The 261797-nt window shown below is 50.4% G+C and overlaps 4 protein-coding genes across 11 annotated transcripts; 3 read left to right on the forward strand and 1 right to left on the reverse strand.

The window, feature by feature from the left end:
• Positions 1-13505: 13505 nt before the first annotated feature.
• Positions 13506-101457, reverse strand: OTOG (otogelin). Its single transcript, NM_001304328.2, has 56 exons — positions 101294-101457; positions 100791-100851; positions 100566-100626; positions 97201-97279; positions 96224-96316; positions 95902-96056; positions 93086-93204; positions 91428-91633; positions 90476-90606; positions 90106-90212; positions 89597-89706; positions 89064-89192; positions 88092-88200; positions 87776-87822; positions 87150-87295; positions 84824-84956; positions 83511-83688; positions 81435-81559; positions 80340-80552; positions 79532-79724; positions 78114-78188; positions 77834-77877; positions 76179-76332; positions 68145-68252; positions 66577-66715; positions 64495-64629; positions 64056-64202; positions 63632-63751; positions 61708-61824; positions 60856-61012; positions 53472-53498; positions 50727-50894; positions 46238-46516; positions 44024-44141; positions 43387-43466; positions 41117-42900; positions 40128-40296; positions 39694-39839; positions 39014-39103; positions 36998-37181; positions 34313-34533; positions 33993-34131; positions 32128-32322; positions 31691-31903; positions 31028-31132; positions 30773-30880; positions 29782-29883; positions 26825-26923; positions 25678-25718; positions 24165-24240; positions 23860-24038; positions 23034-23138; positions 22721-22840; positions 17538-17583; positions 14881-14960; positions 13506-14757 (listed from the first exon to the last, which is right to left on the reverse strand). Exons 1-56 carry the CDS (start codon positions 101388-101390, stop codon positions 14557-14559), a joined length of 8763 nt encoding a protein of 2920 aa, NP_001291257.2. The 5' UTR covers positions 101391-101457; the 3' UTR covers positions 13506-14556.
• A 3592-nt stretch (positions 101458-105049) lies between these two features.
• Positions 105050-153786, forward strand: USH1C (USH1 protein network component harmonin). Of its 4 annotated transcripts, XM_010812478.4 has the most exons (26): positions 105050-105230; positions 116739-116806; positions 117589-117732; positions 117875-118013; positions 122269-122377; positions 122505-122529; positions 122723-122780; positions 123076-123170; positions 124601-124685; positions 125627-125686; positions 125848-125904; positions 126203-126345; positions 127391-127456; positions 128055-128179; positions 131201-131274; positions 136233-136385; positions 137408-137524; positions 138083-138565; positions 141787-141906; positions 143043-143093; positions 145813-145854; positions 146305-146358; positions 146685-146784; positions 149719-149825; positions 151191-151246; positions 153335-153786. In XM_010812478.4, the coding sequence occupies exons 1-26, from the start codon at positions 105195-105197 to the stop codon at positions 153345-153347; spliced, it is 2580 nt and encodes an 859-aa protein (XP_010810780.2). In that variant the 5' UTR covers positions 105050-105194; the 3' UTR covers positions 153348-153786.
• An 18639-nt stretch (positions 153787-172425) lies between these two features.
• Positions 172426-251515, forward strand: ABCC8 (ATP binding cassette subfamily C member 8). 5 transcript variants are annotated; one of them, XM_005216038.5, is made up of 39 exons: positions 172426-172646; positions 173905-174046; positions 177960-178081; positions 183689-183855; positions 185464-185706; positions 186606-186794; positions 194685-194849; positions 198089-198244; positions 204265-204399; positions 204721-204883; positions 213811-213851; positions 215029-215174; positions 217448-217553; positions 217692-217808; positions 218206-218281; positions 219021-219126; positions 228048-228083; positions 229835-229870; positions 230589-230687; positions 231747-231831; positions 232783-232863; positions 234650-234787; positions 236280-236405; positions 237342-237441; positions 237664-237905; positions 237998-238170; positions 239262-239331; positions 240148-240305; positions 242016-242108; positions 246121-246223; positions 246784-246897; positions 247225-247345; positions 247499-247629; positions 248448-248526; positions 248723-248831; positions 249219-249322; positions 250100-250233; positions 250709-250771; positions 251284-251515. In XM_005216038.5, the coding sequence occupies exons 1-39, from the start codon at positions 172499-172501 to the stop codon at positions 251419-251421; spliced, it is 4755 nt and encodes a 1584-aa protein (XP_005216095.1). In that variant the 5' UTR covers positions 172426-172498; the 3' UTR covers positions 251422-251515. The 5 variants fall into 5 exon arrangements, with proteins under 5 accessions (XP_005216095.1, XP_010810804.1, XP_005216098.1 ...); XM_010812502.4 differs by having other exon boundaries at positions 228051-228083; NM_001205610.3 differs by having other exon boundaries at positions 172499-172646; positions 228051-228083; positions 238004-238170.
• A 4231-nt stretch (positions 251516-255746) lies between these two features.
• Positions 255747-258397, forward strand: KCNJ11 (potassium inwardly rectifying channel subfamily J member 11). The gene is given in 1 exon segment (NM_001081598.1): positions 255747-258397. A coding segment is annotated over 1 exon segment (1167 nt). The 5' UTR covers positions 255747-256189; the 3' UTR covers positions 257357-258397.
• The last annotated feature ends 3400 nt before the right edge of the window (positions 258398-261797 follow it).

Below are 261797 nucleotides of genomic sequence, written 5' to 3' on the forward strand. Positions count from 1 at the left end.
TTCCTGGGATTTTTTTGAGAATTTCTCTTTTTAAAAATTAATTATTTTAATTGGATGCTAATTACTTTACAATATTGTGGTGGTTTTTGCCATACATCAACATGAATCAGCCATGGGTGTACATGTGCCCCACCATCTTGGACCCCCCTCCCATCTCCCCGTCCAACCCATTGCTCTGAGTTGTCCCAAAGCACCAGCTTTGGGTGCCTGCTTCATGCATCAAATTTGCACTGGTCATCTATTTTACATGCGGTAGTATACATGTTTCAGTGCTATTCTCTCATATCGTCCCACCCTTGCCTTCTCCCACATTGTCCAAAAGTCTGTTCTTTACATTTGTGTCTCTTTTGCTATCTTGCATATAGAGTCATCGTTACTGTCTTTCTCAATTCCATATATATGTGTTAATATATTCTATTGGTGTTTCTCATTCTGGCTTACTTCACTCTGTATAATAGGCTCCAGTTTCATCCATTTCATTAGAACTGACTCAAATGCATTCTTTTTTTAATAGCTGAGTAATATTCCCTTGTGTATATGTACCTAACTTCCTTATCTATTCATCTGCCGATGGACATCTAGGTTGCTTCTATGTCCTAGCTATGTAAACAGTGCTGCAATGAACATTGGAATACATGTATCTTTTTAGTTCTGGTTTCCTCGGTGTGTATGCCCAGCAGTGGGATTCCTGGGTCATATGGCAGTTCTATTTCCAGTTTTTTAAGGAATCTCTACACTGTTCTCCATAGTGGCTGTACTAGTTTGTATTCCCACCAACAGTGTAAGAGGGTTCCCTTTTCTCCATACCCTCTCCAGCATTTATTGTTTGTAGATTTTTTGATGGCAGCCATTCTGACCTGCGTGAGACGGTACCTCATTGTGGTTTTGATTTGCATTTCTCTGATATCGAGTGATGTTGAGCATCTTTTCATGTGTTTGTTAGCCATCTGTGTGTCTTTTCTGGAGAAATGTCTGTTTAGCTCTTTGGCCCATTTTTTGATTGGATCATTTATTTTTCTGGTATTGAGCTGCAAGAGTTACTTGTATATTTTGGAGATTAATTCTTTGTCTGTTGCTTCGTTTGCTATTATTTTCTCCCGTTCTGAAGCCTGCCTTTTCACCTTGCTTATAGTTTTCTTCGTTGTGCAAAAGCTTTTAAGTTTAATTAGGTCCCATTTGTTTATTTTTGTTTTTATTTCCATTACTTTGGGAAGTTGATCAATAATAGTAAAGATGATCCAAAATCTTGAAAACAAAATGGAGCTACAGATAAATAGACTAGAGACAAGAATTGATGAGAATTTCAATTGGGGTAAAATTGCCACTTTAACAATATTGAGTCTTCCAATACATGAAGAAGATATAGCTCTCCATTCATTCACATCTTTAAATTCTCTCAGCAATGTTTTTTACTTTTCAGTATATAGGTCTTGCAGGTTTCTTTCTTTTTTTTTTTTTAACTTTACAATATTGTATTGGTTTTGCCATATATCAAAATGAATCTGCCACAGGTATATATGTGTTCCCCATCCTGATTCCTCCTCCCTCCTCCCTCCCCATACCATCCCTCTGGTATGGTCGTCCCCACTGGTCGTCCCAGTGCACCAGCCCCAAGCATCCAGTATCGTGCATCGAACCTGGACTGGTGACTCATTTCATATATGATATTATACATGTTTCAATGCCATTCTCCCAAATCATCCCACCCTCTCCCTCTCCCACAGAGTCCAATAGACTGTTCTATACATCAGTGTTGCAGGTTTCTTAAATGTACTCTAAACTCTTTTATTCTTTTTTATATTATTGTGATTAGCATTGTTTTCATAATTTCATTTTCAGATTGTTGCTATTATATAGAAATATAATTGAGTTTTGCATATTGAGTTTTAATTGTGTTAATAGTTCTAGTAGCTTTTTTTTTGTAGTTCCTTAAGATTCTATACATAGATGATTATATAATTTATGAATAAAGACAATATTATTTTTGCCTTTCCACTTTGTATGCTTTTAATTTCTTGTTTTACTTTATTGCACTGGTAGAATCTCTTAGTGGAAAATATTCTGCCTCTGGTCATTAAGTGTGACATTAGTTGAAACATTTTGAGATGCCTTTATCTGGTTTAAGAAGCTTCCTTCTGTTCCTACTTTTCTGAGAGTATTTTCTTGTAATGGATGGGTGTTGGATTTTGTCAAATTCTTTTTCTGTGCCTATTGAGATAATGTTGGAACTAGTTCTTCACTTTATTAATATTATTACTTGATTTTGGGAGGTTAAACCAACTTGCATCCCTGAAATACTCCACTTGGCCATAGTATCAGATCAGATCAGATCAAATCAGTCACTCAGTCGTGTCCGACTCTTTGAGACCCCATGAATCGCAGCACACCAGGCCTCCCTGTCCATCACCAACTCCTGGAGTTCACTGAGACTCACGTCCATTGAGTCAGTGATGCCACCCAGCCATCTCATCCTCTGTCATCCCCTTCTCCTCCTGCCCCCAATCCCTCCCAGCATCAGAGTCTTTTCCAATGAGTCAACTCTTCTCATGAGGTGGCCAAAGTACTGGAGTTTCAGCTTTAGCATCATTCCTTCCAAAGAAATCCCAGGGCTGATCTCCTTCAGAAGGGACTCATTGGATCTCCTTGCAGTCCAAGGGACTCTCAAGAGTCTTCTCTAACACCACAGTTCAAAAGCATCTATTCTTTGGTGCTCAGCCTTCTTCACAGTCCAACTCTCACATCCATACATGCCCACAGGAAAAACCACAGCCTTGACTAGACGAAACTTTGTTGGCAAAATAATGTCTCTGCTTTTGAATATGCTATCTTGGTTGGTCATAACTTTCCTTCCAAGGAGTAAGCATCATAGTACACAATCCCTTTTACAAGTTGCTGGATTTTGTCTGCCAATATTCTTTTTAAGGAGTTCTGTACCCACGTTTGGGCTTCCCAGGTGGCTTAGTGTTAAAGAATCTGTCTGCCAATGCAGGAGACACAGGAGATGTGGGTTTGATTCCTGGATTGAGAGGATCCTCTGAAGGAGAAAATGGCAACCCACTCCAATATTCTTGCCTGGGAAATCCCATGGACAGAGGAGCTCGGCGGGTTGTAGGCCACAGGGCTGCAAAATGTCAGACACGACTGAGCATGCATGAATACACGCACACACCCGTGTTCATGTGAGACATTACAATGTTTCCATTTTTATCATGTCTCTGCTGGCTTTGGTATCAAGGTAATACCAGCCTTATGAAATAATTTGGGAAGTTTTCCCTCCTCTTTTTTCTGAAAGAGTTTGTGTAGGAATTTGTCTTGTTTATTTCTTAAAATGTTTGATAGAATTCAACAGTGAAGGCATCTGGGCCTAGGGTTTTCTTTGTGGGATAAATTTTGCTTATCAAGTCAGCTTCTTTACTTGATATAGGTCCTACATATTTTTTTGTTCCTTTTTGAGTGAGTTTTGGTAATTAATCTTTCTCAGAATTTTTTCTGTGTGACATATAACTTCAATTCATTTGGGTTTATACCTAGGAGTGGAATTGCAGGGTCACATGAAAACCACTGAAAACTGACCCATTGGAAAAGGCCCTGATGCTGGGAAAGATTGAAGGCAAAAGGAGAAGAGGGCAGCAGAGGATGAGATGGTGGACAGCATCAATGACTCAATGGACATGAATCTGAGTAAACTCCAGGAGATGGTGAAGGACAGGGAAGCCTGGCGTGCTTCAGTCCATGAGGTCACAAATAGTCAGATATGACTTAATGACTGGACAACAACGACAACAATGAAAAACATTTGATTAACATTTTGAGTAACTACTAGGCCATTTGCAAAGTAACTGCATCATTTTATACTCCTGATAGCAATGTATAAGGATTTCAATTTGTTCATATTCTCTCCAATACCTATTATTATCTGACTTTTTGACTATAGCCATTTTAGTGGATGCAAGGTAGTACCTCATTGTCCATTTTATTTGCATTTCCTCAGTGACTAATGATCATGTTTTTGTGTGCTTATTGAACATTTATACATATTCTTTGGAGAAAGCCTATTCAGATTTTTTGCCCATTTTAAAAACTGATTTATCTGGGTTTTGTTGCTGTTGTTATTTGCTATTGATGTGTAGAAATTCTTTGTTATGGATAGTTCATTATGGATACAAGTCCCTTATCAGACATAAAGTTTGCAAATATTTTCTCCCATCTGGGGAGCGGGTTTTTTGTTTCTTTATTTTTTGTTTTACTTTTATGATGTCTTTTGAAGAACAAAATTTTTCATTTTGGTGAAGTTCAAGGTATCTATTTTTCTTTTGTCTCTTGAGCTTTTTATGTCACATCTAAGACGACTTTGCTTAACCCAATGCCATGGAAATTTATTCGTTTTTTTTCCTAAGAGTTTTATTGTTTTACCTCTTACATTTAGGTTTATAATCCATTTGGAGTCAATCTTTGTATATAGTGTAAGGAATGGATTCAACTTCACTTTTCTCACATGGCCATCCAGCTGTTCCAGCACTATTTGCTGAAAAGACTCTTCTCCATTGAATTGTTATGGCATGTGTGTCAAAAATTAATTGACCATAAATGTTTGGGTTTATTCCTTGGCTTTCAATTCTATTCCATTGATCTATATGTTATTCTTATGTCAATTTGTTATTTTTGTTTTTGTTGTTCAGTTGCTAAGTTGAGTCTGACTCTTTGTGACCCCATAGACTGAAGCACACCAGGCTCGTCTGTCCTCCACTATCTCCCAGAAGTTGCTCAAATTCATGTCCATTGAGTCGGTGACGATATCTAACCATCTCATCTTCTGCTGCCCCCTTCTCCTTTTGCCTTCAATCTTTCCCAGCATCGAGGTCTTTTCCAATGAGTCAGCTCTTCGATTCAGGTGGCCAAAGTATTGGAGCTTCAGCTTCAGCATCAGTCCTTCCAATGAATATTCAGGGTTGATTTCCTTTGGGATTGACTGGTTTGTTCTCCTTGCAGTCCAAGGGACTCTCAAGTGTCTTCTTTAGCACCACAGTTCAAAAGCATCAATTTTCAGTGCTCATCCTTCTTTATGGCCCAACTCTCACATCTGTACTTGACTAGTAGAAAAACCATAGCTATGTCTTTATTGGCCTTTGTCGGCAAAGTGATGTCTTTGCTTTTTAAAACTCTGTCTAGGTTTGTCATAGTTTTTCTTCCAAGGAGCAAGTGTCTTTTAATTTCATGGCCGCAGTCACCATCCACAGTAATTTTGGAGCCCAAGAAAATAAACTCCGTCACTATGTCAATTCCATGACTGCAAGTTTGAGTGCACTTGTCAACCTACAAATAGGCCAATAGGCAGAGTATGGACCTTGTGGATTTTGAAGTGTTTAAGCATAACTTAATTCCAATTCATTGGCTAACCACAAAGCTAAGCTATTCTAAGTACCGGGTAAGTATTTTTATCATACAGTATTTTTCCTTTTGTAACTGGCTTAGTTCATTTAGCATGATGCCTTCAAGGTTCATCCTTAGCAAGTGTTAGACTTTTCTTCCTTTTTGAAGTTGAATAATATTCCATTGTATGCATAAGCATTGAGTGTTGGGCTGCTTCTGTGTTTTGATTATTGTGAATAAAGCTGCTATAAACATAAGTGTACAAATATCTGTTGTGTCCTTACTATGAAATCTTTAAAGTATATGCCCAGAAGTAGATTTCTGGATCATATGCTAATTTTATTTTTAATTTTAAGGGAAAGCCTTGCTTTCCATAGTGGCTGTACCACTATGGAATCCCCAAGGCAAGGGCAACAAACGAAGTGAATCTTACTAGAAATCTCCATCTTTCTTCCTGGAGGGATTTTCATTTTATATGCTGGAGCATTTTATATGCTCACCAACCATGTGCAAATAAATGTTCAGGTTTCTCTGCATCCTCACCAATACTTGTCACTTCTTTTTTGAATAACAGCTATACTGATGAGTATGGTATCTCATTGTGTTTTGAGTTTCATTTCCCTAATGAGTATTGATGGTGAGCATCTTTTCTTGTGCTTATTGGCCATTTGGATATATACATTTCTTTGGAGAAATGCCTGTTCAAGTTCTTTGCCTTTAAAAAAAATTGTGGTTTGTTTTTTTGTTGTTGTTGTTGAGTTACAGAAGTTCTATATATATTCTGGATTCAGCCATTATTTCTTTTCTTTCCCTTCTTCTCTCCTTCAGGGCCTTAAATTACACGGATTTTAAAGCCTCTTCATCAGGCCACTGAGGCACTATTCATTTTTTCAGCCTATGACTTGTTTTAGATATTTTCTCTTATTATGTCTTCGAGTTCACTGATCTTTTCTTCTGAAACCTCTACTCTATGCTTAATCTCATTTAACATTTTGTGTTTTCACCTCTGAAAGTTCCATTTTCTTTATTATATCTTTCTTTTTTTTCTTAGTAGTTTCATATTTTTCTCTGCTTTTCGAGCGTCTTTGTAATAGCTATTTTAAGACGCTTGTCAGCTTTTATCATCACCTTTGTTGATTCAGGTCTGTTTCCATTGAACTGATCACCGCCATTGTTATGAGTCACATTTTCCAGCCTCTTTGCATGCCTAGTAATTTTTAATTGAATTCTAGACATTATCATGTTGTCACATGTCTGGATTTTTTTTTCTAAAGAATATTTAGACTTTGTTGGTTCTTATAGTTAAGTTACTTGTGTAACAACATGGTCACTTTGAGGTGTGTTTCTGTGCTTGGTTAGGTTAGGCTTAGGGTAGGATTTACTCTAGGGTTAGTGTTTACTCATTCCTATTTCTATTTATCCAGTCCTATTTCTAAGGGATGACCCTTTCTGGAGAGTCAGTTAAGCACACTGATGTTCAATGAGGTCTCTTCACTCTGGTCAGCATTTGAATTTCTCCCAGCCCTGTATAAGCTCCAGGAACTGCTCAGTTGACAATTAATTTATAGTTCTCCGCTCAGCCTTACGAATGTGCACCCTCCATGCGTACACTTAGCATTCAGCAGCAGACTTAATCTACGCAGGTTTCTGGAGCTCTTTCTCTACAGAGCAACCTCGGTTCTGGTAGTCTGCCACACAAATTCCAGCTGCCTCAGACTTTCTGAATTTGATCTCTGTCTCCTCAGCTCCGTGGGACTGCCATACTCTAACGGGGCTTCCCCGTCTCTGTACCTTGTTCCAGAAAATACCTCCAGGAAGAAAGATGGAACTTTCTAGTAAGATTCACTTGATCACTAGTAAGATCCCCTTGCTTTGGGGATCCCAGCCCTGCACTGCTTGTTGTCTGATGTCTGAAGACACAAATTTCATGTATTTTGTCCGATTTTTCTAGTTGCTTATAATTGCCAGGCAAGTCAGCAATTGCAGAGTATTCTGTTGTGAGGTCATGAATGTTTTCAATTGCTAAAAAATACATGTTTTTTGACTGTGTTTTTACATATAAGCCTCCTATTCTATGGATACATAAATATCCTGGGAATGTTAATAAGAATACTATTCATGTCCTTCTTGTTTCTTGAATTAGTGGTATTTCACTGAGGGAAATTTCCCCTGCTATCTCAATTTGGACCCTATTTTTGTCCAAATAGCCAGTGAGTTTTAACTGACTGATAATATTTATAATAAAAGTCAAGATTAATTAGAATTGGCACGCTGTGGGGTTCCCCAGCAACTATGTAGGTGGAAAGTGGGGAGAAATATACCATAACCATTCATTCATTGGGTGATGCTGGTTCCTCTTATGAAAGGATCACAAGGATGTTTCCCACATAGGAACTTTTAAAATCTTTGCATAATTCTCATAACTATTATAATTATTATTCCAATTTTACAGTTGAAGAAACTGAAGTTCAGAGAAGTTCAGTAACTTGCCAAGGTCACAAAACTAGTAAGTGAAGCAACCATAACTGGAAAACAGGCAGTCTGTCCAACCTGTACACTGTGCTTCACAGCTGTCAGAAATGTCATGTATCTGGCCTATTGATGGAATTATTTCATATTTTTCATTACAAGTACATAATTTTCTAGTTTAAAATTTTTCTTTGTCATTTCCTATGGCTTTTTTGAGTAATCTGAGCATAGTCAGGCCATTAATTTTTTTAATCTTGAAACTATACCCCAGAATATTTTTCCATATTATAAACTGCTTAAGTTACATTTTTCTTTAAGCAAAAGTCCATGGTGGAACTATTGAGACAAAGGAATAGATATTTTTTGAAGGACTCCATAGTTCAATAAATAGTTCCTGAATTTTATCAAGACAGTTCCATCAAGCAGTGCATAAGCATGCCAGCTACTCCATGGTGTGTAGCTTTAATTGGAATCTTTGAAGACCCAAAGTTTCTACAATGTCTAATGGTGGAATCTGAGGCACAGTGACATATGGGCAGAGGAGATATTTTTGGGAGCAGTCCCTTCCCTGTACCTCCCAAATCCCTTGCAGACCCCCTTTCTCCTCAGGCAGCCCCTCCTGCACATGTTGGGGGCAGGGCCTGGGCTAGGGGCACCTCTGCCAGGATCCCGCTGATCTATGTTCTTGTCTGACACTCAGCAGCTGTCGCAGAGGCGTGGGCTGCAGGCGCTGTTCCCCATGGGCCGTGTGCAGGCTGCAGGCCGGGGATCCTTTCCCGCCTAATCCGAGGGGCACTGGCGGTGGGGAGGGAGACAGCTGGGTGTAACTGATCTGCAAAGGAATGGAATGGTGCAGGCCTCCCAGTGCTGGGCTGGGCGTCTGCAGGCTGCCCTCCCCAGCTGCCAAGCCTTTAACCCTTCCCTCTCTTGCTCCTCGCTCCCCTCCATCCTGGGAGTGGATGTTGCCCAGTTCGACCAAATCCCAGGAACATCCCCGGGTTGGGTCTGAACACCTTGCAGAGGAGCCAGCCTTGTGATAATTACTGTTGGGGAGGCTAGAGCAGGAGCAAGAGGCTCAGGCCCTGTCTCAGAAGAAGACAAAGCCCCAGCAGGTGTCTCACACAGCAGCGGAGACCGTGAGGTAGAAGTGGGGAGGTGGCTTGGGTTGGAGCTCAGGGAAGACTCCCTGGAGGAGGAAGAGAAAGGAGCTCTGGGTTTGGACTCATTTGATTCTTCTTCCACCTTTGTTCACTTTGCAGTGAGAGCTTGTATAAGTCACTGTCTCTCTAGGATCTATTTGCTGCTCCTGAAAATGTGGTATTTGAAGCTGATCTTTACGGTTCTGTCCACAGTGGTAATAGTAGCTCTATTCAACATCTCCCGTAGGCCAGGGGCTTTATGCAGAAACATTCTCACCATCACTTTGCCAGATTCTCCCATTTTAGTGACAAGGAAACTGAGAATTTGGAGAGAAGGAATCACACATCTGCTCAGAGACAGAGCCTGGCCCCATAGTCCAGGCTCTTCCAAGGCCTCCTGTTCTGTCTTCATCTCCAATAGTCTGTAAATGGTGACCAAGTTCAGGTAGAGTGGAGGCCAGGTGCACTGCAGGCTGGGGCCCAGAAGAGGCAAAGGCCAGAGATGAGCCCTAGAGCTCCTGGATGAAGGGTGGGCCGTGGCTGGTTGGGACTCCTGGCCCCTTTTATTCTCCTGTCCTGGGTGCAGCTGGGCTGAGATCTCCTGGCTCAGCCAGGCAGCCTCACACAGAGTCACGGCCTTTGCAGTTGTCCAGCCCGTTCCCATCCATGAGCTCACTTGACCCTCATGCCAAGCTTAGGATGCAGAACCTGTCAGCCCTCTTCACAATGAGGGATGGAGGCTTGAAATTTTCCAGCATTCCTATAACTGGTAACTAACCAAAGAGAGACTAGAGCCCTCTTTCCATTGTCCCCTCTGGCCTCCTAGAGGAGAAGGGGCTGGAATACTAGCTACCAGGCACCCCATGATCCTCTTCATGCTCCTGTTCCTCTAGAGTTAAGAAGGAAAGCATGAGTAGGGGCTCTGGAGTTAAGCAAGCATGGGCTCAAGTCCTGCCTTCCTCACTCTTGAGCTGTGCAGTTGCTTAACCTTTCTGAGCCTTAGCTTCCTCCTGTGTTGTAAATGAGATATGGGTGAATAATAAATAAACGCTGGAGGCTGGCCTGCCTCCCTCTTCCCTGAGCAGAGCACTGGGACACCCCAGAAGCTGGCATGGGACACCCCAGAGAATCAGAATGTAGGGCTGGGGGTAGGGGGTGGTGCTAATGGCCACAGAGAAGGATCCTGTGGGCTGGAGTTTTGCAGTGAGGTAGGAGTCTAGGCTGGTCTGAAGGGTGGGAGGAGCTGCCTAGAGGGAAGGAGAACAAGGACATTCCGGGTAAGGCACAGGCCACAGGCAGAGGCGGGAACAGACATGGTGTGGGAGGAACAGAGACGGAGTTTGGCTTTAGCTGCCTGGGGAGGACACTTGGCCCAGAGGGAGGCGGGTCTTCATGGAGAATGGGGGCTGAGCAACAAGCCCAGAGGATGCTCAGCTCTGGAGAACAAGTTCTCCAAGGGTGCAGGGGCTGTACCAGCACCCACCGTGTTGCCCACCTATCGCCCCCGCCCTCGTCCCCATCCATGGGTTGCCCAGACCTCTGGGCAAACGGCTGGGTAGGGTATGGTTCCAGCTTGGGAAAGACAGCTGTGCAGGCCTCCTGCCTGCTGCAGGGGATTAACTGGCACTGCCACGGTATGTGGGGGGCACCTGGCTCCCAGCTCAGCCCACCCCATACCCTTTAACTTCTTGCTGCCCGGGTCATTTGCTTTCATGTTTAAAGGCATATTATTTCTCTTTTTTCAGTGCCCTGTGTTAGACACTGGGGGCACAGAGATAAATAGAAATCCAGGGCAGGGTCTATCCAGCCAGAGGCAGCTTTGTCCATCACTGTCTCTCCTTGTGCCACCCACGGGACCTCTAAGAGCCTAGATCTCTTTCCCAGCAAAACATTTCTCTCTCCACTGGCTCCTTCCAGGATATATGGTCAAATCACTGCCCTCCTCAAACCAGCAAACAAGCAAACTTTCCTTTGACCTTATGCCCTTTCTCTTTTCTGTTTCCTCAGCCAAACTCCCTAGCATCGTCCACACTATCTCTACCTCCTCCCTGAGAAGATACCGTCCACCAGACCCACCTCTACTTCTTCCTGAGCATACAGCTGGACTACGTCTCCCAGCCTCCCTTGCAGTTAGGTGTGGCCATGTACTTGAGTTCTGGCCAGTGGGATGCGAGTGGAAGAGAGCCAGACACTTTCAGTCCTGCTCCCTCAAACCTGCAGTGCATGCTCCCTGCACTCCTCTTGGGGTGCAGACAAGCACAGCACTTTTTGAAGGCTCGTGCTGAAGACAGTAGACCCTCAAGACAGAGGAGCCAGGGTCTCTGAATCATTTTGGATGCGAGGTTCCAGCTACACAGGAACATCTAGTTTTCCTTTTCAATAGTAAGAGGGAGATAAACTTCTATCATGTTTCAGCCCAAGAAAAGATCTGAGTTGCTATTCATTTAAAAAAAAAAAAGGAGTTGGGTCCTCCTGCTTCTCCATCTTCCCTTGTTGGAGAACCCAAGAAAGCAAGAGGGGACCTGAATTCTAAAAAGAAGGTTGGAAGAAGGAAACACTCTGCTCTGAGATTTCCTGAGGCAAGACATGGCCAGTGAACTTACTCAGGCAGCATTTAACCTTCACCTTGAAGTTGTTCCTTTTTGGTTTGGGGCTATGTTTGCAATCTGCCTCCCCCAAACCACCACTACAAGTGTGTGAGGCTTCAAGGCTTGGGTGGTCAGAGGCTTAGGGAGATGTAAAAGTCAGGGCCACAGGTGGGCGAACAGACCTAGGCCTGGGGGAGAAGCCTGAAGCTGGGGCAGGTGCTGACACAGCAGATGGGAGAGGCAAGGAAAGGGTTAAGGAATCTGAGAGCAGGATTGGCTCCCCTCTAAGTGAGGGCAGTAAAATCAGCATGTCGCCTCCAATTTGCTCCGGCCTGACCTTGAACGTGAATCATTCCATCACAATGTCCTTATTGATTTCCACAGGAAGAGGATTAAGCCCAGAAAATCAGGGCGGGAACTTGAGCCTGAAGCAAGGAAAATGGGATCGTTCTGGAGCTCAAAGCCCCTCGTGTTGGCAAATACGTCACAGGGGGCTGCAGGCTGGACGGCCGCCCAGCTCCGCTACCAACTTTCTGATGGCCGGGTCCTGGGCTTCCGTTTCCTTACCTGTCTGGTGTGTGGCCTCCAGGGTTCCCTCAAGCTTTAAGTCACGTGCAGAGAGTGGGGAGGAAACCGAGGATGGGGAAGATGCTATAGACATGCCTTGAGGCTCTTCGGGGGTGGTCACTTCAACCTTCTGTATGCAGTGGCAGCCTTTGGGACCCTCAGAACCCAACAGGCTATTCCAGGACCAATGCTGACGTGGAACCAGCCGGCCCAAACAGCCAGGAAGGGCCTCCTTAGTCCTAAAAACCCTTCAAGGGAATGAGAGGGATATGGTGGGTAGGTGGGGTGTGTGTGTGTGTGTCCCTGCATAGGTGCATGAAGGAAGCAGGTCATTCTCTGGGAACTGACCCACAATTTCCTTCTTTCATTTAACATATTCTGAAGAGCCCACCATATCAGTTTATTAAAAGGCTATACAGTATTCTTTGGTGTGACTGTACTAGGTTATTTTAATCCTTCCCTAATGATAGGCATTTAAAGTTATCTATTTTTTTTAACTTAAGATAAAGTGCCATAAACATCCTGGCACACGCCTCTTTTTAGGAATTACTTCTTTAGATGCTGTGTTCGTTTCCTGATGCTGTAACAAATTACCATAACCTCCAGCCTCAGCTTCTATCATCGCATCTCTTCTGACACTTATCCTGCTGTGATTCCCTTGGGCCCACCTGAATAATCTAGGATCATCTCCCCACCACAAGATCCTGAACTTAATCACATCTGCAAAGCCCCTTTACCATGTAAGGGACACATTCAGAGGCTCCTGGCACTGAATGTGGATGTTTTTGGAGGACCGCTGCTCAGCCCACCACAGCTTCCTAGAAATAAGATGGCTGAGTCAAAGGGTATGTGCATTTTTAATGTAAATCAACATCTCATAATTGTATCAATGAACACTCATATCAGCACTATGGGTACTGGCTTCTTGAATGCCACTGAGCAGTGTTGATTTAGGTTTGACATCCTCACCTTTCGCTATCTTCCCCCATTGCAGAGCAGGAAGCATGCTGGTTGGTGATTTGCTTCTTGTTAACCTTTCATTCGTGTCTTAGCCTAAAAGACTTGGTTCCCCAGGAGGAAGCTAGGGCAACAGGACTGGGAGTTTAAGCCATAGGGTTGGGGTGTGAGGTGGGTTTCCAGGAGAAGCAGGCAGGAGGGGGTACCTGGGTGGGGATGGATACCCAGAAACACTGTGATTCCAGAGATGAGTGTGATCATCAGAATGTGTGGCCACCTGTAAGTGTATAGTGAGGGTGGAGCAGGAGAAGTCAGGGTGACCTCCAGGGTCCTAAAATAGGGTCTTGTCTTCAGAGTTGAAATTCCTTCAGATTCAAAGCAAACCTGACACCTTCAGAGATGCTCAGAGGCCTGATGGGTTCCTGTGGTTTATTGGATATACAAACAGAATACAGATACAGGAACGAAGAGGCTGCAGGAACAGCTGAGGACCATCCTGGCACAGGGCCCCCATCCCAAGGGCGCCAGGGCAGCCACACGTCTTCAGACATACAGGGCAGTGCTGGGGTCAGAACACCCTCACGTTCATATCCTTTGGACCCAGAAGCACAAAGTGGCACGTGGTGGGGTGTGGAGGGAGCCCCAGGCTGGCTTTAGGAAGGACGCTGTGGCTCAGAGACCAGGCTCTGACAGACGCTCAGAGACGGCTACACACGCATCAGGCCTCACTTCCCACTGACCATTGCTCTCCTACTGGACCGTCTCATGAAGCAGAGAGCTGGGCATTGGCAGGTGAGAGTGCAGGTGAGTATGGCCCTGTTCTTCTAAAGCCTTTCCTGAATTACAAGATCAATGACAGACTACCAGGGCTCCCCTCTCTGGGTTATGGCAAACTTGAAGGTCACTGAACACACACTGAACAGTCTCTGGACCTGACCTCATAGATACTGGTGAGAGCACATGGGCTTGGGAACCCACCCTCTTTGCTTCTGGGAAGCCCTCCTGGACAGCACTGAGCACATCCGGGTGTTGCAATTAAAGCCCTCTTTCCTTTGACTGAGTTTGTGGTTCTTCTGTGGTCCAGAGGGCCAAGGAGGAGGATGGGTCATCAGATCCAGGCTCTCTGCTGGGTCTTGGGTACAGCCTTGGTCCCAGCTTCTCAGGAAAGCTGTCTCCTCCTCCACCAACACTGCAGCCAGAGTCTCCAGTGACAGAGGGCCCTTCCCAGACCTCCAGCCAGGGATAGAGTTGAGCTCCCTGAGCCCCAAGCTGTGGCACTCTCCCACATGTGGAGGAGGGAGAGGCAGGATGGGCCAGTGCGGCCGGTTCTGGTCACTCTCTGTGCTCTGCCCATTCCACCCTCAGCACATACCAGCTCTCCATACTTTTAGTGCCCCCGCCCCCGCCCACCCTACACTAGGCCAGCCAGAGCAGACAGTGGTCCGGCCAGCCCCCGCCCCCAGGCCTCAGGACCACTGGCAGGCACAGTCGGTGGGCTCCTGCAACGTGTAGGGCACCCAGGTGGCATTGGTGGCACAGAAGAGCTGCACGGAGCGCCGCTGCAGGCCCACCTCACGGCAGCACTTGCAGAAGCGGGCGTAGGTGTTGATGTTATAGTTGTAGATGCTGGCAGACGGGCACCTCCCATCACAGGACACTAGGTTCACCTGGAGATAGGCAGGCCAGTGAGGCGGCCTGTGAGGCTTCCTTCCCCCCAAAGCTCCCTCCATTCCCATATTCGGTTCGCCCCCACCCCACCCCACCCCCACCGTCTTGCCAGGGCCACGCACAGGGGTGTTGCTCCTGCATTCATTCTTGCGGATGGTCATGCGGATTGTCACCTTCTTGCAGGAGCGCCCATCCTCTTTACCTGCGGGGACAGGGTGAGTGAGGCAGCTACGGCTAAGGAGTGCTCCCGGGGCTGCAGGCTGGGCCAGACTGGGGGGGTTAGTGTCATGCTGGAGGGCCCCTCCACCAGCGTTAGTGCCCCACATTAGAGTCCCTCCCAATCAGAGGAAAAGCTCGTGACCCAGTGCCCCGGAAGGAGTTGGAGGCGGCAAGGCAGGGGAGATGGTGAGACAGAGAAGGATGCCTGAGATGGCCTGGGGGCTCTGGGCTAGGGGAGAGGAGGATCTGGGGACAAAGCAAGCTGCCCCTCTACCCAAGCCCCAATACCTGTCTCTAAGCCATTGGTGACCCTGGGTGTGTATTGTCCCCTCTCTGAGCTTTTGTTCAAGCATTCAGATTTTGCAGTTTCTGGAGTGAATGGAAGCCCCAGTCCCTAGCATAGTCAATGCTCGCACACAGCAGGATCACTCGGCTTCCATAGCTATCAAACACGACAGGCCCACCTCACGTGGCCATCGCAGAGATAGAAACTGATAAGCATGGACCATGCTTATCACGGTCCATGATAAACCCTCTTCCTGGACCATGCTTCCCACAACCAGTCACATGGCTCATGCACACCCTCACCTGCTCAAATATTCCCTCACCAAGGCCTTTCCTGATCCTCTTCTTAAACAACAGCATCCTCCCTCCACCCAACCTCCTTCCCTGATCCCTCCCTTCCCTATTTCTACCCAGGGCACTGTCACCATCCTGAGAGACAGATGTGAAATGATGCTCTTGACACATAAGCATTAGGGTCTTCTTTTGCACAGGCTCCTTCCACAATTTGTTATGAGTTCTCATTCTAAGTAAATCTTCACTCTTGTAAGTTTGGGATCCTTTTCTTAATGAAGCCCACCCCCAAGTGCATAAATTTCAACCCCCATAACCCAGTTACATCCATCTTACTGTAATTTACTTGCCATTCTGTCTCTCCCACTAAGCAATATAGCTTTACCCTTGGGGCTCAGCAGGTAAAAAGAATCTGCCTAACCAGGAGACCTGGGTTCAATCCCTGGGTTGGGAAGATCCCCTGGAGAAGGGAGAGGTTACCCACTCCAGTATTCTGGCCTAGAGAATTCCATGGACTGTATAGTCGGACACGACTAAGCGACTTTCACACTTTCACTCCCCCACTAAAACGGCAACTCCACGAGACTGTGTCATTTTTGCTTTATCTACAGGGCCTAGAACAAGGCCTGGCATATTGGTGCTAAACAAATATTTGCCAGATGCATAGACTCCCTCTGTGACCCCAGTGTGCCCACAGGAAATGGGGTGGAATCCTCTCTTCTGGCCTCTGGGCTTCACCACAGTGGGTTTCTGACCACACCTGCTGGAGGTCTCCTTGCCAGAGCTAAGTGCACTTTTTCCTCCTTCTCTAGTCCCAGGAAGCAGAAGAACCAAGGACTGTCCTGGCCATGGCATCAGGGTCCTGGGCTGAGACCAGCTGAGTGACCAGTGGGAGCAAACCACTGGGCATTGGTGGGCATGCGGTGCCAGGAGAGTGGGCACTGCTGAAGCATCCCCATGCAAGCCCAGGGTGCAGCCTGCTACCCAGCATGCACTGCGGGCCTATGGCCTTTGCCAGCAGCAGGGAGCTGGGGCACCATGCCCCCTCCCCCACCCGCAGGGCTTGGGGCCACCTAGCATTAGGGACATTGCTGGAAATAGCAATGCAGCTACACGCCTCCGTCCCACGGGCTTCCAAGAGGAGTACCTGGGTGGCAGTGGACAATAACGCGTGGAGGAGAGGCGGGGCTAATGGGGACCACGGGAAGCAGGGTCCCCGGGAAACCTGGGGAGAGGGACACGGGTCACAGGTCACATGGAGCACCTGGGACATTCAGAGAGCATGAGTTGTGCCAGGAAACAGAGGCACAACTCTTTTGTGATCCTCAGGGGACAGAGATCAGCCAATGAGGCACTGAGCTCAGTGTCCTTGGAATATGTGAGCTGGACATAAAAGGGTCCCATATCCTACATCCCTCCATGGGATGGTCAAGGGCCCTGGGGAATGAGAGGCATGGGGTCAAAGGTCCTCAGGCTGATGGGAGCACACACACACATGCAGCTGGGGCTGTGGGTTCCCGGGGTAGGGGTGAGGACAGATGCTCAGAGCTCTCACTCAGACCTGGTCAGGGAGCCCGTGCGCCTAAGGCCCACCCAGGAGGCACCTCCAAGACAGGGCTCCTGAGCACAGGAGAATTCACGCAGGGGCATCTGGGCTGGAAGTCATGGCATGCCCGGAGGAGGCAGAGTAGCTGGGGAGTTACTGACCTCCTGGATCCAACATCCCAATGTCCCCCATGTCCAATAAGGAGCAGAGGCCTTTTATTGGGAAAGGGATGTGAGCATGGCCCCTGCCCACCTGCAGCCCTACATCAGCTCTGTGAACACCACGGTGGAAGTGTTATCTCTTCATCTACTCCCTCAGAAAGAACCACCACCAGAGGTGCCAGGCCAGGAACCTGGCCCTCTGAGCCCCAACATGATACCCTGTACCCCCGACCAGAGCCCCCTCCCCACCCCCAATGGCCTACATTTGCTCACTCACATGTCCTGCAGCATCCTTCCAAGGAAGGTACCACTGAGCCCCCAACCTAGAGGGAGAGGAGAAGAGGTGGGTGGCAGACTCTGTCTAGGCCAGGAGCCAAGATGTCAGCAAGAGGCACAAAGATTGCAAGAGTCTTGACTTGTTTCCTCCCATGATGCTCCAGGGCAGGAGTTCCAGGCTCAGTGGTCCAGTAGGCCCAGGCCAGAGCGGGAAGGGCCCCTGGGCTGGCCATCATTAAGAGTCACAAAGCCTAACCTGACTGGTTGGGACACTGGATCTAAGACTACCTCAGCCCCCAGTGAGGCTGGAGGCTGGGTAGAGATGGGGCAGGGTGCCAGGGCCTCCTGTCTGTGTGGCGGTAGCTCTCCTTATGTACCCTGCCCCCGGCACTGTCAGCCCGCTTAGTGTTTCCTGCACAGAGGGTCAGGGGAGGGAGAGGGAAGGGACTGACCTATGTGGAGCAGTGGTCTGGGCTCTCTCTCAGTCCTGGATAAGATACCTCTTTCCTCTGGACTCAGTTTTGCCATCTCTCCTGCTTGTGCTTCTGCTCAGTCGCTAAGTCGAATCCATGGACTGTAGCCCATATCTGTCCATGGGATTTTCCAGGCAAGAATATTGGAGTGGGGTTGCCATTTCCTTCTCCAGGGGATCTTCCCAACCCAGGGATCGAACTCACATCTACTTGGCAGCAAGATTCTTTACCACTGAGCTACCAGGGAAGCCCATTCTCCCACGTCTAAAATGGGACAATGATCCCTGATAGCCCTTCTCCTCTACAGTGAAATGGATAAAAGAATGGATGTGACAGTTCTTTGTAAATAAGTATGTGTGTGTGTGTGTGTGTGTGTGGGTCTCAGTATATGTGTGTGATTTTTGTGATTTATGTGTGATTTTGCATATGTGTGTCGGTATGAATGAGAGAGAATGACTGGATGTGTGTAATTGTATTCTAGGTGAGACCAGAAATCGTTAAAAGCTCAGTATTAATGTCAATGTCCAGGAGTCTCTGGCAGAGGCGTGGGTCAGCGGTGGCCTGCATCAGGCTACATCAGGGGCACTGAGTGCAGCAGTGCGTGCATGGGACCTCTTGAAGGAGGTCGCCATTATTTTCATTACCTCCACTATAATTTGGCCTCAGGTCAAACAACAGGGAGGGAACACAGCCCTCCAATTTAAAATTGGATTAAAGATTTACTGAGCATGGCCCGGCCCATCAGAACAAGACCCAGTTTCCCTCTCAATCAGTCTCTCCCATCAGGAAGCTTCCATAAGACTCTTATCCTTCTCCATCAGAGGGCAGATAGAATGAAAACCACAATCACAGAAAACTAACCAATCTGATCACATGGACCACAGCCTTGTCTAACTCAATGAAACTATGAGCCATGCCATGTAGGGCCACCCAAGATGGATGGGTCATGGTGGAGACTTCTGACAAAATGTGGTTCACTGGAGAAGGGAATGGCAAACCACTTCAGTATTCTTGTCTTGAGAACCCCATGAACAGTATGAAAAAGCAAAAAGATAGGACACTGAAAGATGAACTCCCCAGGTCAGTAGGTGCCCAATATGCTACTGGAGGTCAGTGGAGAAATAACTCCAGAAAGTTATTTTGGAGCCAAAAGGAGCCAAAGCAAAAACAACACCCAGTTGTGGATGTGACTGGTGATGGAAGTAAAGTCCAATGCTGTAAAGAACAATATTGCATCTGAACCTGGAATGTTAGGTCCATGAAAAGTGAAAGAAAGTGAAGTCACTCAGTCATGTCCAACTCTTTGCGACCCCATGGACTGTAACCTATCAGGCTTCTCAGTCCATGGGATTTTCCAGGCAAGAGTACTGGAGTGGGGTGCCATTTTAGTTCCATGAATCAAGGCAAATTGGAAGTGGTCAAACAGGAGATGGCAAGAGTGAACATTGACATTTTAGGAATCAGCGAACTAAAATGGACTGGAATGGGTGAATTTAACTCAGATGACCATTATATCTTCTATTGCGGGCAAGAATCCCTTAGAAGAAATGAAGCAGCCATCATAGTCAACAAAAGAGTCTGAAATGCAGTACTTGGATGCAGTCTCAAAATGACTGAATGACATTTATTCATTTCCAAGGAAAACCATTCAATATCACAGTAATCCAAGTCTATGCCCTGACCAGTAATGGTGAAGAAACTGAAGTTGAATGGTTTCTATGAAGGCCTGGAAGACCTTCTGGAACTAACACCCAAAAAAGATGTCCTTTTCATTATAGGGGACTGGAATGCAAAAGTAGGAAGTCAAGAGATACGTGGAGTAACAGGCAAATTTGGCCTTGGAGTACCTAATGAAGCTGGGCAAAGGCTAATAGAGTTTTGCCAAGAGAACACACTGCTCATGGCAAACACCCTCTTCCAACAACACAAGAGAAGACTCTATACATGGATATCACCAGATAGTCAACACCGAAATCAGACTGATTATATTCTTTGCAGCCAAAGATGGAGAAGCTCTATACAGTCAACAAAAACAAGACCGGGAGCTGACTGTGGCTCAGACCATGAACTCCTTATTGCCAAATTCAGACTTAAATTGAAGAAAGTAGGGAAAACCACTAGACCATTCAGGTATGACCTAAATCAAATCCCTAACGATTATACAGTGAAAGTGAGAAATAGATTTAAGGGACTAGATGTGATAGACAGGGTGCCTGAAGAACTATGGACAGAGGTTTGTGACATTGTACAGGATCATAGGCAGTGATCATGACCATCCCCAAGAAAAAGAAATGCAAAAAGGCAAAACGGCTGTCTGAGCAGTCCTTCCAAACAGCTGAGAAGAGTAGCTAAAGGCAAAGGAGAAAAGGAAAGATATACCCATCTGAATGCAGAGTTCCAAAAAATAGCAAAGAGAGATACGAAAGCCTTTCTTAGTGATTAGTGCAAAGAAATAGAGAGTCTTTCCCATTAGAATGGGAAAGACTAGAGATCTCTTCAAGAAAATTAGAGATACCAAGGGAACATTTCATGTAAAGATGGGCTCGATAAAGGACAGAAATGGTATGGACCTAACAGAAGCAGAAAATATTAAGAGGTGGCAAGAATACACAGAAGAACTGTACAAAAAAGATCTGCACAACCCAGATAATCACGATGGTGTGATCACTCACCTAGAGCCAGACAACCTGGAATGCAAAGTCAACTGGGCCTTAGGAAGCATCACTACGAACAAAGCTAGTGGAGGTGATGGAATTCCAGTAGAGCTATTTCAAATCCTAAAAGATGCTGCTGCTAAAGTTCTTCACTCAATACATCAGCAAATCTGGAAAACTGAGCAGTGGCCACAGGACTGGAAAAGGTCAGTTTTTGTTCCAATCCCAAAGAAAGACAATGCCAAAGAATGCTCAAACTACCGCACAATTGCACTTGTCTCACACACGAGCAAAGTAATGCTCAAAATTCTCCAAGCCAGGCTTCAACAGTACATGAACCAAGAACTTCCAAGTGTTCAAACTGGATTTAGAAAAGGCAGAGGAACCAGAGATCAAATTGCCAACATCTGCTGGATCACCAAAAAAGCAAGAGAGTTCCAGAAAAACATCTATTTCTGCTTTATTGACTATGCCAAAGCCTTTGACTGTGTGGATCACAATAAACTGTGGAAAATTATGAAAGAGATGGGAATACCAGACCACCTGACCTGCCTCCTGAGAAATCTGTATTCAGGTCAAGAAGCAAAAGTTAGAACTGGACATGGAACAACAGACTGGTTCCAAATTGAGAAAGGAGTATGTCAAGGCTGTGTATTGTCACCCTGTTTATTTAACTTACATGCAGAGTACATCATGAGAAATTCTGGGCTGGATGAATCACAAGGTGGAATCAAGATTGCTGGGAGAAATATCAATAACCTCAGAAATGCAGATGACACCACCCTCATGGCAGAAAGTGAAGAACTAAAGAGCCTCTTGATGAAAGTGAAAGAGGAGAGTGAAAAAGTTGGCTTAAAACTCAACATTCAGAAAACTAAGATCATGGCATCTGGTCCCATCACTTCATGGCAAATAAATGTGGAAACAGTGGAAGCAGTGACAGACTTTATTTTCTGGGGCTCCTAAATCATTGCAGATGGTGATTGCAGTCATGAAGTTAAAAGATGCTTGGTCCTTGGAAGAAAAGCTATGACCAACCTAGACAGCATATTAAAAAGCAGAGACATTACTTTCCCAGCAAAGATCCATCTAGTCAAAACTATGGTTTTTTCAGTAGTCATGTATAGATGTGAGAGTTGGACCATAAAGAAAGCTGAGCGCCGAAGACTTGATGCTTTTGAACTGTGGTGTTGGAGGAGACTCTTGAGAGTCCCTTGGACTGCAAGGAGATCCAACCAGTCCATCCTATAGGAAATCAGTCCTGAATATTCATTGGAAGGACTGATGTTGAAGCTGAAACTCCAATACTTTGGCCTCCTGATGCGAACAACTGACTCACTGGAAAAGACCCTGATGCTGGGAAAGACTGAAGGCAGGAGGAAAGGGGGATGACAGAGAATGAGATGGTTGGATGGCATCACTGACTCGATGGACATGAGTTTGAGTAAGCTCCGGGAGTTGGTGATGGACAGGGAAGCCTGGCGTGCTGCAGTCCATGGGGTTGCAGAGTCAGACACAACTGAGCAACTGAACTGAACTGAATGTCAGGAACTCTAATAATTCAACTATAGGCCTAAACCCTCCAGGAAATCTTTTCCTTTAGGTGTGTGCAGAATGACAGCTCTCCATGCTAGCACTGCAGGACTGAACAATACATCTGTGTGATGCATGTGTGCAAGTGTGCCTTGGTGTGTGGCATGCGCACTGGCCTGATGAGGTGTTAACGGCCCTGTGGAGTGTGTGGTGCCTGAGGGTGGCTGACTGCCCACGGTGGTGTGTATATGAGTGTGCTGAGAATGTGTGTATGTCTGTGTGCATCTGGATGCGCTCATGTGATGTGTGTAGATGCAGTATGATGGGGTCAGAGCAAAGATACATGGAGAGGTGTGGAGTTAGGGTGGAGTCAAGGTGGCTGGATACGTCCAGGTTCCAGGGAAGACCTCCTTCCACACATCTCCACACCAAAAGACACCCCTGCCCCTACCCACCACCACCACTAAGACAGCCAGTACCCCTGGCCTCCAGCCATGCTGTAGGGAGAGGTGGCTGGCACTGACCTTGGCACACTCGGTCTCGTTGAGCGGCGGGCAGCTGATGGGCGAGCGGACGAGCACGGCACCCAAGGGAGTGCTGCTGCAGTGGTGGCGGGTGCAGTCTGCGATCCAGGACGCCCCGGGCTGGGGGGACAGAGGGGGGTGATGGGGGCTTGGGGACAATGGCCCAAGTGAACCAACAGGGCACAGCTCTGAGGACAGGTGCCACCCAGAACTTGGCACTGCCCAGGACCCCATGTGGACCCAGTCCTGGGAGCTGGTCCTAGGTGTCCCTGCCTGGGACCCCTTCCTAGCTGTGTAGTTAAGGGCGGCATACCAAGAACAGGGAGGTGGTGCCGTTGGGGAAGGTGAAGAGGCAGGACACGTTCCTGCAGGAGCCGCAGCAGGCTGCCAGGTCCCTCGGGTGCTCGTACTCCTGGTTCTGTAGGACGGGGCGGGACGCGATGGGCTCAGCCCTGGGGCCCACCTCCACCCTCCTGCGCTCCCACTCTCTGCTTGTCCCTGAGCCCAGAAACCAGAGGAGGGGCGCTGGAGATGGCTGGGAAGGAAACCCCTAGCCTCTTTCAATGTTGAGTAGGAAGGCCGTCGTTATGTACCCTGAACCTCCCTTACAGCCCTTCCTTGACTCAGCCCCAGTGGACCAAGAGACGGCATGGCTGCTAATTAAGGGTGCCAGTATTCATTCCAGATAAACTTTCGTTTGGGTCCCAGTTCCTGGGGAAATGTTGACAAACAGCTGGACCTCCCTAAACTTCAGTTTTCTCATCTGAAAAATGGGAATAATTTCATCATCTTTTGCTCGACTAATTCTGATCCAGGCCTTACTAGAAGCCAGTTGCTGTCCTAGGTACTGGGCATATAGAAGCACTCAACAAATGGTAGCAATACAAAGACACAAACCAAGATGACAGGGAATGTGCCAGGCACAAGTAGGTGCTTAATAAATGTGTATTTTCTCTGTCAAATGTCCACCCTCGCCAGGCCTGCACTCTTGCTATTCCCCTCTGGCTTCGGCACTTTGCACAGGGGGTCTTGGAGGTCCCCCGCCATGCCCACCCTCTAGACTCGTCCAAAGAGCTTGGGCGAGCTTGAAGGGCCCCACAGACACCCAGCCCCCCGGGCCCCCAGCCCCCTCCCCCTACCGCCTCACAGTGGACGTCACACAGCACGGAGGTGGTGTTGATCTGGTAGAAGCTGGTCAGAGGGTCGAGCACGTCAGTGCAGCGGGAGGTGTGGCACACACCATCTGCCGAGAGCTCCACCACCGTCTGGCCCGGCTGCATCACCCCCAGCTCGCGACTCAGACACACGGGGGCCTTCACTGGATGGGCGAGCAGGGTGGTGACAGTCAGCAAGAGCCCAGCACCCCTACCAGCCCCACGCTGACTGGCCCAGCCCTGGACCGCCCAACCTGCTCTACCTCCCTAGCTCTCCCCTCCCCACTTACCGCACTCATATTTGGCGCAGCCACACACGTTCTCCGCACTGCGCATGAACGCCTCGTCCAGCTGGGACTTCTCCCACTGGGTGGGCAGAGGAGGTCAGCACCCCAGGGTTGGGGAGGCCTAGCCCCACTGTCGGGAGCAGCCTGCCACCTGGGGCCCTCTCTCTGTCCATAGTTTCCTTGCAGTGGGTAGGGAGGGGGCTGGCAGGCCTGTTGGCCAGGGGGGCCCTTGGCACCCTGTGAGTTCAGTCATCCTCTTATAAGGATGCCTGGGTGCTCCTCCCTGCTGAGGAGTTGCTCCCCAGTGTCCTCTTCTGGGCCTCGGGCCTCTCCTGTTATCCTGAGCACCCACTGGCCATATCAGCGGGGCCCCTGCATGGCTGGTGGCCCAGAGCCCTGCTCTGCTCATACACTTTCCTTCCTCCTAACCCAGTTAAAAGGAGAAGAGGCTGGGATGGGGGAAAACATGAGAAGACATGAGGGCTGGGTGGGAGGGAGGGAATACTTATGATCCAGAAAATCATGTAAACAACATAACTTTAAACACAACTTTCCATTTCTTAAAGTATTTTCAACTTTTCTCAGTGGCCATGCAGCCTGATAGTTAAGGGCATGTTTTCTGAAGTCAGATTTCCTGGGTTTCAATCCTGGCTCTGAGATTTACTAGCTACATTGCATTAACCTTAGTTTCCTTTTTTGTACCGAGATAATCACAGAGTCCACCTCGTTTGGGTTATCATGAGAATTAATACGATAATGTATATAAAGTCTAGTCAAAGCTATGGTTTTCCCAGTAGTCATGTATGGATGTGAGAGTTGGACTATAAAGAAAGCTGAGTGCCGAAGAATGGATACTCTTGAACTATGGTGTTGGAGAAGGCTCTTGAGAGTCCCTTGGACTGCAAGGAGATCCAACCAGTCTATCCTAAAGGAAGTCAGTCCTGAATATTCACTGGAAGGACTGATGCTGGAGCTGAAGCTATAATACTTTGGCCACCGTGATGCAAAGAACTGACTCACTAGAAAAGACTCTGATGCTGGGAAAGATTGAAGGTGGGAGGAGAAGGGGATGACAGAGGATGAGAGGGTTGGATGGTGTCAGTGACTCGATGGACATGAATTTGAGTAAGCTGCAGGAGTTGGTGATGGAAAGGGAAGCCTGGCGTCCTGCAGTCCATGGGGTCGCAAAGAGTCAGACATGACTGAGCGACTGAACTGAAACATCAGCTACTGTCATGAGTATCACCATCATCTCCGCCATCCCCACCATCATCCCCACCACCACCACCACCATCAATGTCTTCCTTGTAGTACTGAATCCTCACCACAACTCTGAACTATGATCAGACCCACTTTACAAGCAAGGGTACTATGCCCAGAGAGCAGAACTTGATACAAGAATGCTGACTTGCCGTTCAAGGCTCATCGACCAGATGAAAGGAGTGGAGAAGGAAAGGGAGGAAAGAAAAGGTGGGAGGAAGACCAGGGGGAGTGGGGAGGGGCAGGGTCTTCATACCAGATGGCACCGGGGCACTGGGATGGTGTCACAGTCACATTCTGAAAAACAGGAGGGGCCAGGACCCACCTCACCAGAGATGTCCAGGCGGGAGCCCCCTGGGCCTCCCAGATTCCTCATCATAAGTGCAGTCTCCCTTCTAGCTTCCCTCCATCCCCACATGGGGGCTGCAGCTCCCCAGGTTGGGCAGGTGGGGTGTGATGGGTCCATAATTGAATGTGCAGGGAGGATAAGCGGGTGGATGGGTCAACCCCAGGTTCCCTTCCATCATCTGGGCTTCATCTCTCCCAGTGCTCTAGAACCCACTGAGCAGAGCAGAGTGGGGCCTCTCCAAGAAGGAATATGGCAGGGTGGAATTTCTGATCACTTGCATTTCCCAAAGTATATACTCAGCAAGCTGAGCTCTACCCTGAACCTTTGCCTGTGAGAAGGTCCAGTTCTAAGCTGCGAAGGAGCTGATTTTGGAGGCACCGCTGCCTGTGACATAAGGGCTCCACCAGCTCTGGCTTCAGAGGGAAGTCAGGGTCACAGTGGCTGTGAAACATGCTTTGGAGTCACCCCCTCATGCAGCAAATAGTTTTAAGCACCTATATGCTGAGATTTTTCTGTGCTTTGGGGACAAATCTGTGGATAAGACAAACTGAAATCCCTATCTTCATGAAGTTTACATTTTAGTGAGGCCTGGAAAAAGCAAGCAAAATACCCGGATGCAAAACAGAGTTTTTGAACTCTTTTGAAAACCAGCAGTGTATCTCAGAGTGCAGGAAAACCATTTTTATGTAAAGTTCGCTGGTATTCATTACTGATCACTGCCGCTCCCCACCTGCTTCCCAAAAGGACTTCAGGTGAATTTGAAATCATGATTACTATCTGATGGTTGCAATAAAGACTTTTTTTTAGGTGGAAAATTTCCTTTTTGCAACAGGGAAGTTGCTTATTTTCTTCTTTTATTCTGGGGAGACAAAAAAATGTCCAGCACTCAGGGAGCGGATGAAGCCAGGAGGAAGGCCATTTGAAGGCTTCCCTCTGGTGGCTCTGGAGGAGGAGAACCTGAGCCAGGTGGACAGTGGCGGCCCCGCTCCTGCCTCCCTCCCGGGGCCCTGGGTCTCCTCCTTTGGGGAGGGGGTGTCTCTGTGCAGGGACTTACCACAGGACTTGTAGGGGCAGCAGCGCTCTGGGCTCCACACCTCCACCAGGGCCGTGCCCATGCCACACTGCACGTGGGCGCAGCGGAAGCTCTCACACACTGCACAGGAGGGGAGGAGGGGACGCATCAGACACAGAGGGCTTGGAGCTGCAGTCCTCAGAAACACATTGGCTAAGGAGGGGGTGCCTCCTGGCACACCCCCTCAGTGTCCTCAGGCACCTTCTGGAGTTCAGGGGAGAAGCATGGGCTCCTGAAGTCTCCCCATAGATCTATGTCAGGACACTAGCTCTGCTCCAGGAGGTATTAGCAACATGACAATGTCAGAACCTTCAACTCTTTCAGCTGGGCCTCCCTCTTGCGATTCTGTGTCACCTTGAGACTAGTGCTCTGAGGGTAGTCAAGGACCAAGGGACGCTCTCCTGATGGACAGTTCCTCTCTAAGAACACAGCTCCTCCCATGCTGTGGAGACTTCCTCCTCTGGTAGCATCTCGGCCCCAGTCTGCTCTGCTTCAGCAGATGCTACACACACTCCAGGGCTCACACTTCCCCTCATCCTGCTCTTCAGCAGGTCCCCTCTTAGTTTAGGATTCCCCAGCCACTCATTGAGAGACCAAGACAAGGAGGAGGGAATCGCTGGACACAACTTTCTGGTGGGGAGGGAAGGTGCCAGGGACAATGCTGAAGGTGAAAGACTGTAAAACTTATTTTATCTAATAAAAAAAATATTGGCACAGGTAAGAATTATTAATCAATTTTCAAAAACCTAACAGGCGAAAGGTGAGAAGGACATTTGTATAATGTCTAAGTGATAGGTTACTTTCTGTTTGAAAGAGGAAATTTGTAAATGTAAGATGGACAGGTCACCCTAATCCAGGGCCAGCAACCACAGAGTATGTACCTCCTGGTGTGACGAAGCTCAAGAATAGTGTAGATTTTTAGCCTGAATCCACGAAGTCTTGGTTCTAATTTCCAGTTTATGGAAGCACAGAAGACAGAGGAGCATGTAAACAGTCCCAAGAAGCAGCGGCGGCCAGGTAAATCCAGAAGGTGGGACTTATGCTGGACCATAACCCAAACTCTACAGTTTAGCATCGCGTGGAAGAAAGGACGCTTACTAGATTCAAAGACACTTAAGAGACATAATGCTAATGTGTGGGTCTGGCTGGGATCCTGGATTGGACAGACCAGGCAAATCATAGATGGGGTGTGATAGGACTTGAAAATGTATTAGCAAGAAAAGTAAAGGTCATTCACTGAAAATCTGGCTTAAAAAGAGCATGTGTGGTATAAACTCAATTTGGTAAAACACATTTATATTGTATAAAGGCATGGAAAATATCTGGAAGAATATGTACTAAATTGGAGGATATTGACAATGGGATACCTGGGAGGTAGGAAAATTGCGTTTTCGTTTTCTTGTCTTTACTTGGATTCAGTGCTTTCTACAAGACTAAGCACTTTTGCAAGAAAAGTGTAGTGAAGACTGGGACAAGGTAATATCAGTGGCCTCTGTTTATTGAGGGCGCTAGTGGTACAGAACGCGCCAGCCAGTGCAGGAGACAGAAGAGACACGGGTTCCATCCCTGGGTCGGGAAGGTCCCCTGGAGGAGGGCATGGCAAGCTACTCCAGTATTCTTGCCTGGAGAATGGACAGAGGAGGCTGGTGGGCCATATAGTCCACAGGGTTGCAAAGAGTCAGAAATGGCTAAAGCGACAGCACGCACTGTATGCCGGGCACCATTATACCAAGGTAGTATGTACATAGCACACACTTCATGTATATTATCTCTAAACTTCACAATAGCCCCTTGAGGCACATGCTATTATCCGCATTTTACAAATGAGAAACCTTGGCTCAGAGAAGTCGTACATTGCCCCAGGCCACACGGCTACTAAGTGATTGGCACCCAACACAGTGACTGACTCCATACCATTGTACTCACTCCACATTACTTGAGTCCTTCCTGAGAAACACGAGAGGGAACTGAGAAGGAGAGATGAGGATAGAGGCTGAAGAGGACAGAGGAGAGGAAAGATGCTGACCCTCTGCTCAGATGCGCTCTATAAACACTTTGTGACAAGCAGCCTCTGAGCCCCCGGGTGCAGCTGCTTGGTCAGGTACAGCTGGGCCTTTTGGGGAACTCTCCTCCATGGGAACCTGCATTGCTTCAAAGGTGGATCTAGAAATTGATCCCACTGGGGCTGCCCTTGGGGTATCCTGGAAGAGACCCCTCCCCTACAATGCTCTGTGCCAGTGAGGTCCACCTCACATTTCTCCTACAGTTGGTGTGGAAAGTAATTTTTGTAAATTAAGCCATATTTAAATTTAACCCTTTTGTTAATGTTCATCCAATAGATTTGCTTAAAGTCGATGATGCTGGCTGTATTATGACTATGCTTATTAGGTATCGTATACAGTAATATGTTACTGTAATTGTATACAGTAATATGTTATACAGTAATACGTTACGGTACATCCTATATACATACAGGTGCTATGTCTTGTAAAAATATCAGAAAGGGCCCACTTTGATTTATCATTGCAGAATAACAGGGCTTCAGAGGCTTCAGAATGCAACCTTGTGTAGGGACTATGGTAACAGTGGTAGAGACCCTGAGGCAGGGGCCTGGGTCAGTCACAGAATGAGGACTGTGGATCCAGGCTGGGTGGGTGGGAGTGGCCTAAGCATTTGTGCCTCAACGCAGGCTCTTGGGGGCCTCCATGGAGGACAGGGACCTCCTTTAGGAAGCCTCAGAGCCATCTATGTGACAGCCCAGACCCTCGCCATTCAGCCCAGCTTCTTCAGGTGGGGCCTCCTTCCATGGCTTCTCCAGAGCCCACATGTGGGGGCTCCTTGCTGCCCCCTGTTGAATGCCCATGGATCCCAGAGTGAGGAGTTTGTGACGGTCCCCAGAGCCCCTTCTGGCCCTGGCCCCCACGTCTTGCAGGACTCACCGCACTGGTACAGAGGACAGCAGAGCTCCGTGGTGTTCCTGTCCACAGTGAGCGCCTCCCCTTCCTGACACTCGGGGATGGGGTCCGGACAGTCTCCACAGGCTGAGGGGAGAGACGGGCCACCCCTGTCACAGGCAGTCCCCATACTGGGAAGGGTGGTCTAGAGCAGGTGGTTGTGGGAAGCACCTAAACCACAGGTGTGACAGGAGCCAGACTCATAGTGTTACCAAACCAAACGGTCTGCTCGCCTGCCGCGGTAAAGCCAATGTACTGACACCCAGTTGTGGTGAAGGAAAGTGCTGTGGTTATTGCAGGCCCCAAGCAAGGAATTCGAGTTTGAGCATTAACTGCCTGTTCTCCTTACAGGCTTCCCTGATGGCTCAGATGGTAAAGAATCTGCCTGCAATGTGGAAGACCTGGAGTTCGATCCCTGGGTCGGGAAGATCCCCTGGAGAAGGAAAGGGCAACCCACTCCAGTATTCTTGACTGGGAAATCCCGTGGACAGAGAAGCCTGGTGGGCTACACTTCATGGGATCGCCAAGAGTCAGACACAACTGAGCAGCTAACTGTTTCTCCTTGCCTGGTGCCTGCAATAAAGGCTGCACTTTCCTTCACCACAACGTGGAGTCAGTAAGTGGGCTTTGCTGCGGGCAGGTGAGCAGACCCAAGATTGGCTTGGTAACGCTTGCAGCGTGCCACAGTCCCACACAACCCGTCCTGCAGTCAGAGCCGAGGGGTTCTCCCTCACCTCCACCTAAGTTATTTTACTGAAAAAGCACCCATCTTCCTGTGCTCAGTAATGTACGGCTTGAAGCAGTGGTGGTTTCCTCCTACACTTCTTCCTGGACAGGGGTCTCACCCTTCTCCCTGTGCCCCTTCCACCCGAAGATCCCCACCCTTGCCTCCCAGCCACCCAGGGAAGCAGGGGTGAGAGAGGCGGTGGCGGTGATCCGGGCGGGCCTGCTGCCATCGGAGGGCACGTCCACCCACCACAGAGGTAGGAGATGCAACATGAGTCCCCCAGGCGGCCTGTGATCAGGATCTGGTCCTGGCGGCAGCTGGGGACCTGCACTGCCTCGCACAGGTCCGGGTCACACTCTGGGGGAAACAGAATTTCGGGGTTGGCAGCAGACCCTGCGTGGCCATGCCTGGGCCCCCACCCTAGCCCTGCTTTCATTTCCAGCCAGAACCCAGTCATTCCCAGAGCTAGCCATGCTCCCCACCCCTGGGTGATAGGCCTCTCACCACAGCTGTAGCTGGGGCAGCAGGAGTCCTCCTGGAAGTGGGTGAGGAGCCGGTGGCCGGGGCTGCAGGTGGGGGCAAGGCCCTCACACAGAGTCTGGTTACACACTGCCCGGGGGCCACAGGGCCTGTCACCTGGAGGCCGGGACTCCCCCCAGCCTCCAGCACTGCCCAGCCCCTGGACACCTGGCCCCAGCACTTCCCCCAGGACCCAGGTTCTTGGAGAAGGCTTCTGAGGATCACATAGGGTTCAGGACTGAGACAGAAGAGCCATCAGAGTTAACATTCATCCAGCGGGCCATGTGCCCGTTGTAGTTCTACTAGATCAGTATCAACTTCTATAATTCTCATAACAACCCAGAAAGTGGGTACTATTATCAGCCTCATGTTACAGGAGAATGGACCTCATGTTAAATGATCTGCTGGGGCCACAAGGCTGCAAGGCAGTAGAGGAAGCATCCACCAAGGTGCCTGGCTCCAAGCGCACATCATTAAGTCCTGTCCCACACTGACTCAGAGGGCACAGCTCCCCCCACCCCCATGGTCCTCCACTCTCCCCAACACACCCCCACAATTTCTCGAGGCCTTATCCTATCCATCAAGGTCAAGGAGCAGAGCTGCAGTCTTTTAACCATCTAACAATGGAGGTCTAAGGGTGGGACTCACCGCAAACCGTCCCCAGGCAGCAGGGGTCCTCGGTGGGCTGCAGCAGGGCCACCTCCCCGAAGCGTGGGCAACTTTCAGGGCGGGGACCTGGGCAGCCCAGGTCCACCGGGACGATTGTATCTGGAGCTTGGCACTGGTGCTGGCAGCAGCCACTGAGGGAGCTGTTCCAAGTCTCCCCCAGGGCCCGCGGCATGCCCGTGCTGTCTGTGCAGGCTGCAGTGGGCATGGCGAGGTGCCAGGGACTGAGGAGGGTGGGGAGACCCAGACTGTCCCAGGCCAGACCCTCCCTGGGAAACTGACCACCCCAGAGCAGACCTGGAGGGATGCAGGGGGGCTCAGCCATGGGCATAGGAGGGCAAAGGAGACTCTGGGGTCTACCAGACTCCAGGGCAGACTCTAGGGCAGACTCCCTCTGCCGGGGGAGGGGAGGGACTTACCGCACTTCTCCTCGGGGATGCAGAGCCCCGAGTGGCGCCGGTGCAAGATGGTGCCCTCGGAGCAGACGCAGCCCTCGCCCAGCACCTGGCACTGCTCTGGGTCCAGCGGGCCCAGCATCCCATCCTGGCATGTCTTAGCAGGCTCACAGGCTGACACACATGCCTGGTATGTAGAATCGCTGGAGCACAGGAAGGCTGCAGGGGCACAGCAGCAGGCACCAGGCCCAGGAGGGTGAGCAGGGGGCTCATCTGTGCCTCAGCAGAGAGTATTAATTCAAAATGGTTTAGTGCATTGCCGCCTTCCTCTACATCAGGAGCCAGCAAAGCACAGCCCACAGCCCAAATCCAGCCTCTGCCTGGTTTTGCAAATAAAGTTTTATTGAAACACAGGCATGCCCACGCACTTACTGTTGTATCTGGCTGCTTCTGTACTATAAGAGAGTTGAGTAATTGTGACAGAGACAATTAAAAGCCTCAACTATTTACTAGCTAGCCCTTTACAGAAAACACTTGCCAACATCTTGCTGTAGATCAGTGCTTCCAAACTTCCTTGACTATAAAAACTAGATCTTACGCTGTGTTCCAATATACACTTGCACATGAACAGTGGTCCTTAAGCCTGACTGCAAAAGGGAGCTTTGGCAACATCATGGCTGGGCCCCCACCCCAGACCAATTGAATTAGCATTTCTCACTGTGGGGCCCAGGCATAAATACTTTTTGAAGTTCCCTGAGTAATTTCAAAGGGTAGCTGGGATTAAGAATCACTGATGCATTATAACAGAAACCTTTTTTCACAAAACAATACTTCAATACTTAACCTTTCTAGGTGTAGTACAGACTAGGGTTTTGGGTTTTTTTTTTTTTTAATTCTATTCCATTTTTAAATGCTGATGCCAACCCCCAAATCAGTAGGTGTGCTGATCTCATGCCCACTGACTTGGAGTTCACAGTCTGAAAAACACTGTGTGTGTATGCTCAGCCTCTCAGTTGCGTCTGACTCTTTGTGACCTCGTGTGCTGTGCAGCCCACTAAGGCCATGGGATTTCCCAGGCAAGAATACTGGAGTGGACTGCCCTTTCCTCCACCAGGGGATCTCCCCAACCCAGGGATCAAACCCACATATTCTGCAGCTCCAGCATTAGCAAGCAAATTCTTTACTACTGAGCCACCTGGGAAGCCCCCGAAAAACACTACCCTAGATAAGCTTGTCTTTGTATCTTTTGCCTGTCATATTATAGATGTGGTCTTCCTTTGAGCTGTCTCCAACCTTTCTGGATGTGTTCACATTTACAAACCAAACTACTCTAGGCTGGTCCACCCCACCTACCCGACCAGTGCAAACCTGATGGGGGATGGGGAGGAATGGCTCTCACATCCAACCTCAACGAAGGAGAGGAAAGATAGAAAGAGAAAGACGACCAAAAACTAAGAGAGAAGGGCTAATGTTTACTAGATGGAAACACGTGATGGGCCTGTGTGAAGCACTTTGTACACATTATCTCATGTCACCTTCAAAACAATACTCAAGGGACTGCCCCCATTTAACAGATGAGGCAAGGAAACAAAGAAACTAAATAATAAACTAATAATATTTATTTGATGTGTTCATATAAATTATAATAAAGGTAAAATTTTAAATTTGTTAGTAGTTTATAGATTTATTTAGAAAATATTTGTAAATGTATTAATTGATATTCATGAGTGAATGAATGAATAATTGAACCTGGGAAAGCCCAGACCCGGACTCAGGCCTGTGAGCCTTCCTCCCACTCTAACAAGGGTGAGGGGTGAGAGCAACAGAAGGCACGGAGGAGACCCTGGGGTTCCGCCGCCTCCCTCCCCTCTCCCTCCCCGACAACTCACGGCAGTGGTCGGAGCGCCGCCACTCGATGCACACGTGGAACTTGTGGCACATGGCCACGTACACGGTCAGTGCCACACAGGGCTGCTGCACGTATTTGGTGTCCCGGATCCACAGGTCACAGAACGACTCCGGGGGGACCTGGGCCATGCATCAGATGGTGCTGCTACTCTGGCCCCCCACATGCCAGGGCTCAGCTCCTCCCAGCCCGACCCATCCCAAGAACAACACCTCTGGGGAGTTTGCCTTCTGCACACAGGAGCAGAGGAGCTGCCGTTCTCAGCCCAGGAGGTCCCCCCTGCTGGAGCCCAGTGACACCTACAAAGCGGTGGCAGGCACTGAACGTGCGGTTGGACACCATGCGAAGGCAGGGCGAGCAGTCGGCCGTGGCACAGCTGTCTGGACGGAAGCGGGTCTGGCCAACTGAGGTCAGAGAGCTGGGCACCTGCCAGCTGTCCAGAAAGGGAGCCGGGTCTTCGGCCTCACTCACCACAGAACCATCCTTCAGGGTGAGGTCATTGGCCACATCTCCATCACAGATACCTGAAAGGGGCAGAATTACCCCTGTGGCCACAGTAATCTCTACCACTCCCAGCTCCCCAGCTGTCATACTGAACATTCCTCGCAATAACTCTTTGAGGCTGGTATTACTGCTATCCCCGTTTTATAGATGAGAGAAATACGACACAGAGAAGCCAAGCAACTCCCTGTGGAAGAAACTGTCTTTGTTTAGGAACTACACATCAAAGTACATAGGGATAAAGGGATCCCTGTCTCAAACATTTTCAAATGGTTCAGAAAAAATGCATTTATATAAACAGCATATGCATAGAGAACTGAATAGATAAAATGCATATATACATATATAAATGAATAGTTACATATACACATGTATACACACACACACACACACATACACACACACACAGATACAAGGAGAGAGAACGAAAGAGAAGCAAATGGACAGAATGTGAACACTTGGTAAATCTGGGTAAAAAGTACATGAGAGTTTCTTATACTAGTTTTGCAACTTCTAAGTTTAACGTTATATCAAATTTAAAAGTTACTCCAAAAAATCTGCTTTAGTAGAGATTGCTAGCTAATTATAGCACCTGTCTCCTCTTCCTCCTGGAAGGTCCGCTAGCCTACTTCTCCCAGGCTCTCTTGTGGCTATCGAGACCACGTGATGAGTCCCCCACCAATGGAATGTGAGTGAAGGTGATGAGTGCCACTTCCAGGCTGGATGCGTAAAATTTGCCCAATTCTTTGCCCTACTGTGCAGTTGGAAGCTTGCGTTGAAAATGGCAGGGCCACGGGATGGAAGGAATCTCCATTTAGGAATTTACGTGTGCAAGAAATAAACCTCTATTGTGTTAAGGCACTGAGATGGGACTCAAGTTCATCTGACACAGCTTCTAAAGTGAAGTGAAGTGAAAAGTGAAGTCGCTCAGTTGTGTCCGACTCTTAGCCACCCCATGGACTGCAGCCTATCAGGCTCCTCCGTCCATGGGATTTTCCAGGCAAGAGTACTGGAGTGGGGTGCCATTGCCTTCATCTCTCACAATCTAGGCTCCGAACACACGCTTCCACGCCCTTGTCTTCTGTCTGAAACATGTTCTCTTAAGTCCTTCCTTCACACGCCCTTCAGATGCATGGTCCCTGACCTTCCCAATTTTGTGTGACAGGTTCAGTTTGCAGGTCTGTCTTGCTTTCTGAGTACAAAGATTCATTTTCCTTTATAGTCTCACTCTCTCAATATTTCCCCAAGTTGTCTAGCAGGTGCCCAAGACACCAAGTGTTAGTTTGGATAAAATAGAGATAAATTAGCTGACTTCTGCTCTGATACCTCTAGCCACTAATTTCATGAATATAAAGCATAATTTAACACAAAATCCTCAGATTTTTATCAACAGTCCTAATGGTCAGATTTTTGGTGTCTTGGCATTGAGTGATGGAGGGGTGTCAAAAAGGCATCATAGGGAGTAGCTGACCCACCAGAGGTTGACCACAGCACCCTTCACCAGTCATAAACAGTGGAAGGAAGAAATGGTGAGAAAGGATGGCAGAGGAGGTGCTGATGGCGGTGGAAAGGTGTGTGGTGTGTGCCTGTGTGTGCCTGTGTGTGTGTGTGTGTGTGTATGTGTGTAAGAAGAGATGGTTATATCAGTAGGAATGGAAGCTTCATAGGACACATTTTGCCTGTTTTGCCTACTCCCTAGTGGCTGATACTCGGTACATATGTGGTGCACAAATGAGAGAATGAGCAGGGTGCAGACTGACACGTGTTAGTGCATATGTAGAAGGCATTTTGACAGAGTGTGAATGAATAAAATGGGTGCAGATTTACGGGTGGAGGGCATGCAAGTATGTGTGTTTAAGTATTCCTGTGTCATCCATCATAACCATGGCAGTCTGTCATGGAGTGTCTCATGGGGGTCCTTCTGTATCTGCAAGAAGCAGCAGCTCACGCTCAGACTCCTGTACCCTTTTTTCTTATCAAAATCCATCCAGACTCTTAGGGAAAGCTCTCTGTAATCATGCTATGGTCTGAAGAGCACTAGTTCTGTGTTGTGGCAGCTCTGCTGTGTGATCTTAGGCAAGCCACTGAGCTTCTCTGAGTCCCTTTTCTTCCTTAGTTCAATGGAGATCCTTCAGGGCTATTGTGTGGATAACCTGGAATAAGTGAGATCAGTGTGGAAGTGCTTTGTGAAGTGCCCAGGCATACGCAGACAGGGGGGATTATCTGGTATTAGGAGGCTATCAAGGGAAGCTGACAGACCATCTCGGCTGAAGTGACAACTGGCCGAGGCCAGAGCCCTGCACCATCTCCCAGCTGGCAACTTCAGCCCCAGGACACAAGACATTAGGTCTCTGCTCCAGTGGCTCCACTGGTCCCACCTCTAGCACGGCACTCTGTCCCAGCTTTCCCTGTTCCAGGGGAACTGGTGTCTGGGGACAGAGGTGGACCAAGGAGTCATCTCCCTCCCCTAGCTGGGTCCCCTCTCACCACACAGGCCACGGCCCTGGGCCTCGCTGGCTCTGCTGGCCTCCAGGATCATGAGTCCCGAGCTGTGGAGCCACTGGATCTGGATGTGTGACGGCGTCCGGATCACGTACATGTGGCCTGTATCCTCAATTCTGAACCCGTGCCAGCTCACAGGGGGCCACGCAGGCTGAGAGTCCACAGACACCTTGCAAGGAGGCGGGTGTTCAACGTGAGTGCAGCTTGTCTGCCTGTTCAATCATCCCTCCACCCATCTATCCAACTAGCAGTTATTAAAAATCTGCTCTGTGACAGGCTCTGTTTCAGGTACATGCAGGCAAGACACAGTCTAAGGCGGCACAGAAAAATTCTGAAATCATTTTTATGAGCGCAAAACAATGAAACAAATGCAAATAGCCAGAGGCAGGCAATTTCTATATACATCCAAATACGCACAAATCCTGAGCCCGTCCGATCACTCTCTTCTTTCCTGATTCTGCTCAGGTCATTTCTTCTGGGACAAGCTCATATGTTTAGCTGCTCAGTCGTGTCTGACTCTTTGTGGTCCCATGGACTGTAGCCCGCCAGGCTCCTCTGTTCATGGGATTTTTTTTCCCAGGCAAGAATACTGGAGTGGGTTGCCATTTCCTCCTCCAGGGAATCTTCTTGACCCAGGGATCAAACCCGCATCTCCTATGTCTCCTTCGTGGCAGGCAGATTCTTTACAAACACTGAGCCATGGGGGAAGTCCTTTTATTCTGGGAGATTTTCCCTAAATCTCCAGCCCCTAGGTTGGGTATTCCTTCTCTGAGGTCTTCCCAGATCTGTGCTGGCCTTTAAGACAGATTTGTTTCTTCATCATGACTTTCAGTGGACTGTGAGCTTCTTAAAGGCAGAAACTGTGTCTAGTCACTCACCTTTGAATCCCCAGCACCTGCCTTGAGGCCTGACATAAATTGGGGGCTCAATGCATGTTTGTTAAATATGCAACACTTTAAACTCAAAGCTACAACCCCTGCTACATACAGACAAGGTTAAATTTGTATGTATTATGGATTCTCAGTTTTACTCTGTAGAAATGGGAGATGAAAAGATTAGGATTTTAAAATATTTATAATGACTTTATACCCTCTCACCCAAGTATCACTGTTTTATTAATCACTTGGCAAATTATCCAGTGCATAAACTACTGTGCTGAACAGAGGGAGTCCCAGCCCAGCAGTCAGAAAACATTAACCTTGGGCAATTCCCTGGCTCTCTCTTATCCCGAGCCTTCTGAGCTGTACAGACAGTGCCGTGGGCTCCACGACCCTGAAGCATGTGGGACAAAACCCAGCAAGTATTATGCTGAAGTCTAAGCAGTGTGTTCATGAGCAGATTCTAGTAAGAGGGCTGCAGGTCTTACCTCAGGAAGAGGTGGGGAGAGCGGGGACTCTGGGACCTGAGAAGGAGTAAGCCCAGCTCACTCTCCCACTGGGAGGAGCAAAGGCAAGGTCCTTGGGGCAGGTGCCCCACACAGAGGGGGGCTGTGGTCAGGCACCGGCCTCCTTGACAAAGGTGGGCTTAATGGGAAGCCGATGCAAGCTTAAATTCACGGCTCCTTGCTTAGACAGTCCCCTTCTTGGAAGAGTCCCCAGTAGTGAGTTCACATGGCCTTCTATTTTTGTAAAAATTGCAAAAGTGAAATATTGGGTTGGCCAAAAAGTTCGTTTGAGTCTTTCCGTCACATCATCTTACAGAAAAACCTGAATGAACTTTTTGGCCAATCCAATATTTTAACCACAATCATTTAAGGCTACTGTCTCTTGCCATTTAGCTTCTTTTCAGTCACAATATTCCTCCTGGCACACTTCCTCCCCTGACATTAGAGTGGTCACAAACATCCTAATGAAAATCACCTCCAAGTATATCTAATTTGCACTACTTTTTTACAGGGTCCCTCCCCACCTTTACCCCAAGTTATGAATAAGCTTCAAAGCCCCTCCTGCCCCTCGCCTGATTGCTGCCCTGACCTGTGGGCCGGCTCCCTGACGCACTCACCTTGCGGTTGAAGCGGTCAATAGTGACCTCGTGGGTCTTGTGAGTCACAGTCAGCATCACCAGACAGAACGGGGGCCAGTTCAGGTGCCCCTACAGAGAGAACCCAGCCCTCATCAACCCGGAGGCCAGTGTTCCTGGTTCCTTCCTCCTGGGAACCAGAGGAAGGAACCAGAGGAACCAGGCCTCTCCCCATTCCTCCAAGCCAGCGCTCCTACAATGTGCTAAGAGCACCCACTGCAGCTGTACAGATGGTGCACAGAATCCCACAGAGTGCTCTGGTTCCACCTGACCTCCTGCAAGCCCCCCAAAAAGCTGTCTCCTTCCACCTGGCTCGTGGGAGCATCCCAGGAGGTGGTTCACTGCAGCCAGCATCCTCGACCACAGACCACATCCTAGGGATGGCATGCCAGCTCCTGGCATTTCAGTACCTTTCGCAGGGGCCTGGGCTGCTAGGATGAGCAGTGAATGGTGCAGGCTCTAGGAAGGGCCAGGAGGTGGCGCTCCACTCACTCCTTCCGCAAGTGCTGGCTCCCTAAGACACCTACCCGGCCCTTGCCTGAGAGGAGCTGTGGGCAGGGGCCTCTGATAACCCTCAACAAAGCCAACTCACTGCTCAATCTCCCCTCCAAACCTAGTCAAGTCCCGAGGTCCCAGCAGGAAGGGAAGCAGGGGATAGTCACCAGGTTGGCACTTTTGCAGTCGAGGACATGGACAGTGACCATTTCTTCCGGTCTCTGGCTGAGGATGTAGATGGCCTCTTTAAACAGGGCCACGTGGCTCCCATCAAAGGTGACAAAGCTCAGATCAGGGAAAATTGAGCACCGGCCTGGGGAGGGGAGAGACAAGAAGAATAAACAGATGCTCCCCCAGGGCCAAGACCACTCAGGACCATTAGGCCTTTTCCAGGGTGATCCAGAGGCCCAGGGGGCTGGCTGGAGGGTCCCACAGAGATCAAAGGTCACAGGGGTAGGAAATCTGCCAGGTCAGAGATCCTTCTGTGGGTTCATGTCAAAGTTACCCCGAGAGCCAAGAGTACACAGGTGAGGGGCAGAGGTCGGGCTAGGGTAAGGGTATGAGGGAGACACGGGAGGTGCCAGCAGACCCCACGACTCACAGGCACACTCCCAGATGGGGCAGCAGCGGTCGCCGCCCACCCTCACGGCGAGGCCCAGGACCCCACAGCGAGGGGGTGCGGCGCCCTGGGGACAGTGCTGGGACTGGTTCACACGGATCAGCTCGCCCTGCAGGCAAATGTGGCGGACGCAGTCCTGCTCGGCGATCGGCTGGGGCAGAGGGTGGAGGAACAGCTTGAGTGACCCCCTTGGGGCTGCTGCCGCTCACGTCCCCTGTCCTGGCCCACCCCCAGCCGTGAGGGCACAGATCCTTACCCTTGCAGGTTCTGGCGGGTGGGGGACCCTGAGGCACAACGATGAGGAAATGGTGCCTTCACCCTCCCTCCACCCACCCAACACCGGCCCCCACCGAGGGCCTGGGGCTGGGCTGAGCGTGAGACTGGAGTCAGGGACTGAGTGCCGGAGAGTCTACATAACTGCCTGGCCCTGCAGAGAGCTCTAGGCACAGAGGTGTGCGGACCACTAGTTCAGACTCAGAGAAACCCAAAACATGCACGCATACACACTTTATCTTTTTTCCTACAAACACACAGACATATACCATCTTGCAACAACATACATTACATGCACAAGAGCACACACGCAGATAGATGAGTGTTCACATGGAGTCCCGTACATGTAAACACAAACGAGTTCACACAGAGTCCCGTGTGGGTACACAGACATAAACATGCTACGCACACGCCAGCACACCATGCTGTCACACTGGCTGTCCCATCAAGCCATCCAACAGGCCCCTGGACTCCAGGTGGGATATGTGGGATCTGCTATGGCATCAGGGGCCCAAGGAGCCTGGGGCAGGGGCCAGGACGGTGGCTAAATGTCATTTGAGAGTCTGACAGCTGGCTAAGGAGAAGCTGCAGCCAGGCGTGAGGATGTGAGAGCAGGATTGTGTCCAATCCCCGGGGCACAGGAGGAGGGAAGGCACAGAGAGTCCACAAACCGGGGCAGACCCTGACAAGCCACTCACGACACAGGCGGCAGGCGTTTTGGCCTCAGCAGTGATTGCCAAGGCCTCGGCTGAACCTGCTGAGACGCTCTGGACTGCGGGGGCCGAGCGCCCGGACTGCTGGGTGGTGGCCTCTCCCTCCGGCTCCGCTGGGGGCTGAGGTCCTGCCGAGGTACCGTGGGCCTCAGCCAGCTGTGGGGGCAGAATGAGTGGGCTCTCTCGGGAGGCCGTCCTGGCCGAGACTTGGCTCAGCGGGTAGGATGTGGGCACCAGGGGCACCGTGCCGGCCCAGGGGCCCTCGGCCCCCATCACCAAGGTAGCAGCAGTGTGGGCCACTGCAGGCATGAGCTCCGTGGGGCGCCCCTGGGCAGAGCCGGATATCCAGGTGGGCAGAGACACCTGCTTGGACAGAATGACCGTCTTCTCCGTGGTGCTCTTTCGTGGGGCAGCAGATACTGTGGAGGCCACCCCTTCAGCCACGGCCACGACCCCAGGAGTTGGCAGTGTGGCTCCCAGAAGCAGGCCTGGAGCCGTGCCTGTTGCCTGAGGGACCGCATGACCGGGCTGATGACCCTGGGCCACGACAGCCAGGGTTAGAGGCGGTGCAGGACTGAGGGTCCCAGCAGGCAGAGTCGTGGCCACGGCGAGAGACGTGGCCTGTTGCTGGAGTGGAGGGGTTAGGGTAGAGCCTTTGGGGCCAGGCGTGGCCACTGGGGCAGACGTCCCCACCTTGGCCAGGGGCAGGCTGGTATCAGGAGGCAGGCCGGAGAGGAGCTGGGCTGGCCGGGTGGACTCCAGAGTGGTGAAGGGTGTGGCCCCCAACGAGTGAGCAACTGTAGACAGACTGGCGGCAGCTGCAGTCCCCGAGGGCTGAGCTGGGGGCCTGGCGGCTGTGGTGGCGTGCTGGGCGGGGCGGGCTGAGGCCATGGGGAGCGGGCTTGGAAGTGGGGCTGCTGGCAGGCCTGTGGGCTGGTCGGGCCCGGGTTGGACCTTCTCTGGGGAAGGCACAGTCTCCACGCTCTCAGTCACCAGGGTATGGGCAGGAATCTTTTCTGCAGCTGTTCTGGCCTCAGCTGGGGGGCTGCTGGGACTGGAAGGGCCCTGGGCCTGTATGGACTGTGGGACCCCTGTCTCAGTCATGACCTTCGTCATTGCAGGTGTCAGAGAAGCCTCGCGGGCTCCTGAGGAAGTGGGGGGCCTGGAGGTCACTGCCGGCGAAGGACTTGCAGGCAACTCCAGGCTGGGGAAGGGCTGGAGGGGCGTCGTCTTAACGGGCAAGGAGCCAAGGCCTAGGACAGTGACAGCTTTGGTCATGAGGGGGAAGCGAGGAGCGGGGGGTGACAGAGAGGAGACTGTGATGTTGGGGCTCTCAGCCAGGATCACGGTCACCCTGGTCGTCTCCATGGCACCTGACCCCATGCCAGATGTGGGCACGTGCTGTGAAACGGGGAGGGATGAGGGCTCTGGGGCCCCGGAGCTAGCAGGGTGGCCAGCAGTCACTCCTTTGCTGGCCGGGGCCTCTGTGGGGTGCTCGGGGAGGTTAGAGGCTGTGACTCCCAGGAGCTGTTGCTGAGTGGCCTGGGCGGGGCCTGGAGACAGCGCTGGCCCCACCGTGGCTGCCGTGGGCGGGTTCAGGGCTGTGGTGAGTGGGGCAGTCGGTGTGAGCGCTGGCCTGTGGGATGAGGCCCCGGGAGCTTCCTGTGGAAACTGCGGCTCCCTGTCACTGGCAGTGGGCAGCGCTTGACCGGGAGGCAGGGTCTCGTTGCCAAGGGCCTCCCTGGGAACCAAATCCACAGGCTCCACACCTGGGGCGGACGAGAGAAGAGGCTCAGCCAATGGGGCGACTCCTGCGTCCAGGGGTCATCACTGGACAGGGCTGTGACGCGGGGCTCCTGGGCTAGCATCCTCGGTGAGGGGGATAGGCAGCTGCTGACCCACCCAGGGCCTCTGTTACGTGGTGTCAGATGACTCAAGACATCAGCAGGTCCCTGCCCCACACCTCAAACACTGAGTCCAGAGCCCAGTGACCTCAGGTCTGAATCTGGCCACATTCTCAGCACAGGACCCCAAGCCAGCCTCTTCCCCACATGGGCCTCATATTTTCTCTCTATAAAAAGCCAGGTAATGGACTGGATGAGTCCCTGCCCGCTCTAGAGGATATCACCTTCCAGAGGCCCCTCTGCTGACTCTGCTTCTCCAGGGACCAGGGGGCTCTGCTGAGCATGACTGGTCAGTGAGACCGGGGGATTTAGAGGACACTGGAGGAGGGGTGAGAAGTCCAGGCCACTCACAGTCCTCCAAGTGGACGCATCTCTGTGTGACTTCATCCAGGACCTTGGGGGTGGCACACGCGGGCACACAGCCCTCCACCCTGAGGACAGAGCAGGGCGCTAGTTAATAGTCTGGAGCACAAGGGCTGGTTATGCACACCTGGTGCCCACACTCACATATGTGTACATTTAGGCACATTTTCATGTTTCTTCTCCACACCTGCAGGACTCAAAAACATTCACACAGACACTTATATGTCCACCGTCTACCAAAACATCAGTGTACACACTCTTATGAACACACACCCAGCTACACCAACACCCATATACTTGCAGCTCATATACAAGCACATACACACAGCTCTGTACATCTGTGCGCCCACAGCCACCCTTTACACCCACATGAACACACACAGGGCTCAGCTATATGCCCACATGCACAAATCCATATTCACATATGCCCATATCAGTCAGGTTCACCCTGGTTCACATGCATCCCCATACCCAGTAAACAAAACATATATATATGTATAAGTACATGTGAACACACACACGTCAGTACAAGCTCATGCCTAAACTCGCAGATGGCATACAAACCCATTCACACAGATGAATGTCAGACACTGGTGTAAGCACCTTGGCTCCCATGACCCCTCACCTGGGCACATCCCGGCAGCCGGCTGCCCATGGGTCCCGGCAGGTTTGGAAGCAGGGGCTGGCACAGGCATCATAGTGCCACTCACAAGTGGGGTAGGCAGCCCCTGAGGGCTTGGCATCTGGAAAGGCAACCAAACCCAGGGCCCCGAGACTGAGTGACACCAGGCACCAGCTCCTGACCAGGTGCCCGAGCACAGAGGTCATCCCAGCTCAGCCCATGCCCATCCTGCTCCATGGAAGAGATGAATGGACTCATGAAAAAAAAGTGAAGACTGAAATGAAATTTTAAAATAAAATGAAAAGCCAACCTAAGGAGAAACTGTATTCTTGAGAGTTGAGATCAGTGTCTGGGGGATCCTTGGGTTGGGACCCTGGGACCTTGGTTTTGTGGGGGCTGAAGTCTCAGCAGTGGGGCTATGGAGCAGGCAGTTGGGGCTGGACTTTGAGAGGCGGCCAAAGAGGCTGGGACCCCTGACCTTTCCATGAGGCTGCCCTGTCACCTGCCCCTCTGAGGCCCTGGTGGCCAGAATTGCCCCCTCTGACCTTGGTGGCTAATGATAACAACAGCCAACTCTTAACAGCAAGCACAACACTCAACATTTCACAGGTATTTACTCACTCATCCTCATGGGTAGCACTATTTTAAAGATGAAGAAACTAATCACAGAAGATGCTGGGAATATTAGACTTTCCCAGAAGTAATTTCCTTTAAAAAGGCCTTGAGCTAGTGCCTTGACAAATGAAGGATCTTCATGGAAAGTCTGGAGACCATGGAGGGTTTTGAGGTGGTGTGTTAGTCACTCAGTCGTGTCCAACTCTTTGAGACTCCATGGACTGTAGCCCAACAGACTTCTCTGTCCATGGGATTCTTCAGGCAAGAATACTGGAGTGGGTTGCCATTCCCTTCTCCAGGGGATCTTCCTGACCCAGGGATTGAACCCAGGTCTCTTGCACTGCAGGCAGATTCTCCACTGTCTGAGCCACCAAGACCCCAGACCACATTGGCACAAGTGACCAGTCTCTGAAACTGTGGCCTGAGCTGGGAGGTGTGGGCAAGCTCCCCAGCAGGCTGGAGGGAGCAGCCCCATTCTGACTCCTCAGTCTCCAACACTGCTGCTGACTGTAAAGAAGCCTGCTTTTCTAAGATCCTTGAGACCAGAACTGGGAATTTACATCTGAGGAACACCTGCTGTGAGCCAGGCCCAGAGCAAAGCCCAGGAGACAGTCAATCCTCACAACAACCTTCTGAGGCAAATGTCCCAGGGAGAAGAAACAGGGAGAGGGGTTCTGGGGCTCTTCCAAGTGCCAAGGACAGGGGTCAGGATTCAAACCCAAGGCTGTCTGGTTTCATAGCCTGGGCTTTTTTCACTCTGCCCTGGTGACTTCCAGCAAGGGACACAGTCCTGGCATCACAGCTGGTGATGAATCCATGCTGGGTGGGGTCCCTGGTGGACTTGACAGGTGACCACTGAGTGTAAGAGTGAGCTGGCCCCACCCTGGGCTGGGAGGGGCAGGGGACGGTAAAGGAAAGGCTGACTGGGGGCGCTTTTACACACATGTGCGTGTAAATGGATCCATTCATACAGCACTGGTGCCCACACGAGCGCAAACATACACGTCCACATACAAGACAGACAGGCCAGCCCGGGGCAGTGAGGACATTATAATCACTGTCTCCAGGGTGTAGGCAGAGAGCAACTACTTTTGGGGCAGACCCACCTGGCAGGGGTATGGCAAAGCCTTGGAAGCCATTGGTCTCGGCTAGAAAGGGCACGAAGCTGCCCCATCACCACCCAGGGTCCGGGCCTCTCAGCGGGGACGGGGGGTCTGCGGGCTCCTCGTCTGTGCCCCAGTGGGCAGTCTTTGAGCTCACAGGGCAGGCATGTGCCCCCATCAGCAGGAAACCTGAGCCAGCAGGCTACACAAGCTGTGGCCAGGATGATCACTTTCCTCCTTGCTTCCACAAAGGCCGCCCTATTTTTAGACCATGTAAATGGCCTGCGGGAGTAGGCAGACCCGGGAGGCTGGCTGGGCACCAAGCCGCACTGCCCAAGGCTCCCTGGGCCACCAACACGGAGGCCAGGTCCCCTCCCGTCTCAGGGGTGGCACCGTGTGGCCTCCCTGCAGCAGGAGAGTGAAGGTATCGTCTCTCAGGGGCAATGGGAAGGGTGAGGTGGGGAGATGGCAGGGAGGGTGAGGCAGGGTAGACACCTACCCAGAAGGCGGAATAGCGTGCCCCAGCGGAAGGCCTCCGTGTGCTCGTACGGCCGCAGGGCCAGCACTGGGCCCGACACGTAAAGGAAGGCCCCGGGCTCCGCCAGGGACTCCAGGGCCACCAGGCCCGCCCGCCACGTCCCCCGGTGCAGAGAGAAGGAGGCATGGTGGCGGAAGGCATCGTCGGCCTGCCACTTAGCCAGCTCCAGAGACCCGTTGGCTGTGACGTGTAGGAAGAAGTTGGGTCTGTCCGCTGCCTCCAGGGACACCACATCTGGGTCTGCAAAGAGCCATGGGGGTAAAGTCGGCAGAGAGGGATCCAGATGGGCGGGGGCGGGGCAGACACCCAGGCTCCATCTGCAGTCTCAGCGACCCAGGACTGGGCCCTGCTCCTCCAAGCCTGAGCCACCTCCCCTCGGCCCACCCATCTCGGCCTGCTGGCCGCCCCTCTGCACACACCACCTCTGCCTGAGCGGGTGGCGACGGGGGCAGTTACAGTCCCAACTACAGAGCCTAATGCAGGTGACTGAACCACCCCCTCCCTCCCTTTCTTCCCTTCCCGCCTTCCCTTCTTCCTCCCTCTTTCCCTCCCTCCTCCCCACTCCTGCAAACATGTCTGAGGCCCCTCTATGTGCCAGGTGCTATTCTAGATGCTGAGAAAATGGCGGAGAGCAGGACAGACAGAAACGGCCGTCCCAGAGTTCTGTTCCGTGGGACGTACTGGACGAGCTGGGCTTTGCTGATTTGCCAGGCTTCAGTTTCCATGGTCCTGCCCCTTACAGAATCCCAGAGGGCCAGAGCTGGGGGAGCTGGGGACTTGAGTCCAGCTCATGGAGGGGAAACTGCTCCAGAGCTGGGCCCCTCTGTCCTCTCTCCTGTCTCCACCAGGGCCTATTTCTAGAGAGAGTGCATTGTTGCTGGGTGGATAGCCCCCCCACAAACATGCACGCACACACACACACACACACACACACACACAGGGCCCTGCAGGGTCAGGACCCAAATCCACAAGCAGGTGTCTGGAGTCCCTGCCTGCCACGGCTGGCATGTGGTGGGCAAGTGAATTAACGCCTCCAGGTTGTGAAGGATGAAAAACGTGTGAAAGCCCAGCACCCGACCTGGTGCGTCTCCCCCATCACCACCCCTCCCCTCGTGGCCCCAGGAGTTCCTGTTAGACCTCCCTGGGCAGCTGTGAGAAGACATGAGATAACTGGAGGAAGAACTCATTATTAATGTCAACAACAACTGCAACTGAGCAAGGACTTAACTCCGTGCCAGGCGCAATGCTAAGCAAGCAAGCCCTCTGCTCGCTGCTTGTACTAAATTCCAAGAGAGCCCTGTGAGGCAGTGAATTCACTCATTCAGCAGCTAATATTACTGAGGGCCCATCATGTGCCAGCCACTGTTCTAGGCATCAGGAACACAAAAGAGAACAAAAGGACAAAACCCCTGTCCTCATGGAGCTGACATTCAAGTGGCAGATGTGGAGGGGCAGGGGTGTAAACTTAGAGAAGAAGCCAATTCTGTATAATAGCTTAGAAGGTGATGACACTGTTATTCCCATTTTACAGATGAGGGAAGTGAGGCCTAGAGTCACACTGATGGTGGATAAGGGAGGCAGGACTGGAGTCCAGACTCTTAACCACCGTGCAGTCAGCCCTAGGGATGGGATCCAGGAGTGGGCATGGGGCACCCCAGAGGGGTGGAGCGTGAAGTCCCTTGCTGTGTGACCTCAGGTTAGTCACCCCCCATCTCTGAGTCTTGGCTTTCTCCTTTATGAAGACTGGGGTTGGCCTAAACCAAGTTTCTCAATCATTTGTCCTTAAGTCCTCCTAACAGGGGAGAGGCTGAAACCCAAAGCTTGAGGTACAGTCATCCCTCAGTACCCCCAATAGCACCAAAATCTGCAGATGCCCAAGTCTGCGATGTTTAATGTCCTAGCAGTCATCCAGCCTGATCTGTAGGTTTCACATCTGAAATTTTGCCTGCAGTTGGTTTTAATTCCTAGATGTAGGACCATGGATACAGAGGACTGACTGTACAGAGTCTTGAGTTTTACTTTAATTAATCAAGTGACTTTCACATTCTAAATTTTATTTCTCTTTTAATTTCTCTGTTTGGGAGGCAACCTATCAAAAAGTGGGCTGCTGTCACTTCCAAGTGCCCTTGGGTAAGTTACCTAACCTCTCTGGGCCTCAGTTCTCACATCTGTAAACTGGGAAAGTAATTTAAATGATAGCAACTACTTCCTAAGACTGTTGTGAGGATTAAATGAGTTATTACAGGTGAAACACTTAGAACAGTGCCCAGCACATGGTAGGTACTACAGAAGAGTGAGATAGTATTAATAATAAATCTATTATTAATAATAAATAATAGAATCAATAATAGATAACCTCCTCTAAAAATCTTGAATGAAAATTGATACTCCAGGGAGACGTGCTGCCGGGATGTAGCAATGTGTCCCTTCAGTACATTCCATGCAGGGTCAAGACTGCCAGGGAGAGGCTTAGGCTAAAGGACCGCTGAGTCCTCCTCTTTGTGACCTTTTCACATCGGTGACATTTCTTTCCATCACAGTCTTTCCCGTTCTTCAAGGCTAAGTTCAAAGGACACCTCCTCCACGTAGCCACCCCAGAGCTTACCTGGAAGGGACATTCTCTTCTGCTATCCAGTACTCTGGGCTCAGCACAGGGAAGGAGCACAGGATGGGGTGGGAGGGGAAGCGGGGTCCTCACTAGGTCCTGCCCCCAGCTGCTCAGAAAACCCAGGTCTGACCGAAATGGAGGCTGGCTTTCACAGCCTCGGGGCATCCCATCCACAGTGACATTCTCCAGGGTCAGGCTACTCTAGGTTCTGCTTAACACGCCATAAAACCACTGGAAAATCAACACCCCCTCTCCACTAGACCTTACTTACTGGACTAAAATACTGAATGGGGAATAGAAAATTCCCACTAAGCAGATGGCCCGTTACATCTGGAAGGTTGTGAGACACCCTTAATTCTTCAAGCAGGACCACACAGATCTGAAGGTCAGGCATGTCTAGGGAGGAAGCGTTCTCTTTGGGGGACACTGGAGGTGCTTCTGGCCCTCCCATAGCCTAGTCCCTGGCTCCTCACGCCCACGTTTCCTCATGCAGTGATGGGATTCCTCCCGGCACTTCCTCCTGTACCCCTGACTCACCCCACCATGGACATCACCCCGAGCTGTGCTGGGGTGTCCCTCCTCTCCTTAAAGCCCTTCCATGGCTCCCCACTGCTCTCAGGATAAAGACCCACTTGGATTACAGGTTCCTCCCTGGCTCCTTCCAACCCCTTGAGGAACATATTCTAAGAAGCCTCTCTTGACTCCCCAAGACTGAGCTAGGGACTCCACCTTCCCCCAGGCACTGTAACTGCCTTTGTGTCCGCTGGGTGGGACGGTGGACTTCTGGTGGGCAGGGATGATGTCTCTGACACTGCTGGTTCCCTGGTGCCCAACTCTGTGCCTGGCATGGGAACAGGGTTCAGTGAAAGGGAGGGAGGCAAGGGAAGCTGCAGAGGAGGAAGAGGAAGGAGGGAGGAGGGGAGAGAAATTAAGAGAGGGGAGGACGATCCTCATAACTAGACAAACCACAGATCCTAAGAACATGAGAACTTAAATTCTCAGGCTAGAATGAACTCTCTGAGCCGTGTCTTGGTTCAAGACGCCAGTCCACACTGGGATTGGCTGTGTGAACCATCCTTGTGATTAGGAGATACTGACTAGATGGGACCAACAGGATTTGGGGAAGAAACTCTGATCACAGTGAATGCATGCTGGGACATGCAGAAATGGTCACAGAAGAGAAGGCTTCCCAGCACTGGTGAACTGAGGCTTTGGCTGGCCCAGGACCCAATGCAAATACCACCAGGGGGTCACTCCCCACCAGGCAAGGTCCTGCCAACCCTCAGGCACTACTGCACTCTGAAGAGAAGATGGTGCCCACTACAGCTAAGCCTTCGGGTCTGCTGACAGTCTGAGACTCAGGACATGGGCTATGTGCTTCAGTCTGTGTTAACCCACCAGTCCAGAATTCCGAACCACAACTGAGCAAATCAAGAACCCGGTCCTCCATTCACAGGAGAAGTTCTGCTGCAGTCAATACATTAGCCAGCTCCCCTCTGGCATTTGAAGTCCGTCTAATCTTAAAAATAGAGGGGGCTGAGGAGGAGGAAGAGAGAGACAGAGGGGAGGGGAGGGGAAGTAGTAATTATTGCCACTGGCTTTTCTGGAACATAGCTGTTGTGTGAAGCAGGGTGCACAGGTTCATCTGGACCTTGGCCTCCCTGATCTCTCAGGAAGAAGATGGACAGTGTCTCTTGAAAGAGGCTGAGAGGCTGACCCAGAACCCTGTCTCAACTAAGAAATGGGCGCCTGTTGGAATCCCACACTTCTCCAGCTACCAGAGCTGCTTAGGGTCACAGCATCTGCCCCTCCTTCCACCAAGGGCCAGAGGGTGGGCCTTACCGTGGGCCTTGGCCTTGTACAGGGCAGCTGTCAGCAGGAAGTTCACAATGTCCCCCGGCGCCACGTCCTCTGCTCTCACTAGGACCAGGGCACCGCCTGCCACCTTCATGGCCACCAAGGCACCGCCGGCTGCCAAGCTAGCCAGCTGGTAGGGGCCTTTCCCTAGTGCTGGAGAAAGGGGGCCCAGTCATAAGTCCTGCTTCCCTGGGCCTCTGCTCACCTCCTATCTATCCCTACCTGCCCAGCCTTGCTTGAGATGGGGGAGAAGAGAGGCCCAAGAGCTCCACTGGGTCACGTCCTCCGCCCCAGGCCCTGGGGACCTTGATTTCCAGAAGCAAGGGACGGGAGGCCCAGGTTGCCAGCCACTGAGGAACTGACCCCCTTCATAGCCCCTGAACCACTTTGTGGGAAGCCTGGAAACAGGCCACCCCTAGAGGGGTGGGGGTGTGGGGGTGGGCATCTGGGTCCGCAACGTCTCTCCACCAGCCAGTCCCCCTGCCTGAGACTCTACCATCCCAGCTGCTGTGCTATTCAGAGTTGCCCCTGGGAGAAGACATCTGTGTAGTCTCTGCCCACCCGAGGTCTGGAGAGTAAAGGCCAGAAAGGCTTGGGTTCAGCGTTAGCATCTATCCACTTCTTTCAAACATGTGTCACTTCTGGGTCTCTTGGGTTCCTGGGGTTGTCGGCACAGGCGGGACAGGGGCACAGGTTTCCCAGACAACCACAACAGCCCTGTAACCAACCTCACAGGCTCTGGTGTGCCCTGCCTTCCAGAGTCATCTTTCCAGTCCCTGCTGCAACTCCTCAATAGCTCCCCTCTGCTCTCAGGATAGAGTCCAAGAGCCCGGCCTGAATTCAGGGACCCCTCAAGTCCCAACCCCTGCCCCTGCCACACCAAACTTCTCTCGCTCTTCCCTGTAAGAACCCTATGGCGCTCCACCTTGTCTCCACCCGTGCCGCCCCACCCACTCAGCACAGTCCTCCCTGTCTGTGCCCGCGGCCAACGCCTCCTCCATCTCTGGGGCCCAGCTCAAATGCCGCCTCTGTGGTGCAGCTCTCCCCGCACCCTCTCCTCTCACATGTGAGCATCTTTCCTCCCCTGTGCTCCAGCAGCATCGGTGCATGGTACATGCTGATCACAGCTCTTACGAGGAGGGTCTCAACTGGGGAGACCACATCTGTCTCCCCTACCAGACGGGACACAGGCAGTGCTGTGCTGGGAAATGGTGAACAGTCAGCACTCAAAAAATGAATACACAAAACCCCATTTGGTAATGTTTGCTGATTTCCATGGTGTGAATACTCCCACCAGTGGTCAGCTTCAAACACCAACTGAATGTGGAGTGAAGAAGACACAGTGGGCTCTAGAGAGTTGGGGTGGGCTGGCTCCAGAGCTCCTGGGACAGGTCTCGTTAACCATTGCGTCCCCAGCACCGGGCAAGGGCCTGGACCAGAGAAAATGTTGGCAGCAAAGCCGAGCAAGGAATGGATGGGTGGGTGGGTGGGTGGGTGGGTGGAGGATGCTAGAAGCAGCCTGTCCTTTGTCAGTTACTGCCACCCAAAATGCCACAGAAGGGAGAAAACTCTGCTCGGAGCTGTCTTGCTGAAATGTCTTGCCTGGTGTCAGACAGACCCTGCCTGTGAAGGGACCGCAGTCCTCCCAGCACAGATTCAGGCCTCCAGGAGTTAAAGGTCAGGGGCTATCAGGAGCCCGCTGAGGCTAATATTTTCAGTCACAGCAGGGACTGTGACTGGAAAGATGACCCTGGAAGGCAGGGCACACCAAAGCCTGTGAGGTCGGTTACAGGGCTGTTGTGATTGTCTAGGAAACCCGTGCCCCTTGAGCTGCTGCTGCAGCTATTGTAAATAATCATGCTGTACCTGGTTCAGCTCTCATCTCATGGACCCCCTACCTGGTATCCTTGTCCCTCTAGTCAGGCCCCCACTATTTTACCCTCCAGGGGGACGTTTCACAAACCAAAATCTGATCATGTGGGTAATAGGGGAAAAGTCTTGGGCTTGTATCCATATAGACTTGCTCCTGGCAGGATGGTGCCTGGAAGCAGGGGCAGAGGGGACCTCAGAAGTCAAAGGTGAATGGCATCAAGGACTTGATGAGCTTTTAATTCAGCCAACCTGGCCCCACCGCACAAAGATCAGTGCTTAAAACTATTCCTGGGCAGCCCTCCAATCCCATCCAACCCCAGTGATTAAACTGACTAATTGATTCTAACACTGGACATTAACCTCCCTGGAGTCTTTAGTCATGACCTAGTTAGCGAGAAGTTGGAGCATATCCTGTTACCCTGAGACCTTGGTTAAAACTGAAGATAAATCTGACAGACTGCGCTGGACCACAGGTTTTGCCCCAACAAAGGAAGAGCAGTTTGCATCTGCCTTTGCCAACTCAAAACTTCAGGAAACCCAAGACAAGAATCCATGGGCCTGATGAGCCAGATGATAAAGGCTATGGGGCAGCACTGATGCAAAAGGGGTTTCCATTTCCTGGTGAAGCTGCCACATGAGCACACCCGGGAAGCTAGCCTGCCCTGGGCTCTGACAGAGGCAGCAGAAGCTGCTGGGCAGAGTCCCAGGGCATCTCTGGGCCCTGCACTGTCAGGGCCCTCTCTGCATGATGGAATCTTCCTGCCCCACATCACTCAGGACCAGCAGGGCCTCAGGATGGCTGATGCTGTGGCACCAGGGCACAGATGGCAATGCCTCGGCTTTCAAGGCTGAGCTTACCTTTGTTAAAGAAGTCACAGTCATAGGCTGAAAGACAGAGAACAGAGACCTCTTGAGAAGCCTGGAACAGATGGACAGGGCCAAGGGCCCTAGCATCCCAACTCTCCCTCCTTCCCCAAGGGCTGGACCTGGCCTGCCTCCCAAACTCCAAGATTCAGACATGATCGTTGATCCAGATGTCTTAAAGTGTAGGAAATACAATGGCTCCTCTCTTTGCCCCCAGCATAAAGCTCAAAGGCTGGCCGAGAGTAGGCATTCAGCATGAACTGAATGAATGAATGCTGGGACAGAAGGGTGTATTCTGTGTGATCCCAAAGGGCAAGAATAGAATCAAGAAATGGAAGCTCAGTTCAAGAGAGAGGTGACATATGTATACCTATGGCTGATTCAAGCTGATGTTTGGCAGAAACCAACACAATTCTGTAAAGCAATTATCCTTCAATTTAAAAAATAAATAAATAATTTTTTTTAAAAAAAAGAAAGAAATGGAAGCTCCAGTCGAAAATGTTGTGGAAGGTACTAGAGAAATGCAAGTACAAGACAGAAGTTGGTCTTTCAACAGCATGGATAAGAAGGACCCAAAGGCCTCCAGGATCCAAGGCCCTGAGCGCAGTTTCCATCAGGCTTTGATGAGCTCCTCCAAGTATGTGCTCCATATGCCCTCTAGTGGCTCAGCACAGCACCACAGCCTGTTCCCTTGGCAAGTCAGCCATGGATTAGTCCACTGAGATAACCTGGGGACTTTGCAGGGGGCTTCCCTGGTGGCTCAGAAGGTAAAGAATCTGCCTGCAATGCAGGAGACCTGGGTTCGATCCCTGGAGAAGGGAATAGCCACTCATTCCAGTATTCTTGCTTGGAGAATTCCATGGACAGAGGAGCCTGGTGGGCTACACAGTACATGGGATCTTGCCCTTTGGGATCTTGCCCCATGGGTCACAAAGAGTTGGTCACAACGGTCACAATTGAGCACCTATCACTAACACTTTGCAGGGGGCACCTAAGCCCAGGAGCAAGACCATGAGAAGTCAGTTGACCCAGTAGATTTGGGACAAAGGCTGAGGAAGGGCCTCCCTCACTCATAGGCCACCAACTCCACCCCGCACCCTCCACACCCCATGATGAACACTATCCCTCTGCATTTGGCACTGCCCTCTGGAAAGAGCACTCGGAATCAGTAGACTGACACACCATGTGGTTATGGGCAAGTATGTGCTTTTCCTCACTTGTGGATTCAGAAGATTGAACTTGAAAATCAGGTCTCCAAGTCTCTGTTTTCAAGTGTGTACCAGGCTGCCCAAAGATGTGGTCAAGAGCCAGCTATCTAGAGACCCACAGACCTGGGTTCAAATCCCATTTCTCACTCATCAGCTGTGCATACTGGGGACAAGTTTCTCAACCCATCTGAAATTTAGTGTCTTCCTCTGTAGGATGGGAACCACCACAAGTATTGCCCCACAGACTGTTAAGGTCTGAACTGGAGTAAAGCAAGTGATCATTTCAGGAAAATTTAAGGGAACCTCAAAAAAAATCTCGGTAATCAGGATATGTCATACTTTAATACAACTTTTAAAATTTCAGAATTAATGAAAAATATCCATGATGAACAACATATCAAAATTTTAAAACAAAGACAAAAATCAGTGACCACACCTTGCTGAGCCATATTGGAGCCTGAGGTGAAAGGAAAAATCAATAATATCGAGCCTGTTATTACTAAAATTGTGGTATTTTATTCATCGAAGATGTTCTTGCATTAGTTTTGATTTTTAAAAAGTATTGCCTGAAAATGTGATTTATCTTGATTATTGAGTCTTTCGGTACTCCTTTAAATCTTTGGCTCCAGGCACTGGCCTCACTTGCATTTCCCTAGTCCTGAATATTAAATGATTTAATGCACAGAAGGCACAGGGCCTGACACATAGTGGATCCTCAATAAACATGTTCCCTTCTCCTTCCAGAAGTGCACGCTCAGTCGCTTCCGTCCTGTCTGATACTTTGTGACCCCATGGACTGTAGCCCACCAGGCTCCTCTGTCCATGAGATTCTCCAGGCAAGAGTACTGGAGTGGGTTGCCATGCCCTCCTCCAGGGGATCTTCCTGACCCAGGTATCGAACTTGCATCTGCCTGTGTCTCCTGCATTGCCGGTGGATCCTTTACCTACTAAGTCACCTGGGAAGCCTTCTTCCTGAAGAACTTTTACCAAAGGAGAGGAGAAGCAGACTGCATGAGGACCTAAGGCATCTGTGGTGGAAGGGTCTCAGGGTAAAACAAGCAGAGAAAAGGGAAACCAAAGGTGTTTCTGCTCCATCTTCTTCCTGAGGTCATCCTGCCTGGAGCTCCCAGGGCTCAGGACATGCCAGGCACCACGTCCCCATGAAAAATTACAGGAACATCAGCTCTAGCACTAGTCCTGTGTCCCAAAGCGAGGCGTCTTGTGCCAGGAAGATCTTTGATGTGCAGGAACAAATAATAAATCTTTTGAATTTCTGTGTATTTTACTTCATCTTTTAAATATTTATTTTTGTATCTGTTTTGTGGCATACTTTACACTACTAATATTATATATATGTACATGTACCTATGTATATGTACATATACACATATATGTATATGTATATATATATGTGCTGCTGCTGCTAAGTCGCATCAGTTGTGTCCGACTCTGTGCGACCCCATAGACAGCAGCCCACCAGGCTCTTCCATCGCTGGGATTCTCCAGGCAAGAACACTGGAGTGGGTTGCCATTTCCTTCTCCATATATGTATATATATATGTACATATATACATACATATATATGTATATGTACATATACAAAGAGACATTACTTTGTCAACAAAGGTCCATCTATCTAGTCAAAGCTATGGTTTTTCCAGTAGTCATGTATGGATGTGAGAGTTGGACTATAAAGAAAGCTGAGAGCAGAAGAATTGATGCTTTTAACTAGAAAAGGAAGAAATGAAGAACCCCAGGGTTAGTAGAAGGAAAGAAATCTTAAAAATTAGAGCAGAAATAAATGCAAAAGAAACAAAAGAGACCACAGCAAAAATCAACAAAACCAAAAGCTGGTTCTTTGAAAAGATAAATAAAATTGACAAACCATTAGCCAGACTCATCAAGAAACAAAGGGAGAAAAATCAAATTTATAAAATTAGAAACAAAAATGGAGAGATCACAACAGACAACACAGAAATACAAAGGATCATAAGAGACTACTATCAACAATTATATGACAATAAAATGGACAACGAGGAAGAAATGGACAAATTCTTAGAAAAGTACAACTTTCCAAAACTCGACCAGGAAGAAATAGAAAATCTTAACAGACCCATCACAAGCACGGAAATTGAAACTGTAATCAAAAATCTTCCAGCAAACAAAAGCCCAGGTCCAGACGGCTTCACAGCTGAATTCTACCAAAAATTTAGAGAAGAACTAACACCTATCCTGCTCAAACTCTTCCAGAAAATTGCAGACGAAGGTAAACTTCCAAACTCATTCTATGAGGCCACCATCACCCTAATACCAGAACCTGACAAAGATCCCACAAAAAAAGAAAACTACAGGCCAATATCACTGATGAACATAGATGCAAAAATCCTTAACAAAATTCTAGCAATCAGAATCCAACAACACGTTAAAAAGATCATACACCATGACCAAGTGGGCTTTATCCCAGGGATGCAAGGATTCTTCAATATGCGCAAATCAATCAATGTAATACACCACATTAACAAATTGAAAAATAAAAACCATATGATTATCTCAATAGATGCAGAGAAAGCCTTTGACAAAATTCAACACCATTTATGATAAAAACTCTCCAGAAAGCAGGAATAGAAGGAACATACCTCAACATAATAAAAGCCATATATGACAAACCCACAGCAAACATTATCCTCAATGGTGAAAAATTGAAAGCATTTCCTCTAAAGTCAGGAACAAGACAAGGGTGCCCACTTTCACCATTACTATTCAACATAGTTTTGGAAGTTTTGGCCACAGCAATCAGAGCAGAAAAAGAAATAAAAGGAATCCAAATTGGAAAAGAAGAAGTAAAATTCTCACTATTTGCAGATGACATGATCCTCTACAAAGAAAACCCTAAAGACTCCACCAGAAAATTACTAGAGCTAATCAATGACTATAGTAAAGTTGCAGGATATAAAATCAACACACAGAAATCCCTTGCATTCCTATACACTAATAATGAGAAAACAGAAAGAGAAATTAAGGAAACAATTCCATTCACCATTGCAACGGACAGAATAAAATACTTAGGAATATATCTACCTAAAGAAACTAAAGACCTATATATAGAAAACTATAAAACACTGGTGAAAGAAATCAAAGAGGACACTAATAGATGGAGAAATATACCATGTTCATGGATTGGAAGAATCAATATAGTGAAAATGAGTATACTACCCAAAGCAATTTATAGATTCAATGCAATCCCTATCAAGCTACCAACAGTATTCTTCACAGAGCTAGAACAAATAATTTCACAATTTGTATGGAAATACAAAAAACCTCGAATAACCAAAGCGATCTTGAGAAAGAAGAATGGAACTGGAGGAATCAACCTACCTGACTTCAGGCTCTACTACAAAGCCACAGTTATCAAGACGGTATGGTACTGGCACAAAGACAGAAATATAGATCAATGGAACAAAATAGAAAGCCCAGAGATAAATCCACGCACATATGGACACCTTATCTTTGACAAAGGAGGCAAGAATATACAATAGATTAAAGACAATCTCTTTAACAAGTGGTGCTGGGAAATCTGGTCAACCACTTGTAAAAGAATGAAACTAGAACACTTTCTAACACCATACACAAAAATAAACTCAAAATGGATTAAAGATCTCAACGTAAGACCAGAAACTATAAAACTCCTAGAGGAGAACATAGGCAAAACACTCTCTGACATACATCACAGCAGGATCCTCTATGACCCACCTCCCAGAATATTGGAAATAAAATCAAAAATAAACAAATGGGACCTAATTAATCTTAAAAGCTTCTGAACATCAAAGGAAACTATTAGCAAGGTGAAAAGACAGCCTTCAGAATGGGAGAAAATAATAGCAAATGAAGCAACTGACAAACAACTAATCTCAAAAATATACAAGCAACTCCTATAGCTCAACTCCAGAAAAATAAATGACCCAATCAAAAAATGGGCCAAAGAACTAAATAGACATTTCTCCAAAGAAGACATACAGATGGCTAACAAACACATGAAAAGATGCTCAACATCACTCGTTATCAGAGAAATGCAAATCAAAACCACTATGAGGTACCATTTCACACCAGTCAGAATGGCTGCGATCCAAAAGTCTACAAATAATAAATGCTGGAGAGGGTGTGGAGAAAAGGAAACCCTCTTACACTGTTGGTGGGAATGCAAACTAGTACAGCCACTATGGAGAACAGTGTGGAGATTCCTTAAAAAACTGGAAATAGAACTGCCTTATGATGCAGCAATCCCACTGCTGGGCATACACACTGAGGAAACCAGAAGGGAAAGAGACACGTGTACCCCAGTGTTCATCGCAGCACTGTTTATAATAGCCAGGACATGGAAGCAATCTAGAAGTCCATCAGCAGATGAATGGATAAGAAAGCTATGGTACATATACACAATGGAGTATTACTCAGCCATTAAAAAGAATACATTTGAATCAGTTCTAAAGAGGTGGATGAAACTGGAGCCTATTATACAGAGTGAAGTAAGCCAGAAAGAAAAACACCAATACAGTATACTAACGCATATATATGGAATTTAGAAAGACGGTAACAATAACCCTGTGTACGAGACAGCAAAAGAGACACTGATGTATAGAACAGTCTTATGGACTCTGTGGGAGAGGGAGAGGGTGGGAAGATTTGGGATTATGGCATTGAAACATGTAAAATATCATGTATGAAACGAGATGCCAGTCCAGGTTCGATGCACGATACTGGATGCTTGGGGCTAGAGCACCGGGATGATCCAGAGGGATGGTATGGGGAGGGAGGAGGGAGGAGGGTTCAGGGTGGGGAACACATGTATACCTGTGGCGGATTCATTTTGATATTTGGCAAAACTAATACAATTATGTAAAGTTTAAAAATAAAATAAAATAAAAAAAAAAAAAGAATTGATGCTTTTGAACTGTGGTGTTGGAGAAGACTCTCGAGAGTCCCTTGGACTGCAAGAAGATCCAACCAGTCCATCCTAAAGGAGATCAGTCCTGGGTGTTCATTGGAAGGACTGATTTGAAGCCAAAACTCCAATATTTTGGCCACCTGATGTGAAGAGCTGACTCATTTGAAAAGACCCTGATGTAGGGAAAGATTGAAGGCAGGAGGAGAAGGGGACGACAGATGATGAGATGGTTGGATGGCATCACTGACTCAATGGACATGAGTTTGGGTGGACTCCAGGAGTTGGTGATGGACAGGGGGGCCTGGCGTGCTGTGGTTCATGGGGTCACAAAGAGTCGGACACAACTGAGCAACTGAACTGAACTGAACTGAACCCATGTATATATATGTATGTGTGTGTGTGAGCATGTGCATGTTTTTACTTGATAGGAGTGTGCAACCAAAAGCATTCTGTAGACCACCAATGGTGAAAACACACTGCTCTCTTGTGTCTCTGATGGGCCTTATGTGTCTCAGCTGACAGGGGCTTTCACACTCACTATCTCCTTTGACCCCCACAATAAACCTTGTGGGACAGGTCTATTCCTATTTTTCAGATAAAAAATTGAGCCCCAGAGATGTTGGAGAACTAGTTTGAGGTCACACAGCTTGCAGCTCTGAGTCTGGAACCCAGGGCTCCTGACTTATCTGGTGAACTGGTCAGGAGCACAGTCCTGGGTTTGCACCCAGACCATGTGGAGATGAGCCCTGGCTCCTCCACCAACCTCTGTGACCTTGAGCATGTTCCTGAATCTCTCTCTCTCGCTAACCCATTTCTCCAACTGTAAAACAGGAATAAACAGTCCTGCTTCACAGGGTACATGTGTGCTAAGTTGTTTCAGTCGTGTCTGACCCTTTGCCACCCTTTGGAGTATAACCCACCAGGCTCCTCTGTCCATGGGATTCTCCAGGCAGGGATACTGGAGTGAGTAGCCATTCCCTTCTCCAGGGGATCTTCTGGACCCAGAACTGAACTTGCATCTCTTATGTCTCCTGCATTGGCAGGCGGGTTCTTTACCACTAGAGCCACCTGGGTACTTGATAATTCGATTAATTATACACACAAGCCATGCTGATGCCTGGCACATGGTAAGTACTCCATAGATGCTCACTAGAGTGATGGGACCCCACAGGCCTGCCCACAGAAGGGGCACCACCGTCCCCCTCAGATGATGGGTCTGGACACTCACGGCAGAGGCGCGGGGTCCTCCAGTCGACGGCCACCCCGTGCTGGCAGCACTGGTGGGCATAGGCGGACACGCTGGCACAGAAGCATTCACAGTCACCGCCCCGGCTGCACCCACACGTGTCTGTCAGGCAGTTGGAGTAAAACCAACTGACGTCAACCTGGAGGAGATCAGAAGTCAGAGGTCAGAGGACAGGCCCTAAACGTTAGCCCTTCAGCTTCTGGGCTGATGCCACTCAGCCCCAGGGAGCAGCACAAGCGTGAAGGATGGTGTGTGCTGCCAGTGTTGGGTGAGGGCAGAAGGCAGGCAGCTCAGAGGGAAATGTTAACTCCGTGGACTGGGCAGACCCAGCTTTTGAGAACTAAGCTCTCTCCTTTCTGGGCCTAGGCTATAGGATCCAGGGCTTCAGGGTGTGGCTGAGAAACAGACATGGGGTGTGAACCCCCAGCCAGGGCCAGAGACAGTCAAGACAGGTCTGACAGCAGCCTTCGAGGCCCCCGAGGGGCCTGTGCAGAGCTGAGCACCAGCTCTCTTCTGTCTCCACTGAGGGCTGCTGCCGCAGCGTGAGGGGTCTGTGTTCACCATTCAGAAGAACAGCCTGATAGGGAGGAAGAGACATAAGGAGAAAGGCTTGTAAAGGGCACAGAAGCTGTTTGACTGTCGGTCTGTCCTGGGTCATCTGGGGAAACAGGACAGAGTCATCTGAAAAGGCCAGAGGCAGGGGAATGGCAGAGGTGAGTCTCCCCTCTAGATCAAGGCACAGCAGACGGTTTCAGGGCAGAAGGGACTCCAGGGAGGTGGCGGTGGGGTGGGGGGTGGGGATCTCAGGAGCAGCAAAGCCCGGCTTCCACTCACCACAGGGTGGCAGGTCTCAAACACCTTGCTGAGCAGGACACTGCATTCCTTCTTGGCAAAGGGTTCTCGGAGAGGATTCAGGACACAAGTGTCTCGGGGGTCAAGGGTGTCTGGGCACTGAGGGGGCAAAGGCAGCATGGTTGATCTCCTGACCCCTCACACACCCGCTGCCTGATGTGGTGGAGGGACTCCTGGAGCGGCTCCCTTGAGGCTGGCCTCCTGTGTTCATGTCCTTGGATAATCCCCTGCCCTTGAATGTGGGAAGGACCAAACTGACAAGCCAACAGGAGATGGGAAAGGTGACGCGTGGATGTGGTTATGTGTCAGTGACTGCATATGATCATGTTACGTAAGCCTGCAGGGCCCATCTGGCTGGAGTCCCTCTCTTGCCAACTGTGAATGGCACATGGCAGGAATTGTGGGTGTTCTCTAGGAGCTGAGGGTCATCCTGGGCCAACAGTGTGCAAAAAAATGAAAGTTCTCAGTTCTCTCAGATGCTGTCAACAGCCACAAGAGTGGCTGGAAAAGGAGATCCCTCTCCAGGGGCACCTTCAGATGAGAGCCCAGCCCTGGCTGGCACCTTGACTTGCAGCCTGTGATACTGTATGCAGAGAACCAAGTCTGAACCATGATTCCTGACCCACAGAAACTGTGAGATAATCCGTGTGTGTGACAGGATGCTGCTAAGTCTATAGTTATGTTGTTATCCTGCTAGAGGGGACGAATACAGATCACCCTGATGTCTGCTGAGCCTCCATCCTTGGGCCTACATTGTCACTTGAGCCCCCCAGAGTATGCCCATAGGAATTACTGAGAGAGAAATAACATTAGGGGGTGGGTAAAAGGAAGGAAGTAATGAAAGTTAATCACCCATTCAGCTTCTCTGTTAAAAACACACTTTTTTGAGGCTTTGAGAAAAGATTTGTCCCACCTCAGGATTTCACTGAGCTCCATGCCATGACTAACTGCTCCCCTAACTCCAGTCTATACAGGCTTCTCTCTATCTACTTTCCAACAGAGAATCAGGAACGGAAGATCACTCAGTCCAGGAAAGGCAAATGTGTAACACTCGCGTCACCACTCTCTAATGCAGCATCCATGGCAGACATAACTAATCAGTCGCAGTTCTTCCAGATGAACCTGACACAGTGTTGGCACTTCCCAACATGGCTTCCCAGGCAGCCTCATCTGACTGATCAGGTTTGTCACACGAGGTAAAACCTATCCACCATTCCTCTTCCAGCTCCTTCACTTCACAGAAGATCACAGAGAAGCTGGGGCTTATTCAAGGTCGCCAAGCAAGTCCCTGGATGGTCTAAGACAAGAACCCAGGTCTATTGCTCTCAGTTCAGTGCTGTGTCCCCTCACCGCTCACAGCTTGGCAGCCTCAGTCAGACATCTTCCAAACCTCAGAGACATATATAATTTCTACCTCTGATAATATTGTCCACCCTCTCAGAGGTCTTCTCGGATACATTCAGCCATCCAAATATGATCTATCCTTTAAGTACCACACTAGTCCTGACACCTTCAGGAAGTCTTCTCTGATTGCCTCAACCCATGTAGATCTCTCTTGGTCTCTCCTCTGTGCTAGACCTATTGGCACAGAGATGGAAAAAATGGTCCTGCTTCCATAAGCCTCATCTTCCCTACTGGGTGGTCACCTCTCCTAGGGCAAGGACTCTGTCTCCTTCCCAGCCTCAGCTCTCCCACCAGGTCTTGGTCCAGGGACTGACTTGTGAGATGGGATGACGGTGCATGTCCTCAGGCCACAGGGCTGAGGATGCCAGGTCAGAGGCTGACAGTGGGTTGTGGGAGCAGCCTTGCACCAATGTCCTTCTGCCCTGACCTGTGGCCAGGTTCTCTCAGTGCTGACTAGGGTCCATCTGGGTGAGGGGAGTGAGCCAGCTTGGAGAGGCTTTACCTCAACTGCAGCCCAACTGCCACCAAACTCCTGGGGGTTAGTTAATTCTAAGTTCTCTGGGGTCCTCATCTCGTTGACAGTCTTTAAGTCAAAATTCCCACAGAGTCCTGCCAGCTGGCCCTGAAAGAAGAGAGAATGATCAGTCTCAGGCATTCCCAGGGTGAACCATAGGCGGGGTTGGGGGGGTGCGAAGGTGGCCATAAGCCTACGAGTCTGTCATGGGCCTAGAAACAGCTGCTGGGGTCACAGAGTGCAGAGAGATAGGAGAGTCAGAGAAGGGGCCCAGGGAAGGGTGGGGCAGAGAGGACAGAGGTATGATGCTCCTGGCTTTTTGGAGAGGGTACAGCTCATGCAAGGACACCCAGGGGCTCCTTGGCTCTAAGAGGAGCACAACACTGATGAGGGTCACTGCTCACGTGACTACCTGCCACTGTGGCCCAGCCTGGACGTGCACTGTGGTTCTCTGGTCCCATAAGAGCGTGATGTGCTCCCGTGGGAAATGCACCAGCGTGAAAAACCCTGCCCGCCATGTGTGGACCTGCTGCTTCTCGTCCAGGAAGCTCTCCGGGCTCTAGGGGGACAGAGATGGGCATTCTTGAAGCCAGAGCAGCCCCCAGCAGCTGGGTCAGCTGGGCCTGGCAACAAGTCACTGCCCAGCCCCAGGAGTTCACCAATTCCTCTGTTTCCCTCATGTCCTGACAGTGACCTCTGGGTCCCTGGCCATGACCAAGGAACTCAATCTGGGCTGATCACTCAATGGCTCCAAGAGAAAGAGCTGTGATAAGGAAGCCAGTCCTTAACCCTCTTCTGCCCGCTTTCAACCAGCAAACTGTCCATACAACCTTCCCTGCACCAGGCCTTACGGGATTTCCTGAGTCGTCATCGAAGATAATGAGTGAGTTCCCCACGTTGATGGAAATAAATTTCCTGCAGATGATGCCAGAGCTGTAGCAGTTTACATTTTCTACAATCACAGAGAAGCTGAAATCCGATGTGCTCTGGGGAGAAATAAGTTAGCGCAATAAACCAGGGCAAGAAGAGATTTTGTTGAGAGGCACGGGGTAGAAGGATGCAGACTCTGAAGAGGTTTTCAACCCACTCCTGCTTCATATGAGTGGTGTGACTTTGGGCGACTTACTTCAGTTCTCCGAAGCTTAGTTTTGTTTTGGGTGTCTGGTGTATGTAGGGACTCTCCAAAAAGTATTTGATGAATGAATAGATAATAGGCACGACTGGTGCTGACGGGAGTGTGAGGGAAGGAGCACTGTCTTACAGACACTGATGATGGTAGTGTAAGCCTTTTTGGAGGGCAATCTGCACCATACACAGAGAAGGCGATGGCACCCCACTCCAGTACTCTTGCCTGGAAAATCCCATGGATGGAGGGGCCTGGTGGGCTGAAGTCCATGGGGTCGTGAAGAGTCAGACATGACTGAACGACTTCACTTTACTTTTTCACTTTCATGCATTGGAGAAGGAAATGGCAACCCACTCCAGTGTTCTTGCCTGGAGAATCCCAGGGACGGGGGAGCCTGGTGGGCTGCCGTCTATGGGGTCGCACGGAGTCAGACACGACTGAAGCAACTTAGCAGCAGCAGCCACACCAGACAACATTCTAAAGGGATAACTTTTATAGAAATTCTACTTCTAAGAGTCTAGGGACACAAGTATTCATTGAGTAATTAAATACTGGTGGATAATAAAACAAACTAGAGCACATCCTTTCTGTGGAATTCTACAGAAAGAAGAGAAATTTACCAACCATATGAGAAAATGTCCAAAGTATACTATCAAGTGATGAAAGCAGATTGCGGAATCCTGCTCATGTTCCTGCAGGATTCACTCCTGTCTGTTATGAGCGCTTATTCAGCAGGCAACAGGAACAGAAGAGATGCGAAGAGGGATATTCGTTTTTAATATATGCCTCTCCATTGTTTTAAATGTGAGCGAAGAGCATGCAAAGCCTTTGAGATTTAACAAATAAAATAAAACAAGGCCTATCACCTTTGCCTTGTGGAATCATTTAAATTATATGAAAAACCCCAGCACAGTGCCTGCGCCATAGATAGGGCTTATTTCATAAGAAGTATTGAAAGTGAAAGTGAAAGTTGCTCAGTCGTGTCTGACTCTTTCTGACCCATGGACTATACAGTCCATAGAATTCTCTAGGTCAGAATACTGGAATGGGTAGCCTTTCCCTTTTCCAGGGGATCTTCCCAACCCAGGGATCAAACCCAGGTCTCCCACATTGCAGGCGGATTCTTTACCAGCTGAGCCACAAGGGGAGCCCATAAAAGGTATTACTATTACTATTATTTGATGAGATGGACAGGCCCTTAGCCAAAGGGCCTGAGGCCTCTCCCACCTGCCCTGTTGGTACCCTCTTCTCCTCCTGGAGGGGATCCTGCCTTTAAGATGCTCTCCTACATCACCATTCCTTTTCCTCTGCGTGAGCTGGTGGCTTTAACACATGACTCCTTTACACACCAACTCTCCAGTCAGATTTCTTGGTTCCAGCTTGACCGCAATTCTGTCACTGACTGTGTGCGACCTGGGTGAGATGCCAACTTTCCTCAGCCCAATTTGCTCCATCCCTAACACGGGCTCAATAAACTCTGTCATTTAGGGTTGCTGTAAGAATTAAGTGAAATAATGCTTTAAAATGGCTTGGTAGACCACCCAGCATCTAATGAGGGCCCAGAAAGTATTCGTTTTTACTATAAACCCATTGGCACCCAAGAAGGTTATAATGGTGAGTGGACAGGCATTGGGGTATTTATAACTGGTGGGCTCTGTCCAGCCCTGATCTTGCTCCTCAGCACCTCTTTGAGGCTCTGAATTGCCAAACACCAGGGCTTAGATCCTCCCGCCCCAACCATCCAATTATGCATCAGCTGCTCTGGGGACCCATGGAGCCAACTGTGCAGACATACGCAGGTGCTCACCTTGACCAGGTGCACTTTGCACGCCCCCACGAAGTCAAATGGGAGCCCATCAAACGTGCGGTAATGCCGGTCACCATAGGCTGTGCAGGTGGAGGCACAGGGGTGGAGGGTGCACTGGAACGAGCCGCGCTGGCACACGCTGAAACACACGCGCCCAGACCCCTCACAGGGTGTGCCCCGCCCCCACCCTGAGCACCCACAGTGGGGCCACTGCCCATCGAGTACCCACTGTGTACCCCTGGGCTGAGTGTCAACAATCATCGACCTCCAACAAAGGCCCAAAGGATACGAGGGTGGGTCCCCATTTTATGCAAGAGACACTGGGGTTCAGAAGGTTAAATCAATCAATAACAGAGCCAAGACTGACCCAAGATCGATTCAACTCCAATATCCACACTCTCTTTGCCACTTCAATCATTCATTCATTCAACAAGTAATAAGCATCTCCCATATCCCAGGCATTATTCTAGGAGTCTGAGCTACATCAGTGAACAAAACAGCAAAAAATCTTCTGCCTTTGTGAAGCTTGTATTCTAAAGGAGGAAGATACACACTAAATAATAAAACATAATAAGTAAGCATGAGTAGGTAACGTGTGTGTGTGTGCACAGTCGTTCAGTTGTGTCCGACTCTTTGTGGCCCCATGCACTGTAGCCCACCAGGCTTCTCTGTCCATGAAATTTTCCAGGCAAGAACGCTGGAGTGGGGTATCATATCCTCCTCCAGAGGATCTTCCCAACCCAGGGATCAAGCCTGCATCTCCTGCATTGCAAATGGATTATTTTACTGCTGAGCTACCTGGGAAGCCCCAAGTAAATAGATAGAAGATAATGAGTACTATGTGGGGAAAGGAAGAAGATAAGGACTGGGAATGTGTGTGGGGGTGGGTTGCAATTTTAAATAAGATGGACAGAAGGACAGGTGAGCAGAGATTTAATGGGTGTGAGAAAATTATGTATATGGATATTTGGAAAAACAGTGTTCTGGGCAGAGGGTACAGCTTTTGCAAAGGTCCTGAAGAACATTCTGGAAGACAACATGGCTAGAATAGAGAGAGTAGGAGGAGAGGAGGAACTTGGGGAGGTAACAGAGATTCCGATTCCGTAGGTCCTAGAAGACCACTGTAAGAATAGTAGCTTTGCTAGCAGTGAGAGAGGGAGTGTTCAGAAGATTTCATCATGGGAATAACATGATCTGAATGTCCATTTTTTTCATGCACATGAATGTGCATATACACTCACATGTGCAGTCTATGCATTTTGAACATGTACTGACACACATCCATATAAATACACAAACACATCATCACGGTTACAAATACACACGCACATACATTCATATACACGTATGAACAAACTCACATTGATATTTATAGTCACAGAAACATTTCCTCAAATTCTTTCTATGCATATTTGTATATATACACAAACCCCTACAGAGCACACAATCACACAAGATAAATATGAACATGGTTGAAGGGGGAATGCTAGACTGTACTCACAATCACACATCCCATATCCACTCTCAGCCCCAACAAAAAGTAGAGGCTGGATGGGGCCCTCACTTACCAGGAATGGCAGGGAGACATGACCTGGTCCCCAGGGTAGTACTCCTTCCCTTTCCAAGTGCATGGGCACTCCTCTGGCAGAAAGCAGGCATCCCCATGTCTGAGCAGGCTGTAAGGACACAGTGGGCAGATGGTCAGGAGAGCACCCTTTCATCTCTGCCACCTGTGGACGACCTTGTAGCCACATGGATGCCCTGGGATGGCTTCTCAGCATTTACCCTGGAAGACAGTGAACATGTACCTACCACCATCCTGCTCCTGCCCAGTGAGGTTCAGAGCTACCTCAGCAACTGGAACATGAGAGGCAGGCTTGGCCCAGGTCAGAAGTCTCTGCCATCCATCGGGAAGCAAGGCTCAGCTCTACCAGCCACACCCCCCGGCCAGGCTAGATGCCAGCTGTCCCGTGGACACTAGCTGTACACTAATGAACACACCATGGGCATGGGCATAGACCCTTCTATGCAGGTGGCTCATGGAGTAACTAGGAGACTTGCACTGGAAAGAAATGTGAAAGGGAATTTTTCAGGAAGATGGAAACTCAGATCCACCTGAAGGAATGAACAACTCCAAAAGTGGAAAATATGGTGGTAAACATTTTTAAAAATTATTTCTTAATTTCTTTAAGAGATAACTGAGCATTTAGAGCAAGATTAATGTCAACTGGACATGAGTTGGTCTGCCCTTGTGACTCAGCTGGTAAAGAATCCGCCTGCAATGTGGGAGACCTGGGTTTGATCCCTGGGTTGGGAAGATCTCCTGGAGAAGGGAAAGCTACACCACAGTATTCTGGCCTGGAGAATTCCAGGGACTGTATAGTCCATGGGGTCACAAAGAGTCAGACACGACTGAGTGACTTTCACTTTCACTTAATGTCAATTAATTGTGGGGTTTCTAACACAGGTAGAAGTAAAATGTATGATAATAACAATAAAAAGGACAAGAAGGAAGTAAATGAAAGCAGGCTGTTGCAAGTAGTCTACATAAAGTGGGAAAACATCAATTCATAGTAGATGGTGATAAATGAAAGATACATATTGTAATCTTTAGAGAACTACAAAAATAAAACAAAAAATATCAGGATATAGGAACGTCCCTGGCAGTCCAATAGTTAAGACTCTGCACTTTCAATGCAGAAGGCATAGGTTGGATCCCTGGTTGGGGAACTAAGATTCCACATATCATGCAGTGCAGCCAAAAAAATAATAAATTAAAAAATATATAGATTAAAAATACTAATCTATATATTTTAAATGAAATAAAGGAGAAAAAATAGGAGACTAAAGTTACTTAACCCAAATAAGAAAGAAAAGAAGAAAAAACAAAGACAAATAACAAATAAGATTGTAATGTTAAATTCAACCCAATTATTAAAGGCAAATGCATAAACTGTCTAATTACAAGGGAAAAACTGTAACACTGGCTAAAAAAGCAAGACTCAACTGTACTCTGTTTCCTAAAGATATAGTTGAAATATTAATATAATAGCACAAATAAATGAAAAGCAAAATGATAGGAAAAGATACCATGTAAACACTAGTTACAAGAGAGACAGAGTGGCTATATTAAACTTACACAAAGTATACTTCAAGACAAACAACATTAACTCTAATAAAAAGGGATATTTCATAATAATAACAGTCAGAGATTTCCCTGGTGGTCCTGTGGCTAAGACTGCACTTCCAATGCAGGGGGCCTGGGTTTGATCCCTGGGCAGGGAACTAAATCCCATATGCTGCAACATAAAAAAAAAAAAAAAGAAAAAGAAAAAAAGACTCCCACATGCAGCAACGAAGATCAAAGATCCCATGTCCACAACATGTCCTGGCATAGCCAAATAAATAAAAAAAAAAAAAAAATAAGCATGTCGCTGTATGGCAAAAATCACCACAATATTGTAAAGTAATTAGCCTCCAATTAAAATAAATAAATTAATTTTTAAAAGATCGGTTTATCAGCAGAAGAATCTTAAATGGGTATGTACCAAATATCAGAGCTTCAAAAACAAAAGCAAAAACTCACAGAACTGAAGGAGAAAAAAGACAAAAGCACAATTATAGTTGGAGATTTTAACATTCTTCTCCATTAATGATAGAACAAACAGGCAAAAAAAAATTATCATTGACGTGCCTATAAATTTGACAACTTCTATGGGATGACAGCAAAAACACTAAATATCTATAAATAATTCAATGACAAATGTGTAAACCTCTGGGTGAAAACTAGGAAACACTGCTGAGAGAAATTAAAGAAGGCCCAGGAAGTGGAACAATGGTGACCTACTTGCAGATTAGAGGACCCACTAGTATGAAGACGTCAGTTCTCCCAAACTGATCTATAGGTGCAGCACAATCCCAATCAAAATTCCAATGGCCATTTTGTATAAACTGACAAGTTTATCATAAATTTACATGGAAATTCAAAAACCTAGAAGTGTCCAAAAAACTTTGAAAAGGAACAAAGTCAGGGCACTATCAACTTCTGATTTCAGGACTTACTATAAACCTTCAGAAATCAAGACAGAGTGATATTGGCCTAAGGATAGACAAATAGATCAATGAAACAGAAGAAAGAGTCCTGAAATAGACCCACATTTATACAGTCAATTGATTTTTTTTTTTTAAGTGCCAAAACAATTCAACAGGGAAAATCCTTCTTAAATGGGACTAGAACCACTGGATATCCATCAGAAAAAAATACAATGAGTGACTCCATTTTATAGCAGATACCAAAATACAATAATTTTAGATCAACTATAGACCCAAATGTAAAAGCAAAATTTATAAAGCTCCTAGAGGGTATATAGAAGAATATCTTTGGTATTGTGGCAAAGATGTCTTAGAACACAGACAGCATCATAAGGAAAAAATTGCCAAGGTAGATATCACCAACATTTTAAACTTCTGCTCATCAGAACTGTTTGGACATATTAAGACTTTTTAAATAAATGAACAGGCAAACCACAGACTAGGAGAAAATATTTGTTATACATATATCCGAGAAAGGACTTGCATCCAGAATATATAAAGAACTTCTACAACTCAATTTTTTAAAAAATCAGCTAAATAAAAAGTGAGCAAAAGACTTAACTGGACACTTTACAAATGAAGATATGCAAATGACCAAACAACACATGAAAAAGTACTCCTCACTAGTCACTAGGGAAATACAAATTAAAACCATAATGTTATTTGACTATGTTCTCACTAAAATAACAAAAATGAGAGAGCCTGAAAATATCGAGTGTTAGTGAGGATATAGAGCAGCCAGAACTCTCACACGATGAGAGCGTGAAATAGTACAAATTCTTTGGAAAATAGTTTGGCAATTTTTCACATAGTGAAATGTACATCTACCCTTCCACTCATTCCACACTGAAGTGCTCTTCCAAGAGAAAGCAACCTTATTTAAAATAGCCCAAACTGCAAATAACCTAAATATGTATCAACATTTGAGTGGATGATTTAATTATAATATATTCATACAATGGAATACTACTGAGCAATAAAAAGAAGCAAACGACTGGGAAATGCAACAATGGATCAGTCAAAGACATATGCTAAGGAGAAGTCAGACATCAAAGGGTAGATACTGTATGACTCTATTTTCATGACGTTCTAGAACAGGTAGAGCCTATTTATGCCAAAAATAAAGAACTATGGTGAAGGGGTACGGGGAGATACCAACTGGGAAAAGACATAGGGCACAATAAATTTTTTGAGGGGGAAGAAGCGTTCTATATCTTGATGGAGGTGTGGGTTACAAGAGGGTATAAATTTGTCAAAGCTCAGCAAACTGTATGGGGCTTCCCAGGGGGCACTGGTGGTAAAGAACCTGGACTCTGTGGGAGAGGGAGGGGGGGGTATGATTTGGGAGAATGGTATTGAAACATGTATAATATCATATAAGAAACGAATCGCCAGTCCAGGTTGGATGCATGATACAGGATGCTTGGGGCTGGTGCACTGGGATGACCCAGAGGGATGGTACGGGGAGGGAGGTGGGAAGGGGGTTCAGGATGGGGAACATGTGTATACCTGTGGCGGATTCATGTTGATGTATGGCAAAACCAATACGATATTGTAAAGTAATTAGCCTCCAATTAAAATAAATAAATTTATATTAAATAGAAAAAAAGAACCTGCCTGCCAATGCAAAGAGACACAAGAGATGCAGCGGCATTAGATCCCTGGGTTGGGAAGATCCCCTGGAGAAGGAAATGGCAACCCACTCCGGTATTCTTGCCTGGAGAATCCTATGGGTGGAGGAGCCTGGAGGGCTGCAGTCCACAGGGTCGCAAAGTCGGACACGACTGAAGCGACCAAGCACACGTGCACAGCAAACTATATGCTTACGATCTGTGTGTTTTACGTATATATTGATTGGAAGCTCCATATTTAAGCCAGGGGGTCATCATTTTGTTGAGGATGCCCCAAAATGTCAGTTTCTGGAGGAATTTGTTTTTTTTTTTTTGCCCAGCCAATTTTCAGGATTAGAATCCTCTTCCCTTTCTGACCTGGGAGGCAAAAACTTTGATGTCACCATCCCAGGAACCAAGCCGGGGAAGTGGGCTGGGCCCCAGTTGGCTTTCACTCATCTCCCTGTCGTCCCTCTGCATCTCATCCCTGCCTCTGTCCCCAGGATCAAAGTCTCTGATTTGACTTTTCTAGAAATTCTTACTGTCTTTCTCCTGCTGGATGGGGTAAGGGAATCTGGGCATTTAACTGCTCCTTACACAGACTTGCCACTTATCCCACTGTCTTGCTCCCACCACCGGCTCTTCTGAGATGCCTGGAGCGTCCTGTTCCTGAAGCTGCCAACACCGGGTAGCCTGCTTCTCCTTGGCCTTCCCCTCTACAAGCATCAGCGTCAACCTCTGCTCTGCAGGGTCAGTTTCTACGTAGCCACCCTGGTTCCTTCTTCAAAAACTATTGGCCTATCTCATGCCACTGTCACCCCATTCTCGTTCCCTTTGTCCCTGGTGATGTATACATTTTTTTTAACTCCATTACCAACATTTCATTGTGATTGCTAGAGGAAAAAATAAAAAAGCATGTGGTTATGTTCTACCTGAGGCCATTTAACCTTTCTAAGTCTCCGTTTTTCTCACAGGTAAAAAGGGGATAATGACACCTTCCTCCGAAGGTCATCAAGAGAATTTAATTATAGACCTGGGCACACTGCCTAGCACTTGGTAGATACACGATAAATATTGGTTTCTTGTCCTTCCTTTCCCCATAATTGAATCAGACACCAGTGATGGACGGCTCATCACCTTCCATCTCCACCCTCAGGCCCTTCCTTGCCACCCACCATCCACGGCTCCCTCTTGGGCTTTTGCAGACCTGCGTGTATCCTTAGCACCTTCTGTGTGCCCACCACAGACAGGAATATGCAGGGAGGAGCTCTGGGCCTCAGTTTGTGGAGCTCTTTCTCCTTAACTGCTAAGGGAGTCTCTCCTCAGGGGCATTTGCAAATGCATAGAATCCAAGTAAAGGAAGACAGTGCTATCACTCACATAGAGTGCTTGCTGCTGCTAAATCGCTTCAGTCGTGTCCGACTCTGTGCGACCCCATAGACGGCAGCCCACCAGGCTCCCCTGTCCCTGGGATTCTCCAGGCAAGAATACTGGAGTGGGTTGCCATTTCCTTCTCCAATGCATGAAGGCAAAAAGTGAAAGTGAAGTAGCTCAGTCCTGTCCGACTCTGAGCAACCCCATGGACTGCAGCCTACTGGGCTCCTCCATCCACGGGATTTTCCAGGCAAGAGTACAGGAGTGGGGTGCCATAGAGTGCTTACTCTGTGCCATTTTCCAGATGAGGAAACTGAACCTCAGGGAAGTTAATTGGCCCACCCAGTAAGAGGTGGAATCAGGACACAAGCCTGACTCCAGAGTCCATGCTCCTAACCACTGTGCTACATTGCCTTGTGACCCCAGAGCCCTTGGCTCAGCATCAAGATGCAGAAGAATTGGGAGCAGCACAGAGAGCGCCAGATGCCTGCAGGAGCCCAGGAGCAATACACACACCCAGAGATTCTACAAAACACTAGGAGGGTGGCAGGGGGACCAGGAACCCAGAGGGGCCCAGGCAGGGGTTGTTACTTATCACTGGGAGCCCTATCCCAGCTCCCAGGAGAATGTTCCACGATGCCAGGAAGTGCCTGTCCTTCCTTTACAGTTGAGACTGTAGCAATTTCCCTTTGACAAGCCCCTGTGGAGTGTGGAAACTCCTCAGAGGGCATTTAGCGCAGAGCATGAGTCACTACAGCAAAGATGCCAGGAGCTGATAGGGGTTCAACACTAACAAGGGGAAGAGGACAAGGTTCTCTGGAGAACTTAGTGCGAGCAGCTCCTCACAGCTGTTGTCTTCATCAGATCTCACTAGAGTCCTGCACGGTGGGTGTTAACTGCCCTCAAGTCACAGAATGACCAAACTCAGGCTCATAAACATTAAGTGACTTTTCCAGGATCACATAGCTAGTGACAAACACTAAGCCCTCTGGACTGTGGATGCTCTTGGCACAGCACCAGGGCATGGATTGAACTTTGAGAGGCTTGGAGCAGAGGAAGAGGATTCAGGTACTGTCCGTTCAGACTAATCCTGCAAACAGCAGTGGGGCCTCACAGGCAAGAAGACTGTTGCCCAAGTGGTCATGTCACTTGTCAAAGGTCACCCAGCCCTTGGAAACCTTCACATCCTAGCCTACCCTTCACAGCCTGGGGATTGAAAAGGGAACCCCACTCTGGTTTCAGGATCTTTTGAGTTAAACTAATCCCTAATGTCAGGCATTGCTTTAGAGGCTTGCTCTTCAACGTATGGTCCCCAGACCTGCAACATTGGCACCTCATGGGAGCTTGTTATTAATAGAAATGCAGAGTCTCAGGTCTAGGATCCTGTGCGAGTTCTCCAGACCTCACAGGGGTCCCTGGTGGATGCCTTTGTCTGGGAAAGGGCAGGCTCATGACCTATATCATGACCTCTGTGAAGGGGACTAGACCCCAGGCCTCCCAGAGCCAGCATGCTCTAACCGAAGGGTAGGGTTTGGACTAAGCAGAGTTGGATTCGGGTCATGGATCTTTGGGCAGACCACTTCCCTCCATCCAACCCTTGGCCTCAAATTCCTCATCTGCAAAATTGGAAAAATGACCCTCCCCCTCCTTTCTCCCAAGGATGCTCTGAGATTGAAAGACATCATTATACCAAAGTGTTTTATAAATAGCAAAACTCCAGCTGAATGTTCCCTCCCCTCTGCACACTAGAAGCCCTGATCCTCTTCTCACTTTCTCTGGCTGCCAGGCCTGGCCTGGGACTCCCAGCTGAGCACTGAGCTCTGCACAGGTGGAAGGACACAGCCCCATGCTGCCAAGTCATGAGACGAGGCAACCAGACATCTTCTCAGCCTAGACCAGCATCAGGAGTGGGCAGAGTGAGGCGCTGGGCCCTTGCAGTCACCTTGGCAAGCAGAACACCCATGAGGCAACCCATAAAAGTCAGGTAACCCATCACAGCTGTGATGGCAGCATCTCAGACACCTAGGAGGGAGACCGCTTCCACTGGGTGAGGCCTGAGCCCTAAACATGGTCAGAAATTTGCAGGGATGAAGGCTAAGAGCTAAACATGGGTTTCCTCTCATGGTCTTCAGCCCATGAGACCTCTAGGGCAGGCTCGGCACCCACCCATTGTGTCCTCTTCAGCACCTCATTTAATTCTCACAACCATTTCTTGAGGTAGCAGGTATTATTATTATTCCCATTTTTCAGATGAAAAGCTGAGCCTCAGAGGAGTGAGGCCCCTTCCTTGTCTAAGGCCACACATTGGTGAAAAGCAGAGGGAGGTAGATACCACTCAGGCTTGGCTTCCCACCCTCCTGTTCTTTCTCAGATTCCTCACTAGTTATAATGCTGTACCTGGGCAGCCCTGGGCTAATGCCTCCCTGCAAGACTGTGTGCGGTTTTCTCTGCCCCTCACTCCACCCTGTGGTCCCTGGTTCTGCCAGCCTTTCAGGGATAGAAACCCAGGGCAACACGGAGACATACCCCTGAGGACAGGCGCATCCTGAGAGGCAGGGCCCGCGGGCTGGCACGCTCAGGTTCAGCAGCTGCTGCTCACACGTCCGCTCTCTGCTCAGCTCAGGGTCGGCATGCAGGTCGCTGCAGTTCACAAAGACCTGGCCCGCTGGGCAGGCAGCAGCTGGAAGAGGAGAGGGTGGTGCTGGCCAGAGCCTGGACCCTCAGAAGGATGCTTGCAACACCTGGGCCTGGGGTGGGTTCCTGGGAGGCAGAGGGTGGGGCGGGCAGGGAGACCTGGGGACCTGCATCTGGGGGATACAGGCAGAGATGGGGCTCTGAGGCTTTCTGCTGCCCTGGCTGCCCCTGAGGCATCCCTTGGGTTCCCAGGAGCACACGACTGTGGGCTGGAGTCGGGTGTTGTGCCACAACAGAACAACCACCACTGGTGCCACCACCAGGTGTGTCCTTTCACGGGTACTGCTCCCGGCCTGTCACCTGCATCTCCTTACTTAACCTGCCACAACTCTGCGAGGTATTACTACCCCCCATTTTCCCATATGATGGAGAGAAGCCACTTCTGCTTTCAAAAGACATGATAAAGAAAGAAGAAGCGTCCCAGAGGGACCAGAAGCAGAGCCAGGAAGCGGACAGCCACGCAGTGTGACAAAGTGGCTGGGAACGTTTAACAGCAGGAAAGTCAACTTCCCGTTCACCTGTATTTCTGTGACATATACCCACTCTCTCTCCAAAGCCTTCAGTCAAGTCGGCCTTGTACACTTATACCATGCGAGTGATCTTTCTTAGGGAGATCAATAAAATGGGGCAAGCCTGGGATGGAACAGAGAGAAAGGGATAGACACAGGAGATGAGATAAAAGTCCCAAAGAGAAGAAACCTGAGGACAGGAACTACAAAAAGAAGCACTTTCAGGGATACACAGGAAATGTGGGAAGAACGAAGGCATCCAGGTTATACAGCAAGAGAGGAAGTGAAGGCTCAGAGCGGTGAAGTGAGCTCCTCAGGGCTGCACAGGTGGTGAGGGCTGGGCAGGATGTGGAGCCGGGGTATCTGAGTCTAGGGGCCCTGCTCTTAGCCACCTGCCATGTGATTGCTCTCTGATATTCTCTGTGCTGGTCTTCACACTTAGCAGCATCCTCTGCCCTCCAAGGCCCTCTCTGAGGGTTCCAGCTCCCTGCCCATCCAAGACACTCACCGGCCAATCCACCACTGTGTCATCCAGCATCCCCACCCCAACTTCCACTGCCTGTGAGGGTCTCAAAGACCCAGCCTATCCTCCCCACTGCTGTGACCCCCACATCCCACATGGGCTGGATACAGAGTCAGCCTCAGCAGACACGTGATGGTTCAGATGGAGGAAATCCAGGAGCCAGGGGAGGTCAGGACTGCCCAGATATCCCAGCTGGTCACCCCTGAGGGAGACAGAGTCTCGGCATCTCCTTGACAAGCAGGAGGGACAGCCTCTAGAGTGGAGCTGAGGTTGGGACAGGATCTCACAACGCCACGCTCTAAGCTGCAGCCTTTCCCGAGAGGACAAGGACTACAGTGGTTTGGCATGAGACCTGGGGCGGGCTCTTCTTGTCCTGGCCTGTCCTCAAGCTCCCAACCTTCGTCTCCCCCATCCCACCACCATGAAGGAGCCCCTTCCCTCCCAATCCCCCTTACCCGGGGCTCCGCTATCACAGCTCATGACTCCATCTTTGCAGTGGCTGCAGAGAGAGAGAGAAGCACTGGAGTCAGCCCATCTAGTCACTGCAGGGCCCAGAGACCCTGAGTCACTGCACTCAGGTCACTGCGGAGCTCAGACAGACATCCCGCTGCTGTCTCTCGCTCCCTGAGCAGAGAGGGAGGCTGTCACTTCATGGAAAGTCCCACCCAGCTGCATTTTCTTTAGTCAGCAACTTCCATTTAAAGACAGGAATAATAATGCCGCTAGAAAGCTCACCAGTGGCCCAGAGTTGGGACATCGCTGTCTCCAGGGGGATAATCCATTCCTTGGAAGTGGCAGGAGCAGTGGTTCCTATAAAAGCCGGGAACGGAGAAAGGTGAGGTGACTCCGGAGTCAGGGCAGGGACCACCGAGGACAGGGACCCCGCCCTGCAGCCAGCCAGGGGCTTTCACACCCAGCATCTGCTCTGAAGCTCAGTGCCTATACCACACGGGTGGTTAAAATATTTTGAACATCAGGCTAGGCCCCCCTTTCTCTTCCTTACAGGGGATCTGTAAAGTGGGGATCCTTACGTGACCCTTCTCATAGGTTCCTCTTTGTAGGTCATTTGAGGGCAAAGACTGTGTTTCCTCCTCCCATACCTCAAACAGCTGGTTACAGCCAAGTGCAGGCTTTGGAGCAGAGCAGTTGAAGGCTGGACAGGTTGTCTGTACTCATCCAACCCCAGTGTTCCTCACCATCTTCTCCCTCCCTAACTCCTCCTCCATCCCACATAACCCTCACAGGCTCCCCTCGCTCACAACACTCAACCTCAAGGGGTGGGGGCACGGCACACATCTGGATCTCAAGCGAGGACTCCAGCTCAGAAACGGCTCTGAGTGAATCAAATATGTCCCCCATCATTCATGTTGATGTCCCCACATTCAGTTGAATGTGATACCATTTTACAAATTAAAAAAAAAAAAAAAACAGGCCTGGAGGGGACCAGGGGTCTTGCCAGTCAACCCTGAGATCTTGTGAGGTCACCACCTCCCAACTGCCCCTTCCACTCTGCCCTCCAGCCACATGGAGAACGCCCACAGCCAGGTCTCAGGGTGCTCCCCGAGTCCCCTTCGCCTGGAGTACTCCTTCCTCAAATCTCCGCTCACATGCCACTCCTCAGAAAGGCCTTCCTCCTAGGTTCACCTCATGTGACAAAAGAGCAACCCCCCCCTCCCCAGGATTCCCTGGGCTCGCTCAGCTGTATTTGGCGATGTAGCTCTTGTTACCACCAGATCCGTTAAGTTTCTGTTTATTTGCTTATTTTATCTGTCTCACCACCTAGAATATGAGCTCTTGTGAAGTCAGGATTCTGTTTTGCTTGTTGCTGAATTGTCTAGAAATGCCTGGAACATACCAGATCAATCAAGATGTGTGGAAGGAGAGGGGAGATGAGGGCAGAGACCCTCTCGGCTCTGTGGGGTTGTCCTGTCTTGTGGCAAAGTCAGACTGGACCCAAGAGCCAGAGTTGGGGAGAGAGGCCTGGGTGGGAAGTGGGGAGGGTGTCCGATAAGCCCAGCTTATCCTCCAAGGCCTGCCCTGTGACTGAGGTGAAGTAGGCACAGGAGAGGCCCAGGTAGGTACCCAGTTTCATATGCTCTGGAGACCCCCAGCTTCACTACCCCCTGACACAGAGCTCAAGCCAGCCTCCTCACCTGGGGACACAGAGGTCAGCCTGGGTGTCCAGATAGGTGTCTGGTGGGCAGGCACAGCCCTCCACACACTCGTCCCCTCTGAGGTCACTGCCACCATCGACCCCACAGGCCTCAGGGCCAGCCAGGTCCTGGCAGGTCTGTCCACACGGAGCCACACACGGGCTGTATTCCTTGGTGGCCTCACAGGACAGCGCTGTAGTGAGAAATGTGACCGTGCTTTGCCTCCCTCGCACACCCACAAGTTTGTGGAGTGGGGTCACCATCATAAAGAAGAGAACCAAGAGCCAGAGAAGTTAAGACAGTCGCCCAAGGTCACACAGCAGGTCAAGGTTACAGCTGGGATTTGAACCCAGTCTGCCTCCCACTGTCCCAGAAAGGCAAAGCCACAGAGGTAGATCCCATCTCCCAAGTTCAGCCTGGACCCTATCATTGGCATTTCCTTCTCTCTGCAGGGCATTCCTCTTAGGTAGTGATTTTGTGGGGGGAGTGGAGGTCGTCCCCTGATAGTCTTGCACTCACCCCATCACTCACACATAGACACACGTACACAGGTGTGTAAATACACACACACACTCTGCCTCTCTCACTTCCACGGGCTGTGAAGATCAACTGTGCTCCCTCCAGCATCCTCTCAGGGCCCTTGACTTGGGGCTGCCCTCTCTTTACCTGGCCACCAGCCCACTCCCTGCGGTCTCCCACAGCCAGTCAGGGGGTGGGGGCAGGTGGAAACTCAGATCTGGAGCTCCGGCTCCTCCAGTGCCCTCACAGGGGCACACAAGCATGGGACACACAAGCATGGGGTGCTCACCACAGCCTGGCAGGCGGGCACGGAAGTCAACGGGGAGCCCATGGCGCTGACACAGGTGGGCGTAGTGAGCCAATGTGGCACACAGGCAGGGCTGCCCACAACGGCAGGCATCTCGGCGGCACTGCTCAAAGTAGGGCACGGGGCTCAGGTACGCGGAGCAGGGCGCAAACAGCTCCCCCGTGAGCACGCTGCAGGCCTGCAGGGCAAAGGAGGCTGGAGACAGACGAATGGGCGAGGGTCAGGGGTCTGATTTGCCTGGTGCTCTGGGCCCCAGCTTCTCCCTCCCTCCCCACAGCTGCGGGGACTGTACACAGGAGTGTGTGTGCATGTGTGTATGTGTATATATGTGCAGTATGTATGTGCGTGAACATGTGCAGGCATTCATGCAATGCATTCCTCATGTCAGGAGTCACAGGAGTGGACAAAACAGGAAACAGGCAAAAGTCCCTGCTCTCGTGTAGCAGACATTCTGGGTTGGGGAGACCGTCCCTAAACAAACAGTAAATTCAAGGTGAAGAATCTAAGGAGAGAAAGTTGAGAAGGAAAATGGGGATTGCAAGGTGGTGGCAGAGGGGAATTGTGATTTTAAACCCAGTGGTTTGGAAGGCCTCAGTGGAAAGATGTTGTTAGACTAAAACCTTGAAAGAGGTAGAGAGTCAGGCATGTGTTTATGAAGAAAGAACATTCCAGAAGAATGGAACAGCAAGTGCAAAGAGCTGGAGAGGAGACAGACCAGGCTGGGTCAGAAGAAAGCAAGGAGGCCAGTGCTGCTGAGCTAGGTGGAGGGTGGGTGTGGGGAGGAGGTGAGATAAGGGAGATGGGAGGAGAGTGCAGGGCCTGGCGGGGCCGCTGTGAGGACCTGGACTTTTGCCCTGAGATGGGGAAGCCAGTACAGATGTGTGTGCAGGTGACAGGGTAGAACGTGAAGTTTGCTTCTGCCTGATCCTCACCAGAAGGGAAGGCCCATCCCCTCCCCACAGCTCCTCCTTTCTGATCACTCCTACCCAACGTGGGCAACATCCTCATGCCCAGGCTCCCATCTCATCTCTCTCAAACCAATCCTACCCACCTGCACCCCGACCCCAACCACCTCACCGGCTTGCAGATGCACATCGCAGGGGTCCAGCCGGGAGCCAGAGACCAGCGGGGAGCAGGCAGACAGCGTTTTCCAAGAATTGCCAAAAAGCTGTGGAGTGCTCTCAGGCACACCCACTGGGGACCTGCAGCCATGGTAGAGCCACATTCACACACTGGCCCATGCACACCCAAGTGAACACACAGCATACACCCAGGTAAGCATCCACCTGCTCATGTACACATGCGTGTGCACACACACACAGAGGCAAGCATAAAGCATGAGCACCCATATTCCGATGCATGCGTACCCTCCCAAATATATAACATTCACAGGTTCACATATACCACCTGCACACACACACACACACACAGCACAAATATATACAGACACGCAAACAAAAAGGAGATCTATGCAGACACATTCAAACACATACAATTACAAATGTGCAGGCATACATATACGCATCACATTTAACAGGCTCCATATGGGTTTGAGGCCATACACTAGCTCACACTCCCTACCCACCCTTGGGTCTTCATGTCAGAAAGAGAGAAACAGGGACACCAAGAACCAAACTTCACGGAGTAAGGACTTCCTTCACCCTCCTCCATGGACAGTTCCCCCAGACTCCTTTTCCCTCCCTCTCTCTCCAGGTGGGAAATAGTCACACAAGGGGCAACAAGGGGCAGGAGATACTCAAGTTTCCTAGATATCATCAGTCTCCAAGGGTTACTAAACTGGGTGTAGATGGTACAATGGCCAAAGGTCATAGGTCCGTGAGGGGCAAATTCCGCCTGGCGCCCACCACATACACATTCCTGCTCCAGAACATTGAGAACACAGGTTACACAGAACACCATTTCCACCCAGGATTCACGGCTAGGAGTATGGCAAGCAGCACACACACTAAATAAACATAGTCTGCTCCCCTCATTCTGACCAGGTGTCCTGACACCAGGCAAGGAGCTGTCCACCAGGCAAGGCAGAGTAGGATCCTACATTTTAAAATGTACCTGCATGGAAAAGCTCTCAAGTTTTTTGTATTCTTGATTTTCCAAACAAATTCTCATTTCTGGCTGAAGAAAGACTCTCACGTTTCTTTTTACATCACCCAATGCGTGTAACTTGAAGGACTGACCAGAACCTCCAGCCACCAAGATCAATCATTTGTTTTCCTTTCTGGAAAGTCTGACTTTTTCTGTCCCCTCCCAAGTTCCCAAACTATGTTCATGCCGAGGAGTCATCATTTTAACAAGCTCTTGGGATGACTCTTTGGCACAAGAAAGACTGTGAACTCCTGCCTTAAAGAAACACGTGCTGTGCTTAATCGCTCAGTCCTGTATGGCTCTTTGCGACACCATGGACTGCAGCCCCGCAGTCCATGTCCCCTGTCCATGGGGATTCTCCAGGCAAGAATACTGGAGTGGGTTGCCCTGTCCTTCTCCAGGGGATCTTCCCAACCCAGGGATCAAACCCAGGTGTCCCGCGTTGCAGGCGGCTTAATTGACTGTGCCTCCAGGGAAGCCCAAGAATACTGGAGGGGTAGCCTATCCCTTCTCCAGAGGATCTTCCAGACCCAGGAATCGAATCAGTCTCCTGCATTGCAGGTGGATTCTTTACCAGCTGAGCTACCAGGGAAGCCCTAAAGAAACAAATTTAAATGTAGAGGAATAAACAACCAGTGATGCATATTTTGCACAGTGAGAACCCATGGGGGTTCTGGAGAAATATTAGACAGTGTCCAGGTGCATATCTTCGGAGAAGGCAATGGCACCCCACTCTAGTACTCTTGCCTGGAAAATCCCATGGGTGGAGGAGCCTGGTAGGCTGCAGTCCATGGGGTCGCTAAGAGTCGGACACGACTGAGCGACTTCACTTTCACTTTTCACTTTTCACTTTCAAGCATTGGAGAAGGAAATGGCAACCCACTCCAGTGTTCTTGCCTGGAGAATCCCAGGGACAGGGAGCCTGGTGGGCTGCTGTCTATGGGGTCGCACAGAGTCGGACACGACTGAAGTGATTTAGCAGCAGGTGCATATCTTAAGGGCCCCGCCTCCCCCTCTCCTTCCGGTTCCGGGGCCCAGGGCACATACAGGAAATCGTCCTGCGTGTTGCCGTTGAAGGTGCCGCAGAGGCCCACGGTGTCCTCCACCCATCGCTGGTCCACCTGCAGGTAGAGCCGCAGTCCTTCGCGGTCGTAGAGCACCCGCACACCCACATTGGTCCTCACACGCAGGAACACCGAGGACAGCCTCCGGATCTCAAAGGCGTCTAGGCACAGAAGGAGAAGGGATGTAGGAAGTTCGGACAAGATCACCCCATCCACCGCCATCACCTGCATAGCCCACACTCACCCCATACCCAGCCCAGTCTTCACACACAGTCAAGCTCTGCCACAAAGAAGTGAAGCTCTGGGTTGGTTTGGGGAGCTCTGAAGAAATCCTGGTCAATGATGAAATCAGGACCCAGGGATAAGCTACCGGAGCAGCCCCAGATGAGAAATTTCTTGCCTCCCTAAGCAATTGGTATGTTTCCTTCTCTAGCAAAAAAGAATTCTGTAACTACCCGTTTTTGGTTTGTTTTTTTCACAGTGGCCACCAGGAAGTTGAAAATATGATTTCAGATTCAATTGTAGTAATTTTAAAATTTAGATTTAGTTGTAGTGAATTTCACATCTTTTGTGACTTGCTTTGTTTTTAAACCTCTTTACACCCCTTGTATCTTCACTCTTCTCAGCCTTGAGCCCTTACTCTTTATTTTTTCTTTTTAGTTTTTTTGATGCTATTTTATTTCCTAATCATTCTGCCATTTTTGTTAGATTTTGTGGTTCCTACAAGCTATCACAAAGTCCTTGTGAAATCAGAAAGGATAATAATAGAGTGGAAATGGAAGCTGCTGCTGCTAAGTCACTTCAGTCATGTCCGACTCTGTGCGACCCCATAGACAGCAGCCCACCAGGCTCCCCGTCCCTGGGATTCTCCAGGCAAGAACACTGGAGTGGGTTGCCATTTCCTTCTCCAATGCATGAAAGTGAAAAGTGAAATTGAAGTTGCTCAGTTGTGTCCAACTCTTAGGGACCCCATGGACTGCAGCTTACCAGGCTCCTCCACCCATGGGATTTTCCAGGCAAGAGTACTAGACTGGGGTGTCATTGCCTTCTCCGGGAGATGGAAGAGAGCTCCATTAATATCCTTAAGTTAGGAGAAGCCATCATACTGCCATGAAACACACTTCAGTGGGGACAGAGACAATTCTACAAGTCCAGAGTCCATGTTCCTGGGACCAAGGTGTCCCCTGGCCTGATTCACCCAGTACTAGAATGTGAGCTCCTGCCCATATATCAGTGCTTTGCCAGAAGAGCCTGCGCTGCTAACTTTCAGCCAGCTCTTGTCCACCAGGGCCATACCGTCTGTGTAGGGTGGGGTGACCTTGTACTGGTCAAACAGAAGAACATCCCCTGCTTGGGTCAAGGTCACCTGCCTCCGAGGGTCCTGATGCAGAATCACTGACACTGACTGGACACAGACTCCGTCCTGGTTCTAGTGAGAGAGGAAGGCCAAATGGGAAGGATTAGTCTGTCTCCCTGCTGATCCCAACAGAGCCCTCCAAGGCAGGGATGTCAGCACAGTTTGAGGCCAGGGGCAGGCTCCTCACAGTGTCAGAGACCCAAGGGACATTAGGGGTCCTCTAACCAAATGCTCTGATCTGGGGAATGAGAAGGCAGAGGCCCAGGCTGGAGAAGGTTAGTGGCAGAACTAGGATACTACAAATAAAAATGGTAGTCAACCCTCAGGCCATGACACAGAGCAGAGCTGGGCCCCAGATGGCTCAGAGTCCAGTCTCTGAAACACTGGCCTCCCCCACTTGACTGCAACCCAGGATTTAATTTCGTCCTTTTATTGGTGTTTGTGTAGCTCTTTCCATGTGTCACACCCTGCGGAATATCAAGCTCCACTCATAAGCAGTCAGGAAATGAGCTAATATTCTCTGGGCCTCAGGGTCTCATCCCCGAAATGGGCAGTACACATTGGGTCCATTTATACTCCCCTTCCACACAATCATACATGATGAAAGTGATAGAGATAGTCCCTGACCTCATGAAGAATACACACTCGTGAGGGATACAGATTTTAAATAAGGGATTACAAAGTTGGTTAATTATTGTGATCAGTGCTGAAAACAGGTATAGGGTGCTAACGAGACTTAGCCTGCAGAGATAGGAAGGGACATCTTGGCGAATGATAATAATAGTGTAAAAATAATCACAACAATAATATAACACATAGTAATACTATTGATACAATATTATTATAGGGCTTCCCCGGTGGCTCAGTGGTAAAGAATCCGCCTGCCAATGCAGGAGACAAGTGTTTGATTCCTGGTCCGGGAAGACCCCACGTGCATAGAGCAACTGAGTCCATGCCCCACAACTATTGTGCCTGTGCTCTAGAGCCTGGAAACTGCAACTACTGAAGCCCATGTATTCTAGGGCCTGTGCACAGCAACAAGAGAAGCCACTGCAATGAGAAGCCTGTGCACCACAACTACAGAGTAGCCCCTGCTCACAGCAACTAGAGAAAAAGCCCGTGCATGCAGCAATGAAGACCCAGCACAGCCAAACATTAAAAAAAAAAAAAAAAATGCTCTAAGTCTACAAACAGTAAACGCTGGAGAGGGTGTAAGAAAAGGGAGCCCTCCTACACTGTTAGTGGGAATGTAAACTGATAAACCACTATGGAGAACAGTATGAAGTTTCCTTACAAAAACTAAAAATAGAACTACCATACGATCCAGCCATCCCACTCATGGGCACAACCTGGGAGAAAACCATAATTTGAAAAGATACAAGCCTGTCAATGTTCATTGCAGCACTATTTACAATAGCCAGGACAAGGAAGCAATATAAGTGTCCACTGACAGAGGAATGGATAAAGAAGATGTAATACATATATACAAGGAATATTACTCAGTCATAAAAAGAATGAAATAATGCAAGTTTCAGCAACACTGGATGGACCTAGAGATTATCATTCTAAGTGAAGTCAGACAGTGAAAGACAAATATGATATCACTCATACGTGGAATCTAATTTTTAAAATATTATATAAATGAACTTAATTACAAAACAGAAACAGACTTTGAAAACAAGCTTATGGTTAGCCAAGAGGAAATGTGGCATAGAAGGAGGGATATATTAGGATCTTGGGATTAATATACACACACTACTGCATATAAAATAGTTAACCAACAAGGACGTACTGTGTAGCACAGGGAACTCTACTCAGTAATCTGTAATAACCTATATGGGAAAGGTATCTGAAAAAGAATGAATATATGTATATGTATAACTGGATCAGTATGCTGTACACCTGAACCTATCATAACATTGTATATCAACTATATTCCAGTAAAATTTAGAAAACAAAACCAGAAAGAATGACTCACTTTGCTGTACAGCAGAAATTAACACAACATTGTAAATCAAATGTATTTCAATAAATTAAAAAAAAAACAACAACAACAACAGCCAGGACAGGGAAGTGACTCAGCCAACAGATGTTCTGGAGCCAGAACCCAGTTTGCTGTCCCCTGGCTCTGCCCAGAAACAACAGACAGCAGGGTGGGGCTGTGGGAGGCCCTGAGGCCGTGCCCTAAAGCCCCAGCCTCTCTAGGGGGCGGCAGTCAGGGGCGGCTGGCTGGCTGGAGCCTGGGGTCCCAGCCCTTAAACTTACCAGGCCACATGGGGCATTCTGCAGCATCACTGTGAATGTGCCCGAGGAGCGGCTCTTGGCCAGGATGTACTGACACGTGGCGGGGAATGTGTAGCGGCGGCCGTCGAAGGTCGTGAAGTGGATGTCACCAGTCACTGAACACTCAGCTGAGGGGCAGAGAGAGGCAGCTGACCAGGGGGCCTGCCCCACAGGGAGTGCCTCTGCCCTGCGGCTCTGAGCACCCAGAGGAGACGGCACCCTGTCCTTAGGAATCGGGGGTGCCTGGAGCCCTGGCCCTCCCTTTGAGAGCCCCAGTCACTGGGGAGAAGCCCCCCAGGTCTGTCTGAAGGGAGACGCAGCTCTCCTCTCCTCTCCCTCTAACTGGAGACCAGGCCCTGAGCATGGAGGCCAGTCTTGGTCCAAGCCCCCTACACTCAGGAGGGACCCCATGAAAAACCCTCCCTGCCAGGGCAGAACAAAACCCTTCATCAGTCTGAGCAGTTCTGAGAACACAAAGAGGGGCAGGCGCAGCCAATGGAACTGAGTGAGTGCCCCACCCCAGCTGCAGGCCTGGCCCTCTGAGCTCCCCGGCCCGAAAAGCTGAGGGGCTGAGAGAAGGGGTGGAGTCCAAGTGGGGCCAGACGTACCTGGGCAGACAGACGTGCTGCACACCCACCTGCCCGCAGTGCATGTGCTGAAACACAGAGACCAAGGGAGTAGGGACTCACCCCTGCAGGGCTAGGATAGATGCTCGAGGGCTGCAGAGCTCCTTCCCAGCCCTCAGTCTTCCCAGCTCTAAAATGGGTGGTGGAGAGTCCACCCACAGAGTGGATCTGATGAGATCTGTGACTCAGAGGTGCTGAGTGAGTGCCCCAGGTGATCAGGCTCCTAGAGGGGTGGAGGGGTAGTCCTGATGGAAAGCCCCAGAAGTCACCGTTCCCCTCCCCAGCAGTAGACACAGACCAAGAATTGCAGTCTTCTTTCACCACAGAGCCAGTCGGGTACAGGGTCCCATGGAACTCACAGGGACACTCAGCCGGTGCCACACAGCCCCCATCCTCGAAGATCAGCCCTAGGGTGACAGCAAAGGCCCACTTAACTCACCTCCACTCCTGTTTACAAACCTTTCATAGCGCTCCAGGGCCTGTGATAAAAATCAACTCATCCACACTCTTTCACCACCCAGCTCATTTTCAAACTTTCTCCTATATAAATGCATGGCTCAGGCCAGATCTGAGTCCCCTTTGAGCAAATAATCCCACCTCCAGACCTTTGCTCTGAGAACCGACTCACCCCACACAAAGTGCATGCTGACTAGCTTCTTCTCTCCATCTCTCAGAAGCCTGTCACTGTATCTAGAATCAACTAAGGGGCCACCTCCTCCAGGAAGCCTTCCCTGATAATCTCTCCCCACAAATGAATTCCTGTATCTTTTCTTGTTTGAACTCCTGAGCTGGTCCTCACCATATTATGCCTCAGACTGGAGTTATATGTGTAAGTGTCATCACTGCAACCAGACTCAGATTCCTAAAGTCAACAACTGTATCTTTATATTTTTTTATCTCATCCTCACCAAGCAAGCTCTGCACCATTAGATGTGCTGCAGATTTATACACCATGAAAAACAGTACACAGATGGAAGTTTAAACAAATACATGTGTGATAAATGAATAAATGAATGACTGAATACCTTGTCCCCATCTACACACCTTAAAAAGCTCAGTCTCAATGAAACTAAATATCCTGATGAATCTTCAAGAGCTACGGCTCTGCCCCTACCCTTACCTCCCTTAAGCCATTCATTCACTCATTCATGTATTGTTTGTTCCTTCCTTCCTTCGTTCTACAAACAGACGTGCTCTGACCCCTGGCTTCACGCTCATCTATGCCAGGCCAGAGAAATGCTGCCAGGCACCCAATGAACCACTAGCATACCGTCAGGGCAGTAGCAGCCGTCCACACAGGCTATCTCGCTGTCCACACAGGATGCCCGCGGCTGGCAGGAGGCCGGGCAGCAGGCGACGCACTCGTTGTAGACAAAGGCCTTCTCCTTGCAGAGCACCGCTTGGAAGGAAGGCAGCATAGTACAGCCTGTCTGCTCCCTTCTGGCCCCAGTTCTGCCAGGACCCAACCAGGGCCTACCCAAGCCCTGGGGGCGGGGGGTGGGGGGCGGGTAGGAGGGCTTTCTTGGTCCCAGTGTGAGCACCGGGTGACCAGGAAATTAGTGAGAGCCTGGGAGACCCTAAGAGCCACTTTCATTGCGCTTGGTGGCCCCAGGTCAGTCCCTCCCTCTCTGGGCCTCAGTTTTCCCATCTGTCTCATGGGGATGGAACCTCAGGGCTTAACACTCCTGATCACTGTGGTTCTCAGCAGGACAGGACATTGACTTGAGGCCTGGGAATGCCACCCACAGCCCCAGGACAGAGCTTGTCTGTATCCCTCCCTGCCCACAATCAGGCTGCACCTACTGCATGACTGGAGCTGGTTCCTCCACCCCTGCAGCGGCCGACCTGCCTGGGCACATGCCCGGGCATACTCTGCCAGTGCCCGGCACCATGTGGCTTCATCGCCTGCTGATCTGTGCAGGGAAGCCGAGGATATAAGATTCAACCTGCAGCCAGCCCCCCAGCACCCAATGGAGTCTGCCAGGGCTCAGACTCTACAGCTGGGAAAGGTAGCCAGGGGAGGCAGCTAGGCAGACCCCTAGACTGGAGGTCGGAAGATCTGGGCTCTCGTCTCAGCACTGCCCCTGACTGATGAGACCCGGGGGTGGTCAGGCCCCATTTATGGGCTTTGATTGAATGAGGACAGTCTGTCCCACCCATGCAAATACATAAGCATTTCAGAACTTTGTGAAGCATATCTGTTACTGCCTGGGATCATCAAGCTCAGTGGCCCACGTGCTGAGCCCCCGCCCACTACTGGGAGAGGTCTCCCCACAGCCCAGTACCACCCTCGCTCCTGGGTCCCCACTCACTGGCAGAGATCGCTGGTACAGCTGGCCATGAAGGGCAGAGGGCTGACGTAGGCATGGCAGGTGTCAAAGGGGGGTCGCAGCAGTGCCTCACAGCGGTCATACACACCCTGGGGTGTGGGCCAGGAGCCAGAGCTGGAGGCTGGCAGGGCCACACGCGGCCCTCTGACTTCACCCGTCCCATGCAGCACCCCAACTTGGGCCCAGGAGAGAGAAAGAGGAGGATGGAGAGGAGACGGAAGGGGTGTGGACACCAACAACCTTGGTCCCCTGCAGCCAGTGACTTTCCAAGAAGTATACAGGAAACCAGCCTAAGCCAGACACTAGGTGGGGTTAGGGGGCCAGAGTTGGGGGGTCAGCCCAGGAGCCACACCTGCATGGTTCCCGGGGTCTGCTGCAGGCATGGAGGGCGGGGCAGGGAGGAGGTCGTGGGACCTGGAGGCTGGTTGGGGGCCTGCTCCTGCCAGCTGTGCACGAACTCCGCCACATCATCCGTCAGCTTCCCTGTAGGGCAGAACAAACATGACCGCAGGTGGGGGCCACAGGGGAGGCAGGTGGAGCCGAAGAGATGCCAAGAGAAAGGCAGGGCGTTGAAAAACCAGCCTCATGAGCTACCATTCCAGTCTGCATTTCCCTACAGAGCCATTCTCCTGAAAGAGTTGTTTGGTAAGCATAGTCAAGAATGCTCAAGACCCTGAAGGTTCCAGGAAGTGGCTCCCTGCTGCTCTAAACTCAGAAAAGCAACACCATGCCATCGAGAGGGAAGGAACGTATGAGTCTGAACAAGCTCCCATGCGTCTCTGAGCATGAGGTTCCCATGTGTGAACAGGGCAAACCATCCCCTTGTGAATTTATCGCTAGGACTACAAGAGACGCTATGGGTCAAGTGTTCAGTGTGTTGTGGCTGCTCATAGGTGGCACTTTCTCTCTGGCCAGAGTTGCTATGATTTGGTCTAAACTCTTCACTTTAACTTCCTGCCTCTCCAGCTGGAGCCTTTTTCTCCCTGGCTCCCTCTGGCCCCTGCACCCTGCAGTCCCCTCAGCCCCTCCATCCCCTAGACACCTTGCAGGGCCAGCGCCACCTGGCAGTGTCCATTAGATCCTCACGCAACCTAAGTAGAAATTCTCATTACATCTATTTCACAAATGAGGAAACTGAGGTCCAGAGTGGTTAAAACACAGTTGGAAGAGGCCTCTGACCTCCCCCCAGGTCTTTATACCATGACCCCAGGGTTCTGTGCCAAGTTCCTTCCCACTCCTCCCAGCCCAGCCTATCCCCCACCCCGACCAAAACCCCTTTGGCGGCCACCTGGCCTGCGCCTCACCATAGCTGGTCACCAGGTCATCCTGGGGGTCGGCATTGTTGTTCCCACACAGCCCATGGGTCCAGCCTAGGAACTCTGGACTCATTTTAATGTAAACAGCTGAGGTGCCATCCCAGGCAAGCGTGAAGGCCGACTGAAGCCGCACGAGGACATAGCCAGCAAGCAGCTGTAGACGCAGGTTCCCCATCACGTGAGGCAGCTGGAGCCTGCAGGATACAGCCCAGAGCTTCAGGGCGTCCACATCACCTCCACCAGCCCAGGCCCTTCACCAGGGGACCACCATCCTCTACCCGCAGGACCCACCATGTGCACAGGATCAGCCTCACCCCCTGGCCACTGACACCACAGGCTTTAAGGTCCCTATTTTCCTTCCCCCTGACTTCTTGGGTGCTTGGAAGTCCACAGTCAGAAAGGGGTTTCCTTGGTTTTCAGAGTTTTAAAGTTGCTTTTCACAAGTACAATTTCCCTTGCTCTCTGGAATCACAGTGAAGACAATCACGGGATTTTGAGCACTAATAGTGGTAACTTTTTATACAAAAATTATTAACATATATTTTATTGATGGTGTTTCAATAAATAAAGGGCAGTTAGTCAAGCAGAAAGTAATACTTAAAAAATAAAACTGCAATTTCCCTGGCAGGAATAAATCTTAGAGTGACTGAAATTGCCAGTTTATTTTTTTAGACAGGAGTGACGATATAAACAGACATCCACTTTGCTTATATTTTTGGTGGGAAGCAAGAAAGGAGTTGGAAGAGAAAAAGAAAAAGCCAAGAGAGAAGACAAACAGGACATGAAGGAAAGAGTTCAGGGCTCCAGCAATCTTAATATCCTCCCCTGTTTTACTGGCACAGACTCTCTTAGCCGATCTGGAATTTAGCAACATTAACACAGATGAAAATCCGGAGGAAAGCAAAAGGAGTGTCTAACCAGTCAGAGCCAGAACCAAAAGAGCCAGCTACCAAGGCTTCATTCACAGGGAAACACTGTGGATCTTCAGTTCTATACTCAGCACCAGAAAGCTTGGCTACCCCGTTTCCAGGTCTGAAGCAGGAAATGAGAAAGGGGAGAAGGGTCAGTGCAGGAGGGTCCCCCTAACAGCAAGATGAAGTGGCAGGGGACAGCCAAGGAAGGAGAGTCCAGTGAAGAAGAGGTGCAAGAAAGATTTCCGAAAGGACCATAGTCTGGAGCCTTTTGATGTAGGAAGCTGGGACTTCACCCCTTAAATAGTCCCTCAGTCATCCCTGAGGTCCCAACAAGGTAAGTGACAGTCAAATGACCCCATGCCATCATAAAAGGGTGAAAGTGTGCTCAAAGTCTGCTCTGATGAGGTTTGAACTATATAGGATACATTCAGGAAGATTTCCTTTAACTTGTGGAAGCAAAAACCTGTTAATCATGCCTATACAGCTATCTGGGAAACTTCGCTCATTGCCTGAAAATGTATTGTCTGCAAATCCACAGGGCCTGAGAGTTCCAGAAAATCATGAGGGACTCGTCTCTCTGTAAGCCCAGCTGATCTGCCAGTATGTTTCTGCCATAGAGGTGGAGATTCTGTTTGCCCCCAGAAAACAACTCGAGAAGGGCAGATGCTCAGCCATCTCCCACCACCCACACCAGGGAGTAGGGGAGCTCAGGGCAGAAGGTGCTGGAGTTACCTCACGCCTCCACGGGTGACCTCCTTGGCCAGATGGATCTCCTGCTCGCCCGCAAAGAAGAGGCTGACAGACCTGGAGCAGGTGTAGGGGAAGGAGCCGCACTGCGGGTCGTTGTGCACCTGGGGGCGGATTTCAGAGGCCACTGTGCAAGCTCCTGCCACTCACCTGGCCCCAGCTTCGGCTATGGGCCCAGAGGCACCCTGTTGAGCTCCCACTAATGCTGGACTGCTGCCCGCGGCATGCCGAGCACCTGTCCTCTGTCATCTCTCCCGGTCCCCACAGCACCACAGGGAGGTCAGAGCTATCTTTACCTGCACCTCAGAGAGGAGGTGGCTCGTGCTCAGAGAGGTGAACTGACACAGGTGACACGCACACAGCCAGGATTCCAATCCAACTGTGCTGTCTCCCTATTTCTGGACGTTTTTTTGTTTATCCACCCCAGCTTATCCCATCAGATTGAAAGCCCAGTTATACACTCACACCATCTCACACTCATAATGAACACAACACACATCTCAAATAGGTACATCAGAGGGCACTCTCAATGCTCACACTATAAATACACACTCCTACCACCACCCTGGTAGAGGCGGCTTAGCTGTCCCCTACACACACATATCACTCCTGAGTTGCCTGACACATGCGTGTCTCCTCTGCCCCCGCTCAGACAGAACCTACACCTCCAAAGCCACAGCACCCAAGGAAAGCAGGCAGGGGCTCTCAGAGTTTAGGGAAAAGTCTGAAATGTACCTCTGCCAAATGTGAAAATCCATCCCATGAGTGAACAAACCTTCCACTAGATTATTGTTAAACATGGTTAGGCGGGCTGGAGCCATTTCAACTAAAAGTAGGACCTGTCAAAGCCATTCCATAGCCTAAATATTTTTCAAACTTTTGTGACCATGACCCATAGTGAGAAATATATACACATATAAATTAAATAAAACAAAAAGCTTTACAAAATAATATTCACCACTATTAATGTGCAAAGCATTTCTACAACATTTTCTATTTATATTCTCTTTTGTCTTTTTTTTTCACGCTGGTTATGACTTATTAAGGCTTCCCTGGTGGCTCAGAGGTTAAAGTGTCTGCCTGCAATGCGGGAGACCTGGGTTCGATCCCTGGGTCGGGAAGATCCCCTGGAGAAGGAAATGGCAACCCTCTCCAGTATTCTTGCCTGGAGAATCCCATGGACGGAGGAGCCTGGTGGGCTACAGTCCACGGGGTCACAAAGAGTCAGACACGATTGAGTGAGTGACTTGACTTGACTTAACTATGACTTATTACTTTTTCATTTCATAACTCATGAATGTGTGGCACCCCACTGGTCTAGGTAATCATAACAGATTAGTCACTCAGTCATGTCCAACTCTTTTTGACCCCATGAACCGTAGCCCACCAGGTTCCTCTGTCCATGGAATTCTCCAGGCAAGAATACTGAAGTGGGTTGCCATTCCCTTCTCCCGGGGATCTTTCCAACCTAGGAATCAAACCTGGGTCTCGTGCATTGCAGGCGGATTTTTTTTTTTTTTTTTTTTTTACCATCTGAGCCACCATAAAATGATACAGTCATGATGTATGATACCCATGATACTCTGAGGCGAAGAAGGTCAGGGTCCCTGGTCCATCCAGGACCTGGCCCCCAGACAGTCCCTTGGCAGGGCTATGCCTGAGACAGAAGGGGCACACCCAGCTGGCAGAGGGGCGACACTGAGCACCATGCTCTCCCCCATCTCCCAACCCTTCAGCCTAACTCCATGCTGGCCAAGGTGCCCTCCAGCACAGCAGCCTCCCCAGCTAGACCCTTCTCCAGGTAGAGACTATACCTGCAGGTGACTGCCCACTTGACACACAGGGTAAATGTGAAAATCAGATCTGTCTGACCATGAGACTGTGACTCTCACATGTGTTCATACACAAGACAAGCTTTTACTGAGCATTAATCCAGGTACTGGGAACAGCAATGGCAAAGACATGGTCCCTGCCTAGAAAACTTACATCTGAAGAGGAGACCAACCCAGAAACAGATTTTTGTAAGAGAAACACAATGATAAGGTAAGGGTGTGGAACTCTGGTTCCACAGAAAGGAGCCCCTGAGCCCACTCAGGAGGTCAGAGCATGCAAAAAATCTTAGAAGAGGTCACCCTAAGCTGAGTCACTCAGGACCTCTACCATTTCCTCTGTGGCACCACGCTCTTTCTTATCTAAGGTTCATACCATAGCATCCGGTGTTCCTTTGACCTAGAGTGTTCTCCTGTCTGTACCCAACCCTTCACTTGTCCAGCTCTAATTCATTCTTCAAATACCAACGTAAATATCACTTCCTGCAGCAGGAAGCCCTCCCCGATCACCCTCTTTCCCAATAGGCAAGGTTAGGTTTCCATCACATGCTCTTCTAACTGTTTGACATTCTCCTCTATTGCACTCAGTGGCACTTGAAATGATTCATTTGACTTGATGTCTGTTTTCCCATTAGACTGTAAGTTACATGAGGACAGAGACCACATCTGTGGTGTTGTCCACAGGGCCAGCACCAGGCCTTGTGCCAGGAAAAGAGTACAACTATGCACTTAATAAATACTTGGTGAATGAGAGACTAAGTGAGTGAATGGCCAGGGGCACCCAGAAGTGAGTGGATGAGTGAGAACCACGGAGCCTTCAGCTGCCTCGAGGTGCAGAAGCCCTGGGCAGGAGCTGGGAGGGTGAAGGAAAGCGCCAGCCTCTTTAACTCTGCCGAGCAGAGCCCAGGCCAACCAAGCCTTCAGGGCCTAGAGGAACCTTCCCGGACAGGCAGGGGGCAGTGAACACCTCACCTGGACTGAGAAGATCTGCCCCTCAGGTTCATGGTGCCCCACCAGAGTGTAGCTGCCCTTCCCAGACAGGTAGTAGTAGAGGCCATCAAACGTCTCCACGTGATGCTGTCCCCACGCCCGGCAGATGCTGTCTCTCTCAGGGCCGGCATTGTATACTGAGCCAGGGACAAAAAGGGCACCTCTGTGTAGCAGCAGTGGACACTGAGCCCAAGGCTAGTGGGTTCGATGCCCACTCCCTCTAACCCAGACCCCTGAGTCTCAGGTCCACAGATTTTCTTAAACCTGTGGCCCCTCCCAGAGGCAGAATGGAGCCCAGACTCACCCATCTGGCAGCGCAGCCCGGTAGCATTGAAGCGCCTGCAGTCACAGAAGGCCGGGTGCACACATTCGCCCCCGTTGAAGCAGGAGAACAAGTCTGCAAGGGAGACGCAAGGCATCGCCCCATCAAGCTGAGAATGGCAGAAGCCATTGATGCAGCACCTCCGTCACGATGGGACTCCAGGCCCCCACTTCCCAGAGCGACATGGAACTCAGATCCCCATCACAGCGAGCCCCAACTTTCCTCAGGAGCTGGCTTTGATGGGGGCAGGAGCAGGGTGCCTCAGACAGCTGCCCCACCCTCTCCCTAATAGGCTGTGAAGTCTGAGTACTGACCTTCGGTATGTATCAATGGCCCCAGGCCAGCCCCACCTAGGCCTTCAGTTTCCTAAGCTAAAAGTTCTTGGCCACCAGGCAAGGCATCAAAGCTGTGAATACGGCGCATGAGGGGTGAGCAGGAGCCTGCCCAGAGCTTTTCATGGACTGCTCTTCCTCATCGCTCCATAATCTTAGGGGAAGAGTCCGTAGTGTAAACCAAGGAATGCACTTGGAATGTAGTAGAAAGGAAGGCCTCAGAGGATGAGAGGACAAAGCAGAGTGGCATGTGGCAAGGAAGGGAGCCATAATGTGAGAAGAGGGACCACAGACAGAGACCAGGTGAGGGGAGAGGCCACAAAATAGTAGAGAGAGGCTACAGACACAGAGTGATATCCAGGGGGAAAACCACCACTAAATAAGAAGCTCAACCTCACTGGAGTCAGACAGTGTGAAGGGGGACAGCCACAGGGGCATGGTCGTGAGACCAGGACACTCCTCAGGCAGGAAGGAGAAAGCAGAGTAGAGCTGGACGCTGGGGCTGGGGACGGTGGAAAGAGACCCCCTGCAGGGAAAAGAGGTCCCAGGAGGCCCCAAGACAAGCCCCGGGCTTCCCTCACAGGCCTTTCTGCCTCCCACGAGCCCCAGGGAAGGAGGGGCACTTACAAGACGGTGCACATTTGGCCCGATGGAGCCGCCTTTCCCAGGAAGACATGGCCAAGGAGTCCAGGACTTCAGCTTCCTCCTTTTACAGACAGGAGACGGAAAATAATTCAATCAAGGGCTGACCTCAGGGATGGCGGGCTTCCTGGAGGTCACAGCCCTTCCTGTTCACTACCTGGAGGGAGGCAGGCCCTCTGCTGCTGGGTGCCCCAGTTACCCAGCCCACCTCTGAGAAGCCTGGAGGCAGGATTTTCAGGTGGCGTGAGGCCTGGTTTACACCCTCCAGAGTGGCATCTCATTGGCAGGCTGGGGAGGCTTGTAGCCTGAACACAACCCCCTCCCCTCCATGCTCCAGTGTCCCCTGGCCTCTCCTGACTCCCTCCCTAGTAAACCTTTGTATGCTCCACAGCCCAGCACAAAACCCTCTTGTCTGGAGAACAAACACAACACCTCCTCACTACAGAAACCATACGGGCCAGAGCTCAGAAACAAAGGCAGCCCCTCAATCCTGGGCAGGGGAACATCCCCCACCCCAACTCAGCCTTTTGGGCTCTTCTATCAGCAAAAACAATGCCTCACGGATCACAACCCGCCGTTGGAACTCGTCCGAGTCAGAGCTCTCCCCGATACCACACACCTGAGGACCCGCTGAGATCCTGTTTTCCAGACCAGAAGCCCCATCCCATGGTCTCTTGAGATACGAACATCTGAAATCAGGACTTCCCCGAACATCATTTCGCTGTGTTCAGTCCCTCTCAGAACTCCAGCCTGAGGGTCTGAAGCCACCTAGGACCGGGACCCTTGGCACAGTAGGATCCTCATTCTCAGGGCCTAAGTCCTCTCATTGGAACACCTTCTGGGAGTGGGGGCCCAGCCTGGCCCAGGTACAGGGAACACGTGCTCACAGGGCTGACAAGGCATGAACCACACTGAGGGTGTTTGTCTCATGTATTTTCTCCTCACTGTCACCTCTTCATCCCTGGGCTAAATCCCCAGCGTCTCGCAAAGACTAGGAACACAGAAGTATTCAGAACCCTTGGTCCCTGGAGCCCAACCCCAGCTCTTTGTCCCTCCTGTGGGTTGTACTTCTCCATCTCCTGCCTGGCCTGTGCTGCAACGAATCGAGGCCATTTCTGGAGAAGAATTTTAAATCCTTTCCAAATGATTCATCTTCAGTATAGATGGGGAGTTCTTAATCATTTTTATGCCATGAATCCCTCTGACAATCTAGTGACGATTATGGGCCCCTTCTTCAACAGATGTTTCTAAATATGTAAAATAAAACATAATATTATAAAGGATATCAAACATATCGCAATGCAGCGATCAAATATTTTATAAAAATGAGTAATGGTAATATTTGTGCTTTTTTATTAATACATTAAATCACAGGACCAAGCGACAGGCCATACCACTGCCAGCATGCAGGAGCAGTGAGCATAGATGCGATCTGGAGACAGAGACAATTGCAAGCTGAGAGCAAAATACCTGTGATTTCTACTAATGAGAGTCACAGACACTGCTAATATTCTGTGGTCTGTAACATCTAGCAGTAATTAAAGGGGAGACTAAATTTCAGTTCCATTGAGGTTTCCATAAATAACAATGCATTTTTCCCCCCATCCAAGTTCATGGACTTCTGGTCTACACCAGCAATTCTCTGGAGAATGGCTGAGCTCTATAGAGTGAGGCAGCACAGAAATGAAGGGTGGTGAGCTACTGGTCTGAGACCTCCCCTTCCCTTACTTAAGAGGGCATTCCAGGCAGAAGCCTTTGAGGGATCCCCAGGTTCACTTTTTAAGTAGCCTGATTCCTGCCCAGCCTCCTCCAACTCCAGTTGCCTTTAAGGAGGGCCATTCTAACCCCTTGTTTGTTCTAAGGAGTAATGTGAGAAACCTACTGGGGTTGCCTGGTCTGGATGATTCTCCAAGGAAAAGAAGGGGAGGCCTACCCTGGAATCCAACAAGGAAAGAAGCCCTCTAGGGGAATGAAGTGTTTGGGTAGGAGGATCATTACGCCACTAAATTACAGGGATCCCAGGAGTCCAGTGGGGGCATTTACAATGCGGTAGAACATGCTGGAGAAGGAAATGGCAACCCACTCCAGTGTTCTTGCTTGGAGAATCTCAGGGACGGGGGAGCCTGGTGGGCTGCCGTCTATGGGGTCGCACAGAGTCGGACACGACTGAAGCGACTTAGCAGCAGCAGCAGCAGCAGAACATGCTAGCTAGAAGATCTTGCTCTGCCTGTGCCCTGAGGGCCCGGCAAACCATCCACCTGCCTCAGTATCCCCATCCATAAAAAGAATGATGAAAACATTTTAAAAATAAAATAAAAACTAAATAAAAAGAATGACGACATTATCTTTCAGTTCAATCTGGGGCCTGGAGAAATGGGAAAAAAAGATACAAAACCCCCACATAATCCAGACATTCAAAAGTAAGCATGCCTCCTCCTTCCTTGGGATCTTCATATCTATTTCAAAAGGGCAGGTATTTGGGACACATTGTTTTCTATTTTAAAAGATGCTTCCATCCTGCTGGCACAATGAGCTCCCCAGAGCGGATCCCAAGGGCCAGGGTGTGTAAACTGAGGCTCAAGATTCTCTGGGAACCTGATATCGGGTGGGCTGTATTTGTATCATGTTTGTGGTTGTAGAGAGGAGACAGACGCAAGCCAAGACTAGAAAAGGAACCTGAATCACTTGATCCAGAGACCGACCGAAGTTTGGCAAAGAAAGAAAAGAACCACCTCTTCCTAAAGTACAGAGGATCTGATGTATGACAGAAACCCACAAAATTCTGTAAAGCAATCATCCTTCAATCAAAAAAATTTTTTTAAAAAGTAATAAAGCACAGAGGACCTGGGGAGGGTGGGCAACAGGGAATGGTCAGGACTTAGAGGATGGCTCTGCTTTTCAACCAACCCTTCCTTGCAGGCCTCACCAGAGGGCCTCAAAGCAGCATTGCTGGGGATGCTCAGGGGATGAAGAGGGACCTCTGACAGGGTTTAGGCCAGGCAGGGAATAGAGAACTCCACTCTCCCAAACCCTCATCTTCCCGCTTTCACCCAGGAAAGGAAAGAGCTCAGCTGTCTCCTGACGGCGACTCTGTGCCCTCTTCCTCTATAAACACAATTTATAAATAAACAAAAGTTGGCTATAGGGCCCCAAGAGATTAGGAAAGTGGAAGCAGAAATATCCTATAAATTTGCATTCTTCAGACACACACTAAGAATCTTGTTGGTCCCCTTTTGAATAACTGTAGAAACATACTTCCTGCCACCTACAGAGCTCCCAGACAGCCTCAAACCCAGACAGAAATAAGCCCCTGCCCAGTGAAGTGACCCCTTCCCCAAGCCTCCCCTTACCTGGCCTCCCATCACCGTGGTAGCATCCCCTATGGCAAGGACTGCCTCCTGATGGCTGTGGCTAGGTGAGAAACAAGCCTGGTGTGGGTGAAGGGAGAGGAGTGGGCCATGCCCCCCCACCATCCCAGGCCCATCCCGTCCCCTGTGCTAACCCCTGAGGTCACCCATGCCAGGAATGAAGATGGAACCAGTGAGCGGGGTAGCTAGCAGTTCTTGCCTACTCACCTGGGATCCCGGGCTGGCTCAGGCTGCAGCTCTGCATTGCCTCGGGGTGTGGCTGCTGCGGCTAGGGGGTGGGGGGATTACTCTCCACTCTCCACTCGTTATGCCTCCCACCCCTTCTCACCCCGTTCCCCACCTGCTGGGAAGCCTCTCATACCTGCATCACCCCCATTCTCTCTCCCTGCAGCCTTCTCAAATCCTTTCTCCCCCTCCGTGGGGTCTCTTTTCCAACAAGGGTCTCCCTCCTCCTTCCCACTCTCTGTGCCCCAGTTCTCTCTGGTTCCCCCTCCTTGGATCTCTTCCACGCTGCCCAGCTTGAGAGCCATTCCCCTGACTGCGGCTGGCCTTTCTTTCCTTCTGCGGTCCCTCTCCCTGGACCCACTCCCTGGCTGTCCCCCTGCCCTCTCTCAAACCTTCTTTCTTTACCCTCTCTCCAGCTGGCCCAGGTCTGTCGCTCTAAACGTTCTCCCAGGTTCCTGGCCTCCCCTAGTCCACACCCCTCTCACCGAGAGACTGCAGTGGCGGAAACTCCCCTGCCGGCTCACCCCGGGGCAGCCAGACGCAAGCTAGGAGCAGGCAGAACACTGGCGCCGGGGCCCCCATAGGGGCGCGCGGGGACTGGGAAGCTCAGCGCAGGATCAAGTCCGAGTGCCTCTCCCGCGAAGGCAGAGCCACACCTCCACTGGTTGGAGGCCGCCGGGCCTCTTGCTCTCTTGCCCCAGGATACCCTTGGCTCCGCCTCCCAGGCACTTGGCTCCGCCCCGAACTAGAGACAGGACCGCCTAACTTATTACCATAATTTAGGAGCCTGACCGGTGTGCGGGGCGTCGGGGGTGGCCGCCTTTGTTCTTCTTGGTCTGTGGCTGCCCCTCCCCGAGGGAGGTTGGATTCAGATCACACTCAGCGCTAAGTCCCTTGGAGGAGCAAGGAGGCAGGCAGTCTGTGCAGCTTCCAACATCCCTTGCTCCTCAGAGATCCCTGGTTCAGGAACCTGGGTTCTGGAAGCCCCTTACTGGGTTCTTGGAGACCCAGGATGCTGGTATAAGTCTGGTCCTATGCATTCCTTTTACAGAGGTCCCAGGAGGCGCAACTCAGTGATCAGTGGCAGAGCCATGGCTCAGGCCTGCAGAGTCCTAGCCTGTGCTTACACCATTTTCCACTACAGCTTCCTGGGTCCCCAAGACCCCACTCTACCCCTAGTTTTGAGCTAGGGATCCAACCTCTAGAAGCTAGATCATGCCTTAGTCCTCTGTGTGTCCAGCACTAGCTCAGGCCCCAGTTCAGGATATGTTGACTAACAGAAATGCCTTACACTCAGATATTATTGGTTCCATTGAGGCCTGACTTTGACAAAAGCAACTTTAGTTTTGTGAATAAGATACACTCGGCCCAGGAAAAATTTTGGAATGGTAGAAATGTGGGCCTGAGAGCCTTGGGAAACTTTGCATCTTTCACTTGGCCAACTAAGTGTTAGAACACCAACCAGATGCCAGGCCTTGTAGACGGTGATGAAGATAGCGTCAGCCCTCACAGGCCCCTGGGCAGAGGTGTATATTTGGGATGCTTTACTCATTCATCCTGTCAACAAATTTATTGAGCATCTACTCCTCGCCACACACTATTCTGGAAATATAGCGGTAAATAAAGCATGGATAGCTATCTCCACACAGCGTATTTGAAGCCATGGGATTAGGTGGGAAGATGAAGAGGAAAAAGCCAAGGATGGAACCTTAAAGAACACCAGTTAAGAAATGGGTGAAGGCAAGACTGTCTTAGAGAAAGCTTGAAAAGGAACATTCATGGTGTAATAGGGAAGGACGAATCTGACTCCATATTGAATCTGTTTCCTTTACTTTAACCTTTGTATTCTGTTGCTTTTGCTCTAAGTCAAAAATGTAACCAATAGCATGAAATATACAGGATAACCAATTTTCAGGGCTCTGACTATTAAAGGTCTAATACTTTCCCACTCATATAGAGATAAAAGTTTCAGAACAGAGAATAACATTTGTCTTGTTTGATGCTTACAGGAACATTGAGACCCAAGCTATGTGGACAGCTATAAGAACAAAGGTTTCCAGCATTAAGAAGTTTGCAACATCCAACCACACTCCCTCCCCCTTTAGTATAAAAGATGCCTGCTTTCTCTTTCAGTATAAAGAAGCCTGAATTCTAACTCAGGGAAGATGGTTCTTTGGAACTCTAGTCCACCATCTTCTTGGTCTACTGGCTTTACAAATAAAGTCACCGTTCCTTGCCACAACAAGTCATCTCTCAGTTTATTGGTCTGTTGTACAGCAAGCAGTATGAGCTTGGGCCTGGTATCCATGGGAAAGGAGAACCAGGACTCAGTTTTGTCCCTAAAACCAAGAGGGAGGCATTTAGAGAAGAGTGTCTGTGTGGGCAATGTTCCGGTAAAAGAAGGATTAGGGTATCACTGGATGTCATTCACCCTCATAAGGGCATTTGCTGCTCTGCTTGGAATCTATACATGAAATAAACAGCCATATGACATAGTTATGAAATGCAGAAAGTCAAAAAAGTCAGTGGGAGGGGAATTTATTTTGTGCACGTTTCCTAGACCTTTGAAAATCCCACAAGTCTTTTATCGCTGATATAACTAATTAATACCAAGGGGAGACTATGGATGCTATTTTAAGGTTCTTTTCCAGAAAGGATTTACATCTCAAATTCGGTCATAATTTAGATAAATAAAAATAGTAGGCTGGCAAAACTTCAGCTATTCCAGGTGGGCTGCAAAGAATGGGGTCTCTAGGTGCCTCTGCAATTACAGCAATTTGCTGATTTGGGCTGCAGTCCATCTCCTGTCCCCTCCCCTTTGACACGGTGCAAACAGGGCAGGCCCTTGCCCTGGGTTGAATGCAGAAACAAGTAAACAAATTCATAATTAAAGGTGCCCGCTCTTTCCATTCACAACTGTCTTTATCACCCCTCACCCCCTCTGTGCTCTCAGGCTGTCTCAGGCTTGGCTTATCATTATCTTTGCACCCCAGCACTAGACCTGATCTGGGTGGGGCAGCAGAGACTGGTGGCCTGAAACGAGATCTTCATTCCCTGCCCAGGAATTGAATCTGGGTAGCCTGGGTGAAAACCAGGAATGCTAGCCACCAAAACAGCAAGGGCTAGAGGCTAGAAGCTAGTTTTCCCTGGATCTTTGCCCCCAGTGAAAAGTGCATTTATCACGGAGGCAGAAACTGTCAATGCAGGTACAAAGTTTATTTTAGAGACATAGCACAACAACAAGTGGGAGAGCACAAAGAGAAGCAGTTTGTTTAGTTGAGATAGAAGCAGGGCTGAGATGCACACCCAGAGAGAAAGGGTGTAGGCGTCCCCCCTAAGGAGGAGGAGCACAGTAAAGAGGAAGTTAAATCATTTATATAGGTCAGTATTTCCAGGCCTTTGTCTTCTTTCAGGCCAATTGTCTGATTTCTTTTTCCATACCTGGCCTACGCTGGGACCCTCCCCTGGGGTGTGCACACACCCTATCAGCCAAGATGGATCTCGAAGTGAAGGCTTCTGGGAGGAGCCTTCTTCTCAGACTGGACTTTTGCCTTATTCCCTTGAGATGTTTACAGGAGACAAAGACTTTCTATTTACCCGGTTTCTGTTGTTGCTTCCATTTGTGAGAGCAAAGAGGGGGCTGGTGGTCCATTCCTCAACTGCAGCCCACCTACCTCTTGCAAAGAGGAGGCAGGCTGGCTGATTGTAAATGTCCAACCTGGAGCCCGTCTATCTCCTACCTCAGATCTTAGTTGAATTGAATCAAATGAACCAGACGGGCGTCATCCCCCGGGTAAAGGTCGGCTGTAAATCAGGATGTCATTTCCAGGCCCTTCCATGCTTGTGTGTGTGTGTGTGTGTGTGAGTGGCAGGGAGCTAGGGAACTGTGGGAGAGGAAGTCAGTGGAGAAGGGGCCCTCCTACCCACTGTTCAGGTTCCTGTGGGCTACAGTAACACCCAACCCCAAGGAGTTCACAAACAGGTTTCTTCCAAGTTGGAAAAGTCCAGGGAAGCCACTACTATAAAATGTACAGTGAAGGTGAGATGCTTGGCAAGGGGTGACAGACAGCTTCCTGAGATCCCTTCAGTTAACCGCGTGTGTTTGAGAACCACTCCAAGGGCAGGGCCAGTCACATGTCCAACCATCGTTGCCGCCACCATAGACACGCCCTCCTGGCCAGCGGCTCTCAGGCTTCAGAGAGAGGCGGCGAGATTCAGGACAGGTGCCTCCCGCCGCCCCGCCCCGTCCTCCCCAGGCCCCACCCTCTCCTCCCCAGGCTCCGCCTGTCACGGTCGCCGCCTCTGCGGGCTGGAGCAGCCCGTCACCCAGCAGCCGGCACCCGAAGGAGCGGAACTGTGTAGCAAGCGACTCGATCCAACCCAGCCATGGATCGGAAGGTGGCCCGAGAATTCCGGCACAAGGTCAGAGCCACTAGCGGCCCTCCAGCGCCCCCGCGGAGTCCGGGGGCGGAGTGGGTGGGCGGTGGATACCCACGGCACCACCTCTCCCTTTGCCGGCCGGTCCTGGTGCTCTGGGTGGGCTGGGATCCTGAGGGTCCTTTAGTTACCAGCAGGAATCCCCAGTAAAATGAGGGAGGAGCACTGGGACTCTAGGTGTGGAAGCCACTAAACCGAGTTCCTTCCTGAAAGTGTCCGTTTTCTTAATACGCAGCGGGGGTGGGGGTAGGGGATTAGAATTCCTTCCGATCTTGGCTTGAGATGGGATATTTCTCTGAGATGCCCCATAGTGGGCAACGCCCACCCCACCCCTCTGCCCCGCTCCCTCCTAGCGCCCCCAGCTCTGGGGTGTTGGAGGGTGTAGAGAGGCTCTGGGATAGGGTCTGAGAGGTGAGGACTGGGAGGGAGGGCAAGTGGATGCCTCAATCTGTCTTCTGACCTGAAAATTCGAATTGGAGGCATGTCAGGCAGCCCACTCCCCACCTAAGGGCATTTCTTAGGACCTGAGAAATAGTGGAGGGAGCTGTGGGAGTCAGCCAGGCCCTTTAGGCTCTCCACCAGTGAGGGGCCTCATTGGTGGCCCAGGACTGTCAGAGACCATCGCTGGAGACCACTGGGTTTGACCCAGGCTTCCCAGAACTGTTTCCAGAGCTGTGCAGGAGTTGCTGAGCCTGAGGTCAGAGAGGACCCTTTGAAGAGATCCAGTGTACATCCCCACTAGGCCTGAGGATGCCTCAGAGCCCAAGGGTGCAGCCAGGGGTGTCTGGAGCTACCCACAGGCCCTGCCTGAGGGAAAGGTGACTGAGCCTTGAGACCCACCCAGAGAGACAGTGTCTTTAGACCCAGCCAACCCCCTTCCCAAGCCTGAGTGGGCAGAGCTCAGGTAGACAAGGTCCAGGGGCTGGCCCCTCTCTCACCACAGAGAGGCCCAGGGAGCTCAAGGAGCCAGCCAGTATGGAGGCCACAGGGGCTGAAGGTTGTGGCCTGGGACTAGGGACCAACGGTCAGTTGTTCACTTAAGAAACATGTTTTGAGCATCCAGTCTGTGCCTTCAAGTTGCTGGCCATGTGGGTGGAATACAGACCCCATACTAATAACTACCCACACCTGGGTGCTGAGTGTTGGAATCAAAGTTTGGTGGGGGCACAAAGGGGACAGCTCCTGCTGGCCGGAGTCTTCTAAAAATGAGGCCTTGGGATCCCAGGGATGAGAGATAACCGGAAGTTCATGCAGGAGTATGGGGGCTGGGAAATAACAAGGGGAGTGTGAGACATGTTCACCAGCGCATCCTGTTGCAAAGGGACCCAAGGGGAGAAATTTCAGCCGCCGGGGACATTTGGTGAGTGTAGATTTCAGGCAACCCACTTGCCCGTCCCCTACCCCAAGATGACTCAGGCTTGAATTTCACTTTCTTGCCCTGGGGTTGAAAGTAATGTCGGGTCCTCTTTTGTCTTCTCCTCATGAGGTACTTTTCTTTGCCTCTTTGAGAGAGTTGTTTCTGGGGTCCCCGGTGTCTGACTCAACCCCTGGGTTAGCCCCTGTTTCTCTTCCCCAGGCCCCATGCGCCCCAAAGGGCCCCAGGCCTCTGTGTTTCCACCGCCCTGCTCTTCCTCATCACAAGAGTCATTACCTATTAATGCCCTGAGTGTGCAGGCGGGGCGTGCTGGGCAAGGCCGGGGCTGGACTTTGTGCCCCATTGCTTCAGAAGCGCAGCAGCCTTCCCCTCCCAGGTTGGAGATCATCTGGGAACTGAGGAGAGAGGATGAAGCAGCCGAGGAGAGACCTTGCTGTTGATTGCTTTCTAGATGCCCCTTCCTTAGTGTTTCAGAGCAAATTTACCCCCTTGAGAATGATTTGTAATCTAAATAAATCCTTAGTCATTGGAGGTAATATTAAAGGTACTGTGTTGTTACAGAAAGTGCTGTGTGACCTGGAGATAGTTATTAACTTCTCTGTGCCTCAGTTCTCCAATTTGGTTAATGAGGATCACAGTAATACTTAACTAGTAAGTTTATTGTGAGAGATAGATGAGACCTACACATGTGTAGAGAGCTTAAATAGAGCCTGTTACTTAGTGAAGCCTCAGTAAATGTCTACTGTTGTCTGTTGTCTGGAGTTAGGTAGTTATTGTTTGGTTGCTAAGTCGTGTCCAGCTCTTTTTGACCCCATGGACTGTAGCCCGCCAGGGTCCTCTATCCTTCACTCTCTCCCAGAGTTTGCTCAAATTTATGTCCATTGAGTCACTTATGCTATCTAAACATCTCAGCCTTGGCTGTCCCCTTCTCCTTTGCCCTTCAGTCTTTCCCAGCATGAGGGTCTTTTCCAATGAGGTAGTCAGTGTGTGTGTGAGTTGCTCAGTCGTGTCTGACTCTTTGCAACCCCATGGACTGTAGCCCACCAGGCTCCTCTGTCTGTGGGATTCTCCAGGCAAGAATGCTGGAGTGGTTTGCCATTCCCTTCTCCAGGGGATCTTCCCCACCCAGGGATCGAACCCAGGTCTCCTGCACTGCAGGCAGATTCTTCACCACCTGAGCCACCTGGTGTTCTACCCAGCGAGGTAGAAATCGGCTCAAATCTCAGCCCTGTCCCCCTTTGCAGTGAGACCTTGGGCAAGCCGCTTAACCTCACTGAGCTTTAGTTTCCTTCACTGTGAGATGGAATTCGTTGTGCTCACCTCACAGGATGGTGAGGATGAAATAGGTGTTCAAATACTGGCTGCTCTGGTTGTGCAGCAGCTATTTGGTAAAAGCCTCACTTTTCCCCACTGATGCCTACAGAGCATCCTAATGGATGACCCAACAGTCTCCGGACCATTGAGCGGGGACTGTTGGGCTTGTGCAGTTTCCCCAAGGCCATGAGCAGCACTTGCATGCCCTTCCTGGACACAGCCTTCAGCCAGGACACCAAGGCAAGGGGAGGGGGGCATCAGAGACTAAGGCTTCCCCCCAGGAGAACCAGCTTTTCAAAAGAAACCTGCTCTTGCACACTGCACCCGCAGGTTGCAGGAACTTGGTTACTCATTTGCTCAAAAAGTATTTATTGACTGTTTAGCAATCATATATTCATGGGCATCTGTAGTGTACCCTGCCCAAAGCTAGACATCTGGCTTGGGGGATTTGGGGGATAAATAAGGTCAGGAAGAGCCTCTGCCTTCTAGGGATTTGCTAATCTTTCATTCATTCATGCACACATTCAATAAATATTGACTCAGTTTCTGATACATGCCAGGCAGTACTCTAGCCACTGAATAACAAAACAAAGTCTCTGCCCTCTTAGAGAGTACATTCTAGTAGGGAAAACAGACAGTTAACAAGCAAACCAATGAAAGTGTCATAAAATGTCAAGTAGCAATGAACGCTATGAAAAAAATAAACTGAGTGAGGTGAAGGGATAAAGAGTGAAGAGATAGTACTTTTTATAGGGTAGTCAGGAAAACCTCTCTGAAAAAAGTGATATTTCAGCAAAGACATAAAGACATAAAAGAAATGAGGGGAGTCATGCAGATATATCAGCATGCAGTCATTTCTGCCTCATGAGCCGATTTCTACCTCACTGGGTAGAGCACCTGGTGTAAGAAGAACATTCCAGGAAGAGGGAACAGCATGTCCAAAGGCCCTGAGGCAAGCATCTGGTTGCCTTCTTTAGGAACAGCAAGTTGGATGGTGTTTCTGAGAGGACTTACGGAATGAAGAGTGGTGGGAGATGGATCAGAGTGGTGGTAGAGTCCTAATGGGCCATACTCAGGATTTGGGGTTTTGTTCTAAGTGGAAGAAGCCAGCAGGGGAGTGATATGATTGACTTACATTTTAAGAGGATTGCTCTGACTACTGGTAGAGAACAGACTGAGAGGGTAAAGGGGAGGAGGCGGACCCTCCCTTAGGAGGCTCCTGCAGTGGACTAGATGGAGTGCCAGACCCAGGATATATGCTCAAGGTAGATCTGACAGGCTTTGCTGATGGGATGGTTGCGGGTGTGGAGAGAAAGGTATCAAGGGTGAGACTGTGTTGGGAGGAGGAGGAGGTTGGTGGAGACAGAACTCTTGGTGGAAACCAAGAGTTCCATTTTGAATGTTTTATGTTTGAAATACCTTTTAGATCTCCAAGTACAAAGGTGACTGAGAAGATCAGTAGATGTAGGAGTGTGAAAATCAGGGAAAAGTTCTGTGCTGGGGATAAGCCTCAGTGAATTCTTATGGTATAAATGGTATTTAAACCCCAGAAACTGGTGAAGTCACTTAGGGAGACGGTGCTGATGGAGAGAAGACTCAGGACAGAGCCTGGGGCACCCCAACCTGTAGAGGAGACAAAGAGGAGAAGGAACCTCAAGCAAGGCAAGAGAACCAGCAGGAGGGTGTGATCTGCTGTGCCTGGCACTGGGTCAAATGCTACCAACTAGTAAGCATGACACAAGTCTCTTGAAAAGACGAAGGATAATAAAACATGAGTCAGATAAACCCAGTGCTCTCTGGGATGCCCACAGTGGTCACGTATGGGTGTGACAGTTGGACTATAAAGAAAGCTGGGCACCAAAGAATTGATGCTTTTGAACTATGGTGTTGGAGAAGACTCTTGAGAGTCCCTTGGACTGCAAGGAGATCCAACCAGTCAATCCTAAAGGAAGTCAGTCCTGAATATTCATTGGAAGGACTGATGCTGAAGCTGAAACTCCAATACTTTGGCCACCAGATGGGAAGAACTGACTTATTGGAAAAGGCCCTGATGCTGGGAAAGACTGAAGGCAGGAGGAGAAGGGGACGACAGAGGACAAGATGGCTGGTTGACATCACCGACTTGATGGACATGAGTTTGAGCAATCTCCGGGAGTTGGTGATGGACAGGGAAGCCTGGCGTGCTGCAGTCCATGGGGTCACAAAGAGTCTGACACGACTGAGCGACTGAGCTGAACTCCAGGATGCACACTGTGCAGGCCTGGGTGGAAGTGGAACTAGATCCCAACATCCCAACAACACTTACGGAAGTCCAGTCTCTGCCAGCTGCTGAGAACAGGGGACTTGTATTCATTTATGCTTACTTAGTTTAACTAACAAACACTTAGAACCTGCTACTTTCCAGGCACTGTTCAAAGTAACAACTGTTCACTCAATGAAGAATTTTTTAAAAAGCCATTTTTAATCTCTCACAAAAGATTGGAATCCTACGAGATACTTTTATTCCCATTTTACAGAGGAGGATACTGAAAGCAGGGAGACATGCAGACTCACGTGGGGAAGGGGGCGTGGCCTCACTGCCCGCCTTCCTCCTGCTAGAAATGTGTTGTGACCACATAGGGATTAGTGAGGAGACAGGCAGGTGAAGAAAGGAAGTCCAACACAGCTTGGTGAGTCCCACAGCAGAGGTGGGGACAAAGTGTCATCCTGTGCAGAGAGAATGACAGGGCAGGCTTTGTGGGGGAGCCTGAGGAAAGGCTTGACCAAGGGGAGCTGGCATTTGAGGAGACTTGGGCTTCCTTGGTGGTTCAGATGGTAAAGAATCTGCCTGCCATGCAGGAGACCCAGGTTTGATCCCTGAGTTGGGAAGATCCCCTGAAGGAGGGAAATGGCTCCCCAATCCAGTGTTCTTGCCTGGAGAATTCTACGGACAGAGGAGCCTGGTGGGCTACAGTCCTTGGGGTCGCAGAGAGTCAGACACGACTGAGCAACTTTTATAGGTAGAGGAAGAGCTCACAGAGAAGAAATACTGCTGGTATCACCAGTGCTTATAGCTAAGGTTTCACACCAGCCTGGGCTTCAGCAGGAAGCAGGTGGCTCACTCAAATGGGAGACTGAAGAGTTTTATGAAGGGACTGCTTACAGGAAAGGGCAGGATGGCTGAGCTGCCAAGGCGTGGTGACACAGCCTGGGAGCAGCAGCACTGGAGGCCAGGGGCTCCCCAAGGGGCAAGGGAAGGGGTCCCAGAACAAAGGAGAGAGTGGCTGCAGAGAGATGTCCAGTCAGACGCTGCAGCCTCAGGTGGGGGCACCTGCCTCGTGGTGGTCTGGCATGGAGAGAGCCGGGGAATCAGAACCCCACTCCCTTTCTCCCCAGACTGTCTTACCGCCCTCCTTGGCTGAACCCAGAAGGAAGTAGAGGGCAGGGAGCCCAGGCAAAGCTTCCTGGGACACTCCTCTAGGTGGAGGAGGCTGGGTTGTGGGTCTGGAGGCAAAAGGGAAGCGATGCAGCACACATTTTAGAGCCCTTGAAGTTTCGGAGCCCTGGGCACTGTCTTACAGTAAATGTCTTTACAGTGAATGTCTTTACAGATATTCATTCATTTAATCCCGACACAGCCCTAGGAGGGCAAATGTCACCCAGTGGAACAACATGCATTATTTAATCTGCTTCTTGCTCTCTTTCTCCGTCTTTGGCTGAGTGCATACATGAATTTTCATGAGCGGAAGGTTGTGTGCTTCCCCTGTGAGGCCAATCTGAAAGGGCAGTCCATATGGAGGAAGGCAGGGAGGTGAGGTTGGAGAGACCCAAGGCCAAACCCAGAGTCTACTTCCAGTGCCCTAGACAAGGGCTTGTACCTTGTGAGGAGGGAGATATCCCTTACCATGCAGGCCGATAGCACTGAGCCAGCTGAACATTGGCCAGAGAAGTCTCATGCTGGACAGAGGGGGCCAGACACAGGATGAGTGGGCACAAGATGAGTGGGCATAGGGTATTGATGTGGTAAAGGGACCCCCACACAGTTACTTGTACATGGTGGTCTACTTAGGGCTTCTATGTCCATCAAGAGGGATCCAAGAAAGGGAAAGGCTTTTTATATCTAGTTAGAGAAAGAAGACATGGTGTCTTGCACACAGTAGGTGCTCAATTAATGTGTATTAGACAAATGCAAATAAGGAGGTTCTAACTGGTAAGTGGATACAATGTGGTAGTTTGGAAAAAAGCAAGGGTTTTGGAGCCAGCAGTCATCTCATCTCTACTGCTTCTGAGCCTTGATTTCCTCATCTGTCAAATGGGGGTAATATCCATCCACCTCAGAGGGTTTTTAAAGACAATACAAGTAAAGTACTTCAGATGTGGTGGCCTGTCTGTAAGCAGAGTCTGGCCCAAATAAGGGAGCCAGTCAAGGGCCTCAGGCTGGGAGGCTGGTAAGGAGGCTCTGGGCTGGGCATGGTCAGGAAAGACTCTAGAAGAGGGGGCTTGGACTCCCCTTAAATGAAAACAGAGGTCAGTGGGAAGAGGGAGGGCAGGCCATCTTGTGTGGGTCTGAGACTGGAACTGAGCTAAGAGGAGACAGATCCAGGAGGCTGTGTACTGAGGAGTGATGGGAAGGTGACTCCGGACTGGCGGAGAGGATAGAAGGAAGGCTCTAGACTAAGGCTGTTGGAGTTCATTCAGCAGTCACCACTGAACACTGCACCTGTTTGCATGGCATGGTGCTTTAAGACCTACTATGTACCAGGTGTGTTACAGGTAGCTGAGCACAAGTTTTTGGGAGAATGACACACAGCCATTCCAACACACATCCCATTCAGGGACGGGATCCCTGAAGCTGCCCCTTGGACTGGTACAGGGGAGACCCTCCTGAGGAATTTGCTTGAACCTAGATTCCAGGAGGAAGAGACATCGTACAAGTTTGTTAAATATTTACAAGCAAAATTTGAATTACAGTGCTGATGTTTCTGCACGTTCAGGCTTCCAGAGAAAGTTCCATCCTTATCAGCTGTCTTTCTTGGCGCATGTGTTTTCACTCAGGTGTGGTCAGAGAACAAAGTGGTGCTGTCATCTCAGAGCCTTTTTGGAGAGATTCCTGGGTGGGAAATGGTCAGGGTCACGAGACTCCCACCATTTTGATTTATCCCTTACATTGGTGTTTAAAGAACATTCTACATAAGCCAGATATGATTTCCCAGATATTATGGTAAATGGATAATTTTTTTAAATGGACAAGTTGAATTGCTGGGGATAGATGGGACAATTCTGAATGAGGTCGAGGAGGTTCCAGTGTGTTAGGGGAAGGCCTGTTTGGCCGCAGCCTGAGTCACACTTGGGAGGTGATAGAGATGACCCTGGAGGGATAGGGAAGGGCAGAATTGAAAGTCAGGGTTGGAGTGACCTAGGCTCTGAGAATGAATGGAGCTAAAGAGCTGAACTTTGCAGGCTGCCTCAGCAGGAGACTGATAGGATGTAGTTTCTGGGTGGGGACCTCTGGATGCAGGGGTCAGCATTGGAGGGCTGCCCACAAGGACCAGAAGCCTGGGACCCCCAGGAATAGGATCTCTCCTCGAAGAGCATCTCCAGGTGATCTGTGCTTGGGATGCAGAAAAGCAGAACCTTAGACTCTAATATTGGAAATTGCCTTTGTCTTCTGTTTCTACTTTCCACCCAGTGCATAAACGCTGTCTGCGGAGGACAGTGCCTTGCTTCTTACACCTAATGATGCAGCAGGAGGCGTTTCTGCAAGGAGGGGTTGCAGAGAGCTTCAGTCATAAGACCTCAGTCAGGAAGGGATTTCCCTCTCCTCTACTTTGTCTTACGTCACCACCCATGGCTGGAATTGAGCTAGAAGCCCTTTGGTTGTGCTCTCCTCACTGCAGTCAGAGCAGATGGGCTTTTTATGCTTTCATAGAAAGCAGAACATCTGCAGTTCCAGGAGTCATCCAAAAGAGTTATTTTCTTGCTTGTTCTAGACCAAACCCAAAGGGATTTCTTAAGAGTATGAAGGAGAGAGATGGGGATTTGAGATAAGGGGAGCCTGCTTGAGAGCAAAAGTTTTGAAATTTTGGCCTGAAGAGCCCTTGAAGTTTTTTCCCTGGAAGTCCTGACTCACACAGGCAGTGGTATAGCAGGGAGAGCATAGGCTTTGGAATCAGATAGCATGCATGCATGCTCAGTCACTTCAGTGACTCAGACTCTTTGGGACCCCATGGACTGAAGCCCTCCAGGTTTCTCTGTCCATGGGATAGGACAAGAGAATGTCTTTCTCCAGACAAGAATACTGAAGTGAGTTGCCATGCCCTACTCCAGGGGATCTTTCTGACTCAAGGATTGAACCCATGTCTCCTGTGTCTCCTGCTTTGCAGACAGATTCATGACCGCTGAGCCACTGGGGAAGCCCCAGAATCAGATAGACTGAGGTTCAAATGTTAGCTCTGTCTCTGATTAGCTGTGGTACCTTGTGTGACATGTTGTAACCTCTCTGGTCTTCAGTTTCCTCATCTGCAAAATTGGCCTTGTAGGGCTGGTGAGATAAACAAGTGGAGTAGGGCCCAGAGAAGCTCTTGGTGCCATCCCATGATGCAAATGTTATTTCCCTTCCCCTTCTGCTCCCATGATTCCCTTCCTCCCATCTGACTGTGCATGGACCAGGAGGCAGGGGGATGGAGAAATCCCTCTGATACTTCTTTACTGACCACATTCTATGCATTAGGCTCAAGAGACTTAGAAAAAATAGACTTCATCTTTCCTTTGTGGGGTTTTTCTGTCTGATGAAGGAAACAAACCAGTTCACAAAAAAGCAAGCCTTAATTAACTGCAAATTGTGACTGTTGTAATGAAGGAATTGAAGCATCTTTGGGGTGATGGAGTGGGTTCTGTTTAGGTTGGTGAGCAGGAAGACCTCCCTGGGGCAGAGGCCAGCCATGCAGGGAAGGAGGAAAACCATCCAGGCAGAGGGAACAATATATATGATGGCCCTGAGGCTAGAGCAAGTGTAGCCTGTGGGAAACACTGAAAGGAGGCTTGTGTAGCTAGGAAGAGTGGCAGGAGCTAAAGTTGGGCCTTGATCAGGTAAGGGATTTGGCTGCGCCGGGTCTTGGTTGCGGCATGCAGGGTCTAGTTCCCTGATCAGGGATTGAACCAGGGCCCCCTGCACTGGGAACCTGGAATCTTAATCACCAGACCACCAGGGAAGTTCTTGAATTTTGTTTTAAGTACAATGAGAAGCTATTAAGCACGAAAGTGATATGATCCAATTTATTTAAATATTTCTGAATCTGATCCTAGAGAATTTTTCTCTGCTCAGACTCCTGCACCGCAGCCACACGTGGGCAGTCCAAGTCTGTCTCGGTGTGGCTCCCCACCCCTCTCACACAAGCCCAGGCAGAGTGCGGAGAGAGTCCAGACTGGGTCCTCACAGATGTGGGCTTTTCGAGGTGCCCACTTCTGTGGTGTGTGGAAAAGCCAAGGCTACCACCTGACATTCAGTGCTGCCCACTCTAGCACGTGCTTCTGTCCCCCATCTTCTACTGGCCTGAAGGAAAGAGGCGCTGAAGCAGAGGAAGTTGGAATGCCCTCCTTGGAGTGGGTAGGATAAATTTCTGAAGCTGCTTTGAGTCAGTGCAGGGCAAGCCTCCTAGCTTATTCTCATCTCTAACCAAATGTTCAGCTTGATTTTAAGAGGGAAGAAGGTACTGCTAGGTGAAGACCAGAAGTCTGCATTCTGTACCCATCTGCTCAGGCCAGAAATCCCAAGGGGCTTGTATCTGGGACAAACAGATTTCCCCCCAACTTCCCAGAATCCTAAAGATACCCACAGAAAAGGCAAAGGTGCTCCGACTTTCCTCTGAGGACCAATCAGGTGGGAGCTTGCAGCTTCCAGCAGCATCTTCTCCCTTATGTGGGCTGAGGCCCTGGACTCTGCTGCTGGGCCTGGAGAAGGGAGGGATCCAAGGACCCCTCAAGCCCCCACCCTGTCCTCTCACTCAGTCCTGGGCTGAAGAGAGAGCTCAGGACACAGTGCAGAGATACATAGTGAGCTGTCTGAGGGAGTGGAATCCGGGGCTCCTGGCCCACCAGCTCCCCTGGGATTGAGGTGCTAACGAAACAGCTCTTGACCCTGACCCTGGACTCCCAGCCATTGACGTCAGGGAAGCTGAAAAAATGTAATCTGATTCTCCCCCTCCGGTGGCAGGGGAGGCACACAGGGATGTGGGAAGGGGAAAGAGTGATCAGAAGTCAGGGCTGACCCAGCTTAGGCCAGGACTGGACAAGGGAGAATTCAGTGCTAGGGGCTCTGGCGGGGGCGGGGGATGTGCTATCTGAGTGAGTGGCCTAAATCCTTTCTGAAAGCAGTCATCCGGCACTACAGCCACCATCAGGTAAGACAGTGGGCTTCCAGACCGGGGAGCTGACAGTCGCGTTGCTGGCCTGGACACAGGTGACATAGCCATGGAGGTGATCGGCAGTACGACTGCCATGGGGGTGCATCACCGTCACGGGGGCTTCACAAGTATGATGCGCGTATGCATCGCTGTGCGCATCACCGCCCTGGGGACGAGGCTCAGCCTGACCACATCCAGACGCAAGGCAAAGGGACTCCTGTGGCCACGTCAGGGTGGTCTGCACTTCTGATGTGTTGCAGTCAGGTGCCAGCCTGGCCTCTGGTTTCCGCCCTCTTCTTACAACCCTGGAGAGATGCGGAGGAGGGCCACCCCGCTGCCACCACCGTCAGTGCCCTCCCTGTCCTGGGATCTGCTGTGGGGGTGCTGGGGCTGGACATATAATTCTGCCTTGGGGTTTTCCAGGTGGATTTTCTGATTGAAAATGATGCAGAAAAGGACTATCTCTATGATGTGCTGCGGATGTACCACCAGTAAGTGTGCAGGGTCCAGGTTCCGTGGACAGCCCGGGTACCTCTATCTTCAGGAAGCCCTGGGATGGGTTGTCCTGAGACAGGACGACTTCCCTCTTAAATCCTGGGGTGGCTCAGGGAGGCCAGTGCTCAGTGTTCCTGGGAATCAGGCAGACACGCCGTTCACTTGTGTCAGCAAATATTTACACAGCCCAGGCAGGTCCACAGAGACAGGTCATGGAGACCCTGAGCCTGCCAAAGAGGATGGACCGCATCCTTTGGGCAGTGGGGAACCGTCAAAGGGTTTTGAGAAGGGAGCAACTTATATTTTTAAAAGTTGGTGGTGGACTGAGAATAAGCAAGTCAGTTGGTAGCCAGAAAAGTGTCGGCCCTAGACATGGAGGGTCTGAACGGTATGAGGTAGACGCTCGTGCGATATACTATGATTTCAGGATTTACAGAGCTCAGCTGCAGCTTGGAGGTGAGAAGCAGGGGTATGAGAGGGCTGGCCACCACCTCACAGACGTTTCCTGTCTGGAAGGACCCTGGGCTTTGGAACTAGGTAGAGACGAGTGAGAATCCTGGCTTGATTTCATCTACCTGGACGGTTTCCTTGGGATACTTAGATGGGAGAACAAACCCTTCTGAGGCACCTGGCCCAGGGTTAGGGGCTCTAATCTTTTATCCACCCAAGGTCTGGGCCCAGGGGTGGTGACCCAACCCAGGACTGCTTCCTCTGGGAATCCTTGGGTCTCAGAGGCCATGGCTATGGATGAGGCTCCAGGGCCCCCGTGCCTCTGCAGGACCATGGACGTGGCCGTGCTTGTGGGGGACCTGAAGCTGGTCATCAACGAGCCCAGCCGTCTGCCCCTGTTCGATGCCATCAGGCCTCTGATCCCACTGAAACACCAGGTGGAGTACGACCAGCTGACCCCCCGGCGCTCCAGGTGTGGAACGGAGGGAGCTGCAGGCTGGAGGCGGGGGTGGGAGAGGTTACCTGGGGATGGACAGGGTCTCTGACAAGTGGATGGGGCAGTGCTGGCCATTGGACCAGAGCTGGGCTGTCATCGGCCCTTCCTCCCACGGCAGGAAGCTGAAGGAGGTACGTCTGGACCGGCTGCACCCCGAAGGCCTCGGCCTCAGCGTGCGTGGCGGCCTTGAGTTTGGCTGTGGACTCTTCATTTCCCACCTCATCAAAGATGGCCAGGCCGACAGCGTTGGGCTCCAGGTGAGTGAGCAGGGCCCAGGGGTCGTGGGCACCAGGCCCTCAGGCTTCCTGTCTCCCCACACTAGGCTGTGTGGTGTCACGTGGTCACCTCACCCTTCTGAGCCTTTGGGAGAGGAAAAGGCCTCTGTATCCTGACAGATTGTCCTCGCGGCCATAGAATCTGGCTGCAGGCACTTGTCTGTTTTCAATTTTTAACTTTTATTGGAGTGTAGTTGATTTACAATGTTGTGTTAGTTTCAGGTGTGCAGCAAAGTGAACCGGTTATACATATAGATATATCCACTCTTTTTTAGATTCCTTTCCCATACAGACCATTACAGAGTATTGAGTAGTATTCCCTGTGCTATACAGTAAGTTCTTATTATCCACATTATATCTGATAGTGTGCTGCCTGTTTTCTTGAGGGGAGCAGAGAACCTGGCTCCCAGCTGCTGCTGCCCCTGCTGTTCCTGCTGCTCTGCACCCACCTCCCTTATGTCTGAAGGAAGAGCATAGTTATGCCCTGACACCTGAAGTTCTGGATACATAGCCTTCTCCCTGGAAGGGAAAAGGAAATCCTGGCACAGTGCAGTGCTTCAAGGATAGACTTTGGAGCCAGAATATCCTGGCTTTGCTCTTCATTAGCTGGATGCCTTTGGTGAAATTACTGCCTCAGTTTCCTCATCTGTAAAATGGGATGACGAACAACCTACCTCATCAGGTTGTTCTGACGGAATAAATGAATTCATATTACAAAGTACTTGTATCAGTACCTGGCACGTGAATGCTCTGTGCGTGTATTTTATGCTCCTAAAATATGTGTGACTTCTATTTGTATTTGTGTGCGGGAACTCACACACACACACACCAATGAAAGGCCGTCACTTGTTGGAGGAGGAACTAGAGTGGATAGGGAATAAAGTGAGAGTGAGTTTTTGAAGGCTACACCTTTTAGATTGTTTGGCTTTTGAATCATATGAATGTATTATTTTTTTTCTAAATGGATTTTTATTGAAGTTTAGTCGATTTACAGCTCTGTACTAATTACTGCTGTACAGCAAAGTGACTCAGTTATAAACGTTATACATTCTTTTTCATATTCTTTTCCATTATGGCTTATCACTGGATGTTGAATATAGTTCCCTGTGCTATACAGCAAAATCTTGTTTATCCATTCTTCATATACCAGTAAATGCCATGTGCTTGTTAAACATGCAGAGAGGGAGATTTAATAAGCACCTGTAATGTGCCAGATAACATGCTGACAACCAGTTCTTTTTATATGCCTCGGCTGGATCATCCCCATTTTAGAGTTGATAGAAGATCAGGGACTTGACTAGAATCACACAGCCATTAAGTGGCAGAGCCAGGATTTGAACCTGGATCTCCTTATTGCCAAGCCCAGGGATTTCTCTTCAGCACCCCAGGGTCCCTCCCTTGGGGTCTCCACACCTCAGTGTCCAAGCAGAGACGGGAAGATCTTCAGGTCTCGCTCCTGCCAGAGCCCAGAGCTGTGTTTTTGTATGTCCAGCTAAAAGAGGCCCTCCCACGCCCTCCCCAGAGCTTCCAGCATGTTTGTTATCAGCATCCCAATCTGGGGCTTCAGGGGGCCCGAAGGCTGGTATAAGACGCTGTGGACTGGGGGGTAGAAACCGGGCGCAGACAGACATCGCTTTGTTCTAAATCCCTGTCTCATGGCTGGCCGGTAGCGGCTGAAATTTCAGCCCCCTCATTATCGCTCTCCTGTGCCGCACATTTTCCAGCCCAGAAACGCAGCCAGAGGAAAAACATAATGAGCTCCTCTCTTGGCGTCAGCTGAGCCCTTTCTTTTCTCCCAGGGTGAGCTCTCCTCCTAGGACAAGCCATTTCTCAACGACGCTTCCGTGCCTGGGGACTTCGGGGCATTTTAATGAATCTTAGAGTTTTCCCTCCCTGCCTGTTTCTCAGGCTTATAAATTATCGACCCTTTCTCAGGTTGGTGGGCTCATCTCTCCTTTGTGCCGCTCTCCCTCAGATCGTCATTTCACCGTGGCCCTCACACAAAGGGCCTTTTGCAGGGCTTCATGCAGGGGCGGGAAGGAGAGGAAAGCTGATCCTGCAAATTGAGCTGGGGACTGTGTGGGAATCATCCTGCTGGGGTCCCGCAAGTTCCCTTTAGGAACAAGACAGGGAGCTTCACTCAGAGGAGCTTGGGGGAAAAGGTCTGCATCCACTCACCTGTTTGGGGTTCATGTTTCTGGAGAGCTCCCATGCCTCAGGGTGGCTGGGGGAAGATTCCAGAAGGCAGGGGAGGGGCATGTTCAGACAAGCCTGGCCAAACCAGAGGCTCTGCTGATTTGACCTGTGAGTCTGGACTCCACATGGGGTCCTGGACCCTGCCCTGGAGTTCCATCTCCGCCCTAGTCTCCCTACTGGAGGTATTTTAGGTTTTTATCCACATGTATCCTCTCTGAACCTGCATCCTCTGCCCTGCACAGCTTGCTGTATAGTCCAGGGCTGGAGAATGATTCTGGTGCCTTGGCTGTCCTAGCTGTAAAATGGACGGAGTAATCCCTGCCTTTACTATGGTCCTCGGGGGCTCTGTCAGGTGGCAAAGATCCAGAGAGGACAGGACGCAGGGAACTGCAGCCCAGCTTGGCCAGACGCCCTTCTTTCCTGCTTCCAGACAACCATGAGACAGTGTTTGCTGTCTGTCAGGGAGACCTGACTTCAAATCTCAGCAACACTCTTTACTAGCTGGATGACCTTGAGCAAGTCTCCTCACCCCTCTGAGCCTCAGTTCCCTCACCTTATTAGCAGAAACGTAGGTTGTTGTGAAGAATGGGTGCAGGGAGGTCATCCAGCTGTTCTCCTTCCATGAGACATCCCCAGAAACACAGCAAGTTCTTTAGCAAGCCCCTCCCCTGCCCAATGTCACCTTTTTGAGCTGCTTGCCACTCCTTGCAGGCCCCTGAGAAGACTAGGGTCTGTGTCCAAGTTGGAAGTGTTTGAGTGACAATAGAAAGAAGGTGACTCTGGGGCAGGGATGTTGTAGAGGGTAGGAGTTGGTCTAGAGGACCCCTGAGAGGCTATATGCCTGCCCAGTCCTCGACCCTCCACGGAGTCAAGCTGCGTCCCCCACATGCACTGACAAGCCTCCAAAAGGTCAGCAAATGTGGTGTGAGTTAAGCCTCCAGCTGACCCGTTCTGGTCTCAGACTGGGGAGGGCCTCCACCAACCAGTCCCTGTTCTGCAGCTCAGGACCATGACCCTGCACAAACCATCACCTCCTGGGCCTCCGTTTCAGCTGATGTCCGGGCATCCTTCCAGCCTGTGGTTGTTAAATGAGGAACTTCAGGACTGGCCTCCAGAGCCAAGGTGCTCGGGGAGCCCACAGCCGTGTCCAGCAGGGAACCGACTGTTGTCACCAGGGATCCGTATCCAGGGCTGGCCCTGCAGGTCCCTCAGCCCCCATCTCTCCCAGTTAATGAGACTAAAGTCCTGAGAAGAGGGATCTGAGCAGAGAACTTACAGTTGAAGCCCAGCTAATGGTAACAGCAACTATTTATTGGTTATTTACAGTGTGCTGGGCACTAGCTGGCTTTACACACTCTCTTAATTCTCATGGCAGCCACAGTATTTCCCCATTTTACAGATGAGGGAAACTGAGGTTCAAAAAGCTCAATGAGACTTGCCTAAGGTCACACAGCTAATAAAAATAAAAGCAGGGGGTTGAACCCAGGACATCTGATGCTAGAGCCTTGTGTTCATTCAGTGTTCACTGCTTTCTTCCAGAAGAGGAATTCAGAGGTCAGGGCCAGGGCAGAGTTAAAATGTTCATTGAGTTTCCATCAAATGGAACAGAAGAGATTGTGTGTGTCAGTGATGTGAACTTGAGTCAGGAGTCATGGAAGTTCTTACCCCAACTCAATTGTGGTGTTGTGATGCAAGCCTGCTCCTTGGGGTTGGGGGGATAAAGGCCAGGGAAGAAGCGCTTGAATCTGGGTGAAAGGTCGCCCTTTGCATGGATTCCAGAACCTGATGGTGCCCCCTGGATGGAAGTGACACGGGGTGAGGGTGCCAAGTTCTGACTTTTACCCCCAGTTCTGCTTCCTGCTCTCTGTGCCGCTCACCTCCAGCTTGGTTCCCCCATCTGTCAAATGGGCAGAAAGACTGCTGGGAAGTGCTGCCTGCCCTGGGGGTCCTCCAGCTGATGGAGGGTGTGTGGCTGGTGACAAGGCACTGGCCGTGAGCCTGCCCAGCCACCCAATGCATGTTCTCTCTGTCTGTGGCCAAGGTAGGGGATGAGATCGTCCGGATCAATGGGTATTCCATCTCCTCCTGCACCCATGAGGAGGTCATCAACCTCATCCGCACCAAGAAGACTGTGTCCATCAAAGTGAGACGTGAGTGAGGCCAGGACAAAGGGCTGCCGACGGTGGGGTGGGGTCCGGCAGCTGGTGGTACCCAGCTGCAATGGGAGGAAGGAAGGGCAGAGAAGCCATCATAACCCACCTCCCCTTTCTCCCACAGACATCGGCCTGATCCCTGTGAAGAGGTGAGCAGGACCCTCCTCCACAGGCAGGCTCTCCCCTGTGCACTCAGGGTCCTGGGGTCCGCCTGGGGTCTGGCCAGCTCTGCCCCTGGGCCAGTGACAGTGGAGGCTTCAGAGAGGGCAGACTTGGATTCCAGGTCTGGTGCCGTAACCCTCTCTCCCTAATGACCCCTCTTCTACATTCCCATCCTATCAGCTCTCCCGACGAGCCCCTCAAATGGCAGTATGTGGACCAGTTTGTGTCGGAATCTGGGGTAAGGTCAGGACCACCGCGGTGGGTCTGGATGGGGTGGTCTTCCAGAAAGGGCAGCCCGCCTGAAGGAGGGCTTGCTCTAGGGAGGTGCTCTCAGGGGGCTTCACACAGGCTGCCAGCGCATCCAGAATGGCCCTGTGGGCGTTGGCCCAGCCGGTGCAGACACACACCCCGAGGGCCAGAACGGCAGTCAGGCTCGCATGGGTGCAGCAGTGCTCACCCTGGAGGCCTTGTGAGCACAGGAGGCCACTTGCACAGTGTGGACACCTGGTGACCTCAGCCTCTCCCTCCCCCAGGGCGGGCGGAGCAGCCTGGGCTCCCCCGGCAGCCAGGAAAACAAGGAGAAGAAGGTCTTCATCAGCCTGGTGGGCTCCCGGGGCCTTGGCTGCAGGTGGGTGGCAGGCGCACCCTGGGGCTCACTCATGGCCAGCTGGTCTCCCTCACCGCTCCCCTTTCTCACTGCTGCTGCTGAGATTTTTGTCACTAGTAATGACACTTCTTAGTGCTTGATTTCCCCTCTGAGCTTCACCACAGTCCTGTAGGGCCAAAGGGACAGCTCTATGAGCCTCATTTACAGAGGAGGAAACTGAGGCCCAAAGGCAGAGCCATGTTCCTTTGGTGGGCCCTCAAGTCACGCAAAAGGAGCCTGTCCAGTTGGCCACCTCTGACACAGTTCTCTTGTCACTTATTACTTTGTGACTTCCTTAAGAGGCAGCCAGAGAATTGCCAACAGGCAGAGGGGCTCACGGGACGGTCTTGTTAAGCACACAAGTGCAACAGTTAGAGATCTAGGTTCTGGGCCCTGCTCTGCCACCTATGAGCTCTAGAACCCTGGACTAATGACTCAAGCACTCCAAGCCTCAGCTTTCTCTACAAATCAGAGGTCATAGTCCTCACCTCACAAGGCTGTTGTGAGAAAGAATGCGATGACAGAGTGCCTGGCAGGTAGTAAGCATTTTGTAAATATTAGCTATTATTATTTAAGGTATCCTTTATTTTTCCTTTTTTTGGCCATGCCCCACTGCTTGTGGGATCCTAGTTCCCTGACCTCAGGCCCTTGGTAGTGAAAGTGCAGAGTCCTTACCACTGGACTTTCAGGGAATTCCCTAAATGATTCTTCTTATTTCCTTTCTGTCACATTTATTTAATACTTTTCTGCCAAGCATAAGTGATAAAAAAAAAAAAGTCCCTCCTTTCTAAGAAATTATAGCTTAATATAGAAGCCAACCACATAAATAGTTACAGTACTGAGGGGCTCTCATGCAAGCACGGCAAACAGATTGTCTACTCTGTGCTATCTCTAATCAGTTAGTGGTAGCCGCCACCCTGGAGTACTCTTTTGAAAAGAACTTTAAGGCTGTATCTAGGCTCAGGTAGAAAAGAGTGTTTGATTAGTGATGTCTGCCACAGACCTGGGAGGGGAGGATAACACACCATCCTAGCTGTAGGTGTTTTAGGCGCACTGGGAAGGGAGCAACCAGCTTGGTCTTGAGAGATAATAAGGAGTTTGGTTAAAACCATGAGGAGAAGACAGCATTTGAGTTTTAAAGAAAGCTTTGGCAAATGCTAGAAAAAGAGAAGAAACAGCCTCTGCATGTGTTGGATGAGAGGTTGGGTGCGGGGAGTTAGAAGTAGCTTCCTGTGGTTGTTGGCCCAGGGGAATGAATCTGGACAGGTAGCCAGAGGCTGAGGAGGTAGATGGCAGAGGACTTGGGTGCTGAGCTCACAGGTGGCCTGGACACACAGGCAGATGGGGCAGGACATTGAATGAGCAAGCACTTTGGAGCCGAGGCTCACCTACCCCTCCCATCTCGCCCACAGCATTTCCAGCGGCCCCATCCAGAAACCCGGCATCTTCATCAGCCATGTGAAGCCTGGCTCCCTGTCTGCTGAGGTGGGGTTGGAGGTGAGTGACCCTGGGCCTGCTCCAGGGGGGCCCCGTGGGGTGCTGGATCACACTGTGATCTCCTAGGGATGGAGCACGTGCTTTCCCCCACAGCCCTCTCTCAGAACGCACTGGCTGACAATTCCCGTTAATCTGTCGAAGGGAAGGCTTCACAGAGGGGCTGACATTTGACCGTTTCTACAGCCCTTCTCCAGTTCTGGGATCCTTTGGTCTGAGCTTGGGAATGTAGTAACAATAATCTGAATTGACATTCATCGAGTGATTACTGGATTGGACATTGTTCTAAGCCCTTTCAAATGTATGAGAACTCTGAGAATTAGGTACTATCATTAGCCTCATTTTGCAGATGAGGAAACCGAGACCCAGATAAAGTATGTGATTTTTTCCAAGATCATGCACTTGGTAAGGCAGGGCTGGGATTCAACCCTTGGTGGTCTGATGCTAAAACAAGAACTTTTAACCTCTACTTTAGACAAGTTACTTCCTTTTTCTGTGCTTCAGTTTCCTATCCTGTAAAATGGGGGTAATAGTCTTCCTTCTAGGGTCATTGTATAGATTAAATTAACTAACACATATACTTCAAATGTGTCTGATACATAGGGAGGGATCAATTAATATTAGCTATTATACTAATTATTATTATTCCACACAGAATCTACTGTATGAGAATCTTAAAGGCTCCTATGTCTACAAACTGAGATTTTTAAGCAAATGCGTAAATTCAACCAAAGGAATGAACCTCTATTGGTGTAATATTTGAGAGAGATACAGAATGGAGGGGCCCTGGGAGGACCCCGTTGGAACACTGCTCATTGGAAAGAGCTGAGGCGCAGCTACTCTTAAGAGCCAATGTCTGATACTGGCCTCCAGGGGGAGCCCTTCCAACAGAAAAGGTGTCCAGATAGAATAAGTATGCTGATGCCTCTCCGTTTCTCCCCAAGACAGGGGACCAGATTGTTGAAGTCAATGGCATCGACTTCTCCAACCTGGACCACAAGGAGGTAAGATGTGGGGTTTTCACCTGCCGGCCATGAGTCTCTCTGCCCTCCTCTTTCCACCCCCCTCTCCCTTGCCGCCGAGCCTGAACCCTTCTGTGCTCCCCAGAGGCCTCGATTGCTCTGGTCTGTCAGGCCTCTGCTGACTGTCTGTCTGTCCCCTGTAGGCCGTGAACGTGCTGAAGAGTAGCCGCAGCCTGACCATCTCCATCGTAGCTGGAGCTGTAAGTCCAGAACAAGCTGGTGGGGGCCCCACGACCCCTACCTGCAGCCCAGCTGCTCAGACCCCTGGTCTCCACCACACTCTCCTGGCCCAGGGTCTCCATGCCTGAAGCTCTGATAGTTGATGGAAAGACCCCTGCCTAGCCAGAAATTAGGGTCACAGAGAGCAGAAGCCTCATGCCTGACATGGGGGGCCATGGTGATGAGAAGACAACCCACATCTTGGCCCCCCCAAAGCTCTGGCTCTGTACTTCTGGGCTCCCTGGGGACTGAGCAAGGGGCCTGTTTTCTCTCCACAAGGGCCGGGAGCTGTTCATGACAGACCGGGAGCGGCTGGCGGAGGTCCGGCAGCGCGAGCTGCAGCGGCAGGAGCTCCTGATGCAGAAGCGGCTGGCGATGGAATCCAACAAGATCCTCCAGGAGCAGCAGGAGATGGAGAGGCAGTGAGTGTGGCCAGCCAGGGAGCCCCCACCCGGCCCTCCCAGGCCCCGTACCATCCCACCTGCTTTGCTTCCTGTAGGCTGCGTCCTGGGCTGACTTCATTCTCTCCCCCTGAGGCCTGTCCTCACACCAGATGGGTTCAGTGATGCTCCGCGCGAGTATCCCCTGCCTCCAGACCACTGGGCTCCCCTCTCTTTAACAAGGAAACCCCCTGATTTCCAAGACTCAGGAATATGGAAAATGAGGCTGCTACTAGCAGTAGCTAACATTTGTCAACTACCAACCATACGGCTGGCGTTGCATGAGGGCCTTGTTTATGTTCCTTAACTGAATTTCCATAATAACTGCGAAAGATACATGGTTATTAACCCATTTTACAGGTGAGGACACTGAGACTCAGGTTACACCACTCGTGTACCAAGTCAGATACGGCCAAGCTGTGGAATTCACACCCCGGCACTTTGGCCATCCCATCCGTGGTGATTAAGAACTGTCCCCCACCAACCCCAGAGTGGCTGGGATGATGACTGAGAATAAATGGAGCTAGCAATTCATAACTCAAAAACCATTGTCAAAATTCCAATCTAGCTGCATTCTACAAGCATAGTAAGAATTTGGGAAAGGAAGGTGGACAGGATCTTTCCATCTTTCCCATCACAGAATTAGCCTGGAGAACCACCCTGGCCTTGGTTAGCAGCCCCAGCATTGCTTCTGGGGTCTGGGGCCCTCCTCTGGGAGGACCTCACTCAGTCACTTCCTCTTGGTATTTAGAGGTGGCTGCATGGCATGTGGCCTGCCCTGAATGGCCTCTAGTCCCCTGCAGAGGAGCATCTCTGCTCATCAGTGCCAAGCAAAACCACACAGACTTTTTTGGGACCCAGACTTTTTTGGACCCACTTCCTCAGCATCCAAATTTGGTGCAGGCATCCTTGGAAAGGAGCCTGGAAGAAATATTTAAAGCTTTTTCTCAAATCAGAGATTAGCTGCAAGGAAGAGTTAACTTCTCTTACGTCGACTCCAGCATGTCAACCTGCATTTGTGTTTCAGAAGGAAAAAGGAAATTGCCCAGAAGGCAGCAGAGGAGAATGAGAGATACCGGAAGGAGATGGAACAGTGAGTACCTTAGCCCCATATGTCTGCACACACACATCTGTGTGTGGACGTGGGTGTGCTCACAGGAGTGTGGCCCCAGAGGCCACTTCCACGCCCAGTTTACCTGGCCCTGGATGGAAGAGCCTGGCAGGCTGCAGTCCATGGGGTCTCGAAGAGTCAGACACGACTGAGCAACTTCACTTTTACTTTTCACTTTCATGCATTGGAGAAGGAAATGACAACCCACTCCAGTGTTCTTGCCTGGAGAATCCCAGGGACGGGGGAGCCTGGTGGGCTGCCATCTATGGGGTCGCACAGAGTCCGACATGATTGAAGCGACTTAGCAGCAGCAGCTTGCCCCCTGGTGGATCGTCCTTTATTTGCAGCCATTCCATAATCCTAGTAATGGGTCTTCCTAGGTTGGGGTGACTGGAACATGGTTTTGTTTGCCAGGGTGGCCTTCCCACCTGATTTAGAACACAAATGCCAGGGACTTGGTTCCTTCACCACAACTGGAACCACATGGCTACTCCCCAGGGTGGTTGGGGTTCTCCAATAGGCAGAAGGCCGGCCTGTGAAGGTTGTGACTCCAGTCACAGGCATGGGAATCTTATTTCAGGATCGTGGAGGAGGAAGAGAAGTTCAGGAAGCAGTGGGAAGAAGACTGGGGCTCAAAGGAACAGCTGCGTTCACCTAAAACCATCACCGCCGAGGTGCACCCGATACCCCTTCGCAAGCCAAAGTGTATGTATCATGTGCTGGCGGGGAGAGGGCTTCCTCCAGGGACCTGGGGGTGTCTCGACAAAAGTACAAGTCTCCCTACACCTACCACCACCTGCCCAGGCCAATCAGCCATGGCTGTCTTCACGGAGAGGCAGCCATGTGTAGGGGCTGTCTGCCAGGGTGTTGGGATGGGTGGAGTCTGCCTGCCCACCTTGTCCTGGGGCCTGCTGCCAGGCTCTGCCCCATGATACAGACTCCAGCATGTGCCCCTGGACCTCTGAAGAGGGACTAGAGAATGGTGGCAAAAGCAAGAACTGCTCAGGGATGATCATCTTCGTATGTCGGGTGTCACGCCCTCTTTTTGCCGGGTTCTAAACTGGGGCTGTGTTGAAACAGCAGTAAGAAAGAGGGGAAGGGATTCACGTGAGACGATTCTGTGATCCACGGCCAATGGGCAGCCGTGGGAGGAGCTTCCTGGGAACACCCCTACCTCCTGCACCCCTGTGCGTGGACCGCAGTCATTCCCCTCCGCGGGTGGAGCTGGGGAGAGAACTGTGCGACCCTCCGAAGCACCAGGCTTCAGCCATCCTGGGGCGTCAGCAACCTCTACCCTTCCCATCTGTCCTCATCTGTCTTATGATCCCATGTCCACTTTGAGGCCAGGCCCCCACCAACTGCTCGCCTGTCCACCTGCTGTCCACCTCAGCTCCCAGGATGTCATGTCTCTTCAAGGGGCAGAGGAGGGGGTTCAGTCTCAGTGCTTCTCCCATGCGCTAGTGGTGGGGAGTCAGGAGCAAAGCAGTGTGGGGACCGTGGCAGTCACAGGTCCAGGATTCCTGATTGGGCCTTTACTCTGACTTTCCAGCTGTTTTGATTTGTACCTGACATGGGGCAGAATCTATTCCAGCTGACTGTGCTCAGCTGACCTGGGATCCTTCAGGTATGGGGTTGAATCTGCATTTGAGAACCAAGGTTCCCCCACTTCCGCTGTGCAACGGCCATATGGGATCCTATGATGGGGTCCAGACAGCTATGGCCCCAACTATGGATCATACTGAGCCCTGGAGGGACATAAAATTGCCAGCACAGGCCACTTGGGTCAACAAGAGGTGCAGGGCATCTGGATAGTTCCATGTCACCCTCCCTGGAGCAGGGCAAACAGCCCCCAGCACATTCCTTGCTGGCACCAGGGCAGTGTCATCTCGGGTCCTCTCCCAAGGACAAAGCACTCTGTCATCAGCCACCCCATGACATTTTGGTGTTAGTTGAGCTAAATTCTCAGTGAAAAATCAGTGTTTTAGACAGGGAGCTAATTTGTTCTTAGGAGTGAAATAGGAGCTTCCAAAGGAGAGGAATCAATTTTAATTGCTTCTTATGAAAGTAATCCTAGTCAATTTAGTACCTTCCTAGAAACTGGATCTGGGCTTCAGAGCAAACACACCCTTTCAGAAACTGTAGAAAATAAAAACCCTTTCTCTAGCTATTTATTCAGTGCTTTTAACCCAAATCAATCTTCTTGAATAAAAGGAGCAGGAACTTTCCCTTTGCTCGAAACATAAGTGTTTTCTCAGGGGACCCCGGGAAGCACGTGACTGATGACCAGGGCCTGCCAGCCGAGCTGAAGTGGCTACACCTCCCTCCACCTCTGTTTGCATCGGCAGTTTAATTCTGCTTTGGAGATTGGTCAGGAAATACATTAAGGCGTCTGAGCCAGCCCAATTCCTGCCACTTTCCTATTGCTGGGAGGCTGGAATGCTCTCTTCTTGAGCTGATAGAACTAGGCTGCAGCCTGTCCCTCCCTGACCACTCTTCAATTTGGGGGACCAGTCAGCTGACAGGTTATTTATCTGATTCAAGTGTCTGCCTATGTGGACCCTGCATTTCTGAACAGAAGGGAAAGAGTGAGGAACATCTCTTGCCTGGAAAATAAAGCAGTTCATCCTAATGATCCACCCTGATCTTCTCCCTACTCCCTGTCCCAGGGATCTGGCTGCCTACCCATGACTGACCCAGCAGAACCCCAACATGACATGGAGTCCTCAAAGCCAGGACATGCCATCACAGAGGCCCCAAAATAGCTTTCCTTAGCAAAAGCAACAGGGAGCAGAGGGGTATTTAAGGATCCCAGAGCTGGAAGGCTCGAGAGATAAAGAAGTTTAAATAAGAGCTTTCTAGCCATCTCTCCTCATCAAGGACCCCATCTGGTAGCCCCCACCCCATTAGACCCCATGGTTTAGAAGCTGAGTTTTGTTTCCTACCAATCTGTTAAGTCATCCTTTTGTGTTCATTGTTTCTTTAAGTAATCCCTCTCATTAGCAAGAAAGCAAGTGTTTCACTGTGGAGTAAATATAAACTGAGCCAAAAGCAAAGGAACTTATTAATACTTATAACCTTTTCCTTTGTTAATGGGCAAGTTCTTCTCATTAATATTTTAAAATATTAATAAGCAGCTCATAACAGACTCAAATATTCCAGGGCCCCAGGGAGGCCAGAGTCCGGGTTAGAAACCACTGGAACAGATGGTTTGGTGTTCTCCACATTAGGTCGAAATCCATGTCTTCCTAACTACTTTTACTCCTTGGTATCTCCTCACCTTAAGATCCCAACTTCCATCTGCTGCCCATCCGCACAGTTCTGACATCCCCTGGGGACCCAGAGCTCCCAGGGTGATCAGAAGCAGCAGGGAGGATCTGTTCTCCCATTGCAGGCCCCTGGTAAATACTCAGGTGTTCCTGACATCAGCACCACCCCTCCCGTGTCAACCAAATACCTTGCAAAATCGTTCTCATGCTGCCGTCAGATCAGATTAGCCCAATATACAGGTGGAGAAATGAGAGCTTCTAAGGCTGAAAGCGCTGCATGCACCATCCCACAGCAAGAAACCTTTCCTCTGGATTCCTGAGCCATGTTCCTGCCCCTGACCTCCCAGGTCTCCTGTGGAATAAGCTGGTCACAGGCCCCCGGGCTCCCCCAACCACCTCTGGCCCCTTGGTCTTCCAAGTCCCTCTTGGTTCACCAGCTTCCTCCCCTTTTCCTGGGTAGATGATCTGGGCGTGGACCCTGAGTTTGACCCAGCAGATGACTTGGACGGAGGCACGGACAAGCGGGGAGAGCAGGTTTGCGGCCCCTGCTTCGCTTCCTGGCCTTGCTGCTCTGCTTGCCCTGCCTGCTTCTTCCTGCCAAACCTGCACACTCTCAGCTCTGCGGGGCCAGTACGTGGTGGGGACTCCTGGAGTCTGGGAAGCTCCTCCAAGCCCCCGACCTGGTCCAAGCACTGCCCGCAAAACCTTGAGGAAAAGACCTGTGCCCGGACTGAAATGTCAGCTGGAACCACTGAATCAAATATTTAATGCCCCACAGGCCCAGGTTCCTCCTCTGGTGGCCTGGCCTCTCCCCTAGGGCTCTCTAGACCTCCCCAACATCCAGCAACTAAGAGGGAAGTGCTGGCTCCAGCAGGGGGACTTTCTAGATCCTGTTCCAAAATTCAGGCTGGTCAAGGGTGGGTCATTAAGCCATCACCACTGGCCAGGGAGCTTTAGCCTTGCGATATTAGCCCATCCTTCATGATGTTGTTGGGGAAGGCAGGAGCTGCGGATCTGGCCTGGGTAGGGATATGCTTTTCTGGGGGCAGTTCTTCTGCCAACTGCTGCCTGAGCATCTTTCCCAGGGCTGACCCCCTCCCCCCACCCTGCAGGGTCTCCTCTTTCGACGTTAAAACCTGAGGACATGGACCACACTGTGAGGCAGACAGTTCTGTCCTGTCTGACTGTCGTTCTAGGCAGAGACCCAGGCTCCCTTTTGTTTTGGGTTGTTTCTTGGATGGAGGGACCCTACACCGGTTAGAAGAGGCCTCACTCAATGGGGCTTTGTGTTTGCAGACTGTGGCTATGATGGGGAAAAGCTCATCCTTCTACAAGGGGCTTTATCTTGACTTTCTGGCACTGACTTCTGAAGCCAGTGTCCAGGGGGAGGCAGTTGACAGCGGCCCAGGGCCTGGGAATCAGGCCGTTTCTCGGGTTGTCTTGGGCCTGCTTTACAACCTGGGTGAGGCCAGGTAAGTGGAGAGGCAGAGGGTGTGGTTTGGCTGTTAGATTTGCTGGGGCTGCTTTCATCTCCCAAAGCCACACGTTCTTTGGGAACCCAGCTCCCGGCTGCTGCCTATGGATGCCCTGGTTAAGCTGATCTGCCTCTCATCACTTTGTTCTCTGTGTTCTTATAGCCTTTGGCTGGTTTTATCGTTACGATGGCAAATTCCCAACCATCCGGAAGGTAGGCCAGGACAGAGTGCTGTTGGCAGCTGAGTTTGCTGTGGGTTTTGACCTTTCCCATTGCTTCTTTTCCTGTTGCCTCTCAACAGTGTGACCACCTGTTTACTGGGGGAGCTAACCCCCTCTGTGCCTCTCTGATGCCTGATGTCACAGGACAGGGCGCTGTCACAGGGGCACCGTGGGGGAAGTATTCACAGGTGGAGACCTGCCCAGGTACCATCAGGCTCCGCTGGGTCGGCACCAGGCCCACTGGGCACGGGGCAGGGCAGAGCCATGGCAGGAATCTTCTGCTTTGTTTCTCTATCAAGTAAGACCAGAGGCTAAGAGCAGAAGCCAAGGTCAGACAGAGTGAAAAATCCAATTGGGTGCATGCAGGACAGGTTATGAAGCTGACTGCACCAGACACAGACTGGCTCCAGGGTGGGGATTTTTCTGCCTCAGGCTGGATTCAAAGCCGCACCAATCCTAGCTCTATCCTAGAAATTTCCCTGCATGTGCCCAGGATAATGCATTTTTCTGGGCTCTGGGGCCTTGAGTTTTCTCTCTAAATCTTATTCCTGTATCTCCAGACCCCATAAAGCTCCCTCTTTTTTTTTTTTTTCCTAAATCACTTTGGCATTTGATTAGGAAAATGTTGCTGTTAATATTTGTAGATTGGACATTCAGAATGACTTGGTATTTGGAAATCAGGCATCAGCATAAATCTGGGTGAACTAATTTAGGTGTTATCATTAGACTGGCTCTTTCTGGCAGGATGTCAATTCCCCAAAAACCAAAACACTGGCAGCTGGGTGACCTTGATGATATGTAACGTCTCCCTGTCTGGAAAATGGGACTATCTGATGTGCTGGAAACAACCACCCCCTTCCTGTAACATGGTACTGTTAAGATAATAGATGGCAGTATTGCTCTTGACAGGGGTAAATGTCTTTACCTAGGAGCACAGATAATGATCTGTATGGCACTGAATAAGCACAACAGAGCATCTCAGGGGATCCCTTTCTACACTGCCCCTCTCTCAGAAAGGTCTTGGTCTCATGGGCTGTCCTTCTCATCTTACAGGCTGACTCTATGGCTTATGATATTTCACTGGGTTCAGTTTCTAATTCTTCTCTATATGCTACCTCTACTAGACAGGATAACACACACACCACACACACACACATGCACACATATGCCCCCCACCACACACACAGAGGATTTTACTTGAAAAAATAATAAAAGGAGATGTACAGGCAAATTCTTTTCCAAGCACTAATAACTAGGTAAATCTAAAAGAATTAGTGTCTCCTTCACACACACCTCCCATCAGAAATTGCAGCACTTGAGAATCGCTGTTGCTAAAGAGGAAAGCTTGTTTTCCTCTACTCAGTAGTCTAGTCATTCTAGAAATCGCTTGTGTTTTGGTTTTCATTTCATTTCCAAAAGAGAGAAAAATCATGTGAAGGTAGAGGCAAGAGCACCCCCCCACCTGCCTGTCCTCTCAGTCTGGACCAGAGGGAACATTTGCAGTGAATTTAACTGACCGCTAAAGGACAACAGAATTATGTCCCTCAGGCTGACTCTGAAAATCCACTGACATTTTTTTTCTAGAGTTACATGAGATGCTTTGTCTCCAAGCAGCTTGAACCAAGTCCCTAGGTATTACAAGTGGCCTTCGATGGTCGTGATCAGCAGTGCACAAAATTCCCCTTATTTGAAAAGATAACTATCCAGAGTCTTCCTGGGCCCTCTGGGGCTCAAGGAGCCCAGGCCTGTGGCCTCACAAAGTCTATTCCGGTGCCCGAAGGCTTTGTGGTTCTGACTGAGTCCTTTCCCCAGGACTGCTTTAGTAAATTATGCAGACCAACCCTACTGGTAGGAGCCTGCCCTCTGACAAGAGAGGCAGATTCACAAACAGCTAAGTAACCCATACGGAGAAGGCTACTATGAGATCAGTATGCAACGCTGTGGGGCAGCTTGCCTTTCTGCATCAGTAAGCAGGTGCTCTTTTCTTGGAGATGGGACAGAAACTGCCACATCTCCCTCCCCGCCCTGGAGCCCTAGCTCTAAAATCTTAACACTGGTGTTAAACAGTAGAATGGCCATGCCTATTATGAAGGTCCCTGTGGGAGGTCATGCCCTTAATCTAGCAAGCTGCCATTGGGCAGAATGGTTCTGACTCCTCTTGGGGAGTTGTCTGAATCAATAATGCGATAGTAAAGAGTCATCTATCAACTGAGCCAAGAGTCTGGTGAACAAGGTAAGAAGGAACCAAGCAGGGCTCTGAAGCAGTGAAAACCATTTTCTCAAGTGGCGCATAGACTGCTCTGAGGGTGGGGCCCCCATCTGCTAGATGGGGGGCCATCTCCAAATCACCTGTGCACAGAGGTGGGGGACAGAATGACTCAGTCACAGGTCTGTAATGATCCAGGCCCCTCAGCTGTGGACAAAGTTGTGTGTCCATTGCTGGGAAACTCCATTTCTCATTCCTGGCCTTGAATGATGGGATGATTCAGGAGTTCTGAGAGCAGGCCCCACCCAGGAAGGCCTGGGAGGGTGGGGGTGAGTTCAGCAAATGTGTGGGTTTCCTACTTCCCTGTTTCCTGGCCCCTGTCCTCCATGCTGTACGAGGGGCCGACACTCCCTCCTGCCTTGCTCCCCTTGCCCCCAGCTCATCAGGGTGCAGTGGGGAAACTGTGGGACCTGGAAGACTCTAGTCCAAATTCTGGCACCACCACTTACTAGATGTTTGACACCAGACAAGGGACTTCACCTTCATCAAGAGAAGGGAGATTGAACCTGGGTCTTCTGCATTGCAGGCAGATTCTCTACCGTCTGAGCCACCAGGGAAGCCCCATGGATGGGATAAGCAATGTAAACCTCTTGGTACATAGGCAGTCCATAAGTCTTAATTCTCTTCCTTCTTTACTCCTTGGCTTCCCTGCAAGCCCATGGGAGAAGCAGCCAGGAAAGCAGACTTTGTGGTCTAATTCAAACAGGAAAAAGAAGTCCATTTGCCCTCCATTTCCCTCCCCCAATCCTCTGGAACCCTGAGTGCCAGTGAAGAATACTTGGGCCATCACTCCTACCTACCCCTCCACACCAGCTCCCAGCCGTACAGTTTCTACCTAGTCCACCTAGTTCAGAGGAAACAGTGGGTTTGGACTCTGCAGGAGGAAAAGGTCTGCTGTTAAAGCAGCAGGACAAAATTGATGTCCTTGGCTCTGGGCTTCCAGGTCTGAGGCTGCCATCCTTCTCCTCTAGCTCAGGACAGAGGATCTCTGTAAATGAGGCTTAGCCATCTGTCCCAGATTTTCTCTAGAATCTACCAGGATGCCTCTGTGGTATCTGAACATCCAGATAATGGAGAAGGCCTTATGCCCAGACACTGGGAAATAAATACAGTGCCTTTTGAAAATACAGCATTTGGAAGCTTATAAAGTGCTTTCATAGATGTTATTTCATTGGCTCTAGATGGCAAACCTGTAGGGCAGGTATTTCTCCCATTTTGGAGGTGAGATAAACCAGGCCCAGAGAGGTTAAGGAGCTTAACCAAGGTCACACAGCTTGTTAGTGAACTCGTAAGCCAGCTCTTCTGACTGGCACAGGAAGTGTGTCTTACTCTGTGATGGGTAGCAGCATCCTGCCTGTTCTAAAGCCGAAGCCCAGTGCCCCAGTGCCGAGTGTGATTGAGCAGACCTAGGAGAGGGTCTCATGGGGGGAGGTGCCTGCTGTTGTCTGAATGCCCTGTTTGCTGTGCTGTGCCAATGTCAACACTGCCTTGTAATTGTAACCCTTGTATAAACAATGCCACATCTGCTCAGAAAGGAAAGGATAAGAAGAAAGCCAAGTATGATAGCCTTCAGGAGTTGAGAAAGAATAAGAAGGAACTGGAGTTTGAGCAGAAGCTTTACAAAGAGAAAGAGGAAATGCTGGAGAAGGAAAAGCAACTGAAGATCAACCGGCTGGCCCAGGAGGTATGACATGTCCTGCTCCCAGGGCAGGGAGCATCCCTGGGACAGTTTGGTTGGTTCCCACCATGCTCTCAGGGAACCAGCTAGAGTAGCTATTCCCAGATGGAGTCTGAGGATCGAGTGAGCCCAGCCCCCTCCCCAGGCTGGAGGGTGAGATCTTCCCACCTCCCCAGCGTGAGACTAGCTTCTGGCTAAGGTGTGTATGTTGGGATCAAGATTCACCTCCTTGCTCAGGAGTTGGCCTCTCTGCCCAGACTGTGGGTCTCAGGTTGGCCTCGATGCACAGGGCTAGAGGTCTGTGTCTGTCCTCAACCCCCACCCCACCAGATTGAGCACAAGGCTAGGCCTCTCCTCCTTGGTATGGCCGTAAAGCTGGCCTCCCTGCTCAGGGTTTGGGTCTGAGGCTAACCCTTCTGCCCAGACTGTAGATCTGAAGTTAGCCTTCTACTCACCTGTCATTAGATCTGGGTCAGTTTGAGCTCCCGCCCCACCTACATCACCAACTCAGGTTATGAGAATGCCAAGCTGATTAGATTACAAAACCAGAGAAATCCTGGAAAATGTGAAGTGCATTAGATTTGACATTAGAACAAATTAGCTACAGAATTAAAGATAACATTGAACTTATGCTCCTGAGGACAAGGCAGCCTGGAATGAGGGGGAAAAGAAACAAACAGTAAAGCTGGACTCTTGGAATGTGCCTACAAAAGGACCATTTTTGGAGAATCCTAAGAGCCTCAGGGTTTGTGGGAATCCTAAAGACAGCTAATCCCATGCAAGGCATGAGCCCCTTCTCGAATTTTGCCTACACCTGCTGTAAGCTAACACCCCAACACCTCTCTCCCTATTTCCCCTCCACTGGGGCCAGGTGGAATAAGCCTGGGGCTTTTTCTAGGTAGTTGACACATTCAGCAGTCCTCTGGGTTTTTTAAGAAGTGCTTTGAACTGTTGACTCGAGTGTGCCGCCCACGTGTGACTCCGTGTACCCTCTGTCTTCTCCATTTTGCGCTGGCCGTGGGTCCCAGGTATCTGAGACAGAGCGGGAAGACCTTGAGGAGTCGGAAAAGATTCAGTATTGGGTGGAAAGGCTCTGTCAGACACGCCTTGAGCAGATTTCCTCTGCTGATAATGAGATTTCAGAGGTAACAGAGCCCTTCCCAGAGCCCTTCTGTCTGTGTAGACCCTCCTGCTGCCTTTGGAACCACCCACCCTGGGGACAGCGGGAGGCAGCATGTCCCCATGCTAGGGAGGCAGTCTGGCCACTGACAGGCTTCACCCTCCAGGGCTGCTGACCAGCCCATTCCCTGCTCCCCTCTTGAGGAGGGAGGTGTGTCTGTATTTCTGGGCTTATTTCCAGAGTGACCTCTAAGTCCCAGCCCATCTGAGATGATCAGTGTGGCCTGCTGTCCTGACATAATTATTAAGAGTGTACTTTTCCCTGTCATGTGTGTTCCAATTTAGATGATGAATTATATGGTTGCCTTTTCATCACTCCCATGCATTTGGGTACCCCCTACTGGCCACCTGGTATGGGATCAGCTGGGCACCCAGGGGGCAGAGAATTGACTGCCCCTCCCATTTCCAAGGTTCGGGTTTGAGGGTGGTGGGTCTCCAGCAGCAAGAGAAACAGATGAGCATTAGACTCAGTGTATCGTGAAGTGGGGCGCTCCCCAGTGACAGAACTTCCTTGCCACCCCCAGATGACCACAGGGCCCCCACCTCCCCCGCCCTCTGTGTCTCCCCTGGCCCCGCCCCTGAGACGCTTCGCAGGCGGGCTGCACCTGCACACCACTGACCTGGATGACATCCCCTTGGACATGTTCTACTATCCTCCCAAGAGTGCCTCTGCCTTGCCTGTGATGCCTCACCCTCCACCCTCCAACCCACCCTCCAAGGTGTCCGCGCCCCCTGTCCTGCTCTCATCGGGCCGCCTGAGTGCCTCTTCCTCGCCCTGGGTGCAGCGCACTCCACCCCCCATTCCCATCCCTCCCCCGCCCTCCATTCCCACGCAAGACCTCACTCCCACCCGCCCGCTGCCCTCGGCACTGGAAGAAGCGCTGGGCAACCACCCGTTGCGCACTGGGGAGACAGGCAATCCAGCAGAGGACCGGGAGGCCAAGAACCACGGGGGGAAGCCTGCCAACTCTCCTGTCCCCGATCGGAGCTTCCCACCCACCCAGAAGGTACTGCCTCTGTTCCGCATGCAATGCAGGGAAGCAGGAAGAGTGGGCCGGGCTGCTGTTTCCTACGCCCTGCTCTGCTCCTGTGAGTGCAGACGGGAGGAAACATCACCCCAGCCCCTTTTCCAGGAACTCGCTCCCAGCCTGCAGTTGTGGACTTCCTGCATGTCTATGGCTTCTGCTGATTTTGAAGTGCTGCATGGTATGGTGAATTGCCTGTGATACTTGGGATGAGCAACAGTGTATCAGTGTTGATTGTTCTCTCTGCTCCTCTTGGCTAGTACTGGCTGGTAACCTCCACTGTAGCACTTGCAAGGCTGTGTTAATGAAGAGCCAGAGCTCTATTTATATGCCAGGTAGTGGTTTCTTGATATTAGCTCAGAAAGCCTTGAAGGTGGTGAATGAATCCTCTGTTTAACAGGGGAGCGGTATTAGGCTCTGTAAATGAGGTGATAACACCATCCACTGAAGTATTAAGACATTACCAAGCCTTTTTCTACGACACTAGCCAACTATATTAGCTTGAAGCCTAATACCCAGAAATTTCTAGCCAACTGCCAGCTAGGAAAAAAATGAAAATGGATAGTTCCTAGAAAGTTCCAAATTTGCAGCTAAAAGATTAGGGACCTTTTTCTTGGATGTCAGCAGGCAGAACAGTGATCTTTCTCAAAAAGACATATTCCTCATTAATTGTTCTTAAGCCAAAGACTAATAAGAGGCAATCCACAGTGAAGACACAGAGCTTTGATCTCTGGGAGGGGAAAATGAAATATTTCTCTGCTCCAGTAGCTGTAAGGGAAGACTTCAGTCAGAACTTCAGCAGCTCATGTCGGCTAAGAGTGGGGTTTGAGGGCAGGGTAGTCAGTAGTACCCGATCAGCTGTTTTTATTAACCTTTGCTGCATGGGTTTGGGTTCCTGCATGAAGTGCAGACTAAGCATCTCAGAGCATTCGGGGAGCACTTGGAGGAAAGAATTTGGGAACAAAGTACCAGATGCTGACAAGGCTGCAACTGCCAGCAGGGGCCTCTCAGAGGGACTCCCAGTGGGGCCCTGAGCCCTGAGCCCTGACAGAAGTCTGGCATTTCAAGGATGTCTTGCCCCCAGGCCCAGCCAGAGCAGGTTTGCAGGGGGCTGAGTGAGTCTGGCACAGAAGCCCACATCCTCCTTGAGAGGGGCCCCCACCAAGAGGGGCAGCAGCTTTCCCTCAACAAATTCAGCTCAGCAATCAACTGGGCACCTTCCCTGTGCTTCTGTGTCGGGGCCGTGGCGGCAGGGTGCGGGGAGCAGAGCTGAAGACACAGAGACACAGAGGCACAGAGACAGTGGGCACTCTTGTGCTCTCCAGGACTTTGCCAGCTAAAGGATTAACAGCTGACCAGGCGGGAATCCGCTATAGCAGCAGCACAGGCTAGGTGCTATGGGAGGGATTCATTCTAATGGAAGGTTGACGGCACCTCTTCAGAGCTAAGCCTTGGGGGATAGTGATACATGTAGGATGGGAGAAGGCTACTTCAGGTGCCATGGACATGACAATGACAAGACGGAACTACCCAGGTTTGAATCCTGGCTCAGTCGCTGGCTCTATGACTTTGGGCGTGCACTGCTTCATCTGTCTGAGCCTGGGTTTCCTCATCTGTAAAATGGGAATGCTAACTTATTATGAGGATCAAATGAATTAATACATGAACTCATTCTAAGTTAATAATTGGAGCACACAGGAGGTGCTCAATAGACATTGCCTATCATCAGTGACAGATCAGGGTACAAGAAAATTTGGGTAAAGCTGCAAATATGAGGTCAGAGGTAAACTGCAGCCTTTTGAATCAGGGTCAAGATTCAAAACCAGGTCTCACTTTCACAGATTCCTCCAGTCATCATGAAGTTCTCACTGTTAGTTCCTGATCAGAGCAGAGAGAAAAATAAAAGCTCCCCACACACAAGGAGCCTCTGAAAAACTGGACCCTAAATGTCTTAAGTGACATAAAAGCCATGAAGGTTGGGGGTTAGCTGTCTCAGTTAGCTTCATCTCTCTACATCAGCACTTCAGTCCGTGCATCACCAACCCTGCCCATCCTCCTCCTCCCTGCACGCTCCGGCGAGGGTCATCAGTGCTGCAGTGGGACATGTGGACCACCACACGTCTGCACAGTCAGCCCTGCCCCCAGCAGGTCTTGGGTGGTGGAAACAAACACCCGTGTCAGCCCCACAGGTACCTGCCAGGGGAAGGTTTCCAGGGCACTATCTGCCCCCAGCCCCATGCGTCCACTCACCTACTAAGTTCTTCATTTACTCATGTAACTTGTTTAATGACTCCTACTCTATGCCAGATGCTGTGCTGGGCACTGAGAGTCAGCACAAGATGGACAGCCCAGTCCTGAGTCTGGTGGGAGGACAGCCAAGTCAGCAGGAAACTCCTGCACATCATGACAGATGAGGGAAATGCAGGAGGGGTGGGGAGGAAAAGCTCAAGGAATGGTCCCCAAAGGTGGAGACCCCCAAGCCAACACCTGGGCAGGTAAAGCAGGAGGCAAGAGCATGTGCAAAAGCCTCAAGGCAGGAAAGCCGAGCGCTTTGGAGGCTCAATCCAAGGGCAAGGAGTGAGGGATGAGATTGCCAAGGAAGGGAGAGAAGCCCCTGGGGGCTGAGCCAAGGAGCTTGGTAGTCAGTGAGGACCTATGGAGGGTTCGGGGCAGGGCTGTGACCCGATTTGTCTTGCCCAAGATGATCAAGCGGGTCAGAGCCAAGCAGACATGTTGCATCAGCTCTCCTGATGCTGTGCTTACTGGTCCGCCCTCCCAGCCCCCGCCTCCAGGGCCTCTGTGCCCACCCACCAGGAGCAGCAGATGCTGCGTGTGCAGTCCAGGGACTGCAGCTGCCTCCTTAGAAAGAGAAGAGGATGGATGGCACCCGTGGCCACTGAGGGGCAGCCTTGAGAGTATCCTCTGAGTGACAGTGCCCGCTGGCGCCCCCACAACAGGCTCCGGCTCAAGTCCCTGATTCCTCGGAACCACCCAAATGTTTCTGTAGCCTCAGGACACACTGTGGCCGAGGGACTTCTTGTCCCTCTGCTGAAGGTCACACACCTAGGACATTCCACAAGGCGAATGGGCCAGGCTGGCTCAGTGCATGCTGTGAATTTGCCTGTGTGTCAAAGTGCCGTGGTTGGCCTGGGCCACCCATCTCATGACCTCACATGGGCTTCTCTTTAAACTAACCCCTGTAGACATTCTGCCCAAGCCCACAGCCTCCACGAGGCCCTGGCGTGTCCACCATCTCCAAGCCTGTCATGGTCCACCAGGAGTCCAACTATGTCTACAGGCCACCTGTGAAATCCGAGGTCCTGGTAAGCCCCTCAGGTGTCCTGCAAGGCTGCTTCAGAGGAGTGGACATGGGCTGTCTCCCCTGGCTGCTGCTGCTGCCTCTAGAGGAAAAGTGAGGGGGGATTCAAACAGAGTTTGTAATAACTCTGCAATAACTCTTTGTAAGGCTAGTAACTGTCTCATTAGCCAGGCGGTGAATCCATGTGGGTATAGGTGGCTGTTTCCACAACCAGTGAAATTCCTGTTCCTCACTTGATCAAATGGCCTAGAGCGCCATCTCAAAGTAAGAATAATAACAGCACTGATTATTATCAGCCTCCATGTGTCAGGCTCTGTAAGGCCCCATTTAATCTTCACAATAATCCAGTGAGATGGTTCAACACTTGAGGAAACTGAGGCTTAGAGAGGTTAAGTAGGTTGTCCAAGGCAGAGCCAAGTCTGACTATTTACGCCAGTCTTTCAGACTCCAAAGCCCAAGTTCTTATCTCCATTGCATTTTGCCAAAACCTATAGCAATTCCAGTTGCCCTGGCCTGAGCGCCTAAGGCCTGTGGTGGGTCACCCTCAGATGCGGCAGTAAGCAAAGCTGACCCATTTCCCTTCTCCATTTCATGTCTCACTCCTCACTGGGGCTGCGAGTGAGGGGTGTGGTCCTGGGGGGTAGGGGGACGGTCTACTGCCCTCACCCCCATCACCTATGACTGAGCAAATTGGGACCAGGTGCACCCCCTCCAGGGGTGCCGGCCACTGACAGGCCTCCCGCCCACGGTGAGAAGAGCCGTGCTAGAGTTTATACTCCCCTCTCAAGGAAAGCCTATCCAAATGTCAGGGTGGAGCCACTTTGATAGTTACTTTGAGTTTTAGCTGTCCTCTCAGCTCCCCAAAGAGCGCAAGTTCACTCTCCCATGAAAGCCTGCAGACGCCTCCGCATTGCGTTTTCAGGCTGATGACAATGGGTGGTGTCTGCTTGCCTGGGACTGGTAGCTGCTGTGTCTGGGGGTGTTGAGGGCCGCCCTCCACCATAAATCAGGCTGCGTCTGTCGGGGGATGGATGTTGGCCAGGCAGCCCCAGGCTGGCAGGCCCAAGGCCTGGCACCAGGGGGCAGACGAGACCAATTGGTAGAGTCCAGCATAGATTTTTTTTTTTTCTCCTCTGGCAGCCACAGGAGATGTTGAAGAGGATGGTGGTTTATCAGACAGCATTCCGACAAGTAAAAGGATCCCCGTCGTGTGTGGTTCTTTGCACCTCCTTCTGCACCTCCCACTCTGACCTCTCTTGCGGTGCCTGTCAGCTCCAAGGTGGCCCCAAGCACCATCTGCTGGCAGCCTCAGGCCAAAACTGTGTCCCTCATTCCCTGTGGCTCTGGGCTGGGGGTTCTCATATAAGGTGGGAACCCTGGGGTGGTGAGACCCCATGCCCAAGCTGAGAAAGCCACAGGTCCCTGGGGACTCACCTCTTTTGCTGCTGTTTGTTCATAGAGGAGCAGGAAGAGGGAACGCTCAGAGTGTCACAGAGGCCAAGATGGCTGCTTGCTCCAGCTGTATAGAGAAAGGGCCGCCTGAGGCATTTCCCTGCCCCTGCCCCTCCTTTCCTTCTCAAGGCAGATCACAGCTTCAACAAACCCCACCTGGTCCCAAACCAGCATCAGGAAGAAAGTGGGGCCCAAGGACCTCTATCTGCAGGGGGCATTCCTGTGCACGGGGCCCGCAGAAGTCCTTGCTGGTCCCTAAGTGGGTTCAGGCAGGCAACCATTTATCCTCTCGCCTCCTGGGGCTTACATCCTCAGAGCCAGCCGTTGGTTTAGCCATCTCATTGCCAATGAAGGAGCCCAAGATGGAGATCTTGCAGCCAACATCCTCGTGTGTGCATGCTCAGTCATGCCCAACTCTTTGCCACTCCATGGACTGTAGTAGCCTGCCAGGCTCTGTCCATGGGATTCTCCAGGCAAGAATATTGGAGTGGGTTGCCATTTCCTCCTCCAGGGGATCTTCCCAACCCAGGGATTGAACCCATGTCTTCTGTGTCTCTTGCATTGACAGGCAAATTCTTTACCACTGAGCCACTCAGGAAGCCCACCAACATGCTCACCAATAGCCTAATATATGACTACAGGCTGAAACAGACTGCAGGCAGGGAAGAAAGGGGACATATCAGCTGTACCGTGGGACAGGGGGGCCTTCTAAGGAGGCTGCCCATAACCCACTGGGCAGTGACAGGTACCCAAGGTGTGCTGTGCCAAGCACTGTTTATAAATATGTTATGTATTTTAACTCTTTTAATCTTTACCAGAACCTAGGAAGTAAGCGCTTATATCATCCCCATTTTGTAGATGCAGAGACATTGGAAATCATGCCCTTGGTGGCACAGCCAGTATCAGACCCCGGATTTGAATTTAACCTAGGAGGTCAGGCTCCACAGTCAGGCTCCTAAATCTTCCACCACCCTCTTGGGCATGAATGTCACCTCTCTGGGTCCCAGTGTCTCCAATCTGTTGGATGAAGGGCTAACTCCCTCTTCAAGGACTGACCGGCACTAGTGGCTTATAGATCTGTCATCTGAATTCATGCAAGGCACAAGTCCTTGCCACCTGGCCTGTGACTGAGAGCAGATCCTCAGAGGAAAGGAGAGAGGGAGACCCATGGCCGGCACAGCTCAGTTTTCCGGAAGAAACAGCCATGGGTAGGCAGAGACCTCCTGGTAGAAGGGAATTGACTCCACGTCCTGCCATTACCCTTCTTGCCCATGGATTTCTCTGCTGCTCTGACACCCACATGCCAGCCCGGGAATGGCCTCAGAGCTGGGCCAGGCTGGAGACCCCCAGGCTTTTTTGGGGTGAGCCTGAGTGATGAAGGCTCATGAGGAGGCAGGGGAGGCAGATGCCCAGGGACCTGTCTGCTGCTCTCTGGCCCCTGTCTTGTGCCCTGAGCTTGGTTGTTCCGTGCTGGGCATAGAGGGGGCTGTGGCCACCCATGATGCCAACCACAGGCCCCAGGGGACACGGTAGGGCCCAGGTGACTGTGTGCTGGGGGATGGCTCCACTCAACAAAGCTTGTATGGGCATTGGTCACAGGGCTTCTCCTTTGCACCCACCTTGCCAAGGGGACTGACTGAGGCTTGGGGTACCCAGCCCCTCAGTCTGTGGACCCTGGGCTCCCGCTCTCTGTGTGTGATTCCTGGAAAGACTGTGCTTTCTGACTCTGCTTCCCCTTCTCCCTTCTCATCACTTTGTTTCTACTTCTTGGGGATGTTGTCCCCATGGCCCCCACTAAGCCAGGTCCTCTGAACTGAGGGTCTCCCTCCTCCTCCCTTGGCTAGAGTTCTGGGGGAGCCTTGCATTCTAGATAAACATGACATGAAGAATGGTACCAGGCACTGGGCAAGCACAGACACCCCCTTTTCCTCTGGGTGCCTGATGTCCCTTCCCCTTGCATCATGCTGTAGCTGGTTTCCATAGGAAGACCCCTAAGCTGTATCATCCTTCTTTGGGGGCCAGAGCAGTGGGTGGAGAAAAGCTGGTCTTCACCCCCAGAACCTGGACCTGGCTTCAGGTGGGCTTGGAGGGACTGAGAAAGGGCCTGAAAGACCTAAAGCTGTGGGCAAGGAGACCTTCAGCAAGGCTGCCCAGACCACCTCAACGTCAGCAGGTGCCCCTGCCAGCCACAGATGCCCACCCCTCCAGAACAGTGCTGGGCCCAGGGCTGGGGTCCTTCAAATGCTTCCCGAGCTTCCTGCTTCTCCCAGACATAGATGCTCTGGCTGTTGGGGTGACCAGCCTCCTCCCTGCATCCCCCATGCTGGCCACAGCTGCCTCCTTACCCGCTACTCTCTCCCTACCTCCCAGCCATTCCCTGTCTTCCTTCACCCTAAGCTTATTTCCTGCAGTGCCCCTGGAGGAGCCCGAAGCCCTAACACTCTCACTTTGCTTCCAGGATTTCCGGAAATATGAGGAAGGCTTCGACCCCTACTCCATGGTGAGAGATGACGCTCCTGCCCTGGGGAGTAAGCCCAGTAGCAGGGGTGGGGGGTTATGGTCTATTTGGTGGCGATGCTTTTGGGCTCTGAGGGTCCTGGGGATGAGTTATGGGCTGTGAAGAGCCCCAAGGAGGCTCTTGCCTTCAAACAGCCTTCCACTGTGAACTGTGTGTGCGTGTGCTTTATAACAATAGTTACACTTGCTGAGCACTAACTGCGTACCAGGCGCTGTGCTGGTGACACCAGGCATGCTCCTCACAACAATCCCAGGGACAAACCATCTCTGTGTGTGGGTGTCCATGGGGCCCCCAGTTGATGACTGATGGGAATGGGGCGGGCAGGGTCCCCTTGTCCACCCCTTCTCTGGGGCCCAAAGTCCCGCAGGTGCCTGGCTTTCCCTCCCACCCCTGTCCCCACCTGCATCCTTCACCCCTGTCTTTTTCCTCTAGTTCACCCCGGAGCAGATCATGGGGAAGGATGTCCGGCTCCTGCGCGTTAAGAAGGTATGGGGCACACGGAGGCTGGGCAAGGACCACGCTTCTCTGTCCCTGCCCCCTCCTGTCTTGGTCCCTTGTTTCTCCTACTCTCAAAGTGACTCCTGGGTGACTTCTCAGATCCCCACTCTCCTCCGCCCCCATGGGGACACCCCTTCCTCTGGTGGGACCACATGCCCAGGCCCCACTTGGTGCCCACGTCCCATTTTCTTGCTGACAGCACTGCCCCCTGTGGCTTCTCCTGCCCTCTCTGTGGCCCCAAGAGGGTCCTGGGTGCCCAGGTGCCCACAGTCTGTTGTCTGCTTGGCTCCAAAGGCCTGTTTCCCTCTCATCAGGAGGGAGCTTTAGACCTGGCCCTGGAAGGCGGCGTGGACTCCCCGATCGGGAAGGTGGTTGTCTCCGCCGTTTACGAGGGTGGAGCTGCTGAGCGGCATGGTGAGTGGGGACCAGCCATGCTCAGGTTTGGGGATGGTGTGATGGTAATACCGGCTCCTCCAGGAAAGCAAACAGCAGCCTGCTGGGAGCGGGCTGACAGCTCTCAGGAATGCTCTCCCCGCTGGATCCATCCAGCAGTCCCACATGTTCCTCATGGGCACAGGAGCACAGAGCCACACAGACACCACTCTGCCCTCCAGAGGCTCCCTGTCTAGGGGTGGAAACATCCTCAGAATCACCGAATGCTGACTGTAACAGTGTGGTGTGCTGCAGGCTGGCCAAGGACTAAGAGGGTAGAGGAAAGCTGTGGGAACCCTGAGGGCCTAACCCACTGAGGGAAAGGGGGAAGCCTGGAGGGCTCCCTGCGATGGTGATACCTGAGCTGAGCCTTTAAAGGTAAGTCAGTGCTTGCCTTGAGAAGGAGAGAAGGAGCTTTCCAGGCAGAGAGGACCGCACAAGTAAAGGCAAGAAACCACTGAAACTTTACCTGTGCTTTCAACAACGGTAAGAGCCAACATCTGTCCAGAACTAACCTTGCACCAGATGCTATTCTAAGTACCTGCATATAGCCTGTGTCTAAGTATTTCATGTGCATTAACCTATTTAATCCATATACAACCCTGAGAGTAGATATGGCTATCACTCTCATTTCACATCTCAGGAAACTGAGGCACAGGAAGGGTTCAGGGCCTGCAGCCAGCAGCAGTGGAGGCAGCACTTGGACACAACTGTTTGGTCCTTTGCTTTACTGGCCAGCACAAGTGCCACCCCTGCTTGAGACCTTCTGCAGCAGATCTTCTTGCTTTGCCTTGATCCCCTTACCAACAAAAAACACCCCCTGCTAATGAATGAAGCCTCTGTGGAGCCGGCACAGACTCAAACGATCAACCCATTCATGTGTCAGTGTCCAAAATGCCACCACTAATGAATTCTTCTTCCAGTCCGGCAGCTTTTCAGTACTCCTGACTCCTTGTGGAGGAATAGATGCCCTTGAAGGAGGAGTCCCTTTGCAGGCCAAAGAGGGCTTCCCTGGTAGCTCAGATGGTAAAGAATTTGCCTGCAATGCAGGAGACCAAGGTTTGATCCCTGGGTAGAGACGATCCTCTGGAGGAGGGCATGGCAACTGACTCCAGTATTCTTGCCTAGGAAAATCCCATGAACAGGGGAGCCTGGTGGGCTACAGTCCATGGGGTTGCAAAGAGTCGTACATGACTTAGCAACGAACACACCACACACCCTTGCAGGGAATTCTGGGGTCAGATCCCTTCTTGACAGTGCTAGGCTGGAGTCTCTCCCATAAGCTGTGAGAACAGAGGGCGGTGTGGGCCTGAGGAAGGAGGTGGAGTGATGGCAAGGGGACCTGGCCATGGTGGCAGCCAGGCTTCTGTGAGTTACTAGGGTGAGTCCAGCTCAGCCTCCCATGGCCTTCATGACCTCGCCCCTCACAGCCACACTCTGCGCCTTCATTTCTGCTATAGGAGGGGGACCTGCTCAACCAGGCAGCTGCTGGAGCCCACCTCTGCCCACCTGGCTCACAGCCTCCTCCTCTGCCCTCCTTTCCTGCACCAGCAGAGGGAAGGGTCGATGCTCAGCCCCACCTGTCTGCCATGTCTAGCAGGGAAAGAGCACCAGGATGGCTGGGTGACTTCCTGGGCCCTCCCCTCCTTACAAAGCCCCAGCCCGAGCACTGTCTTATTGGCCCTGCGGCTCCATTTGGGTTTGTACAAAATGAAAATGTGAAAGCTGCCTCTCCCCGGGCCCACTGTCCAGAAGAAGCTGCTGTCTACAGTTTGGTCCCACACTGCTTGGACATACAAGCAGCTGGTGAAAGTTCCCCAGGAGCACATGTGTTTTAAGCCACCACAGCTGCCATCTTCAGTAGCACACGCCACAGTCTGGTAGGCCTTCACACCCAGGAGGCTCCTGGGTAAACGGTGTCAACATAACACAGAATGTTCCGTGGACACCAGGGCTGGGAGCAAGGCCTCAAAAAAATAAGAAGAGGCTCTGAAGTTGAAGTTGTGTGGGGAAACCATGCACAATCAACTTCTTGGAGAGGCACAATGCATATCAGTATACTCAAACATACTATATTAGTATGTTCAAGGCTCTGACAAGTCCTGCAGCGATACTTCTATTTAGTTTATAACTTCAGCTTTTCTCAAACTTATCAGATCATAGGTCCGCTTATCCAGGAATACCTTCAACCACACTCATTCATTCAAGAACTATCTGTTGAATTCCTATTTTGTATTAGGTATTTCATTAAGCACTGGATATGTAGTGGTGAATCAAAAATACAATCCCTGCCCTTATGGAGCTGACAGTCTGATAGGAGGGACCACCAGTCAACAAACAGATATATGATTACAAATTGTGAATATGCTGTACAGGAAAGGACCAGAGGGATACTAGGTTATGAGAGAATAATGGGAAAGAGCCACTTGAGATTGGGTGTGGGGAGTGAGTCAGAGAAGACCTCTCAAGAGTTTATCTCAGACTTGGAGCACATGAGGAAAGAGTGAAGGCAAGTGCCCCAGGTGAAACATCATGAGAAGGCTCTGGGGCAGGAAAGAACTCGGGCTCGGGGACCTAAAACCAACCAGAACGGCTGAAGCACAGAGAGGGAGGCTCACAGAAGTAGCTTGTGTTTCTGGTTAACCTCACCGGAAATGCAGGTCAGCCTCCCTCTGCAGTCAGAGGGACAAAAGTTGGGTTGGCAGTAATTCATCACTGGTGTCCCGATTCTGCTGAGCTGGGGGGAGGGTGTGTGGATGGGGTGGGAAGGAAGTGCTGCCCTTGAGTAACCTGGTCAATTGTCACCCCTTATGCTTTCTGAACCTATATGAGCTTTCTGAATCCAAGAGTCAGGCCCTTCTGCAGCCCTGTTTTCCACGTAGAGCCCAGTTGCATGTCAGCCTTCCTTTCCTGCAGGTGGCATTGTGAAAGGGGATGAGATCATGGCCATCAATGGCAAGATCGTGACAGACTACACCTTAGCTGAGGCTGAGGCCGCCTTGCAGAAGGCCTGGAATCAAGGGGTAAGAACAAACCCCCTCCTTTCTTCCCTCCCTGGTCTGCCTGCCTCAAACCCTGGCCTCTTCAGCCAGACCTTACAGTCAGGGTACCCCATCCCAGAGCAGATATCCAAGGTCCAAGTAACTCTTGGGTGACACCCACATATCCTATCTGGCCAGTGGTCTTAATCTGACAAAACAGAATTCACAAAGTCAGTTTCTGACCTTGAGTCCAAAAGCCAAGTAGCATAAATAGACTTCACAAGACCAGATGTGGCAGCCCACCCAAGAAAAAGACTTAAAGTCTTCACTAAGTACATGCCAAACGGGAATCAAAAGAGTGCTCGGGGCTACTAGAAAGCATTAACAGAAGTAGAGGGCCCAGAATGGAGGAGGGGCTGGCAGTAATCTGCCCTGGCTCATTAGGCACCCACCTGGGTCAGGACTGCCAGGTAAGGTCTCCCAGCCTGCGCTCTGCACAATTAGAGGGGATGCCCTCCTACAGACTACAGTGTGAATGGTGCCCACTCGTGTTGTGCAGTGCACAACCTGTGCAACTGTATGCAGGCAGCTGAGCCTGAGCTATTAAGTTCGGTGCCAAGGATGCTGACCAGATGGGCCTGGGACCCACATGAAGGGATGTGGAGAAGAGAAGACTTACGGGTAACACGATGACTGTCTCTGATTATCTGAAGTGCTGCATTAGGGTAGAGGGAACAGAGTGTTTTCTGTGATTTTGAGGGCAAAATTGGATTGAATGGAGGGAGGTCCTGGGGAGAGATTTCAGTTCAGTATCACGAACGATTACATGGTGGAGGGGCCTAATGATATTCCACAAAATTTGTGTTGGATATACCCAAGCCAAGGATGGACAATGAGGAACAAGATAAGGATGGAGGTGATGCCATTGAGGGGATTTAAATGTTAGGAGCAGAAAGAGCCTGAAGTTCCCTAATTGGCTGTACATCAGAATGACCGAGGGAGTTTGTTGAAAATGCTGTTTCCCAGGACCTAACCTCAGATTTCTGGGGACCAAGTCCATGACTCTAGAATTTGAAGTAGTTTCCTGAGTGATTCTGAGGTTTTTGCCTGACTGTGGTCCACAGATCACCATTTGGGAATCTGGTGTCATTCAAGGACCTGGCAACTCTGGTCTCAGTGGTTCTGAAACCTCAGAGACTGGAAGCTTCCCCAGACCGAACGATTGCACCGTGAGAGTCCTCCCCACCAGGAGGACCTCCAGCCCCACCTGGGCCCACCTTCCCATGGGGAGAAGACCCCAGCTGGTTGTTCCTGGGCCATGGTGCCCAGGCATGGGAACGGAGTGTCAGGGGCAGACATGCCGTGACCACTGAGCATGCCCCAGAGTCACACAGCTTCTCCCCACAGGACTGGATCGACCTTGTTGTCGCCGTCTGTCCCCCCAAGGAGTATGACGATGAGCTGTAAGTGTGTGCAGGCGCCTGGCCCACTCTGTTGTCTTCCTCCTCCTCCTCCGGAATCTTGGCCACTTTCTCTTACCCCAGCCCCAGCCCTCTTCCAGCTTGAAGGAATGGCCCAAGCACACAACATCTAGTAATAATTGATCCTAGAAAGCTCCCCGTCTAGAATAAGCCTAGAACAAAGTCACAGTCCTCAAGTATTGCCAGAGCTGTCTCTAAGTCTGTCTTGTCCAAATTCTTCTTTCCATGTGGAAAACAGGCCAAGTAAACAACGAAGTAGGGACAAGCCTCAGATTTCTGATTCTCCATGCAGCACTTCGTCTCCAGCCCCATCACCAGCTAGTTTAAAGACTTCTGTGTCTTTTGTTCTCTGGAGGGTCTTCCTGATCCTTAGTTCCTTTACCTCATGTAGCCAGGGCCATAGGCTTTGGCCCCACCCTGCAGGTTTTCCTTGGTCCAGGGTCTGTCTTTGTGTGTGTTTCATTCGTGTCTCTCTGTACATCTCTCTGTCTCATTCTGTCTCTCTTCCCCTTCCCTGCCACTTCCCCATCCTTCCTGTCCATCTCTCTCCCATTCACTCCTCTCCCCTGCATCCTTCTTCCCTTCATCACTCTCCCACTTCTCTTGGCCTTCATCCTCACTTCATCACAGCACCTCCCCACCTCCATGCTTGCCTGTCACAGCTGTGCCTGCTTGCTCCCCCTCCCAGCAGAGGCTGAGTCCTGTATGTCTTAGAGAAATCAAGGTCCTATAGCAACTAATTCTGGAACCCAGGGTCCAGGCAGGACCCAAAGCAGGAGCCCAGTGAAGGGAGAAGTCCGGAGGCACTCTGCCTGGAATAACAAAGCCCTGTTTTGTGTTTCCTGCTCTGCTCTGTGTATGCAGCCCCTCTCTTCCCTCTTCTGTAGCCAAAAGCCCCCAGCCAGTCTGAAAGCTCCTTGAAGACTGTGCTCCTGTTCTTAGACATGGGTTCCTCCTGCAACCGGAGCCCAGCAGCCCCCACGGTGAATAGGCAGGCGGGCTGCATGTCGTGGCCGTCCGCTGCCCACACTGTCAGCAGCTTCTTTGGACTGGTGTCTGGGGGATGTGCCATCCCTGAAGTGCCACCTGGGCCTGCTGGTGATGATGCTGCAATTCTGTGGGACTTAGAGGCCCTCCTGCTCAGGGAAGCCGAGAAGAGCCCAGTTTGTAGCATGCTTGAGACCTGGGTGTCCTGACTCACCACAGCCCTAGGGATCTGCCCTTGGTCCCCACCACACCCTCGTGAGCAGGATGGAGCAGTGAGCACCATTCTCTGCTGGACACAGGTAGCGCCTCAAACCAGGCGTGATGGGCTGAGAGAGCCCAAAGGAAGCGCAGCCTGGATTTCCCCTTCCCTGTGAGCCCACCCTGGGAGCTCCACCAGGACACTGTGCTGGGGTGGAGCTGGGGCAGTTTTGAAGCAACTGAAGCTGGTCCAAAGAACCAGGGCTGGCCTATCTGACTGGTCCATGTCCTGTTGTGACTCGTGGCCTGAGCCTGGCTCAGTGTCCTCGGCACCTTCCCTCCCCCTTGACTCTGGACTCTCTCTGTGGGACACTGTGGAGCCCAGCTTTGGGATGTTTTTCCTGCCCTGTGACAGGACGGTGCCCGTGGACAGAGCTGGTAGGTGGCCATGAACCTGGGGTTTGGTGTGGCCTAAAGCCCACAGCTGGCAGCTTCTGGGGCAGACCGTGATGACTTTTCTGTTACAAGTTTCTCAAAACATTAGGGCCTCATGCTCCTAAGTCAGTTGACCTCAACTGTGGCTGTGGCTTGTGGGGTGGCCTCAGTGGGCCTATGTTTTCTGTCATTTGCCATCTGCTCTTTTCGAGGGACCTCGGCCCCTTTGCCTTCTGGTCCCCTCTTACCTCATCCCTGGTATCCCTTCTGCTCCCTCCCTGGCTCCTGTGTGCCATGGCTATGGCCGGGGTGTGGCTGCTCGGCGTCCGGAAGCCGGCAGGGCTTTGTGCCTCTGGGGGTGCAGTGTGTGCTCCCTGCCGTTGGCCTTGCCCTCGGCTGAGTGCCCGCCCGCAGGCCTGCACCTGCCTGGTTTGTTCCTCTTCCCCACAGGACCTTCTTCTGAAGTTTAGAGGAGAAAACAAATTCACCCCTAGAAGCCAGTGAGCTGTGGCTCCACCCTCCTGATCATCATGCCTGGAACCGTCTGAGACACAGCCGCCAGCAGGCTCCCTGGAAACCCGCAGCTGCCTCCCAGGGATGGCAAACTTCCTCTGACTCTGAAGCAGGGCTGCATGAGGAGCACCTCGGGCCACCCTTCTGAAGGCCAACATGGAGGGAGGGAGCAGCCAGCCATCTGAAGGGGCCCTGTGGTCCAGACTCTTCGGTCATTCCTCTGCCCAGTGAATCTGGGAGACTCCTCTCTGAACTCTGCTAGGACTGACTCTTGGGTCTCTCTCTCTCTCCCCCATCCCTTTCCTCCCTCTCCTGGTCTCCTTGCTGCTAAGATTGATGCCACAACCTTACTCTGAACTCATTAATAAAATAAGCAGCCTTCTTTTCTAGCTTATAGGAGTGAGTGTGGCTTTGGACAGCAGGTTCAAGGCTGTCAAATTAAAATTCATGTAGTTTTGCCTCCTATTCAAGAATGAGAAACAGATCCTGGTGCCGGGGTCTGGGACTGACTGGAAGGATGTGATCCAATGGCTAGAAGCTGGCTTGGAGCAGGGGGCTGGGGAAGCTGGAGACAGGCTGGGCTCTTCAGTGTCTTCTCAGCAGAAGGATGGCAGAAAATGAAGCTCTTGTGGCAGGGACTTTGCTCAATTCCAGGAAGTGTAGCTGAAGCCTGCAGCTCCAGAGGGTCACCTCTATGTGTGAGGTATCCAAGTTTTTCTCACAGACAGCATGGTCACAACTATTTCTCTTGAAGTCACCAAGACAGGATGTGAGCAAGGCAGCTTCAGGCAGTCCACTCCATCTATGAAATTAGATCCGGCAAAACCTCACGGGAGGAGGCAAGAATGTGAGGTAGAACGGCATAGCTTGAAGGCGCTGGCAGGGGGTGAGTGGAAGCCCTCCTGGTTCAGGGTCCAGGGATGAGCTCCCAGGCTGGCTCCAAGGAAAAGAGTGGTCGGCATATCATGGGGATCCAAGATGAGGAGCTGAGGGTTCCCAGACCTTCTGAGAAGTGGAAGGTGATTCTGATTTAAGGTGCCTCAGAGGAACAGCTCTCTCTGGCTAGGCTTCCTGTCTCTGCCACCTGCTTCTTGTGCATCCTCGGAGCTCACCTTGAATATAGCCATCACCATCTTCTACCTAATTCTAGATGATCTTTCAGCTGTAGCTCCACCACGATTTCCCAATTCTCAGTTTCAGAGGCAGAATCTGACTGGGCCAACTCACCTGAATGGGCAGTCCTGGGGGAAGGGGCCAATCTCATGTCCAGTCAGCTGCGGCCGGGGCAGAGTCACATACCACCCAACGAGGTGGGTGAGGTAAGGGCAGACTTATGGGAAGCAAGTCATGATCAACGGGAGGAGCAGAGAGAAAGGAGAGAGGGAGAAACTGTTGGATTTTCCGATCACACTAGAGACAAAGCCACGATGACCTCCTAACAGCTGGCTCCCAGAGATAGCAACCGTGCTGAGGAATTCTATGTTTTCTTATCTGGCTCTTAACCTGGCTCTGGCGACAATTCCAAAGAGAAGGTCAAAGGAAGGGCTCCCTCCTTCGAGGGAAACCCCCTATGTGCTGACACCTCCTATGTGCCATCCCTGAGCTGGACCCTGGTGCCTGCCACCTCAAACTGCAATGAGCAAGATTGCTGCAGCCCCACCCCCCGCCCCACCCGACCAAGGAGCCCAGTGTTAACAGGCAGCACTTAGCATCAGCTGTCTGCCAGGGACTGGTCTTTCTATGGTGAGCTCCTCTACTCCCCTCAACAACTCCACCAGGTAGGGACTGCCATCATCAACCCCATCTTATTAAGAGAAGATTGAGGTAGAAAGAAGTGAAGTGACTTTCACCAAGTCCCACAGTCAAGAAGTTGTGAAGCTGGCATTCAAAGCCCAGGTGCTCTGTCTCAGGAGCCCATACCTTTCTCCACTCTGAGCTGTAGGGGGCAGGGCAGCCCTCATTGGTATGTCTCAGTTTTTAGGCTGTTAGCAGGACAATTCTTCCCACAGTTGAAGAGCAATGAATGTTTAGTCCTTCAAGGATGGTTACTTCCTCGTATGACCTACAATTACTGCTGCTGAGGCCTTCAGCTCCTTCATGCCTGGAATCTCACCCTTTGAAATTCATCTCCAGCTATTCTTAGTTATTAGCACCTCAGGGTCAATGAGTTTATCGGTGCTTATCAAGACCGGATGAGTGAGGCAAAGAGGGCTTTGAGCCCCTGGTTAGTGAAAGAAGAGCCGGGAGAGTGTGCTATTGGACAGGGCCAGAAGAGAGGATAAAGTAAAGGGAGGTTGTGGACGAGGGGAACTTAAGTCCTAGGCTTGGGCTTCCTTTTCTATGATGCCTGACTCTCATGATTCAAGGAAATCGATTCTCGTGTATTGCAAAGCTATTCCAGGTTGAGCGCAAAGTACCCAGCAGACATTGGCATCAACCACTTAAAAATTGAAAAACTTCAGAGAATATGTATAGAAGGGAGGCTTTAAAGTAGTATTTGGCCTCCTGGGTTGGGGTGGGGGCGATGCATGAGGGCACAACTGAGGCTCAGAGTCCACCTGGGAGACTGGGCCAGACATGGGAATCCACTTCACAGCCAAGACTGAGTACTCAGGACGAAAAACCCATCCAGGCCAAAGACCGCTGACGCACCACCCGTTGCCTCCCACATGCAGGGCGGACATCACTCCTTCAACCCTAGCACTCTTTCTAATCAGCCAACCAGGCAACCGTTAAAACTGATCAAACATCTGGCCCCTAAGTAGAACACTATTTACCACCTTTGAATCTAACCCCCATTAGTGGGTATTCAAGAAAATTAGGGCCATAAAGGGGGTGTCCTGTCCAGAGGCCCCCCTAAGGTGGAGGTAGACCTGCCATTTCCACTGCACTGCACAGTGAGGGGACGGGACGAAACGGCCGGGAATTCAAGGCCGCCCTTTGACTCTGAACTTTTAGCCTTGTGTCCGTGTCATTGAAGTTTCTTCCCACAGCCAGTCCCTGGGGTGGAGCCGGCTTTGAGTCTCTCACCTCTGCATCTGGAAGATGGAGTGAAAGGGCTGAGTTGACAGACCCTGTGATCCCAGGACACCCTCTTTGGGCTTGTGCAGGGCTGGGAAACTGGGTTTTACCCGATTCCAGCCTAATTCCCAAGATTAAGACTTAGAGGAGAATCTGTTTCTAGAACTAAAAGCCCTTTTCTCCTCCTGTCCCTGCAGTGACCCTTCCCAACTCCCCGAGGCCTGGGCTGGCCGTGCCTCTGTGAGAACTGGAAAGGCAGACTAGGTCTCCAGGGAAGGCAGGTGGGGCTGGCACAGGGAGAGGACAGAGGGCAGGAGCCTGCTGCTGCTGGTGCCCCAGGGCCTGGGATTTGCAGCCTAGGAAGCTGCCCACTGGCTTTGGTAGGAATAAGATTGCTACTAACTACTAGGTGTGTGTGTGTGTGTGTGTGTGTGTGTGTATTCAGTCACTTAGTGGTGTCCTCTCTTTGCAATCCCATGGACTGTAGCCTGCCAGGCTCCTCTGTTCATGGGATTCTCCAGGCAAGAGTACTGGAGCAGGTTGCCATTTCCTATTCTAAGATATCTTCCTGACCCAGAGATCAAACCCATGTCTCTTGCATCTCCTGCCTTGGCAGGCAGGCTCTTCCCACTGTGTCACCTTACCACATGTCAAATACTGTGCTGAGCCCTAAGTATATGATAACACGTAATCATTACAAGACTTTAGTAAGAGGTGGACAAAGATGTTACGTTCGCTAAAGAAACAGGCACTAAGACTTAAGTGACCCTCCTGGGGTTAAATAGACAGTAAGTGGCAGAGCCAGGATGGGGAACCAGGCAGGGTGGCTCCAGCAGGCCACATCATTAACCACTGTGCTTTGCTGCTTCCAGTAGATGAGAGGGAAATTATGTCTAGGATATTATTTCAAGAGCACCAGGAAAAGCACCAGCCATAAAATGATTTCTCTCTGCTTCTGTTCTCTCTGCATCCTGTGTGCTTCACACTGCTCAGTGAACCAACCAAAGCCTGAGTCAGTTCATTTAACTGCTCTGCTTAACGCTCTTCAGTGGCTCCCTTGCTGTCCTCGGGACAAAGTCCAAACTCGTCAGCCTGGCATTCAAATCCTGCGTCACGTAGCCCCTGACAACGTCTCCAACGCAGTCTCTTGCCCGTCACTTTTTCCACATCCGCCACAAGTGGGTTTCCTGGGCTTGCCGTGCTCCATCGCTTCCCTGTTTCTTTGCACATGTTCACTCTACCCTGTCCACTTCATGCCCATGTGAATGTCTCTGCATCCTTCAAGGCCCAGGGGACTATGAAAGGGGAGCGGTGGGCCTGGCATAGAGCTCAGTCAGTGTGAGCTCCTGCTCCCTCCTGAGATGGACCCTTTAGGAGGTAAGTGACAGAAACACAATTCAAGATGACTACTATAGTGAAAAATCCAGGCGTATTTGATGCCAGATCTGGTTGGATCCAAGTGTTAAAACAATGATATCAGGAATCTGTTCTGGCCATCTGTGAGTGTCAAGGAGGGGAGAAAGATTTTAAGGAATTGGCTCAAATGATTATGGGGCTTGGTAAGTCCAAAATCTGCAGGGCAGGCCAGCAAGCTGGGGAGCTAGCAAAGAACGGATATTGCAGCTTGAGTCTGAAGGTAATCTGTCCCCCTCTTCCTCAGGGGATAATAGTACCCTAATGTCCTAAAGTAGGGTTTCTTTATTATGGATTTCAATTGATTGAATGAGACCCACCCACATCATGGAGGATAATCTTCTTTAAGTCTACTAATTTAAAGGCTGCTACTGCTGCTGCTAAGTCACTTCAGTCGTGTCCGACTCTGTGCGACCCCATAGACGGCAGCCCACCAGGCTCCCCCATCCCTGGGATTCTCCAGGCAAGAACACTGGAGTGGGTTGCCATTTCCTTCTCCAATGCATGAAAGTGAAAAGTGAAAGTGAAGTCGCTCAGTCATGTCCGACTCTCAACGACCCCATGGACTGCAGCCTTCCAGGCTCCTCCATCCATGGGATTTTCTAGGCAAGAGTACTGGAGTGGGGTGCCATTGCCTTCTCCGAATTTAAAGGCTAATTTCATCTAAAGAAAATACCTTCATAGCAGCATTCGGCCAAGTTGGCATAAAATTATCCATCACACCATCTCTTGGCTCCACCCTCCTCTGGTTGGCTTCATTCTCAGATAGGTTCTTCCATTTGATGCCAACATGACCTCCAGTATTCAAAACATATTCTACCAGGTAGTGCTCTCTCAATGGGAAAAGCACTCCTCTAACCTAGGAGTTCCAATAAATTTGTCCTGGGGGTAGGCTTTCCCTAATTGTCCAGGCCTGGATCACATGTCCATCCATGTAACCCTACCAGCACCCGATTGGACTGAGTAAAGGGGAAGACTGGGTTCCAAGAGGAAAATTGGGGTGCTGTCACAGAGGACAAGGAATAGATCTGGGCAGTCCCAAAGTAGTGTCCATAAGGACCTTGGTTCTCCAAAGCTCCCTTCCTTCCTCCCTTCCTTCTGGTCTCCCTTTTCCTCTGTTTGTGATCTACTCTCAGAGGAGGCTCAGGAGGCCAGGGGACAACTCCCTTGGTGTGTGGAACTCTCACCTACTCCAGCTGCCAGGACAGGCTGCTTGGTCACCACTAAGGGACAAGAAACATGGATGTGAAAGATCTGCTCTGACTATAGAACTCTCAGGCTGAGATATAGGGGTTCCAACACTTGATTCCAAATGTCCAGAGACGTGAGAACTGAAATCTGACCTTGGGCATGTTACTTAATCTCTACCTCCATTTCTTCAACTATAAAAGTGTTATATAGACAGAACCTGGAGCCTCCCAGGTGGCACAGTCGTAAAGAATCCACCTGCTAATGCAGGAGACACAGATTCAGTCTCTGAGTTAGGAAGATCTCCTAACTGGAGAAGGTAATGTGTTCCAATACTCTTGTCTGGGAAATCCCATGGACAGAGGAGCCTGGAGGGCTACAGTCCGTAGGGTTGCAACGGAGTCAGACGTGACAGCAACTAAACAATGGTAAAACAGTACCCACTTCATAGAATTGTAAGAATCAAAAGGAATAGAGGTAAAGTACTTAGAAATAGTTCTTGGATCTCAAATTAGCATTATTATTATTATTTTGATCTACAATGGAGAGAAAGAGGAGCTTGGGACCCATTTCAGGATGTGGCTTCCCCAAGGTGGATTCTGAGGTCGAGGTGTTGCTCAGCCTGCCTCTGTGCTCCACACTCACAACTACAGCAGCTGGGGAGGGTAGGGAGCTATCTCCCCGTCCACATGTTCTGTGCACAAAGTCCTCCTGCACCTTCCCTTACTAGGGAAGCTGCACCTGTTCCCCAAAAGGCCACCAGCTGAGTGTGTGTGTTTGTGTGCGCGCATGCACGCACATGTGCTGGTTAACATTCATCCTCATTAATTGTGTCCTGAATATGTGCAGGAGGTATTCTAGATCAGAGGCAGATTTCCTCTCAATTACCTTATAGGCAATGATAAGGGAGTCAGCCCCTCCTTCCCACTCCTCCCATTGCCCCCCATCTTACCCCTGAGGTGATGAGATGAAAACCAGATGGGAAAGTCTCCTATGTGAGTAAAGAGACAATCCATAGGCCAGGGATTGTAAACTGGGTTTTCTCCATTTATATATAGGAGGCAGATAGCCATTTCCCTCCCCTCTTGAAAGGGAAACTGAAAAAGCCTTTTCTTCTTTGAGAAGGGATGGAAAGGATTCTCAGTCTAAGCTTCTGGAATGTGTGCACCTAGGGAGCTAGTGCTCGAGTCTTCCTGGTACCTCAGGGGCTTAACCTGGGGCCCTGGCCCTGGCTATAACCTTCTGGCTCTCTTGGAGAGATAGGAGAAGCTTTGTTGTCATTTTCTAAATTGTGACACGATACACATAACCTACAATTTACTGTCTTAATCTTTTCAAGTGCAGTTCAGTGATCCTCAGCACACTCCCATTACTGTGCACCCATCACCACGATCCATCTCTAAAACTCTTTTATCTTGCCCAACTGAAACTCTGTACTCAGTAAATTTAAAATAACTCTCCGTAACCCCTATGCCCTCAGGCCCTGGCAACCACCATTCTGTTTTCTATCTCTATGAATTTGACTACTCCAAGTACCTCATATAAGTGGAATCATATACTGTTTGTCTTTTCTCGACTCCCCTGGTGGCTCAGATGGTAAAGAATTCACCTGCAATGTGGGAGACCTGGGTTCAATCCCTGGGTTGGGAAGATCCCCTGGAGGAGGGCATTGCAAACTACTCCAGTATTCTTGTCTAGAGAATCCCCATGGAAGAGGAGCCTGGCAGGCTACAGTCCATGGGGTCACAAAGACTTGGACACAACTGAGTGACTAAGCACACATATTTCGCTTAGCATAATTTCCTCAAGGTTCTTCCATGTTGTAGCATGTGGTTTTAAGGCTGAATAATGTTCCATTGTGTGGAAATGGCACATTTTTCTAATCCATTCAGTTCTTGGTGTACACTTGGGTTGCTTCTACTCTTTAGCTATTGTGAATAACATTGCTATGAACGTGGGTGTACAAATATCTCTTCCAGTCTCTGCTTTCAATAATTTTGAGCATCTATCCACAGGCGGAATTGCTGGATATGTTTTGGTATCCTTTTGGGTAAAAGCAATTATGTAAACAAGTGGCTGGACTTCCCTGGTGGCTCAGACAGTAAAGTGTCTGTCTACGATGCGGGAGACCCGAGTTCGATCCCTGGATTGGGAAGATCCCTTGTAGAAGGAAATGGCAATCCACTCCAGTACTATTGCCTGGAAAATCCCATGGACAGAGGAGCCTGGTAGGCTACAGTCAATGGGGTCGCAAAGAGTTGGACACGACTGAGCAACTTCACGTTCACGTTCAAACAAGTGGCTACAGATCTAATTCTCATGGTGTGTGCGTGTGTGTGTGTGTGTGTGTGTGTATGCGCGCGCACGCACATGCTTAGTTACTCAGTCATATCTGACTCTTTGTAACCCTTTGGACTATAGCCCGCCAGGATCCTCAGTCCATGGGATTCTCCAGGCAAGAATACTGGAGTGGGTTGACATGCCCTCTTCCAGGGGATCTTCCCGACCCAGGAACCAAGCCATGTTTCCTGTGTCTCTTGAATTGCAGGCAGATTCTTTACTCGCTGAGCCATCAGGGAAGACCCTCTCATGGTGTACAAAGGGCAAAATGCTTCTAGGGAAAGTGAAAGCAAAAATTTCTTCTTTACATCATATATATTTCCAAATCTCAGGAGGCTAGGGCTTCTTTCTTTTTTTAATAGACACCTGAGAAATCTAAGGGAGTTTTATTTCCCCACAGTCCATATGCTGGTCACAGGTGGACAGACAAGGGAGGTTCTCAGCGAGCATCACAGGCAAGCGATGAAGGCTGTCACCTCAGAGGAAGCAGAGTTTCTTCCTCTCTACCTGCCTGCTGCACAGCTGGCCACTCTGACCACAGACTCTTGATCAGTTTATGGTGATCCTGAGACCACTGAGTCAGCTCAGACTCTACTGTTCAGGCCCCCTTACTCAACTGACACATACCGAGGGGCAAAATTCTGCTTGATGTGGCTCTATACCTTCTGCACAGTTTGACCCACACCCACCGGGCAGCCACCTCAGGCCTGCAGTTCCTAACTCAGGGTCCACGGATAGATTTAGGGAGAGCTTAAGACCTCAGAATGTAAATCTCCTTTTGGAGAAGTGGTCTAAATTTTATCAGATTTTCAAAAGTATTTCTGATCCAAAAGAGGTTAAATCCACTCTATAATAGGGTGATGATTAAAACAAAAAACCCTAATAATGAGATGTTGGGAACTCCCAGAAGATTAAAGAATAAGTTTACTCAAAGCAGGCCCTGTATTCACCACTGGGTCTCTGCATTTTTTAAGGGGCTGGTCATATAATATGTGTTCAATAGAGATATGCCAACAAATTAATAAGGAGGAATCTGTTAAAGACAAAGAAAGTGCACCTGCCTGATACGATGTAAGTTAATGAAAAAGCTGAATCAATTCATAGACATCAATTTTCCACTTAACTGAGCAAGCACACAGCTGTTGTGCCCATGGGGAAACATCATTGATCAACTTGTTTGTTCATTCATCCACTCACTCATTCTTTTAACAAGTATTAAGATTTGAGCACCCACCATGTGCCAGAACCAAAGTTACATGAGACTCAGTGTTGGCCCACAGTGGGTCAGGCAGACCAGCAAACGGCCCATCACTGCATGGCAAGGGCAGCGACAGGGACTGTACAAAGTGCTGAGAGACCAAAAGGAGGGACCTTTAAGTAGCCTACCACGAGGCAGGGTCAGGGAAGGCTTCACAGGAGAAAGTAACATTTGAGCCCAAGGCTTAAAGCCTAGAAGCAGGCAGTCAGTGGGTCAGGGAGCCTATTATTAGCTCCCATTGCTCCCTGCCAGGCACACCCAGCAGATGCTTCCTAAATGTGGACTGTCAAATGAACAGTGGGGCAGAATCTCTGGGGGGAGCTCCACAGCTGGAAATTCCAGAGCACAAGTCATCCAGCCTTCCATTGTCCTTCCTCATGGAGCCTCATCTCCGCCAGACTTATTGGTTCCTGCACTGCATTTGGAAAAGTCTGACCCCAGCTTTCCCACCTTTACACACAGTGGTATTCCTCCCTAACCAGCCAGTCTCCCCCTTCTTCCCCTGTATAGGCTGGGCCATCCCCAAGGCCACTGTTTCCCCTAAAACTTCAAGAAAGCTAACTCTGCAAGCCCAGTCACCTTTAAAAAAAAATAAACAGATGTATGTTTATCTTGTTTTCCCAAGCAGATTGTACACCCCTGAGGGCAGGGACATCTGTTATTCCTAATCAGAAGGCAATGAGGTAGAGAGCAATGGTTCTCAAACTCTGCAGGGGTTAGAGTCACCTGGAGGACTTGTTAAGACAGATTTCTCAGGACTTCCCTGGGAGTCCGATGGCTGAGACTCCAAGCTCCCAGGTTCAATTCTTAGTCAGAGGACTAGATTCCATATACCTCAACTAAGAGTTCGCATGCTGCAACTAAAGACCTCAAACTCCAAAACAAAGATGGAAGATCCCTCGGGCCTCAACTAAGGTTCGGTGCAGCCAAACAAATAAATACTTTTAAAAACAAAAATAAGATTTCTCAACTCCATCCCCAGAATTTCAGATTCCGTAATCTACATTTCTAACAAATTCCTTAGCGATGCCATTGGCCCGGGGATCTCACTCTGAGAACCACTGGTATGGGAAGCATAATGGTTCCAAATCCAGATGAACCTGGGTTTCAGTGCAGGCTATGCATCTCACTAGCTTGTGAGTTACAGCAAGTCCCTCAGCCTCTCTGGGCTTTTGCTTCCTAAGGACACAATAATACTCAGTTGGCAGGGTTGCAGGGAACAATGTAATCTGGGAAACCCAGTCTGCACCCAGCAGATATCCAATAAAGCCTATAATGGATTGACTAACTGCCTCAGATATAGATTGGAGCAGCCATGGACTGAGCCAGGTTATTTCTCCCAAATAGGAGAGCAAGCAAATTTCAATATCTTCCTCTTCCCACCCTCTCCCACCAGGGGGCTGGACCAGCAGAGGAGTTTGATTTGATTGCTCCAGCTCCAGTGGAAAAGGTGACACTTCTCTCCAAACTGCTGGGCTCTTTGCTTTTCACAACACAACTTCTCCAGGCTCTATCCTTTGCCCAAGCCCCAGAACACCCACATCATTAAATGACTGTCTTCTCAATAACCCTTCTCAGTAACCCTGGCTACTCAAAAAGCCTCAACTTAAATATATTCATGAATTTGAATGCTTAATATACTAATTTTTAGCTGAAAATAAATTTTAAGTCTGTACAGGAAATGAGGGGAGAGTGCTTCAGGAATGTCTCTTTCAAGTAAGTAGGTAAATGTTAGGTAGTGGCTGTGAGTCTGTCTCGACGCCGCTGTCTCTCTCATCCCCAGCTCTCCTTCCCTGCCTCCCTTTCAGGTCTCTGTTTGCCTGAGTGAAGAGGTCTTTCTTTGCCCAAGCACCAGAGAGAAGGGAATTCTTTCCTCCTCCCCAACAGAATCACTGTGGCAGGCATGCCCACACATACCTTAATTTATACACCAGGTTTTCATCAGTGAGCTAAGAAGTTGGCTGTATATATACTTACATATAGGCACACCCTCAAGCGGCCAAGTCTAAATAAGGACCATGGACTTGCTTTGCAGAGACAACTTCCAGACTCCCCCACCACACCTCCTCGCACCTCCTTCCAACTGGAAAGCTCCCATACCCCATTTGGCCTTCCTCATTTATCCCACCCCTTCACCAACCCACCCCTGCTTCTCAGCAGGATGCTCCAGGTAGGGACCTGAGTTCTTCTACCTACATGGCTGGGGGTCCTTGGGTCAGTGACTTTTCCACTCTGCTTCATGCTCACGTCTGTAATGATGATTATATCACCTGCTTTAAAGGGAGAGGATGATCAAGCTAGAGAATGCTATAAGGGCCTTGGCATTTTATTCTTTCCCACTCAAGTTTTAGGTAGGAACTCAATCAACTATTAAAAATCAGTAAGTGTTGCAGTATTACTTATAATAGCCAATACATGGAAAGCAACCTAAGTGTCCATCTACACATGAATGGATAAAGAAAATATGGTCTGTATATGAAATGGAATATTAGCCATAAAAAGAAGGAAATCCTGCCCTTTGCAACAAAATGGATGAATCTTGTGGGCACTATGCTAAGTTAGTAAGTCAGAGAAAGACAGATAACTGTATGAACTCACTTATGTGCAGAATCTAAAAAAGCTGAACTCATAGAAATGAATTGGTGGTTACCAGAGATGGAGGGTGGAGGGGCAGAATAGGGAAAAAGGATGAAGGTGATCAAAAGGTACAAACTTCCAGTTATAATAAGTTCTGAGCATGTAATATATGGCATGGTGACCACAGTGAACAGTACTGTATCATATATTTTAAAGTTGCTAAGAGAGCAACTTTAAAAATTCTCATCACAAGAAAAAAAATTATAACTCTGTAAAGAGATGGATGTTAACTAAACACAGTGATAATCATATCCATATATTTAGCCATTATGTTATACATCTTAAACTTATGCATTGTTATATGTCAGTTACACTTAATAAAACTAGGAGGGGGATCAATGTCTTGTCCTTGGATAAGAAGCTGATTTGAGAATTGTAAAACTTGATACGCGGTCTCCAGTTTGCCAGGCTTTCTTACACAATTGAATCGCGAGAGAAAGCTTATTTGTCCACTTTTACAGTTGAAGACCAGGGAGGCTGACTTGCCCAAGGTCACATGGCTGGTCAGGGGCTGAACCAGAACCTGAACATCCACAGCACAGAGTTGGATCCCCTTGGCTCAGGGGAACAGGAGCTGAGGTCCCTCTGGGTGGGTGGGCGGGGAGAAAGCTAAAAGGAAAACAGGTGGCCCAGCAGCATGCCCCACCTCACCCGGCTTCAGCCCTGGCTCTGGCGGGGCCCCTCAGGCCCGGAGAGCTGAGGCTGTGTTGTACCTGCCAGAGGCACCTGTCTGGGGCCAGGCTGTGCCAGAGAGAGGAGCCCAGATGGGGATTCTGCTGCAGGGCGACCTGGGTAGGGAAAGAGGAAGCCCAGCGCACCTTATGGGATCCCTGTGCATCTCACGTGCAATCATTCCCTCTGTCGCTGGAAATCATCTCCGAAGCAAATCACTGCAAGGTCATCTTTGAGCCTGCTTCACCCACAGGTGAGGCCCCAATCCACGGAACCCCCTCACACTCACGTCCTCCCACCTGGCCCCCCAACTGATGCCAGTGACTGATGTCATGACTGGTTTCCTTTGGCTTCTAACACAGAGAAAAGGCAGAGTACACAGCTGTGTAGGTTTCCCCAAAGGTCTGTCCTCTGGGGCCTGCATTCATTCCCTCCTCAGGAGATGAAGTCTCAGAGGCAATAAAATGCTCAGGACCCTCAGCATCGCTTTAAGGAGTGACTGACAGAGCAGGCTCTGAAGCTGGCCCCAACTGGGTTTTGGTCCTTTCTCTACCAATTTCCAGCTGTGTGACCCTGGGAAAAGAGCTTCACTCCTCCAAGTCTCGGTTTTCTCTGATAATAGTAACTTCTAGGCAGTTCCCCTGAGATTTAAATCAGGTAAAGTGTGGTATACACTAAGAACTCAAGAGTTGTTGGGGAAACAAAAGACAGAAAAATCTTATTCTCTCTCCCAATAATCTGTCCAGGAAGAGAGCAGGTTTGAGGCCAGTCAGCAGCTAGGGAAGGGACACAGGGCATGCTTGAGAAACCCTGAGTGGGTGTAGAAGCTGAAGGCAAATACTGAATTGCCCTGGGGACTGAGGGGCATGTTTTGAAGAAGAGGCTGTGTGGGAAAAAAGGAAGAGGAGATGTAAGAAAACACAAATCAGAGAAGACTGCTGGGGCTGGAGGAGAAATAGGAGATTCTACTAAGTCTCTGTTGTGAGGTGTGAAAATCACATCTTCCCACCTCCCCATTAGGAGTTCAGTAAAGCCTCCATTTGAAATCAAGGTACTGGGGAGCCGGATCTTTTGGGAATATAGTGAGAGGATGGGCTTGTCCTCAAGCGTGTAGAGAAACCAGGTCGCGCATGGAGTCGTCCTCTGGCTTGTGTTACTATGGTGAGGGTGATCTTGGACCAAAGCTTAAGTGGGCAAGAACAAGAACTTATTTAATTTCTATCCCTTCCAGGCTGGCAGAAAATGTTAACCCTGGGTTTTATTGGAGTTCCTTCCCCACCTCCCCATTTACACGGTGCCAAGACACTGGGGAGGGTTCATCTTGTTTCTGCAGCATCCACCCAGGCAAGGATGGCAGAGGGTCCCCCACCGCTGTCAGTCTGGTGCCCCTGCTCTGAGGCAAGGGAATCTGCCTTCAAAATGGCCCTTGTGTGGATTTTTCTGGCATGACTGACACCTAGCCTTTCCCTTGCTGGGTGGCTACCCACCCCTCCACCCCACCCTGCAGACGCAGACACACACACGTGCAGCAGGCAGGCAGGGAGGCTGAGTGCAGGTTCCCGGTCTCAAGAACTTCTCTCTCTTTGATATTTCAGTTGTCTGTTCTCTGCCTAGAATTTCCTTCACAATCATCTGCCTGAAGGGTGACTTGGGGGTGGGGTTTCTAAGTTGGTTTGGATAGCCCTGGGGCTTCCCAGGTGGCGCTAGAGGTAAAGAACTCGCCTGTTAATGCAGGAGACTTAAGAGGAGAGAAGGGTCTGCCCTGGTGGCTTAGAGGTTAAAGCGTCTGCCCACAATGCGGGAGACCTGGGTTCGATCCTTGGGTCCAGAAGATCCCCTGGAGAAGGAAATGGCAACCCATTCCAGTATTCTTGCCTGGAGAATCCCATGGACAGAGGAGCCTGGTGGGCTACAGTCCATGGGGTCACAAAGAGTCGGACACGACTGATGTTCTTCACTTAAGAGAAGGAGGTTGGATCCTTGAGCCGAGAAGGTGGTGTGGCAACCCACTCCAGTGTTCTTGCTTGGAGAATTCCATGGACAGAGGAGCCTGGTGGGCTACAGTCCATGGGGTCACAAAGTGTCAGACACGACTGAGTGACTTAGCATGCATGCACAGATAGCCTACTTTACTCTCTCTACTTACTGCAAAGCATGGATAATACCATTTTGGGTTTTGTTTGTTTTTAACCATCTCACTATTGATTGGGGTTACTGAAAGAGTTAATTTCTTGACCTATCCTCCTTCTCTACTATGTCACCATTATCATCTTGATGACCTCCTCTGTCGTGGTTACTGACACACCTGAGCCAGGGCACTAAAGGATGAACGACATCACAGCTAGAAGGAAGTTTTCTGAAGCCTTGTACCCAGGTTTCCCTTCTCTGTACACAAAGCGAGGGACGATCTCTGCCTCCGTTCAGCTGGCGAGCCCTTTGAGCTCAAGAATCCAAGTTGTGAAATCCCTCCCAGGTTTTCCATTCTACTCTGAGGAAGGCTGAGAATTCTCAAAGGGAATACCCTTGCTTCAAGCCTGCTATTGATGAAATCGAGCCAGCATCTTTGGAGGTGGAAAAGCTTGAGATCCAGTGCCTCCCCATAGAGACATTGCAGCTCCCTGTCTGTTTCTGTTGCAGAAATAAAATGGTTTCATGCCACACACACAGACTGCTCTATAGCTATGCCTTGGACATCTTTCCACATCTCTGTACATAACCCTACTTCATCCTCTGTATTTGCCTCGCAGTATCCCACAGCATGGAATTATGATACTGTTCGTTTGTTTTTTGCTTTTGCTTTCACTAGCCCTCTATTGATGTACATTTGGGTGTTTTCTAGATTACAATCCATGTTACAGCAGAAGTCCTTTCATGCCTCCTTATGCACACAGTTCCACATTTCTTAAAAAAATGTATTTATTTGGCTATGCTGGGTCTTAGCTGTGGCATGCAAACTCTTAGTTGAGGCATGTGAGAGTTAGTTGCCCGACCAAGGATCCAACCAGGCTTCCTGCATCGGAAGCACAGAGTCTCAGCCACTGGACCACCAGGGAAGTCCCCTAGCTCTACACTTTTCAGGATAATACAGTCACATGATGGGCAGTGGGATGGGTATCCTCACTAGAAAGCTAGGTGTAGGGAAGGGTGGAATTTGCCCACAGTCATGCAGTAGGTTTGCATTAGAGGTGGCAAACGTGGTACCCCTTCCAGCCTCTAGACACAACACTCTCTTAGTCCCAGTGAGTGATCCCTTAATTGTCCTATATATTTGAGTCCAGCTTGGATTGTGTGCTAAGTTGCTTCAGTCATGTCCAACTCTTTGTGACCATTTGAACTGTAGCCTGCCAGGTTTCTCTTTCCATGGGATTAACAAGCAAGAACACTGGAGTGGGTTGCCATGTCCTCTTCCAGGGGATCTTCCTGATCCAGAGATCAAACCCATGTCTCCTGCATTTCAGGCAGATTCTTTACTATTAATGTCACCTGGGAAGCCCCCCAGTTTGGGTTAGAGCAGGCTTTTTATTTATTTCAAATGACCTAGAAGAAGCAAGTATGTGGGTTATGCTGGGCACTGTGTGCTGAGTGCAAGGAAAGGAAAGACCACTAGATAACCTTCATTGATTGATGGGGTCCCATATGTGAGCCCCCAGAGGATGATGTAGCCAGGATCAACTTCCAGGCTAACACAGCACATGTATGCCTGTGACCTCATTTGAATCCTCTAGGGTCTGTATTATTATCTTCCGCATTTAGAAAAAAGGAAAGTTAAGCACAGAATGGTGACTTGTCCTATGCGACATAAGCGGTAGAGGCAGGACTGGGGACTTGTCTTTTAAACACAGCTATATTACTACTGGTAATAGCACTACTGGAATATACATATATATTCTCTGGTGAAGGACAGGGAAAACTGGTGAGCCGCAGTCCATGGGGTCGAAAAGAGTTGGACATGACTGAGTGACTCAACAACAACAACAAAATATTACTACTACTGAAAGGTAAAATAGCATTGCTGAAAGTGTGAAAAACTGAAATTATAACTACAAAAACAAAATGGCAACAAAAAGTTGCTGGGTTTTTTTTATTATTTTTTTAATGTGGACAATTTTTAGTCTTTATTGAATTTGTTACTTCAATAATATTGCCTCTGTTTTATGTTTTGGTTTGTTTGGCAACAAGGCAGCTGGGATCTTAGCTCCCCAGCCAGGGATTGAACCTGCACCCTCTGCATTAAAATGTGAAGACTTACCCACCAGACCACTAAGGAAGTCCCCAGAATGGCAGCAGAAAGTATGAAAAGAAAAACTTAGGAGTCAAAAATAAAATCCTAAAAACAATCTTGTTAGGTGACCAAGAGCACATCATATCTCTTTGAAACTTAGTTGTCTCGTTCTTACAGAAAGAGAATGGTAATAACAATAAGAATCAGCACAGCAACAGCAGCTAATGTACACTATACATCACCCTAATCTAACAGCCATTTCCAAGTCTGAGCTTCCCCTGCAGGCTTACATTCAAATATACATATTTAATATGACTATAATCAAAGGAATCATACAGTTTTATTTCTTGATTTTTCACCTGACATTGTCTCATAAGCTTTTCCCCCTTGGTTACATACACACACTCGGCAATCACTTTTTCCATGACTGCCTTCACCCATGTTAATTAACTCCTTTCACTGGTACTGGACATTTACCGCCACCAGGTTTTCACTATTTTGGCTAATACTGCAGGCCTCTTTCAGCCTCATAGAGATTCCCCAAAGTCAGAGACTGTCCAAGACTTCGGACTCTGATCTCCTGCCCTTCCTAAGCTCTTCACTCAGCCCCACCTGCCTTCTGCTTTGGTGCCCGGCTCTGCCCTGGCCTCTCTCAAGGCCTAAGGCAGAGCTGAGGCCCTGCCCGACAGTGTTCTATAAAGGCTCTGAGCCTCAAAGTGGCCTCAGAACAGGCTCAGAGAGGCTCAGAGGGAAAGGGACTGAAAAGAGCTTCCTTGACGATGCCCCAGCTCCCCCTGAGAATACATGCATTTATGTTGCAAACCTCTAACTCAGAAAATTTTTCTAAAATCTAAACCAAAATCCTCTTTGTCTTCTTTCTCCATAGGACATAAACTGTTTTTGAACACAGACCTATGAGAATTTTTCCAAAAAGCCAAAAAGGCATAACACTGTCTTTACAATTTCACAAGCTTAAGGGTTCTTGAACTCCTTAAGCTTGTGTGTGTCAGGTTAAGGATACAGCTGTGTGCACGCTCGCTCAGTCATGTCTGACTCTTTGCGACCCCATGGACTACAGCCCGCCATGCTCCTCTGTCCATAGCATTTCCCAGGCAAGAATACCGGAGTGGGTTGCCATTTCCTTTTCCAGGGGATCATCCGCACCCCAGGATCGAACCCAAGTCTCCTGTGTCTCTTGCATTGGCCAGCAGATCCTTTACCACTGAGGCACCAAGGATACAGCTTGCTGCTGCTGCTGCTAAGTCACTTCAGTTGTGTCCGACTCTGTGCGACCCCATAGACAGCAGCCCACCAGGCTCTGCCGTCCTTGGAATTCTCCAGGCAAGAACACTGGAGTGGGTTGCCATTTCCTTCTCCACTGCATGAAAGTGAAAAGTGAAAGTGAAGTTGCTCAGTTGCAACCAACTCGTGGGGACCCCATGGACTGTAGCCCACCAGGCTCCTCCATCCATGGGATTTTCCAGGCAAGAGTACTGGAGTGGCTTGCCATTGCCTTCTCCAAGGATACAGCTTAGGGTGACATTATCTTTCCACCTCTCTTGGCTGCCTTCCATTGCCTTAACTGGATACAGGGAGACCTTGGGTCAGTCATGTAAACTCCCTGAGCCTCAGTTTCCTCATCAGAAAAATGGGAGAGATTATAATCTGTACTTAGCAGGAGTATTGGGAGATGCCCTTTGTGAAAGAGTGGGATAGGCTATAAGGCACCTGTGAACATACAGCCCCTGGAAGGACTTTTGAAAACAATCGAACTGTCCCGCTAGATACTGTTTTTCAATACTTTTCCTATTCATATGGGGTGGGATTTGTCCCACTCTGCCTCCATCAGGACCCTCAGATGTAACTTCGTCCACCAGCACCAGGCCAGGTGAGCCCACATTTCAGACCCAGGGCAGTGAGACTCCTACAGCACTCACTCCGGACACACGAGGCCCCTCCTCTCTTCTGCACCCCTCAGCCTTCCACCCAGGATCAAGCGGGCCCACCCACCTAGCCAGCCTGCCTTCTCCCATGCCCCAGCGTGCGCGCGCAGCGGGGCACCCACCAGGCGGCCCCCCGCACAGCACCTCGTGCGGACGCCGCAGAACCCCCGGTCCCAGCGCGGCCGGGCGGGTCTGGCTCCCCGCCGGCCCCGGGGCCCAGCAGGTAGCGGAGCAGGGAGGTGGGGGTGGGGGCGCGGGAGCGCCGGCGGGGCGGGGCCCGCGGGGTGGGGGCGGGGGCCTGGCGGCCAGGCCGGGCCGCGGAGCTATAGGGGACAGAGCGCGCGAGGCGCGTGGAGCCAGCGGCAGCCGCAGCCTTAGCCGGAGCCGGAGCCAGCGCCGGCGCCGCCATGCCCCTGGCCTTCTGCGGCAGCGAGAACCACTCGGCCGCCTACCGGGTGGACCAGGGCGTCCTCAACAACGGTTGCTTCGTGGACGCGCTCAACGTGGTGCCGCACGTCTTCCTGCTCTTCATCACCTTCCCCATCCTGTTCATCGGTGAGCGCTCTGGGCGAGCGGCTGAGGAGGGGAGGGTGGAGGCCGGGAGGGAGGAGGAGGCGCTGCGTCCTGCCGCTCTCCGTGTCCCCTTGCGGGCGGGCGATCGCCGCTCGCCTCCCTCCGGGGTTCCCCTGCTCTGTATGAAGCCCCTCGGTCCCTGCGCTCGCATACCCGCGCAGCCCTCACTACTGGGATGTCCCTGAAACCGCGCCAACCACAACGGACGCTCCTGACCCAGGGGACCCCCAAGTTTTGCCACCGTGGGGCTAGAGCCGGAATGGAGAAAGGGGAAGGCAGGGGGTCTCTTTCCGTGCTGGAAAGGTCGGGAGGGGGTCGGGCTGTACTCTAAGAGGCGCTGTGTAGGGAGCCGGGTCACCCCTCCCCCAGGGCACCCTCCTCGTCAGCCGCCAATGGGGCCAGGGAGGAGAGCAGCCTGCGCCTCGGAGGCTGGGATGGAGGCCCTGCGAGCCCTCGGGCTGAGCCGAACAGTGATGGTCAGCAGCCTCCGGAGATCCTGGGATCCCACTCGCCCTGAGCGAGAAGAGGCTCCACTTCCCCAGCCAACCCCATCCGGGCGCGCGTGTACCTAGAGTGCAACTTCTCAGGCTCCGTGCAGAGCCCATCCGACTTAGCAGCGACCCCGGAGGACCCCAGCGCCCTGTTTGAAAACCCTCTGCAGAGCTGGGCGGAACCGCCCGGGAGGTTTTCAGTGCCTCTTTCCTGGGGTCCCCTGAATGTATTTCCCAAGCTGGCTAGCTCTGTCAACTTACTCTGTCAACCCTGCTTCCCCCCAAACCTGTTAATTCCCTCTAATTAAGAAAAAAAGCAAATCTTAACATTCATACACAGCTTTGGGGAAGAAAGGAATAATTGTCACAGAATTAAAAAGAGAAGGATGCTGCAGAAGCAAAAAGTTGTTAGTTACTGACAAAGACAATTAGAAATAGGAAGGAAGCTATGCTCACAGATACATCAAAAATTGTACCAGCATTTACACTGTTACTCTCAACCAGATGGATTATTTATGCTGTAGTTTGTCACATGAAAAGCCAGATATAAAATGGGTACCTACACATGTGGGCCTCCATGGGTCTGGGCTTCATGCAAAGACATTTAGTTCAAGTGAACAGACTGAGACATTGTCCTGGGTACACTCCTCATCCCCACCGCGGGCCCCGTGCCTAAGCACCTTCCTGGGGTTCATGAAACCTCCTCCAGGTGAGCCAGGCTTCCCACCTCTTCCTGTGTCTCCTTGCAGGATGGGGCAGTCAGAGTTCCAAGGTGCACATTCACCACAGCACATGGCTCCACTTCCCTGGGCACAACCTGCGCTGGATCCTGACCTTCATGCTGCTCTTCGTCCTGGTGTGTGAGATCGCAGAGGGCATCCTGTCTGATGGGTGAGTGACTCTCAGAGGACCGAAGTAAGCGGGTCTCTTCCAGGGTGCCTCCCGAAAGGCCCAAGGAGACCCCAGCTCACCTGCATTCCATGAGCCGATACGGTTTTATTTGCTAATAAATTCAGCAACCGTTTACTTAACATACATGTGCTGGGCTCTCTGTGCCAGGCACTGGACACTGAGAATCATGCCCTACCTAGATCTGCACACCAAGACCCAGTGAAATAATCCTAGAATTTATTAGAGTACCATAGCTCCTGTGGATATACTCAGCCTCTCCCACAGACTGCTGGAGTTAACCTTCTCAGGGCAAAAATCACTCTTGCTTGAGATCTTTCCTTGGCTCCCAGTTGTTTTCAAGGTCCCAAGTGCTTAGACTGACATCCAGGTTCTTCACAGTTGGTCCTCCCTGTCTCAAGCCTCATTCCCAAAGGCCTTCTCCCCATGCCCACCTTTCCCAGGGCCTCACAGCGTACTCTCCACACCTCTGCCACTGAACAGGTCATACTCTATGTTCTCATCTATATCTATTTGCAAACTCTTTCTCCCTAAGCCAGAAAGGCCTCAGAGTTGGAAGCTGCATTTTACTCATCTTTGTATTCACCATGCAAGGCACATGAGAAAGTTCCATAGACTCTTAGTGACTCCTTAAGAGAATAAATGAAATAATCTTGCAAGTAAGTACTCTGGGAGGATAAAGGAAGGCAGATTGAGCAAGCTTCATGGTTGAGGGGACTTCTGAGCCAAATCTGGAAGGATGACTAGGGTTCTGAGGAGCAGAGGAGTTCCAGAGAGGGTGGGAGCAGTGAGGCAGTGCAGCGGGGCTAGTGTGAAACACACCAGAGCTGTGAAGGCTGAGACTTGGACACTGAGGGCATCTCCAGGAAGGTTTCCAACGCCAGGCTGAGTGTTTGAGTTGAATTTTGCAGGCAGTTTAGAAGCGATGTAATCAGCATAGCACTTGGAGGTGAGAACTTGAGGGCAGGGTGGCAGCAGTGAGTAGCTGGAGGTAAACAGCACCTAGGAGGTGACTGCGGTAGTCTAGGTGAGAGATGACTGCAGCCGAAAGTGGTGTGTCAGCAGTTGGGGGTGCAGACAAGGCGGAGGTGAGCAGCCATCGCATTAAAGAAGAATGACTCCCTTTTGGGTGAAGCAGTGATGGAAGGTGGTGGGCATTTGGCTTAAATAGGTGAGGTACAACCCTTCTGAGCGGGGGTTAGACTATGCCCAGATTCCATTCCTGCCAGCCCTGGCTCCTGCAGGTGGACAGCACGGGGAGGGGATCCCCACCCCCATCGATAGACATACTCCCTCACCCTCCGTTCCCACTGCATCCTGGCTTCAGAGATAATCTCTGTGATAACTGCTTGCCTTGGGCTTCCTCCAAAGCCCAAGGGATAAGCAGGACAAGAATGCATACTGCCACATAACTAGCAGGTGAAAAGTCTGCCTCCTGCCTTCTATCCCAGCACCCTTTCCAAAGCGGCGCAAATGCCAGAGAGGGGAGGGCTGCCTTGTGAGCCCTAGGGCCAGAAGATACTCACTGGGCTGTAATGAACAAAACAATGGAGAAGAAACCATCATTTCTGTAGAGAAGGTAGACCTTGGTCTTCACCAGCATTTCTGCTATGCTGTGTATCAGCTGTGGGACTTTGGACAAGTCACCCAGCCTTCCTGGGCCTCACTTTCTCTACCTGTGAAATGAGCTTCATAATCCTTGCCTGACCTGCTTCATAGGAGACTCCAGGATGATATTAGAGCATGGAGAGGATGCAGAGTGCAGAGTGGCAGAGCCCTGGGCAGATAGCACACTCCCAGGATGTGGGAGACTGGAAAGAATCAGACTGGGGACTCCTTCCTGCTGGCTGTTCAACAGACCCCTCTGTGTGGGCAGCACCTGTATCCCAAACCTCTCTATGCTCAGTGCAAATCACCGTCAGCTCCCCAGAGGGTGGGTCAGCTCCTCAGTTGGGCACTTGTCACCTGGTGTCTGCTGGTTTCCATCTGTAGCCTACACCCTTGGGCAGGCAAGCATGAAAGAGGGACATGGGAGGGGAATCAGACTGGAGGAGAAGCCACAGTCCCTGCCTTCTAACACCCCCAATCCACCCACCCTGGGTTTACAGACTTGCTGGGAAGTCTACAGGGCAGATAAGAGAAGGGGTGTTAAAGCAGTGGTTTTCAAGTATAAGCCTCATTTGGGCTTCCAGGTGGTGGTAGTGGTAAATAACCTGCCTGCTAGTGCAGGAGACACAGGAAACATGGGTTCCATCCCTGGGTAGGGAAGGTCCTTGAAGGAGGGCATGGCAACCCATTCCAGTATGCTTGCCTAGAAAATCTCACGGACAGAGAAGCCTGGCAGACCACAGTCCATGGGGACACAAAGAGCCAGACACGAATGAAGTGACTTAGCACATATGCAAGCCTCTTATAGTGATTAATTCAACCAGTCCATTCTAAAGGAGATCAGTCCTGGGTGTTCTTTGGAAGGACTGATGCTAAAGCTCAAACTCCAATACTTTGGCCACCTCATGCGAAGAGTTGACTCATTGGAAAAGACTCTGATGCTGGGAGGGATTGAGGGCAGGAGGAGAAGGGGACGACAGAGGATGAGATGGCTGGATGGCATCACCGACTCGATGGACATGAGTTTGAGTGAACTCCGGGAGTTGGTGATGGACAGGGAGGCCTGGCGTGCTGCGATTCATGGGGTCGCAGAGTCGGACGCGACTGAGCGACTGAACTGAACTGAAGGTATAGGGCTAATCTATAGGGCTTCTTGTCTTCCTTTAAGGATTATTTCTCTGTGGTGCTCTGAATTTAGAACAACCAAAGGTTTTTAGGTTATTTATAAAAATGTTTTCTTAACATAGAATGTTTTCCCAGACCAGCATAAACTGGAAAAAGCCCTGTAGAAACTTTTACCTAATTTGTTACCTAAGTCAGTATGTATTATTTAATAAAGCAGCCGAAAATCTGTTTAAGTCATGTCATAAAATACTTATTTCAATTATGTTTATTCATTGTCATTTTATAAAATATTTATTATTTCTACCTTCTACTGCAAACAGAAGACTGTATTTAAACTTATGAAATAACATTTTAGATGTCACTTAAAATCTATGCAAGAGTACAGAGTTTTTCAAAATTCTTTTTAAAAAATGTTCTATGTATTTCTTTTAAAAATATTTATTTCTTATTTATTTGTCTGTGCTGGGTCTTAGTTGCAGCATGGGGGCTCTAGTTCCCTGACCAGGGATCGAGCCCAGGCTCCCTGTACTGGGAGTGTAGTGTTTAGCCACTGAACTGCCAAGGAAGTCACTTCAAAATTATTTCAAGGAGTACAGAGGCAAGAGTTTTGAAGGCCCCCTGGGCAGGGTGTTGGCTGTTCCCAGTGTCCCCACTAGTGACTGCCTTGCACCTCTTATAACAGTGTGAAGACCTTGTGCTGAGACTATCCACTAATCAAGGCTTGAAGAATATCAACATTTACAGTCTCATTTACCAAGAAATCCGGAGGCCACCTTTTTTAGTTGGTGTGGTGGCTTAGTGATGGCATCAGGACCCCAGCTTCTCTGCATTCTGGTTTCAGGCTAGAAGCTTTGCAGCTGTGACTGCCAAGGCCAGCTTCCCTCTGCCAGATTCTGTAAGCGTGAAACCAGGGAGAGAAGACCATGAATTTCAAAGCCTGAACACCAAACCCTCGTAGCATCTCCGTGAATGCCTGGGCCCCTTATTTAATAGACGTGTTTGGGGTACTGCCAAGCAGAGCTGCCAACATATAGCTGCCGTGCGTGTGTTCTGGAGGCCGCACTGCATGCTGCACCCTAAACACAAGGCCTGGGCTACTCGGTTGGGGAATGGCACAGCTCACCCACATCTCCTCTCTCCTTCTCTCTTACCCTCCTCTCAGGGTGACCGAGTCCCGCCATCTCCACCTGTACATGCCGGCTGGGATGGCGTTCATGGCCGCTGTCACCTCTGTGGTCTACTATCACAACATTGAGACCTCCAACTTCCCCAAGCTGCTGATCGGTAGGGAAGCGGGAGGGGTGAGAGGGGGAGGGAATAGGGACTTCCATTTGTTCCTGTGCCAGGCGCTGTTCTAGGCGCTAGAGGTTCAGAAGTGGAGAAAAATCCCTGCCATTGTGGAGCCTCCAGTCTGGTGGAGGAGACCTACAAAGACAGTAGACAAATAAGTAGTGATGATGCTAAGAAGAACACAAAGTATGGTAAGGGGCAGAGAGGAAAGGCCGTGTTGCTGTCTGTATAGGATGCTTGGAGGAGGCCTCTGGTAAGAGTGGGCACGCAGACTTTGGGGGGGGCGGGTAGATGTTGCATGCAAATGGCATAGCAAGTTCAAAGCCCTTCTGATAGGAACACACTTGGCAAAGAAGCTGGTATGGGCCAAGGCAAATGTGGGAGAATGGTTGAAGGTTAGGTCGGGGGCCAGGAGATGAACAGAAGACTCCAGGCTCTGGGCCTGGGCACCTGTGTGAGCAGTGTATTAGTGACCACCGTGGCAAAGGAGCAGGAGTTGGGGTGTTTAAGCCACACTGAGTTGAAACAGCCAGCTCAAGTATCAAGCAGGCAGATAAACAAGTTGGGCACTCAGGGGAGGTCTGGGGCAGTCATGGCTTTGTAGGTCGCATGTAAAACTTGAGCCCAGATGCGGTAACCTTTAGAAAAGAGAAGGGCCCCAGGACCAGAGCCTGCGGTTTGCCAACGCTTGGGAGTGCCCGCTTAGACCTTCTGACACCATGTGGCTGGGGTCCCAGGCAGAAACAACAGTGATGATTGTTGACCTTTATTGAGACTGTATTGTGTGCCAAGCTCTATGCTAAGCTTCCTCCATGCATCATCTCACTTAACCCCCACACTCTCCCTCTTGTACTGTTGCTATCCCTATTTTACAGACGTGAACACTGAACTGAGAGAGGTTACACATAATGACAGCGAACACTCATTTAGCACCTTCTATGTGTCAGGCACAATCCTAAGCATTTTACATGTATTAACTCCATTTAATCCTTACAACAAATCTGTGAGAGAGGTAACATTATTACCCTTTTGCAGATCAGGAGACCAAGGCTCAGAAGTTAAGTGGTTTGCACTAGTCTCCCCAGCTAGTCAAGGGGTAAAGCCTGGTTTAGAACCCAGGAGTCTGGGACCCAAGCAGACTCTTAAAAAGAATGAAGCTGTGTGTCTAAGAGTCCTCAGACTATGTTGGACCCGAGGTATAAATCCACAGATCTTCCTCTGTGTGGGGCTCAGTCTGCATGTCTAAGGCCGGGCTGTACATCTTACTGTTAAGCTGTGGTCAGACTGTGTGTCATTAAGTCAGACCATGATTTTTAGAAGTCACAGCATTAATTGACATCTGGAGTCTGGAACTCTCTATGCTAAGCCAGAGACAGCCTGCTGTCATGAATGGGAAGGGGGTGCTTCCCAAGCTAGCCTCAGGTCTACCTTTCTGGTAAGGTGGGAGCTGCACTCCATCAGGATCGTGCAAGAGATGTCCTCACCCCAGGGGCCCCCATGTGAGTGTTGTTGGGGGACTGAGGGGCAGCAGGTGGAGAGAGGTTAAATACAGGCTTCAGAGAGCCTCCCGCACCAGTGTCTGAAGCAGCTTCTCATGCACAGAGACCCCTCCTTAATCGCCAGGCCTGGCTGACCAGTGCCTCTGGAAACACCCTATCTGGGCATCTGGCAAGTTCATTTTGTCATTCTCCAGAAAGCATATAATATTCTCTCCCTAAAGCACAAATTGGGCTTCCCCTGGCTCGGCAGTAATGAATCTGCCTGCCAATGCAGGAGACACAGTTTCAATCCCCGGGTTGGGAAGATCCCCCGGAGAAGGCACTGGCAACCCACTCCAGAATTCTTGCCTGGGAAATTCCATGGACAGAGGGGCCTGGCAGGCTACAGTCCACGAAGTCAAAAGAGTCGAATATGACTTAGTGTCTCAACAACAATGAAGCCCAAATTACTACCCTTGGACAGACCAGTCCTTCTCCAAGGAACAAGGACTAATTCCCTCCATTCCCCTTAGGTAGAGTCTTGCTCTCCGTGGAGCCAGAAGTTCTAGAACAGGGGAAAGTGAAGAGGATGCACCCCATGGGCTGCAGGGCAGGGAGTACTAGAGAAAGAACTGTCCTTCTGTGGAGGCTACGGTCTGGTCATAGGTCTGGAGTCCTGCAGAAGGTGAACCGTGTCCCGAGAAGTAACCTTGTTCGTGGACCTGGGTGAGATCAGGAGGTGTTCTATGAGAACGTCATGTTTGAGTTGAAAACGGAAGGATAGGTAGGAACTAGTTGGGGAAAAGGACAGGGAAATGCTTCAGACAGAAGGACTGGCATGTGCAAAGGCCCAGAGGCAGAAGAAAGAAAGCACATTAGGAAATCTGGGGTGGGGGAGGGAAGGAGTACTAGAGGGCAGAGGGCAGAAGGGAGCTGAACTGGAAGGCTAGAGTGGCAGGTGGGGCAGGACCTTGAAGGCCACCCCACAGGCGTTGGTCTTTATCCCAAGGACAATGGGAAGCCATTGAGGATATGTAACATAAAACTTAGTTTAATCACTTTTCAATGCATTCTTCAGTGGCATTCAATACATTCACCTTGTTGGGTAACTGTCACCACCATCCGTCTCCAAAACTCTTTCATTTTCCCATTAAACAAATAACTGTACGTGTTAAACAATAACTACCCTCAGCCCTTCAAAGCTGGCATTCTACTTTCTATCTCTGTGAATCTGACTACTTTAGGCTCCTCATTTAAGTTAAATCATACACTATTTTGTCCATTTGTGACTGGTTCATTTAACTTTGTTTTATATTCTCAAGATTCACCCATTTGTAGCACGTGTTAGAAAGTTCTTCCTTTTTAAGGCTGAATGACATTCCATTGTGTGTGTGTGTGTGTGTGTGTGTGTGTGTGTATTCCATTGTGTTATACACATCCTGTTGTATATATATATATTATATATATACCATATTTTGTTTTACACTCATCCATCAATAAGCAGTTGGATTGCTTCCACCTTTTGGCTACTGCAAATTATGCTGTTATGAGAATGGGTGCGTTGAGGTCATATTTCGTTAAATATATTGGTCTACAGAGGGCGAGAGGGGAAGTGGGGAAACCCTGAGAAAGCTCTAAAGGTAATCCAGGGGAGACATGATGGTGGCAACCCAGGTGGACAGAGTGGATGGATTCAAGATAATTAGGAAGTAAAATAGAGTTTGGTAATAGGTAGGATGTGGGGGTGAGGGAGCAGAGAGAGAGGGAAAAAGTGGAGGTAATGAGAATTCAGAGGGGTTTTTCAATTATTTTATTTTTTTAACTTTTTATTTTCTATAGGAGTATAGCTGCTTAACAATGTTGGGGTAGGTTCAGGGGAATTCAGAGTTTAAAGCTCAGCAGCAGCCCCCGTGCTGTTCTTTCCCCTCTCCTGTTCCCTCAGACAAGCCCTAAGCTTTCACCGAGCGCTGCTGTGTCTGGCCACAGGCTGAGAGCTCAGCACTGTAGGGTAGGGTTGATGGCTTAGTCCTGGGTCCACCACTAACTCCTTGTGTGACCTTGGACAAGACGCTCAGGCTCTCTGAGCCTCAGTCTCCCCATCTGGACAGGAATAGTAAGTCCCTGGCTAAGTCCTAGGGTTCTTATAAAGATCAAATCAGATCATGTCTGTTAAGCATTAGAGGCTGGACCAACCTGAGACGTATTTACAAGTCTGGTCCCAGTAGGAAACCCTCACGAAGGCCTCCAGAGCTTCTGATGCCTGGGATAGAGTCTGTTGGGAGAGTGTAGGTGTGGAGGCAGGGGTATGGCCTCCAGCTAGGGGATTCCTTGTGACCCGGAGACCAGACTCAGCTGAGAGACACCATCCAGACTTGAGGGCTGGGACCAGAAGCAGACACTCCTGCCCGCTATCCTGATGCTCTCACTCGGGGACCTGAGATAGGTGGCATTCGCCCCTCCCCAATTCAGTGTCTCAACCTAGTTCCCAGCCCAGAGCCAGGCTGAGACAGACCTCAGCTTTTGTCCCCAAGAGCCCACCCAGGGAGGACAGGCAGGGTGACGGTCTTCTTCCCTCTCTGTGATTCCTCTAGAGAAGAGCTCTAGGCATTTAGGCTGACCTTATAACATATATAAGATCCCATATGTCATATACTGTAAACCATATGACTCTAGGGAGTGAGGGGGAAGGCCTGCCTGTGCCAAAGCACTCCCTGAAGGGGGACTTAATCACTGCTCTCTTTTGTCGTCACCAGTAAGCCAAAACTGGCTGGTTTATTGGTGGATTTGAATGGGGTAGATAGGAATTTAGAGGATAGACTCTACCAATGACTTCTGATCATTTACGGTCTCAGGTCTGAAATCTGGATATAATAAATATATTAACACCTGATACCCAAAGAGTACCCAGTGTGTGCCAGGCTCATTTTGCTAAATGCTTCCCATACATTGCTCACAACAACCTTTGAGGTAGTAATATTATTATTCCCATTTATGGATGAGGAAACTGAAGCCTAGGTGGGTTAAATGACTTTCCCAGGATCATGTAGCTATTAAGTCACAGAATCTGAGCCCAAGCATATCTGGCTGCAGGCCCAGCTCTAACCACAATACGCACTGCCTCGCAGGACTGTGACTCACTTTTTTGTATCCCCCACTCCCCAGGCTCCCTGAAGAGCATCACTGTGCTACACTGGGCTCTGGGCGAGGGAGGCCATAGACCTAGGGCTTCACCTTCCCTCTGTCATTAGCTTGCAGTGAGCTTGGGCAGGTCCCCTCCTCTCTCTGGGCCTCAGCTTCCTCATCTGTAAAATTAAAGGACTAGATTGAAGGACTTTTAGGATATTCCCAGACTGGGAATTCCACAAGGAAGCCATTATATGGTGGAGCCTACTTGTGTTAGGCGTTGAGCTAGCCCAGTTATGCCACGTAATGGCTGTGTGACCTTGGATCAGTTACTAAACCTTTCTAATTCCTTTATCTGTTTAATCGAGGGTGATGGCAGGACTTTGCTCACGAGGCTTTTGTGAGAAATAAATGAGATATGTATGTTTAAAGTGCTTATTTGACACGGTGCCTATAACTTAGCTAAATTCAAGAAATAATTTCACCATTTTTCTTCTTATTTATTATAAAGGAAAATTTGGCTGACCACCTTGACTTGCAGGATTACTATTATTTCTGAACATGCCTGTCATGACTGTTTTAATGTATGCACATTGCTTCTCTGGTAGCTCAGACAGTAAAGAATTTACCTGCAATGCCAGAGACCCAGGTTCAGTCCCTGGGTGAGGATGATCCCCTGGAGAAGGGCATGGCAACCCGCTCCAGTATTCTTGCCTGGAGAATTCCATGGACAGAGGAGCCTGGTGGGCCACAGTCCATAGGGTTTCAAAGAGTCAGACATGAATGAATGACTAACACCTTCACTTTCACTGTCTCAAAATTATATACTCTTATATTCACACACACAGACATCTCTCACACTGAGTGTGCTTGGCCACAGGCACACCTCCTCCCTGACACATTTTTCTGTCCTCTTGCACACACTTGCGCAGGCATGAGTCCACACACATCCACATACGTGCACACACACCCTCCGTGCTCTCTTACCTCTCCCTGACAGCCCTGCTAGTCTACTGGACCCTGGCCTTCATCACCAAGACCATCAAGTTTGTCAAGTTCTACGACCATGCCATCGGCTTCTCGCAGCTGCGCTTCTGCCTCACGGGGCTGCTGGTGATCCTCTACGGGATGCTGCTCCTCGTGGAGATCAACGTCATCAGGGTGAGGGTAAGCAGGCCCCCCGGGCTGCCACCCACCTTTGGACACACCTGCGCCAGGGCAGGGCTGCTGACCAGGGTCCTGCCCCTGGATGTGGGCCACCACCCTGCTTCTTAGCCACGTCCTAGAAGGAGTCAGCTTCTTTTACCCGTCCTCAGAAGGAGAGTTGAGGCCAGTGAGGGATGTTTCAGGAGGAGCCTTCCATCCAGCCCAGCAGCCCTCTACCCCAGGCTCCCAGGGGGAAAGGAGGTGACAGCCAAGGCTAAAGGACTCTGGGTTTAATAGGGAGGAAATAAAACTTCAGGTTCTGACTTCTCTGAGTTTGATTTCTTTTTTCTTTTTGAGGTGGGGGGGCTTGTTTTATTTTAATGTATTCATATAATTACACATGAATTAGTAAATGTGTTAAGTGTGGCTGCATACATATCTTTTGAGTTTTGTGTTTTTTTTAATCATTTCTGCTTGCCCCCTTTCCCTCTCTGAGATTCTTACCTTCCCCTCCCTCAACCTGTCCCTCCCCAGGTAACCCATATCAACATTCAAGCATGTATCCTTTCATTCTTTTTACTAACATATTGTGCTACATACTTGCATTTGTTAAGGATATCTCCTTAACATAAATAGGTATTGTTTCTTTCAATGTTTGTTTTATAAAAATGGGATCATATTATATGTAGTTTTTTACATCTTGCTTTTCTCATCTATCGGATATCTCTTAGGATTCCTTCCAAGTCTAGTATGGTTAATTTAGTTTTCTTAATGGCTGCATAATATTCCATTGTGTAACTGAGCCATTACCCTATTGATAAGCATTCACTTTGTTGCCAGATTTTTGCCATCACAAATAATGGCATATTAAACATACTTGTATCTATGTAAAGCTGCTTCTGTTTCTATGGGAGGGAATCCAAGGAGCAGAGTTGCTGGCTCAAAGGGCCTGTGTATTTGAAATTTTAATTGATGTTGCAGATTGCCTTTCAGAAATGCTGTAATCTACCAGCAATGAATTAGAAAGCCCTTTGCTTTCCTCCAACCAGCCATTTCTAATTTGGGCCAGTCTGATGAGTGTGAAGTGCTACTTTAATTTGCATTTCTCTGCCTCCTCTGCTTTTAGTTGGTGATTTGCAGGGTATACGGGCTTTCATATTCTCTGCCTCCACTGACCCTCACAGCATTGCTGCGATGCAAGTAAAATCCCCGTTTAAGATGAGACATTTTAGATGAGGTTTGTCCAAAGATACCGTGCTAGTTAGTGGAGGGGACAGAATTTGAACCCAGGTCTGCATGGCTCCACATTCTGCAAACCCTATATGAACATGGTGGTTTCTTCAGATTTGTAGGAGAGAGAAGATGGCATATGGGAGACTCCTGCTCTTGCCCAACCCAACCCAGCCCAGGAGATTCAAAGTAGGACCTCAATGAATATTTACGAGTCAGGAGGCCCTGGCACTGGTGGTCAAGAGGAGTTGGGGGGGTCTTTTTCCTGGGAAGAGGCAAATGATGGCCCGACCTGTTAGAAGTCAAGGGTGGGACGACACAACCCCAGGTCTCTGCTGGGACAAAGTAGAGGTGATGAGAAGTTGCACTTACCCTTCCCTGGTGTCCGTGTGCCCACAGAGGTACATCTTGTTCAAGACACCAAGGGAGGTGAAGCCCCCAGAGGACCTGCAGGACCTGGGGGTGCGCTTCCTGCAGCCCTTTGTGAACCTGCTGTCCAAAGGCACCTACTGGTGGATGAACGCCTTCATCAAGACTGCCCACAAGAAGCCCATCGATCTCCGAGCCATTGGGAAGCTGCCCATCGCCATGCGGGCCCTCACCAACTACCAGCGGCTCTGTGAGGCCTTTGATGCCCAGGCGGTCAGTGGGGGCATAATCACACTGTCCGTTCCCTGCCCTCTGGTTTAGCATCACAGACAGGGAGCTCAGAAAGCATCAGGTCAAACCCCTGATGGGACAGTGAGGAAACTGAGTCCCGTGAGGGAAAGAGGCTTGCCCTAAGTCACACAGTGAACCAGGGAGAAGTCCAAGATCAAAGACCCATAAGACAGTCACAGCTGGAATGGTCCTCACGTTTTAGATCACCTAGCCTAACACTTTCATTGTCCATGTGGGGAAACTGAGGCTCTACAGGGAGGTAACCCTACTGGTTACTGATTTCCCATGTCTTGTGGTCTTTCTTTTGGAGCTCAGTGACTGTACAGGTGGGGATTGTCACCCATTTGGAGAGTAAGGGCATTAGTGGCCTAATCCTTGCAGTAACTCTATGAGTTAGGCCAGAAGGCATCTCATCTCCTCAAACCACTGATGAGGAAACTGAGGCCCTGAGAAAGGCCATGACCTCCCCAGAGCTAGCCTACCTCTGGCAGGTGGCAGAGCTGGTCACCTGACTCCCAATCCAGTGCTCGTTCACTGCCTCTGCCCTAGCAGAGGAAAACACCAAGACAGACACAGTGGCATTGGACTGACATATGCCATGCCCTTGTTATAGCACTATGCTCACCACGCAGTCCCTGCCCAGCCATGTGACCTTGATCCATCACCTGGCCTCAGTTTCCCTATCTGGACCACGTTAGGTGTCTATTTGGACCCACACAACCATGCACTTGGTGGCTCCATAATTTCTTCTCTGAGCCCACCTTTTTGCAGCAGATGTGGCCACTGGGTTTCTCTAGGCAGCAGGAGCCAGGGGTTCCCTGGAAGACTGGGCCCTGCTGTGAATGGGCCCTCAGCCACTCTGACTCTGTCTCTCTGGGCAGCGGAAGGATACGCAAAGCACACAAGGTGCCCGGGCCATCTGGCAGGCTCTCTGCTGTGCCTTCGGGAGGCGCCTGGTCCTCAGCAGCACGTTCCGCATCTTGGCTGACCTGCTGGGCTTCGCCGGGCCACTGTGCATCTTTGGAATCGTGGACCACCTTGGGAAGGAGAATGGCGTCTTCCAGCCCAAGGTAGGCCCCCAGGGGGAAAGCAGGGCGCCCTCGGCAAGCTTTTCACTCACTAGTGAGAACAGGCAAGAGGTTGATGTGTGTGAGAGTGGCTGCACCGGGCAGTTCCTCACCATGCAGAGCGCTTAGCAATATCTGTCTCTAGGAGATGTCTGCACCTGGTCAGCAGAAATGCTAGAAGGCAAGCTTGTGCCCCTAAAGAATTTATGGTGCCCTACGCTTTTGACTTAGCAACGAAACAGCAGCATACCGTAATCACCATAATACTTCTCTCGGTTATGTCATCATTCAGAAAGTTGCAGGAGATGTCTAAGCTTTTATTTATTAGTTTTTAATTCATGCTATCTTAACAGACTCTCGATAACTTTTACGGATCTCTCTTCTTCAGTTTTGTATGCTCATAGCACTTGAGGCTCTGCAGGGCTACTTTGGTGGCTGCTGTTGTGGGGAGGAGAGTGGGAAGCCTCCATCTGTGGGGCTTTTTCTCCCTCCACTCCAAATTTTGTTAAAAGCTGCCCCAGTTTTATTAACATGTTAGAACTTCCCATTAAAATTTCTTTTTTAAAAAAGAATCCCGTGTCTTAAAAGTAATTGAAACCCATTGGACTAGATGGTACCCAATGGCCTTTCCGGCTCTAAAGATGCTACAAACTAAAATTTGTCGGACGACAGAGACAGGAAATCTTTCTGGGGTTTGTTTTCCTTCCTGGGGGCAGTACCATTCACTCTGGGGGTGAGGGTGGAGTACCTGATTCTTTCGTCTGTTTCTTTGCGGCTGCTTAGGTTTGTTGTTGTTCTTCAGTCGCTCAGTCACGTCCGACTCTCTGGGACCCCCGCAGACTGCAGCACACTCGTACTTCCCTGTCCCTCACCGTCTCCCAGAGTCTGCTCAAACTCATGTCCATTGAGTCGATGATGCCAGGTTTACATGGCCACAAAATGGAAAACTTTTCACCTCTAATAAGATTCAGAGTCTTATTTCCCCAGCAGGAACATCATTATAACCTTCTAACCACAAATAGACAGTCCAAAAATGATGCAGGTAATTACTGATTAGGGATCTGATTACTAATTTACGACTTCCCCTCGTGTAGTATTATCCATCTCGTGGGTTCCAAAACTGCAGATACCATTTAATTCCCAGGAGGTGCATATGAATCTTTTTCCAGAGACATAATTAATCAGCTGAGCACTTTTGGCCAGGAATATGAGACACTCTAAGTCTGTCTGATTTACTCAGCAAACAATTATTGAGCCATACCATGTGCCAGACCTGGGTAAGACTGTGAGAGTATAGAAACAATGGTTATGATGAGGAAGATTAATAACAACCACTTATTGACTGCTTAATACTTATCCATGTGTTATCTCATTGAATCCCTAAAACAGCCTTTTAGGGTAAGTTGGTTTTTTTTTTTTTTTTTTTTTGTAACAGCATTTTGAGATGTAATTGACAAACTATACAACTTATAAGGTAGGTATCTTTAATCCGCATTTTATAGATGAAGAACTTGGGGCTCAAAGAGGTTAAGTAACTTTCCCTAGGGTCTCTCAGCTAGTTAGTGACAGAGTCAGGATTTGAAACCAAGTCTCTTTTACTCCATAGTCTGGGCACTTACAATCATGATGTTAAATTGATTACTATTATCAAGTCTTCATCTCTGGCCTCGAGGAATATGGAACCAAATGGAAGAGAGAGAAATCTAAATGAAACATTTTATGTGTGCTAAGTCGCTTCAGTCGTATCCAATTCTTTGCGAGCCTATGGACTGTAGACCGCCAGGCTCCTCTGTCCATGGGATTCTCCAGGCCAAGAATACTGGCGTGGGTTGCCATGCCCTCCTGCAGGGGATCTTCCCAGCCCAGGATCTAACCTGTGTCTCTATGTCTCCTGCGCTGGCAGGCAAGTTCTTTACCACTAGTGCCACCCGTGTGTTAAATACTGCTACTTGGAAGTAGATACGAGGAACTGTGGGAAAAGGAGTAATTAACTTAGCCAGTGATCATGACAGCTTCGAGAAGGAGAAGATATTTGAATGGGGCCTTGACAGATGAGTAGGAGTTACCTAGGCTAAGATGGGTAGATTTCTTGTTCATTTAAGGATGTGAGAACTATTAACTTGGAAATAAATTTCATGAAAACTTTACAGTACTTCACAATTTTTTCACTTTTAAAAATGTTTATATAATGCATCAATTTCTTTAAAAAACTAACATGAGAAAGCCTTAAAAAAAAGAAAAGAAAAGATGATTAGGACTCTTTTTGCTTATGTAGACTTCAGTGGCTCTTGAGACCTTCTCTGGCTTTTGAGCTGCTGAACTTTATTTGGCCCCAAAATGGGGGGAAGAGACTGTTTCTTTTGTAAAAAAGGAGTGTCACCTTCAGCTTCAGACTAACCATAAATGAAAAAAAAAAAGAAAAGAAATGTTACTCAGTCGTGTCTGACTCTTTGTAATCCCATGGATTGTAGCCTGCCAGGCTCCTCTGTCCATGGGATTCTCCAGGCAAGAATACTGGAGTGGGTAGCCATGTCCTTCTCCAGGGGATCTCCCTGACCCAGGGATCAAACCCAGGTCTCCTGCACTGCAGGCAGATTCTTTATATCTGAGCCACCAGGGAAGCCATAGGGGATTCCCAAATACTCCACACTGATAAGCCTGCAGCAGTGTGGAGCCGATTGTTGGCATTAGGGAAAAGTGACACCAGCCAGAGCCCTTATCAGCTTGTCTACATCATCTTCTTCATCCTGTGTTTCCCTAAACTCTTATACCAGTCTCCTAAGAACTCTGGGGCCAGATGTGTCAAAGAAATGGTAAGAGCAACACTTAGAATACTAGTTCATTTGAGTGTTAGCTTTGCATTCTCTTTTCTCTTTGTTTGTACAGAAAGAGAATTGGGATTTGCTGCCCTCTCATTGGAATGCTCTTGTCTCAGTTACTTGTCAGCACATAAATCGCCGAGACAGATGGCCCTGCCTCAGTGGCAGCAGGTCTTATCAAATTTAATATTTGTTCCCAGCAGCCCAAATGCAATCAGCAAATTACAGACATAGAAACGAGAGTTGAAAGTAAATATCGTCTCCAATGTCAGCAACAGAGAGTCCTCAGTCGTGTGGTTGCCTGGGATATGCCTTAATTCTCATGTAGTGGGGGAAAGTGAAGTGAAATTGCTCAGTCGTGTCCAACTCTTTGCGACTCCATGGACTGTAGCCTACTAGGTTCCTCCATCCATGGGATTTTCCAGGCAAGAATACTGGAGTGGGTTGCCATTTCCTTCTTCAGGAGGTCTTCCCAACCCAGGGGTGGAACTCGGGTCTCCCGCATTGTAGGCAGACGCTTTACTGTCTGAGCCACCAGGGAGGGTCTAGTGGGGGAAAGGGGTCATTTATTGAAGTTATTTGGTTCACCACCACCCCCTGCCTCCCAGTGGCTCTCACCCAGAGAGACAGGTGCTATTCTGGTCTTCATGAACACAGAAGGAAGCTCTGTAGCTGTGTTTAACAACCCTCTCCATGAGAAAGCCCTTCTTCCCATTCAACCCGGATCCATCCTGCTGCAGTCGGCGCAGCCGGGCACCCACTGTTTACTCTGTTATCAGAGGCTGCCCTGTCATCTCTTCCCTTGCCAGGATACTCATGGTTGGCAAGAAATCTTGCCGCCCTTGACATCCTCAAGGACAGGCATTTCTTATTTCTTCTTTTATTACTGGAAGTGTCATATGGCCTGCTAGGTCCTCAACACTCCTGTCCCCACCGTCACTCCCCAGGGAGTGCTGGGACCCAGGCCCTGCAAAACCCCTGATAGGTCTCTTTCCAGCCTCCTCTGTCACCCAGCCCCCACCCACAATCTGTCACCTGCCATGGGTGCCTCTGATCTGGCTGGAGGGCAAGGGAATTGGATTTATAAAGAACTGCTGGCATCTGAAACTGGCCAGCACTGCTCTAGGCTGTCAGCTGAGCAGAGGAAGAAAGAACAGTTTGGGTTTGATCTCAGGGCCAAACAAAGCCTCACACGGCCTCTAAACCTCCGTGGGGATCGTGTGTAGGTTAGTGTGTGTTTCTGACTGAGTTCTTCTGGGACCTGCTTATGAGTCTTTGTGTGTATCTTTCTGTTGTCCCTGTGTCTCTTGGTATGTCTGTTTCTGTGTGTATCTGTGTCCCCATCTGGACATCCATATTTGTGGCTGTCACTCTGGGTACTTTGAGAACTTATACACATTTCTGTGACTGTGATGTCAACGTGCGGGTTGGTCTCTTTATGACAGTGTCCATGTGGCTGCTCTGGTCTGGCATGCCTCACTCCCTCTGAACTGCGAAGACATGTCTTTGATGTCACCTCCTCCAGGAAGCCTTCCTCTGATTGAATTAGATGCTCCTCTTCTGTGCTCCTGTAATATCCTATGTTTGCACCATCAAAACACCCATTTTCTTTTTCTTCAACTTGACCCTGAGTCTCCTAAGACATGACCTGCATTGGCTGATCTCTGTGTGCCCAGCTCCATGCCTGACACCCCAGAAGCACAAGAGAAATGATTTTTCAATGAAAAATGTAGACATTACCATATACTTGTAGTATACTTACATGTAGTAAGTATAAGTACTTACTACAACCCACTCCAGTGTTCTTGTCTGGAGAATCCCAGGGATGGGGGAGCCTGGTGGGCTGCCGTCTATGGGGTCCCACAGAGTCGGACATGACTGGAGTGACTTAGCAGCAGAGCAGCATGCTTACTACAAATCTTTATTTTTCCACACCATGTAACATATGGGATCTTAGTTCCCCAACCAAGGATCAAGGCAATGCTCCCTGCGTTGGGAGTGTGGAGTGTTAACACTGGACCACTGGGGAAGTCCTAAGAAAACTTTTTACTTACATTGTTACACTGAATTGTCATAACAGCTCTCTGAAGTAGAAACCCTTAATAGCTTCATCTTACATGTAAAAAAACTGAAGCTCAGAGAGGTTGAGGAACTTACTAAAAACACAGTCACTAACATAATGAGCCAGAACTTGAACTCAGATATGGGCTAACCTCAAACTCTAAACCACCATGTCAAATGGTTGTGGTTGGATGGGTGGATGCCTTGGTCTATAAGCAGTCAAAGACAGTTATCAACATTTTTACCAGAGCCTTCCAGAGCTGGAACCTTACATTCAGCATGCCTTGATTGGCTCAACTGTAAAATAGGGAAATGGATAGCTTCTATAAAAAGTAGATGGGAGATGAAGATCATATGCATTGATTACTTTAAAATATATTTATTGAGTGCTACTATGAAAACCCCTGGAAACAAATACAATTTCTTCCCTGAGAGCTTATGAAAATGTGAGACAAGGGCATCTGATCTTCCAAAGCATTTTCCACTCATCAAATGTCAAGCTGTAAGTCCTTGGCCTTTCTCTCCAGCTGTCAAGGTGCTGGGCAATGCCAGTGCCCTGACAGCCATTTGAAGCTTCCCAGGGCTTGCCATCCACGAGCAATATCCCTGGCCTCTTTGGCTAGTCTAGTACCTACTTCTTAATCAAAAGGTAGCTACTCTGGCCTCTATCTCTTTTATTCTGTCTCTTTGAAGAGTGATAAAAAAATGACCCAATGACTTACACCTGCAGGCAGATTTTCATTTTAACAGGTCATAAAACTCTTGACCCAAATAAATATTATTTCTGACCGTAGGGTGTGTGCATTTTGGGGAAAGGGAGCAAGGCTTTTCTTTAGACCAAAAATTCCAACAAATTCTAAAAAGAGAATTTGTTGCTTTGTGGAAAATGTACAGATATTGATGAGTGCATTTAACAAAGAACACACACGCACCCGTAACCTAAACAGTGAGATCGGTTGATTTTTCTAGCCCTCATTCTGCAGCCTATGTGCTTTCTGATCATTGTGATATAGTGAATGTGAGCCGTTCCATGCTACTTAAGAGCTTTCATATTGATTGGTGTTCTTGGATACATAGTGTTTCCCATGAGTATCATAATATACTTAACCATCCCTTGTGGTTACACATTTACATGGATTTTTGCCTGCTCTAACCCAGAGACAGTACATCTTTGCACATACAGCTATTTCATTATGTAAAAGTATTTCCTTTGGGATAAATCCCCACCATGTCCTTTGTGGCTTTAAAATAATGGAGTCCCTTCTCCAGAGCTGGGTCTCTACATAAGCTGGTAGAACGGAAGAATTCCAAGGCTACATAGGCTGGTAGAACGGAAGAATTCCAAGGCATGTTAAACAGGACCAGGTTTTTCCCTAGACCAGATGCCTTCATTTTGGACCTGGAACTAGCCAAGTGGGCAGGTTCCAGTCCCTGCAAGGTCACAAGCTTGCAGCTGACAGTAGGAGACTCAAAGTTAACAGGTTGGATGAGGCTCAGGTAGTGGATCTACGGGAGCGTTTTTGGCCTCACATGGTTTCATGTTCACATCTTTTCCTTTATCAGCATGTGACCCTGGGCCAGCCACTGAACCATGATGAAACTCCATTTCCTCATGTATAAAACTGGTCTAATAATGGTGTGCTTCTCACTGGGTGTTGTGAGCGTTGTACCTGGTGAACACTGGGCCCTGCCCCTTGCTTCCCTGTAAGATCAGGTCTCAAACTCAGCAGCCCAATTTTAAGGTCCATTTTGCTGCTCCCAGCAACCCCCACTGTCTTCCTTCTCCCTTCCCCCTCTGCCTTTCCCCCTTGTGCTTTAACAAGTGAGGCAGAATCAGGGCTTCAGGTTTCAGTAGGACCCTCTTTCTAAGAGGCCTCAGTGTGCCCTGTGACTGTTTCCTGCTGACCCCAAAAGGGAGTGACCCTGTTCCACAGAGGAAGGGAAATATAGTTGTAACCAGAACCAGCTCCATGGACCTGTGAGAGCTGGTGGAAGGGCACTCTTGAACCAAGAGGCACAATCTTTCCTACTGTCAGAAAGGTCTATGTCCAGGATGCAGGGATTTCTGACTCTAGAAAAGGCGTCCGCTTAGAATCCTGACCCTTTCAGCCTGATCCTGGTGTGGACACGCCCTCAGGCTCCTTCTCATCATTTTGTTCCCACCACTCTTTACCCTGCAGCAGCAGCTCTCACAACCTTCCAAATCACTTGCAGAGTTCAGGGCAGAGTCTCAGAAAGGGGTGAGCTGTGTCTTCATGGAAACATTGATGTGGAGCGATGGACTTAATCAAGATCAAAGTTTTCCTAGGAGCTGTTGATGCTGAATTTAGAAACAGACATGCTGTTGTTCTCTGGTATCTTTAGCAACAAAATCAAACCATTTGGTTTTTTTTCCCCACTGCTTATCATCTGAGATCTTGCTGGAGGTTCAGAAAGCTTTCCATTTGAAAGGAGGTCCCAGGAGCCCACAAGCCTGGGGTGCTTGGGTCTGAAATGGTCCATTACAGGCGATGCGGTCCATCCCTCCCTGGGAGCACTGCTGCCGTGTTTTCTGCTGGTCTTTCTGCCCAGAAATTTCTACAGTGCAGGCTGTTGGTGAGTGTGAGACTAAACCTCAGCTGATTCCACTTTTGTAGCAGAGAATACATCTCGTGCGATCTGTTGTAGTGGTTCTAGTTTTGACTGCTTTATGATTTGCTCTATTTATTCTTGCCCCCATTCAGAGTGAAATCCCCTGGCCTCATGCCCACAAAGCTAAGAATCATATTTATGGACATGAGGTTAGAACTGGGTCACATTCTGTTTACCTAAGTGGGTTGACGAACAGACGATAGGCAACTCTCCCTATAGTTACAAGAATGTTTAGCCTGATGATTTTCCACTCATAAACAGTTGCACAAGGCTTTCAAGCATGGAGAGTCCTATAACAATGGCCTCTGTGGCCCATAACAGGTATTAATGGCAGTCATTTTGCTGGCAATGACAGCTACCTCTGAATTTCTCTTTCCAACAGACACAGTTTCTCGGAGTTTACTTTGTCTCATCCCAAGAGTTCCTTGCGAATGCCTATGTCTTAGCCGTGCTTCTGTTCCTTGCCCTCCTACTGCAAAGGACATTTCTGCAAGCATCTTACTATGTCGCCATTGAAACTGGAATTAACTTGAGAGGAGCAATACAGGTACTTGAATGATTATCTTTTCACTATGCAGTAAGGAGCACATTATGTGTCCTCATGAACACTCAAGAATGATTTCCCTGTGAATGTATTGTTTTGCTGCCTTTTGACAGTGTTTTGAAACTAACCATTGACAAGGCAGTGTGACACGGTGGAGAGTGCCTTGGGCTGGCCTTGGAACTGTAGTAGTTCCAGCCCTAGTTCTGCCTTGGACTAGATCTGAGCTGTCAGCTGCTTAGCCTCGAAGTGGGACAGACATCACTAATCAATCACAGAACTTTTTCCTGCTGAATGCAAGTGCAGCCTCATAATCCTTCTACAAATTCTGTTCCAGGGCTCTGCTACTGGATAGTCTTCTTTGGCTACAAAAAAGCATCTTTGACATACCAGGATTAGATAGACTGAGTAGCTCAGATGGTAAAGAATCTGCTTGCAATGCAGGAGACCCAGGTTTCAATCCCTGGATTGGGAAGATCCCCTGGAGAAGGGAGTGACAACCCACTCCAGTATTCTTGCCTGGAGAATTCCATGGACATAAGAGCCTGGTGGGCTATTGTCCATGGGGTCACAAAGAGTTGGACACGACTGAGCGATTTCAGACCAGACCAAGATCAATTTGAGCTCTTAAGTCTCAGGCCATGATGAGAGGGACATATCTGGCCTGTCTGGTCCCTGGGTCTAGGTTCTTGCTACTGCCTGCTGTGACTTCCTCCTCAGAGTCTGTTGGAAGGCTGATCAAGGTCAGGAAGGATTCAGGGACCCTTTAGGCAAGATAGTAATGAGCCCCAGTGTTTTCGTTAGAATTTTAGTTCCACTGTTAGAATGGAGAGACCCAGTGTGATAGTGGCTTAAATAGGATGGAAGTTTGTCTTTCACGTTTGGTCAGGGCTGATACAGTCATCAGAGATCTTGGCTCCTTCTGTACTGTTGTGCTGCCAAGCCTTCTCACATGACTTTGTCCCATGGTTTAATGTGACTATGGATATCGCCACTATTGTGTCTACATTTAAACCAACAATAATAAAGGTGGGACAGTAGGAGGGAAGGCTGCCCTCTTTTCAAATCATGATGCAGAAGTTGCAGAGATCTTCACCCATCCCTTTGGGGAACATTTGGCCCCATGGCTATACCTAGAGAAGCTAGAAACTATGGCTTTATTCTTGACAGGCTTTTATGCTACCCTGCTACAAATTCTTCTTATGAAAAGAAGAGAATGGATAATGAGGGACAGCTAGCAGATTCTGCCTTACCCAGCAATTCCCATGAAGTCAGTAGAACACTGAGAGGTTGTGACTAAATCCCAAAGCTGCCTCATTCTTCAGAAATGTTCCTCAAAGTCATTTACACTGACTGGTCCTCTGGGAGCCAGGATCAGAAGCAATGCAGAAAAGGGACTAAGGAGAAGGGTACAGCCTAGGCTGGGGACAGTGTCAAGGCCCAAACTCTGGTTATCTTGGTATAGTCCATGTGAATGGCGCCCCCTGGAGTTGTGTAGTACACAACTTGTGAAGCTGTGCATGACAACACTCCATCGCCAATGCTTTTTTTGTTGAAAAGCAGAGCCATTTCCTCATGAAGGTCTTCATGTGAAAATGATGGAAAGATCCCAGAAAAATCCAAGACCCTTAAGACTCATAGGGGTTCAGATCTAGGAGAACCAAGCTATTGCAAGTTCAGAAAACCTTTCTAAAATCCCAACCTCTGTTCAGAGCCTTCCAGTGATAAGCAGGCATGTACCACTACAAAAAACAGCCAGTTTTGTAGCCAAGCAGTTTTGTAATTAAATCTACTTTCTATTTCTGTCATAAATCACACTCTAACCTAATATTTTCCAATTATGCTAAAAGAGCCAAATATGGCTTTTTAATGTAGTAGCATGTAATTGTTTTTATTAAACTGTCTGAATATTTTGAATGAATAAGAAAGATTAATACATTATGTCCCCAAAAGAAAATGCTGGCATTAATTATGGGAACAAATTAGAAAAAAATTCTTCCATTCAAAGATTTACAGAAATCTATAGATAAAGATTTATGTCTTTGTGAGTTTGAGAACAGCCACAGTTCTTGCACAAAAGGTTATGAAGCAAAATTCCTGTATTGTATATAATTTTTGACATATACCAGGTTTTAGTTGTGTAATTCTGTGAATGCTAGTCTTTACTTAATAATGCTTTCTTTGTTAGTTTACTTATGTTCCTACTTCACTGAAACTAGATTTATTATTATTCTTTAAAAACCGATTGTATATAACTTAGGATAAGCCTAGATCTGTCAAAAAGAAGTCATTGCCATTATTTTAAACCTAAACCATTGTGTACATAATTCAAAAAAGACAGAAGAAGTTCATGCTTTAAGCAGACCTGCCCCATGAAAAAGCCTGGCTTTACACAAAAGATGAATTAAGGGCTGGGAATCTACCTTACAACAGAATGCACAATAAAATTTCCTTCAAGAGCAGACATCCCCAGGTCATTAAGACAGAAATGCATTTTTCCTTGTTTCAGGACACATAGCCTGAAAATTGCCATCTTTCTGGAAGGCACAATCACTCTGCACATAGAGCTTTTAGGTTCAGAGCTCATGGGAAGCCATTACTATGGCTGTTCCTCATGTGCCCTGGAGAGACAGAACAAGATCCTCGGGGGTGGCTGGACTGGGGATAGTGCTAGGGCTGATCGACATACACATTTGTCTCACATAAGACCTTCCCAGGCTGAACCCTGGTATTTATTTCAAGGCTCAATTAAGACAAGATTTAGCCCCAGAGCAAACCCCTTTCCCCATTGGAGAAACCACATTAAAACAGATGGCTGCCACCTTTCATCATTTTTATGGCTCTCAAGTATGTTCTCCACTGACCTCCAGTAAATCAAGAATACGACTGGGCATGACAATCTGCATTTAAGATTTAAAAGCCAATTAAGTCCTGTCCAGTTAAGACCAACCAAGGGAAAGGTCTTGCTTGCTGGGGAAGTAGCTTGTCATGCTGGTGTAGATTCCTCATGGGAATGCTGCCTCTCTGACTTGCTTGGACTGTAGTCAAAGCCCTTTACCTCTCTGAGCCTCAGCTTCTCCATTTATAAAACTGGAACAGTCATGCAGTGCCCTTTACAGGGCTGCTCTGGGGCTCCATGGGGGGAGGCCTGAAAAGCCCCTGGCACTTTAGAGACACATGGCATCTGGAGTGGTGATTAGGGGGTTGATGATGACAAATGTGAAACACTCTACTCTCATTTCCAGACCAAGATTTACAATAAAATTATGCACCTGTCCACCTCCAACCTATCCATGGGGGAAATGACAGCCGGGCAGATCTGTAACCTGGTAGCCATCGACACCAACCAGCTCATGTGGTTTTTCTTCTTGTGCCCAAACCTCTGGGCCATGCCAGTACAGGTAAGGGACATGTGCTTTGTTGGGAGTTGGGAGACACAAAATCGGAATCTGCTGGTGCATGCCCGGTGGCTAAGAGCCTGCCGTCTTCCATTCCATGTTTACCTATACCTTTCACCTCCTTGGGATCTCCACGGGGTGTATCCTGGGTGTCTGCACTGCCTCACACTCTCCAAGGGGTCTAGGCGTCTCTCTTGATGATCAAAGAAGGCAATGGTCACTAAGACTTTAAAAGTGCAGCCAACCTTAAAAAAACCCAACAACTGAAGGATAATCATGTGTAGAACACTTTCACATAAAAGTCGTGTTATAGCAAAGTACTTACTTACATTGAAAAGTGTTCATGATGTGTTTTTAAGTGTGTTTTTAGTATTCAAAGCATGTATCTAAAAACATGTGTTTTTAGTATTCACAGTGTGCTTCCTGCTAAATTGGAAAACACATATGTATGCATTTGCACACATTTTTCCACACAGGAAAAAAAGAACTAAAGGGCCTCATGGGGGCTTACAAATGATTTTTTAAAGAAATGAATTCTTTTTAAAATTTTATTTATTTTTAGCTGTGCTGAGTCTTTGTTGCTGAGTGGGCTTTTCGCTAGTTGCCGTGAGTGGGGCCTACTGTTCATTGCAGTGCACAGGCTTCTCATTCTGATGGCTTCTCTCGTGGGTCACAGTAGTTGTGGCGTGAGGGTCTGGTGGTTGCAGCTCCCAGGGCTGTAGAGCACAGGCTCAATAGTTGTGGTGCATGGGCTTAGTTGCTCCACGGCATGTGGGATCTTCCCAGATCAGAGACTGAACCCATGTCTCCTACATTGGCAGATGTGTTCTTTATCACTGAGACACCAGGGAAGCCCTACAAAATTTTAATTTATTCGTTTCTAAATTCTCCAATAAGCCTGTTTTAATTTTGGAAATCTAAAACATGGCACTTTCTTTATTTTTATGTATATATCTTTTTTATTTTTTTTTACTTTACAATATTGTATTGGTTTTGCCATACATCAACATGCATCCGCCACGGGTGTACATGTGTTCCCATCCTGAACCCCCCTCCTACCTCCCTCCATACCATCCCTCCGGGTCATCCCAGTGCACCAGCCCCAAGCGATTTGTTTCTTATATGATATTATACATGTTTTCATGCCATTCTCCCAAATCATCCCCCCCCCCCCCGCCTCACAGAGTCCAAAAGACTGTTCTATACATATGTAGAACATAGGCAAAACACTCTCTGACATACATCACAGCAGGATCCTCTAGGACCCACCTCCCAGAATATTGGAAATAAAAGCAAAAATAAACAAATGGGACCTAATTAAAATTAAAAGCTTCTGCACAACAAAAGAAACTATAAGCAAAGTGAAAAGACAGCCTTCAGAATGGGAGAAAATAATAGCAAATGAAGCAACTGACAAACAACTAATCTCAAAAATATACAAGCAACTCCTGCAGCTCAATTCCAGAAAAATAAACGACCCAATCAAAAAATGGGCCAAAGAACTAAATAGACATTTCTCCAAAGAAGACATACAGATGGCTAACATGGCATTTTCTAAAGCCAGACAACTTTTGAGATTGGCTCTGGAGGAGGCGCGTTCTCCTCCAACAATAGAATGAGAATTCTTTGCATGGTTTACTGACTCCTGGCCTCGTCTGCTCCTTCTCCCATCCTGAGCTCTTCCACCACAGAGTCTGTGACTCCTGTCCTGTGCCTGGGGGTGAATCTTCATTCTGGTGCTCAGGTCAAAAGCCCAAATCCCAGATCCATTCCCAGAAAGTCTGCAGGCTCCCTGGGTTCAAGATACTTAACCTATCCTGAACCTTAGTTTCCTCATCTGTGAAAAAGGGGAAGATTCCTACTCTCTGGAGTTGCTCTGATGATTCAGTTAGATAATGTAGGCAAAGCACCAAGCAGGGAGCCTGACATAGAGTGTTGTTTAGTCGCTCACTCATGTCCAGCTCTTTTTCAACCCCATGGACTGTAGCTCACCAGGCTCCTCTGTCTGTAGAATTTCCCAGGCAAGAATACTGGCATGGGTTGCTGTTTCCTTCTCCAGGGAATCTTCCTGACTCAGGGATCAAACCCACGTCTCCTGCTTAGCAGGTGGATTCTTTATCACTGAGCCACCTGGGAAACTCAAAGTTTGTATTTAAGAGACACTAAAGGAAAATAGAAGAGGCTTGTATAGGGAGGCAGCTAGACAAAATTGGAAGAAGTGTATTAGTCACTCAGTCATGTCCGACTCTTTGTGACCCCATGGACTCTATCCCATCAGGCTCCTCTGTCCATGGAATTCTCCAGGCAAGAATACTGGAGTGGGTTGCCATTTCCTTCTAGACAAGATTGGATGTAGGGTAGAAAATCTGATGGTCCTTTTTATGGTAACAGCCATATATGTTATGCCCCACTTACTCACTCCCAGACCCCTGTGCCCCCTCCGCTCTGCTAAGATTTACCATTTTATCTTTTATCATTTCACTTGTTTTCCCTTAAACAACTCGTTTCAGGAGATTTTGTCCACAAAACTGCAACAAACCTGGTTACTATTAATAATAGTTTTTATCTCATAGGGACCATTGCTAACAATACTAATACTAACTAACAACTAATAACCCCTGCCCTGTGCCTGGCCTGTCCAGCTTTTCTCACTTGTGTGATTAACCCTCACAACATAGTGGGAGGAAAGTTAGGTAGGAATTTTTACCTCCACTGATTACTTGCTGCTGCTGCTGTTTAGTCACGTCAGGCATGTCCGACTCTGTGTGGCCCTATGGACTGTAGCCTGGCAGGCTTCACTATCCATGGGATTCTCCAGCAAGAATGCTGGAGTGGGTTGCCATGTCCTCCTCCAGGGGATCTTCCCAACCCAGGGACTGAACCCAAGTCTCCTGCATTGCAGGCAGATTCTTTACCGCTGAGCCACCAAGGAAGCCCCCACTGATTACTTATCTATACTTATTTATCACGAAGTATCATTTGATTTTCTAGGTTTTTTACATTTATTTTCTAATATTTATTTATTCATTTGGCTGCACTGGGTCTTAGTTGCGGCACACGGGATCTTCAATACTCATTGTGGCATGCAAACCCTTAGTTACAACCAGAGATAAAACCCAGGCCCCCTGCATTTATCTTAGCCACCAGACCACCAAGGAAGACCTTGATTTTTTGTTTTTAATTCCTCAAAGACTGTACCTTTGCACTTAGAGCTTTGACCAACCCTCAAGACCCAGTATTACCACCAGAACTAATATAATCCCTTCAACCGGCTCAGGATTCCATATGCAGCCTGGTTATCCACAGGGCACACGAGGCTTTTGATGGTGTTGAAAAGAGCTCAGGAGCCCCATTCCTTCATCCCCAAAGGCTGTCCCTGATTGGAATCTTTTTGGATTACATATGCCTTTTAAATAACACTTTCATTGAGATATAATTCATCCATTTAAAGTGCACAGTTTAGTGGGTTTTAGCATGTTCACAGAATTATGCAACATCATCATAATTTTAGAACACTTTCGTTACCCCAAAAAAGAAACCCATACCCACTGGATGAGTCACTCCTCATACTTGCCCCCAGCTCTACACCGTCACTGATCTGCAAACACTTCTTTTATATAATTTTCATTGGTGTATAGTTGATGTACAATGTTGTGTTAGTTCCAGGTGTACAGCAAAGTGAATCCGTTATATATACACCTGTATCCACACTTTTTTAGATTCTTTTCCCATATAGGTTATTACTTTTGAAAACATAATGAAACTTCTCCTCAGAAAAACAAAAGTGCATTCACACGTTTTGCCTACAATTTCAGGGGCTTTGTGGGCCCCCTGAAGCTTATGGACAACTATGTTAAGGAACTTGCCCATAGTGGGGACCTCTGTGCCACCTCATCCCATGAGCATTGGAAGCCCAGAGAGGGCAAGGGCCTTACCCTGGGCGACCCAGCAAGCTGGTAGCAACACCATACCCAGGTATATCCTTTCTGTGGTTCCCTAGTGACAGAGTTCCCATGAGGCTTGTTTGTTTATTTTAATAAGGAGGATCAGCCACCTTGTCTCCAGCTGTGTGCCAGGCACTATATATGTGCTTATTATATATGTTCATTTCATCTTCACAACCCTGGAGAAGGGCATGGTAACCCACTCCAGAATTCTTGTCTGGAGAATCCCATGGACAGAGCAGCCTGGAGGGCTTCAATCCATAGGGTTACAAAGAGTCGGACATGACTGAAGTGACTTAGCATGTATGCATGCAATCTTCACAACAGTTCTGCTAAGTGGGCAGTTAAAATCACCACCTTAAAAATGAAGAAGCTGAGACTCAATATTGCACAGCCAGTAAGTGCTGGGACTGCATTCAAACTCAGGGCTCCCGACTCTTGGACTGTGATCACCCCACTACTACACAAGATTGCTCTCCTGGCCTGTGACTAGGAGATAAAATAGTCTTTTTATTCCCCACACTTGCTTTGCGCACTCCAAATCCCTGATTTCTGGTGTGTTCTTCCACGTGGTCCATTCAGACCCCTGCAGAAGAACAGAGCAGACAGAGGGTCTGGGGAGCATGACACGGGGTGGACAAATTGTGGGGATAAGCCTGGTGGCAACAGTGGTCACATCCCCAGCAGCTGCCAGCCTTGGAGGTGGTGGTGGGTACAGATACCTATACCCAGCTGGGGCCCTAAGAGTGCTCTGGGAGTGCTCTAAGAGCTTTTGTGGTGTCCATTTTTACTCAAGCTGCTGAACGACACCCTGATAGCCTCCAAATGAGGACAGCTAATGAAAAGGGTGGATGCCAAGGATAATTTTCCGGAATGACAATGGGAGTGTGTTCTAGCAAGAGTAGGAATGTTCCCTAATGTGCTCCTCTGCCTGCCCGTGCCAGCATTTAACATCAGCTAAACACTGGGAGGTAGATGGTGAAGGGGTCATTTTCCAGCCCCTAAGAACCCGCTAATGGAGGAGGTGTTCTGTAATTAATAGATATTACAGAGTCAGCCACCCACTCCTCTCTCCTTGAGATGGTGCAGGAGCTTTGTGCCAATTTGATGAGGGCTCAGGCAGTGCAGGGCCAACCTTACCATTTTTTTTTTCAATTAAGGAAGACAGCACATCTGTTCTTCCAGAATAAGCCCTGAATTTAGAAGTGTCTGCCTTTGAAGGCAACCTGCGAAATTGTCATCTTGAGGCTTTGGGGGCTGGCAAGAGTAATTTACACTTCTCATCAATATTCAGAAGCCGGCTGTCACTCACATAAAGCTAGAAGCAGAATGAATTCTCTTTTTAGAGAATACCTACTGGATTCATTAAAAATTAAAGACACCAGGAACATTAGAATAAAAAGTAAACTCTCAGAGCCTGGACTCGTTTTGTCGGGCATGGGTGCCGTTCTTTTACCTCTTTTCTCAGGTATCACTTTTTTCCAATAGAGTGAAATATCAACCTTGATAAGCAGCAAACTGAACAAAAGGTACCGTCACTCTTTGTGCAGCCTCAGCTCTGAGACTGGCTTCCATCTGGAAAGGAATGCCCCAGTCAAGCTTGCAGATAAATGTATTTAGTTGCCAGTCCAGAAACTCTCTGCTTGTGTGAGAACCCATCGTATTAATCCCTCCTTCTGAAATCACACTGTCACACCTCGTCTTTTCTCCCAGGAAACTTTGGAAGGCTGGACACCAAGGCATGTCCCACTTTAGGGTGGTGGGGTTGGGGGGGTGGAGTGCAGACTTTGTTAATACCCGCTGGCAGGGGCTTCCCTTGTGACTCAGTGATAACGAATCTGCCTGTCAGTGTAGGAGATGCAGGTTCCATCCCTGGGTTGGGAAGATTCTCTAGAGAAGGAAATGGCACCCCACTCCAGTATTCTTGTCTGGAAAATCCCATGGACTGGGGAGCTTGGTGGGCTACAGTCCATGGAGTTGCAAAGAGTTGGACACGACTTAGTGACTGAACAACATCAACATGACCTGGCAGGGCAGCCCCCAGGTCAAAGGGAACTCATCTCCACAACCCTCCCTCAGATCATCGTGGGTGTGATTCTCCTTTACTACATCCTCGGGATCAGTGCCTTAATTGGAGCGGCTGTCATCATTGTACTGGCCCCTGTCCAGTACTTCGTGGCCACCAAGCTCTCCCAGGCCCAGCGAAGCACACTGGTAAGAATCCACAGTGTGCATGTGGCCCCTCTCCCCATCCTTCCCCAACTCATCTCCCCTCGTATTGGTGGGTCTCCTCACTCTTCCCCCGGGTGCCACCAAACAGCCCCTCACACATCCACACTGTGACTGACCTTAAACAGGTCACGTCAGCTGTCCAGACTTCAGTTTCTTTGTGAAATAGGGTTAATGCAGGGACATTCCTGTGGGGACAGAAGCTGGGCATCATCTGTAAAACGGCAAGGGCATTGACTCAGCTTCTTCCTCTTGGGTGGGATGGGGGCAAAGGAAACCCTCCTCTGACTTGGGGACTTCTGGCAGGAGTACTCCAATGAGAGGCTGAAGCAGACCAACGAGATGCTCCGTGGCATCAAGCTGCTCAAGCTGTATGCCTGGGAGAACATCTTCCGCACGCGGGTTGAGATGACCCGCAAGAAGGAGATGACCAGCCTCAGGGCCTTCGCCATCTGCACCTCCATCTCCAGTGAGTACCCGCCGCCTCCACCAACCAGCCAGCACTGTGTACTGCTGCCTACATGCCAGGATAGGGTGTCGGGGCTGGAGGAGGAAGTAGGGGTGCAAAAGCAGGAGACTTTGGGACCATCCCATCCAGGGATGATCAAACTGTCTCTTAGAGCTGCCAGAAAGCAGTGTTCTCAGCCATTGATCCAGCAACTGTATTGAGAGCCTGCCACGTGCAGGACACTGGGCTGGCCCTCAAGAGACAGTGATGAGAAAGACAGATGTGGTCTTTGATGTCTTACTAAGCTGATGTGTTATTGAGAGGCATCAGTAAATGAATAAAAAACAGCAGTTTTGAATTCTCCCAAGTGTGAGGACTTCTCTTCAATAAGTCAGGCTGAGCTGCCACTGCCCTAAGGAAGCTACAAGGAAGCTTTTGTCTCCCTGGGGCCAGAGGAGTGAGAAGTTTTCTCTTTAAAGAACAAAAGCTCAAACTTGAGGTACTTACAGGTATAGATACTGAATTTACATTAGTCAAGTGGTTTGGGAAGCCCAAATCCAGAAAATAGAGAAAAAAAAAAACAAAAAGCATAAAACTCTTATGGTCCCAGAAGATACACATGTTAAAACCGTTTTCCAGAGAACATAGGACTCCAGTGGCAAACATTCATGTTAAATAATGAGCTAATAATTAAGAAATTAAAATCCACCAGAAAAGATGCACCATCAGAGTGAAAGTCAGCAAATGCAAAAAATAGAATTAGTTCTTCAATACTTAGAGATGATAGAATAGTTTGAAAGAGATAATAAAATATACGTGTTAAAATAACTAAAGAGCTAAAGGAGGGCACAAGGCAAAACAGTGAAAAGAAAGCCAAAAGAACTTCTCAAAATTAGAAATTCAGTTCTTGAATTCAGATGGCTTCCTGGTCAGAGTGAGCATATAGAGGTCAGGCCGTGGATCGAGTCCTGGCCTGAGTTTATCTCCACAGTTGGTCTAGTGGCTCCATGGACTCACCGCTTTGCAGTTACTGCCCAAGTCCATAATCAGGATGTAGATATTTAGCAGCTAGAAGACCCCATACCGATTCCCTGATCTGCCCAGTTTAAGAGCCATTTTTGTAGGAAGGGCTGAGGGGAAGCCCCCAAAGAGAAAAAATAAAAGGGCAAGAACTCAGTGTACAGGTTAAATGAATTCACATAGCCAAAGAGGGGATTTTTGAATAAAAAGATATATCTGTGGAAATTACACAGAATGTGGCAGGGATAAGTAAATGGGAAATGTTTTTGCAAGTTAGGAGAACCATTTTACAGATGGGAAATTGAGGCCCAGAGTGGGTATCTCCCTGAGGTCACTTCTAGGTTAATAGCATGGCTCAGACTAGATTCTCTGGAATCTCTGAGACTCTCAGAGCTGAGAACCTAAATGAGGTGAAGAAAACTTAGGACACAATGGAACACCATTTTCAGGCTGTGGTCTCTGAATGGAAGAAAAGCAACCTAGAATGGGCTTTGATGGGAATGGGAAACGAAGGGAATTAGGAGAGAGAGACACTACCACCCCCTCCGCCAGCTGAAGCTGGCTCTCTTGATGCGCCAGGAAGAGACATACGTGTGGGTGTGCCAGCAGTGGGTAGCAGTGGAGGGTGCACTGACTGTGTTTCCCAGAGAGGCACGGGGGAATGAGATGGGATTCGGGTCATCTGTGTGTTCCTGGCAGTCCACTGCCTAGAGAGAGGGTCTGGCGGGGCAAAGTGGCCTGCATTCAACCTGAAGGTTCTCACAGGGCAGGGCTTGCACTGAGCACCTCCTTGTGTCTGGCCAGACAGCACAGGACAGATGGTATCCTGGTCCATGCAGCAGTGACCAGCCCATCCACCATCATGGCACCAGCCATGGCATCTTTCTGCAGGAAATCCTGCTAAGAGCTGATTTTCACAGAATGGAGTGATGAGCATCGCAGGCTTCCTGGACTCCTCACTGAGACACTCCAGGTTCCTCTGCCATGACCCTGTGGCCTCCTCCTAGACTGAGCACTTGATCAGTTTGGTTCATTCACTCAGTTGTGTTCAACTCTTTGTGACCCCATGGACTGCAGCCCACTAGGCTTCCCTGTCCATCACCAGCTCCCGGAGCTTACTCAAACTCATGTCCATTGAGTCGGTGATGCCATCCAGCCATCTCATCCTCTGTTGTCCCCTTCTTCTCCTACCTTCAATCTTTCCCAGCATCAGGGTCTTTTCCAATAAGTCAGTTCTTCTCATCAGGTGGCCAGAGTATTGGAGTTTCAGCTTTAGCATTAGTCCTTCCAGTGAATAATCAGGACTGATTTCCTTTAGGATGGATTGGCTGGATCTCCTTGCCATCCAAGGGACTCTTGTGAGCACTTGATAGAACAGGAGAAATTGGGAAGGAGCCTCTGGGGAGCTCAGGGAAACCAGTGTCCACAACCCCAGGCCTTCTTCAGCCTGTCTGTCAGCTCTGCCTACCCCTGGGTCTGGTCGTGGTAACAGTAACCCCACACTATGTTCAGCTCCGTGAGTTACAGACACTTGGCTTCCAGACACCCCATCAGGAGGAACAGCTGTTGAGGTAGGGGAGGGCTTCTCCCTCCAACAAGAATGTGGCAGGGTGGAGTGGGGCAGGCTCACCGTTGCTACAGTGGGAGAGAGAGAAGGGAAGCAGAAAGGAAATTGGGGGCACCAAGTCCCCAAGATTCCTGGCAGCAAGGTAGAGGCAGCCTTGGACCATATAGACGGGGGCATGTGGGAGCTCCTTTGCATCTAGGAAATGTATGCTCATTTCCTGCGATCTGAACTACAGCCTGCTGGGACATGGCTTCCTATGTAAACAGCATTATAAGATGCCTAGGTTTCCGGGCTAGCCCAATGAAGCCTGTCTAATAAATTCTTTTTGTCCTATGGGCCCCCAGACAACAAGCCATAGCTTTGTGAAGGGTTTGGGGAAGGAGGACCTAGGGCAAGGAGACTGCTTGTTGTCCAGAGCTGAGATGACTCTGGAAGGAGTCAGGGGCTCTGGAGCTATGCAGGGGTGTGCCCAGGGCCCCTAACCTGTCCAGTACTTGGTGACCTAGAAAGATAAACAGAGCAGCCGAGGCTGGTCCATGGAAGAAGGCAGAGAGGGGAACAGGAAAAGCCCTCGGAGAGAGAGAGCTTGGAAAGCCAAGTGCTGCTCGCTGGGTGTTCACCTTTCCTGGGATGGGTTTCTCTGTGTTGGTTGATGGTGGGATGGGGAGAGACAGGTTAGAGGCCCTGCCAGGCTGCAGTTATTAGCTTTGAGTGTGTTTTCACTTACGTCCTCCTGGACTTCCTGCCTTCTGCTCTCTGTCACCTGGAATTAGGACACAGGTGATTAGGCTTGAGGTAATGGGGCATCTTTCATCCTCCCTTCTGGCACCAACCATGGGGTCCTGGTGCCGCAGTGGAGCCCTGGAGTCACGTGTCCTGATGGGGCCCATCGGTGGTGCGGCCTGCGGGGTTTTCAGTCTGGTCATCATACACCAGGCAGTCAGACTGTCAGGCAGACAAGGTTACCTGTGACACTCTATCTGATGGTCTCAGTGTCAGCATCACTGAGATCTCCTGTGTGTGGACCCCTGAGCTGGTGCAGGGCAGGTCAGCACAAGGGGGTGAAAAGGAAATGAGTTCAGTTTCCCTGCTATCAAAATCCAGAATGGGTATTTCTTCTTAAAGAAAAACAGATGTGAGTTACTCAGATGGCACTGAGCGAGCCCTGCCCTGTGTTAATCACCCAAAAGGGCAAAAGATGTGCTGCTATTCTCATGGAGTTTATACTCTGCTGAGAAGTCAGCGCTCACGTACATGAGACAGTGTGGCTGGGAGTTCTCAACCACAGGACCTGCTCTGCACTGGCCGCACTAACCCTCACGACTCTGTGAGCTGTGTGCCCCTGTTGTCCCATTTTACAGCAGGAAAGACTGAGGCTCAGGGAAGGGAACGGACTCTCTGAGGTCCTCAGCCAATAAATGGCAGAGAATAGAGAAGAAGGAAGCCCACATGGGCAGGGAGTGCACACAAAGCTTCATGCAGGAGGAGGTTTGGCTGCAGCTGGCACAGGCCAGGTTTTAGTAAGAAGACCAAGTGAGGAAAAGCAGGGGTGAGTGCTGTGCTTCCTCTTAGAAGTCAGTCCCACCCTTCTTTTCTTGCAGCACCCACATAGCCCTAGGTGTCCAGTCCAGCCATGCATTGGAGGACAAGCTCTGCAGAGGTGACAGAAGGGTCCCAGGCCCTACCCATCACCCAGCCGACATGCTGCCCGTTCATTCTGTCCTTCATGCAGCACTCATTCCAGAGCCTTCTCTCTTTGCCAGACTCTACTGAGGCCCTGGGCATTGGAGAGGAGGCTGCGTGGCCTTTGCCCTCCGCGTCTTGTGGGAGACCATGACGTGAACAGGGGCCATGCCTGTGGTCAGTTCTAAATCCCCCGGGGTTTGCTTTCATGGTGCACACCTGGCCCTGGCCTCTTTTATTTCATTCCCACAGATGGTGCTGCATCTTGTGCGTTGGGTTTCCCCCTGAGGCAGGGAGGCATTGAAGGAGTTTAAAGGAAAGGGGCTTGCCGTCTTTTCCAGTGTTCTGTGGTCAGGGACCTTCCCTCTTCCCGCTCGGGTCGGAACCACATTCAGGTGGTTCACTTTGGATAAATGTGACTGGCCTCATACTTTGTCCTGAAAAACAAAAAACAACCCCCCGTCCCCGCCAAACCCAGCTCTGCCATTCACAGAGCACCCAGCACCTGCCCCTCCTGGAAACCCAGGGCCTGGCTATTCTTGGTGAGTCTTAAGCTCCCTCTTTCCCCCTGGGTGGAGGCCCTGACTGAAGACAGCCCGTGTCTGGGGACAAGGTGACCTCCAGACTTCTCCAGCTTCTCGGGACTTCTTCAGCATCTGCTCTTCCTCCCGCCAGCTGGTGCAGCCGCAGTGGGCTGCTGATGCACATCCTGGCCTGCCTGGGGAGGGGGCCACTGGATGGCTGGGGGGCGGTGTCTGGGGAGCTGGAGGCAGGGCTCAGCTGGCTGTGAGCCTCCCGCCTCACTTCCACCACCTCGAGCGCCGGACACACCGTGAACCTGCTTTCCTTCCCTCTCTTGACTTCAGACTGAATAGCGCTCTTGCAGGTGCGGCCTGCCTCACTGTGAGCCGGCAGCTTCTCCCCTGGGCCTGGGGAGAGGCGGTGAACTTAACCAGAGGCACAAATGGCTCACTGTGCCTCCCCGACGCGTGGCTTCTGAAATATTTATCAGTGCTTTGGAGATGAAAAGCTGCTGTTATTACAGTGTGGGGGCTGGCACCCGCGGGCCGGGCAGCATTCCTTGACCAAAGCCGGCAGGGAGCGGGCTATCTGAGCCCTGCTTTGTGTTCAGGGGATGTGTTATTTTGTTTGAGGGGCGACACCATTGTTCACTACTGTACCCCTCAGTAGTGAGGGGTTGTGTTGGTTGCCTGGAATGCAGTGCCTGGAACAGAGGAGACCCTCAATTTCTGAATGAATATTTCTTAAAGGAGGAGGGGGTTATTCAAACAATATCTGTCCTTAACTCTGCGCTGTTACAGAAAGGCTTTCCCTTTTGAAGGTGGCCTTTCAGGCCTGCCTACACACAACTAAACTTTTCCATAACAGCATCACACTCACACCTCGTTTCGTAATCTTCTGCTTTCACTTGGTGTTATTTAACAGTATTTCCTGCTCCCCAACGTTCAAGGTTTGAGCACTGTCATGTTTTTCTTTTTTTAATTTTTTCCTAGATCACATCAAAGTGAGTCAGCCTACCCCATGCCAAAGTTGGAGAGAAATCTACCCTTGGTCTTACTTCCCACTCCTCCTATAGGCCCTTATGTGGTTCAGGGAAATGGAGGCAAGGCCTCAGGTCTTCAAGCCATGACCACTTGAAGGGATGCCCAGCTCCCTTCCCACCCCACCCCACCGTACCTTCATCCCAGGCACAGGGGGGTCTGCTGAGTGCAGAGAGAAGCCAGACCTTGTAGCACGCCTGCGGCTAACACCTCCCAGTCTCCAGCACTGACACCCCCAGTTCCAGCTGTGTTCACCCCAGGTCCTAAGGGGCTGATCTTGCAGCTGGCAAGTCTATTCACCCAACCCCCACCCCTGAAAGTGACCCAGAGCTCCCTGTAAAAAGGACATCCTTCCAAAAGAGAATGAGGACAATGGAAAATAACATTTTCATTTTTAGCATCTCCATACAATAGCCAAAACTGATAGAAGTTAATTATATATCACTTGTGTTCTCCGTGTTGCTGCATCAGCTTTGGAATGCTCCTTTTCAGATTTATGTGTAGCTCGTCTCATTCCTCAAAGGAGTTCAGGCAGCTACAAGAATGAAGACAATAAAATAGAAAAAAATATATAAATGAAAAAATCACGACCAAGGAAAACACGGAGTAGAACAAAATGTCAAGTATCACACGTCTCCTGACTGTAAAGTCTGCCTGGAGTTGCTGTCCATTGTTTACTAAAACAGCCGCTCCCGTTAGATGTTTCCAGTTTACTTCGTTTCAGTGCTTCTTTGCTGTGGTTGCGGTTTTCATTTTGCTGTGACAGATAGTGCTGCGGCTAACACCGTCTTACTGAGAGCTTTGTGCTTCTCTTGAGTGATTATTCAGGATAAATTCCCAGGAGAGAGATTACAGGATCAGAAGGTCTGAACTTCTGTGCAGCTCTAGCTCCGAAGCACCAGATTGCTTTCTGAGCGAGTCCTACCGGTTTATAATCTAACTTCCTGGTCTGTTCTTTAGCTGGGAGTTGAGCCCCCGCATGTGTGGGAGGGGTCTTGGCCTGGGGCAGGGGTGGGGTGCACAAGTTCCTGTTGACAGGATGGGCAGGAGAGGAACAGAAGGTGCCATCTGCCCTGAGGGAGCTCCGAGGGTGAGGCTACCTGTCTTTCAAGCTGTGTGGTGATGGTCAAGGGCCCAGGCCTGATGGGCATCGTCCTCTCCCTCCCTCTCCCCAGCCAGTGATGGCCATGCTGTGTCCTGTATGCCAGATCTGGGTTCCCTGTGCTGTGGGAAAACCAATACTGCTTATATCCTGCCCCCTGCAGTGTAAGAGGGCCATGAGGGAGGGCTGTGGCATTGTGGTGGGCACCAGGAGACCATGGAGCCTTCATCCAGGAAGAGCAGTCAAAGCACTGTCATGTATGATATTAGTGTTGATAAAAAGCCCTGTGGTCAAAGAGATTGGCAGTGCCCCAAGGGCTCCAGTCATATCTTCTCCATGAGACAGGGAGCCCTCCAATGGCAGGGCCCATAGATCAGGAATTCCCCAAAGATGGGAACAGTCTCTTTCCTATTTGCTTGAGAGCCCCACAGGGGCTGTCTCCCATCCTATAAGGTGCCTCCTGGGAGCATAGTTCCTTACCTCCTTCCGCAGACTGGGAGCCTCATGAGGGCAGGGACCATGTTCTTCCTCTCTCTTGGGGTTCCGCATCTCCAACACACACAGTGGATGTTCTCGCTGGTGCTGGACTCTTGGAGTAACTAGACAGTCAGCTTCTTGGAATGGTGTTGAACGTCTGGAATTTTTCAGTGTCAGACGCTTCACCATTCATTGAACAGGGGCCATGTGCACAGGCTGAGCCCTTGGCCTCTGGCTCCTGGCCCCTTCTGCTTTCATCTGGCTAATTGTAGAACCAGACTCTTGGCTGGTCTAGAAGAGGCTTCAGGAAGGAAGGGGGAGGTGGTGGGATGGTGGCAGCTAGAATGGGCATCTCTTACTCCAGGAGGGGTGCTCTCTCCGGAAGTTTGGGCCAGGGGTCAGGGCTGCCTCCGGCATCTCACAGGTTGGTCCAGAGGAGCAGGGCTAAGCTAGCCGCCCAGGAGGTGTAGTACTTAGGTAGCACTAAGGCTTCATGGAGTCCCTTCCCTACATTACCTGCTCTCACCGAGGAGAGCGCCTGAGTGTGGGAACAAGTCGGTACAAGTTAACAAAACTCAGGGGAAAGAAACTGAGGTCCAGGGAGGTAAATGATCAGCCCAGGATTACACAGGTTAGAAAAAATGAGGACTCCACCCTTCTCTGACTTTAAGTCCAGATCTCTTTGCTCTTTGGGGTCCCTGTGAAGAGTCTGAGGACTGCTCTGTAGACAGAACAAAGAAGGGGCTTCCATTGCAGGAAACCTACTGCCCCACCTATGCATGGACTCCCAGCCTTAGAGCTAAGGCAGTCCCTGCTTCGAGCTGTCCTCAGTCACTAATACCTCAGTGTGAATGAGTTTGAAACCCTTCCTAAGAGCCATGCAAGAGTGAAAGTGTTAGTTGCTCAGTCGTGTCTGACACTTTGCGACCCCGTGGACGGTAGCCCATCAGGCTCCTTTGTCCATGAGGATTCTCCAAGCAAGAATACTGCAGTGGGTTGCCATTTCTTCCTCCAGGGGATCTTCCTGACCCGGGGATTGTACCCAGGTCTCTCACATTGCAGGCAGATTCCTTACCATCTGAGCCACCAGGGAAGTTCTAAGAGCCTTGGGAGATTAGGAATCCTGTAAGCCTCAGTCCAGGGAAATTCAGGGACCAGAGACAGAGGAAGGAGAAGCAACTCGGTGGCCCCAGAAACACATGCTGCTGACCTCATGTTTGACCACCGGCTGCCAACTCTCCAATCCTTCCCCCTGCCATTTTCTTGTAGGGCTTTCTTCACACTGTCTACATGGAGCAGAGTAAGAGCATTTCAGCCTTTCTTTAGAGGCTTTTATGACTCAAGGACAGGGGATAAGCATCTTGAGGACACATGGTAAGGAGCTGGAGGTGCCACAGGGCTAAGATTTCTGTCCCAGCTCTACCCTGCAGGCTGGGCAAGGACCCCAGAGGCTGCCCTGCCTCCAGTCCAGCCTGGGCAGCTTCACCTCCAGCTGTCTTCTTCATCCTGCTAAACTCCCTCTGTGCTTCCTCCGCAGTTTTCATGAACACGGCCATCCCCATTGCAGCTGTCCTCATCGTAAGTGGATCCTTTCTCCGTCTCCCATTGTTGGGGGGTTGGTTGGGGGCAGTGGGGATTTCTGGAGAGAGAGAATCCCAGGGTTTGGCCTTTCTGTACAGGGGCTTCAGGAGCTAGGTTCAGCAGGGGCACTGAGAACAGGGTCACGGATGGCAAGTCTGTCTGTATATGGAGCTGGTCGCTTCTCCACACCCCATCCAGGCAGACAAGACCTCTGCCTCCCAGCCTGGAAGACCTGATGCTTAGTCTCGAGATCAATTAAACTTTCTTTTAAAAAGTGCCATCAAACTTCTTCATTATAAAAGTGAGACACGTTTTTGTAGAAACGTTGGGGAATTCAGAAGGGAAAAGGCAAAGAGAACTTAATTCACCCATAATCCCACTGGCAACAACTTCAATGTGTTTCTTTCCAGTCTTTTCTTGAGTCACAGAATACAGCATTTTTACAAAAATAGGATTGTGCTTCACACGCAGTTTTGCAACCTTTTTAAAATTTAAGACTATGACATGAACAATTCTCTGTGTCATTAAATATCACAGTGGTGGTTTTCTAAAGCAATTTTGGCCAAAGCTGTGTGGGAGCTGAGTAGTGGGGGCCAGCAGCACACCCCTCCAAAAAGGCCACACGCCCACAGCCCCTTCTCTCAGGACTCCCATCCTTGACTTCTGTGACTGCTGCAGTTCTTTAAAGAGATGCATTTCTTTCCCCCGGGGCCGGAGTCCCTGAACTGTGTCAAGTTCACAGCCTGTCAGTCACGCTTGGGAATTCACTTTCAACATGACTTATTGGGCTGGTTCCCGGCCTGGCTCTTGGGGAACTGTGGGTAACAGAGGCTACCGAGCCAAGCCAGGTAGCCAGAGGCTGGGGGGCACAGCTGAGGAGGTGGTTTTGTAAATAGCATGTTTACATTTTCCGGCTGAGGACTGTTGTCTGAGAGTGGGCAGAGCTGACCTAACCTGAGGGCTCCTGGTGTTCCTGGAATGAAGGAGGCAGGGCCAGGAGGGATGGTTCCATGAGATGACTCTGAGGATGACAGCATCTCCAACCAGAAGTTCCCCTGGATCCCTTGCTCCCCGCTTCTGGTTTCCTTCCCCGGAGACTGAGGCCCGCCAGTGTGGGAGGGGCCCGTGCCCTGAATCCCGCTCTGCTCTGTCTCATTTGTGCCTCTGTCCACAGACCTTTGTGGGCCACGTCAGCTTCTTCAGAGAGGCCGACTTCTCCCCCTCAGTGGCCTTCGCCTCCCTCTCCCTCTTCCACATCCTGGTCACACCGCTGTTCCTGCTGTCCAGCGTGGTCCGGTCCACCGTCAAGGCTCTGGTCAGGTGAGAGGAGGGGTCCGGCCAGGGCGACAGGCTGCTCATGTGTTGGGCCCAGGCTCACTCTGGCGACCACAGTAACCATAGCTGTTTGGTCCCAGGATATGCCTGCCCGTTGATGTGGGCTTTGCTGAAGCTGGTTGTGGTTGGTCAGAGGGACATAGTCAATGTGTAGCTCCCCTCTACACCATCCCTGAGAAGGACTAGCCAAATTTCTTATGTCCTCCAAGGAGAGGGAACTCAATGTCACCTTCAAGACAACTCCATTAAAAAAAAAAAAAATCGACATTGAGCCAAACTTGGTATATCCTCATAAATTCTAACCATTGCTCCAAGTTCTGCCTTCCAGAGCCACTCAGAATGAACATCATCCCTCTCCCACATGATGACAGCCCCGCAGATGTTAGAAGGCATCCTTGAAATCCTTGTCTTCCCCAAGCTGAACACCCGCGGTCTCTCCGTGGGACTCAGCACCTTCACAGTCCCGGTCGGTGAAGAGGCTTTCCCCAAGCACCTGCACCCCCTGTCTCTAACTGGCCTGCACTCTGGGAGGCCCCACTTCAGGGCTCAAGAGCACAGTGGTGACTCTGCCACTCTCCCAGAGGCATCACCTTCTTGGGAGTGAAAGCCTGGAGGTAGAAGGCTGAGGCTCTAGCTGGGGAATGCCACAGCTGGAGTGTGAAGATCTCCCGAGGCCGCTGAACTAGCTTTGTGAAAGCAACGGGCAGGCGTGCCTCTGGGGAGAGCTGGCTATGTCCTTCCTTATCACCAGTGGGACCAGACAGGAACAAACGTCCTCTGTACTCAAACCCCTCCAGCCTTGTGGGAAGTGACATCCCTCTCCTGAACCCTGGCAGGTCTGAGGCAGCTGGCAGGAGGGGTGGCTGTTGGAATGAAGTAGCTGATGGAAAGAGGGTCAAGGATGGAGGGGCATAACACAGCAGAGCTGTGGTCATAGGAGAATCTCACTAGGGAGTAGCTGGCTGGAAAGGGATTAGCTCCCATTTCCAGGATCAACTGTGTTGACTCACTTTTAGTGACATTGTGAAACAACTAATGATCAACCCTCCTCCCCCACCCCTACCCCAGCCGATGATTCTGTGTAGAACCCATATATTCAGAGGTGTTACAGCTATGGGGAATCTCTTGCCTGACCCAGAAGCATTTCTATATAAATACTCCTCATCTCACCTCAGGATAGCTACAGCCTTTTTAAAGGAGACCAGACTCTGGGCTGAAAGTGGGAACATAACACAGCCTGAAGCTTTACCCTAAGTCAGCTCCATCTCCCACTCCTTGCCCCCGCACCACCCCACCAAGCTGTGTTGGAATGGGGACAGAAGGAGAAGCAGGCAGAGGCTGGCAGTCTGCTCCTTGTATGGGGAGAGACTGTATGCTCAGAACAGAGATAGGGGTGGGGTGGCCCCAGGCTGTTGGAAATTTTAGCAAAAGGTGGGATTGTATGAACAATTCTCAAGATTCCCCAGACACCTTGCCCACCCCTAGGGATAAGAGAGAATGAATCAAGTGAAGATTCTGGAACCTCCTCTGAGTTCATAAGGAAATGCTTGGGGTGGAGAATAGCCTTTTCCTCCTTGAGTTGGGAATAATACTTCTTCCACACCTCCCCCAGCAAGATCAAATTATTTAATGGGGATTCAATTATGTGCTTATAAACCATTTAACAGTGTCCGCTGTGTAGTTAGTAGTGATGTCATGTCATGTCTGACTCTTTGTGACCCCATGGTCTGTAGCCTGCCAGGCTCCTCTGTCCATGGAATTCTCCAGGAAAGGGTACTGGAGTGGTTAGCCATTCCCTTCTCCAGTGGATCTTCCTGATCCCAGGATTGAACATGGGTTTCTTGCATTGCAAGCAGATTCTTTACTGTCTGAGCCACCAGGGAAGCCCCAACTCAATGGTTAATAGCCAATCCTAATCCTAACTAACCTGTCAGAACTCCCATAAAGCCCAACACCAACTATCCTTCAGTCTAATAACCAGACTAACCAACTAACTTTAAACTAACCCTAAAACTAGTCAGTCCCTCCTAATCCATGCCCTAACCTACTCCAGCTGACTAGTCAACACTAATAACCCTAGTAACTCCTATTGCCCCCACAGAATGGCCCTGGTCTGTCCCTTCCTGTGTGGGCTTTGTGGGGGCCACAGCTGGAACCTGAAGTCTTCTCAGAACTGCTCTCTCAGGCCTCGCCCTCCTCCCTCTCCCCTCCTCTCTGCCCCCCTGGCAGGGTGAGGGGTGTCTGCGCTTCCTCTGCAGCGTGCAAAAGCTCAGCGAGTTCCTGTCCAGCGCAGAGATCCGTGAGGAGCAGTGTGCTCCGCGAGAACCCGCGCCCCAAGGCCAAGCCAGCAAGTACCAGACGGTGGTAAGTGCCCCCCTGCCCTGCACCCCAACCCCGGTGTATTTCTCTAACGCCTGCAGCTCGAGCCCTGCTGTTGTCCTGCCTCAGCTTCCTTGCACAGCTCCCAGCCCCTGGGCCCTCACCTCCTCTAATAAACTCCAGCCCCTCAAGGTTGTGAACCGCAAGCGTCCAGCCCGGGAGGATTGTCTGGGCCTCACGAACCCACTGCAGAGCCTGGCCCCTGGCACAGATGGGGATGCTGACAACTGCTGTGTCCAGGTGAGTCCTAGACCCTGCATCTCCATGCCCGGCCACCCAGCACCATCTCCACAAGGGAGCACAATGTCTGAAGGACCAGACACCTGGGTCCTGAGCCCTCTGCCCTGGATGGAGGTCACCCTGCCTGCCTGTAGTGTCCATAGGAGCCCTGAGACCAGGGCCAGTGCTTCAGTCTCCACCAAGTGGGGGCACCTGTGGCCATCCTCTGGGGAGGGTGCCTCAGGTAGAGGTCTGCATGAGAAGGCCATGCTCCAACTCCCCTGCCTTGGAGGTGGACTGGAATCAGTGTGTGTTTTGTTTTGTTTTTGCTTTCATCGGGGAGGGGAGGCAAGACTATTCACACCAAACTCAGCTGCCTTTCTGTTCTCTTCTGGTCGGTGGGGTGCCCCTAATGAAGATCATTGGAGGCTTCTTCACGTGGACCCCCGATGGAATCCCCACACTGTCCAACATCACCATCCGCATCCCCCGAGGTATGACCCGGCTCACACCTCCATCATGGTCTAGGGGTGTCCCCCTCAGAATCATGTCTGAAGTGCCCCCTCCCCATGTTCCACTGAATGACGAGGAGAGAAAAAGAAAAATCAGGACCAATTGAGCAGCTGCTGTATGTGCACTCTTGGTGGGTACTCTGGGGTACGAAGGCTAGAGAGGGGCTGGGCTCCTTCCTCGGGGAGTCCAGGTGCTTGGTGGGAGAGCAGCAGCAAGGACAGGGCAGGACAGCGGGGTCTTGATGTCAAACCATCTGTTGCAGACAGAGTGGGTGCTTCACAAAAGGAAAAGTGATCCCCAGTAGCCAGGGAAAGCATTGTGAAAGAGCTGGGGACTCCGAGAATGAGCAGGGTCCTTCAGGCCGTGAGCAGGGTAGACAGTTGGGCAGAAGCAGCAGCTTGAGCAAAGCATGGGAAGGAGAAGGATAGGGTGGCCTTTGTGGGGACCAAGAGGCACTGAGCTCACACTGGAGAGCACTGGAGAGAGACGTAGGCCCTCAGGAAAGGGCAGGGAATTAGTAGTAGAAGAACATGGGGAGCCAGAGATAGGGTGTGGGTTTCCAGAAGGAAAGGCTCAAAGGAGGAAAGGACTCCCTGGGGATTCTAGACAGGAGAAGAGCAGATGGGGGCCCTAGAGTTGGGTTGCTGCCTGTCTGTCTGGGTGGTAGTTGTTCAGACTCTCTCTGGCCTCCGCTCCCCCTGCTGCCCTCCCTCCCTGCAGGTCAGCTGACCATGATCGTGGGGCAGGTGGGCTGCGGCAAGTCCTCGCTCCTCCTCGCCACCCTGGGGGAGATGCAGAAGCTCTCGGGGGCCGTCTTCTGGAACAGGTACTGTGTGCACCTTCCGGGCTCAGTCAGTGGAAAGGCAGCAGCAGGTGGGCAGCCCTCCTCGCAGCCGTTCTCAGTGCAGGGTGCATCATGCGTGTATTGAGTGTGTTCCATGAGCGCTCAGTGAAACCAGTTACTTGTTACTCTCGTTACCATCATTAGCATTAGCCCTCACTATGTGCCAAGGACTTCCCTGCTGGCTCAGATGGCAAAGAATCTGCCTGCAATGCAGGCACCTAGGTTCGATCCCTGGGTCGGGAAGATCCCCTGGAGAAGGAAATGGCAACCCACTCCAGTATTCTTGCCTGGGAAATCCCATGGACAGAGGAGCTTGGCGGGCTACAGTCCCTGGGGTCACAAAGAGTCGGACACGACTGAGTGACTAACACTTTCACTATGTGCCAGGTACTTTGCCAAGTCCTCTGCACACACTATTTCATTTAATTCTTACGAAAACCAGCAAGGTGAGTACTGTTAACAGATCTCATTTTGGACAGAAGGGCCAAACGATTTGCCCTAATTCACCTACCCAATTAGTGGCAAAGCTGGAATTCAAACTCAGTTCTGTTTGACTCCAAACTCCATGTTCACTCGGCTGCACTGCCCCCCACTGCGGGGATCCATAACATGAACGTTGGTTTCTGGCTTGGTTATCAGCAAAGCTGATACAGACCAGTCAGTGCGTATTTCAAGGAACCAGAGATAAATCAGGCAAATGTGGGATTCTGTGCAAAGATCACTGTCTCAATTAAAGAGCCGAACCCCAGCCTGAGTCAATCATGAATCTATTATTTATGGCTATCTATTTCCCCAAAGCACTTGAAACTAGTTGATTAAAGATACATAAATGATAAAACCTTTTTTAAAAGCAAGAAAAGAAGAGCCAAGAAATGAAGAGGGTGGGAAAACTGTTCAGAAACCTGGGCAGAACACGGCTACTGCAGTCAACATGTAACCTGGGTTGGAGTCCACCACTCTCTGCCCCCCAACACCTCCCTGCCCCCAAGTATCCAAGAGAAAGAGGGATATGATCAAGGTTTAAGGAATAAAAGTCGAGGCCAATTCAACAGAGGACAGACTTTCCCTAGCAATCATTTCTAGGGGCAAATTAGCATTCAGGATGTCAGGTTTTTTCACCAACTTGAGAGCAGACTGAGGAGAGAGAGAGGCCTTGGGACAGGCCCCCCCATCTCCTGCTTTTCCAAAATGCCCCTGAACAGGGCACTCAACAAATGGCAAGTTTCCTTCCTCAACGGGGCTATGGGCTGGCAATGAGCTCCTTGGGTTTCCTATAACTTCAGACTCAGGAACCTTAATTCCACTGGGAATATGTTGTGTCTGGGGGCACAGGGTCTCTGCCTCCATTCCCCATCTTATTCAGGTGTTTCTCAACACAGCCTGACTGGAAAGGTCCAGGCATTGGATTGCCAGAGCCTGGTGCCAACTGCTTCTCAGGGCTTTGGAGGGAGGAGTCCTGCCACTGGCTGCCTGTGTATATCTGTGACAGGAAGACAGGAAACCCCAGTGAACTGTGAGCCGAACAGAACAACTGCTAGTCACTGCGCACCCGCTCTGCGCAGGCCCTTGGCTAGGTGCACTGCACACATGAGCTCATTGGATCCTCCGGCTGGGTGCTATTACCCCATTTCACAGAAGTAGGAACTGAGGACATCGAGGTGGGGTGACATGCTCAGCATGTGGACCAGAGTCCCAAGCCTGGACTCTTTCCCTCAAGCCTGCCTGCTGCCTTGGGCTGGGGTGCCTTGGGTCTTAGCTCCAGAGATTATTCTCCAATTTCCATGTAGAGGGCAAGCTGGATCCTCTCAGGACAGGGTGGGATTTCCTGGATGGGATTACACTGCTCAGAGACTGGGGTCACTCCTGGATTCCCATTTCTGCATCTGGCTCAGCCCTCTCTGAGCCTGTCCCCTTTGTCCCACTTCCTTCATCTCCTCCCCACCCTGCTCACCCTCGCGTGCCCTTTCACACCAGCATCAGACCTCTCTGTCCTCTGCAGAGGCCTCAGCCTCAGCTCCCACCTCCTCTCCAAGCTCTCAGGGTCTGACTGCTCCTCCTTTCTCTTTGGAAGCCTCTGCTCCAGCCCCAGGGGGTCTCTCCAGGGAGTTAGAGCAGCTCTTTTGTGCAAGATTACTGTGTAAGGTACTTTATTTACTTCATTGTCTTGGTCACTCTTCACCAAACTCTATGAGGCAGGCGTTCTCATTATCCCCATTTAACAGATGAGAAAATCTGCACCAGCCCCAGGGGGTTCAGGGTCCTCTCCAGGGAGTTGGAGCGGCTCTTGTGTGCAAGATTACTGTGTAAGGCACTTTATTTACTTCATTGTCTTGGTCAGTCTTCACCAAATTCTATGAGGCAGGCGTTCTCATTATCCCCATTTAACAGATGAGAAAACTGAGGTGAAGCAGGTTGCCCTGAGCCACCCAGCTCTTAAATGGCAGAAGTGGAATGTACACTTAAGTAGTGCTCAAGTGCATGTGCTTTCCACTGTGTGCTGAGAGAGAAGGGGCTGGAGATCAACATGAAGAAACAGCCAGCCTGACGTTCAAGGCCAGCAGCCGCTATGGCTGTGATACCCTGCCCCCCGACCCCAGCAGAACCACCACATCGCTGCTCACAGCTCTGTCTGCATGGACACTCACTCTCCTCAACAGGCAGCTTGGGCCCTACATCCTAGTTCTGTTTGAGGCTCAGGGAGGATCTCATGTCTCCTGAAGCTACTTTGTGGCAGTTTCCCTCCCAAGCATAGCGAGCACGTCAGGGTAGCCTGCAGCCCACCCTGAGAAGCTGTGAGAATTCATTCATGACTCAGCTTGTGCTCTGGTTTCTCTGCATTGGTGTATTTACTCGCCACATATTTATCGAGTGCCTGCTATACGCCAGACCTCAGGCACAGCAATAGGAATGCAAAGATCATGAAGACGTGGCCCTGCTTCCAAAGGAGGGGAACAGATATCCAGTGCCATGGTGCCACCTCATGCCACCATCAAGCACAGAGGAAGAGTGAACTCTGAGGTCAAGGGGGAAAGACTCATGTGGACATGGTATCTGAGTTTTGAGGGACCCTTGTGGCTTCATCAGATGGAAGAAGCAGGGGTGGGAGGGGAAGATGTTCCAGGCAGGAGTATCAGGGTGGGCAAAGGCATGCTGATGTGAGAGGATGTGGTTCTGGTGCCTGGAACAGTGGGTGTGAGGGGCGCTGGTGAAGGTCAGAACTGAAATGTAGGCTGAGCTGAGGTCAGATACCCTGTGTGCCAGGCCCAGGAAATAAGATTTAGTCTGAAGGCTGTAGAAGAAAGGTACTGATGATACAGGATGAGGGATGGGAGAGAGAGAGGCCACAGGAAGGGAGACCAGCCCCGAGCTCATTACAGTAACTGGAAGGAGTAGGCTGGCCGGACATGGCTCATTGGCTTCATCTGCTCTCAGAATCCTGGCTTGTACACAGCTCTGCCTGGCCCACCTACGCTGGGCAGTGAGTTAAGTGTACGGGCTGTTTGTTGAGGGCCCTTCTATGTTACTTGCAGGAGCTCCATGCCTCAGACCTTGGGCGCCAGGTCTGCAGGGAGATGATGCACTTGCAAAATGAACCAAGAGCAAAATAGTGTTTGACCCAGCAGCCCCTCCCGAGGGCCTGCCTGTTTGCAGCCAGAGGTGAGGGCGATGCCAGGTTGCTCCCATATATTTTTTAATCCATACCAGGGCTGAGACCTGGTAACCAGGCAGCCAGAAAGAGTCCCAGGAGGCCCAAGGCAGAGATTTGGGGGAATAGGAGGCACACAACAGAGAATGCTCTGGGATACAGGTTTGTGTGTGCACCATTCATTTATTCCTTCCCTGAACAAGATGAGCAGTACTGCTGAGCGCATAGGATCAGAAGTTCAGGAGGCAGGCTGCCCGAGTTCAGATCTGGACTCCATCCTCTGGGAAATTCTGTGACCCTTCTGCACCAGTTTCCCCTTATTACCCACGGAGTTAATGTGAGGCTTAACCTGGCACATACCAAGTGCCCTATAAATATTAGTGTAAATATTATTCTTTGACAATGTACTTCTATGCCAGGAAAAAAATTCCCCTATTGCTCTTTAATTATACCCCAGCCTGTCTCCCAGGAGAGACTGCAGTGAGCTCCCTGGGGACAAAGATCATATCTTATTTGTCTCTCTGTATCTACAGTGCCTTTGCTAAATGAATGAACTGGGAACAGTTTATGACCTTTAGGAGACTGCCATTAAATACGTCTTTATGTCTCTCTCCTTCCCACACACCTTGGCCCAGGCTGTTTCCCTCACCCATAATTCTACCACCCAACTTTTCCACCAACATTTAGAATGTACACATCCTCTTTGTGTGGCCTCATATCGCATGCTTGTGTGTCTGTCTCCCCCAGGACACTGGGCTCCTTGGAGGTGGGGCTGGAGGGTTATTCCAATGCGGTGCCCACACGGGATATGTATTTTGTGAGCCACTCTGTGTAAGCTACAAAGGAGAAGACCTGGCCCCACCCTCAGGGGGCTCACCAGTCTTAGGTGGACAGAAGCCTGTGGGGGACCCGGAGTCCAGGGGTAACGCCCTGAATTCCAGGCTGAAGAATTACTGTGGCTGCACTGAGAAGATCCCACACATCAGCTGCTGGGCTCCAGGTCTCTGGGAAAACTGTGCAGCTTTCAAAATTCTCTCTAATGATACTCGCCTGCCCCAGCCCAGCTCTGTGCTCTGATGCACCATTAACCTGGAATTTGCAAACTCTTTCCTTGATCATTAAGAGAAAAACATTCTGATAAGCGGTCAAAATTAGCAGATATACTCTAGTGAAGTTCTTTCTTTGGAAATAAAAAAAGAGAACCATTAGTGTCCACAGTAGATTGATTTTAGATGTCCCCCGGGAGCCAGCAGGAAGCAGGGATCCGAGAAAAACTTAGGAGTGAGGGCCCAGCTCCCCACCAGGAACTGCAAACTGGCCTCACTGGAGCTCCCTGCTGCTCCTGCCACCCGCTAGGGTGTGGGCCCGGGCCCTGCTTTCTCTCAGACACTCTCAGAACATTGCTGCCTTGTGGTGGTTGGGTGTGAAGGCTGCTTCCTGAGACGCCTGATTCCCCAGGGGTGAAAAACAGCTCCTCTTAGATTTCCCTGGTGGTCCAATGGTTAAGACTCTGTCTTCCAATACAGGGGGTGTGGGTTCAATCCCTGGTCAGGGAACTTAAGATCCCGCATGCTGCAGAGTGTGGCCAAATGCAAAAAAAAGTAGGCTCCTCTCAGCATAGCCTTGTGATCCATCTGTTAATACAGTCCCTGGAGCCTTTGGGGAGTTAGGTCAGGAGCTCAAGGACACCCCAGGCTTCCTTGGCAGTTGTGGAGAGATGGTGGGCAGACAGAAGGGGCGCTGTGTGAACGTGAGCCTGCCTTGAGAACGGGATGATCTCTGGCTGTCGTTCTCACTCTGCCTCTCAATAGCTGTGTGGCGTTGAGCAGGTTATTTCACTGGTCTGAGCTGTAGTTTCCTCATCTGAACAATAGCAAAAACCCTTTCCTCCCTCAGAGATTTGGCATTGGGACCCAGTGACCTCAATTGGAAAGGGCACTGTGGGTGAAAGGTTACATTTCAGAGCAGCAATAAGTATCTCTGGGGCGGGATGTATGGACCGTGGAGACCTGTAAGGCCTAATTTGCCCTTCCAACCTCAGTCCCCACAGCTTTCCTCTGTGTTTATTGTTGGGGGTCTTAGATGAGTGTTGGGGCCTTTGGATTCCTCCTCTGTCTGCACCTTTGAAACCAAACACTGAGCTGAAAGGATGGTCTCCCCACGCCCCTACTCCATCCCTCATTCTCAAACCCCATCCTCATCTTTCCCTCCAACCAACTCTGAGCTGTGCTGTTAATACATTCTCCCAGTGTCACGGTGAGGTTCCTACCATGACCTCAATTTTATAGGTAAGGAAACAAGGCTACCTAAGTAAAGGGACTTGCCTAAGATTTCACAACCAGTGAGTAGAGAAGCCCCTCAGATACGGACTTTCCAGCCCATGTTCCTTCCGCTTCTCTCACTGCCTGCACTTGTGCTAGCTCCTCCTCCAGCCCGGAATTCCCTCCTTCCACTCCCAGTCTCAATCCTTCTCTCTTTGAGGTTCCATTCACCTGTAACTTCTATGAGCCCGTCCTCACTTTCTCAGATTTCTTCCTCCTCCAAACTACTTGTAAATATACATTTGGACTTACCTGGTGGTCCAGTAGTTAACACTTTGCCTTCCAATGCAGGGGGTCCTTGGTCTTTTGATCCTTGGTCAGGAAGCTAAGATCTCACATGCCTCGCAGCCAAAAAGCCAAAACATGAACCAGAAGCAATATTGTAACAAATTCAAAAAAAGACTTTAAAATAGTCCACATCAAAAAAAAAAATCTTTTAAAAAAGTATAGTTTTCTCTGATTCTAAAAGAATGTACATTGAATAAGAAAAGAAGCAAGTGTAAAGAGGGCAAAAACCACCTAATATGAACACATACAATATCCACCACCCAGAAGTTTCCAGTCTTTTTTCTGCATGTTTGCATATGTGTTTGTATACTTTTCTCCCAAAGTTCTATAGCAGTTTCTTGCTCCTACTTTTCTTTTGGCCTCTATAGCTTTCTGACTTCTGTATGTGTGGGATTCACTCTGCCAGTCCATGAGCCATTTGAGGGCAGGCTCTGGGCCATGATTCAGGTTGGTGTGCACTCAGGGACCCAGCTCCCAGCTGGCTGCAGAGAAGGAGGTGGGTCAGAGAACTGGAGAGATAATCTTCTTAGCTCAGTGTTTGGTCCCAAAAGTGCAGGCAGAGGAGGAACACTCCTTTAATAGCCCAGCAATCAATGGGAGGAAGCGCATGCCATGTGTACCCTTCTTTACTTTTCAGATTAAGAAATACATATACAACAAGGAGGCTCATTCTAGAAAGGCTGGAACTATGCTGGAAAGAGGAGACGATGAACCTGGATTCACACCACAGGCTCCCTTCTCCCTAGCTCTGACCTTTGGGTACATCAGGCAAACTCTAAGCCTTGGTTTTTCTGTAAGATAGAAAACCTCTTTATAGAGTTGTGAGGATGAAACCATGGATACAAACAACTGCACACAATGCCTCACGTTGAGTGCCAGCCCCCCTCCCTTCCTTCCTCCCAAATAATTAAAGATGTCTGTTATCAACCTCCATTTATAACAGATCTCCCATATGCTAAGCCCTGTGGGGGCTAAAAAAGATGCTCTTCCTGCCTTAAAATCCCACTGGGGATAAACGACTTACACAGGGACTTATTAGAGGGGAAAGTAGTCCATTATAAGGGCTAATTGAGCAGCCCAGATAATGATGCAAACTGAGTTAGAGCCGAAGGAGCACCCTGTGTCCCGGGGTCCTTGGGGAGGCCACAGATGTGCTTCCCTCCGGATAAACAACAGCCTTTGCAACTCTGGAAGCAGTCAAAGCAGAAGACTGCAGAGATAAGCTTCTCTGGGCTGTGGACGCAGAGTTAGAATTTGGAAGCTTGGGTTTTTTATCTGTTTCATGTTACCAGCTTGTCCATAAATCACAGCAATCTGATGATTAAGCAATACGAGTTAGGTTGAGTTGAGAGAATGAAGTGAAACTAATAAAGATCGAAGAATAAGATCATAGGGAGTTGGTGATTATATACTCATCAAGGTCTCAATTAAGTTCTGCCCCTCAGCAGAGGACAGAAGAGAATTTCATCTGTCTTCTTCCCATCCCTGTTTCTATCCATCCTGATTTTCCTTGCAAGAAATTTATCAGAGCTATGGCCTGGGTAGTCATAGTGAGGCAATATAACATAGTCATTAAGAGCATGGAGCTTTGGAATCAGACAAATCTATTTCCTCTGCTATTTGCTGGATGTGTGACTTTGGACAAGTTACTTAGACTCTCAAAAATCTCCTTGTCTTTAAAGAGACTTTCCTTGTCCATAAAGAGACCTCTTCCATATGGTTTTTTTGAACTTTAAAATAGATAATAGTATTGCAGTGCTAAACTCCGGTAGATAGTGAAGGCCAGGGAAGCCTGGTGTCCTGCAGTCTATGGGGTCACAAAGAGTCAGACACGACTGAGCAACTGAACTGAACTGATTGCAATGCTTATCACTGTGCTTGTCAAGATTATAATAAATGTTAGCTGGTTTTATTAAAGTAATATCTGCATGAAAACAGAACAGATTGATTTTCCCCAAATGTGCATGTCAGATGTACACACTTCATTGGCAGAAGGTTGCTTCTGGAAGGTTGGAAGGTGGCCTGGGGCAAGAGAAAGAGCACTAGCAAAGTTGGCACCAAAATTCAGGTCACTTCACAGTGTTTTTCAAAAAAAATTTTTTACTATAATTCACAGTATGAGATGCATTTTATACCACAGTCTGCTACATTTATGCACTGATAGGCGAGAAAAAATTTTACACAAAGAATACACATCTTGACCACATGTGGTACAAACTGGTTTTGGGGTGGGGGAATTGTATGTTGGTTTGTTTTAGCGCAGTTGCAGTTTACTTATTTCGGACCCTATATTGGGTTCCAATCCACAGTTTGAAAACACTGTATGAAATGATTATGACCTTGGGAAAGTCACTTTCCCTCTCTGAGCTTTAGTTTTCCCAACTAAAAGCCCGTCCTGACACCAAGCCAGCCTCGCTGCTGCTGAGAGTGGTGCCAGGGGCACTGATGAAGCCCTTGCTGCTTGGAGGACGCCCATCCAGGGCCTGTGGGAGGGACAGACGTTGAGAAGCCACTTGGGGACACTGGGGATGGGTGGGAGGGGTGGGGATTGTGGAGGTTGCTTCTCCCCAAAGACACAATGTGATCTAAATAAAGGCAGTGGGCGGGGGAGAAGTAACTGGCGGTGTTTTTTCCCATTTGTGCCCCAGCAGCCTTCCTGACAGCGAGACGGGAGAAGACCCCAGGTACAGCCTTGGGACTGGGTTGGAAGTGGGTCCCCAATAAAGGGAAGGAGCTTGGGGGGATTCCCTGGTGGTTCAATGGTTAAGACTCCACGCTTCCACTGCAAGCGACACAGGTTCAACCCCTGATCAGGGAACGAAGATCCCAAATGCCACGCTGTGTGACCAATTTTAAAAAAGGAAGAAGAGGGAATACAGGGGAGGAAAGTAGTTTTAAAAAAATGGGGGGGGGGAGGGGCTAGGCAGGGTGTGTGGGGCGGGGAGGGGTGCTAAGGATAGATTCAGGGCTGTATAGTCCACATACACTTAGAGACATGAAGCCCTATAACACGTGAGGCATGCATTCTCAAAGAGGGAAACATCTGGTACTGGAGAGGAAAAACTTAGATATTCCAATGTTTTGTGGCTCTCCAAAGGGCCACAGTATATAAGCAGACATACAGTAGATCTGTGGTTTTAAAATTTCATAGAGGATAGAGTCAGAGAGCGGATTAGTGGGAAGGGAGGAAGGCGATGACTGCTAATGGGTATGGCTTCTTTCAGGGGTGATGAAGATGTTGTGGATTTAGACAGCAGTGGTGGCTGCACAAACTTGTGAATATAATTTTTTTTTTAAACCCACTGAATTGGAAAATAAATGCGGCAGGGAAAGGACAATTAGAAAAAATACGTCTAAAATGGCCCTGTGGTGATCCAAAAAAAAAGTTGAGAAACAAAGCTATAAGGAGAGGAGATGGTTATCCCCGAGGCCAGACAGGAAATTCAGCCTGTTGCTTTATGTTCTATGTGCTTTATGTTCTGGTTGTCTAAAACATCCAAGTGAAATAGATTAATGTGGCTGCAAGACCTTCAAAACCCTCCCTAAGCACACTTCTTTCAAGACAATCGAGACACACTGGAGGAGGTGGGAAGTCAGGACTGGGAAGGTTGACTTGACCTTGTAAATCAGTGTAAGTGTCTGGCCTTCACTCCCCAACTCCACAGAGGTTTCACATCCCCACATTTTCTCTGCCGTTTCTCCCACCTTGTCACCAAGTGCCAGGGCCTGATGACAGCCCAGCCTCTCTAGCCATAGTGACCGTAACTCTTGAGCCAAAAAGCAGACCTCACGGTATGTGACAAGTGTGAACATGTGGACAAGAGCAACAGGGCAGAATATTTGACACCGGAGCAGCTGGGGTCCGTCCAGGCCACATGGCCACCACAGCTGACCCTGTCCCTCTGAGTGAATCTCCTAGGCTCCACGGTTGTCTTCTGGGAATCACACTTGGAGCGCTTCTCAGCCCTGCAGGTGCCACCCTGAGTTGCATCAGCTGTGGGTTCCCACCCCCAGACTCGCAGGCACCCATGGTCCCACCTGGGCTGGCTGCTGTCAGAGTGCACTCCCTGCTCCAGCTGTCTGTGCAGCCGTGTCAGCCCATGAGCTCGGCCAGTGCATCCGAGCCCTGGCTCAGAGGCTGGGTCTGCAGGAACCATGAGTTGGGCCTCAGACTCCCCTGACGTAGGAAGACCCCCACCACCGTGAGCCTACACCCAACGTGCCTTCGCTCCACTCTCCCTTGTAATTTCACACACCCCGATTGTATTCAGGCAGTGGAGGCTCCCCAGGGGGACCTGTGGCATTTGTGGCTGCAGACTCCGTCTCAGGGGTCATCAAGGCCCTCATGCTGGGTCTGAAGGAGCTGAGAATGTCTATGGCATGCTCAGTCCATGTGGGTGAACCCTGAATGTATGTCTTTCCCTCCCTGCTGCAGCCCCGAGCGGGAGACGGTGGCCGACGCTGACGTCAGGTACTGTGACCCCGAGCACTGCCCCCTGGGGGAGACTTCCTCAGAGGGGCTGTGAGGCCTGAGGAGCCACAGAGTTCAGGAAGGCAGCTCCCCAGGTCCAACCCAGCCTCAGAGAAGGCCAGGGAGGGGGCTCTGCTTCACAGGGTGGCTGGGAGACCACTGCTGCTTCCAGGCATCAAGCCCTTCACACCAGATTGTTTTTATCCCTGTGGTCATCTTCTCCTTTTCTTTTTCCTTTTTTTCTTTCTTTGTCTTCAGAAACCATACCACAGTAAACATGATTTCCTTAACAGTGCTCTTTTTAAAATTTCCATTTGGAGAGTTAGCTGCTAACATCAAAGTTGAGTGGTTTGAGGGCTACGCAAGGAAGGAGGAGATCAGGGTTCAAGTATTCACTTAGTTGGCTTCTCCCAGGCTCTGAGCAGACCTGGGAAGGGGAACAGATTGCAGAGGTGGGACAGGGAGGGGTGGAGAGCAGGGAGGGGTTGAGGTCCCATATCCCCCAGTCAGCTAAGGCCCAGCACCCAAGCCTGCCTCAGGCCTTGGGGAATGGAGAGGCCACCAGGAGCCACACGCAGAGCAGATTTCAGCCAACTGCACCTCTTCATCTTCACGGCGCCCCCACCCCCTAGTCCCAGTTTTATCCGACAGCTTGATAACCACCTCTGACAGTGACCCCCTGAGAATGCCTCCTCTCCTCCTGCCCTACTTTTTCCAGGAAGAGAGGCCCAGTGGCCTATGCTTCTCAGAAGCCGTGGCTGCTAAATGCCACCGTGGAGGAGAACATTACCTTTGAGAGTCCCTTCAACAAGCAACGGTAAAAGCCTCCCAGAGGGAGGGAGCTGGGGGAGGGAAGAAATTGGTCATGCTTTAGTCTTCCTCCCCAGCCCCTAAGCACAGCCAGCTGCCTGCTCCTCCATCCATCTCCCTCACCCCGCCATCCTGCTCTCCAGCCTGCTGATCGGGATTCCAGCCTGTTCCATAAGGTCCACCTGGAAATGATCCAGATGTTCTGGACGTCGGGGCAGTCCAGCTCCCATGGTTGAGAGGGTAGGAGGGGAGGGAGGTGTGTGCACACTGGTGCCCCCTCTTGAGGTTGGTGAAAAGGCTTCCCCAGGGCTCTGCCTTCTCCATTCTCATGATTCTCCACCCCCAGCTCTGCAGCTCACACACAGATCCCTCCAGGGCTAATGACCACTGACATCCATGGACCTCTTTCCAGAGGCTCTTGGTATTCATGATTTCTTCTAATGCTCACACCAATCCCAGTAGGCAGGTACTATTATTATCCCCATTTTATAGATGAGGAAACCAAGACTCAGGACGGTTAGGTAAATTGCCCAAGACCACCCAGCCAGGAAGTGACAGAAATGGGTTTCAAATCCATCTTCTAACGCCCAAGTACCTGTCACCAAGACACTCTGATGCCTCCATGCACTCTGGCTAGCACCCACCCAGACTGAGAGCTGACCAGGGAAGTGTGAGGGGAGTAGGCTGGGCAAATATTTGAACGGCCATCATCATTTACTGCCTCAACAAACCAGCAGTGATTTTTCCCTGGCAGTGCCCCAAGCGTGGGCTCTGGCTCTAGCTTTTCCCACCGTACAGGGGCCACAGGCCCTCTCTTGTCACTTACATGGCTATTTGCTCCCATCCAATTTCATCCTTCAAATATTTAACTTGCTCCAAGATGGTGTCAGGTGCTGCCCTCAGCTCTTTTCGAGCTCACGTGGTGTTTGCTCACACCCATCAGGAGGCCCATTAAAGCCATCGCTCATCCTGGCACAGCTGCCTGGAGGGTAATGACCCTCTGCAACAGCTCAGGCCCACCTCCGGCCAGGCTGCTCAGCTGTGTCCCCACCCCACCCCACTGCAGGTACAAGATGGTCATTGAAGCCTGCTCCCTACAGCCAGACATTGACATCTTGCCCCATGGAGACCAGACCCAGATTGGGGAACGGGTTAGTAGCAACCTCCAGGGGAGTTACTCAAAGCTGGGACCCTTGGCCTCCCCTGCTCCCCACCCATCACCATCACCATGCCCTGAGATCGTTCTCAAGGAGAGCAGGGAATGTGAAATGAAAGAGGGGTAAGGCTGCAGAGTGCCTGCCATGGGATCAAAATGATCTCCTTGAGCCCTGGGCTTGTGGCTGTCCTGGACAAGTTTCCAGTCTTGCTGGGTGCAGAGGTCAGCTTAGCACTTTCCCAGGCTGGGGAGGACTTGACCTCTCTACTGATACCCCGAGTATGTACTGAGAGCCTGCCCAGCACTGCCCCGGGCTCAGGGTTATTCTTCCTGTTCCATCCTCAGGTGGGGTCCCTCCTCCATAAGCTTAGATGAATAGGATTCTCCCATGGCTGTCCTCCTGGTGTGTGATTTAAATCCCCTCATCCTAGGGCTTCCCTGATAGCTCAGTTGATAAAGAGTCCACCTGCAATGCAGGAAACCCTGGTTCAATTCCTGGGTCAGGAAGATCCACTGGAGAAGGGATAGGCTACCTATACCAGTATTCTTGGGCTTCCCTTGTCTGCAGTGCAGGAGAGCTGGGTTTGATCTCTGGGTTGGGAAGATAGCTACCCACTCCAGTATTCTGGCCTGGAGAATTCCATGGACTGTATAGTCCATGGGGTAGCAAAGAATCAGACTTGATTGAGAGACTTTCACTTTCCTCTGTCCTGGTTTTCATGGGTCAGATGGTCCCTAGCAGCTACATGATGAATTGTTAAAGGCCTGGGGATCATTCTCCCCACTTCTGAATGAATTCAGTGAACGTGTACAAGTTCCTCCTCTCTACCAGATGAGGAGGGCGCAAAGAGGTGAATGAAGCCAAAGAGCTCACATCAAGTAGGGGCCTGGACAGTCTCTGCTGAAGGGCTGTGCGGGCCTGACCTTTCCTCCCCTTCGGCGGCAGGGCATCAATCTGTCCGGTGGTCAGCGCCAGCGAATCAGCGTGGCCCGAGCCCTCTACCAGCACACCAACGTCGTCTTCTTGGTGAGTACACCAGCCAGCAACTTCCTTGAGGTCCTCGTGTCTGGCTGCCCCCTTGGCTCAGACAGACAGACACACACGCACACACACCATCACCAAACAACATCCCTCTCCAGGAGCAAACTTCTCCTGCCAGAGATATTACCTACTGATCTTTTTTTTTTTTAATTTATTTATTTATTTTAATTGAAGGCTAATTACTTTGCAATACTGTAGTGGTTTTTGCCATACATTGACATGAATGAGCCATGGGTGTACATGTGTTCCCCATCCTGAACCACCCCCAACCTCCCTCCCTCCCTACTGATCTTATTGATGGAAAAACTGAGACAAGATTAGTCCAACTGATCAATGTGGACATCACACAGCTCTGCAGTAGGCACGAGGGGAGATGAGCAGTAATTATAGGCCCCTGCTTTGTAGCACATCCCCAACCTATTAATACTCATTTAGCCCAAATATAAGAATCACAAATACCTGGAAAGTGAGTTGCCATTTCCTGTTTCAGGCCCAGAGCAGACATTGCTAATTGATCTCAGTTTTCTCTCCCATGAAAACTGAACTTGGCCTCAGAATCCTTCTTAACACAGCACTCCAGGTAACCTCTAATAATCAAACATGAGATAAAACTTGGCTGTACCCGCCCTCCTTCATGCCAAGTTCTGTGTAGTGTGCCTTAGTTGATACTGAAGAATTCCAAGACATAGCCCTTGGCTTCAGAGGTTTAGAATCTAATTAGGGAAACAGAGCTCACCAATACTCAAGAGCCACAGCCCACTTGAAAGCCAAACTGTGTAACAGGCTATGAAGGGCCTTGTCCGGGGAGACAACTGTGAGGACAAGAGTAATCAGGGAGGGCTTCACAGAAGAGAGTATTAAAGAGTGAATCAGTTAAACAGAAGGAAAGAGCGAGCCATTGGGACAGACCGCTGGCAGAAGGACTCTCAGTTCTCTGATCCTGGCTTTATTCTCCACCCCGCCACCTCCCCACTAAACTCACTGCATGATGGAAAGGTTCACAGTGTTTGTTACCATCTGACATAGGCATAGCATTTTACAAAGTACTAGCTTATTCATCATCCCTTGTGAGCTTCAAACAACCTTGTTAGAGAGGAATAAAGTGGATACTTTAATTTATTTCAGCTAACTTTTAAGCTCCTACTCTGTACTAGGCACGGGCTCAGGGGATATCAGTTCTTGAGGGCCCCACGGTCCAGGCTAGACAAATAGCTATCAGATCTGACTTCCTGCAGGGTATCACTGGGACAGAGGGAGGAAAGACTAGGCTCAGGTATCAGGAAAGGACACAGGAAGAGCTGGTGCTTAGGGGAAGTGCTGAAGGATGAGTAACAGTTCACCTGACAGACAAAAGGCCGATCAGCACTCCAGGCAAAGGGAAAAGCTTGGGCAAAGGCCTGGAATGGCAGATTCCCTGGAAATCAGAGCATAGGGAGCTTTTACAAGACAGATGGGAAGTGAGGTTGGAAAGGAAGACTGAGCAGGTGGGAAAGGGTCTGGATTAGGGTGCTGAGGAATTCGGACGTAATAGACTATGGGGAGTCACTGGAGGTTCAGGAGTCAGGAAGTGCTTGTGATTAGACCTGTTTGAGAGTGGTGACTGATAGCCCATTTTGAGATGAGGCAACTGAGGTCCAGAGAGGTTAGGTACACTGTCCAAGGCCACACAGCAAAGTGGTGTCAGTCCTAAACCACAGCATGTACATCCACTGTTTTTACTTCCACTGTTACCCACCCCCATGCTTGCCCCTGTTTTCTCCCATCTACCCAGGATGACCCCTTCTCAGCTCTCGATGTCCATCTGAGTGACCATCTGATGCAGGCCGGGATCCTTGAGCTGCTCCGAGATGATAGGAGGACAGTGGTCCTAGTGACCCACAAGCTACAGTACCTACCACATGCAGACTGGGTGAGGGGCCAGCAGCAGGTCAAACTGTGGAGGGCTATGGTGGGAGAGGCAGTTGGGTGTCTTCAAAGGACTCCATCAGATGTCTGAGCAGCAATTGCTGAGGGTCACAGAGCAGAAGAGAGCAGCACTGGATGGCTTCACTCAGGCTTGGCCCATCAGGGAGACCTGGCAATAGTCCAAGTGTTTGGTGTCACCTAGAGTTGCAGACATCTGCATCCTGACTGGGGGCCCCATGGGTGCACACAAGGTCAGCACCAAGAAGTCTAGAAAGAAGCAGACACTCAGTTCTTACTTCCATTTCCTACCCAGTTTGATGACTCATTCCCCTGTCCTTGGGGAGTGCCCATGTGGACAGGAGAGCATCTTCCTGCCCACTAGTGCGTCAGATTCAAGTTAGGGTCAAATGGGAAATATGGAAACAAATATTGGCAGTAGTAATAGAAACGTCAGTGTTATCAGTAGAACGAAATATCACATCAGTTAAATCCCCATATTCCTCAACATGAAGAAGGTAGTTATTTTTAAAATAATTGGAAAGCATTTAATTCTTAAACTGGAAATCATGTGACTTTTGAAATTGGGGCCTTGCCTGACTTGTACATAAATTTGTCTGTGAAAATGAGGCCCTTCCTAAGCTTCAGGTCTGTGTTAAATGCCCCTGATAATTTCCCTCAAATAAGTCTTCCTTCTACATGTAGTAAGGTCTTCCCCTCTACTATGAATAAAAAGGAAAAAGATCCAGACTTTTCAGAAAAGCTATTAAAACAGAAAAAATGCGGGGGGTGGGGGGAAATTCCAGATTTTAAAAATAGCTATTAGAGGAGGTACAAGTTTGTGTCTGAGTTTCTGCAGTGACCCTGGTGAGACAATTCAGGACAGTCCTTAGTCCAAAGAAGGCCAACACAGAGGTGCCTGGTTCCTTAAGTGAACAGGACTTTGGGGCATCAGCCCTTGAACCCCAGCATGGGGTGAGTGGGAGTGAGAAGAGCAGGTTGGGTTTCTGAATTAATGATGGGTCTACGTGAGTATAAAGCATTGACTGTTTCAAATAAAATACATTTTATTGATCTCAAAGGGGCCTCCCACATTTAGACCAACAGGTGCTTTGCCAAACACTGGTGGAACCTGACAGGCCTGATGTGAGGAGGAGTTAAGGGTGGTAATGAGCTGTTAGCCCACTAAGTGCATGCAAACAGCTGTCATTGCTGGAGTCCTTGGGGATAACCAGACAACTTGACCAGGATGCACTAATTTGCTCTGCAAACCCTCCTATCAACCACGGGGCAACCATTGAGAACTACCCCTGAGATGTACCAGATTCTAAATCCTGGAGTGTCCTGCTGAGGGCAGTGGGTGAGCGGGAGCCATTTGTGGTGGGGAAGGGATGTGTGCTCTGAGCACATCCGTCTCAGACCCCTCGGTCAGGCAGGAGTATGACCTCCACTCCCCCGCCTCAGCCAGCCCCCCACCGAGTTTGTTTCTGCCTTTTTAGATCATCGCAATGAAGGACGGCACCATCCAGAGGGAGGGCACCCTCAAGGACTTCCAGAGGTCTGAGTGCCAGCTCTTTGAGCACTGGAAGACCCTGATGAACCGGCAGGACCAAGAGCTGGAGAAGGTGGGTATAGCCTGGGGGCCAGGCAGCCTGGCCCCTGAGGATAAGATTCTGCTAGAACCTGAACTCATAAAGGCCTTCCTGCCCTCATTGGCCCTAGGAAGCCCCCAAAAACACCCACAAAAGACAGATGTGGGAGCTGGGCATGAAATCGCTCCTACTAGACAGCCAGTACCTGTGCCAGCTACCCAAGGCAGAGTCAGGCCAATGCCTTCCCCATGTCCCGAAATAGTCAGATACCATTTAGTTACAAAGCTTCAGATAACCAACTCAGACTGGCTAAACAAAGAGAAAAGGAGGGTGGGGAGTTAAGGATTTACTGGCTCAGGAAACTGGAACATCCAGTGATGCTATAGCTTCAGGTGGAGCTGGATCCAGGTGATCAAGCAATATCATGAGGAATCTAATTCTCCCCACCCCTTGGCTCTGCTTCTTTCACACCAGCTTCATTCTCATGGAGGCAGTGAGGGCCATCGGCATCTCAGGCTTCCATTCTTCCAGGTCAGCAGCTCTGCCAGAAAGACAGTGCCTGTTTTATGATAGTTCAGCAAAAGTCCCAGGGCTGACTTCTGTTGGTCCAGTTTGGTCAGGTGCCCATCCTGAGCAAATCACTGTGGTCAGGGATGTGGAATGTGAAGACTGACCAATCCCGGGTCACATGACCACTCTGGGATTCAGAGAGAATGATTAGCCCACCTGAATCACAGAGACAGAATAAGGGAGAGGTGGTCTCCCACAGGGATACTGGGATGCTAGTAGCTGATGCAGGGGAAGGAGTAAATTCTGGCAGGCAAACATGTGTCCATCTGGACCATCCTCCAGGCAGGGGCAACTTGATAACTGCCGGTGGTCAGCACCAGGGGCAGTTCCCCCCTACCCACTTCCCTTTTCCCCTCCGCACACCCTGAGGACATTAGCCAGGCCCCATCTATCTTTCAGGAAACCGTCATGGAAAGAAAAGCTACGGAGCCACCCCAGGGCTTGCCCCGGGCCATGTCCTCAAGAGATGGGCTCCTGCAGGATGAGGAAGAGGAGGAAGGTACAGGCCATGGGACTGGAGTGGAATCATGGCCTGAGGTCTGCTCCACCGTGAGGAGACTAAGGGTTGGGGTTCCGGGAGTGGGGAGATGGTGTGCCTCTGATGCATACCTTCCCCGCTGTGCACCTCAGTATCCCCATCTGTAAGTGGGGCTGATCCAACCCCTGTTCTCTTCAGAGGGGTGTGCAAGGTGACTCCATAAGGGGGTTCTTCCACCTGCAGAGGAGGCGGCCGAGAGCGAGGAGGAGGACAACCTGTCGTCGGTGCTGCACCAGCGTGCCAAGATCCCGTGGCGGGCCTGCGCCAACTACCTGTCCTCGGCTGGTACCCTGCTCCTCTCGCTGCTCGTCTTCTCCCAGCTGCTCAAGCACATGGTCTTGGTGGCCATCGACTACTGGCTGGCCAAGTGGACTGACAGTGCCCTGACCCTGAGCCCCATGGCCAGGAACTGCTCCCTCAGCCAGGTGGGTCCAGCAGCCCCAGTGCCAGAGCCAGGGGACCGGGAGGACTGAGCACGGGCCACCCCCCACAGGATGCCAGCCTCGTTCTCTGCCAGGCCCAGGAGTGTTCCCTCAATCAGACCGGCTACGCCATGGTGTTCACGGTGCTCTGCAGCCTGGGCATCGTGCTGTGCCTCATCACGTCTGTCACAGTGGAATGGACGGGGCTGAAGGTGGCCAAGAGGTTGCACCGCAGCCTGCTGAACCAGATCATCCTGGCTCCCATGAGGTAGCCCTCTCCCCTGGCTGTGCCTGGCTGTGGGCGAGTCATTGTTCTCTGGGCCTCAGCTCTCCCATCTGTAAAATGGGGATATATCAATACATACAATCTCTATTGCAGGTCGCTAGATGTGACTCAAGGACATGGGGTGGGAAAAGCCCCCTCCTTGGTGCAGAAAACAGGGAAACTGTTATCTACTCAGCTAGACAGGGTGTTACAAATGTCACACAGTTAGCTCATCTAATTCTCACAACAGCCCTTCAAGGGTCTGCAGGCTCTGCATGAATGTTTCCCCTTTCTAGGCAGGTACCACCCCCGGTTCAGCTCTCCCCTTCCCTGCCTCTCCTTCCTCATTCAGCCATTCTGCAGGTTCTGACCCCAGGGACACACGGTAGTTATTCTAATCCTCTGTAATGGGATCAATCAAAACCCCAAAGGCTGCTTGGTGTGAAAGACAGTTAAAGCTGTCATAGCCCGATTGGCTGCCAACTCAGTTTACAAACCCAGCAGGCAAACAGGCTATCTGATCCCTCCTCATCATCCAATCACAATCTCCTCTCCAGTTTCATGATCAGTCTGTGACCCACAGACACAGCCTCCAAGTTTACTTATCCTCTATTTGTCTCAGATCTGTGGTTCTGAAATTCTCTGGTTGGGGTTGGGCTGTTTCTGGGTCACAGCCAGAGTGCTGACAGCTGGAGTGACCTCGCAGGGCCAGCCAGCTGACAGGCTGTCCCCAGGGCCCGGCCTCTACCCTCCCTGCCCCATCCCCACCCCCAGGAGAGTCGTCTCTCTGGAGAGAACTCTATGTCCCCAGGAGGACAGCTGCTGAGTGAGGCAGGCCCAGTAAGAAGCAGAGAATGGTGGCAGTGGTCACACATGGGCTGGAGGGTCAGAGAGGCTGCGAAGGGGCTAGCATCATCCCTTTGGGCAGCCATGGGAATTCTCAGGGACACAGGCCAGACACAGGCAATCACCCTGGGAAGGCAGACCTGGGGATGACTCCAGAGATATGGAAACAAAAAAATAACTACCCTCCTTCAGTAAACAGGAAGGAAATCAATACACGGATGAGTAACTGTCCTCTGATCACCTCTTAGGTTTTTCGAGACCACGCCCCTTGGAAGCATCCTGAACAGATTTTCATCTGATTGTAACACCATCGACCAGGTACACAAGATCGCGGTGACGTATGTCCCCAGTCCAAAGAGAAGCCAGGTCCCCAGGAGCTTCTCCTGTCTGATGCTGGCTTCCCCAGATCAGCTGATCAGAGCCTTGGGCTAAGAACCTAGTGGGCTCCATCTGATTATAATGCTGCCTCAGGACCTGGGGCCTCCCCTGGGAGACTCTCCTAATGAGGCTGAAGGAAACCACATCCCTTTGGCTTCTGCCCAAGCCCACTCTGGCTCACAAGAAGGTTCCAGCATACTCTGCACCAAGGTGACTGATTTTCTGGAGAACAAGCATTTTGATTCTGCCTATGTCCTTTATTCTTCATCGTACTAAATGGTGAAAAGGCAAAGTCCTAATGCCTGGCCTCAGGGAGCCTACAGTGTAGCTGTAGGGATAAGACATGGGCCAGTAGTAAAGGAAGAGCAAAACCTGGCAGCAGGTAACACGCTGAAGATGACCAAATACCAAAACTCACCTCCCAGAACTTCCCTGGTGTCCAGTGGAAGAATTCGTCTTCCAATGCAGCAGATGAGAGTTCAATTCCTGGTGGGGGAACTAAGATCCCCCATGCTGCAGAGCAACTAAGCCCGCGTGCTGCAGTGGCTAAGCCCAGAGGGCCTCAGCTAGAGAGCCTGCGTGCCACAAACTACAGAGCCCAAGAGCTCTGGAACCCGCAGGCTGCTCCCACATACCACAACCAAGATCCCACGTGCCACAACTAAGACTCAATGCAGACATACATAAATAAATATATATTTTTTAAAGCTTTGAAAAAAAAAATTCACTTCCCTTTCTTACCCTTCCTTCCCGCAGCACATCCCGTCCACGCTGGAGTGCCTGAGCCGCTCCACCCTGCTCTGTGTCTCAGCTCTGGCCGTCATCTCCTATGTCACACCAGTGTTCCTCGTGGCCCTCCTGCCCCTGGCTGTCGTGTGCTACTTCATCCAGAAGTACTTCCGGGTGGCATCCAGGTGATGGCAGCACCTGCCAGTGGGGGTGAGGGATAGGAGCTGCTTTGCAATAGTCACTTCAGCTCTGTTATCAGAATCATTATAGAAGTGGTAGAGTCATGTCCCCTTCCCCAAAATGAAAATAGAAATATTCATATTCCACTGTCCTAATACAAGCATCTGGCAGTACACACACTGCAGTTACTATCTGGACTATTTCCTGGGGTGATACGCTCAGGAATGGGATCACTAGGTCAGGGTGTATACATGCGACTATGCCCTTCATTCATTTTGCCAAAATGCTTCCCAGAAGGATTGTATGATTCTAGTGTCCAGGCTGATTGCTGATGCATAAAATCAGAGGGCACCTGATGTGACGGGTCTGATGGCAATCAGACCTCCCAACTCACTTGGGTCCAGAGCAAGGATAGAAAAATCCTTGACTTGAGGGAGCTTCTCATGGCCTTTCTCATTGATCACATTCGCCTTCATGGGCCGTGGAACCATGCATGGCTCTTTCCTACTCAAAATTTTCCAAGAATGTTTTCTAAGAAGTTCTTTCTGGGAGCGATTCTATTAAGCTCACAGATTCAAAGATTTGTAGGGCCAATTTTTAAGAGCCTCTAGGCCAGTGTTTCTCAAACTGCCAACCACAACCTATCAGTGGGTCATGATATCAGTATCATAGATCACAACCAGTTTTTCAATGAAATAGAAAATATATAGAAAATATCAGGCTGTATTCGCACACAGTAACAATAAGCTTTGCTTGATAAACCTTTGTTTTGGCTGTGTATGGGTGTGTGTGGGGGGGGGTGCACGTTTGTGTACTGATTTGTAGTATAATGTTTGTTACTGGGGTTGTGGTCAGAAAGGTTAAGGATGTTTCCCAAGTACACAGAGTTTGTTAGAAATGAATCAAAATACTGATTGGGCATTATAATAATAATTAAATTTAGATACATATTGGGTACAATTACCTTGCCCGCAAGGATCAAGATCTGTATAAATGGCTTTTTGCCTGGTTGATCTGGAATCCCTTGGTACCCACGAAGAACAAAGTGCATTGATATCCACAAAATCGCAGAGGCTTTTTAAACACTATACAAGCTGTTCTACAAAGTTCATTTCTTCTGCCAGAGAAACCACCCTATTCCCCTGGCATCCACTCTGGCCATGGGTGTGGTTTGTCCAGGAAAGCTGCTTCCTGCATTCCAACCTGGCCTCCCGGGCACTAATACACTTGTCAAGGTGCAGCTGTGGGGAGCAGGAGCAAATTCTGTTGCCATGGAAACCACTGGCCTTTCCCTCTCAAGGAGCTCTTTAGATCCTGGCCTGTGATGTGCCAACACCTGTGGTGGTTACTGGGGAGTTTGGTCCTCCTGTTCCTTTGCCTGGCTGTTAAGGTTGTTCACCTCTGAAAGGGAAGCAACACTGCCTGTAGAGCCTCACCACAGAGTGAGGCGCTGCAGCAAAGCCAGCGGACAGATGCAGACGCGAGGTGGATGACGTGCGTGATAACGGTAACCCTTCAACATGCTCTGCTTAAGCATCTGCATGAATGAGATGGGGTGGTACCCTCCTCTTCCCTCTTCACAGGCGAGAAACTGAGGCCCAGAGGGGTGAAGCCATTTGGCCCCACAATGGTAGGGGTGGAGCTACGATTCAGACCCAGGCTGAGCCCGACCTACCATCTTAACCATTCGGTTCTGCTCCCCGCTTCCCCCGCAGGGACCTGCAGCAGCTGGACGACACCACCCAGCTCCCGCTGCTCTCGCACTTTGCTGAAACTGTGGAAGGCCTCACCACCATCCGGGCCTTCAGGTACCAGATTCACCCTGGAGGGTAGGGGAGTGGGGATGGGGCCAGGGTCACAGGTCATGGGATTTGATTCTCAGGGCTCCACTTAGGAAAGCGCAGAACACATGTCTGCCAGCCCCCCATCAGGCTCTGAGGCCGGTCCACCCGAGGGGTCAGGTCCACTGGGCTCCAGCTGCATGATCTAGAGGGGAGATTCTCAGACCTAGAGCCAAGCCCAGGGCCTCTGTGAAAAGGTAAAATGTGAAAAGAGACAAGGCCGAGACAATTCCTCATAAATCTATGTGAAAAGGCCCTCACAGGGTGTGGGCCAGTCCTGAGGCCATCTTTCATTGAGACATTACTGTGAGCCAAACACTAGTACGCTGAGTACTTTACATGCCAGTACTCATTCATTCTGCCCTGCAATCTGACATGGAAAGCTTGATGAGTCCCATTTCTCAGGTAAGAAAATTGAGGTTCTCTGTAAGGTTTCACAAAGTCCAGATTTGAAGCTGGCTTGTTCATTCAACAAACATTTACTGAGTGTTCACCCAGCCCCTTGCCAGGCACTGAAAAGATGGAAATAATTCAGATGAGCCCATACCCTGGAAGCATTTACAGTGTCAGCTTTGAGCAGGCCAGGACAAACCCATGTGCCAGGTACTCTGAAAGAAAGGCTATGGTAGCACAGCAGGGAGGCAGTCATGGAAGCCTTCACTGAGGAGGTGGCATTAGTGCTGGGACTCAAGGAGTAGGTAAGAGTTCACCAGACATAGAAACTTACCCCAGCGTCAGTGCCCTGCCATCCTCTTGCCACTCTGAGTTGTGGTGTTCAGCATGACAGGGGCATCTGAGGCTGCCTTGGGAGTGGGGGTTAGAACTGTTGCTCCCCACCTCAGTCTCTGTCTGAAATATAAGAGCATCTCTCCTCTGGATAGACACGTTAGAGACATCTGACCCAGATTCTGGGCCCTGGTCTCTAAGCCTCAGAGAGTGACTCTAGGTTATTTTTAGGATAACATAGCTGCACAGGGCATGCCAGTAACCATGCGGCACTGGCCTTGTGTCCAGGAACCCTGGGGCTCAAGGAGAGAGTCTAAGGAGGCTTCTATCTCCTCCCTCCAACCCCCAAAGTCCAGCTGCCCAGACTCCTGGTGCCACACCGCAGCCCCAGTTCACTCCTTGGGGATCTGGGGCCAATGGGAAGTCCTCTTTGGGGTCTCATCTGAGTAAAGCAAAGCTGAACCCTGCCCTGGCCTTGGCCCTGCTCCCTGGACCTCCCCTGCCGCTGTGTGAGCCTGTGCCGTCTTCCCCACGGAATACTCCCTGGAGCCTGGCCTGACTCCAGGGTTTCCTCCCAGCTTTGTCCTCTTCTCCAGTCTGAACTCCCTAGTTCTTCCACCCTTTGGATCCCTCAACACTCCCAGGCCAACCTCTACTCTAACTTTTGGTGATGCTCCTCTTAGAATTGGTATCCTGGAGGCCTTCAGGCTGGGCCTGGGGCAGAGAGATTGTGACTTTCCTCGAGTGGGCCAGACCCCCTAGACAGGATCTGCGTGGATGCCAGCATCCTTGCCTCAACCAAGCCTATGGTCGGCTAGAGAAACTGCTCCTCTGGAGGCCTACTCCACATTGCACCGACACAGTGGATGATTTTTAAATTTGAATGAAGGACTTTTTAAAATCATCCCTGAAGGTGTTGAATTCATTGGCTTTTGCCCAACAGCCTGCCCTGCCAAGAGCAAACTAGTGATTATTTATTGGTTGTACACTTCCTGTGTGCCAGGCATGTGTGTGGATTATAACATTTAATCCTCACAAGAGCCTCGTGACACAGGTAGGAGAAGCCCCATTCTACAGATGGGGCTGAGTAACCAGCCCGAGGTTACACAAACAGTGAGAGCTGGTTCTGGGCTTGGGACCCAGGTCTGGCTGACCCTCTGGTTTTCCTGGAAGCCCTACTTTTTATCCCCCCAAAAGTTTCAAGGATGCCCAACACTGAGTGATTTTTTCAGTTCACGAAGGAACTATTACTAGCCCCATGAAAAAACTTAGTTTCAGTCCTGAAACATAGCCGGTAATAGTAATACTCAGACTCTAGCCTGCTTCTGCATGACTCCAAATCTGGGGCTCTTTCCACATTCCTTACATCATCACACACCTATCACAGAAGCCCCATCTCACATGCACCTTCATGCACACCCACCCCTCAGGCCAGTCACACACGCTTCAGACTCTCCAGTTACACGAGCACTCACACATGTACATCTCCAACATGCACTTACTCACTCAAGCCCTCAGACATATGGTTTCACACTCCCATAAGATACATCACCCCATCACACACACATCTACCCTGTGGTTGGGCAATCACACCCTCTCACACCCCAGAGATTCACTTTGCTCTCCTCAGACACATGGTTCAAACTCAGACCCTTCACCCAGAAATAAAGCAGAACAAACATCTTCTGGGAGTGAAAAGCAAATGCCCAAAAAGGTTCATCTTGAGTCCCTCTGAGTCCCCATCAGTTGTTTCCCTGAGACCATGTTGAGATGGCTTTCCTTTATTCACCATCAAACAAGCACAGCTGCCCCCTTCTGTCGGCCTGGCCCAGGGTCTGACGAGGTGGCCAAGGAGAGTGACACCAGGAGCCCAGGCTGGTCAGAGAGAAGAGGCAGATCATACAGAGTAACATGAGGGAGAACATGAGGAGGGCACGAGAACAGGGAAGAAGCCTCCAGAGTTCCTTGCACAGAAAATCCCATCTATCTTAGAGGGATAGAAGGTTCGTTCACTCAACAGATACTTACTGACAGTGCCAGGTGCTGGGGATAGGGTTTCCCAGGTGGTGCTTGTGGTAAAGAACCTGCCTGCCAATGCAGGAGTCATAAGAGACGTGGGTTTGATCCCTGGGTTGGGAAGATCCCTGGAGGAGGAAATGGCAACCCACTCCAGTATCTTTGCCTGGAGAGAGGAGCCTTGCGGGCTACAGTTCACAGGGTCACGAAGAGTTAGACACGACTCAGCCACTGAGCACACACAAGTGCTGGGGATACATTAGTGACCAAAACAGACAAGGTCTCCATCCTCATGCAGTTTACAGGCTAGTGAGGGAGATCGATGGTAAACAGCTAGAGAAATTAATATATGAGCAGAGATTATGAAACAAACAGGCTGCAGAGATGGAGAACAATAGGCCAGGAAAGGCCGCTCTGAAGAGATGTCATTTAAGGTAAAGCCTGAAGGTTGAGAGAAATCAGCCTTGGGTAGAGCAGAGGAGAAAACATTCCAGGCAAAGAGAACAGCATGATAAAAGGCCTTGGGTGGGGAGGAACTTGGCATTGTCACAAAACTGAAAAGAGGCAAGCAATGTAATAAATTACCTTGCTGTCATTTCTGTGGCTGCAACGCAGTGAGCAAGGGGATTTGTGGCATGGAAGGAGGCTGGTGAGGTTGGCAGGGACTGGTTCCCACAGGCGAGAAAATGGTTCTTTATCCTAAAAAGTCTTTCATATTCTTAGCATCGGAGAGATAGGATGCAATTCATAATTTGGGAAGCTTATGCTGGCTTCTGTGTGGAGAGTGGACTGTAGAGAGATGGCAGGTAGACCTGTTAGGAAGCTGATGCTATAGTCCAGGTGAGTTTGTGGTGGGCAGGGAGCAGGCGAGAGGCAGGCAGAGAGGCAAGGTCAGTACTGGAGGTGGTCAGAAGAGGACTGAGGGATTGGATGTGAATCAGATGATTGGATGTAAATCAGGTTTCTGGCCTGAGCAATGGGCTGGACGGAGGAGCCCTTTCATGTAAGAGGGAAGCCCTACAGAGGAGAACTGGTCTTGGAGTGAAAACAAGAGTCTGAAGGAGGTGGCGCTCTTGACAGGTATGAATAAGAAGAAGGGAGCTGGTAAGGCATTCCAGAGAGGAGAGGTGTACATCAGGTGGCAGAGGTGGCATGTTTCAGGGCTGCAGGTGAGGAGGGTCCCAGGGGCTGCATGGACCAAGATGATTCCCCCTCACCCTCCTGATCCTCCCTCCAGGTACGAGGCCCGGTTCCAGCAGAAGCTCCTTGAATACACAGACTCCAACAACATCGCCTCCCTCTTCCTCACGGCCGCCAACAGGTGGCTAGAAGTCCGCATGGCAAGTGCCTCCCCCCACCCCCCAGCCCCGGGACAGGGGGCTCTGATAGCGCTGTGCTGCCAGAGCAAGGGCCAAACGGGCCGGAGGGCGGGAAGGCAGGATGGATGCTGACCCAGGTGCGCACACGGGGTGGGTGCAGAGCCCTCCTGCGTCTCCCAACCCTGGGGGTTCTCCCTGTGTCTGCCCTTGGCCTCCTCTTCCCTCTCTCACTGCCTGGAGGCTTGTGTGTCTGAGGTGTGGGCCAAGGGGGAGAACAGTTGTGCGTTGAGCTGTGACAAGTGTGTGTGTCTGGAGTGGGTCATATGGCACGTGGGGCCAGCTGGTGAGGTATGCGTTTGGGCATGGGGGTGGGGGGAGCACTGCTGTGTGCACACGGTGACTCCCGGGGCTCCAGCCTTCACGCCCTCCTGCGTGTCTGACGATGTGTATGTGCAGTGCGGGGCTGGGGTTGAGTCTCAGCTGAGCTGCTCTCTGTCCTAAGGGAGTGGGTGTGGGTTGGGGCGGTGTGCTGTGCCCATAGCGCCCACTGAGGGCCCAGGCCAGCCCCGCTCCCTCCACAGGAGTACATTGGTGCGTGTGTGGTCCTCATCGCGGCTGTGACCTCCATCTCCAACTCCCTGCACAAGGAGCTCTCTGCCGGCCTGGTGGGCCTGGGCCTCACCTACGCCCTAATGGTGAGTGGTGACAGGCGGGGCAGGAGAGGGGGTAGACACCAGCAGACATCAGGGCACCCCCTCCCCTGACTGAGATGCTCCTGGGCCTTCTCCCTCCACCCGGCTACACCAAGTCTGATGCCAGAGGGACCATGTGGGCAGGAGGGCTCCCTGCAGGTCCCCACCCCTTCACCCAGGCCTGGGCCCCAGATGGGTGCTGGGTGAGGATCCACATTCACTGTAACCCCCAGGGAAGGCACCCTGGGCTGTAAGAAGAGCCATCCCAGGGCCCAGGGACAGGACCAGGGGATCACCAATGGGACCAGGTGACTGGCTTGCTCCCTGCAGGTGTCCAACTACCTCAACTGGATGGTGAGGAACCTGGCGGACATGGAGCTCCAGCTGGGGGCCGTGAAACGCATCCACGGGCTGCTGAAAACTGAAGCGGAGAGCTACGAGGGACTGCTGGGTGAGGGGCGCGGGAGGACTCCCGGAGAAACAGCCCAGCGTGGATGTGTGTTTAGGTTGAGGAGGCACGAGGAACCTGGGGGTGGTGGGGGGCACTCCTGGATACCAGCTGTGGCCCATGCCTGGCAGCTGAGACCCCCACACTGGCCCCCAGCACCATCGCTGATCCCCAAGAACTGGCCAGACCAAGGCAAGATCCAGATCCAGAACCTGAGTGTGCGCTACGACAGCTCCCTGAAGCCGGTGCTGAAGCACGTCAATGCCCTCATCTCCCCTGGACAGAAGGTAGGGGCGGGGAGAGCTGGACAGCACCCCCAGGGTCGCCTTCTGACCCTCAGGGCCCTCCAGATCTCACACCCATCCAGCCCCTCAGTCTCCCAGCCCTGGGCCTCTCCCTTTCTCCTCCTGCTGCCCCCACTCACCCACCATGGAGACAGACACCACAGACTCCGTGGGCTCAGAGGTGCTTTGTCAGGGCCCCCTGCAAACGGCCAGGGGCTCTCCCAGGACACTGGTCCCTGAACTTCAGAGCAGAGTCCTGGGGCAGAGAGCGAGGGCCTGTCCTGGGGAGGAAGCCCCCCGTCTGGCACTGATCTGACTTTGATTGACCCCCTCTGCCTCTCCTCCTGTCTTTCTCACTTCATCATTGTCTGTGGCTGCCCGTCTTACTCTCCCTGACCTTTCGATATACTTCTGTCCCTGCCTCTCTGGTCCTTCTGTATCGCCATCTCTGTCTCTGGGTTGGTCCCTGATGATCATTTCTGTAGGCATCCATGGGCAGGAAGCTATGGGGTAAGGGATGACTCCAGTTTAAGGCGGTGCACACCTTGCGGCCCACACTCGGCCACCCTGTGCCCTCCTGCCACACCCCACTGAGAGTGCTCCAGTGCCCCCACCTCCCCTGAGGCCCTGTACCCGACACAGCCACACCCACACGCAGCCAGGCAAGCCGGAGCCCCCTCTGGAGCCACTGCAGGAAACAAGCCCGAATCCAGGACCAGCGCTGGCTGAAGAGACACTCCCACGCCCGCACAGCCCAGAGTCAGCCCTCACGGCTCCCAGCCGCCCCAGTGCCCACAGCATGGCTGCTCTTCTCCTTCCAGATTGGCATCTGTGGCCGCACAGGCAGTGGGAAGTCCTCCTTCTCTCTCGCCTTCTTCCGCATGGTGGACATGTTCGAAGGTAAGCCGTATGACAGGCATCCCACAGCCACCAGACGGGATCGCAGTCCTGGGTTTGCTCAGAAGTCACAGGAGGCCCAGCCGTTGCCGCCTTCCCCTGCATCCTCATTGGGACCCATGTCCCAGGCGGACCCTGTCCCCAGCGCCATCATCTCCCCGCTCCCTGGTGCCCCACCTGTGATACTGTCTCCTCACAGGGCGAATCATCATCGACGGCATCGACATCGCCAAACTGCCACTGCACACCCTGCGCTCTCGCCTCTCCATCATCCTGCAGGACCCCGTCCTCTTTAGCGGCACCATCCGGTGAGCCCCTTACCCCACTGCCAGGCCCACCCCAGCCCCAGGCCCAGCTCCACTCCTCCAGATCTGGGCAGAGAGAGGAGAGAATGGCAAGGCCAGGGGCAGCCCTGCTCCAGCTCTGGCATAAAGGGTTGGCATTGGTTCTTTAGAGCTGCACCCTGATGCCTTTCTCTTTCCTGCGGCGCCCAGGTAGGGATCTCCCACTCCTCAGGCCTGGGTGCTTTCCTCCCCCCTCCCACAGCCAGCAGCTTGCTGCTGCCTCCCAGCCAAGCCCCCAAGTCAAACGGGTCCCTCACAGCTCCCTTTTCCAGCCTTGCCCACTGCACGTACCCTGGGAATGGAGCCAGGACCCTGCTCCCCTCCCAAAGGGCTTTGTGTGTCACCCTCCAGATTTAACCTGGACCCAGAGCGGAAGTGCTCCGACAGCACGCTGTGGGAGGCCCTGGAGATAGCCCAGCTGAAGCTGGTGGTGAAGGCGCTACCAGGAGGCCTTGGTAACTACTCCTGGCTGAGCACTGGCCGGGCACTCAGGGACACCTGTAAGGGCTGGGGATGGACGACTCACACCCACATCAACTTCACCCAGAGTTTAGAGTCTAGGGTCTGGCAGGACCCCAGAAACCATCGAGTTCTATCTCTTACCATACAGAAGCTCAGCGAGGTCATGTGACTTGTCCCAGGTCACACAACTGGTCAGTTCAGGATCTGGCCCCTCCTGCAGGGCACAGGGGGGACAGTAAGGGTCACTGTGACACAGAGCTTGCAAGTCCCTGATACCATGTCCCGCCCTCCCCATCCACCTACTTGCCCTATTCCACCCTGAGGAAGGAGAGACTGACTCAGGGATCACAGGCACAGCTCACTCATCAAGGCTACTGAGAAGAGTCTGTCCCCAACCCGAGGGGTGGCGGGGGCGTCAGCAGAGGCTTGGTGTACCTGCTGCAACCCCTGGGGCAGTGGGGGCCAGCCAAGCCTTGGCTTCAGAAAATTACCCCACCACAGCCCACACATATGCCTGACGTACACACTCTGTGCTCACACCTCCTCCCAGTACTGCCCAGGGCCACAGCCGCGCATAACTCCTGGGGACGCTCTTCTCTTTGTAACTCCTGTAATTCCCGTGTTGTGTAAGGTGCAGCCACCCTGCACACACCTCTACCCATGACACACACCTACATGTTAGCCCCTGTACACACATTCCCACACAAGCCACTCCATCCACTCAACTCACAACGCAGGGTTAACTCAGCGCTCCCTGGGGCTGTTTTCAGATGCCATCATCACGGAAGGCGGGGAGAACTTCAGCCAGGGCCAGAGGCAGCTGTTCTGCCTGGCCCGGGCCTTCGTGAGGAAGACCAGTATCTTCATCATGGATGAAGCCACGGCTTCCATCGACATGGCCACGGTCGGTGCTGGGCACACCCATGGGGCAGGGGTCTTGGAGACGGTTTTCAGGGGGTGTTAGGGAGAAGTTCAGAAAGTAGTCCTGAAGTTCAGGTTGCTTTTAGCATCAAGGGCCATTTGGGGCAGAAAAGGCAAAGACTGAGGGACTCTGATTTCAGCTAGTCTTAGGGCATGTTTATAACACACATATACACAAGCTGCACAGGAACCCACAGACTTCACACCCATCCCCCACCAGACAGCACACCCAGACACACTCACAGCCTGCATGTATGCACACATGCACACACACAGCTGAACTCCCAACAGGCAGAGCCCAGCCCCTGAATACTGGGAAGCAGGTTGGTCCTGTGGGGACTAGAGCCCCAGGGAGGGGGCAGGGCTGGGTTTGGGAGCACATGGGAACTGGGCCAGTAGCCAGGCCAGACCCCACCCCCTGGGCAGGTAAGCCAACAGCTGCTGCTCCCACCTGGCAGGAAAACATCCTCCAGAAAGTGGTGATGACGGCTTTCGCAGACCGCACCGTGGTCACCATCGCGGTAAGGGGCCCACCGATGGGGTGCAGGGGGACACCCGGAGAGAGGGCTGGCCTCCTGAGGCTATCATCAGCGGGAAGCCTCTGGGCTCACCTGCACCCCAAGAGAGAGCCATGGGCAGTGCAGGGCAAGCAGCCTGGCAGGCTTGCAAGGAGTCTGGATTGCAGGATTTGGAGTGTAGGAGGATTTGCACCCACACTTCCCTTAGACTTGCTGTCTTTCTCCAGGTCCCAGGGTCCACCCCTGCCCCAAGGCCCTGTGAGCTAGGCTAGGGTTACTTCTCCAGAGCAAATGGGAGATGCAGGTGTTGGGGATCTCTGAGCAGATCTGAGACATGGTGGGGGAGAAGGTGGCATTAGTGGATGGAGGGTTTGGAGTCCCACCCTGGGAAAGGGCAGTCACCATGGAGACAGGACATTCTGGCCACATGCCTCCTCCTCCAAGATGCAGGAGGGATGCCTCAGTGGCCCCAGCCCTGCCCACACCACCCTGACAATCCCTCCTGCCTCGCCCAGCACCGCGTGCACACTATCCTGAGCGCAGACCTGGTGATCGTTCTGAAGCGCGGCGCCATCCTTGAGTTCGACAAGCCAGAGAAGCTGCTCAGCCGGAAGGACAGTGTCTTTGCCTCTTTTGTCCGTGCTGACAAGTGACCTATCACAGCCCAAGTGCCATCCCTGCCCCACCCCCCTGCCTGGGTTTTCTAACTGTAAATCACTTGTAAATAAAGAGATTGGTTATTTCCTACTGAAGGCCAGAGGTCATGGGTCTGGTGGGCAGGGACTGGGGTGGGCCGTGGGTCCCATGGATCCAGTCTGACTTTAGCATCAAGCAGAACTGAGGAAGCTGTGTGAGTGTGGCCAAAAGCACTTTCCCTCATCTGTGAAATGAGGGCTGTCTTCGTCTGCTAGGTTGTGTTCTGCTGTAGCAAAACACCATAGCCCAGGCGGCTTAAACAGTAGAAATTTACTTTTGACAGTGCTAGAGAGTGGAAGTCCAAGATCAAAGTGTCACAGGCTTGATTTCTCCTGAGGCCTCTCTCCTAGCTGCATCTTCACATGGCCTTTCCTCTGTGTGCACACCCCTGGTCTCTCGCTCTCCTTCTTAGGATACTAGACATATTGGATGAGGCTGCACTTCTGTGACCTCATTTAACCTAATTACCTCTTCACTGGCCCTATCACATTGGAGGCTCCAACATATGAATTTCGGTCATATGATGTAAGTCAGTCCATAACAAGGTTATAGTATTTTTGTGATTATATCATCAGATAAGGTGGCAGATCTCCATACAGTCTGGTCCCTTTTCCTTCTTACTTTAATTCTTGGGTTAAAATTGTGGGTCCCCAGGTACACTGGATCAGTGCATTTCGATTACAAATGACAAGAACCCAACTCAGAGTGGCTTTAAAAAAAAACTGGGATTTCTTGTCCTGTGTGACTGAGAAGATCAGGAGGTGTACTGCTTCAAGCATGGCTGGATCCAGGTGTTTGCCATCAGGGCTGATGGATTCCGTCTTCCTGTCTCTCGCCCATGACGGATGGCTACTAGCACCTGCAGCGAACATCCTACCCCTCTGAAAAGGAGAGGGGCATGCATCATATGTCCCCCACTCCATCCCACACACAGGGACATTCAGAAGTTGACGAAGGGTGGCCCATCAGAGGGAAAGCACAGTACCTATACCACAAGTCAACCAGGTAGTGACTGGGAGATGCTGGGCCCAGACACTGGGGAGACTACAACAGTTGTCCTCAGACTCCACAGTCATCATGAGACAGGAGTGCACACCTGTCCCGGCAAGAAAGGAAGGTGCTTATTTCCATATCGCTTTATTATCATTTATATGTTTCCTTTAGTACTAGCTTTTCTGAGTCCTGGGGTGCAGACACAGGTTGCAGCTTTGTCAGTTGCAAGGGGGTCAGAATCAGACAATGTAAGGGAAACCCACCAGTCATTGGAGAGGGGCCCAGCACAGGCCCTTCTGGCTGTTCTAGGAGCCAGAGGAGCTCAGAAGGAAGAGCTCTGTGAGGCCTGGCAGGGTGCCTGGGAGACACAGGATTGAAGTTGATCATGGGAAGGGTAGGCATTTTATCTAAGCAGAGAGTTAAAGAAAAAGGCCCAAGAAGGGGAGGGAGAACAAGATCAGAGAGCCTTGAATGCCAGGACCAACCCAAGGTCTGGGACAAGCCTATGCCCAATAGGAAAGTGAAGAAGGTTTCTGAGTGAGAGAGACCTGACAAATGCAGTGTTGGGGGGAGATAAGTATGAGGAGGTGAGAGCACAGCAGGAGGAGATGGAGCACAGCAGGAGGCTGAGCCCTTTGGGCGGGGAGCAAGCCTTCCTACAAAGGGAAGAGCAAGGAATAGCTGAGGTCTCGGGGCCACCCTGTGAGGCAAGTCCTAGCCTTTCCAGCTCTGAGATGCCTCCGAGATGCCTCTGGGGGCCCAGCAACTCCCTCTGCTGGGAAGGAGCAGAGCCTGAGGAGGGAAAAAAGGGTTCCCAATCCTCGTGTCTATGACCCGCCCCCCCGCAAGGGATTAAAGGAAAGTAGCATAGGCACAGGGGCACCTCACAGCTCACACTGAAGTCTTGCAGAGATGCCCAAGGTCATCTTAACCTAAATCTCTCTATAGCACCCCTGATGGCCCACCAACCATGATATGGACACCCCACAGATGAGGGTCATCTCTGGTCATTAGAACTGACTTTTCCATACATGCATGATGATTCCCTGGTGGCTCAGACAGTAAAGAACCCACCTGCAATGGGTCGGGAAGACCCCCTAGAGAAGGGAATGGCAACCCACCCCAGTATTCTTGCCTGGAAAATCTCATGGACAGAGAAGCCTTGTGGGCTACAGTCTATGGGGTCACAAAAGAGGTGGACATGACTGAGTTACTAACACCTTCTTTCACTTTCTTTTCCACACATGAAATCAAAGCCTGCCGCTGTTCCACTCAGTATCTATACCAATTCTATATTTTGAGCCACACAAAATAACTAGTCCATCCTCCTTGGACACCAGGGGTTTCTGCAATAGTACACAAACTCCCTGGGAAGGCTCTCCAAGGCTTCTTTTCTGATGGCTGAACAGCTATAGTTGCCCCAGAGGTTTCCTGTGTAACTCTGTCTCCTTGAGCTCCCCTCTCTGCTCATCCTGTTTTCCCCTCCCCATCCTAAGCATTTCATCTCTGGTCAGTTCAGTCACTCAGTCGTGTCTGACTCTTTGCAACCCCATGGACTGCGGCACACCAGGCTTCCCTGTCCATCACCAACTCCCGGAGCTTGCTCAAACTCATGTCCATCGAGTTTGTGATGCCATCCAACCATCTTATTCTCTGTCGTCCCCTTCTCCTCCTGCCTTCATCTGCATCTCTGGTAACAGCCCCAAATCATGCTTACCATGAGTAGTAGAGGGGGCCCAAGCCACAGAACAACCCGAGGTAGATGCCTGCAGTAGAAACACCATTCCTCTCCAGGCCAAGAGCTTGAGCCCTCCCTACACCCCCCACACACAGTGCCCAAAACAGCCCTTTGACACAGCTCCTCAGACCTAGGTGCCTCCCATAACCTAAGGCAGACAAAATCATGTACCCCAGGAGGCGTAAAGCAAGCAACAGTAGCTTAAGTGCGTGCATGCTCAGCCGTGTCTTTACAACCCCATAACTGTGGCCCGCCAGGCTCCTCTGTCCATGAGATTTTCCAGGTAAGGATACTGGAGTGGGTTGCCATTTCCTTCTCCAGGGGATCTTCCAGACCCAGGAATCGAACCTGCGTCTTCTGCATCTCCTGCATTGGCAGGCTGATTCTTTACTGCTGAGCCATCCGGGAAGGCGCTGGTAGCTCAAACCCTCTTTAAAATGCAGGGGTGGTTTTACAAGGATGGGTCATGACTGAAGAAGATGCAACCACCCAGGCTTCTGGGCTTAAGCATCCAGCATTCTCTGCAGTGGGTGTTAAACTGTTTCTACACCTACTAAGGTACTTTTTTTCTGGGGAGGAAGTCCGTAGCTTTTATCAGATTCCCAAAGAATCCGTGACTCAGAAAATACTAAAAATCATCGCCAAGGAGAAGTGGTCTGTTGAGAAGTCCTCCGGCCACCTAATCTGCCCCTCGCCCCAATACCAGGTTGTGACACAGCTCCTGTATCTCCTATCGCGGGGAACCCACAAAGCCCAGGCAGATACTGGCACAACCGACGATGGGAAAATTGGAGTAGGAGAGCCAGGACAACACGGAATCTGTCCCCAGAATGGGAGATCGGGTCGCGACTCCCTTCACTGCCCCTCACCCCGCCCTGATTTCATAGTGCGAGGGCTGGGAGGAACCTCTTCGGAGCATCTGATTGGGCAAAGTCCCCAAGCCAGACCTCGAGCTCGGGAGAAGGCAGGCGGGGGAGGTGAATGGCGAAGGGCGGGGCCTGCGCCGGTGCCCGCCCGCCCTCCAGCCCAGGAATAGGTCGGGCTCCCCCTGGCGGTCCCCGGCCCCTACTCCACGCCCCGGGCGCCCGGTGTCCTCAATCCTCTACCCGACCTAGCACAGGTCGGTCTCCGCGGGCCGACTGACGGACAGACGGGCCGCAGAACGACCCGCCGCGGGCGCCCGGGCAGCAGGAGGGGGCGGGGAGGCGAGGACTGCGGCTTGAAGAGCAGGAGCAGGTGCCGTGGCGACGGGCGGGAGAAGCAGGGACAGAGCGGCGGGCGGGGGCGCGGCGCCGGCGTGCGTGCGGCGGGCGCGGGGCCGGGAGGCCGCGACTCCGAGTTGAGCCCCGCCGGGTCGCGCCGAGGCGAGGGGATCTGGAGTGGGGCCGGGTGTACTGGCGACTCTGGAGGGCGCAGGATCCCAAGGAGACAGAGAGGACGAGAGCTGGAAGGGGATCGCAAATTGGCGAGAGCGCTTCGCGGGGTGGGGTAGGAAAAGAGGGAGCGTACCTGGAGGGGAGACCGTGTGAAACTGGAGCTTGGAGGGGAGCCCAGGGCGGAAATGGGCGAGACGGGAGACACGGTGGACGCTGTGTGAGGTCTGGTCAGCCGATAAGATCCGGAGGTGTGAGAAGGAAGGTTGAGAAGGAAGGCTCGGTGGGGAGAAGGGGTCCTAGGAAGACGCCTAGGGGTCGCCAGCGGGTGGAGGAGAGTTGACCTGGGATCCAGCGCCAGGTGGCAAACAGGCAGAGCGGAGGTGATTCAGTAGGCAGTGGGGCAGGTGGGCTGAGGTGTGAGGCTGGTATAAGGAAGTGAAGCAGGGGCCAGGTGGAAGTGAGGATGAGTCGAGTCTAGCTGGAGACGCGTCTCAGAAGTAAGACCAGTGCAGACTGAGGGTGGTCCCAGGGCGGGAACCCCACAGTAGGGAGAAGGCTCAGTCAGGGGTTGTCCCCCTCCTCCATGGGGGAGGCCTCTACCTGGTGGTCCCTGGAGCCATGCTGTCCCGCAAGGGCATCATCCCCGAGGAGTATGTGCTCACGCGACTAGCAGAGGACCCCGCAGAGCCCCGGTACCGTGCCCGTGAGCGGAAAGCCCGCTTCGTGTCCAAGAACGGCAACTGCAACGTGGCCCACAAGAACATCCGGGAGCAAGGCCGCTTCCTACAGGACGTGTTCACCACGCTGGTGGATCTCAAGTGGCCATACACGCTGCTCATCTTCACCATGTCCTTCCTGTGCAGCTGGCTGCTCTTTGCCATGGTCTGGTGGCTCATCGCCTTCGCCCACGGTGACCTGGCCCCTGGCGAGGGTGCCGCTGTGCCCTGCGTCACCAGCATCCACTCCTTTTCGTCTGCCTTCCTTTTCTCCATTGAGGTCCAGGTGACCATTGGTTTCGGCGGGCGCATGGTGACCGAGGAGTGCCCTCTGGCCATCCTGATCCTCATTGTGCAGAACATCGTGGGGCTCATGATCAACGCCATCATGCTGGGCTGCATCTTCATGAAGACGGCTCAGGCCCACCGGCGGGCCGAGACCCTCATCTTCAGCAAGCATGCGGTCATCGCCCTGCGCCACGGCCGCCTCTGCTTCATGCTGCGCGTGGGCGACCTCCGGAAGAGCATGATCATCAGTGCCACCATCCACATGCAGGTGGTGCGCAAGACCACCAGCCCTGAGGGTGAGGTGGTCCCCCTCCACCAGGTGGACATCCCCATGGAGAATGGTGTGGGTGGCAATAGCATCTTTCTGGTGGCTCCGCTCATCATCTACCACGTCATTGACGCCAACAGCCCGCTCTATGACCTGGCGCCCTGCGACCTGCACCACCATCAGGACCTTGAGATCATCGTCATCCTGGAAGGTGTGGTGGAAACCACGGGCATCACCACCCAGGCCCGCACCTCCTACCTGGCCGACGAGATCTTGTGGGGCCAGCGCTTTGTACCCATTGTGGCCGAGGAGGATGGCCGCTACTCCGTGGACTACTCCAAGTTTGGCAACACTATCAAAGTGCCCACGCCACTCTGCACAGCCCGCCAGCTTGAGGAGGACCCCAGCCTGCTGGATGTCCTGACCCTTGTCCGCGGGCCCTTGCGCAAGCGCACCGTGGCTGTGGCCAAGGCCAAGCCCAAGTTCAGCATCTCTCCAGACTCCCTGTCCTGAGCTCTGTTCCCTTGGGCTCCCTTCTTATGTGTGCGCACGCCAGTGTGGCATGGTATGTAGAGCGGACGTGGTGTGGGCCCCTCGGCCAGGCCAGGACCTTGTGTGAGGCTGGGCCCTCCAGCTCAGCCTCCCTGCCTGCTGCTCGCCCAGGGTGTTACAAGGCACCTGTCACTACTCTATTTCTGGCCTCAGCAGGAGCCTGCACTGGGTTATTTTTGTCCCTGCTCCTCCCAGCCCCAACTCAGGACTGGCTCGTCCCGCTCCCCTGCCCCAGACTGACAGAGCTGTGGAAAGGGTCAGGCCCTAAAGTTGGGTCTCCATCTGATCTTGGGCCCCCCGACCAACTGGCCACAAGCTGGGCAAATGGCTGGGGAAGAACAGGCCCCACATTGGAGGCCCGCTGCCCTGTTTCTGTGGCCCCAAGAGATGCCTGTGGTGAGGCCCCAGCCCCTACATGGTCCCTGAAAAAGTGATGGGCGAAAGGGTGGGCCTGGCCTGCTAGGAAGGGCAGGTGATGAGGGAGCACAGTAGAGCTGGAGAGTTGGAGAAGTGGAGCCCCTGCCCCCCGGGCATGCTCAGCAGAGAGGAGATGGCGCTGAGGGGCTTAGCTTTCTGAGCCCTGCTCAGGCTCGGGGAGGAGCGATAGGCCGCTTGCCTCTGACCTCAAAGCTTCTTTAATGAGGGCTCCATGGCCCAGGGCTGCTGCACCTGCCTGTTCCCATTCTGTCCCCCACCCTGGGAGGCTGTGGACTGAAAGAGGCTGAGAGAGACTGGGGTCCTGGGCCCACCACAGGCCTGGCTCCCCACCAGTGGCTGCCACTCACTTTGTCAAAAGGGTGGCCTTAGAGAGCCTTTGGATTGCTAGAAAAGGAAATGTTGGAAAGCACAGGATGGTGGGGGTGGGTGAGGTCCCTGAGGCAAAAAGGCCATTGATTGTGACCGGCTTGACCCCAAGCCAGACTCCTGGAGCAGTGCTATGTGTACTTGCCCAGAATCCTGCCTTCTTTGTCGTCAATAAAGCCTACCCCTTTGTGACCTAAACTCTGGGCTGTTCTTGCTGGTGGGCAGGGAGGGCAAGGGCTGGTCACTGCCAGCCCACATTTCAGAGGCTCCAGGGACCCTAGCTGGGAGGCCAGGAAAGGGACCTGGGGTTGGTCCTCTTCCGCTGTTCAGGGACACTTCCCTTCTCTGCCTCCGGTAGCCCAGCCCTGCCAGCCTATCTGACTGGCTCGATTGGGCACTCATCAGGCTTACAGCCCTGAGCCCTGCCTCCACTCCCAGGGATCTGCTGGAAGGCTGAGGTGCTCAAGGAAAGAGGCAGGGACGTCACTGGACATCACACGTCCAGTGTGGCGACTGGAGCATTAGCTCTCAAAACAAGTGCTTTCGTTCACACCCTGGCTCGAGTTCTCAGCCTTCATCTAACGTAACCTCTCTGTGCTTCAGTTGCCTCATCTATAAAGTGGGGCTACTAATAGTACCGACCTCATAGAATTGCTTTGGGAGTAAATGAAGACCACAAGTCAAATGCTTGAGTGCCTCGTCCATAGTAAGTGCTCAATAAATGTTAACAGTTGAGACTGCTGTTGAATCAGCTACATGATGAGACAGCTGAGCAAGTGGATGCCAAGAGAGAAAGTGCTATTATGTGTCCGCTAGTGAGGAGTTTCTCTGCCTGAACTTACCTTCTACACTGTTTCCCCATCCAGCTCAGACCCTGATGACAGGGGCTGTGGCAGCACCTATTACCTATTTCTCTATCTCAACCCTCTGGACTCCATCCACCATGTGGCCACCAGAGTAGTCTTATTAAAAGACTTCATTCTTTCCAATGTCAAGTACCTCCAGTCGTTCCCCATTACCTTCTGGTCAAGGCTAGACACATAACCAGTCGTTTCAGGCTTTGCCTGACTTCTAGTCATTATAGCCTACTGTTCTCTGGCCAGGACCCTATGTAATCGCCCACCACCCTGGCAGCCTCAATATCCCCTCCCTGCATACAGCATTGATCTTCCTACCTCTGAGCTTTAGATGATGTTATTCCCTTTGCCTGGACTGTCCAGGCCTCATCTCTCCCTGTGGAAATCTATAAAAGTCCAAGCCACCATGATGCCTCCTTGAAGCCTCCCGATTCCTCTAGAAAGTGATGGTCCTGTCCCTTCCTCTGTGCTTGTGGGCATTCTACTTTTGCCAGTGTTTGTGGGTCTGTCTCCCCATTCCCAAGTCCATGGCTCCTTGAGGTCAGGGACTGTGCCTGATTGAGCACTGTGACTGTCTTTCAGTAAGTGCTGAATGAGTGAATGATGAATAATGTACAGGACAAGTCAAGGTCAGTGGTGCAGTGTGAGGCCTGTAGAGGGCTTTGGTTGCATCAGTGAGAGTTTGTCCCAGGCTATTCCAGAGGCAGGGCTGAAGGACTAAGGAGCTGCTGGTTCAGGCTCTAAGATGCCCCATCCCTGTTCCCACAGAAACACACCCTGCCCCCCATTCAAAAGCTGATTTTTTGCTGTGCTGACTTGTTTCTGGTTTAGAGGAAGGAGATGAGAAAGCTGTTCAAAGTTGGCCCAGGGTTCTGGGGACAGTACCTGGTTCTTAGTCTAAAGACTCAGTTTACCTGTCTTCAAGAACAGAGGAGGAGGTCAGACTCACTAATGAGAAGCGTCTGGGCAGCACCTTCCTTGGGGACCATTCAGAGTAACCTTCCTCCACTCCTTCATACACCTTTAAACAGTTGCTGCTACTGCTACTGCTAAGTCGCTTCAGTCGAGTCCGACTCTGTGCGACCCCATAGATGGCAGCCCACCAGGCTCCTCCGTCCCTGGGATTCTCCAGGCAAGAACACTGGAGTGGGTTGCCATTTCCTTCTCCAATGCATGAAAGTGAAAAGTGAAAGTGAAGTCGCTCAGTCGTGTCCGACTCTTAGCGACCCCATGGACTACAGCCTACCAGGCTCCTCCGTCCATGGGATTTTCCAGGCAAGAGTAAACAGCTGGTGATAGTGAAATGGCAGAACTGAGGGCTTAGTGCCACCTGCTGGCCACAGACAAGACCCACTTGATCCCAGAAAATCAGAATCAACTGCTGCCGCTGCTGCTACTAAGTCACTACATTCGTGTTCGGCTCTGTGCGACACCATAGACGGCAGCCCACTAGGCTCCCCCGTCCCTGGGATTCTCCAGGCAAGAACAGTGGAGTGGGGTCCCATTGCCTTCTCCTAGTCATGGGCTTTTCACGTTGTAAGATCCCTAGCATTTAGGCTTAACTCAGGGAAAAGCTGAAAAGCTCCAGGCATGGAAGGAGCAGCTGGACCAGACCTCCTTTGATCACCCCACAGATGTTCTTGTCCTCTAACAGTGCTCCCATCCTCTGGGGCCACCCATCTCTTTAAGGCACTTGTCTAACTATAGACAGAAGAGCTCCCCTAACCTCCCCTCAGCCTAGCAGGAAATTCTTTGAGAATTGTTTCTGATATTCTGCCTCCAGGGCATCATGTGATGGAGCAGTCTAAGCTCGTCCACACCCCATGTGCAGATCCCCCAGAAAGGTGTGTCTCATGTCACTGTGGTCCAGTGCTGAGGAAGGCGCTCTTCTCCCAATTTTCAGATGAGGAAATAGGATTGGACTTGGGGGTCACTTGCTTGGGGGTCACTTGCTAAGACCATACAGCTAGTAAGTGGCAGGTCCAGTATTTGGCCCTGAGTCTATCTCACACCAAAGCTCTCTCCCTTCCCACTGCTGCAGGATCCCAGTGACCTGAGCATCACCTTTTACTAGGGGTGCCACCTTGCTCTTGGTTGTCAAAAACCACCACTGGCAGACGGATGTCTCTGGATCAAGAACAAGAGGGAAAGTGTAACTCAGGAAAGTCCCAGATTTGAGACTGATGCAGACTCATCTGTAAGTGACAGCCCAGATCATGTCCAAACACCAAAGGAGCCAGAGGGACTGCTACTGAGTCCAAGCTCATATTGCTCGCCACATGAGAGGCCGATAAATCAAGAGACGAGTTCTTGGGGCAAGGAATAGCGACTTTATTTAGAAAGTCAGTAGCCCAGGAAGATGGTGGACTCATGCCCCTCAGAACCATCTTGTGAGTTAGAATTCAGGCAACGGGAGGAAGTAAAAATCAAACATCTTTACTTGTTCTGGTCATCCTCCAGAGATGTGTTCATTGGTTCCTTTCTGCAGTCATTCATAGGTCATCAGGATGTTTCCTTTGAGCTGAACAAAGGTATTTTAGCTCAATACTCATTACTTGGAAGGCAGGCTTCCCAGGGATGGGCCATTATGTATAATTCAACCTTACAGGCAACAGCCCTTTATTGGTTAACTTGTAATAGAATACAAAGTTTCTTCCCTATTACAGGACCTCACTGACACTTTTTCCCACTGGTGTCTATGAAGAACCCTCCATCTTCTGCCTTCTTTATGTGGACTGGGG

Source organism: Bos taurus, chromosome 15, assembly GCF_002263795.3.
Source record: "Bos taurus isolate L1 Dominette 01449 registration number 42190680 breed Hereford chromosome 15, ARS-UCD2.0, whole genome shotgun sequence".
Classification (NCBI taxonomy): domain Eukaryota; kingdom Metazoa; phylum Chordata; class Mammalia; order Artiodactyla; family Bovidae; genus Bos; species Bos taurus.

Excerpts from the sequence above, each read along its gene's own strand:
- USH1C (XM_010812478.4), top strand. The coding sequence starts at position 105,195 with ATGGATCGGAAGGTGGCCCGAGAATTCCGGCACAAG. Across the intron at positions 128,180-131,200 it reads ACCCCTTCGCAAGCCAAAGT|ATGATCTGGGCGTGGACCCT; the intron begins GTATGTATCATG and ends TTTCCTGGGTAG. Across the intron at positions 138,566-141,786 it reads GCTTCCCACCCACCCAGAAG|ACATTCTGCCCAAGCCCACA; the intron begins GTACTGCCTCTG and ends TAACCCCTGTAG.
- ABCC8 (XM_005216038.5), top strand. The coding sequence starts at position 172,499 with ATGCCCCTGGCCTTCTGCGGCAGCGAGAACCACTCGGCCGCCTACCGG. Across the intron at positions 204,884-213,810 it reads CATCTGCACCTCCATCTCCA|TTTTCATGAACACGGCCATC; the intron begins GTGAGTACCCGC and ends CTTCCTCCGCAG. Across the intron at positions 249,323-250,099 it reads GGCGCTACCAGGAGGCCTTG|ATGCCATCATCACGGAAGGC; the intron begins GTAACTACTCCT and ends GGCTGTTTTCAG.
- OTOG (NM_001304328.2), bottom strand. The coding sequence starts at position 101,390 with ATGGGGGCCCCGGCGCCAGTGTTCTGCCTGCTCCTAGCTTGCGTCTGG. Across the intron at positions 53,499-60,855 it reads GAGGACCCCGCGCCTCTGCC|CCTATGACTGTGACTTCTTT; the intron begins GTGAGTGTCCAG and ends TCTGTCTTTCAG. Across the intron at positions 26,924-29,781 it reads CTGTCCTCTGTACCAGTGCG|TGTGTGAGAGCTTCCGCTGC; the intron begins GTGAGTCCTGCA and ends CCTCCTGTGCAG.